This window comes from Phasianus colchicus, chromosome 4, assembly GCF_987193195.1.
Source record: "Phasianus colchicus chromosome 4, bPhaCol1.hap1.1, whole genome shotgun sequence".
Classification (NCBI taxonomy): domain Eukaryota; kingdom Metazoa; phylum Chordata; class Aves; order Galliformes; family Phasianidae; genus Phasianus; species Phasianus colchicus.
In genome coordinates, this window is record NC_143439.1 from 72,313,185 (window position 1) to 72,585,829 (window position 272,645).

Here is a 272,645-nt window from a genome sequence, read left to right on the forward strand (position 1 = left end):
CCAGCAGCTCCCACGGGAGCCGCAAGTCAAGGACTGGAGGACCAAATGCAGGCTAAAGTAATCCAATCTGGGCTGGCTTCATCTAATTAGCCCAGAATTAACCCAGCAGCCAGAGAGGAGCTGACTGTCCCTACAGTTTGCCAGCGGGTTTGGGGGGGAAGCGGGAGGAAGAAGGGGACGTCCAGCGATAATGAGATTAGAGGGGGAGCGGGCGGGAGAGGGCGGCTTGGCAGCAGCTCCCGGTGGTAACGTGGGGCCCGACCAGGCCTCCGCCGCTTAATTGCCGCGCGCTGGAGCGGCTGGCAGCGGTGAGGGGCGGGCAGCGACCCGCGGTACTCCGTCCTGCCCCCCGGCACAGCGCCCGAGCCCGGCAGGGAGCCGTGCGGGGCACGGGGACATCGGCGCGGGGCTCCGTGAGCTGCAGAGCGGCAGCCCGGGGGGAGGGCACGGGGTGGGGGCCGCTGCAGAGGTTCTGCGGGGGTCGGCTGCGATGATGGGAGAGCCGTGGGAAGGCTGTGGGATCTGTGCTTCCATCCCCACGGCTGTGCCGCGGGCCGGGCGCCTTGCGGGGTTCTGCGGGGCAGCGGGATGTGGGGTGCAGCTCTGCTCAGCTCATGGCCCCTGTGGGACCGGTGCGGCTCCGGCAGCAGCAGGGCCTGGTGCTGCAGTCACTGCGGGCAGCGCCGCGGGACTGAAGACTAATTTTCCACCCCGGCCCATGCGAGCGCCCCTCTGCCCCATCCTCTCGCAGCTGTCGGCGCCACGCGGGTGCCCGCCCGTAGGGGAGACCAATGGGCCGCGTGTGGGAGACCGCAGAAGTGTGAGCTGCGGGTGGGGAACGAGGAGCAGAGTTGTGTCTGAGTGCATCGGGCTGTTCCCAGCCCTGTCTCATTGCAGGTGTGTGTGAGGGTCCCTCACCGGAGCCCCGCGGTGCACGCAGCCCTCACTCAGGCACCGGGCAGAGCCGTGGGGCAGCCTGGCGGCGGCTCACAGCCCCGGCTGCTGCTGTGAGAGGCTCACGGGGCACACGGGAGCAGCGAAACTGGGAGATGCCGGTGGGGAGGCTTTGGGGCCTGTGAGGATTCCTGGAAAGAGAACCGAGCCGCCGTGGCACCGGTCTCACCGAGCACCCTCTGTTCCAGCACTGCCCGAGGCTCGGGCTTCTCCTGGTCCCCACAGCCCGGGCTGAGCTCCCCGCTCCGTGTGCCGCCCCGGCCCCCCACCATCACCAGACCCCGCATGGCCCCCAGCTCTGCCTCCCACCCTGAGTGGGTCGGTGAGCACAGCAGTGGGGCCGGGACGCGCCCTGCAGCTCCCGCGGGCGCGGGGCGGAGGTGCCGGTGACACGGGCAGGTGCCGCGGGGCTCATCCCCTGCCCCCCAATCCATCTCCCGGACCGCGCGGCATTCCAGCCCCTGGGCGCTTGCATACAGCTGCCTCCCGCTCTCGGTTTAATTAACCCGCTGCCGCCCGCTCCCCCCACCCCCCCAGGCACGAGGCGTTTCCTTCCCCCACCTGCGGGCTGCAGCGCTGCGGGTCGGGGCGCGGTGTCTCCCCCAAATGCTGCACGCACGGGACCGATGGCACCGGGAGCTCCGGGCGCGGGGGGCAGCTCCTGTGTAGGCGTGGGGGGGTCCACGCTGTGCCTACCCACGTAGGGTGGGGTGAGCCCGGCGTGGGTGGTGTGTGTGTGTGTGTGTGTACACGGGGGGGGTTGTGTGGGCACGAGAGGGGAGCATGGGGTGCGTGTGCACACAGCGGGGGTGGGCGCAGCTCCGGATAGTCTGAGTGGGTGCGTGTGCATCGTCACACTGTGCTCTGAGTGTGTCTGCTCGTGTGCGTGCACTGGCGCAGTGCAGGCTGTGCAGGTGGCTCCCTGCATGCGTGTGCAGCTGTGCTGAGCCGTGGGCTGCGTGTGTCTGCGTGCAGCTGTGGGTGTGCACGCGTGGGGGGGTGCCGTGGCGTGGAGCTGGGTGTGAGCACCTCTGTGTGTGTGTGTGTATCCACGCTGCACTCTCTGTGCATTGCTGTGCTGTTCTGCAGGGTGTGCAAACACACGTGTGTGCAGGCTGAGTCCCACCTCGGTGTGTGTGTGTGTGTTTTTGTGTGTTTGTGTGTATGTGTGTGTGCGTGTTTGTGCTCCCCACGCAGCACCCAGCGCAGCCCCACTCCGCATGGAGCAGTGCGTCCCGCTGAGCCCGGCTCCGCCCGGTGCCCCCGAGCCCCGCAGTGCCCCCGGGCCGTGCCGTGCCCCCGGGCCGCAGCAGCTGCTGCTCCCGGTGCCGCCGTGATTTACAGGCGCAGCCCCGGTAATGTCATTTGCCCCAGACCGGTGGCGCCAGGGCGGACGGGCGGCCCCTCCCGCGCCGGCCCTTGCCCCGGGGACGTGACCCGCAGCCCTCGCCCTGAACCGGGACCCGGCACCCATCGGCCCTGACCCACCGAACCCGAGCTCGCGGCCCGGCGCTATCGCGACAGTCGCCAAGGGCCCGGCCTGGTCCGCACTGCCCCGCCTTGACCGCGACAGCCCGATGCGTGCCCGGTGTGCGGGTGGGCGCCGAGCCCGGGGCACCCTCCGTGCCAGATCCGAGCCTCGCGAAGGGGCCCAGCTCTGGGCTCCGTGTCACCGAAGCAGACTGGCCGGGTGCGCGCTGTCGGCAACGGCGGGTCAGCGGTAACCGGGTCCGCACCGCCGGGAGCGGCGGGTGGGAGCAAACGCAGATCTGTGCCCCGGGCGCGGCGGGCGCCGGCTCTGTTTGCTGCGGGGTCGGAGTGGCCACGGTCGGTACGTGCGGACAGCGGCGGCTGCGGGGAACGAAGCACCGGAGAGCCCCGGCGTGGGGGAGCGGCCCGCGCGAACGCATAACGGCACCGGGGCCGCTCCGTGCGCCCTGACACGCGCAGAGGTCTCCGCCCGGAGAACGGGGCGGCTCCGGCACGGCACGGGAGGGCGGGTGGCGGCCGCGGTGCTGCGCTCCGAGCGGCCCGACGGCACCGGACGGGGCAGGGCGGTGCGTGGGGGTGCGCCGCGTCGCTGCCGATGTCACGGTGGGACCCGTCCGCCGTTCCACCGCTCCGAGCCCGGCGACTCTCTGGGCGGCGGGGACCGCGACGCGCCTCCTCCCCCACCGCGGCGCTTCCGACGGACCCCGACAGGAGACCCCGGAGACGCGCTGCCCGCGCCGAGCCGCGGTGGTGCGGGGGATCCCGGCGGGCCGAGGGCCGGGCGGGGGGTGGGGTGGAAGGCCCGGTGCCGAGGCCGGGGAGGGGGCCGGTGCCGGGGCGTGGCCCCGGGATGCGCGAGCCCCCGCCCCAGAGGGCGCGGGCTGTCCATCACGGGGCTCGGCCGCCAATCAGCGGGCGGGCGGCCGAGATTTTGGCAGCTCCAGATGGAGCGGGGCAGAAAAGCGCGTGCAGCCGGGGGGCCCCGCCGCGCCCCGCAGCCCGCAGCCCGCGGCCGCCAGCAGCCGCCTCCGCCGCGGGCCATGCCCCATTCCCTGCCCCGGCCTCGGCCACCGCCCGCTGCCCGCCGCCCCCCCCGCAGCGCCCCGCAGCCCGCGGCCGCCCCCCGCGCCTAGGCGGCCCCGCGATGCCCCGACTCTGAGCGCGGCGGGGCCATGGAGGCGGCGGCGGCGCTGGCGCGGGAGGGCGGCGGCGCGGCCCCCGCTCCCCACGAGCCCATCAGCTTCGGCATCGACCAGATCCTCAGCGGCCCGGAGCCCCCGGGCGGCGCGGGGCCGGCGCGGGCTGCGGGAGAGCCCGACTACCCCGGGCTGTACGGCGGCGGCTACGGCCCCGCCTGCTCGCTCGGGTCCTACAACCTCAACATGAGCATGAACGTGAGCGTGAACGTGACCCCCGCGCCCGCCGGGCCGCCCGCCGGGGTCATCCGCGTCCCCGCGCACCGACCCGCGCCGCCCGCACCTCCCGCCGCGCCGCCGCCGGTGCCGGGGCTGTCGGGGCTCACCTTCCCCTGGATGGAGACCACGCGGCGCATCGCCAAGGATCGGCTCTCAGGTGAGCGCTCCGCTCCGACGGCTCTCGGCGGCACCGACGGCGCGCGGCGCGGAGCGGCGGCTGAACGGGAGCGGGAGCGGAGCGGGGGCAGCGGCTCGGAGCGGGGGAACCGTCCGCGCCGGGCTCCGCTGTGCTGGAAGCGGCTGCGCTCCGCCGGTGCCGCACGCGCGGCTGCCTCCACGGTGCGCCGGAGGCCGCGGAGCCGCCGAACGGTGCCGTGCGGGGGCCGGGCTCCCTCCTAGCCGCCCCGCCCGCCGCGGCACCGGGAAGCGGCCGCCGTCGGGGACCGCGCGCTGCGGCTCCGGGTGGGCGCTGCCCCCGGCGGCCCCGTTCCCCGTTCCCGTTGGAGCCGTAGCTTCGCCGCAGCCGCTCCCTGCGATGTGCCGGGAGGTCCCGCCGTGCTTCGGCCGCGGGCTCCGCAGCACCGATCTGTTACAACCGCGGGGCTGCGGCCCCGGCCCACCGGGAGGAGGGATGCCGTGTGCGGGAATGGGGAGCGAGGACCCCGTGTGGGGTGCGCAGCGATACCCACCTGTGTGTGGGAAAGGGGCTGTATGGGGAGAAAACACCACGCAGCGTCTGCGGGGCTGAGCATCTGGCAATGGGATGGCAGTGAGGCTGTGAGCCCACACTGTGGGGTGACTACGGGGCTGGAATCCTGACAGTGGGGTGTCTATGGGGCTGTGAGCCCACGTTGTGGGGTGTCTGTGGAACTGGGGGCCTGTGCTTTGTGGTATCTGCATGACTGGGGACGTGGCGGGGAGGTGCTGGAGTGGCTGTGAGCCCGTGCCGTGCTGTGGTCGTTGTGCTGGGTTGTGAGATGTGTTGGGAGGAGGACGGGGCTGTGCGAGGTGTGCAGATCCATGTGTGCATGTATGGGGATGGATGCGGGGCTGCTGGATTCCAGGTTTGGGGTGAAGCCGGGGCTGGGGTGTGAGGGAGAGCGGTGGGGTGCGGTGCAGCCAATGGGGCCGTGTGCGGGGTGCTGTGGCTGGAGCTGCTCAGGGTGCTAGGCGAGGGTTCTGTCCCCTCGTGCAGAGTATGCGGGGTGCTGGAGCCCGGTGCTGGGTGCCGGCGGGGTGAGTGAGGGGCTGTGAGCGTGGCTGAGTGCGGCTCCTTCCCAAGATGGCGGCACTGCCACGTCCGCAGCACGGCCCTGTGTGGGGACGAGGGCGGCAGACAAGGCCAGGGCTGCGGGGGCTCTGGGGGCTCTGGAGGCTGCAAGGGCTGGGCCCTGTGGGTTGGGAGGTCTGGGGGTATGGGAGCCCATCCTGGGCACCGTCAGAGCCGGGTTTGCCTCCCAGCCCACCCGTTGGTGATGGAGCGCCGTCCCCGCGCATGGCCGGTGGTGACGTCCCCGTCTCCTGCCTGGCGCCAGCAGTGGGGGGACACGGCGGCCCCTCCCCGGCACGGGGTCTCCCAGCCGTGGCCATCACTCAGCGTTGGAGCCTTGGGGTGATGTTGGGGCTGTCGGCATCTGTTTGCAGTGAGGGGCCGCCCCATGTGGGGAGGGGGCACGGGGGCGTCTGTCCATCCCCCCGACTGTGCGGCTCCACCTGCACCGAGCGCTTCCGCCCCCGCCGCGGGCAGACGCCTTCCCACCACAATGATGGGGTGTGGGGCACGGATGGTCTGTCCCTGGGGCCTGCCATAGGGTCTGCCCCGTGCCCCACAGATGTGGGGTGCTGGAGCCCCATGGCAGCCCCATGGCGGCACATTGACACAGCGCTGCCCATGCGGTGCGGTGTTGGCGATGGCCATAGTGTCCTGGAGCTGTGCCTCAGCCATGGGCCATCAGTGCTGCAAGCACACGGCCCGGCTCTGTCCTCCTCCCGGCCCTTTGCTGCCCTGACGCTCCTGTGGCCTCATCCCCATGTCCCTGTGGGAGGTGGCAGCCCCCTCCCCAACCCCCCCCTCAGCAGCTGCAGGGCGGCCAATCCAGAGGCTGCTGCATGTGAAGGGAAGGAGACATCAGCCACCTCCGATGGCCTCCGGGTTCCATTCCCTCTGCAGGGAGTGCTGGGAGACGGCGGGGCTTCGGCACAGCGCGGTGCTGGGAACAGGGCTGGGTTTGTGCTGCCTGGAGCCCTCGATGACCCTGGGAGTGGGACACTGTGCCGCTCGGTGAAGCTGGGGTCCCGGCTGCTGGATCTGCTTCAGGCTCAGGCCGCAGCCAGAGCCAAGGCAGGAGGTGCACATGAGCCCACTGACCATGTTTTGCGGTGCTGTGTCCTCTGTAGGATCAGGATGCGGGGTATCCCTCCTCGCCCCCTCCCCACAGCTCCCACAGAGCTCCCATTCTGCTCAGCCCACATCCCACCCCGCGCTCAGTGCTGCCAAGGGCTGTGCCGCTCCGGCAGCGCCCTGCAGGATGGTCTTGGCCCCACTCCTTGCCGGTGGCTGAAGTGAGGGATGGGGCTGTGCCGTGCCGTGCCGTGCCGTGCCGTGCCATGCTCCCCAGCACAGCCGCTCACCCCCCTCTGCCCACAGCTGCGCTTTCGCCCTTCGCGGCGACCCGGCGCATCGGGCACCCCTACCAGAACCGCACGCCGCCCAAGCGGAAGAAGCCGCGCACCTCCTTCAGCCGCGTGCAGATCTGCGAGCTGGAGAAGCGCTTCCACCGCCAGAAATACCTGGCGTCGGCCGAGAGAGCCACCCTGGCCAAAGCTCTCAAGATGACGGACGCGCAGGTCAAAACCTGGTTCCAGAACCGCCGCACCAAGTGGAGGTAATGGGGGGGAGAGGGGGTTCACCTGCAGCTCCTCCCGGTGCTGCTTGGCTGCTTTGCCCACGTCCCGGCCCGGCCGGGGCGGTGGAGGTGCTGTCCCCGTGCATCCCCACAGCCCAACCCTCACCCCGCCCCTGGGGCCGTGTGTGCAGGAGGCAGACGGCGGAGGAGCGCGAGGCGGAGCGGCAGCAGGCCAACCGGCTGATGCTGCACCTGCAGCAGGAGGCCTTCCAGAAGAGCCTGAGCCAGCCGCTGCCGCAGGACCCGCTCTGCATGCACAACTCCTCGCTGTACGCCCTGCAGAACCTGCAGCCCTGGGCCGAGGACAATAAGGTGACGTCCGTCTCGGGGGTGGCCTCCGTGGTCTGAGGGCGCTGCGTGGCGGATGGGACCCCCTGTGCCCCTGGGGGCCCCGAACTGATCAGGAGGCGGCAGTGGGAGCTTCAGCCTGGAGGGGTGCGAGGCGGCCCCGACACCCAGCGGCGGGGAGGGGAGGGGGCTGCTGCTTCCTGGTGCCATCCCGAGCGGCAGCCCCCTCCCCACACCACATCCGGGCCCCCTCACTGGTGGAGCAGCAGCCCTGGGCAGGTGGACTCTGAGCAGGTGGACCCCACCCCCCAACTTTCATCCCATGTGCCTCTGCCAGCCGGGAGCCTCTGGGGGGGCCGCCCACCCTGTGCAGCTCCTCAGGACCCGATCCCCCATCAGCAGCTCCACGTGCTGGGGCAGCCCCTAGGCACCCATCCTGCCCAGGGAGGGCAGAAGCAGGGGGTGGCATTGCCCTGGACTCACACATTCCGGGTGCTGGAAACTCACTGCTGCCCCCGTTCATTGTGGGGCAGCGTCCCTCACAAGCATCATCTTATCCGGATGAGTCAGAGTTCATCAGCTTTGGCTTCCAACTGGGGGGTCCCATCGCTGGCCCAGCATTCCCTGCACACCGGACAGATGGAGTTTGTTGGCCACACAGGAGGGGCTCCCGGTGCTCCCAGCCCCCGTCTGCAGTGCTGGGCCTGGACGATGGGCAGACAGTCCCCCCACGTGGCTGTGGGTGGCAGCAGCCCCCCCAGAAGTTGCTCCCGAGGCCACCTCTGCCTCCTCCCCTCTCTGTGTCTCAGTGCAGGGCTGAACTTTTGTTCTGGCACAATGCGGACAATGCGGGCAGTGGCTCTTTTGGGTCACCCAGTGAACTCCCACTCCCCCCGTGTGTCCCAGCAGCGAGGTGCAGCCAGGCCAGGACTCGGGCAATGCAGGGCTGGGCCACGGGACCCCCCCAGCCTGCTCCAGCCCGGGTCTCGCTGCTAATGGGGCGGAGGCCCCGACCCCAACCCTAATCGTGACGCCGATTTTGGCCTTGACCTCCCCGCTGACCCCAACCCGGCCCCTGCTGCCGTGGTGCTGCCAGAACGCGACGGGGCGGACAGAAACCGCCCCGGCAACGGAGGTCATGCACCGGCACCCGCGGGGACCGCTCCCCGAACCGGGACCCCTCGGGACGAACCGGGAGCCTGCGGTGCCGGCGGGACGCTGCCCGCCCCCGTCGGCTCTCGCAGCTCATTGGGTTACGGACCGGGGGGGCAGGCAGCGTCCCGCCGCTCCCGCAGCTCTCCCGGGAGGAGGCGGGGCCGCCGGTGCCGGTTTCCCGACGGCGGGATTGGCTGCGACTCCGTGACGCGGCCCGTCGGACCGGGAGGGGGGAGCCGCCGCCGCCGCGCCGCCGCAGAGCCGCCGGGATGAGCGCGGGCGGCCCCGGCGGGGGGGAGGACGGCCCGGGGGGCTGCGCGCTGGGCTGGTCCGGGCCCCGCTGCTCTCCCCGCTCCCGGGGCGGCGAGGCCGTGCTCCGCGCCCGCGCAGAGGCTGCGGGGTACCGGCGGCTGCTCCGCGCCCGCGCGGCGGAGGTGGAGGCGCTGCGCGGGGCCGTGGGAGCGCTGCATCGGCAGCTGGAGGGGCTCCGCGACCGGCGCAGCGGGGAGCTCGCCAAGTATCAGGTAATGGGGGGGGCGTTGGGGCTGCTCGGGGGGTGGTCGGGAGGTATGAACCAGGGGGTGGTGCGCGATGGGGCTGGAACGGCGGGTCCCGGCGGTGCGGGGTCTCAGAGGGAGGGGAGCGGACGCTTGGGTTGGGGGGAGATGGGTGCGGGGATTGGGGGGCCCCTCGTTATTTGTGGCGTGGGGTCTTGATGGGGGGAGCGCTGCCGCGGGGGTGCAGCCGCAGCTGGGGAACAACGGCGGCTGGGAGGCGGCTGGGCTGGCGGTCCCGGGGTCCGGGTTGGGGTGCCGGGTTGGCGCTGACGGCCCGACCGCAGGAGCGGGTGGCGGAGCTGGAGCGGCAGATCGGCGAAGCGGAGCAGGAGATGGCGCGGTGTCTCCGGGAGTACCCCGCGCTGCTGCGGCTGCGGATGGCGCTGGACGCGGAGATCGCCGCGTATCGGTACGGGGAGGGGGCGCGGGTGGGGGTGGGGCACGCGGCGGTCGCGGGGCTCAGCGGAACCCCTTTCTTGCAGGGAGATGCTGGAAGGGGAGGAGCTGCGCCTGGGTGCCGTGGTACCGCCGTGACGGGGTGCCCAACTCTTCGCTGCGGACCGGGGACCGCCGGGACCCCCCGGGCTCCCGGCACCGGGCTGCTGCTCTGCGGGGCCCTCTGTGCCCCCCCGCCCCTCTGGAGCGCCCTCCACTCCCGAGCCACGGGACTCCCGGAATCCTGGAACCCGGTCCTTCCGGACCCCTTTGCTACGGGAGCCCTGGGCTCCGCAGACGCCCCCGGGAGGCTCCCACTCCCCAGCAGGGCAGCGCTCCGGGCCGCACACTCACCAGCCTCTCCAGAGCGGCAGCAGGGCTGCAAGTCCCGGCCCTGGCCCACGCGGGAGCACCTCAATAAACGCCCCGTGGCATTACCCAGCGCCCAGCGCTCCGTGTGATGGGGCGGCGACACCCGGCAGCTCCCTGTGTGTGGGGCTGCGGCTGAGGCCGTGCCCGGCGCTGCTCCACGGCTGCGTGGTCTGTGGGCCGTTCACTGCCAGGGCTGCCTGGCTGCGGGGTCTGTGCTCGTTCCCACCCGCTGCAGCCCCCGGCTGGAGCTGCCGCCTGGATGTCCTGCAGGATGCTGGGGGAGTGGCGAAGCGGGGGTGGGAACTATAGGGCCCAGAGCCCTGCTCTCCCCCACGCACCTCGACTGAGGTTTTTCACAGAAAAGCCAAGCTCAGCTCTTTTACAGAGGTTAAAAAAAACTGTTTCAGTATAACAGAAGTGGATGGGAATGTCGGCAGCGGGTGGCTCTGGATGCTTCACCCTGGGGGTGCTGCCCTTCAGCCCCCTCAACTCCACACATCCTGAGGGCTGTGCGCCCCTCAGCCCCGCTGCATCCCGGCTGTGTCCACCTCCTGCCATCCGCTCCAGGGGCTCCAGGAGGTGTTGGTGTAGCTGTAGGGGTCCTGGCAGCTGATGCGCACCCGCCGCACGCGCTCCTGCAGGCTCATCTTCTCCGTGCCCTCCACAAAAGTGTCAACCTGCAAAGGGAAGTTTGGTCACAGCCTGGGGAGGAGCACCGGGACAACTGGAGGAGGTGGAGGGGCAGCACCTGAAGCTGGGGGCACAGCTGTCGGGGGCTGCAGTTCTTCCCCCCTCTCTTTCCCTTCCCCAGGCGGTGATGCTGCCTCACTTGGGCAGTGTTGGGGGAAAGCAGAGGTGACAGCTGGTACGATTTCCTAACCCCCCACCCCCCAGGGGTCGCTGAGCACTGCTCCTAACGATGCTGCTGTACTGAGGGAGAGGCCAGGTGGTGGTTTTGGGAGTGCGGGCAGAGGGAGGCTGAATGCAGAGCGGTGTGGGTGGGGAACAGTGGGGGTGCGGGCAGCCTGCCCCCCATTACCTTGGTGCCGTTGGGGAGCTCGTACTGCAGCCAGTAGAGGAGGGCGAAGTAGGACTTGGGGAGCGGCCAGGAGGCCGGGGGGGCCCAGGCCAGGTGGATCTGCCCCTCCTGAAGGTTTGCAGTCAGCGCCTGCGGGGGGTCGGGCCGCACTGCGGGCAGCAGAGCACAGCGGGACTCAGCGTGGAGCTGCGGCCCGCTGGGGTTCCCAGCACCTCGACTTCCACCCTGGGGACATCTGTGGGCTGAGCTCACCGATATCACGGACAAAGAAGTGGATGGAGAAGTTGAGGAAGGAGGTGTCTGAGATCCCCTCGAAGCGCAGCTGCAGCGGGTGCAGCTCCTCTGCGAAGGGGCAGAAGGAGGGGTCTGTGAAGTTGGCGTTGAACCGCCCGCCGTGCCCAGCTGCTGGCACCCAGTTCCCGACGGAGCCATCGCTGTGCAGGAAGGCAGTGTGAGCGTGGGGAGCCCGCGGGGCCGGGCTGGGGGCTGTGATACCCACCTGTGTGTGAGGCGGGCGCGGAAGATGGCAGAGTGGGGCCCCATCCAGGAGCAGCGGAAGGAGCCGCGGTAGGAGTCAGCCTGGCAGGAGGCGTCCCTGGCCTCCTCTCCTGACAGGACCGGGGACAAAGGGTTGGGGTCTGCGGGGCTGAGCTGTGTGCCCCTTCCTCAAACCATCCCACACAGCCCTGCCTGTGTGCATCCTCCTACCTGCAGGCTGCAGCACGATCTTCCCCATACCCGTACCGCGTGTCAGGCAGGTCCCCTGCCTGCCCCCACACTGGTTCCATCCATCCCCACCCTTCCCCATCACTCCATGTCTGTCTCCACCCCGTCCCATCACCCCACGTCTGCCCATCCTGCCCAACATCGCACATCCCTCTCCACCCCTCTCTCCTGTCCCCGTGCCCCCATCATCCCACACCCCCCCAGCCCCAGGTACCGCTGTCCCCGACCACCACGTAGGTGCTGTCCAGCAGGACGCCGCCAGCCCAGCAGCTGTAGTTGCCGGTGGCCGGCAGGTCCAAGCCGAGGATGGTGAGAGTCTGTCCCTCGGCCACAAGCTCAGCCATTGGCTCCGGCTCCCCGTTCTGTGTCCAGGTCACCTGCAGCTTCGAGGTGTTGCATTTCACCACCACGTCCTTGTTCAGGTTCCCCACCAGAACTGGAGATGAAGTGCAGAGGCTGCGGTCAGTCTGTCACCTGTGCTGTGGTGGGGCTGGGTGCCCCCCACCCCAGGTACGATTCACCCATGGCTCCCAGCCTGCTCCATCACCCCCTATCCACTCCCCATCCCTCCCTGCACCGAGTGTCCCCCTCTGAACCCCCCCCGGCCCCTCTTGCACTCACACTTTGGGGGGAATGCAGTCAAGGCGTCCGTAAGGGCGATGCACAGCGCCAGGAGCACCGGGACCGGCATCTGTGGGGAGAGGGGCAGCGTGAGGGAACGCGGCGTTGGATCCCGGGAGGAGCGGTGCCGGGGCGCAGCCGTGCCGGGGCGCAGCGGGGTTGGGCAGAGCGAGAGGAGCCGGGGGCAGCGGCTGGGAAAGCACCGCTCGGTGGGCGGTGGGCGCAGCTCCCAGCCCTTCCCGGCACGGCCCCGGGCAGGGAGTGCCCGAGTGGGGCAGCGCTTTTCCGGCTCCCCGTCGCCCCCCAGAGACCCCTCCGCCTACCTCTGCGTGCGCTGCTCCTGCTGGCTCTGAGGGTCGGGAGCTGCCGTGTATATACCGAGCCGCGACCCCGCGGGGCTGCCCCAAGGTGAAGGCAAACCGCAGCAGCATCACAGTTCTTAGAAGAGGAGAAAACGGTGCAGGGCGGAGCTGAGGATCGGTACCCGCGATCGGCTCCAGCCCTGCCGGCCTCGGTGCGAGCCCTGCTTGGAGCGGGGACACCGTGAGCACCACGCTGTGCCCTGGGCCGAGGGGCAGCGCGGAGCCGCCCGGAGCGATGCTGGAGCTCCTCCGGTCCCGGCTCCCACCGGGTGCCCTCCAACACTGGGATCCATAGGGCAGGATTTTAGGGGGGGCACGTCCAGGAGAGCAGGGAAGGGATGACAGAGCCTGTGGCAGTGCCCAGCTCGGGGGTGTGCACCCAGGGAATGGTCTGGCGATGACCCCCGCCAGCACTGGGCAAGGGTCAGGGTGCACTCCAGGTGGGAGCATCCCCCATCCTAACCTACACTCTCACACAAGTGAAGGGGAGCCCTGTAGCCCAGAGTGAATTGTCCCCATTCTGACAGCATAGGATAGAGGACAGGTTGGAGCTGCCATCCCCAGCTAGGAGCAGGGACAGCTTTCACCACACAAATTGGCTCCAGCACTGAAAGGGAGGCAAACGTGGGGCAGGAACAGGGGTGGATGGAGATGAGGGGCAGCAGATGGGGGGGATAGGGAAGAGGGGCAGCAGCCCCGGGCAGGGCATGTCTGCAAGTCTCCATCCTAGGAGTAGAGCAGAGCCAGGCTGGGGAGGGCAGGGGACATAGGCTATCCTCATCACTCCTGGTCATGTGCTTTCTGGGGTTCCTAGAAAGTGAGGGGGAAGTTCAGGCACTGATGTGGCTGTGGGGAGGCTCAGTCACCACCCTTCCGCTCAGCCTTCGAGGTGCTGTGATGGAGGATGGAATCCCTGGGCCCCTTCCTGGGAACAGCAGAGCCCTATGCGTGGGCCAGAGGCAGGAAGAGGGTAGAGCCTGATCGGTGCTGGGACCCTCAGCCTTTGCTTGCCAGCCCCAAACTCAGTGCGATGCAGGATTGGGACCTGCTGGGGGGCTGGAGAACCCTCTGGGGCAGGAAGGGGGACCTTGAGGACAGGGAAGGACTGCAGCAACTCCCCCCAGAGCATCACCCCATCCCTCCTGAGGGGGAGCAGGGAGCTGGAATAGGGAGCCGGCTGCTCGCCTCCCCCACCCACCGCAGCTTCCCCTTCACTTCTGTAGAAAAAGAACTGCGGAGGGGAACATTTGATGCAAATGCCAGGGCTGCCCCTCGCTGTAACCGGGACAGCAGCACGGTACCCAGAATTGGAAGCATGAGGTGAGCAAAAGCACCATGCATCATGCTTCCAATCACAGGGCAGGGTCAGTGCTGGGCTCACAGAACGGCCCTCAGGGGCACACAGAAGCTGGTGGGGAGCCTCGGACGGCAGGGTGCTGGGGAGGGGTAACGGAGCCCACCCTGTCCCGAGCCCTTTGCAGTGCAAACACTACACAAAGCCAGGAGTAAAGGTCACAAAACTTTATACAGGAAAAATTCACAAGCGGCCCCATCGCTCCTGAGGAGCTGCCCCCTGCATCTGGGGAGTGAGACAGGCAGGGCCCGCGACCTCAGCCCTGCGGCCCACAGCCCCATCCAGCCTGGCCTTGAACCCCCCCGCCCCCCCAGGGATGGGACATCCACAACCGCTCCGGGCAGCCAATTCCAGCACGGGAATTGGGAGAAGTGCACGGCTTCGTCCCCGGGGAAATCACCAGGGGCCGGTCCTGCAGCCGGTGGCAGGGCAGTCCCCGGGCAGCGCTCGGCCCCTCGCAGCAGCACAGTGTCCCCAGACCACCCCGCTGTCCCGGCCCAACCCGGGCAGCCCCGCGGCCGGGGGGCTCCGGCGGCTCCCTCTCATTGCAGCACGCAGACGTCCCGGTTCTCGTCCTCCCCCCCGGCCGCCTCCTCCAGCGGCTCGGCCACCTCAGGGACGTCCTCTGCCGCCACCACCTTCTCCCGCAGCTCCATGAGCAGATCGCGGCTCTCGCTGGGCGGCAGGTTGCTCAGGTAGTACTGGGGTGCCAGCTCCACCAGCCTGCGGGGACACGGGGACGGGAGATCAGGGAGGGGGGCTGGCCCCAGGGGTGGGAGCTGGGGGCCAGACGCGGTAGGGGCAACGCTGGGAGCAGCCTCCCACAAATGGGAACCCCTCGTGAATGGGAACGGCCCCCGTCTGCCCCCCGAGGCCAGGCGTCGTCCCAGGGCTCTGCTGCAGCGCTGGAGCTGCACGTGGGCGCAGCCCGGACCCTCCCCAGCCCTCAGATCCTCACATCTGGGGCTGGATCTCCGATGCCACGCGGAGGCAGTTGTCTTGCGAGATGGTGAACTCGTGGTAGAGGACCCAGGGGGGCGGGCGCTGGGGGGGCTGTCGCAGCAGGTAGCAGCAGGAGGAGGGCAGGTGGGCCACGTGTTTGTGCGTCAGCATCACGTAGTTGCCGGAGCCATCGATGTCCCGGGCTACCTGGGGAGCGAGAGGGAGGCGAACGGCGCTGCCCGGCAGTGCCCCTCATCCCACGCAGCCGGGCCCCTCGCGGCCCCCAGCCCACCTTGAGGAAGTAGCCCGAGATGAGCGCCCTCTGGATGTTGAGCACGTTGGCGTCGGTGCCGAAGGCGGGGGGTGAGACGGGGAGCTCAATGCGCTGCATCACCTCCAGCAGCTCTGCCCGTACGATGCCCGCCAGGCGCAGCGCCTCGCTGCTCAGCGCGTGTTTGCGGCACCAGCCCTCATCCATGTTGTCTGCGGGGAGAGAGGGGTCAGCAGTGCGGGACAGGGAACGCGTGAGAACCCCGCGCTGGGGCTGGGACCCCTCGGAGCCAGGCTGAGGCTCTGTGGTGCTGTGCTGAGCACAGGAGAAGCAAAGGAAGAAGCAAAGGAGCCGTGGGATGTGTGCAGGGGTCCCGCCTGGCCCCAGTCATGCCCCTGCCTGGCACTCACGCTGCTGGAAGGCATTGAAGATATTGATGAGGGTGAAGTGGTCTCCATCTGGGTGGAGCAGGGCCCGCCGGCGTGCGGTCACAGCCTCCTCGAGGCGTGTGGAAGGAGTCACAAAGCAGGGGGGAGCTGGGGACACACAGAGGTCACCGCGTGGGGCTGGATCCCGGGGGCTGCATCGTGCCCCTGGCCAGCAGCAGAGCGGCACCCACCCCGTACCTGTGAGCATGGCAGCCAGGCTGACCATCTCGTCCACGCAGTCGAACTCGCAGGAGGCGATGAGCGCCTTGGCCAGCTGAGGGTCCAGGGGGAATTCCGACATGATGATCCCCACCTCTGACAGGTTCCCATCATCATCCAGGGCAGCCAGGTAGTCCAGGTCCTCCAGCGCCTGCATCAGCGACTCAGGGGCTGGGGCAGGAGGTCAGACAGCTGACAGTGCCGCCAAGGGCAGGTGGCCCTGCCGCTGTGGACACTTCCACCCCTTTCCAGAGGGAGTGTGGACCACGGCTGGCCCCAGCTCTCCTCCCCACCCCCACCGCACTCCGTCTCAGCCCCACCTGGCCTGTCAAGGAAGTCGCACTGGCCCATGTCAGCGATGTCCAGGCGCTTCAGCAGCAGCACGAGGCGGCTGAGGCTGGTCTCACTGACGTGGGGCGCGGGGCTGGGAGGCAGGCGCTGCTCATAGAAGGCCTCTGAGTACAGGCGCAGGCAGGTGCCTGTGGGAGAGGGGCTGTGAGCAGGGGCAGGGCAGCACACCGCCCTGCTGGAGCCACACGCCAGCACCCATTGCTCCCCATGTGCCCTGAGGGGGGGCTCACCTTGGGGGCTGCCAGCAGCTCGCTGCATGCGTGACTCTGCCTGGCTCCTGCTGATGGGCCGCAGCACCTGGGACTCTGCACGGATCCGGGGGTTGTAGACCTGCAGGGTGAGCCCATGGGAAGGGACCACAGGTGAGCCCCTGTCTATGCCAAAGCTCCCCCATCCCCGACAGTGCAGAGCAGGGTCTGGGCTGTGTCTCCAGGCAGGCAATAGGATGAGCAGATGATCTCGAACCCAGACCCCCTTCCCATGCTCTCAGCTTGCCTCAGGGCAGAGCCAAGCTCCCCATCCCCAACCCCACTCACACTGCGCAGCTCCAGCCCCGTGTCGATGACAAAGCCCACAGATCCCAGAGAGAAAGACGAGTCTCCAAGCCAGTGGGTGACGACGACCCGCCGCTCCCAGCTGCCTTCCTCCGGTGCCTCATACACCTTCTGTGCTGCACGGCCCACGCCGGGGTGCAGGGGCAGCACCAGTAACGGGCCCAGCCCCGGGTTCAGTGCCACAGCTTCAGTCTGGATGGCCCTGCAGCACTCAGTGATCTCCTGCAGGAAGGACAGGGCCACGAGTGATGTCGCAGCAGTGCCCAGAGGATATCCACAAACCCTAAACAGGGCTGTGCCCACCTGGCTGCCCTGGGGGAAGACCTTGGGCCCTACTGTGCCCACAGCTGAGTTGCCCCAGCCCAGAGGACATCCCAAGCTCCCATCTCAGTCAGGGCTTCCCTAGGAACTACAGACAGGGAACCCCTCCAGCCCTCCTGCCCCACGCCGGTGGCACAGGGATGCCCCAAATGCCTGAGGCATGGAGTATTGCAGCCCCACCTGCTCGCTGGCCAGGAAGAGGAGGACGTGGCCGGGCTCCTGCCGCCGGTGGATGTCCAGCACAGCCTGGCAGGCTGCTGCGACGCGGCCGTGGGCTGGGACATCCCTGTAGAGCAGCTGTGGGGACGGCCCCGCTCCGGGCACCCGCACCACAGGGGGATCCCCACAGAAGGCGCGCAGTCGCTCCTCCATGGCCGGGGAGGTCACCACCACCACCTTCAGCTCCGGGCGCTGCTGCAGGACGTCCTTCAGCAGCCCCAGCAGCACATCCGTGGGCACCGTGCGCTCCTGGGCCTCGTCCAGCACCACCACCCCGTACTGCCGCAGCAGGGGGTCCGACATCATCTCCCGCAGCAGCATCTCGTCCGAGCAGAACCTGCGCGGCCCGGGCCCGTCAGGGGGTGGCTGTGCCTGCAGACATCCCCAGGGGAGCGTGCCTCTCCCACCCAGCGCTCGCCCTGCCTGGCTCCCTTAATGAGGCCAGGGGGGATTAAACGATTACGCCGCGGCCAGGGAGCTGAGCGGGATTAGAGCGGCACTGCCGGCACCGTGCAGCACGAGGCCCCCCATCCCCGCACCTCAGGATGGTCTCCGTGGTGCAGCAGTCCTCGTGGGGGACGCAGTAGCCAACCTCGTGGCCCAGGTTCAGGTCCATCTCATCGGCCACGCGCAGCGACAGGCTGAGGGCGGCCAGGCTGTGGGGCTGGGTGCAGGCCACCAGGCCATGTGCAAACTGCAGGGACAGGGCGTAATCGGCGCACCACTGCGGGACCTGCGAGGGGACGGTGCTGGTCGGTGGCCTGGGAGCTCCACACCCACCCTGAGCACTGCAGCCCCGGTGCCGGAGGACCTCCCGCAGCGGAGCAATGCAGGGGCACCCAGCACCTCTCACAGGCGCTCCTTCCCTGGTAATGCTGCACCTGCACCCACCGTTGCCTTTGCAGTGAGCTGCACAGCCTCATCACCCTCTGTCTAGAGCTTTCTGCCTGATCCTTGCATTAAACACATCGGACAACCACCCTCTCCATCTCTATCTCATTGCTTCTTACTCCCACTCAAGTCTTGGCTGCTCACTTCTTTCCTAGCAGGGAAATTATTCCTCCTCTCATCACTCCCCATTGCCTGTTTCCACATGTTTCCAGTCCCGCTATGCTCAGTATGAGTATGTACCCCAGTCCATGTTAGATGGGGCTCCTCTGAACCAGCCCCTTACTCCCTTCCTGTAGCCAGATACACCTGCTATTTAACTGCAACACACCGGGCTCCTTGCCCACATCCTGCACCACGCAGTACCTGCAGGCAGGTGCCCTCGAGTGGCAGGGATCTGCTCCCATAGCCACACACAGCTCTGCAGGGACCACAGCCCCCAGCCCTGTGCCTGGCTGTGCCCACAGGTGGGCCCAAGCGTGACAGGGCCCCCTCGGATCACTGCTGTGCACAGCTCAATGCCCCCTCCTCACAAGGACTGGCACAGAGCACAGTCAGCCACAGAAACAGCAAAGGGACTGCTGTCCCAACAGCAAAGCCTGAGCATCAGCTCTTCCCCCTTTGGGCAGAACACCAATCTGCAGCGTGCTGGCACGCCGAGGCATGGGATCAGATGCTCCGTGTCAATCACGTTGTGTCTCCCCGTCTGCTGGAGATGTGGTGGTTTCACGACCCACATGGTGTCTGCACCTGAGGACAGCCCAGCCCCAGGGCTACCAAGCACTGTGTGAGGCCCCTAAGGGGGGCTCCTCGCTGGGCTGTGCCTCGTGCTGAACCTCAGCTGAGCGCTGCAGCACAACTGCACCCAGTGGCTCAGAGCCCTGCAGCCAACACCCTGATAAACCCAGCGACCGGCAGCTGCTGAGCTTTGATCCAAACAGCAACCAGCCCCGTGGAGGCCCATGGTTACCCCTGCAGCTTCCAGGCGATACCTTCACAGGTCAAAGTCTGCATGACGACACCCTCAGGTGTTGTGTCAAAGGAGCACAGATGGGACACGCTACCCCTGCTCCATGGGGAGGCCCGATCCTGGCACCATGTGCCAGCTATCGTCCAGACTGACCATCCCTGACCATCACACTGAGCCCAGAAGAGTCCCAACCCTCTCCCAACACACACGTGGCAGTGCCTCCCCAGCTCATGCAGAGGCACTGCCTGAAGCCAGCACTCCTGCCCTGGCACATCCAGCACTGCACTCGGTGCTGTTTGCCCGCCGCAGTGGGGCTGGCAATGCCACGCATGGGGCCATCCGCTGCATCAAGGCCTGCAAGCAGAGCCCAGGGCTGCAGGATGTTCATGCAGCAACAGGATCAGTGTATGGGAAGGCTGCTGCCCCACCACAGGATGCAGCCTCTCCTGACAGCAGCATCACAGCTGCTCCGTGTAGGAGCACCACAGCACAGCACAGCCCTGTGCCCATCTCAGCAGCAGCACGGCCCTGCCCTCCCGCTCACCTGTGTACTCTTGCCTGTGCCAGGGGGCCCGGACACCAACACGATGCCGCTGCTGCCCTCCAGGTGCTCCATGAAGCTGTACTTGGTGGTCCAGACAGGCAGCTCCCGGCGCTGCCGCAGCAGCTCGTAGTAACGTGAGGAGAAGGGCAGGCCATCGTACGGATTCACCTCCAGGTCCCCATCACAGCCCAGGGCTGGGTCCTCATCCTCCTCCTCGTCCTCCAGCACCGAACCGGTGCCATTCTGCTGGGGCGGGGAGCTCGAGGCCCCGCCGGTGGCCATGGCACTTCCACTGCAAGGAGCAGGTGGGAGGTGGCACGGGGACACCCTGATGACTGCAGGGCGTGGGGACAGCGGGGACAGCCTGGGGCTGAGCCACCCTCAGTGGGACGTGAGGGGGTGGGAGGGCCCGGGACAGGGACCGGCACGGCCTGGGTACGGACACAGACGAGGCCGGGCTGGGGCAGAGGGGGACAGGGGCACACAGGGATGGGGGCACGTGGGGATGGGGGCACACGGGATGGGGGCACACGGGATGGGGGCACATGGGGATTGGGGCACACGGGATTGGGGCACACGGGATTTGGGCACACGGGGGCGGAGGGCCGAGGAGCTCAGGCCGGGCCAAGCGACCCGGAGCGCAGTGCACGAATGAGGCCGGGGACAGCCGGGGGTCACCGGACCGCGCCGGAGGGGGATGTGGGCAGCGGGTCGGCCCGAAGCGAAGGGGGCACCGCGGGTCCGTTCGGTTCCGGTTCCGGTTCCGGTTCCGGCCCGGCCGCCGCTCACCTGCGCGCGCCGCCGCCACCTCGGCCCTGCCTGGAGCGGGCGTCAGGTGACCGCGGCGTCGTCACGTGGCCTTCGGCAGCCGCCAATCAGCGCCGCCCCCGCCGCCCGGCGGCGCGCGGCCCGTTGCTAAGGGCGGTGTCTGCGTGGCAACGGGCGGCTCCGGGGGCGGACCGGGAGGCCCGGGTTGCGCGGCCCGCACGGAGCGTGGGGCGCGGCGAGAGCCCGGCTGGCCGGCACCGCTCCGGTTCGGCGTCCCGAGCCCGGCGCCCAGACCGCGGCCCGCGGCTCCCGGCCGCCAGGTGGGGCTGCGGGGCGGCCCGTCCGGCTCCGAGCGGCGGCCGCGGGAGCGGCTCGGCCCGGCGCCCCGCTCGTTCGTAGCGCGGTGCGCCCGTCGGATTCTTATTGCGATTAAAAGCCGAAGGCGCTCGGAGCCGCCTGTATTCCGCTCGGCCGCGCCGTACGAACGCGCCCGGTGTTTCGTGGCGAATCTGCGGATGCGTTTCGTGCCGCAGCGGGCGGCGCCGGGCGCGGAGCGGAGCGGAGAGCGGGGGGCGCCGCGGGGGTCGGCGGGGCGCCGCCTCCGGGAGGGAAACCGCGGCTGCGGCCGGAGGGCAGCGCGGAGCCGTCGGGGGCTGGCCGGCAGGACGGGGCGGTTGATTGTCCTGCTGGGCTCGGCTGGCTGTCCGTCTGCAGCGCTGCTGCCGGGCCTTCAGTACGGAGAGGGTCCGGAGGAGTCACGGAGATGAGCAGGGCTGCGCACAAAGACAGGCTGGGGAGCTGGGCTTGTTCAGCATGGAGAAGAGAAGCTGCGGGGTGAATCATTGCAGCCTTCAGCACCTAAAGGGAGCCTACAGACAGGAGGGGAGTCAGCTCTTGGGAAGGGGAGATGACAGCAGGACGAGGGGAATGGTTGGAATTGAGGGAGGGCAGATTTCAGTTGGATGTGAGGGGGAAGTTGTTTGCTGTGAGAGCGGTGAGGTGCTGGAACAGCTGCCCAGAGAGGCTGTGGATGCCCCGTCCATCCCTGGAGGTGTTCAGGGCCAGGTTGGATGGGGCCCTGGGCACCTTGGCTGCTGTGAAATGCGGAGGTTGGTGGCCCTGCGTGTGGCAGCGGGTTGGAGCTTCATCATCCTTGAGGTCCCTTCCAACCCCGGGCCATTCCGTGACTCTGTGAGCTCCCCGCAAGTGGGGAGCCGGGCGGGCGGGCACCGAGAGCGGAAGGAAGGCGGCGGTGCCGAGCTGTTACTTCCCTGACCGCTGGGTGCTGCAGGAGAGCAGCGCTGGGCTCGGTCCTGCAGGGCTCGGTCCTGCAGAGCTCCGCGCGGCGCTGCGCTGCGCTGAGGGACGGGGGCGGGTTGGCCGCAGCCGGGGGCGCGGACGGCCCCGTGGTGCTCGCTGTGCCCGGGGCTCCAGCCCGCCGTCCTGCTCCGGGCACCGCGGCGTCGCTGGGGTCGGGCGGCTCCGTCGCGGCCGCGGGGCGTGCCGGCAACCGCGCGGCTCGAGTCCTGGCGTAGGCAGCGCGGGAGCGCCGCGCTCGGCCACCCGTTGTCCGGTGGGGCGCCGGGCTGCTGTTGGGCCCCGCGGCGCCCCGCCGGGTGTTGAGGAAGCAGAGGTTTGCACAAGCCGGTGGGCTGCACGTGACCCGGGGAGCAAGGCAGGAGGAACTGCCGGCGCCCCGCGCGGCGCCTCGGGTCCCCGTGCTGCGCGGCTGGCCATGGCCCCCTGGCTGCCCACCAAGGAGGAGAAGTATGGCGTGGGTGAGTGGGGCCTTTGTGGCTGAGCAGGGAGCCAGGGGCTGCGGGGTGAGCAGTGCCGGGTGGGGCGGTGGCGATGCTCAGTAGTGAGAGTCGGGGGCCGGGTCCCCGCCGTGCTGCTGCTGGGTTTGGAAGGTCAGGGGCTGCAGGATCGAGCGTAGAGTGGATGGGGGCTGTGGGGCTGGTGATGGGATGGGCTGGGAGTCACGGAGCCAGGGGCCGAGCACCAGGGCAGAGTGTTGAGGCTGCACCTTTCCGAGGCTTGCTCAGGATCTGTCCTCCCCTCTGTGCTGGGACTTGGGCTCAGCTGCAGGCACATCTGTAGGGATGGTCCCCTGCACGGGGTGCTCGGCTCCTGGACTCTTCAGCTCATTAGTGACCGGTGCCATGGACTGTGCTCGTTTCTGATCTGCCTGTGGGGAGGTGCCTGTGCAGCCCAGAGCCAGCCCTGCCATTTGCCCCTGGGCCAACTTGGGGCTCTGCTCCCAGTCCCTGCTCCTGGTCCCTGCAGCGGCTGTGGCAGAGCCCTGGCAGCCTCAATCCCTGCCCTGGCCCCAGTCAGCCTCCCTGCAGCACCCCGAGGAACTTCTCTTTACACCACTCCTGCCCTCCCTGGTCTGTGCCTCTTCCCCTTTCTGGAGGGACCGTTTCCCAAGGCCCTGCCCTGTGCTGCGGGGGGGTCTGCCAGGGACCCCCTGGGCTTCCCTGTGGGAGGGCTGGGCCTGGCAGGGGGGTGAACAGGACTGGGGCCAGGGGCTGTGCAGGGTCCTCGTGCAGAGAGCAGGAGGGGTCCGTGGGGAGCTGAGGGCCCTCGGAGCTGCGAGGAGCCAGCATGGCCATGGGGCTCCAGCTGGGGGTCCCGGATGAGCCATGCAGACCTGGGAGCACTGCAGTCCCTGGGATGCAGGCTGGAGGTGAGGGGTGAGGTGTGAGCAGGGTCCCAGCAGGGAGCCACCAGCTGCAGGCACATCTGTAGGGACGGTCCCCTGCACAGGGTGCAGCCCGTCCTGTGGTCAGGGCTGCCCCCTCCCGGAGCCGCAGTGGAGTCATCACTGCAAAAATAGCAGCAGGAGCAGAGCGGCTGCTGCTGCAGCAGGAAGCACCCCGTGCTATTGCTCGCCCTGTGTAGGGCTGGGACTCTGTGCCTTGACCCCCAAAGCTCAGGGCTGAGCGATGCCTGGAGAGGTGGCTCTACCCTATGTGGGGGCCGAGTGAGAGGTACATGGCCGCGGGGTCTCTGCTGGGCGGGGGCAGGACGAGGAGCCCCTGCTCACAGCTCCTGGCCCCTCTCTCTGCAGCCGTGTGGAACTTTCCCAGTGCCAACGAGCATCACCTCCCACTGGAGATTGGGGAGACGGTGCACATCCTGCAGGCGTCCGAGGGTAAGGGGTCACAGCTGGGCTGGGGCTGAGCTGCACTCGGACGGGGGTTGTCGGGCCCCAAGCCTGGCTTATGGTGAGCCCCTCCCTTCCCTTGCAGGCTGGTACCGCGGGTACTCGCTCAGGAACAGGGCTGCCCGGGTAGGTGAGGGGCACGGGGGAGGGCTCACCCAGCCCTGGCTGCGGGGGTACCCACTGGGAACACCGAGGGGATGGGGACCCCTGCTGGATGCTCACTCCTCGTGAAGCCCCCGGCCCGTGCCTATGGATAGCAATGATTGCTGCTCCCCAGGGCATCTTCCCGGCCTCGCTGATCCGCCTGAAGGGCGCGGTGGTGGAGCGCAGGGGGTAGGTATGGGGCAGGGGGGCAGCCCCGTGCTGGCAGCGGGCGCTGCAGGGCTCTGTGCCCTCCCCAGGGCGGAGGAGAGCGTGGTGCCCGCCGAGATGCCCATGGTGCAGGAGATCACCACCACGCTGCGGGAGTGGGCCGCCATCTGGAAGCAGCTCTATGTGGTGAGGGGAGGTGGGGGCGGGGGAGCACGGGGACGAGGCGGGGCCGGGGGTGACCCTGCACGCGGTGCTGCCCACAGACAGGGCAGGTGGAGCGGTACTGCAGGGTGAAGCAGATGATGTACGAGCTGATGGAGCAGCGCTCACAGCTGCTCTCGGGTACGCTGCCCAAGGACGAGCTTCTGCAGCTCAAGAAGGAGGTGACCAGCAAGATCGACTATGGCAACAAGTGAGAGGGGAATGGGGCTGTCCTCGTGTCCCCGCTGACCCGGGGTGGCAGGGACAATGCTGCGCACCCCACCTCACCAAGAGCTATTGCTGATGGGCCCGGGTTGGGGCAGAACACATCCCTGGTGCTACTGCTGTTCCCACCCCGCTGCTCTGCTGCCGGCTGTGATCTCCAGGACTGCCCTGCCCCGTGCCGTGCTCACAGCCCCCTGCCTGCAGGTCCTGGAGGGACACACAGCCCCACATATAGCCCAGCCGGGCTCTGGGTCCCAACCTCACCCCCCTCTGCAGGATCCTGGCGCTGGACCTGGTGGTGCGGGACGAGGATGAGAACATCCTGGACCCCGACAGGACCAGCATCATCAGCCTCTTCCAGGCGCACAGAAGGGCAGCACAGACCGTCACTCAGCGCATCCAGGAGGAGACGGTGAGGGTGGCACCGACCCCAACGTGCCACGTGCCCATGGCGCTGCACACAGCCGTGCCCCACAGCCCTGAGCTGCGTGTGGGGCTGAGCAGCCTCATGCTCCGCAGAGCTCGCAGCAGAGCCAGCCGGGCTGCAGCGCACGCCTGGCGGCTTCGCCCTCCCACAGCCTCTATCTCTGCGTGCGCAACTTCGTCTGCAACATCGGCGAGGAGGCGCAGCTTTTCATGGCTCTGTACGACCCGGGAGAGCAGCGCATGATCAGGTGCCGTGCTCCCCCTGCACTGTGGGGCCGGGCTCCCGTCCCTCTGTGCCCACCGTGTCCGTGCGGGGCGCCCCGGCCCCTCTGCGGGCTGCTCACACCGTTCCCTCCCAGCGAGAGCTACGTGATCCACTGGGCCAGTACGGGCGTCCCGCGGGACATCGAGCTGCTCAACAACCTGCGGGCCATCTTCACGGTGAGCCCCGGCCCTCGCCCACCCGCTCTGGGTCTGTGCCTGGGGGGTGGCACGCGTCCTCCCTGCCTTGCTGCATTGCAACACCCCCTCGATGCAGCGCTTGGGATGCACTGGGGCACTGTGTGCACAGGGATCCCCGAGCCTGTCACAGTCCACACCCCCCCCCCATGCATCCCACTCCCAGTTCTGCCCTTCTGCACTCTCTCTCCCGGCTGTCCCGTCCTCCTGTGTCCCACTGCAGGCCCTCTCCCGGCCCCCTGCCCACCCTCACCCCGCCGCCAGGCTCGTCCCGGTTTCGGCTGCCTGCAGGGAGCCGGGCGAGGAGCAGCTCCTGCTGACTGCGCAGGTTTCTGCTGCTCGAGCGAAGCTGCGCTGACCCTCAGGACGGCCCGAGCCATCGATATGCAGATGAGCCGGGAAATCAATGTAAATGAGCAGCATCAGCACTTCCAGCCGCACGGTCCAACTCCCCCAGCGATCGCTCCCCTCCGATCCCTGCCTGCGGCTGGCGCTGCGTCCCTGAGCCGCGTTCCCGTGCCGCAGCCCCACAGGGGCAGTGCCCATGGGATCTGGTCTGACCGGGGTGCCTGCAGTTGGGGTGTATGGCTACTCCCCAGGTCCCATACTGTGTCAGATCTGTCCCACCTCGAGGTGCTGTGCCGTGCTGTCCGTGCCATGGGGACTCCCTGAGGCCATCATCTCTATCAGCCCACACTGTGTTGTGCACACAATCCCCGGCTCCATGCAGCAGCTTTGTGCCCTCTGTGGGGCACAGCAGCAATCCCTGGCCCCAAAAGCAGAGCCCTGCAGCAGCTCTGCACCCCATTAACCGCACCCCCAGTTGTCCTCCCAGGCAGTCGCAGCTCGCCATGCTCTCCTGGCAGCAGAGCGTCCTCACTCAGTGCTCACACCCTGCTGTGTCCCCAGGACCTGGGCAGCAAGGACCTGAAGCGAGAGAGGCTTTTCCTGGTGTGTCAGATCATCCGGGTGGGCCGCATGGACCTGCGTGAGACCCTCAGCCGCAAGCTCAGCACCGGGCTGCGGCGGCCCTTCGGCATCTCGGGTGAGGGGGGCTCGGGGTGGACCCCAGCACCACACCAACCCCATGGGCAGCTGCCATACCCAGACCCCCCCTCACTGCTCTGCCCTGTTCCCTCTGTGCTCACTTTTCCCCTTCGCCATCACTGCACTGGCTGGGATACGCAGGTGGTGCCAGCAGAGCCCCCAGAGCAGGGAGTCCCATGGAGAGGGGAGTGCAGGAGCTCCCCACACGCCACCCTGCCCTGACAAATGCTGCTGCTCTGGGTATTGATCCTCTTTGGTTGGGCTTGGTAGGAAATTATCGATTTTAATTGGCCAATTAGCGTGCACTAGGATCTTGGCCACGAAGTAATTACCAGGTGAATTATTAACATACCGGCAGCTAATTGCGCTCTGAGCTGAGCATGTCTCTGGGGAGGGAGCAGATGGATGGTCCTGGTGCTGAGCTGCAGCGCCCTGTCCTTGCTGCCTGGGGCTGCCACCAGTGTGGCCACACAGACCCTATGGCAGCCCTCCCTGCCATGGCATTGGGTCCACCCCCCACAGAATTGCAGGCACAGCATGAGTTCCTGCCCAGAGCCTCGTGTGTCTCAGTGCCACCCAGCACCAGGGGGCAGAGGGGTTCTTGTGGGATACGGTGACACCCCTGGGAGTGGAGTCTGGGCATAGCAGGATCCGTGCTGGGATACAGGGCAGGGTTGTGGCTGCAGAAGGGACAAAGCAGTCCGTGCATGCGTGCAGGAGGGTTTGGCACAGGGGTCTGTGACAATGGGGCTGCATCCATGGTTGCTGTGTCTATACCATTGCAGTGATGGACATCACTGACATCACCAAGGGGAAGTGTGAGAGTGACGAGGACAAGCAGCACTTCATCCCTGTGCACCTGTAAGTCCCGGGGCTGAGGGCAGGCAGTGCTCTGGTAGCTGGGCTGGCATGGGGACAATGGTGGCACAGGGACAGCGATGACATGGGAACGGCGGTGGAGTGGGGCAGCAGGAGTGCCAGAAACACAGAACAGATACTGCTGGGAGCTTTGGCTTTGCAAAGAGATTGTGCATCCCTGGAGCACTGCGTAATCAGGATTAGGAGCTCTGTGGGGTTAGAAGAAAGGGGATTGGTATGGCCCATGAGTCACTGAGGGATACGGACCTTCCTGGAGCCCCAGTGGGGCTCTGTGGGTGTGAGGGTGTTGTGGTTCATCCCAAACCAGCCTGGGTGCTCTCCTGCACCTCCCTATGGGGGGGCTTTGCAGCAGGTGGGTGGGGAGCTGTGGGGGTCCGATTTGTTTTGCTGTTGTTGGTGGAGAGCAGCAGTGCTGTGTGAGCCCTCCCAGCTCCTCCTGGTGTCTGGCAGGGCAGCCGCTGAAAACGACTTCCTTCACAACATGATCAGGAAAGCAGTGGAGGGGAAGGACATCAACCACAAAGGACAAGGTAGCAGATCCCCCCCCCTCCCCAACCCAGTAAACCTGCAGCAGCCACAGGTTGTGATCATGCTCCTGCATGCAGCAGGGCTGTGGTTGGAGCTGTCCCGGGGATCACTCACCCCAGCACACCTCAGGGCTGTGCCCCTTGGGAGCAGCTCTGGCTGCAGCTTTGCCCCATGGGCTGGCTCGGGCCGGGCTGGTGCCAGCCATGGGGCTGACATCGCTCACTCTGTTCCCCACAGGGTTCTGGTTGTCCCTGAAGATGCTGTGGGGAGACCTGAACCAGGTGCGCAAGGACCACCCGCACCTCGTGGACCGCAGCACGGTGGTGGCACGCAAGCTGGGCTTCCCAGAGGTCATCATGCCAGGCAAGCAGGGAGCAGCACCGTCCTGCTCCATCCTGCAGTGCATCACTGATTCAGGAGATGGGCACAGCAGCAGTGCTCTGCAGGGGTATGGGGAGGGTGGTGGGCATGAGCCTGGTGCATGTGTTGGTGCTGACCTCAAGGCAAGGCAGGGGAGGGTGGGCTGGCAGTGCTGGCTGCAGTGGGACCCGGCTCACTGAGTGCACTGCTTCTAGGGGATGTCCGGAACGACATCTACCTGACACTGGTGCAGGGAGAGTTCGACAAGGGGAACAAGAAGACACAGAAGAACGTGGAGGTGACGGTGTGCGTCTGCGATGAGTCGGGCAGTGTGGTGCAGGTATGGTGAGCAGTGACTGCCCCACGCGTCCCTGAGCAGGAGCAGGAGCAGGGGCGGGGGCAGCAGCTCTGTGCCTGGAACAGCCCTGCTGGCAAAGTGGTGCTCCTGAGGTTGTCCTTCAGCATAAAGTCTTGGGAAGGTGATTGGAAGGGACAGACCCAGCCTCTTCCACCTCCGTGCGCCCGCTGCCTCGTCTCTTTTCCAGAGTGTTTGCTGTCATTGCAAACTGTTATTATCTGGCCTGTGGGAACAGGTTGTTAATTAGCGAGGCGCCTGCTGGGCTTCTGCGGAGATGCAGTCCCCATCTCTTTCTGCCTGTGACAATGAATTTCCCGTGGGGAGGTGGAATTCCAGCCCTGAGCACTACTGGAGGCGCGTGTGTCCCTTCCCACTGCCTCTGGGAGGCTGCGGCAGCGCTGGCTGTGGCAGATGGGGACGGGGCAGTGTGTGGCTGGGAAGGGATGCTCCAAAGCATGTCCCCACACTGCCTGGGCTGTGTGGGAGCAAGGCAGCTGTGGGGGTTCTGGACCTGTCTGGTGCTGTCTGTGCTGGGTTAGCAGGGGTTTGCCTTTGGCGTCCTTTGATCTGTAAGTCATGAGAGGCTTGCTGGGAGCTGACCACAAACATCTCTCTGCAGAATGTGATTTACCACGGGGCGGGAGACAAGCCGGCCAGCGAGTACCGCTCCGTGGTGTACTACCAGCAGCGGCACCAGCGGTGGATGGAGACGGTGAAGGTCTGTGCTGGTCCACATCAAAGCGTGGGGTCTGGACGTGGCAGCTCACAGCCCCACACGAAGCAGGGGGTCAGGACTGGGTGAGTTGCCCAGCCCTTTCCCTGCTGCGCTCATGTGGGTTCTTCTCCCTCAGATTGCAGTTCCCATTGAGGATGTCCACAAGACCCACCTGCGGTTCACCTTCAGGCACCGCTCCTCCAGTGACAGTAAGCACTGCTCTGTGCACTGCTCTGCTCGTGGGCCCGCCGGGCTGTGGTGGAGGGGCTCTGGCTGTGTCTGGGGTTCAGAGGCAGGAGCCACACAAGCAGCCTTTGTCCTGTTGTGCTGTGGGGATGCACCAGGGCTGCTGTGAGACCTGGAAGAAGCGAGCTGCTGTCCCTGGTTTGCTCTGTCCCAGCTGTCATGCAGAGATACAGACCTCGAGATGTCTCTGCCTCTGTACAGCAGCTCCTGGGCTCCGTGCTGACACTGCCTGGGCCTCGTGGCCATGGGCTGCAGGGAGCAGAGGGGCTGCTGTCAGCTGCTTTGCAGAGCTGAGGATCAGGAGGATGGCCGTGAGATGGTGCGGCTCTGTGCACCTTCCTGTGGGCTAACAGGAGTGGGAGCAACCCACAGCTGTAGTGCTGGGCACGATGGGGGCCTGGCATGTCCCAGCTGCAGGGAGGGTGCCCGGGGTAGTTGGCATGACCCTATCTGCCCCGAACCCATAGGCATGCAGTCCCCACCTCCTCTCTGCTCTCCCATTTTTGGTTCTCTCCCTCCCTCTCACTCTCATACAGTTGCTGCAGCTGCATGTGTCAGTGCATCTCGTAGTGCTCAGGTGGAAGGCAGCGATGGCCTCAGCACAGCCCTGCACGGCTGCACCCACCCTTCCCCTGCGCTGCCTCCACCTCCCTCTGTGCCCTTTTCTCTCCCAGCTAAAGACAAAAGCGAGAAGATTTTCTCCATGGCCTTTGTGAAGCTGATGCGCCCTGATGGCACCACGCTACGTGATGGGGAGCACGACCTCATCCTGTACAAGGTAGGGCAGAGCGGGCTGTGCCGGCCCCGGACAGTGCCCACAGCCACGTGCGCAGGGTCCCCATCCCCATCTCCTCCTGTCCTCGTGGGCCCCACCACGGCTCTCTGCACACATCATTTCTAACCCCGCTGTGCGCGTCAGCCGTGCCAAGTTTTGTTTAGGAAAAGGAACTTCAATGTGTCAGCCCCAGCAGGGAGTGTCCTCATGGAGGGATTTGCTGCGTTTTACCTGATTTCACCGGGGTTTGTCGGCTTAAAACCGCTGGGTCTGTTTTTCTTCTGAGAGCACAGAGGAAACGCGAGGAGGGAAGGCTCGCTGTTGGTTAGGAGAGGCACAGCTGGCTGACGCAGGCAGCTGGTGCTCTGCTGTGCTGTGATGGGAGCTGAGTCTGTCACGGCCATGGGGAGCAGTGGGGCTGCGCCCTGGGCTCCTGCCCTGTGCACCCCGATACCACTGCAGGAGGTGATTCCATACCTCAGCCCCAGCATTTAGCTGAAGTTTTCTGTGGTCTTACTGCTATTCCTGGAGGTCACTGCCACCACTCTGGGCAGACCCAATTCCCCACACAGGTCCCCGTGGGTTGGGGACACTCAGCTGCCATCGCTGTGCAGCCACATCCAGACTTCCCCTTTGCTGTCTGCACCACTGAGGGGTTCCTCCTCTCTGTTCTCACATCCCTGTCCTTTCCCATGAGCCGCCCCGGTGCCTCAGCGCTCCTCCTGTGCAGCAGTGCCCCAGCAGCACCACCCAACACCCCCGTGGCACAGCTGTGCAGCGTCCCGACACTGCTGTCACTGCCCACGTCTGCACATCACTGCCCGTCTGCCTGTGCAGCCCCGACCTGTCCTCCCACCCATCCCCTGTGGGCCAGCCCACCCCGAGCCGTGTGCTCCCTGCCTGGAGCTCTGGCCCAGCGCTGCCCTTCTCGCTGCTCATTCATCATTTTGCTGATTCCTGACCTCCCTGCAGCGAGCTGCGGTACCGACAGAGAGTTGTGCTTTTCTTCCCCAGAAGAAAAATGCATTTAAGATCTGTTATCTCATCCTTCCTCTGCACACTATTTGGGCAGAGCACCCGAATTCGTTATGTGCTCATGCAGCCACGCTCTCCTGGGGGCTGCCCTGTGCCACATCCCCACGCACAGCAGCACCTCCTGCCTTCAGGGCGTCCTGGAGCAGACAAAGCCTTGCACATCTCCCCGCTGTGTGCACTTTCTGCTTTTCAAAGAGTTGCTGCTGCCCTCGCTGACCCCGCTGTGTTCAGCAGATCCACAGCCTCTGTGCAGTGCTGGTGTGCTCTGTGCTGCCCTCCCAGTCCTGCAGCTTTCTGCTCCTCCCAGCAAGCACCGGGGCCGGGAGAAGATATTTCATCTTTATCTTTGTTTGCCAGAGGAGCGTGAACTCCATCCTCACAGCTCCTCAGACCTCTTCATCTCGTGCTGGAGGGACGTGTGTGTGTTTGAGCCCCCCACCCCCTCGGGGCTGTGCTGCCCTCGGCCTGCAGCTGGGCGCAGGGCTTACAGCCCAAGGGGAAAAGCAAACCAACAACTCTGCCATCTTTGACCTTCAGAAGAAGAGAAGTTTGCTGGGCAGGGTGGCAGTTGGGGTAAAGACAAATGCTCATTGCTGAGCTCAGAGCTCTGGGCAGCAGTGGTCTGTGGGACTCCGTTGTCCCCCTGGGTTGGTGACACTGCTGGCCCGTGTCCTTAGTGAGTCATGGTGACAGCAGCAGTTCCTCAGCCTGTCCCACCCGTGCAGGGACCTTGCTGTGTGCCCACCCTCGTGGTGCAACTTGTGCATACAACTCTTCCATTGCTCGCTGCTGCTCCAGCCCTGCAGCCTCACTGCTGCCCTCTCCCTGAACTGCTGCCATCTCTCCATGCTCTCCCACCCGCGTTTTGCCCCCCATCTGCACCAGTTGGAACGCAGCCTCCTCTCCCTGCACGCAGCTCTATGGGAAGCAGCTTTGCGAGCTGCTCTGTGCACGTTAAGCTCAGAGGAGCCCTCGGAGCGCTGAGTCTGGGTTGCAGCGATGCCTCAGAGCCAGAAGCTGCTGACCTCTGGCTCCCTGCCCTGGGGACACCCGCTCACCTGCAGCTCTGCTTGTTCCCGTGCCCTGCAGCCGCCCCACACCTGCCACGCTCGCTCCCCAGCTGTATGCATGTCTGTGAGCCGTGCTGTGTTGCAGGGGGACAGCAGGAAGCTGGAGGACGCGGGCTCGTACCTGGGGCTGCCCTCCACCAGGAGCTCCCCGGAGCCCCGGGTCCTCTCTGGGTCCTCGTTCCGTGTGGGTGGGAGCGTGGCAGGCCTGGCTGTGTCAGCCCGGGACAGCTTCCAGATCTCAACGCTCGTCTGCTCCACAAAGCTGACCCAGAATGGTGAGTGCTGGATGGGATGCGTTGCTGGATGGGGTGTGTTGCTGGCTGTGCTGCTGGCAGTGGGCACTGATGAACGATGCGCACTGTAATGCTTGAAAATAAGAAACCTCTTTAAGAGCAAATTCTATAGGAATGGCAGCAGTGAGCACCCCAGGTCGTTGCACCAGGTGTTGAGCAGGCGGTGCTTTGTTCCTGAGCTCTGATGGGTCGGCGGTGCCAGGGGATGGGATGGGACGGGACGTGGCTGTGCCCCACAGCCCAGCTGTGTGTCCCTGTGCTGAGCACGTTGGTCCCTGTGCACTTACCCTGCCAGCCCTGGCCACCCCCATCTGTCCCTTCCCACCTGTGCCCCACAGCAATGCTGTCCTGGGGAGGGAGTCTGTCTGGCTCTGCTGCCTGTGCTGACTGTGTGTCCTCAGGGGCAGGGAGCAGGACCAGGCCTGCTCTCCTTCCCAAAGAGATGGAATAAATACAGCTTGCACGCCTCTATCCGCAGGGGCTGGTTAGGAAGGGGGCTGCTGTTATCCCCTTGTTACGAGGGAGCAGAGCTGCAGAGTGATTTACAGCCAGGACAGGGGGAGTGCTGGAGCCCTGGGGGTGGCTGGGGCTGCGTGCAGCAGGATGCTCACCGCTGTCACCAGTGGCTGAGGGGATGCTGCAGAGCCAAGAGTGTGGGGAAAGCAGAAGTGCTGAGCACTGACATCCTGCTTTGACATCAAAGTGCTCCTGAGGGAAATGGCAGTCCCTGAGCTGCTGCAGTGTCCCAGGCTCCCACGGCTCTGGGGCTGCTGTCCCCCAGGTGGGCAGTGCACACAGCGGCCGCATCTCACCCTGTGGCTGCCATCCCCACCACGTGGCACCGCTCACTGCTGTCTCTGTGCGCTGCTGAAGGCTCAGGGCTGCCACTCAGTGTTGCTCGCTTTGTTTTTATCAAGGTTGTCTTTTGGCTTATCGCCCTCCTGAGCCCTCCTGAGTTAGCAGTGGATTGCTTTTCCAAGGCAGGGCAGTGTGAGCAGAGAGCTGCAGGCTGCAGGTAGCTGCACGCACCGTGCTGAGCCGAGCCCTGCCGGCAGCCACAGGCAGCGAGCAGCTTCTTGGCCTGCACAAAGCCCTGCAGATGGTAATTAATCTGCTCACACCCCTGAGGGAGCCGAGCTGCTGCCTTCAGTTTAGGAGCTGGAAGGAGCTGCTGAGTGCTGCTGCCGAATGCCGTGCAACCTCCTCTGAAATCATGATGGGAATTGGGACGCCGTGTTTTGAAGCGCGATCTGTTGCTGCGTAGTTGGAGCTTTCAGCCCCGAGGTCCTTTGCTCAGTGCGCTGAAGTCAGGCAGCAGTGTGTGCGCCCTCTGAGCGCAGACACGTCAGCATTTAGAGAGGATTTCTGACTCGTGCAAAATGGTTTGGGACGCAGCAGCACAGATCGGTGCGGGCAGCCGTGACTGAATGCTGGCATTTATGCAAACGGCTCCACGTGTTAATCTGAAGCAAACAGAGCCCAGCTGGCAGCGCAGGGTGTGCGCCCTGACGGCTCAAAGAGCCGCGCTGTGCCCTCACCAGGGCTCACTTCGGGGGCTGTGCAGTGTGTGTGCAGCTGAGGAGCAGCCAGGGCTGTGCTCGGTGCCCTGTGATGGTGTCAGTGCTCTGTGCCATGTCACCGCATGTGTCAGCAGCAGGAGCAGCAGCCCGTCCCTCCCCAGGGGACGCAGACACACAGACGTGGGTTAAAGCTGTGCGGGAGCGTTGGCAGCAGTTGGGCTCTGTGTGCACTCGGTCCATGCAGAGGAGCTGCACCGCTGCTTTGCTCCCACACTGCAGAGCCTCCTGTGCAGGGCTGGCAGCTGGGAGCGCTCAGCTCTGTGTGTGCTGCACTCAGTGACACAGTTGGGGACACCGCAGTGGGGCTCCCAGTGCTTGGGGTGCACAGCACAGCACACAGTGACTCAGTGCTGCTGCACCGATTGGGTTTGGGGCCGGTATGGCTCAGTGCAAGTGGGGTTTGGGGCTGCCGCAGTTCAGCTCATTCTCTTCCTGCAGTGCAAGTACAGCTCCTGTAGCACTCACCCTTCAGTCAGTGGAGTGTTATGTTTCCGTGGGAGTGAAAGCAGGAGGTTTCTGTGCTCAGCAGCCCCTGCACTCAGAGCTGCACGCTGCACATGTGGCAGCTGCAGCCATGCTCTCACCACTGCAGCGCGCTGAGCTACAATGGTGCTGCTGGCCCCGTGAGCTGCGTGGTGTTGGATTGGTGCTTTACATACCTGCAGCACCAGGGCTGGCTGAGGGCTTGCATGTAATGTACCCACAGCCCCCCTGGGGGTCTGGACCCCCCCCTCATACAGAGAAGTCGGAGGCAGCCGCACACTTCCCCTTTTGCTCTGGGTTCATGCTGTGCAGAAGTTGGGTGCAGGGTGCAGGCTCTGGAAGGGCTGTGGGGCCCCCACCCATCCTGTGTCTGAGCCTGGGGGGGCAAAGTGCCCAAAGGGATGCTGGCACAGGTGGCCCAGCTGCACAGCACAAACGGGGCAGGGTTAGGGCTGGCATTAGGGTTAGGATTAGGGCTGATGTTTGGATTAGAGTTAGGGCTAGGGTTAGGGGTAGGATGAGCAGGGTGGCTGCTCTGTCCCCCTGCATCCTTTGGCACAGTGCACAGTGTTTGGTGCAGGCACAGCTGGCCCCAGCCAACGGCTCTCCATGTCCTTGGGGTGCACGAGGAGCTGCATCTCGTCCCTTGCAGGGCACTGCCTGGGGCAGAACGGTGCCTGGGGTCCCTGATGTGGAGCCTGGGTGTGCACAAAGCCTGTGCTGATCTTTCCTACCTCCCTGCAGTGAACTTGCTGGGGCTGCTGAAGTGGCGGGCCAAGCCCAGCCTGCTGGCGGGGAACCTGCAGAAGCTGATGCATGTGGATGGAGGGGAGGTCATCAAGGTAGGAGAGGGGCTGCTGGCACACAGTGGGCAGCTGGCAGGTCCTGGAAATGGGCCGGACATCCCTGAAGGAGAAAAGCTGTGAAGGGACAGCAGCAGCTCTGTGAAGGGACAGCAGCAGCTCTGTTCTGGAGGTCCCTCCTTCTCACAGCGCTGGCAGTGCTGGAGCTCTCACTGCCGCCTCCTCCCCGCAGTTCCTCCAGGACACGTTGGATGCTTTGTTCTCCATCATGATGGAGAATGCGGACACTGACGTCTATGACACGCTCATCTTCGATGCCCTGGTAAGCGGGATCAACCATGGGCGTGCTGCCCACCTTGCGCCCGAGTCCCTCCCCGTGTCTGTGCGCTGGCTCCTGGCAATGCCCCGTGCTGAGCCACGCGGCCTCTCCGCAGGTGTTCATCGTGGGGCTGGTCGCTGACAGGAAGTTCCAGCACTTCAATGCCGTCCTGGAGGCGTACATCCGCCAGCACTTCAGTGCCACGCTCGCCTACAAGTGCGTGTGGAGCACCGGGGCTGCAGCGGGGACGGGGCGGCAGGAGCCGCAGCGGGGCTCAGCAGCGGGCAGCGCGGTGAGGAAGCGCCGTGCTCTCCTGACGCGTCCCCATCCCGCAGGAAGTTGATCGGGGTGCTGACACAGTACGTGGAGCAGGCGAGCCGGGGGGAGCCCTGCGAGCCCCTCCTGCGCACCTTCAAGGCCCTGGAGTACGTCTTCAAGTTCATCGTCCGCTCCCGGCACCTCTTTGCCCAGTAAGTGCCACGCGTGTGGGGACGGCGCTGGGAGGAGCCGAGAGGGTCCCGCCGGGTCTCTGTGCGCTGTGGGCGCACGGCAGGAGCCGGGGAGGCCGAGGGTGGAACCCACGGCTCCGGGTGCTGCCGTGTCCGACTGACCTCGGCTGCGCTCCGCAGCGTCTCCTCCCGCGGAGCTTTTGCCCGTTCTCTGCCACGTGCGGGGCTTCCCCCGCTGCTGCTGGTGCGGGGGTCGGCAGCGTGTTTGTGCCCGGGGAGGGGAAGGCCGAGGGGCGGTGCTGCGGGAGGACGTGCGCTCACGAAGCCCGCTCCCCCCGGTGCTGCGGCCCCGCTCTGCCCTGCGGTGCTGCGTGCGGCTCCCGCTGCGACGGCCTCGGGAAATAACATCTCCTCTCGTGTGCGTAAATCACAGCATCGTGTAAAGTAGGGCCAGAAGGGACACGCAGAGGTCAGAAGTAAACTCCTGCCCCAGGGCGGCGTTGGCTGCGCTTCCGCCGCTCCTGACAGATGGCTTTTGTCAATGCGCTCTTACAAACCTCCCTGCTGCAGACAGCGATGCTCCCCGGGCAGCCGGCGCATCTGAGGGCCTGGCAGCCCAGCACACAAACCCTGCCCGCCCCGGGAGCTGGAGGGCGGCCCTCGATGTCCTCATCCCGGCAGCTCGACCCCTCTGCAAAGTGCGGCTCTGTGCCGGCAGCGCGAGGGGCTGTGCGGCTCCACGCCTCGCGGTGCCGCTGGGGAGAAGTGCGAAGTGCGCGCAAAGTGGGGGCGTCCAGGGCTGTCCAGGACCCGGTGTCCTTTGTACCCTGTGGGCGCTGGGTTCCCATTCTCGCCCCTTGGATTGTGGTGGGACAGACAGCACCCCCAGCCTGCCGTGTCTGCGGGGGCACAGATGTCAGTGGTGGAAACTTCTGAGAACGCTGCCAAGCAGTTACCAGAAGGGCAGGTTATGTTCCTGTTTCATTCCTGGTATGGGGCACTGGAAACTGAGCCGCCCCAGCAGCAAGCAGAGGTGATGTGCCCTGTGCAGAGCAGTGCTGGAGGTGGGGAGCGCCGTGCTGAGCTGCTGTGCTGGAGGGGCTGCAGGTGGAGGTGGATGCAGGTGGAGGTGGATGCAGCCCCATGGCTCCATCAGACAGAGGAACCCACCGCTTATTTTGGGTGGAAGGAGAGGGCAAATCCCCAGCTCATAAGGCTTCTGGCAAAGCAAATTAATTCTATGAGCATTTGCAGACAGCTGTATGAATTAGTTAGCATTAGAATAAAGACATCCCCAAAGACATGTAGTTTTTATTCATCTTTCCTTTATCTTTGAGATCTTAACAGTGGAATAACATAGGCTCTTCAGATCTCCCAAATTCTTTAAACGGTGCTAAATTCTGTACACAGCCTGTAATTGGAAGAAATTAGATTGTAATTACAACGAGTTACTGCAGATTGCTGGATCTGTTTGGTGATGTCTGCTGCAGCCAGAACCAGGCAGTGGCCCTGCTCTGCTGGTGGGAGCCGTGGTGGCACTGCTGGGCTCCTGGTGAGATGCTCTGAGCCCATGGGTCAGAGATGGACCCCAGGGCACGGCCGCCTGCATCTGCAGCATGGTGCCCAAAGGTGCTACCTCAGCCCATTGGGACGTGAAATGACTGCTTTGTTGTGCTCTGGTTTGAGCTGTGGCACACATATAAGGTCAGAATGCAGTGCTGATAATTCCTCTCAAGCTATTCATGCAGTGCATTGTATTCATCTCTGCCCTTCTGGAATTTTGTGGGCCAGAGTTTGTGGTGGAGATCAGCTTGAAAATTGATGGCTGTGGGGGGGCATTAAAAAGGGACTACATGAAAAATTGGATTAATCTCCAATTAATGATGCTCATTTCATGACATCGTTCCTGTGATAGCGGAGCCATGTAAGGCCTTCATTTCATCCTGCTGATCCTAAGGCACACGGGCTGCTCTCATTCCCTGGCCTCATCTCTGGGTTTGGGCTGAGCACAGCTCCATGGTGCAGCTTTGGGGTCCTGAGAGGGCAGCGGTGCTGGGAGCCCCACACCCAATGGCTGCATATGAAGTGGGAGGGGGGAACTTCTTCAGTTCACCCCAGCTGTGGTTGCATTGCAGTGTTGACCAAGGGCTGCACACAGCAATTATTCAGTGGACACAATGTTTAAGATCAACCGAGATGCCTCAGCCAAGTCATCAGGGTTATTTCCCTTGTATGTTCCCTTGGGCTCATTTACCAGAAAGGAAAGATGAATCTGAAAGCGGAACAACCCAATCACAACTTCAAAAAGCAAAGAAGCAACATTTTGGCAAAAAGCAGGTTCAGCCAAAAAGCTGGGGAGCAGGAATTGCAATCCAGGCCACTCTGCTGCTGTGTGGGGTCAGAACGCTGGCTGCAAGTCGTGGAATCATAGAAGCACAGAAGGGTTTGGGATGGAAGGGACCCTCATAAACCCATGGAAGAGTTTCTGTTGGAAAGGACCCTTAAAGGCCATTTGGTCCCACTCCCTGCAGTGAGCAGGGACTTCCACAGCTTCATCAGTGCTCAGAGCCCCATCCCCTGACCTTGGGGGCCTGCAGGGATGGGGCACCACCACCCGTCTGGGCAACCAGTGCCCTACCAGCCTCATGTTTCCAGCTGAGGTGGGAGAAGGTGGTGGAGTCCCCATCCCTGGGGCTGTTCGGAAGGATGGAGTTGGGGCCCTTGGGGACAGTGGCAGTGGTGGTGGCACAGGGTAACCTTTGGCTTTTGCAGGCTCTACGAGGGGAAGGAGACGGCTGAGTTTCAGCGCTCGCTGCAGCGGCTCTTCCAGACCCTAAACCAGCTGATGAAATCCCCTCTGGAGGGGCCCACGCTGCTCTCCCAGGTATGGCAGGGGGCTCCAGCTCTGGTCCAGGCGATGGGGTGAGGTGGGATGGATGGATGGATGGATGGATGGATGGATGGATGGATGGATGGATGGGCAGACAGGCAGTGCGCCCAGCTGGGTGCGTGGTGCTGCAGCCAGGGTGAGCTGGAGCTCCCACCTGCAGACCTGCTCCTGGCTGGGACAGCACAGCCTCTCTCTTTGTTTCACTGCTGTCTCTATGCTGATTCTGTGGTTTCTGTGTTGCACTGCTTCGGGGCATTCTTAGGTAAGGCCATACAGATTAACTCATGTTTTAAAGCACACAGTTTGAGGATTGATAACGAAAGCAGTCTGTGAGGAAGGGGGCTGTCCCTCCTCATCTTCTCACCTCATCCCAATGCGGCTCTCTCCCCTCGTTCCCACTGCAGTCTGTTGCCCCATAGATGCTCTGTGCTACAGAACCCCACTCCCTGCAATTTTACAGCTCACCTGAGTGATTTGTGCATCACTCAGCGCTCTGAGTCGGGCCTGAAGGAAACACATTTTGCAAACACATCAGCGTGGAGCGGCACCGTCCAGGTGCAGCAGAGGACGACCCGCCTTTGCCTCTCCGGACACGACATCCCCACAGCTGAGCTCCTGCTCAGGTCGGGAATAGCGGCGATGAGGACAGCAGAACGCAGGAGCTGAGCGGTGCAGCGATCTGCCCGCAGCCGGGTTTAAAGAGCGCACGGTCCGAGGCTGCGAGCGGGGACATCGTTGCGGCTCCGCCCGAGGGGGCTGAGCTGAGCGGCAAGACGATGCGCTGCGTGGCTGCGGGTGAATCCCGGCAGCGCTTCTCAGTGCTTCTCAGCCTCAGCGCGGCCGTTTTTCTGCGTTGGGCGCGCAGTTGGTGCGGGCCGCGCTCCGGCGGCGGCACCGGGGCTGGTGACGGCGCTATGGCAACGCGCCCGTCAGGCGCAGCTCACCCCAAGTTGGGAGCGATTCTTAGGGGAGCTCACCTGAGCTTATTTCTGCACGAGGACATTTCTGACGCTGGCTGGCTCTGGCCCGGGGCACAGCGCGCTGTTTGGCATCAGAGCCCCATCGCTGCCCCGAGCCCGGCCCGGCCCGGAGCGCATCCCCGCGTGTGCAGCTCCAAGGGAAGAACCTCGGCATCCCTCTGTGTGGATTCAGCCGCTGCTCAGAGCTCCCTCCCCACCTGAAGGACCCCCCCCCACCCATCACCTCCGGCGGTGCCCGCGGGATCTGCCGGCGGCTGACGCAGCTCTGCCTACTCCTGTCGTTAGAGCTGCAATTATCTGATCAGCACAGGCAGGGCTGATAATAACTCGTTAGCTGCAGCACTCCCGGGAAGGCCACCTCCTCCGTGAAGGGAGCGCTCCTTTGTTGGACTACTGCAGGCTTTGGGGTTTTGCACTATTTTGACTGCTCTGTGCCACGGGAAGGAGCCTCGTTTGGGTCTGACGAGGAGTGCTGGGCAGGATGGGATCAGGGACAAACCTGTGTGCTGCTGGGACGGGGAGCAGTCAGGATCCCCTGGTACCCCCACCAGTGCTGGGCTGGTCCTGTTCCCAGAGCCCTCCTCTACTCTGCACCTAAGGCAGCTGAGGTTTGAGGTAGGACGGAGCTGCAGACTGTGGGCATGGACAGATCCCCATGGCACACAGCCCCTTCCCCACAGCCATGCCTCATTGCTGTCCCCATGGCACACAGACCCAGCCACAGCCATGCCTCTCGGACAGGACTCTCTGACCACTGATTGTGGTTCCACCACAGAGGGTGCAATAAATGCAGAATTAAGGAGTGGCAGAAAAATTAATGTTAATCAGCCCAGCTTGGCTAAGCATGGAGGTTAATAAAGAAATCAAATGTAGGGGATGCTTTTTCTGAAGCTGTGAATGTGACTGAATGAGATAACCAAGACAGTGCGTGAGACAAGCAGCGGTTCAGCTTTGTACAGTATTCTGGTTTAAAATTAGAGTTGTATGAATGCATTAAAATAACTGCTTTTTAATCTTTTTAATATATATCTTCTCAGTAGAGAAAGGGGAAAAAAGCAATTAGGGATGGAGAGGCATCCTGCAGGGATTTCTTTGGGTCAGAGCTCTGAGTGCTGCTGGCCCAAGCAGTGCTGCTGCTGCTGGGAGCATCTTTGGGGCCATTGGAAACAATGGCTGCTGCTGAAAAGAGACACAGGTGCCATCACAGTGATTTTGGGTGCAGGGTGTGGGCAGTATAGTGGTTACCGCCCTGTCTATTTGATGTCTGTCTGTCCGTCCCTCTGTCCATCCACCGTGCCCATGGGCACATGGTCAGCAGCCTCATCTCTGTGCAGGGAGCAGCCCTCAAGTATCTGCCTTCCATCCTGGAGGACGTTTTTGGGATCTTCGATGCCTCTATGCTGGGGTAAGTGTCCCGGCCCCAGCCCCACTCCACCTGCAGTGATACCCACCCCAGCTGCCCCCAGGGTGGGCAGTGCCTCCTCAGGCCCTTCCCATGCAGACGTGGGGATTTGGCTCAGTCTTGGCAGGGCTCAGTGGGGGGCAGGGCAGTGCTCTCCCATTGTCTTCTCCAAAGGAAAGGGGCAGCAGTGCTTGGGGCTGCAGAACAGCCAGGCCTTGTCCTGGCCTTGGCCGGGTCCTGAAGCTTGATGGTTGGTGCTCATTAATTCCCCTATCTGCCTGGCAGGGTCCTGCTGCGGGACTTCATCGGCAACCTGCAGCCCCAGCGCCTGCTGAGGCAGAAGCTGCAGTCCCTGACCGACATCGTCAACAGCAAAATCTTCCAGTCCTATGGTGAGGGCAGTGTGGGTTCCTGCAGCACAGCCTGGCCCACGCTGCTGAGCGCAGCACAGGGATGTGTCCCCCCACCTGCTCCCCCACTTTGCTCCAGCTGTGCTGGGTTGTGTCTGCAGGATGTGAAGTCCCAGAGCTGCTGCCAAAAGCCACACGTTGCCAATGCCTGGTGCTGTGGTACTGAGCTCCAAGAACGGCTTTAAAACACATTGTGTTGCAGAAGGAAATTGGGCTTAGAGGGAGAAAAGGGGTGTCGAGAGGTGGCAGCAATGATTTTCAGGGTGAGGATGGTGGTGGTTTGCTGTGCAATGGGAAGGATGCTGTGTGTGGTTGGAGAAAGCCCTTTAGACCATCGAATCCAACCACCCAACCACTGACATTCTTAATATAGGTGGTGAAAAAGGAGCAGGCTTGTTAAGTTTTGCCTGCAAGGAGGAAGGGGCTGCCGGAACGTGGCTGTGAGGTTATCTCAATAGCTGAGCAGTGCCATGCAGAGGCAGCGCTGGCTGAGCCCTGGCAACCAGGGGCTGTTTGAGTGAGAAAGTCTCCATCTGTTGAGTTAAACCCAAAGCACCCTTAGCAGAGAAGCGGTGCAGAGTCTCTGAGCCTTTCCATTAGGATTTAAAGTCTTTCCAGAACTCCAGGCTGCAGCCCAGATGCCTTGCGCTCCCTCTGTGCTCTCAGTCCCTCTCAGTGTGGGGAGCTGTGGGTGCCCACTGCCAGCCCCACACCTCCACCTGCCCCACAGAGTGCCGAGACCTGCTGCTGCGCATGGCCGTGCCCGTCCTGCAGGACCTGATAGAGAGGGGCGAGGAGGAGGACGCCTGCGTTGAGCTGCTCAGCACCATCCTGGAGGTGCTGTACACGGCCCAGAAGGTACCACCCAGCTGCTCTGCTGCTCCCTGCTCTCTGTGTTGGCTTCACCTTGGAAATACGTCTGGCTGCTGGTTCATTGCTGGGGTGGCTGTGGTGGGACAGTGCCGTCCTTGCAGGCATTGCACTGATTTCCAGTGCTCTGTTTGTTGCAGAGAGCAGAGGAGGACCGGCACAGGGAGCGTGGTGACTCGGAGCTGGTGAGTGCTGGCCCTCGGGTCTGCAGGGGGAATTTGGGCACACAAATGCTGGGGAGAGTGTTGTGCACCTCCTGCCCAGCACAGGACTGGGGCCGTCACCTGGGGTCGGTGCACAGAGCTGTGCTGCTGCGGGGATGGAGGAGCCTCCTGCAGCAGTGACTGATGGGCAGGGGGCTGCAGGCTGTGCTGTGAGCCCTTCCAGCCCACACCCAGCTGTCTGTGTGTACGAGGACGGTGCTCTCTCAGCAGTGCTCTGTGCCTTGGCCTGTTTTCCACGAGGTTTTCATCACTTCTCACCTCTGATTTCCCTCAATGAAGCACTGCGGGTGAGGTGTTGCTCTCTTGACCCATGGGACTGACTGAGACACTTGCTGCTGCTCAGGACTCTGCCTGCCCAGACAGCCCTATAGCTGCTCCATGAGACCGTAGCATCCAAACAGTCCCCAAATCTGCTATGGTGGGTGATGAGGGCAGACCCCCCCACACACCTCCAGCAGTGTCTGCACTGGGACCCACGGTGCTGTGAGTGTGCTCTGCGCCCTGCTTGGCTGCCCCTGCTGCTGGGCACTGGCTGTGGTACAAGGCAGCCAGGCTGTGCACTGGGGCAGCTTTGGGGCTCAGGATGCTGCAGCCACAAAACCTCGGCAGGTTCAGCTCAGCTGCAGCGCCGGGTTGATGCCTTGGGTGCAGCCGTGGCCGTGCCACAGTGGCTGTGCCCTGTCCTATTGCTAAACACCACCCCACAGCCCCTGTTGGGCCATGTCCTCTGCCACCCTGCAAGCCCTTGGGGTGTCCTGGCAGCTCCTGGTGCAGCTGTTCCTGCAACAGTTTAGGAGAGCACAGAGAGCTGTGCTTCGGCTCCGCAGGACACTGCCTCTACCTGCTTTCCTATGCTGGCAGCTGTGCCTGTGCCATACCCTGGGCTGTGTCTGGGTGCCCTCCAGGTGTCGGTGACCCCCCTCAATGTGTCCCATGATGGAGCAGTGTGTCACTTTTGGAAAGCTGACCTCAGGCACACAGCAGAAGCAGTGTGAAACACCCTGCAGCACTTTGTTGCACTGCTTTCTTGTGGGCATCTCTGAGATTTGAGTAAGATTTCCTACAGGAGATCTCATCAGTACATCTCTGCATTGGGAACAAAGTGCTCTTATGCTCTTATGGCATCCACCTGGGGCTGCCAGGGGCCAGCATGTGCCTCGCTTGGAGGACAGGGACAGAAGGCAGCAGGCAGCAAGGGGACACTGAGTCCAAGACAAAAGCAAAAGCTGCAGTGGGTGTGGGCTGCACTCCTGATGTAGCTGGAGTGGGACTGAAGTTGGGTGGAAGGGATCGTGGCTGCCACCGACTGCACTGCACTGCATCCCTGTGTGGGGACGGGCACAGCCAGGTGCAAAAAGAAGTGTGCATGCTGAGGATGCAAGTGCATTCTGAGAGGCTGCTGAAGGGATGAGGTCCTTCCTTTCACATGGGATCTGCTCTGCACAGGGCCAGTTGGGATTTCTGCACTCCAGGGTCTCAGTGTGTAGCATGCAGTTGGAGCAGTGGGGATTTTCAGCTGCTGAGCAGAAGTTTTGGGAAGGATGAATGGATGAAGGACTGAGTGGAGCCAGCCGGCACAGGAGACACAGGCTGCACACAAGGGAGCAGCCAGGGAAGTCTCATAGAATCACAGAATGACCTGGGCTGCAAAGGCCCACAGTGCTCATCTCATTCCAACCCCCTGCTGTGTGCAGGTTGCCAACCAGCAGCCCAGGCTGCCCAGAGCCACATCCAGCCTGGCCTTGAATGCCTGCAGGGATGGGGCATCCACAGCCTCCTTGGGCAACCTGTTCCAGTGCCTCAGCTGAAGGTGCCCCAGTTCTGCCCCTTCCCAGCTCTCTGTGGGCACCGTGTGGCAGCCACGGGTGTCAGAGCTGCAGCTCAGGAGCACGGAGACACAGCCTGGGTTGAATGTGTGCTCCTTGCCCTGGGCTGTGCTGTGCCCCATGGTGAGTTCGGGGTCCCTGCTGACACTGCCAGTGCCACCAAGCCTGACATTTCCTGAGGGTCGCTCTGTGTTACACATCCCAGCCACCTCGCAGGAGCCAGGGCTGCCCAGCAGCACCGCAGAGCCCTGCTGAGTGTGGGGACGATTCCTCCTGTGCCCACATGAAGAAAAAGCCCTGCTAACTCTACAGCTTCCAGCAGGGCGCTGCGGCAGAGCAGGAACCCGTGCTGGGGCTGCTCCCCGTGCGAGCAGCTTCTGCTCATTGGGCTGCGGTTGCCTTTGCTCCCAGGGGCCGGGGTGCTGCGTGTGGCACAAGGGGTGCCCCGGCTGCCTCGGGGTCACCTGGGGAGATGCGCATCGCCCGCACCCCACCCCACCCACTGTGGCCGTGACACCCCGTGCCTTGCAGGTGAAGGTGAAGAGGCACGTCCAGCTGATCCTGGAGCGGCTGCTGCACACCGTCAACCGGAGGGTGATCGTCCTGGAGAGGGACAACAGCCTCAGGGTGAGTTACCACCGCCTGCGCCGCGCGTGGGACCGCTCCGCTTCCACTGGGGATGAGGGAGTGAGGGAGGAACTGCGTGGTGTGGGGATGGGGAGCAGGTGGCGAATGTTCCTTGGCGGTGCCGTGGTGTCTGACGGCAGCTGCTGGGGATGGGTTTGTGGGTATTTAACGCAGCAGGATGCACGAGGAAGCCCAAAAAAGGAAGGAGGAAATGCGGCAGAAGCAGGTCGCGGAGTAGGGAGAGCGCTGGGAGGAGCACACAGGGTGCTTGTGATGCAGGAGGCTCGTTGGAAGCAGATGCGGGGGTTTGGGCTGTATTCTCCGGAAAACAGTGATCGGACCCAACAAACGTTCCTCATTTTACACATGGGAGGAGCGTGCTGGGATGCTCACCTCGTGCTGAGCTGTTGGCAGGCTGCAGCACGGCTGAGGCTCTGCGCAGAGCAGCTGCACCGGGTGCAGTGGTTTCATCATGCAGGAGGAGGAAATGTGCTCTGTGCAAGTGTGGCCAACCAGGCCGTGTGGAGCAGGCCAGGCATGTGGCTCTGGGCTGTGTGGGGCAAAGGGATGGGTCTGGTGGCATTTGGGGTGCAGTGCTGTGGGGAACTGCCATGCTGTGTCATACCGTGCCGTGTCGTGCCATGCCGTGCCGTGCCATGCACCGTGCCCAGGGAGGTTTTCTGGGGCAAACCTGTAGTTCTGCCATCCCGTGCTTGGCTCTCATTCATAAATACGTAGCTAAACCAAGGTGCTATAGGCAGGATGGGACCTTCCTTCTCACTGGCCACGCTGCTGCTACTGGCAGAGGAGTGCTGGCATGCTGCTTCAGGAGCTATTCCAGACAGCATCTCTGTGCTCATGGAGTGGCCCCATTGCTGAGATGGTGGAGGGTGCTGTCGCTCCTATATATCTGGCTGCAAGTAGCTCTGTGCTGGGCTGTATTGGGGTGTGCTGGACTGTGCCAGACTGTGCTGGACTGTGCTGGGGCTGTGTTGGGCTGTATAAGGCTGTGCCAGACTGTGCCAGCAGTTGCTGGTTGTGATTCAGGTGGATTCAGGCAGGCGATGCGTGCCGGGTTGGGTTTGGTATCATCTCGCTTTTAGCCTTTGTTCTCAGAATGCATGATTCAGTGCCAGAGGAAGTGAGAGCAAAAAAAGATCTGTTTGAAGCTACCTACGGGGCTGTGACAGAGATAACGAGCAGCGCTGGCTGCCGGAGCACGGCCTGATGCGCAACGCAAGGAGATGGAGAGCAGAGCTTTGGCTGAGCCTCACTTTCTCTGTGCGATCCTCTTCCCCCGCTCTGGCCCTGCTGTGCTCCAGAAATGCTGTCTGGCAGCTTTCTCACCTTAGTTCATCCCTTTCATGGTGCTGTCACAGTCCCAGGCTTTCACCCCACTGCTTGCAGCCCCCAGCCCGAGCTGCTGCTGCTGCTGACCACTCTGATCCAGAGCCATCGTTACATCGATGCTGAGTTGCTCCTTTTGCAGGTTGGAATATTTGAGCTGCTGAATTCTGCCCCCATGTAATCAGCTGGTGCATCCTTCAGCGGGGGCCTGGCCAGACACAGAGCAGGAGGGGGTCAGCTCCTGCCCTGAGCTGTGCAGGGAGGGGAAGCTCCATCCCATGCAGCTGCAGGGACGGCCAGGATGCACGGTGACCCCAGTACACAATGGCCTCAGTGGACAGAAAGCAGCTCGGGGAGGGGAGGTGGTCTCACACTGCATCAGGAGAGGCTCAGGTTGGATCTTAGGAATAATTTCTCCTCCTGCAGAGCAGTTGGGTACCAGCATGGGCTGCCAAGGGAGTGAGGGTCACCATCCCCAGAGGTGTTCAGAACCACAGAGATGTGGCACTGGGGGACACGGTCAGTGGGCACAGTGGGGTGGGGCCGGGCATCTTGGAGAGCTTCTCCAACCCCGGCGACTGATTCTATGAGAGCTGCAGCACTCCTGGGTCCCAGTCTGCCCGCGCCGGAGCTCCTCTCTCCTGCCCTTCTCCACCCTGGCAATGGGCGCAGGGCTCTCATAGTGCTCCCACTGTACAGTGGGGTCTCCCAGGACCTGCTGGAGCCACGGGGCTGCTTGTGGCCAGGATGGGATCCCAGCACCGATGTGGAGCTGAGGGCAGCTTCAGCTGCATCCAGAACAGAAGCGCACAGCCAGGAGAGGGTGTAACAAAAATAGCGTCTCCCTGGAATTTATTGGTTTCTCCATCAATACAGCCGCTGCTCCCACCCCCCTCTTATTTACACGGGTTCTTCAGTATGTTAAACGGAACGGTTAAAAATATAAAAGCTGGTGCTACCCAAACCCTAACGTCAGAGGGAGGGAGAGGAGGCAGGAGCCGGTGTCAGTGCTGGGGCTCACAGGAACCAGAAGCACTTGCGCCGGGATTTCTTGGCGTCCAGCTTCGCAGGGGGTGAAGGCTCCCGCCGGGCGGGGGGGACGGGTCCCGGTGTGGGGCTGCTGTGTGCTGCGTCGCCCTCCATGTGGCTCAGCACCCGCTGGAAGCGGCCCTCCTGCTGCCGAAAGTCGTGCTCCACGCTGCGGGGAGAAGGGGCGGCGTCACGGCGCTGCGGCGGGGGCTCAGCTCAGCCTGCAGCCGCTGCCCCCCACTGCCTGCATGCAGCGCGGCTGTGAGTGGGGTGGGGGGCCGGACCCGGGGCCGGGGGGCGGCTATCATATCGTATAGAATCATATCCTGCCCACACATGGCAGCGCGCTGCACCCAGAGCACATAGGGACCCTCAGTTTGGAGGGACAGACAGACAGCCCTGACCCAATGGCGCTCCCCCCTTCATTCCTAGCGTCGAAGCTGCTCTCGGAGCTGCCCTGCTTTTCCCCCGGCTGTGGCTCCCTGTCCTTTTCCTACTGTTCCATCCCCTCACCCAAGCTCCGTTGCCTTAAACACCAAATACACCAAATCCCTCCTGCAGAGCTGAGCCGCTGCATGGATCCTCCCCGAGTGCCCGGAGCTCATCCGCTGCACCCTGGGCTGGTGGCATTTTGGCACCGGGTAGTTTGGTTTTGTGCAGCGGGGGTTGAGTCCCAGAGGTAGGAGTGCAGCAGCACAGAGCTGAGGGGCGATGCTGTGCCCGTTCCAGGAGGGGAAAGGGCTGGCCGTGTGCCCCGGGGGTCGCTGGGGGTCTGCTGCAGTAGAACGCTCTGAGTATTGACCTGGCCGGGGTGGGAGCCAGGCCCCTGCCCTAGCTGGGGAACAGCGGGATGCAGTGCAGGAGCTGGGATCTTTGAGACCCCTGAGAGTCCCTGGAAAGGGGCTGTGCAAAGCCCTGCGGTTACAGACCCCCACTGCCCTCGCGTCCCTGAGCACGGTGCAGCCACAGCACAAGGAGCCGGGGTGAGAGTCTGAAACCAATCCTGATGCAAGGCACGGGGGCACCGTTGGTCCGGGTAGGGAAGGAGGGGCCGCATCACCCACCAGCACCACCAGCTCTCCTGCACGTCCCCGGAGCCCCCCGCTGTCCCCGCAGCAGGCAGGGCACGGGAGGCCACGTGCTGCGGTGCTCCCTCACCCGGAAAGCACTTCCATCTCCGAGCAGCCACCTCCCATCAGATCAGCGAGGTGCTGCTGCCGACACCGCACGTGGCTCTGACAGCCGTGCAGCACCCCGTGTCACCACGCATCACGAGGGCAGCGTTATCCCCAGCTACCTCTAACAGAAAGGGTGAGCTCGGACAGACGGCCGAGTGCCGGGCAGCACGGGGAGCCGCTCACGGCGCAGCCGCTGCCCCTGCAGCCCCTTCCCGCTGTGCTCTCTGACCACCCGTCCCCGTTCTGCCCCCCCGACCGCCGCCGTCCCCCACAGCCGCGTGCACCCCTCGCACAGCAGCCGGCACAGCCCCGTGGAGCTGCCCCCGTCTCGCCGCCCCCCGCTCCGCTCCCACCGTGTCCCACCGGAGCCTTTCCCGTCACGTGGAGGCAGCGGAGCCCGGCGGGAGCCCTGAGCAGGACCCACCTCCCCAGCAGTGCCATCTCTCCCAGCCGCAGTGCCGCATGGAGACAGCCTCGTCAGACCCAATTAGCGCTGACGGCCCCCACGAGCCATCGCGGGGAGTCGGCTCTGGGCTCGGGTGGCAACGAGCCGCCGACGAGAGGCAGCCCCAGCAGGGCCCGGTTGTGCGAGGGGACGGAGCGCGGGGGGGGCGCGGAGCTGGGGCACCTCCTGCCCCGATGCGCCCGAGAAGCGCGCGCCCTCCGCCCATGGCGCTGCTCAGGGCCGGCTCTGCGCGCATCACCGCTAACAGCGAGCACAGGAGCCGGCGGGGCTCCTGGATCACCCTGCACTGGGACAGCGTGGGGGCCCTGCTGGCACTGTACCACTGTGCTGCGCCCCGTCCTCGGGCTCAGGGAGGCATTTCTGCTATGAACAGGGAGCACGGCGCCGAGCGACGGGGGAGGAAGCGTGTGCAGGAACGTCCCCAGGGCGGCAGCGCTGCCCCGTACCTGTAGATGATGCAGGCGCAGTCCCGGCACGTCCCGCAGTTGGCGATGTCCTGCCCCGTCCGGTACGAGTGCCGCCTGCAATAGAGCAGCAGTGCAGTGAGCCAGAGATCCGGACCCAGGGCCCTCCTCTGCACCGGCACCGCGGCCAGGGGCCAGGGATGCAGCTCTGCTCCCAGCCCCGCTCCCCGATCCCAGCTCTTCCCCCCTCCTCCCCATGCAGTGCCCTTTGGAGCCGTGCTGAGCGCGGTGAGCACATTTCTCACTCGGTCGCTAACCAGACGAGCACGGCAGAAGCCCCAGATTCTTTGCATGCCATCAGCCTCGTCTCATCACCACCCCAGAGCCGCACCTCGTGCCCAGGGCACGACACCCCAGACACGGCACGATGGGGGGAGTGGATCACGGGCTGTGTGGGGTCTGTGCAGGAGCACTGCAGCGCCCAGTGGTGCCCAACAGATGGGCAGAGGGAGAGGTGCCAGCCTAATCACCAGCCTACGCTGGATTTATCTTTTTTTTTTTTTTTTTTTTTGATGTTTTTGTACCAAATCATCCTCCTCCTCCAGGGAAGGTGCATGGCACTGAAATAAAGCAGAGCTGGCTGATGAGCCCCAAAGGTCAGCTCAGCCCCAGAGCCATCCTCCTCCCAGATCTCTGCAGATGCTCTGCTGGTGCTGAGCGCTCGCCCCATGCGGCCCCACGCAGCACCAGGCTGATGGTTGCTGTCAGAGCTCAGAGCTCCATGGGCAGCGCCTCGGGCACTGTGGGGAAAGTGCCCCAATAAAAGCGTTTGGGCCCCCAGCAGATGCCCTCTCCCCATCTCTCCTGGCCCTCAGGCAGCCAAGAAAACACCCCCTGTCCCACAAACCTGTCACATTTCCCTGCTTAAACTATTTCCCTGTTTCTTGACCTTGATCACGGTTGTTCTCAGCTCGCAGAAACTGGGTCTTGTAGTGTACCAAATTATACCTTACAATTGGGATTATGCTGGCACATAAATTAGATCATGATACCTTTTATATACATACATTAAAAGCACATAAATATGTGTGTGCACACCCAGTGCTGTATAAGTGGCACTGTGGGGGAAGTAGGGATGCTGTGGGACACTGCAGGGCTGGTGGCACCTCCAGTGTGTGCAGCCTTAGGGCCACCCCACAGCTGTGACACCAGCAACGGGGCTGGGCTGTTCCACAGAGGAAGGACACTGGGATCACCCTTTATGGGATTTCCTACTCCTCTCCTTATATCTCTGGGCTTCTTGTTTGCTCATTTGCCTGTGGCAGTCTATGGAGCTGAGATCTTAATTAAGCTGCCCACGGTGAAGCTCCATCAGCTTCAGCAGGCAAACTCATCCCGGCAGCAGGAGTGCAGCAGCCCTTCCGATGGGCTCTGCTCTGCGCTTCACAGCCAGGCATGGCACTGCATGGCTGAGGGCAGTGATGGCAGGGAGTTGCACTGTGGAGGGGGGCACTGCCAGCCCACGTCCTGTGCGCATCACACAGGGCAGTGGACCCTCAGCAGCCCTGAAAGGTGAGGGCCAGGTGGATGCTGTGCTGGAGAAGGGGCTCAGCACCGTGCCCTGCTTCTGTGCTCACTAATGCTTCTGTGGGATCCTCCATTAGCCCTGCCTGGAAGGAGGCACTTAGCAGCAGTTTAATTTGGTTAAACAATTAAGCACGCGCTCAGGCAGGAGGGCCAGGACTCAAGCAGGTGCCCATCTGGTAGGGCAGAGCTCACCACGGGTGCCACCCGAGCACGGTGCCAGACACAACGTGTGAGTGGTGCTGTGCGCACACCCGGCTCAGCGCCTGCAGCACCAACAGCTCTGCCAGTGTGAGGACAAACTAACAAGCTGCCAAGCTAATGAGCTGCCCCATCACAGTGCCCCAGGCTGTTCCCACACAGTGTGGCTGCAATGCCACCTGCAGCTGGCGCGGGTGGTGGTCCCCATCAGCACCGTCACCACTGCTCTCGGGCCACATTAGACACAGGCAGTTCATTGACCAGTCATGTGTGCCAAACCCTGCCCAGCCCCACCGACCCTGCCAAGTCCTGCCCAACCATGACAAACCCTGCCCAACCATGACAAATCATGCCAACTCCTTCCAAGCCCTGCCAAACCGTGACCCCTGGGCAGTCCTCCCAGCATAGGTGCCCATGCAAAGGCTCTGCTTCACTGATAGCTGAGCCAGGGAAATTCTCACAGGCCATTAAAGGGGACATCCTGAGCCATGGCCAGGGCAAACCAGACGGGCTGTGGGGCCTCTCCTATGGTGCACACATGGCAGCTCAGGGACCAACCCCTGGATACAGCCCTACGCTTCCCATGGTGAGAGCAGGCATGAGGAGCAGTGCATGCCTCGTGCAGGAGGGCAGGCACAGCAGGGGCTGTGCACAGGACATCTGCAGCAGCAGAGCCCATAGCTGGAGCACACAGTTCCAGGTCTCTGCTCTCACTGACCGATGGGCACAGAAGAACCAAGGGGGTCCCTGCTCCCCTCGTCCCCTGGCTGGCACAGGAGGAACAAGCCAAGGGTTGGCAGGCCACTACCCCAAGTCACTGTGCCAAGCAGATCAGGATGGCAGCTCTGAGCTGCTTGGAGGGAAGCATGTCCGGAAGGTGACATGGCTCCCACCCTTGGCGTGGCCACCCCTGTCCATCACCAGACCCCCACAGAGCCAAAACCCCCCTGGATGCCGCCCCATCTACTCACCCGTCCCGCTGGGCCTCCTTCTTCTCCAGGTCCTGGATGACGTCCAGCAACACGCGGATGGTTTGCTGGCTGGTCTCCAGCACTCCTTCCAGGGACTGCAGCTGGGACTGCAGGTCCCCCTGTGCCCCCTGTCCCTGAGATGTGTGGCCATGCTCATCCCCCGCCGTGGCTCCCGGCGTCCCCTTGGCTGCCACCACCATCTGCAGCAGGTCCTGCACGTGGCGTAGCGTCTCCGATTGCTGGGTGCTGAGGCAGGGCTGCCCATGCTGGGGGGGCTCCGGCGTGCGCCCACCGGGCTGCACCACTGTGCTGACGCCGTGTGGGGGTCCCTTGTGCCTCTCCGGAGCTGCCTGCTCGTGGCCGGGCTCGGCAGCCCGCAGCTGGCTACAGATATCCTGCGTGTCCGGATGGCCGGGTGCAGCTGGTGTGGTCTCCAGTGCAGCGGTGGCAGAGCTGTGCCAGCCCGGCGCTGGGGTGCAGCAGGGCCTCCCCCAGGGCGAGCCGCAGAGCCGGTGCCGGGGTGGCGAGGGGTCGCGGGGGGGGTTGCCCTGAGCTGGCTGGTGGAGGAGGGGCGGCTGGCGGTGCCCGCGGGGCAGGCTGTGCTCCGAGTCGCTGCGGCCGAGCACCCACAGCTCAGAGGAAGGCTGAGACTGGGCGCAGGGCACGGAGGCCGGACGTTGCGGGGGCCCCCGCCCACCTCTGGGGGTCCCGCCGGGCCGGGCGCAGGGCTCGGCGGAGCAGCTCCTGGCCGAGGGGGTGCAGCTGGCAGCGGGGCACCCGGCCGTGCCCGGGTGTGGGGGGCGGGGATCCCTGGGCGGTGGCGGCGGCACGCGGCACGCTGCGGGGTGCGGGGCGAGGGAGGGGGCGCGCTCGGCTGCGGGCGTCTGCGGGGGAACGGCCCGCGTCGAGGCGGTGGGCGCAGCTCCCCCCGGGCAGCGGGCGCTCCCCAGGGCGGCGAGCAGCCCCGTGTCCACGGCCACATCGCAGACGCTCCTGCTGTGGGGCCGAGGGGCCGGGAAGGGCTTCTGCAGGCTGGGGGAGGTTTGGATGGCAGCGCTGGCGCACGACTTCCCGGGCATGGGCAGCGTCAGCGAGCACGGCTGGGCCTGGGGCCAGCTGCGCCGCGAGGCACAGAGAGCCGCCGGCTCAGGGGGGGCCCTGGGGGGCGGCGAGGCACGTGGGGTGTTGGGGCCGGGGGCGGGCGCTGGGGGGGAGCTGCCCTCCACCAGGTCCTTGAAGCGCACCTGCTGCGTGCGGTTGCGCCGGCGCTGCAGGCGGCTCTCGATGTCAGGCGAGTCGCGGTTGAGCAGCACCGAGCGCACCGTCATGGCTTTCTCCTGGCCGCCCTCGCCGGAGGGCACGGGATCCCGGCTGAGCATGGCTCACAGCCCCGCCGCCGCGGCCCCTGCGCCGTGCCCGTCCCCGGAGCTGCCCGGGGCGGCGGGCGGCCTCATCCCGCACCGCCGCGCAGAGGGGATGCCGCGCAGGAGGCGGGCGCGGGGCTGCAGGGCATGCTGCCCACCTCCCGCACCTACAGCCTCCGGCACGCGGGCGGCCCGAGCGCCCTGCCCAGCATCGTGCCTCCCCGCTGGCAGCCCATGATCCCGCCGACGTCCGCTGCGCTCAGAGCTCTCTGCGCTGAGCTCCGCGGAGCTCCGGATGCCGTCCGGCCCCGTGCATGGCTCCCGGCTCCCTGACCTGCGGGGACAGAGAGAGGCGGGTGACCCGGCCCTGCCCCCACCGTTCCTGTAGTCCGGGATGTCTCCCGCTGCCCCGCGGAGCTCCCGGCCCCCGTGCATCCTCCCGCCCTCCATCCCGCGTGGCCATCACCAAACGCAAAGAGACAAGCTTTGATCTCTGGCACTGCCTCCTCAGCACAAAGGGAGAAGGGAAAAAAAGAAACCCCTTTAGCATAAACACGTTACAAGTTCACAGCTCAAATCAAGCAGAAGCAGCCGTTAAAAATAGCTCTGCCTTGCTGGGACTCGGTACCTCGTGTTTGGAGGGTGTGGGGAGCACAGCGGGATGGGACAGGCACAGCAGGATGGGACGGGCACAGCCCTGGGGCACGGGGAGCTCAGACGTGGGGACGGGTGGACTCCATCCCTATCCTGCCATCAATGGCACACAGATATGCATGGCTCCCCTCCCCGAGCAGGGAGGGCACAGCTCCTTCCCAGCCCCGCCCCAGCTGTGCCCCCACACCAGCACTGAGCCCCCGCACCCATCCGGCTCTCCTGCCCATACTAATTACCCACCACTGCCTGGCCCGTTGCCCTGCTGGGGCACACAGCGCCCCGTGGCACCATGCAGTGCCTGCATTCTGCACCTGGCACCCACCCGCCACAGCCAGCAGAGCCCTGAGCCCCACAGAGGCCCACAGGGACGGTTGCTTTGCCCTGCAGCCCTCCTGCCTTCCTGCACTTTCGTGCCTGGTTCTCACTGTACCAGAGCAGCTGTCTCAGCACTGTGGCCCAGAGTCCCTGTGTGCCGGTCATGAGCTGATGGTGCCGGCTTCCATGCCTGTCCTGGGACCCAGCAGGAGCTCAGTGAGCACCCAGCTGTGCCAAAGCAGTGCAGGTGCCACACACTGCACATCTCTGCTGCCCCTCGCCCAGTGCTGTCAGGATGCTGCTCCATGCACCGCTGCCTCCCAGCTGTGCCAGCACCGGAGGTGTTTGTGAGGCAGGAGGTGATGGGGCATCTCGTTGGTATGGACAGGCTGAGCTGGGGAGTGGGATCACTGCCACATGGGGCTGGCGTGTGGCAGGGAGGAGCGGACCCGTGCTCACTGCTGGTCTGGGTGGCTGACCGGGATGGGGCAGACCTGCTGGGACCACAGGACCCGCTCCAGCCCCACGGTGTAGGAGTGGTGTCCAGCGACAGCCGTGCCGGTGCACTGCCACTGAGTGCATCTCCTGTATGGACACGTGGGCACATCCCTGTGCTGCACTGACCTCCTGCCCGCGGGCCGGCTCCAGCACAGCCTGGGGAGCGCCCCCAGAGAACGGAGTGCCAGGACGCTGTCAGGAACTCCCACAGCCCAGCACAGGGCGAGAGCACCGTGGACACGACCCGGGCACTGTGGGCACACATGGCCCTGCAAACCCACGGTGTGGGCCACAGAACAACCCCAGCACGCTCCACTGCCCACGCAGCCAACGCGGTGCTGTCAGTCAGCAGCGCTCTGCCGAGGCACCCTGCGCCTCCGAACCGAGCACCGCTGGAGATCTGAGGCACGGCACAAGGACAAAGAGAAAGCCAATAAATTATACATGCGCTGACTGCATTTGGAGAACAGTTCTGAGGCTGTCAGACACCAAAAGCTTGGACCCTCCCGCTCGTCCTTCTGCATATGCATTACGGTACGGCCAGGTTTAGTGCTGTGCTCAGGCGCTGCTCCTGGCACTCCTGCATCTCCCACTGCTAATAATGAATCCTGATGGGGGCTGAACCAGGACCACGCGACCAAGCACTGCTGCATCTCACGCACCCCCTGTACCAGAGCTGAATATGAAGGAAACATCTCTGCTGACAGATCCAGCTGGAAGCACAGCTCCAGGGACATTTTGGATGCGGAGAAAAGGCCACTGGGAGAGGCTGTGCAGGAAGCACAGGCACCCAGCGCTCAGCACATCGGGGCTCTCCAGCTGCTCTCTTCCAGCATGTTTGCAGAGAGGTGGTGCTCAGGCCCACGCACACCGATGCACTGTATCCCACCCACCTTCCTGTGCCCACAGCTCCTGCACCAAGGCACCCTATGAAAGACCAGAGCTCCCAGACTGAGGGCACAGGAGAAGAAGTGTCCCTTGTTAATGTCACCCTCCCCAGAGCAAGGCACAGATGGCTCTGCTCCTTGCTGAACAACACGGTGAAGCCTTTCTGGGGTCCTAAAACCACAGCAGCCCCTTCGGGGATGAGCCCAGGGCTGCAGCTGTTCCAGCTGTTCCTCTCTGCAGGAGGATGGCCAGGACCACGGGAATGGGCAGATGGGAGGGGACAGCTGAAGGATGAGAGTTGCACGATGGCTGAGCTGTCCTCAGGCACCCTGTGCCTGCAGCCCTCCAACAGTCCCTGCTCCAGAGCAAGCCTGGGGGCTGCTCACGCCATCATCCCAACCTCATGCCCAGCACACACAGACACACTGGTGTTAAACCCTCGGGCTGCACAGTGCCCAAGGCCGCAGCAGGAGGCAGAGAGGACTGAGCCATCCCAGTGCCCTGCTTCTGTCCGTGCACTGTAGGCACGGTGCACGAGGGGCTGGGAGTCCCTGTGCCCAGCTGTGCCAGCAGAGCCGTGTTGAGGAGGGCAGGCTGGCTCTGCCCACCCTGCCTGCTTGTCCAACCAGACCAATGTGCACAAACGTGGAGCAACCACTCCTGGAGGTGAGGCACCACCAGAGCCACGGGCACCGCTGTGCAGTGGAGCAACCCAGCAGGGAAGCCTCAGTGCCACAGTGCCTTCTCCTCTCCCAGATCCGCGTGTGATGGTGGCATCCAGACCTCAGGAGAGCTGTGGGACGATGCACTGGAGGCGGAGGGGCGCAGGGACCACCAGCACAGCACCACCGAGGGCAGCAGTGGGACGAGCTCAGAGCCTGAGTAACAACAGCTGAAGGACAGCAGCGCACACCAGCCGTGCCAGCCTGCACGGGGCTCTGGGAAACACGGCTCATCAAACCCATTTGCTGTCTGTTTTGATGAGATTCCCCGTTTGGTCAACGAAGGTAAAAGCCTTCTTAGATCTCTGTAAGGCATTTGACATTTTCATGGAGAAACCAAAAAGATATGAAAGCAATGTGCCACGCATTAAATGGATTAAAGCCAGGCCAACCAGCATGTCTCAAGACATAACCATCCAGCACCCAGCACCAAAGAGCCGTGCTGCTGGCCAGGTCCTGCAGAGGGGCATTGAGCCCCGCAGTAATGCTGGAGTCAGTGACCTCGAAGAGGAAAAGCCAGCACTGGCAGTATTTGTGGATGATGTGGAGACTGAGAGAAGGATAAGGAATGAGAATGACAAATACGGTGTCATGTGGGCATCAAGGAAAGAGCACTGCAAGAAAGCAGTCTCAGCGGTGGGAAGCGGCTCTGCTCTGCAGCCACGCAGATAAGCGCAACAGAACAGTGCCTGAGAGCCAGAGGTCATCGCTTCCAGATGGGGAAGGGCCTTCCTGAAAGGTGAGGCCATCGGTGCCAGAGCAACTTGGACAAGATTCAGGTGGTGATGGATGCTCTCCTGACAATTATTTAAGGTCTGAGTGTTTTCCTCCTCTTGTTCAATTACAAGCAGTAGATCATATCAAGTGATTTATGGACAAAATCAGATGACGCCACCACAATGCAGTAAATGACAGGAGCACCTCAGCGTGGGCTCTCTGGCTGCACAGGATGCTCGGGGCAGTGGAGATGGGTGTCCCATGGGCTGATTGGCACCTGGAGCCATGGAGGCATTGGGGTCCCCATCTCCTGGCCACCACCACCACCACCAAACTGCAGTGCTGGATCCCACCCTGCAGTCACAGTGCCCAGCACACCGTGGATCCCTGCTGCCTGGTGCCACCCCGCCCGGCACACTGTGGGTCCCAGCTCTAGGCTCCTCGGACAGGACACCAAGGACAGGACACCCTGCCAGCCCTGCTGGGGGCCCTTCTGCACCCATCCTCCACCTCCTCCTCCTGGCGACGTCTGTGGAAGAAGGAAAACCAGAGCAGACACATAAATCTTCTCCTCAAGACGCAGGAAGCCAGGAGATTAGATTTATGAGAGAGGAAATCATCTACTTCTGGAGCTGCAGAGGAGAGCAGCTAATTACCCGCCCCTACTACGGGGTGCGATGGCTCCTCCTGGGACAGAGCCTTTGCTGCCCCTGAGCTCAGACATGGCATGAAGTGCTGTGGCAGTGGGAGGCAGCGGGGTGAGGTGTGTGCTCACAGCCGATGGCCGGGCAGCAGCCAGGTGCACAGCGCAGCAGTCAGCAGCAGGACTTCATCCCAACTTGGCTCCAAGAGGACTTGGTGTGTTTGTGCTCAGCATGGAGCATCCACGGGGCTCGAGGGTGGATGACGGCGCGTTGGTCAGCAATGCCAGCACGCAGCTCCTCACAGAGGCAGTGCCAGCACGAAGCCAGCACGTGCCCTGCCCTCACAGCTGCTCTTGGAGGCCCTTCCATCACCCCACGTTTGGAGGCATGCAGACCTCCTGGTTTCCTGCAGGCACCTCATCACGGCCACTTTATCTCCCCCATCTGTGCCTAGGCCAGTGCTGTGCCTTCTCTCGAGCAGCTCTGCTCCCCCTCAGCACAGAGCCCTCGTGTGCCACATCCCACCGCTCTGTGCTGGTGGTTCCCAGGTCCCAGCAGCACCCGTCGCTCCCATTGCCCCATACCTGCAGCGTTCACAGCACCGCCTGACACAGTGCTCCTGCAGCTCCGTGGCCCAACCAAAACCCTGTCAGTCTGAGGATGGCCGCAGAGCGCTGTGATGGAGCCATGCACACTGACAGCCAACGCCATGCGGGTGCTGTGGAGGAGCCCCACCAGCACAGCAGCCCCTTTTTGGCTGCAGGTGCCTGGTGGAAGTGGCAGCTCGCATGAGCCGAGTGATCTGCGTGCATCCATCTTTATTTAGGTCACTGGCTGAAGGGCCCTGCAGGAAAATGAGTCACATCCCAGCCCCGGGGCCAGGAGAAGGCAGGTGCTCCCTGTGCCCCAATGCCAACTGCAGGGTCCTGCAGCCTGTGCCCAGAGATGGGAATCCAACGACCACGGAAGAGGCAACGATGTCCTCCCGGCACCTCTTGTCATCGCACCATCACATCCTTTCTTTCAACCTCATGTGCATGGGTGCAGTTGGACGGGGACTCGATGTGGCTTGGAGGTGCAGCAACATACGAAGCCTTTGCAGGAGGCTTTCAGGAGCCCACAGGGGCCAAATCGTTCTCTGTCTCCAAGGCTAACACAGCCGTCGTGGCAGCAGTGCCGGTGCCTTCGCTGGGATTGCCTTCACTCCCACCTCTTTGCAGTGCAGAGGAGCGCACTGTCACCATTTCAGATGAGACATGTGGAGGCAGTGACCTGCCCAGAGGAGCATAGAGGAGCACAGACCGCACAGACAGCGTGTGTGGAGCAGGGAGAGGGGAGGAGGTGGCTTCCCATCCCAAGGCTGTGCTTTATGAGAGCATCGCTGCAGCACTGCTCGGCTGCCTCTCGTGGGGGGCATGAAAGAACAACGGATGGTGTGGCTGCTGCCTTCCCAGCACATGGTGTGGGCAATATGATGTTCCTCCAGTCTCAGACACAGCCCTTGCAGGTACAGGAATGTGGGGAATCACCTGATGTGAGACCTGGCCGGAGATCCTGCAGGCTGGGCTGGCTCTGCCCCGAAGTAATTACAGGACAAATGAAATAGGACATGGCCTGAAGGCTCGTGGTCATGGGAGGCTCAGTGCATTACAAGGCATCTCACAGCTTTCATGGAGGGAAGCATTGCCCCTCACAGCGCCAGGATGGGGCTGCATCTGGAGCCACAGCATCACCAGCAGCCTGCAGGCTGGGGAGCCCCGCAGCTCCTCTGCACACCAGGATGTTTTCAGACAGCTTCAAGCTGCCTGCAGAGCACATTTCTGGAAGAAGCTGGAAAGGTTCTGCCGCCCAGCATTCGCAGGCAGATGATGGTCACAATGCTGTGCTTTGTGTGTGCCTGTCCAGGGGGGCTCAGCCCCCTGGGGGGCTGCACGGCCCCATTGCAGCCCCGAGCACACAGCCCTGCATGGAGCAGTGCCCCATCCCAATGCCACACACACACTGCAGCCCCAAGAGCAGCCACTGCTGTGCGGGCAGTGGGAGCTCAGGCTGCTGCGGCTGCAGCTCCCATCACCGGTGCGGAGAACGTTGTCTCAGAATACAAATTCCTGCCTTTAAGTGGATTCCCATTGCCATCCAGCAGGAACCCCCCCCCTGTATCTTTATGTGCCTTAGACAACACTCGCTGCCAGGGGAATTTGGGAATTAGTGAGTGTCTTTCTGCGCCACGTGCCTCAGTTTCCCCACCCACAATACAGCCAGGATGATTTGGATCACAGCTATAAGCACACGAGCCGCACACCGTCCAGAAGCACTGGTTTCGACTGAAGCATTGTTACTGCAGATGGAAATGAACCCACTCATTATTTGTGGCCTCTGAGCACTACCATACTATTAAGCAATTATAATAATTATAATTCATCAAGAAGATAACCTCTGTCTAAAGGAATTCCCGTATTTAAACCTGTTCTGCTGCTCCACATGCACTGGATGGATTCAGAGTGCAGCAGACACGACCCCCACCAGGAGCTGAGCGGGACCACCGGGCTGTGCCCGCTGCTGCCTGGAGCCGCCTGCTGGGCTCACAGGGATGCAGGCAGTGCACAGCTTGCACCCAGCATTCCCAGTGGCCAGGAGGGCCCATCCCTGCAGGCCAGCAGAGCGGAGGGCCGTGGGCTGACACACCACTCTCTGCCCCGCCACGAGCACGCAGCCACTCACCACCCCCGTGCGGGCACAGCTGCACGGCCGGCTCTCAGCCATCGCCCTGCGCATCCGCCTGCGCTCTGACCGAAACGACGGCTCCGTGCGGACCCTCCTGCTGACCCCCGCGTCCCTGCGAGGGGCTGCAGCCCCCGCTGCGGGAGGAGGGGAGCCGAGCAGCCCCGGAGCGCGGTGCCCTCACGTCTCACCCCGCCCGGCTGCTCACGCGAAGGCCTTGAGCTGAGCGCACGGCGCCGGGAGCTGCCGGGAGCAACGTGGGCTGCATCCCTCCCTCTGGCGCCGGCGGCCGTCCCCGCGTCAGCGCGGCGTGCGGTACCCGAAGTGACAGCCCCGGCATCGCGTGTGCGCGTGTCAAACACAGCCCGGCTCCGCTGACGGACGTGTCTGCTAACGAGGGGCAGCAGCGAGGCGGGCGCTGCCGGAGCCCTCCCTGCCCGTGTGCCCCCCGGGACCGTTCTGCCAGCGGCGGTGCCCCGCGCTCCGGACGGCAGCGAGGAGGGGCTGCGGCGCGGGGCAGAGCCCGGGGGGCTCCGGCGCTTCTCACGCGGCGGATCCCAGCGCCGCGGATTCGCCTCCCCCAAGCACACTCTACCGCCTCCGGCATGGCCGTGTGCCCCCCGGCGACCCCCGCCCGGTGGCCCCGCGTCCCCCGCACTTCCTGGGGAGCTCCGGCGCGGCGGCGGAGCGGAGGAGCCCCGGGGTCCCTGACCCCAATGACACCCGGGGCTGCTCGGCGCCGAGCATCGCGCCGCTGCCTCGGGAAGAATCGGGCAACGCTGCCCGAGCACCGCAGCTCCCCCCGGGCATCCCGGCCCCGCGCCCCTCCGAGCACCGCGCATCCCGCGCCGCCCCTGGGTCCCGGTCTCGGTCCCGGCCCTGCGATTCCCGTAACGCTCCGGGGCTGCCGGCCCAGGGGTTCCCCGCACCGCCCCGGCCCCCGCGCGCTGTGGGGCCGATCCCCGCGGGGCTCAGCCCGTCCCGGCTCGGCCGCCCCTCCCCGGGCTCCGCGCTCCCAGCCCCGTACCTGGCGCTCGGCGGCGGCGGTGCAGGGCGGTGTGCGCGGAGCGCGGCCGGGGCGGAGCCGCGCGGGCTCGCCGGTACCGGGAGGAGGAGCCGGAGGGGCGGGGCGGCGACGTGCCCGCCCGCTGGCAGCAGCGGGGCTGGGAGATGCGGGGAGCCCCGCCGGACCCGCACCGAACACCGTCTGCACAGCACGCTGTCTGCCCAACCCGGGTGCGAGCAGCGCGCACCGGACGCGTCCTCGGTCCCGTCCCCGTGCGGCTCCCGCAGGTCGTGCCGCCGGACTTCGCTGTGTTGCCCCGTTACTTCCAACCTCTCGGCCCGCCCGGGAACGCAGCCCTCAGCCCGGCCCAGCCCGGCAGCACGGAGCACCGGGAGCAGCGGGTGTTTGCACCGAGCGGGGCGGAGGGGAGCAGGAGGTGGGAAAGCGCCGTCGCGGAGCGGCCAAAAGGAGCTCGGCATCCCTCGGCCACCACAAAGCCTCTCCTGCTCCGAGCCTGCCCAGGCTGAGCTCAGCTGCACCCGGGCTGAGCGGCAGCTCCGGGCGCTGCTGCGCTCGCGGTGGCTTTGCTGGGGAGCATTTGGGAGCTGAGTCCTTTCTGTCTGTGACCAGCGGTGGGTCTGCGGGCTGCTGCAAGGGTCAACGTGTTGTGCCGGGCTGCTGCTGGGTCCGTTCCCCATGCACACACCATCTGCCAGCTGAACATCTGTATGTGCAGCAGCATCCGGCTGTGGCTCACCAGTAATGTAATTTAAATGTAAATACAGCTTCCCCTGAACAAGGTGTAGCAGGCCGTGCAGGGAGTTCACCTGGATCTAATTCCAGCTGCTACCAGAACAGCTGCTTTCAGATGGCTGAGCTGATCTCATCACATCCTCGGCACATGCTGCCTTGCAGAGAAGTTTCCTCCTGCTCTTCCTCCTTGCTGTCATGGGGCTGTGCTGGTTTGGGCCACCCTTCTCTCCACGCTGGTGGTGGGTAACATCCACGCTGTTGGATGCATGAGAAATTCTCCCAGACCTCTATGAAGGTGTGAACTGCTGCTGCTCCCCAGTGCACAGCGCGGTCGCACAGCCCAGCACGCACTGTGGCACTGCACAAGTGGATGCTCAGGAATGTGGGTGGATTTGTGGCAACCCCTGCTTCACAGTGCTTCACTAGTGCTTGCTCTGGAGCAGGCCTTTCTGGGATGATGGCCATGCATGTCGAGCAGAGCTCATCCCCAGCTCTGCCGCCTGCCTGTGCAGCTCCACATGCAGCTGCTGTGGCCGTGCTGTGTGCTGTCCTTCAGCTTCAGGTCTGCAGCTTCACATTGATGATAATTGGACTGGCATTCACAGGGTCGTCATTCATCTGCTTCTCACGAGATCCTTGCTGAGCTGCCTTTATCCCCAGCTCCAGCTGCTCCTGTCCCAGGGCTGTCGGTAGCACTGATGTGTCCACAGGCAGCCCAGGCCCTGCCCAGCCCGCACACAGAGGTGCATCCTGGGCACCTGGGCTGCTTTATGTTTCCCCTGCTCTCCTGGTGGTCTGTGGCACCCTGCAGCCAAATGCCCTGAGCTCAGACCTGAGGCTGAGCAGTGCCTGTTGGCCGGGAGCGCCAACCCTGCAGCTCTCAGGCTTCAGATGCTCAGCGCCCATCGGGGAGTTTCCAAGAGCTTTGTCCCATCACCAAAGCTTCCTCTTAACAAGTTAATATTCAAAGCACTTCAAAGTCTGCTGCAGACTCACATTTTATGTTAGAAGCATCATCAATAATGGGCTGCGCTAACAGGCTAAAGGGGAGATGAAAGAGAGGGGTGAGCAGCAGGTGGTCACTGCTCCTCCAGCTGCTCCTCTCCTGTTCCACGAACAATGCAGACCTGAGATTAGCATAGCTGGTCCTGCTGTGCAGAATGGGAGTCCTGGTCAGCGCGCTGCGTCTGCCCTGCTTGCCTTGGTACAGAGCCACAGGCACACAGGGCAGGGCTGGAGCTGATGGCTCGGACTGGGACTCTTATTAAAGGCAGCCTGGATACATTGGCCTCCAGAAAGAAGCTGTGAGCCATTTCCATGATACACTTACAGCCACATATTACTTAAATTATCTTAAAATTCACAGGTTTTGTGCTAGCAAGTGTTGTGCTTCTGTTCATGTTCCCTGCTGCAGTGTGGTGGGTCTCACCTCTGTTCCACCCCAGAAGCAGAGAAGGAGCAGAGCACAGGCAGAGCTCAGGAGAGCTGGGGAGCAGGCAGGGCTACCAGGGCAGCAGAGCCTTGGGGGGCTGGGACACGGCCCTCCTGGTGCCAGCCCTGCAGCCCCTGACCCAGCCGCTCTCTGCCAGAGTCACTACGTGGCGTGCATGGCCGCCATCCTGAGCCAGATGGATGCAGACCATTACCACTCCTACATCCAGGCCTTCCCCTCCCGGCCTGAGCTGATGGTGAGTGCCCCCCCTGTGCAGTGAGAGCAGCCACCTGGCCCTCGTGTCACCACCCCACTGCCGGCACCTCCTGCACCCCTGGGTGCTCCCAGCCCTGGTGCTCAGCACAGCACTGCACCAGGAGGGCTCCACAGCTGTGTCCCAGCCCCTGACATCCCCTCCTCACAGGACTTCCTCATGGAGACTTTCATCCTCTTCAAGGACCTCATTGGCAAGACAGTGTACCCCCCCGACTGGATGGTGATGAACATGGTGCAGAACCGGTGAGGAGCCCCGAGCTGGGAGGGACCCAGAGTGGGGTCTGGGGCCACAGCCTGGGACACCTGGCCCCGTGTGGGCAGAGGGATGAGGGGTCGTGGGGCTGTGAGCAGGAGCACGCTGTGAGCTCCAGCCCCAGAGCCCCAGCCCTCACCTTGCCATGACGGGGGCTGCCAGCCTTGCTCCCCCTCTGCTGTGGGCTGTGGGCCGTGGGCTGGCTGTGCCCTCTGCTCAGCACCACACCATCCTGCAGGGAGTTCCTGCGTGCCATCAACCAGTTTGCCACCACCCTGACAGAGATGTTCCTGAGCAGCAGCAGCTTCGAACTGCAGGTGAGGGGACACCGGCCCGGCCCTGACAGGGTGGCAGGGATGTGCCAGACGCTGCGTCACGCTGCCTGCCATTTGTCCCTCTGTTCTCACCGCAGCTTTGGAACAACTATTTCCACCTGGCCGTGGCTTTCCTCACCCAGGACTCCCTGCAGCTGGAGAACTTCTCACAGGCCAAGCGCACTGCCATCCTGGCCAAGTGAGTGGCCCCTCTCAGCTCAGGGCTCCGGCCCCAGCCCCAGCCGTGCTTGCAGATGGGGATTCTGGGATGTGCTGTGCTGGGCTCCTGGCCTGGGAGCTGCGCCGTGGGCTGTGCCCGTGGAGTGATGCTAAACCGACACCATCCTGGCAGGTATGGGGACATGAGAGCCAAGATTGGAGCAGCCATCCGGGACATGTGGTACAACCTAGGTGAGCTGTGCTGTTACCAGCAAGGAGGAGGCTTGGAGAGTGCCTGCAGCCTGGTGTCCATCAGCACTGGCCCCAGAATGGGTGCTGGGGACTGAGAGATTACTGGTGCGGGGCACGGGAGCCTGTGGGTGTGTCCCCTGTGGGTGTGTCCCCTGTGGGTGTGTCCCCTGTGGTGTGTGCACCATGTGGTGTGTGCACCATGTGAGATGCTGTGGGATGTGCTAACCCATGGTGCTGAGCTTGCTATTCCAGCTGCAGCCTCCCCTCTGCCCAGCATGCAGCGCTGGGCATGGACTGGGGAAGCGCTGCTGAAGCTCCAAAGGGCTTGCAGACCTCTGCTGCCACCACTCCTCAGCCTCTTGCACGCATTGCTGCCTGTTCCCGTGTGTCCCAGCCTTCTCTGCTGTCCCCAGGCCACCACAAGATCGAGTTCATCCCAGGCATGGTGGGCCCCATCCTGGAGATGACCCTTGTGCCGGAGCTGGAGCTGCGCAAGTCCACCATCCCCATCTTCTTTGATATGATGCTCTGCGAGTACCAGCTGACCGCCAGCTTCAGCCGGGTGAGCACCAGCACCGGGCTGGGGAGGGAGGTGCCTGACATCTGCCTGTCATGGGGTGACCACCCCTATTGTGTGGGGGGAGGCACTCCTTCTTGTGAGAGGGACGAGGGACGGAGATGAGGGACAGTGATGAGGGATGGTGATCTGGTGAGGCCATGGAGTAGGAGGGAGTCTCGGAGCAATGCCAAGCATTTCCCAGGGACCAGCAGGCTGCACACACAGCAGATCCCAGCACTGGCTGAAAACAACAGCACAGTGATAGGGGAGAGGTCTGTACAATCGTCCTACATTGCCACTCTCTTCCCAAGCTGCTTTCCTCGTGCAAAAGGCTTTTTCACTCCATGGAAAGAAGGAGTAGAAGAAGGGCTGGGATCTCTCAGAGCCATGGGGACCCAGCTGCTGCTGGATCTTTGCCCCTTGTCCACACTGGACACTGCAGCTTAGAGGACCCAAGAGCTTTGCAGGTGGCATCTCCACACCATTCCATGCAGCCCAGGCTGGGGAGATGCTGACCATCACTCAGGGGATGTGCAGACCCAGAGGACTCAGTGTGGAGCTGAGGGGCACTGGGCATCAGACGTGGCCCAGAATCCACATGTCCTGTGCTGCACACATTGCAGGACCTGCCAGGCTTTGTGGTCCATCTGGTACACCTAGAGCACAAACCTCATGGATCCGAGCATCAGCTGGGAGGTGGGAGGGTCCCGGGCAGGCACAGGTGGCTTTAAGAGACACAGAGCACAGCCCAGTGATCCCTGGGCCAGCCGGGCTGCCTGGGCTGCAGGACACAGCCCTTCCTGCAGAAGCTGCATCAGTCATCTGGGCTGCTGGGAGATGGCAACGCAGCAGGAGCAGAACGGGGAGCTGAGGAGCAATGGGGGATGTGTCTGGGCAGGGGAATGGGAGTATCCAGGTGCTGTGGGAGGATGGTCTGCAGGAGCACAGCCCAGGCTGCTGCTGGGGCTGCCATCAGCCTTCCTGCAGTGCCTGTTGCCCTGTGTCCCACGGAACTGTGGCCATGGCAGCCTGGGGCTGAGCTCTGCACATCCTCAGCTGTGCTCACGTTCATCTCTTTGCAGTTTGAGGATGAGATCCTGCGCAAGCTAGACAGTGAGGTGGAGGGCGGCCGGGGCGACGAGCAGTACAAGCAGCTTTTTGAAAGCATGTGAGCGTGCAGTGCAACACCGTTCCCTTCCTCTGGGCATCACCCCTGCTTTGTGCCCCGCCCCTGCAGAGCCAAATCTCTGCCATCCTACTCCTTCCTGCTGTGCTCCGGCCCAGAGCACAGCTCCCGAGGGTGGGTGTGACAGGAAGGGGCTGTGCCCAGGGAGCCCTGGGTGCCCCACGCTGCCCATCACAGCCCGGTCTGTGCCTCACGCCTGCTGGAGAGCAGCACAGGGGCTGCTCTCACTGCTGGCCTGGTGCTGCTTTTTGTCCTTTGCTGGGTGATCTGGGTCCCACACCTCAGGGCAGCTGAGCTGGGTCGGTGTGGAGCCCAGCGTGCAGCCCACGGTCCCTCTGCTCCGCAGTCTGCTCAGCTGCTGCCGGGCACACCCCGAGCTGTCCCAGCCTGGGGAGAGCTTTGTGGCGTTGGTGACGGGGCTGCTGGAGCGGCTCCTCGACTACCGGGCGGTGATGAATGATGAGAACAAAACCTACAGCATGAGCTGCACTGTCAACCTCCTGGTGAGTGTCTGCACCACGTCCCCCATCTGCGGGGCCTGCAGCATCCCCACGCAGCTGCCCAGCAGCCCTGTGCCCGTGTGGGACGGGTCCTGGTGGCAGCAGGGGGATGGGGGGGGCTGCAGGATAAGCCCCTTCCTGGAGCTGCCTCAATGCTTGCTCCTCCCCAGAACTTCTACAAAGAGATCGACCGCCAGGCCATGTACATCAGGTGAGTCCTGCCTCATTGAGACCCCCGCACCGTCAGCACGCCCAGGCCGTGCTGTGGTCCCAGCCCAGCATGGGAAGGCGCCAGCACCATCCAGGAGGGTCCCCAGCCCTGAGCTGCCCCCCACCCCACCTGCTGTGACCCTGTGTGGGGCGGGGATGGGGGAGCAGACAGGGGGTATGGTGCCAGATCCCCCCTAGCACCACATCCAGCAATCCCTGCCCTGCCCCCCAGGTACCTGTACAAGCTGAAGGACCTGCACATCAGCTATGAGAACTACACAGAGGGTGCCTACACACTGCTGCTGCACGCACGGCTCCTCAAGGTGAGGCACAGCAGGGGGGAGGGGGGCACAGTGCACTCCATGGCTCAGTGTGATGCATGGCATTCCTGCTGCCCCACACAGTGGTCCGACGAGGCAAACACAGCACCCATGCAGGGCCTGCACAGCCCCAGCCTGCACACCCAGCGCCAGCTGAAGGAGGCTCTGTACAACCAGATCGTCAACTACTTTGATCAAGGCAAGGTGAGCACAGCCCCGTGCAGCACAGACCATAGGACCAGCTCCCCCCACCTCTGCCTTCCGCTCCGAGCCCCCACCTTGGCACCACTCACCATCCCCATTGCTATGATGGGGTCAGAGTTGTTCTGTGCCGGGCAGGGTGCTGAGATCCTGTGCTGAGCAGTTAATCCCTGCAGCCACTACAACTCCCAGTTGCCCGTTCTGCCCCTACTTCTGGGGAGATGCAGGGAGCTTGAACACCCCAGAGAGAGGCTGGGCTGTGGAGGCCTGGCAGGGGCTGCGTGGCTGCAGACAGTAGGCAGTGAACCCTGCTGCAGCCCTCCAAGGGCCCGTCCTGCTCCTCGCACAGGAGTGAGGCTGCAGGAGCCCTGCAGGAGGGGCAGGGTCCCCTGGAGGCACCCAGCCCCCTTCCTGCCCTGCTCACCCTGCACTGTGCAGATGTGGGAGGAGGCCATCCATATCTGCAAGGAGCTGGCAGAGCAGTACGAGAGTGAGATCTTTGACTATGAGATGCTGAGCGAGATCCTGGTGAGTGCCAGCCAGTCTGGGCTGGGTAGTGGGGCAGAGTGGGGGCTGAAGGCACTGCACGGTGCACTGTGAGCCATGGGGCAGAGCGGGGTCTGCGTGGCTCCTGCCCTTTCCAGCGTGTCACCTCCCCCTGCAGCAGCGAGAAGCCAAGTTCTATGAGAAGATCCTGAAGGTGCTGCGTCCCAGCCCAGACTACTTCGCCGTTGGCTACTACGGGCAAGGCTTCCCCACCTTCCTGCGGGTGAGAGGCTCCTGTTGCTGCCTGCAGCCCACGCTGCTCCTGTGCTGCTGTGCTGCACCCTGCGCAGCTCTGCCCGGCACCTGTGACCATCTCAGGGCAACTCCTGTGAGCGGAGCCTGTCCTTCCTCCTTGCCTGGATGGGGTCTCCATGGCCTGAGTGCTCCAGCCCTGGTGGGGAGAGTTGTTGGAGGTTGGACAGCAGGCAGGATGGGGCAGCCCTGAGGGATGGGGCAATGGGGACCTGGTAGGAACCACCCCAATCTGCCTTTGGGTGCAGCACTTATGGAAGGAAAACACAGAAACTGGTGATTCCCTATAAAAAATGATGGAGAGGATACCAGGTGGTGCTCCTGCACACAGGGATGTGGTGTCTGCAGGCCTCCTGACCCTGAGCACTGGGCTGTGCTCTACCTGCAGTGCACGGCTGCAGCTATGCTGCTCCGTGGCTGCACCGCGTCCCGCTTGGGATGCAGAGCCGGATGGATGCCGTGCCCTGCAGGAATGTGTTTGTGCTGACTGTGCTACCTATGAATGCATTTGGGAATCTCCTGGAACTTCTCTTCAGTGCCCCGCAGTTCGCTGCCCGTTAATTTATCTATCTTCCTGTTGTTGGGCTCAGGGAAGGCTTTTCCAAGGGGTTCCCCCTCAGTTGGCACCTCAGTCCGCCACGACCCCCGCGGCACGCAGAGCCCAGCGCAGGGCTCACAGCGCACTGCGATGCGCCGCCCCTTCCTCCCGCAGAACAAAGTCTTCATCTACCGCGGCAAAGAGTACGAACGCCGGGAGGACTTCGAGATGCGGCTGCTGAGCCCCTTCCCCAATGCTGAGAAGCTGCAGACAACGTCCCCGCCCGGCCCCGACATCACGGAATCCCCGGGGCAGTGTATCCTTGCAGCGTGGGGACGGGCAGGGCCGGGGGGGTTCCCTGACCCCGTGGGTCCCACACAGCAACAGCCTGGGGCCCCGCTCCCCCAGCAGCCCCGCGGTGTGTGCCCGAGGCTCCTTCACTCCCGCAGACATACAGTGCTTCACTGTGCAGCCGGTGGAGGAGTCCAGGATCCGACTCAGGGACCGCAGCATCCCGGAGCAGATCACCAAGTGTGTGCCTGCGGTGATGGGCGCACTGCTGGGTGTGGGGCTGTGTCTCCTCTGCATGCAGCCCATCCTCTGCCCTTTCCCTCTTGCAGTTTCTACAAAGCCAATCATGTCCAGAAGTTCAGCTACTCACGGCCCTTCAAGAAAGGCCCAAAGGATCCAGAGAATGAATTTGCAGTGAGTGCTGATGGGGACCCAGGGATGGGGTGGGCAGAGCTGCAGGGTCCTGTGGAGCACCGGGTCTGCAGAGGAGGGCAATGCAGAGAGACTCGTCTGGGTGCTGGGGTGGGAAAGGCAGCACTACTGCTCACGGGCAGGGGAAGTGGGATGCTGGGGTGATGGGAGCTGTGGGACTGATGGTGTCCTGCCTGCAGAACATGTGGATCGAGCGGACCACCTTCGTGACAGCCTACCCACTGCCCGGCATCCTGCGCTGGTTTGCAGTGACCTCCACCACCACGGTGAGGAGAGGGTGAGGGGGAGGGGGGCTCTGCTGGTACCCGGTCCTGGGCTGCCCCTGCCCACCCAGCAGCTATGTGTGTGGGTCCCACACCACAGTCAGAGGGGGGGTTTGGGCATAGCTGAGGGTCTGGGTGCTGCAGCAGTGCAGGAGGTGGGTGATGCACTGCTTTGGTGACAGTTGTGCTGCAGAGCACTGTACAGCAGCACTCACACACGTGCCTGCACCTGGACCATGCGTGCTGCTGCTGCACGGCTGCTCCTGCAGTGCAGTGACATTTACTTAGCTTCCCACAAGCTCTGCACTGTACTGCTGCTGTCACACAGCTGCATGAGTCTGTGGTCCCTCGTGCATGGCATTGACCTTGCAAGCAGCCCGGAGTCAGGGAGCAGAACAATACATCAACTCAGCTCCAGGCAGATGTCTCATGGGTTCAAGGGGCTCCATAGGGGTCCTGGGCACTGGGGATGGGGAGAAATCACCCACTGGCCCCAAGCAGAATGGACAGTGCTCTTTGCCAAGCAGCTGCTAACCTCCCTCCCTTGGCACAGACCACCATCTCCCCCCTGGAGAACGCCATAGAGACCATGATGAAAACAAATGAGAAGATTCTGAGTGAGATCAACCGGCACCAGAATGACCCCGGCCTGCCCATCAACCCGCTCTCCATGCTGCTCAATGGCATTGTGGACCCCGCCGTCATGGGCGGCTTCGCCAAGTACGAGATGGTGAGGAAGTGCTGCACCAGGGCTGGGACTCAGCACAGGGAGCAGACTGACGGGCAGCGCTCCTTTCCCTGCCCGATCCATGCCAGCCATCAGGGCACTGAGCAGCTCGCTGCAGGCTTTCTTCCAGGAGCCGTACCTGGAGGAGCACCCCGAGGACCGGGGCAACATCGAGAGGCTGAAGGACCTGATTGCCTGGCAGGTACTGCTCCCAGCCCCGTGGGGAGCCCCTGACCCCTGCAGCCCATGGAGAGCCTGGGCAGCTCCATCCCGCCCTCCTGCAGATCCCACTACTGTCAGAGGGAATCCGGATCCACGGACAGAAGGTGACGGAGGATCTGCGGCCCTTCCATGAGCGCATGGAGCAGTGCTTTGTGCAGCTGCGGGCCAAGGTGGAGAGCCAGTATGGGGTGCGGGAGATGGTGAGTACTGAGTCAGGAGCAGGGCAGGTCAGTGCGTGTGGGAGCTCAGGGTCCCTGCTTGACCCTGCTGTGGGGTGGTGGCACCTGGCCAGGACGGGCAGGGAGGGCACTGCTGACTGAGCAGAAGGGAGCAGAGGGGCACTCGATGCCTTCACCCTTCCTGGCTCCTCCTCCCCCTGTTCTCCCAGATCTCCTTTGAGGACCGGCGGAGCGGACGACCCCGGTCTGTGACCTGGGGACCAGACTGGGAGCGGCTGAGCCACGCCAGAGACAGGCGAGTGCGGCAGGGGAGGCATCACCTCATCCCCACACCCTCTTTCCCCTGTGCCCTGTGCACTGCCCTCCCACCTGCCCCATTCCGATGCCCTCAGTTTCCCTCTTCGGTGTTTTACACCAAGCCCCAACTCTGCATCCATTCTGCCATCTGCCACGGCGGCCCAGTCCAGTGGGAGGACACGGAGCAGACACCCACGTGCAGCCCCGGCGCTGCAGTCACCTGAACCACTTACACCCGTTCTGCGGGGTCCCCGCTGAGCTTTGCCGTCGGCTCTGCCCGCTGCGCGGCACAGCTCTTCTCCCCACCCCTCACCAGTTGCAGTTGCTCTGCAGCATGGAGGCATGCCCGATCCCGAAGCCCACCCCACGGAGCGCCGAGGGCGAGCGCAGAGAGAGCCGCTCCAGCACGTTCTTCTCGTACCGCCGGCCGGAGCCGCGCCAGTCCACCTCGGAGCTGCCGGAGCCAAAGGTGATGCGGTGATGCCATCCGCACAGCCCTCTGCTCGCCGTCGCCGGCCGACGGTGAAGAACGGCGCTGGGGCTCGGGGGGCACAAAGCTCGGAGCTGGAGAGCATCGCGACCCGCATCGCTTCTGGGGCTTGCAGCCCGGCTGAGCCGCCCCGGGATCTGACGCCTTTTCCCTGCCCCAGGATGACAGGCGGAGGCACTCCTGCAGCGTGAGTGAGAGCGGCCCGCGCAGCCCCGACGGGAAGCAGCCGCCCCAGAGCCGCGACTCGGGGGGCGCTCAGCCCGGCCCCGCAGGTACCGGCAGCCCCCCCAGCCCCGCACCTCCCAGCACCGCGCGGGATGCGCTGCCCGCCCTGACCCGATCCCTCCGCGCAGTGCCGTCCCCCACCGGGTTCTGCGGCCGCGTGAAGAGCGCCAGCAAAGCCCCACCGCTGCCGCGCCGGATCAGCCCCGCGGTGTACGAGACCTTCCTGGAGGGGAGCGATGCTGCGCACGGGGGAAAGGTACCACCCGGCCCGGCCGCCCTCCGCTCGCGTAGCCGTCCGTCTGTAACCGTCCGTCTGTCCGCAGGCACTGCCGTCGCTCGCAGATGGGAGCAAAGCGCTGAAGTCACCTCCGCCGCCGCCCCCGAAGTCCAAACGGCTGTCCCAGCTCTGAACACACGGACGGGAGCGACGGGCCGCAGCTCGAGCGGCTCCCGGGCAAATCCCCCCCCGCAGCTCCTGCACAGCCGCGGACTCCCGAGCGCTGCGGAGCTCCGCCGTCCCGCGGGCGTCGGCCGTGACCGCCCGCTGCCCCCCGCACTGCAGCGCTCCGGATCGCAGCCCCCCGCCCACCCGTCGCTGCGGCCCCCCGTGGCCGATGGGACCGTCACCCTCACTGCCGGCGCAGTATGACAGTGGTCCGTGCCCGCCCCGAGCCCTTTCCCCGCTCCTGCTCCCTCCCGGTCCCCCCATCCCGCAGCCGCCCCCGGCCCGAGCCCCGCACGGGATCCGTCCGGGCTGTGAGCGCAGGCGGGCAGCGCCGCGCGTTGTGCGGTGTTCGCTCCCGCAGCTCTCCGGCTTCCCAGCCGCCCCGCATCGCCCAATAAAGGAGCACCGCAGCAGCCGTCGGTGCGGCGGGGTCGGTCGGTCGGTCGGACGCTCAGCGCTCGCCCCGGTCCGGGCGGCGGGCACAGCTCCGCACTGCGGGTCCCGGCGGGCACCGCCGGCGCTGACCGCACGCGGCTCCGCTCTTTATTTCCACGCGGCCCCGCGGGTTCAGGGCCGTACGTACAGTCCGCCGTGATAACGGGAGGAGCCCGGCGGGACGGGGGGGGTGGGCGGAGCGGGGGCCGCGAGCGGCGGTGGGCTCCGGTGGGGCGAGGAAAGGACGGGGGGAGACGGCGCTGCGCGCCACAGCCGCGGGCAGACGGCTGCACCGAGCACCGGGCTGACCCCGCAGAGCGGGACGGAGGCCGCTCCCCGCCGGGCCCGGCGCTCACAGCGGGTTCGCCGAGGAGGCCGCCAACCGCTTCCCGATGTAGATCCTGGAGGGCAGAGAGGCGGCGTCGGACCGCGCGGAGGCAGCTCGCTGCGAACGCCGAGCACGGCGGCCCCGCAGGAGTCCCGCAGTCACTCACCCCAGCCTCAGGGTCAGCGCGTGGCTGAGCAGCAGCGGGGGGATGACGAGCAGCAGCAGCTCGGAGCTGAAGAGCCGCTTCTTCCTCAGCACCGCGCCGTCCCGCAGCGCCCACCGCACCGGCGGGGTGGGACACGCGAAGGGGAGGTGGTCCCTGCGGGGAGCGGGGTTAAGGCCGGGGCGAGGGGCTGGCGGGGGGGCGCGGGGGGCGCGGGCGGCTCACTTCGCACAGCGGTGCTCGGCGCAGCGGGCGCAGCTCCGGCTGAGCGCTGCGGGCGGACGGCGCTCGGTCCGCTCGGCGTCTTGCGGGGCGTCCCGCGGCGCGGGCGGCTCCGGGTGCGACTTCGGCGCTTCCTCCCGTCCCGGCGGGGTCTGCGGGCGGCCCGGGGGGGGCGGGAGCCGCCCGCTCACCTTCGCGGCGCTTTCCTCGTCCCGGGCCGGGGAGCCGCGCGCCGGCAGCGTCCTGAGAACAGCCCCGCGTCGGCGCACCGCACGGCAGGGCGCGGTGCGGGGACGCTGCGGGACTCACCACCCGTCGGCGCCGTCCGGCTCCAGCTGCGCGTCCAGCAGCATCCGCTCCACGTCGGCGTGGCACGAGAACGGCGCGGGGTCGCAGCGCAGCTCCACCCAGGAGCCTGCGGGTGGCCGTCAGCCCCGCACCGCCCGGGAGCGCTACCGGAGACCCCGGCCCCTCCGCCCCCCGCGGCTCCCAGTGCCCCCCGGCCCGCTCGGCCCCCGCCGCACGCCGAGTCCCCCTCCCCTTTCTCCTCCCCCCCGCCCCGCACACCGTCGTCGCCGCCGCCCGCCATGGCCCCGCGCTTCCCGCCGCTCTCAGCCCCCGCCCGGTGCCGCGGTTCCTCCAGTCACGTGACAGCCGCGAGCCCCCATGTAAATAAAACCGCCGGCACCGGCGGCCCGCGCCTTAAAAGGGCACCGGCCCCTCCCGCCGGGACCGCGCGCCGACGCCCGCCGCTCCCGCCCCTCGGCAGACGCGGGCGGCGCTCCGCGCTCGCGTCGCCCCTTTAAGCGACGCCTACGTGCGGACAGCGGGCGGGCGGCGGCCGCGGCGCGTGCAGAGCCGCACGGAGCAGCGCGGCCCCGCCCCGCCCCGCCCCCCCCCGGACACCGCCGTTTGCTTCCAGCGCCGTTTATTGCCGCTCCGCCGCTCCCGGCCGCGCCGCCCCAGCCCCGCGCCGCCGCCGGTGCCGCTCCGCTCCGCTCCGGTCGCTCAGGGGCTGCCCCCGGCCCGCGCCGCGCCGTGCTTCTCGGCGAACCTCCTGCGGAGAGACGGGCAGACGGTACCGCACGGCACGGCGCGGCCGCGGCGGGACCCCGGCGGGGACGGCCGCGGAGCCGCAGCGCCGGAAGCAGCGAACGGACGGAGCCCGGAAAGCGCAGCCCCCCCACCGGCCCCGTCTGCGCTCGGCGGCCCCAACGCGGGCTGCGTGAAAGCCGGCGCTCGGGGCGCCCTGCCGAGCACGGGGCTGCGCGGAGCCGGAAGAAACCTCCTCGGGTTCCGCTGCCGCCGCGGCGACCAGCGGAGCCCCGCGCCCCTCCGGATCCGCACCGCGAGGAGCGGAGCCCAGGAAACAGACGGGGAGCGGCGGGCCGAGGGCGGCACAAATGGGGTGGGAAGTCCCCGGAAAGGCCTGGCAGCCCTGCGGCCCTTCCCTCTGCTGAACGGACCCCAGCGCCGGGCCCAGCATCTCCACCCGCGTCAAAAGGCATCGGTGCAGCGGAGGCAAAGGGAAGGTGGGGGAAAACGTGGGTGTGGGAGCTTTGTTCTGGCAGCGAGATGGGCCTGCAGGCACCCCGAGTCCCTAAGGGTGAAAGGCTGGAGCTGAGATGGACTCGGGGATCAGGTCAGGCAGTGCTTGAGCTGATGGCCCCAATGGGGAGGGAACTGCACGACGTGGGTGAGGCTGCTCTGTGAGCTCTGCTTGGGAGAGGTGCCCAAAGGAAGCAAACGTCCCTCCTGTGCTCAGTTAGGGCAAGGAGGAGGCTGAAGGAAGCAGGGCAGTCAGCCTCACCTCCATCTCTGCCCCCATCCCGCATGCCACTTCCAAACACGTGGGGGAAAAGGGGTCATCAGGAGCAGTTAGCTGGATCACCAAGGGCAAATCATCACTGACTGACCTGACAAAGTGCAGTGAAACGACCGGCCTGGCTCTGACACTGCTGGACTGGGGGTGCATGGGCAGTGAGGGGGATCAAACACCACCTGCTTGGCTGGGCCCAGAGGTGGCAGCCAGGGGTGAGAGGAGAAGCCCAGGGGTCAACAAGGGGTCCAGCCCTGCCTGACATCTGTGTTAACAATCTGGACAGTGGCACAGACTGCATCCTCAGGAAGTTTGCAGGTGACACAAAGCTGGGGTAAGCAGCGGGTACAGCAGTGTCACACTGCCACAGCAACCCGGCCTGACAGGCTGGAAGAACTGCAGGAACCTCACGCAGTTCAGCAAAAGTGCAGAGCCCTGCATGTGGGAAGGAGCAGCCGCAGCACTGTGCTGGAGGCACAGACCTGCATAATGCAAAGCACTGCCAGCAGGTGAAGGGAGGTAATTCTGCCCACTTTATTCAGCACCAGATAGGCCATCAGGGATGCTGGGTTCAGTTCTAGGCTCCCCAAAGCAAGAAACAATGACAGAGTCAGGGCCGCAAAGGTAGTGAAAGGACTGGAGCTTAATTCCTATAAGGAAAGGCTGAGAGGGCTGGGGCCATTCCTCTGGGAAAGGGAAGGCTGAAGGGAAAGCTCATCACAGTATCACAGAATCACAGAACGGCCTGGGTTGCAAAGGACCACAATGACCATCAGTTCCAACCCCCTGCTGTGTGCAGGTCGCCAACCAGCAGCCCAGGCTGCCCAGAGCCACATCCAGCCTGGCCCTGAATGCCTGCAGGGATGGGGCATCCACAGCCTCCTTGGGCAACCTGTTCCAGTGCCTCACCACCCTCTGAGTGAAAAACTTCCTTCTCATATCCAACCTAAACCTCCCCTGTTTCAGTTTAAAACTATTCCTCCTTATCCCATCACTAACAACCCCTGTAAGCAGTCCTTCCCCCTCCTGTTTACGTGCTCCCTTCAAGTACTGTAAGTGTTGCATCAATGTCAATAAATACCTGAGAGGTGGCACAAGGAGGACAGAGCCAGGCTCTTCTCCTTGGTGCCCAGTGCCAGGCTTAGGGGCTCAGGGCTGCACCTGAGCTTAGCACCAGATAGCTTTTCCCACTCACTGTAAGACTCCTGCAAAGGGTGGGGACTCCACTTTGTAGCAGTTCTGTGCCACTTTGGACTGAACCAAAGCCTCTGTTATCTCTGCCATCTTCTAAGGAGTCAGCCAGGCTCACCTCCAGACACACAGGCACCACGAAAACATCAGTTCCTTTGGAAACTTATTCCACTGAATAAATAGATTTCCTCTACAGAAATAAGCCTACAACTTCTAACCATTAGTTACTATTCTGCATTTCTTTGACAGACTGAAAAGCCTGATTCCTGCACCCAGAAAAATAATTACATACAGCGAGCCACCTCATTAAGTTTAACAGACTTCACTTCCTCTCCTATTATTTTGTGGCTCCTCTCCAAATTCATCCTGAATTTTCAGCTTCTAAAAAAAAAAAAAAAAGAAAAAAGCACCGCATGCCAGAACTGGACACTCGCTCCAATATTTGCATCATCCAAACTGCACACAGAGGTCAAAGTCGCTCCCTGTTCCCTGTTAGCATTCTCCTCTTTCACTGAGGAAGATTAATAGCAGCATCCCTTTGCCAAACGGCAAAGTCTCTCTTCTAAAATGAGTGTTCCACAGCATCCATACGTATTTCAAAGATGTCTATAGTCTCACAATGACTTCTATCAGTCAAATCCATTATACCAAAGAACAAAACCACTTTTTTTGCTAAGCTCTATCCCACAGAAATTGTGGTTCTGGCAAACAGCTTCTATCTCACTTAGTCCTCACAAACAGAAACCCGGCAACAGCTCAAGGCAAACAGATTTCCAAGATGACAACAGGCTGCATGCTTGGGAGAGGTGAAGCAGAAAAGCATGGGCAATGTATGGGGCAGACCGTGCTGGGATGGGGACTGGGGCTGCACTCACCTCCTGGCGTAGTCGTACAGCGCGCGCTTCCTCTCCTGCAGGGACAGGTGCCGTTCCACGGGGGACTTGGCAAACTGCTTTGTAGCTGGCTGGAACAGAAAGCACAAAAGTCAACTGGAAACAAAGCCAGAAAACCTCCTTATAGGTCCTGTAAGCATCCAGCATGCCGATTTAATCTCCAGTTTAAAGCGCTCGGTTCCCCTGACGTGGCTAGTCCCAAATACAGGCCATCATGCTCTGTCTGCGAGCCATCAGTGCAGGGGAGATATTAAAACTCTCGAAGTACCTTGGAAGAAGGCAAAGCCACGGAGCCCTGGATGCCAGAACCTGATGCAGCCCAGGAGGTAGATGGAGCAGGCAGGTCAGTACCAGCCTCACTTTCAGGGAAGAAGGGCACTCTCCCCTCCAGCAAGTTGGCAATAGTGGTATCCACACAGTTTGTCTGGGCTGTAGGAACACAGAAGATATGTTTAGAGAAGGAGCTGCCACAGCTAGGAAACTCATTCTCTTTCTACTGTTGTGCTTCACAGTGCAGCAAGGATGAAGGCTTTTGCTTCCAGGTGTCACCTCATATGGCACAGAGGGTGATCCTGTGTCCCTGCTAATACCCGGGGTCTAAGCTTACCCAGGTCTGTCCTGATGACCTCCAGAGGCACATGAGGCAGAACCTCCTTGACCTGTTGAGCCATCGTTGTGATCCGTGCATCCTCAGGAGCAAAGGATCCAATACCAGACAGGCTGGAAGTCATCCTGAGCCTGGCTGCCAGGGGCTGGCTTGAGGCTGCAGGAAAAGAAACAGGAGGCACAAGAGGGTGGCCTAAACGTACACAGCCTTAACAAGTTGCACCAGCCCCACTTTCTCATGTCCAAATGGGAACATTAAGGAAACAGGACCTCCTGCACACCACCACCACGTCTGTGCTGAGGAGTGGTGATCCTCTCCCTTCCAGAAAGCTACATCTGCAGCATAAGAGCATGCAGGCACCCCTTGTCCCTAGGAGGATGTCTCACATCTTCTCCTCTTCCTCTACACATGAGAAACCAAGAGTAGACTGAAGTGTCCCCAAAGGCAGAGCCTAAGCTGCCATTCCATACTCAAGATGCCTACCTGGGGCAAGCGGAAGATGCGATGAATGTCTCAGCCTCTTCATGTGCTCAGCTTTATCTGCTGCAGTGAGCCGTGTGGATACCACACCCAGCTCCATGGCCAAGAGCTGCAGAAACACGGAGAAGACACACAGCACGCATGACCCAGGCATTCCCATCTTGCAGGGAACGTATCAGATGTACAATGCCTTTTTGGAGCCACACTGAGGGGAAGAGGACTGGGAACTGATTTCTTCAAGGCCTCAGTGATGCACTTCAGTGTTGCACAGAGCACACAGAGGACCAGGAGTGTGCAGTATAAAACAGGTTGACACAGATACCAGATCTTTGGTACAGGACCTATGAAGTACCCAGCAATAATGGAAAGCTGGAGAAACAATCACTGTTTATTTGATTTGTGATGTTATGAAAGGGGAGTTTTTAGCATACAGATTTGGGCTAGATGGGGAGAGCCTTGATAAATGGTAGAAAGGATTAAAACATCTGCAGCAAATAGGCCATGGAAAAACAGAATAATTTGAAGGGGCAATAAATACAGGCCAGAGTTCCCATAACACAAATACGCCCAACCAGAAATGGCTTTTGCAGCTCTGCTTGCACCCCGCTCTCCTCTATGACCATCCCAAATTGCCGTTGTCCTACACATCCCCTCCCACGTTATCCTCCTACCTCCTGAACACGGAGCGCAAAATCCTCACTCAGCTCTTCAGCTCGTCTGGGGACAGACGGCATCCACCTGAATGGGGACAACAGCACTGGGCTGACTGCTTCCCGGGCTGCTGGAGGAGCCAGCCCCATCTGGGATCAACAGTGCAATGGTGCCATCCCACCTCAGCTCTCCCTGCTCACCCCACATCTCTTCCCACAGGACGGGTGTCAAAGTTAGGGGAAAGGTATGATTCAAGTGACAAAATTGGCCCATCTAATCTTTATAAACAGCCAAGCATAACAGACAAAGTACCTCCTAATGAAGTTCCCCGAGAGGCTCCAAATAACGAAATGCTGCCATTTATGTAGGAGTACAAAACAGACCAGCAAAAAACGAGCCAGATACAGCTGGGGAGAAGCTACAGCATGGAGACTTTACTGAAATATCCCAACCCCTAAAGGCTCACTGGAAAGAATTTATCTCCAAGCCCCTCTTGCCTGCCTCTGGACCTTTATTATACCAAAGCTACTCAGCCAGCCTGGGCTCACTTGGGGCTCAAACAGATATCTGAACCCCCCCTCTGCAATTCACGAGGGACTGCAGGGAAGAGAAGGATGCCAGAGGACTGAGCTGCCTGCACAGCATCACTCATGGGACCTGAGCAACCCTCGAGTGAATTACAACAGAGGAGCTAGCTTCAAAAATACACTCATCAAACTTTAGGTGAAAGCCCTGCAAAACTCCTCTCCTTCACTGACAGCAGGAACCAAAAGCCCTCTCTAGTTCTGAAGCTGGCTGAGAGGAGCACGGACCAACAGCACTGAACAAAGCCATGCTACAGGACCAACAATTAGTGCATACCAGAAGATCCCTCACTTCAGTGCTGAAAATGTCAGGCTTTCTGCCCACCCCAAACCTTCACCCAAACAAAAGAGAGAGAGAGAGAGAAGATAGTACCTTACTTGATAAACTGTGAAGGGAACAAAGAAGGTCCAGAACAGCTCTGTAATCCAGGAGGAGTCAGCTACACTCTGGGAAAGAGAGCGCAATGAGGTTACAGCCCGCACAACACAAGCCAGTCAGGTCTTCATGGAGAAAACAGGCTAGCAGAACAGAGCCAAGGGCTGGCAGGGAGTAACAGATATGCAGCAGAGATGCAGAGGAGTGGGCAAGAGAGGAGGTTCATCAGTCCTCACCATGCAGAGCAAGACAGTTAAATTTTTCACTGCTCCAAGCTGTCTTTTCCTCTTACCAGGATAGCAAGATTTTCTCTCAATATCTCCACATTTTCTTACAGATAATGCCTTTAGAAAGGACTTACAATGCTCTAAGACCTATTAATGCTCCCCTGGAATCACGATGGGAATCATATGCGGATGGGAACAGCCTGTGTAACAGGGAACAGCTGTGACTCAGCTCCCATAAGCCGTACTTACACACTATGAAGCCTTAAAGAACTCTTCCTTTTGAAGAGAAATCATTAAAGGTGAACCATAATTTATTACTGTCCTCCTATTTCTAAAAATTCATAAATAATCTTCTCCCTAAGGATTGCAACGCCTCCCAAAAGAGAACTGCTGAAGACTGGAACAGCTGCACAGAGCTGGTGGGCTCTCCAACCTCAGCAGGACACAAATCAGCCAAAACCAGGAGCTATTCTGACTGTGAACAGACAGCTGAACTAAAGGCCTCCAGAGAATCCTCCCCACCTACACTTTCCAATGATTCCACCCAATTTTCAGTTTAAAAAATCCTAGGAACAGTGTGTATTAAAGTTGGTTTCTTTTATCCTGCAGGTGATAAAGCTTTCCACAAGCTGGTGGGAATGCCATCTACATCTACAGCTTGCAACACAGCTCCCTCAGCTTCTTTTACATGTGACTTTATCCTCAACCAAAGCCTTGCATGTAGTTTATTCAGACTCATGAAGGCAACATGAAGAAGCCTCATCTCCTGATAAACAGAGCTGAGACCTAAGAAAACCAGGATCAAATGCCTTATAGTGATTCCAACACTCAGACTTCACAGTACCCCCACTGCACGTCACAAACTAACACCTTCCCTTTGGTGTTCCAGCCAATTGCAGCTAGAGCAAATTCCTTCTAAAACCCAGACTTGGTGGTGCTTAGCCTGGCGTCACACACACATCAGGTGAGTAGCTACGTAAGCTTTCTGTAAAGCACTGATTGAAACATTCAAAGCATTCCATCTCCTGACCCAGGAAGTTTTTGATTATTTAAAACGATGTAAGAAATTCTACAATCCATTTACAAAAAATCCTGCTCAGTTTCTGAAGGTAAAAATCTGAGACAAGAAGTGATTACAACCATCATCTTCAAACAGGTCAGCAGTTATGTGCATGCCATTCTCCCTAATGTTCATGAAGGAAAAAGATGGACAGACCTCTCCACAACTTGTCACATCACAGAGAATTTCTCAGAGGAACCAAATCCATAACAAGAACACTGACTCATTCTGAGCAGTAGAACAAGGCAGCTCTCCCACTTCAATGGAGCACTCATTCAAAAACTTCATCCTAACCCAAAACTAAGCTTGTGTATTACCAAAATCTAGGCTCAACACCTGCTAAGACTGCTGTGTGTTTTTTTTGTCAAAAAGAAAAAGTAATGTTTCTCCACTTTTAAGCCACTTCTCCACTGTGCAAGCAGCTATCTGCAACCATTTCTGTGCCTTATCTCTGATAAGCTGATTAAACTGAGCACCTTTAAATCCTGCTCTATGGATCCTGTACCATACTCACAGCATTCTTGAGCTCTCTCTACTGCTGCCCCACTTTCTCAGCAGCTGGGCTACCAGAGCTTCACACTGTAATTTAGAAGCAGCTGTCACCATTGCACACGTGCAGCTAGCACTGTGTTCCTTGTTCTGCCAGACATTCCTCTTGTTATGCACCCACAGACCACATTAGATTTGCAGGTATCAGCACAATCACATCAGTATTCCAGCTTGTTCATTATTCACCAACTCCAAGGACCTCAACATTGTGGCCTTCAACTGGATAAAAGCAGTAAACACCAAGTGGCAAAGAACTAATTCCTAAGAGAATATCACTTAAAAAAAAACTGAGTGGGCAGTAAAGTTTTATGGCCTGTTTGTAAGTGGCTTTAAACCTACACAGTGGATCCTGCCCCCTTAAATAAATGAAAAAATAAAAAAACATCTAAAATGTCTGATAGACATAAAATACGTCTTCTAATCATGCAGATCTACTAACCATGGCATGAGAAAAGAAAACCTAACTCTGCAAATAAAGTGAGAGCAGTTTGACTGCAATCTGTTCAGTAGCACCAGCACCCTAACTGTGAACTTTGCCACTTTTCTGCAGCTGATGTTGCATCATGTTACACATCAGGATCTGGGAGACATGAGTTCAAGAACCTCATCCAGAGAGTGTTGCATAACTTCTGGTGTGTCGTCACACCTCGAGGGGGCTGCAGTTATTCTTTCAAAACACTTTAAAAGAAGGGAACTCATAAAGAAGGTATGAGGTGCTGATGCTACAAGCATGGAACGCAGACTAAGAACACCTACTAAAATTGTGACCATAAAGAAAAGAACGTTGATTTAGCCAAAGGTCTCTGAGAGAGGCAGTAGAAAAGCCAACTGCAAGCACACATAAACTCATCCTCGGGATGACAGAAACAAGGCCAGGTTGCTCTCTCCACGGGTTTCAAAGCAGAAGCAAAATTAATGACACAATGGAGACCCTCTTGCAGCTTTCAGAACTCTTCTTTGCCCTGCATCAGACTCACCACAGTGATCAAAGGCCTCTGAACCTGTAGGGCAACCGGCTGCACCACATCCAAGATGGAGAACGGCCAGGAGCTGAAAAGGAGGAGCACAGCTGTCAGCAACTTCCAAAGCTGAGCCAACCCTGAGGACAGCCAGCTCAGGATACCCAATTCCAGCACCTGAAGCGGAGCAGGCCGGCCCGGCCATTGGTGGCAGCTTCCTCTGGGAAGAGCAGCAGTGGTGGGTTTCCTCTGTGAGACGAATATGCCTTCAAGGAATCGACCAGCTCAGCTCGGCTCCCTGTCACTCCCAGCTCCATGAAGCCCCGCGACCAGCAGATGAAGCCAGGGGCACCATTCAGCGCGGGCTGCAAGGAAAAAAAAAAACAAGAGAAAGGAAGAAATGACACTTTGTTCTCCCTTCAAGGCCTACTTTCTCAGGTGTAAATGGGAAACAAAATTTCTGCTTGCTAGCAAAAATGCCTCTGGGAGCTGAGGGAACAACCTATATGCTAACAATGCTAGCAGCAGAGAATGGGCATCCAGGCTTCAGTGGTGGCTCTAGCCCCAGTTCCCTGGGAATCTGACTCCTGATCCATAATTCAGATCATATCCCATCCACCTGAGCAATGAATTCCTCTGCCTTGAGTGTCAGTCACATTCCCCACAGTTTCTCTAGGAATTACCAACATGCTTGGCAAGGGATGCACCGCTTCCAAGAGTTGGCTCTCCCCAATTAAGGACCCAATCTATGGCCATTCAGGACATACTGTACCACTCAACTCCCAGGAACATCTGGTGCCTGTGAATTCAGGAACTCCACACCCCAGGGAATTTTCTGAGTACAGGGAAAGTCACAGAGTTGACAGCCCAGCACAAGAGCCTGAGCACAGCATTCTGCTTGCCCTTGGTGCTGCCGGCCAGTACAAAAAGCACCCAGCACTGTAAGGAAACCCCCCACACAATGCTGCTTCTGACAGAAAGATACAGATGTCCAAGGAGGTTGTGGATGCCCCATCCCTGCAGGCATTCAAGGCCAGGCTGGATGTGGCTCTGGGCAGCCTGGTCTGCTGGCAGCCCTGCACACAGCAGGGGGTTCGAACTGGATGAGCACCGTGGTCCTTTTCAACCCAGGGCATTTTATGATTCTGTGATCTTACCCACTCAATAAAAGCAATCCTCACTGTAACCCTTACTGTTACCTCTTACCTTCAGTTTTTCATGCAAGCATGAAACTGAATCACAGAAAAAAATACTTCAGGCTTGCACAATCCTAGGTTAATAAATAAGAACTGAAAATGTTCAGAGCAACATCTAAACTTTGAAAGAGCCATGTGTGTTCCGAAAGGTCCTTACAGCCCCGCCGTGCCCTGCAAGGCATCACTCACCGTGTTACATGATGTCAGCAGGTTGATGACGTTGTGATCAAAGTGTGTGACATGGTTGGCAATGTACACCTGCACAGCGGCATCGCGGGGACGGGGACCGCTCTGCTGCACAAAGAGCCCCAGCACCGAGCACATGACACGCACAATGAGGCTGGGGGGAGAAAAAGGCTTCCTTCAGATCCTGCGGCCCGAGCCAGGTGGCCTCAGAGAGCCGGCAAAGCAAGAAGCCGGGACTCGGGGCAGTTCAGGAAAGGACACGGGTACAAAAGGGGCTGACGTGACAGACTGGAACCGTGCGGGGCCGCAGCCGAACGCTGCCCGCAGAGCCGCCGGCACGGCAGGACGCGCAGGGCAGGAGGCTGAGAGCGCCGGGCTGGCAGCGGCGTTCGAGGTCACAGCCCGGCGCACGGCGGGCAGCCACGGCTCCGGGCTCGGCGGAGCCGGGCGCTCCGTGCGGCCCGTGACGGCAGAGCCGCGGCGCGAGCGCAGGGCCGCAGGCCGCACAACGGCCCCAAAGCCGCCCGGGACCCCCGGCAACCGCGGCCCCTCCGCAGGGCCCGGCCCGCACGCACCGCCGCAGCATCCCGTCGGGCAGGATGCAGCCGACCAGGAAGACGTGCACGCCGATGAAGAGCCGCAGGACGAGCAGGCACAGCCCGACGGGGGCGTACAGCAGCAGCGCCAGCAGCACGAAGCCGTCGGTGGGAAACCTGCGGGAGGAGAGCGGCGGATGGGCGCCGGGGCTCGGGGCGGCCGCTCGGCCCTCGGCCCCCCGCCCGGCCCGGCCCGCCGAGCCCCCCGGCCGCTCCCGGCCCCTCCGAGCGGAGCGGAGCGCACCCGGCGCCGCGTCCCTCACCGCTGCGAGTCGAAGAGCCGCTCCGGGCCCGGCGCCGCGCCCCGCTCCATGCCGCGCCGCGTCCGCTCAGCGCCGCGCGCCGCCAGCCGCCATCTTGCGCCGCCCGCCCGGACCGCGCGGGGCGCCCTGGGAGGAGCGCGGCCTTCCCGGCGGCCACCGCGCCCGGCCGGCGCCGCGGGACTGCGAGGCTGCGGGGCTGCGAGCGCGGCCCGCTCCGCTCCGCCCCGCTCCGCCCGCGGACACCGCGGGGCCCGGGGACGGTGACTCCGAGCGCGTCCCGCGCCTCCCTGCGGGCCCGAACCGGCCGCGAGCGCCGCCGCCGGCTGTCCCGCGGCACGGCGCTATGGCTGCCCTGGCGCGGTGGCTCCGCGCTCCGCCGGGCGGGACGCGCTGCTGCCGGACGCTGTGCGTGGCCGCCGCCGCCGCCGCCCCCCGCGTGCCGCCGCCGCCCCCTCCGCCTCCCCCCGCCCCTCCCGCCGGCTCCCGGCTGCTGGCCGCGGCTCTGGGCGCCGGGGCGGCGGCGCTGCTGCTGCTGTGGGCCCGGGAAAGCCGCCGCTCCGCGCTGCGCGCCGCCGTGCCCGCCCCGCCCGCCCCGCCGCCCGCCTCGCCCCGCGCCGCCTTCAACTTCATCGCCGACGTCGTGGAGAAGACGGCGCCCGCCCTGGTCTACGTGGAGATCGTGGGCAGGTACCCCGGCCCGCCGCAGCCCCGCGCCCTCGGCTCCCCCGGCTTCGCGGCCGCCGTCGTTGCGCTCGGGGCTCCCGGCAGCCCTGAGGTGCCGCTCGGCTGCATTAGGCTCGGCTGCATTAGGCTCGGCTGCATTAGGCTCGCCCTGAATGCCGCCCGCGTGGCGCTGCTCAGAGCGGCGGGTTTGCAATAGACGCTGCCCGGTTGCCTCCTGATCTGCACCACCGCTCATCGCAGCGGCCGGTCGGGTTGGCGCCCACGGTTGGACCCGCGGTGGGTCTGAGCCGCTGCTCCCGGCCCCTTTTGCTTGCTGTGTGCCTGGAAGTGCTTTCCTGCAGCGTTTGCCCCAGAATAGTCCCAAAGGCAGGGTGAAACTGGCCGGTACTTTGGCCTCCATATCCTCACAGGTTGCTTTGATGCCTTTTTTTAGCAGTTGGGAACCACCCTGAGCCACTCTGACTTTTTAAATGTCATTGATAGACTCACAGGGACATCAGCTCACCCTATTTGGTCCTCACGGCAGAGCTCTGTGTGTTCAGGTTAGATCTCTCCATCGGTCTGTGCTTGTCTTTCCTAAAGACTCTGCAGTGTCCGTTGCAGCTCTCTGTTACTGTGCGCTTCCCAGTGCGCCTCCGTGGTCCTCATGAGGTGACACTTTTGCCATTGCACGTGGATTTCCGGTTCCCCCTGTTTGCTGCCCCATTGCGTGCACGATTGTGCCGACTCTTGTGGTGGAGACCCATCACGGGGCTGTGGAGGAGCTCCCATGTCCTGCTGTCATCCAGGCATCCCCTCGCAGTCCCCTACTGCTACCCAGCCCACCAGGCTGAGCCATGCAGCTGCCAGCTGCCCCGGCCTCCCACATCCCCGCCAGGTCTCCTCCAGGTCTCCACACCCTCCTGTGACCTTTGCTCACCTTGCAGGCACCCGTTTTCAGGCCGTGAGGTGCCCATCTCAAACGGCTCAGGATTCCTGGTGTCTCCCGATGGGCTCATTGTGACCAATGCACACGTGGTAGCCAACCGGCGGCGCGTGCGGGTGAAGCTGGCCAGCGGGGAGCAGTACGATGCCGTGGTGCAGGACGTGGACCAGGTCGCAGACATCGCCACCATCAAGATCAAACCTAAGGTGTGTGCCACGTGGTGGAAGGGCTCCCTTTCTCTCCCGCCTTCTGCTAACCCAGTTCCTCTCTTCCAGCGCCCGCTGCCCACGTTGCCCCTCGGGCGCTCCTCCGAGGTGCGGCAGGGGGAGTTCGTGGTGGCCATGGGCAGCCCCTTCGCCTTGCAGAACACCATCACCTCCGGCATCGTCAGCTCCGCGCAGCGCGGCAGCCGGGAGCTGGGCCTGGCCGCCTCTGACATGGAGTACATCCAGACAGACGCTGCTATCGACGTAAGGCACCTCTGCTCTGGGGAAGGTCTCTGGGTGCTGCGAGGTGCAGGGAGGCTGGGCACAGCAGGCTGGGAAAAGGGTGTTTCTGGTTGGTGGTCTGGCTCTTTCTCAGCCTGAGCCCTGTTCTCTGGGCTCTGCCTCCTCGCTGTGGGTTAGTGTTTGAGGTTTGCTTTCGTGGCCTCATTGCTGCTCTCTCTACTTGCTTTTTCAGTTTGGGAACTCTGGTGGTCCCCTCGTCAACTTGGTAAGTTCTCCTGCATGTGTCCTAGCGGGCCTTTTCTGTCACCTGTCAGGTGGGAAGGAGGAACTGTGTGTGCTCTAGGCATCTTAAAGGGTGGGATCAAGGAATTGGCTTGGAGTGAGAGCCCTGCTTGGTAGTACTCATCCCTGCCTGGCCTCAGCAGGATCAGACCGCCTGGGGGGGATGGGTGCACAGGCTTCAGGTTTTGCAGAGCTCTATAAAGGTGCAGGTTGACGAACACAGTGCCCTTTCCCATGCAGGATGGCGAAGTGATTGGGGTGAACACCATGAAGGTGACGTCAGGCATCTCCTTTGCCATCCCCTCAGACCGGCTGCGGAAGTTCCTGCAGAAGGAGGAGCAGCGCAAAAGTGAGTTGGAAGCCTCTCTGCTCTGGTGTTGGGGAATGAGGCCAGAATGAGGGTGATGAAAGAGGGAAGAAGCTGAGGGCGTAGCTGAGCTCCCTGCACTTCTCCAGAGAGGTGGGCAAACATAGCAAGAGGAAGAAGCTTTGGGGAATAGGAAGATTCTCCCATTGGGCATGAAGTAGTGAACCTCTCTGCCGTGGGAAATCCATATGCCCATTTGCCACAGATAAAGACTTCTAGAGTTTCCAAGAACTCTGCCTTGTTTTTGTTCGTTTGTGTTTGTGTTAAGTTGTTTAATGCATGTTCTTGCTGCCTGATTCTCACATTGACATCATGGAATGATATTCTCGAGCAAAACAGTGATATCTTAAACCAAAAAAAGAAACTGTGCAATTTCTATAAAGCCAGTAATGAAACTGAAATTTTCTGTTGGTAGGGAATCAGAATCACTGCCTTGAGGCATGCGGGCTTAGTGATTTGCTGGCTCAGCCCTTTGCTTTTTGGGTGCGTGTCTGTTTTCAGCATTGTTGTTAGAGGTCCTTTCTGCCCACAGGCTCCTGGTTTGGCAATGCGGAGACGAAGCGCCGTTACATCGGGGTGATGATGCTGACTCTCACACCCAGGTATGTGCTCTGAGCTCAGCGGGACCGGTCTTGTTGGGAGCTTTTGAGAGGATTGTCTTCACAAGGTTAAGCATTCACATTCAAAAATCTCTTTGCTGATATTCTGTTCAGACTCTTAAGTTTGTGTGTCTGGGGTAAGCTAGAAGCTTGCAAATTTCTATGTTTGTGGCAGAATCTGCAAGCAGATAAAAATCTGCCCTAAGTCTGCCCCATCAGTGTGTAATTTCATTAGGAGTTCCATAAGGAAGCCTTGCAACACAACCTGAACAAAGAGCTACCAGAAATGTTGTGTAATTAACAGATATGCATTGTGCCAACTGAAAGTTTTGGTGTAAAATTTGTGTAAACTGTACTCCTTGGGAGGAGTGGTCTGGCAGGTGAACTGCTGTGGTGCTGAATTCGTGGCAGAATATGGCACTTTCAGAATAAGAAGGTGCACGTTTGCCTGCAGGAGAGTTGGCTACTGGGGAAGGAGGTAGGCAGGTTGCAGAGCGGGCTGTGTGGACACACAGCACGGCTGCCTCTCAGTGCTGTGAGGCTCCTGGCTGGCAGGAGGAAGGTTGGGTGCTGCCTCTGGAAAGAAATGGTGGTGCTGAGCAGGACAGCACTGGAAAATGGGAAGGGGATGACCTGCAGGCCTGAGACTCTTCGCCCTCCTGTCTGTAGCCTGGGAAGAGAGCACTGTGTTTCCTCTACATCTGAAGAAATGCTTGGTTAGCCAGACTGCTTGCTTAGGTGCTGCTGGCCTTCAAGACACATGATCCAAATCCAGTGCCCGGGGCAGATGCCCAGCATGCTGTGTTAGATGTGCCTTGCTGAGTGCTGGGTAGCCCTGGTCAGACCTACGAAGAGCTCTGCAAGCCCTGGGACAGAATTGCCACTGCTTCACACAGTAAGCTGCCTGCTGCCTCCTAGGTGCAGCAAGCACAGCTGTTCGAGGAGTGGTGGACCTGCCTGCTCTGTGAGCAGCCTTCCTTTTCAAAGGTTTTGTGCCTGAGCAGCTCTTGAAAGATCCCTGGGGCTCAGTTTGTTGCTGGGGTTGATGGCTCCCATGTTCCTGGCAGAAATGTGTTTCAGGGCCAAAGTTCTGATGGCTCCTGTATGGTTGGTTGAGTTTGTGGACTGGATGCCATGAGCGGTCCTGGCTTCTTGTTGGTACACAGACAGGAGGAGCCGCACTGCACTTTGGATTTCAGGGCAGCAGGGGGACCTAGGAGCACTGCCAGCACCGCAGGCCCAGCAGATGGTGCTCGTGCTCACCATTGGGGCTGACGCTGGGGAGCAGACAGGGCAGCCTGCTGCGTAAGGTAGCAGCATGGAAATCAGGCTGTGGTGGAGGTTCAGATCCACCGATACGAACAGAACAGAAGCCAGAGGCAGGTGCTCTCATCAGAGAACAGAGACCATATACGTACCCTATTTTTGCCCATGAAAAGTTGTTACTGAGATTCAAATGATTCTTTAGGGAGGAGAGGAAAAAAAGCTGGGGAAGTGTCTTCTCAAATATTATTTAGTATCAAGCTGAGGAAGGCTTGAGCTCCCACTGCCCTGCATTACAGCATGCAGTATGTGGGGAGTGAGTAAAGGACTTTGAAAACAGAGATACTGGTTGTTGGAAATGAGTTCTACATAAAACATGCAGTGCTGGTGAGGGATGTTATCAGGAAAACATTAAAACATGTGAGTTGCTTTTCCATGCTGTGTGTGATAGGACTTGCTGATGTTGTAGGATTCAGAAGAGCAAGTGGAAAACCTAACAGAAACAGAACCTTACTAGTTGTCACATGCTCAGGAGCAGCAGGCAGCTGGAGGCAGTCTCACCTGCACAATCTCTGTAGATGTACTTGGTCTGAGTGAGCTGTGTATGGGGGCTGGCTGGGATGGTGATCATTTCTTTTTTAGTCTCTTGTATGGTTCTGTGTTTTGGATTTGTGACCAAAACAGTGTTGATAACAGAATCACAGAATGGCCTGGGTTGGAAGGGACCTCAAGGACGATGAAGTTCCCACCCCCCACTACAGGCAGGACCACCAACCTCCACATTTCACAGCAGCCCAGGCTGCCCAGGGCCCCATCCAACCTAGCTTGAACACCTCCAGGGATGGACGGGGCATCCACAGCCTCTCTGGGCAGCTGTTCCAGCACCTCACCACTCTCATAGTAAAGAACTTCCCCTGACATCCAACCTCCATCTTCCCACCTTCAACTTAAAACCATTTCCCCTTAACATTTACCAATGGTTTAGCTACAGTTGAGCAGTGCTTATGCAGTGTCAGGCCTTCACTGATGCTCATACTGCTCCACACAGGGAGTGAGCTGAGGGTGGGCAGGAGGTGGGGAGAGGATGCAGTGGGGACTTGGCCCCAGCAATAGCCCAGGCTGCACAGTGTTGTGCTTAGCACTAAAACTGGGGAGAAGCTTTTCCACAGTAGCTGCTCAGGGACTGGGAGGCAGTTACCGTGTTCGTACAGAGGCTGCATAAGGGCACATATGGTTCTGTGTTAGTGAGTGAAGTGAAGGAGATTAGTCACTGTAAATGTGCAGCTCCTGTCAGCAGTAGCCCTGATAGTCCTGATAGTTCCCATTGGCAGGACAAGGGGCAATGGCACAAACTGAAATATGTGAGATTCCAACTGAACACAACGAACTACTGTTTTTAACTGTCAGAGTGGTCAAATCCTGCAGCCTGAGGGGTTGTGAGTCTCTGTCCTTGGAGATACTCAGCACCAGTATGGACAGTCTTGGGCAGCCTGCTCTGGCCGGTGTAGGACCAGCTCCCTTCCAACCTCATCTGTGCTGTAATACTGTGACATAAAGAAGAGGTGGCAGCTTGCAAAGCTCAGTGAAAAAAAGTACAGTGCAGTTTAGCAGCAAAGCAAGGAGCTGTAACCAGTGGGGAGCAAGGAGCTGGGTGCTGTATTTCCTGGGGTTACAGTGGATCTGAACTGGTGCTGAGGCTGTTTGCATTATGCACAGCTGTGAGATCCAGCTGGAGTGTTGTATGCAGTGCTGGATGTGTTGGAAAGAATCCAGAAAGGAGCAGAGAGAGGAGAGGAATTGAGAGCTAGAGCTAGAAAAGCTGATCTAGGGGAATACTGCGGGAACTGGGATTGTTTAGTCTAGACTCCAGCAGAGAGATATAGGTATACTTCTGCTTGACATTTCTAGCAAAAACAAAAGGATATAACTTTTCTTCTGTGACCTACCCACAGAAGAGGGAAGTGAAACTTCAGGATGGGAGGTGCAAATCTGATACCAGGAAAGCTGTCTGATGTGGGGCTGTTCGGACACAGGACATGCATCACCAGCAGCTGGGATCCAGCTGGCAGCAGTGCTAGTAGTTTCCAGTTCTCCCTAGCACAGTCAGGACTAGTTTTTGTCAGGAAGGTGGTGGCATTCAAGTAACCCCAGAGTTTGCAGCTGATACTTGTGCAAGGGCACAGGAGAGTTCTGCAGCATTTTCTCCAAATGTGGTCCTGGCTGGGTGGGAGCACTGCTCTGCTTCCTGGCTCAGTACTGTGATGCTCATTTTCCCTCTGCAGCATCCTAGCTGAGCTGAAGCTGCGTGACCCCAGCTTCCCTGATGTCTCCTATGGAGTGCTAATCCATAAAGTGATCATCGGTTCCCCGGCCCACCAGTAAGTGCTGCCTTGTGCCTTGGGGTGGGAGAGCAAGTACACAGCGTGGGACGGGTTTAGCTCTGAGGGTTTTGCTGCAGAGCAGCAGGGGTTGGGGCCTGCAGAGCAGGCAGTCTGCAGCAGGAGCTGATTGATGGAATGTGCTTGGGCTTGGCATCCCTTTGGCCAAGCTACCTGTGGAGCTGAAGGAATGCCTGGCACAACAGCCCCAGCTTCCTGAAGTGCCTGGCTCTCCTTCCTTCCTGGAAGATGAAGCCGCAGACAAGCGTCTGCTTCACTTGCCATGAATTTCTTTCCTTCTCCCCTCAGGGCAGGGCTGAAGGCAGGCGACGTCGTGCTGGAGATTAACGGGCAGGCAACGCGCCGTGCAGAGGATGTGTACGAGGCAGTGAGGACTCAGCAGAGCTTGGCCCTGTTGGTGCGGCGCAGCTATGACACGTTGCTGGTGAGCGTGGTCCCCGAGGTCACAGAGTAGTTGTGCTGCAGTGCAGACCGCTCTGTCTGCTGGCTGGCTGTGCTGGCCAGGAGCCGAGGATGCAGGACTGAGGCACATCTGTTTGCCCATCGGGGAGAGACTGGGAGCTTGCGAGGGCCTGGAGGGTCCAGGCAGGGGGCATGGCACTGAGGCAGACTCAGTGTGAAACCACGCCCCTCCGTGCTCAAATAAAGTGCTTTTCTAGGTGCCGTGTGGCCTCCTTTCCCTGGCACACGGTGTCCCAAGTATGACCTGCAAGCAGCTGGGCTGTGAGAACCTGCTCCTCCTGTCATTCTGCAGCTGGGAGGAGCGGTGATCTCCTTAGTGCTAGGGGAGAGGTGTCCTGTCACCTCCTCAGCATCTGCACATGGGCTGTGGCCTGATTTCTCCATCCATAATGTGTGGGGCACTTTCTCTGCAGGTGATCGCAGCCCTGGAGCTGCAGAGGGGCAGGGCTTCATGGGGAGAGCCATCACTGCCTCCCTGTGCAGGCTGAGCTGCTCCTAGCCAGAGTTCACTGCCGTGGCTGCTCCCAGAAGGCTTCTAGGAGTTGGCTGATGTCCTCTGGGTCAAATCACTTCCACGTGGAGCAAGGACTCCAGTGTCAGTGCCCGTGTCTGCACTCTGAGCGCAGCTCCCTGGTCACACGGGGAGGATCTTCAGTGTGATGGCTGAGCCAACCGTGGATCTGGCAGGGGCAGCGTATGGCCAGCCGGAGGTGCAGGAGGACCTGTGAGGGCTGTGCATGCTGCACTGGCGCCGTCTGTCTCTCCCTCCCTCCCCCATCCCTCCTCCAGCTTGTCTGTCAGCACCAGAGCACTGCGCTCCCGCTCCCACGCACAAAGGCATCCCTGGGGACCCGACAGGCCCTTCCCTGCTGCCTTCCTTGCTTGCTCCCTCCCTGTCCTCTGCAGCTGGCGGCCAAGAGCTGTGCTGAAAGGGAGCAAAAGAAGCAGCTCAGGCTGTCCTCGCTTTCCTGGAAGAGCCCCACTCCGCTCCAGCCCCAGCGCTCTGCCAGTGGCCATGGGAGGTGAGGAGCAGGGAGCGGTGCTGCCCGGGGCTGTGCAGTGACCCAACTCCAGCGGCAGGAATGCGAGCAGCGGCCGGGCTGTGCCCATCGAGGGGCTTTTGCCCACCCTTGGTGTTTTTAGAAGATGAAAGAAGCTCACTTCCGTGGGGGGCTGTGGCGGAGGACAGCCCTGAGCGCCACTCCCGGCATTCCCCTTCTGCCGGCCAGAGAACAGAACAGGGCTCCTTTCAGGCTGGCCCTGGCCTCGCCACTGGAATTTGTTCCCCGGCAAAGCCCAGCCGCGGGAGGGGCAGCAGCGCGCAGGGGAAATAGCTGGGACGTTTCTCACATAGCTGCTCCGGCAGCGCTGACCGCAGCGCTTTCCAGGGCCGCAGCCAGGGCCTTCCCTGCTGTGTGCAGGCAGCCCGAGCTGCTCCTCCGTGCTGCTCTCTGCAGACGGGGCCAGAGGTTCTGGCTGAGGGATGAGGGCTGCGGGAACTGAGGTGGCTCCCCCGTACCTGAATCTTGTACACCACATCTGTCCAGTCTTGCTGGCTCAGTGGGGCTTTGCTCCCCCCACACCAGCCCCTCTGAGGTTGCTCCCTGCAGAGGCAGCCCGGAGCTGCAGTCCCTGTGGGGCTGTTGGGAGCTCGCAATGCTTGGGATTCCTGCCGCATAACATCTGTGTTGCATCTGGCGCAGGGCATTCTGTGCTTCACTGTGTTGGGGTTGAGCCAGGGTGGCCCCATCTGCTCCCACTGCTGCGGGCCTCCCGCAGCCCAAAGAGCTGCTCTGGGGCATCTCTGGGCTTCTGCAGCCCCTTCTTCTGCCCTGCAGAGGGGCAGCTGCTCTACCCCGTGCAAAGCGGCCCCCCTGGGCCATGCTCCCTTGCTCTTCCTCCCACCCTGGAGAGGAGTCAGCAGGCTATAGAACTGACATCTTTATCAAGAAAATAAAATTACAACTAAGACATGGATGTGGGAACTGCTGCCGGGCAGCCAATGGCAGCACTGCTGTGCAGGGCAGCCACACTGTCTGGAGATGGGGCTGCTGGGGCGCGAGGGCGGCTGGCCCTGAGCAGGGATGGGGGCCCCCGGGTGGGGTCCTGCTGCTGGAGGAGGGCAGAGCCCCAGGGAAGGTGGAGCAAGGTGAGAGGAACTGGGGCTGGGGAGCAGGAGAGGCACAGCTGGGGGTGGTGGGGCCTCCCCGGATCGTACCCTTGTGCTGCAGCCTGAGCCGGGGTGCAGCGTCTGGCCAGTGGTCGAGGGCTGGAGGTGCGGTGCTCAGGGCCCCCAGCCCCAGCAGTGAGTCCTGGGCAGTCCCTCGCGCAGTGCAGGCTGTGATGGGGCTGTGTGAGCCCCCGCCAGCCCCACAGCAGCTTCCTCCTGCACGCAGGGTGAAAGAGGGAGATGGTGTCTCCCTGGGCCAGGGCCCTATGAGATCTGGTTGTTCAGCTGCCCTGGGTACTGCTCGAACCGCTTGCTGGCCTCCTCGCTGAGCGCATCACCTGTGCAATAGGATGAGAGCTGTGGCGCTGGCGCTGCCTTGCTGCCACCTCTGCTTGTCCCGAGCACCCCCAGCTCCTTCCTCTGCACCTGCCCACACCCCACAGCCTGCTTAACCCACATCCTGCCCACAGTCCTAATTATTCCCAGCCCTGGTGTGCCTCAGCCTGTGCCACAGCCCCAGTTGTTACCGATGTGACAGCTGTGCACCCAGATGCGGTGCCCGTCGTATTTGCAGTTGCATTTCATGGCGTTATTGGTGAAGTCGCTCTCTGCCACCTCAAAGTTAGGGTTGATCACGACCTGTGGGGCAAGCGTGAGTGGGTCGCACAGCCCTGCACATCTCCAGGCACTGGGGCAGGCATGCTCTCCCCGTGCTGCAGCTCCTGGGGCTGTGCATCCTGTGAGGACCACGGGGTAGAGGCGAGCTCCAGAGCCTGCCCAGCCCCACGGCACAGCCCACTCTGTACACTCTCAGCACATCCCATGCATTGCCACTTAAGGGTGAGGGGCTGGGGCGCAGCTGCAGCACCTGCAGGATGTAGTTGCCTGGCTTGACGTCAGTGATGTCAATCCACTGGCAGTCAATGTCATGCCGGTACAGGTCCCAGCAGCCCACCGTGATGCCCTGTTCCCCAAAGTTGGCACACTCGTACCGCTTGGCCACATCTGCAGGCAGGAAAAGAAGATGGCTTGTCCCTACTACAGCCCCTGCATGGGGGGATGCAGCGGGGACCCAGAGCTTCAAGGTGCCCCGCAGCCTCACAGTCCCACCTTCCTCGCACTCGGTATCCTCAAGGCAGAAGCTGGCTTTGTGACCCTCAGCCACCTTGGTGCCGTTGGGAGTCAGGATGTCGTAGTGAGTGAAGATGTCCATGCTGTGATAGTGCCTGTGAGAGAGTCCACAGTGCCCACTGCCCCAGAGCCAGCCCCTCAGGGAGGGCAGAAGGGCGGAGGGGGTGCTGGAGGAAACCCCCCGAGGCACGTGCCCACCCCCACTGCTCAAGAAGGTCTGCATAGCCCCTGCTCTGGACACAGCGCAGCAAGGCCGAGGCACATCTCAGCCTCACCCAGGGATGGGATACAGCTGTCACCAGTCAGATGGCCCAGGCAAGGGAGGTTTCCCCAGGGCGCAGCCTGCAGCCCAGCCTCAGCACCGCTCCTCCAGGGACAGCCCTGAGCCAAACTGGGGAGAACAGCATCAGGGCCCTCACCCAGCCTCTGAGCCTTGCACAGTGCCACTGTGAGCTGGCATCACCCTCACCCTGTGGCATTGCTCTCATCCTGTAGCATCACCCTCAGCCGATGTTGCCCTCACCAAGCCCAGTCCAGCACCATCAGACCCAGCCCAGGCCATTCCCAACCCTCCTGCCTTTCCCTGCCCATGCCACGCACGCACCGGTGACACTCGTGCCAGACCCAGGAGTGCCGCCCAGCCTTGGGGCGAAAGTCAGCGCGGCCGTTGTTGTGGATCTGGGAGGAGAAGCGGAGCAGACGGCGGTGCCCGTAGGGCCAGTTGGCATGGCGGGCTGAGCTGGACAGGCAGTTCTCCTCGGCGGCGCAGTACAGCATGTGCAGCGGGCGGTCCTCGATGTACGCCGTCTCCTGCACCAGCGGGGCGTGCAGCAGCAGGTCGGAGGCGGCTGGGGACAGATGGCAGCTCAGGGCTGGATGGCCGCCCCAGGCAGCGCAGTGCAGGGCTGAGCCAGCTGGGAGAATGCACGGCCATCCCATCACTGGGGCACAAATCAACCCTATGGCCCCACCACCCGCAGCTTCCAGGCTCTCAATCATCATCCCCTGGACCCACAGCACCAGTGCCTGCAGACACCACGGCCTGCAGCCCCATGGCTGGTTGCCCCCATGGCCTGCAGCCCCGCTGCCTGCAGCCCCCACGGTCGCTCACTTTCAGAGCAGATGACGCCCGCGGCGAAGCGTGTTCCCGTGTTCCTGCAGTTCAGGCTGCTGCCGTGGTGCTGGCAGTGGTTCAGGGACAGCTCGTGGCCAGCGCACTTCACCCCACTCAGCACCATCTCCGTCACGTTGCTGGCATCCCAGTACCACGTTTCCTGGGGTGGGTGAGAAGGCCGGGCAGGACGCCACGCATGCTGTAGTACCCCCGGCCTGTGCACCCACACACCCACAGAGACCCCATCCCACGGCACGGATCAGCCACATCCCATCACCCCGCACAGCCCCGTGGCTGTCAGGGCAGCAGCAGCAGGGATGGCCACCGCACCGCAGCACCGCACCTACCGTCACCGCGTGCAGGGAGTAGCCCAGGCCCAGCTGGCGACAGACCACCATCGCCTCCTTGGTGGTCCAGCCGTCGCTGCACACAGTGCCCCACTTACTGCCACGCTTCACCTCCACACGGCCCTCGAACTCCGTCCTCCCCCCGGCCAGGCGGATCTGCAGGAAGCCCTGGGGCCGTCATCACCCCGCACCGCCCCACACCACCGCCCCCCCCCGCATCCCTGTCCCTGCAGAGCAGTGGTGCTGCTGTCTCGCCTCCCTGGCCGTGCTGGCTCTGGCACCTACTTGCAAGCCGTGGTTAGCGAATCCCAGCCCCAGCTGGCGACAGGCGACCATCGCCTCCAGCGTACCCCAGCCTTCGCCGCACACCAGGCCCCAGCGCGGCTCGTCCCCTTCTGCAGCCCCCACCGCCACCTCCACGCGCCCCTCGAAGCGGCTCCGGCCCCCGCTCAGCCGAATCTGCGGAGAGACGCAGCGGCTGCAGCGCCGTCACCACGAGCAGCGCCCCAGTGCAGAAGCATTGCCCAAAGCAGGCAGAAAGATCCATTTCGAAATGGCATTCCCATTTCTGAAATGACAGGTGTAGAGTATTAGAACGGTTAAGGAGCCCAAAGTGGATGAGATGAGAGGGCGCAGCACGCTGAAAGGCGCTGATCCGTTTGCTCATTTCATCAGCAGTCCCCAAAAAAATTTCTCACAGCAATTTATTTTGGGGGTGCTTCAGGTGCAGATGTGGCAGCAGCAGGTAGAGCTGCACAATGTGAGGGGTGCTGCTGAGCCCCAGAGCCCCCTCCCATCGTCCCTCCTCACAGGGCAGCATGGGACCCCTGAGATCCCCAACCCCCCAGGGCAGCCCTCGTCCCAGACCAGGGGGAAACAAGGGAGCCAAAAGGGTACAGCAGGGGACATCCTACTTTGGGTCCCATGAGTGCCCATGCTCTCTAAGTGCCACGGACACCACTTCCATCCCTCAGTCCCCCTGCAGACTTGCAGTCCCCCCATGTCATGTACCAGGTTCTCGTAGCCCATGTAGGGGATGTTGCAGCGCACAGCCGCGTCCTCCGTGTGCTTGCAGTCCTCCTGTGTGATGTTCTTGAAGGGGCAGCTCCAGAGGGACTTCTCAGTGCCCAGGCACTGCACCTCATTGAGGTGGATGGGCCCTGTCCCTGCAGAGGAACAGCAAGGCTCAGTGCCAGCAGCGCAGGGATGCTGTAGCCGTTGCATCGCCACAACCCAGCCCTGCCCTCCCCAGCTGCCAGCAGGGGCAGACCCAGGCCCAGCAACCCCAACTCTGGAGATGCTCAGGGCAAAACCTACACCCTGCATCGAGGTGCCCACAGGGCACATCCAGCACAGCGGGCTGAAGGTAGTGCCTGACCCCTCTGCCACAGCACACTCACCTTGGCCCATGCGTGCCCCGGTGAGGGCCTCCTTGGCGCTGCCGAAGCCCAGCTCGCGGCACACCACGCTGGCAGACAGCAGATTCCAGCGGTCATCGCAGATTGTGCCCCACTCGTTGTTCTTCAGCACCTCGACACGGCCCTCCCCAGCCTTGGCGCCGCCTTTCAGCCGGATCCGTGGCTGTGGGGCAGAAGGGTCAGGGCACAGCATGGCACGGCACGGTGCAGCACGGCATGGCACAGCACGGTGCAGTACAGCATGGCACAGCATGATGCAGCACAGCATGGTACAGCATGGCACAACACGGTGCTGTACAGCATGGCTCAGCATGGTGCAGCACAGCATGGCTCAGCATGGCTCAGCACGGTGCAGCACAGCATGGTACAGCACGGCTCAGCACGGCTCAGCACGGCTCAGCACGGTGCAGCACAGCATGGCTCTGCATGGTTAGCACAGCACAGAGGTGGCTGCCATGACTCCATGATGTTTAGGGACAGGACACCACCCCCACCTCCTGCACTACAGGTTCCCTGCACCCTCACGCTCAGCCAACTGAAGGGACAGAGGGATAAAGCCCTGTGCAGGGCAGCAGCTGTAGGCCACCACAGGAACCATCCGAGGCTCACCTGGCTCTGCTGCTGCTGGCGCTGCTTTTTCTTCTGGGCGCTGCCGGTGGCAAAGAGGGGCCCGGGCAGGCAGCTGACAACAGCAGGCATGCCAGTGCTGCAGGCTGCTGAGGAGTTGCCCCGGTAGAACTGGAACGTGCACATGGAGATGTGCACCTCCGTCCCTGTACAGGACACCGAGTGCAGGCGGTAGTTGAACTGCTGCCGCTCTGCAAACAGCCTGCAAGGTGAGAGCAGAGCCTGAGGCACAGCCAGCAGAGCAGAGGTGTCACCTGCCTGCAGCTGTACTGCCCCTGGGTGCCCACCCCTGCCTGCTCCATGCCCGCGTCCCAGCAGCGCAGGGACACACACAGCCTCAGCAGTGCTGAGCTGGGATCCTGGCACTCAGGCTCTCCGCTGGAGCCATTTACCTCTTCCTGGACCCTAAGTCCTCCCTGCGCTTTTGTTTAGGCTGAGATTTGGAGGCCAGCCTGGAAAACAGAAAACAACCGTGAAGGTGGCCCAGATCAAGCGGGCCACCAGGGAGCCTCATGCATTCCCCTTCACGTCATGTGTGGATACAAAGCATCATCTGCTGCCAGCAATGTGACACAACTGTCCTCCACAGCAGCGATGCAGTTTCCTTCACACATCTCCCCAGGAAACTGTGACACATGCAGCAACATCCTGTGCTGCTTTGGCAACAGCAGAAGATCAAACAACAGCGCAACAATTTGATCTGTTGGGTGCAAGTGAGATGTGCCCCTGTCCTCATCTGGACTGCAGGCAATGTCACTGTGTGCTCCAAGGGGAGCAGCACACCCAGCAAGCTCGGCAGGAAAGAAGTGTGATGGTGGCACAGACCCTGCACAGACGTTTGGTTTTGTCCTGCTTGGTGGGAAGGAGATGCTGAGCAGAGCTACAGCTCCAGGGAGCAGGAGAGCAGAGCCCCAGAATGGGGCAGGGGATGGAGAGCACCCAGAGACCAGGGACCAGGCACAGCCAGCCCCATGGCAGATCTGTGTCAGCCTGCATGGCCCCAGGGCACTGCAGAGGCAGCCAAGAACCTGAGTCACAGAAACGGCTGAGAACATCAGCTCCCATCAGCACTCATGGGACCACAGCTGGATCCTGTGCCCCCATACAGGATATCTGCAGAGGGCACAGGGACAGACGGGGCTGGGAGAACTGTGTGTAGTACTGCTGTGAAGAGGAATAACCAGAGGACAGTTTGGTGCTAGGGCAGTGCTGACCTGCACTGACACGGGGCTGCCAGGGAGCTCTGCACAGCTGACAGAGGTGCACAAGAGGAAGCGGGCATAATTTGCAAGAAAAGGGTCACATTAGATGCAAGGTGAACATTTTCCCAGTGAGGGTCATTCAGGACTGCAGCAGAGGACTGTGAGATCTCTGTCCTCAGAGGTTTTCAGAAGACAAATGTATAAAGACCTGAGTGTTTTGGGAGAGGATGGACCAGAACTCTGAGGTCCCTTCCAGCTGGGATTACTCTGTGACCCCGCAGCCTGAGATCAGCCCAAAGCTGCTCCTGTACCAGGCAGAGTGCAGCACTGCACTCCACCCACATGGGAAATGCCCACACAACGGGCACCAGCCAACCAAAGGAAAAACAGCAAATTGCAGCAAAGGACATTGATGAGAGCTTGAGGAGACGCTGCAGTCTGACCCCCCTGGATTTCCATCAACAGTGCAGGCAGAGCTGCAAGGAGCAGCACGGGTGACACAGAGCTGGGCAGCACTACAGCAAAGGGCTCAGGAGGGGGGCAGAGTGCCTTTGGCACCACGGGAAGTGGTGAGACCAGGGTGAAGCCGTTTGCTGGAGGCAGAGCAGCTGCTCCACGTGCTGCTGGGGTTAAGCAGGAGGTGCCACACAGAGCCCAGGGAGGGTGGGCTGTGGCTGCAGCCTGGATCTCTGCATCCACCACCAAATCTGGCAGCAGCGGTGCAGGGCCAGAGGGAAAGAGCAGCTAGACCTTCCCTGGGTTCATGCGGAACGGCAGCAAAATGATGGTGAAAGAGATCCCAGGCGGATGCAGATTGTGGGACAAGAGCTGCCACACTGTGCCAGCATTACCAGCATCGCTGAGCAAGCTCCTATCATCCATGCGAGCTCAGCTCGTGGCAAATAGGAGGTACATGGCCTTTCCAGCTTCCCCACTGCAGCTTTCTGCAGAGATAGCTCCTTCCCAAGGCCTCCCTGTCCCCATATGGCGCAGCACAGGCTACTCCAACCCTCTCTATGCCTTTCACTCGGACCCTGCATCTCCAGCACTTGCCCAGTGCATTGGATGAGGCTGCTCTGCCTGGGGAATGACCGGCCTGGGAAAAGAGCGTCTCTTCAGGGGGACAAGGGACACATGTGCCAGACAACTCCCACCAGGATGGAGTCATCCACCTCAGCACAGCCCAGGCCCTCAATCCGTTCCAAGCAGATCCACATTTGTAGGATCCACTCAGACAGCAGAGAACGGTGGGGCAGGACAGCCCAGCTCTGCCCAGGGCACAGCAAGGCTCAATCCCAGCCCCTTACCTCCTGCCTGGCCTCGTGTTCCGGCCCCTCATCCTGGCTGCACGCTTCAGCTGCCTGCAGGGCAACACCGTGGCTGCACCGTCAGTAGTGCACACAGCACTGACCCACACTGTGGGCAGCACAGCCACAGCCGCACACTGCACAGCACACCCACAGCTGTGCCCAGGGCAGCACACTCATGGCCAAACCCCAGGACAATGGGCAGTGGTGCTGCGGCAGCGACCCTGCCCAGATCAGCACAAACCACCCCTCAGCACAGGGTTCCCCACACTTCCCACCAGAGGGAAACATGGGAATGCATGACTGCCAGAGACCAAAACCAGCCATCTTGGGCAGTGATATATAGGGAAGACCAACAGCCGTAATTCCCAGCTGTGCCGTGGCCCCCAGCTGGGTTAGCAGTGCCCACGTGGCCTGTGGGACTTGGGCAGGCTGGGGGGATGCTGAACAGCACAGTCCACTGTGCCCCATCCCCGGTCCCACAGGCTCCCAGCCTGCCCCACTTACTTGTAGAAGTTCCTGTTCACCTTCTTCTCAGTGGGGAAACCCATCATGCCGCAGATGACGCGGCTGTTCTTGCTGTCCCAGCCCTCATCACAGATCTGTGCCCAGCCATCCTTGTAGCGCACCTCCACGATGCCCTCTGTCACTGGCAGCCGCCGCTGGGCCCCTGACACCACTGCACGCAGACGGACCTCCTCCACGTGGCTCTGCTCCGTCTGCAAGGCATGTCAGCCCAGCACCTGGCACCCAGCACCCAGCACCTGGCACCCAGCACTCTGCCAGCCCCTCCCCAGGGTGTCGCACAGAAGAGGTCCTCCATCCCTGGCGAGGAGCAGGGTCAGGCAGGTCCCACAGCCCTGCAGGAAACCTCCAATGGCACTGAGAAGCCGAGTGCCCAACTCCATCCCATGCAACCCTGGTCCCAGGGTGCATCTCTGGGAGCACAGCAGGACATAGCTGCCATCCCTCCACTGTAGGGAAGGCTGTCTGCAGCCCCCTCACCTCGATGACATTGGAGTCTTTGAAGCCTGGGATGCGCTCATCCTTGCAGATGACACCCGCATCCTCCTCGTGGCTGCAGTCGCTGTTCCCCCAGCCGCGGTGTTTGCAGTCCCTGACGCTCTTCTCATTCCCCGCACAGTTCACATTGTCCAACCAGATCCGCCCTGCCATACACCGGGGATGGGGTGAGGGGGGACAGAGCCCATGCAGCAGCCCCCAGAGCAGAGGAGGTGCCGCCACACATGGCAGTGTGGGGACATGGACTGGGGCAGCAAAACTGGGGCTAGGCACACAAAAAAAGAAGGCCTGAAGGTGGAGGCAGCAGGAGGGAGTTTCCAGCAGACATAGAACCCACGAGCAGCAGGGGGACTGTATGGCACCTGGTAGCTCACCTGCGCTCAGCATGCTGCACCACTAAACACACCCTCACAAGCACAGCCCTGCAGCCACCCGCAGCACCCAGAGAGATGCACAGCCCCACAGTGCAGTGCACACACAGCCTCCCTGAGCATGGGATGGACACACACATACAAATGCACACGTAGAAGTTCCTGTTCTGCTCTGCACATACACATGCACGCAGGCACACACACATGCACATTCATGCTGCCAGGCACTGTGCAGACAGAGCCCTGCGCAGCTCCAGTGCTGCATGTGCAGAGCCACAGCCTGGTGACCCCCCATCTTACCAACTCCTTTGCCATACTTGGCGCTGTGGGCCCAGCCGGTGGCCCCCACGAAGCCGAGCTGCCGACACAGCACCTGCGCGTTGGCCAGCGTGAAGTCATCGTCGCAGATGGTGCCCCACTCCTCATTGTAGAACACCTCAATCCGGCCCTCGTTGTGCTTGCGGGGATACCCAGCCAGACGGAACTTCAGCGGCGGCACGGAGCTGCTCGTGGGGCTGGGGGAGGTGGGCTGCGCGCTGCTGCCCCACATCCACAACCCGCCCAGCAGCATCAGCAGCTCCTGCCATGCCCTCGCGCCGCAGCGTCCCATGGCCCTGCGGGGAAATGGCATCAGGGTGTGCGGGAGAGCCGCGCCGCGCCGAAACACCGCTCAGCACGCAGCTCTGCTCGTTGCCAGCACACCTGCACAGCCCCAGCCCGTGCCGGCCCTGCCGTCGCCCGCCCGCTGCCCCAGAGCTGCTGCTGAGCAGCGCTGCCTGGTGACCCCGCGCCTCTCATCCCCTGAACGCGGCCGCTGCTACCGAAACCGCACTGCGCTGTCGGACCCCATCACCCGCACCGAGGGCAGCGATGGCAGCAGCGCCCAACAGCCCGCTCACCCAGGAGGAGTGGAGAGAGGACAGGAGAGGCAGCGGGAAAAGGAGGAGGAGCTGGAACAGGAGCCGGGCAGCCCAGGGGACTCGGGGCACCGCAAGCCCTGCAGCCCGGACGGAGCTGCCGGCGGCGAAGGGCTGCCAAGCCGCGCTCCCACCCGCCGTCACAGCGCAGCAACCGGAGCGCGCTACACTTCACCTGGGAGGCGTTTTCTTCAGCCTTTCAGTAACGGCCGGGCTCCCCAGATACCCGCAGGAGATGCGGCATTCCTGCATCGGCCCCGGCGTCAAACAGCGCTGCCAGCATCTCTCTGTACGCCACCGGAGCGCGCCCCGTCCGCCCGCCCGGCTCCGGGATCGACTCGGCCCCGCGCAGCGCCGCACGGGCGGCCCAGCCCCGCTCCGGCTCCGGGCGCGTTCGGCGCTCCGCAGCTCAGCCGTCGCGGCAGGCCGACGCCAACCCCTGCGGGGCGCTCGCAGCAGCTCCGGCCCCGCCGTCCTCTGTCACGGCCCGGGCCGTGGGGGACGCGTTGCGCTGACGGGGACGGCGCCGGGGGGGGGGGGGGGGGCAGAACCCCGTGAGCCCCGGGATTGGCGGTGCTGCCCGCTCTGCTACTGCGAGAACAAAGCGCGGCCCAGCGGGAAGCGACTTTGCGGGCAGGGAGCGGGGAAATGCTTTGCTGAACCTTTTAATCAGCCTTAAGGCAGAAGGGGAGCGCCGAAGGCCGGCCCGGCCCGCTCGGGGAAGGCGCCGGGGTTTGCCGGGGGCGGGCGGGGAGGCAACGCGTTTCACAGCGCACGGCGGTAATAAAGCGTTTCTTATTTTGCCCACGGGTCAGAGAGGACACCCCGACCCTCCCAAGTAAAGCAATGTAAATCTGCAGAACTGCACCACGTGCATGCACGTGCCAACCAAAAAGCGCCCATTTCAGCACGCCCGGTCGGGGCGGCACACGCTGAATGCATGGAGACCAAAACCTCACCTGCGTATGCAATGAACGAGAGGCAAGCTCTGCTGGTGCTGACTGCAGGCTGCTTTGCAATGGGGCCAACGCAACACCGAAGGGCAGCAGTATCATTAATGCTAATCTCTACAATTCTTCAGAAATGGCCCATGTCACAAAGCTGCTGCGACCTTTTATGAGATCACAGGTCTGGTTAATTGGAGTAACTGTGTTGATATAACAGGCAGAGACTGGAAGGCATTTGATTCATCCGGCATGACCTTTTAATGAATAATTAGCACTCAACAAAATCAGTGCACCTTTCACTAAGTGGATTAAAACCAGTCACCTGCTGGAACTAAAATGCGGCTACAGCTGGGAAGCCACCCACCAGTGGGGGACTGGAGGGGATCACATGCTTTTCCAAAGCAAAACTTTGTCTGGAAAAGGAAAGATGTTCTCTCTCAGTTCTGCAAAGATGGAAATGGGGAAAGTGCACAGAGCTGCAATGGACCAGACCTGTGTGGGCTGAAACAGCCACATCACTGTCCTCGGCCAGAAGGAACACTTAACAGCCTTCAGTCAGGAACAAGGCATGCAGGCAGAGACCAGAACACAACACCAGGGAAAACACTCAGTGTTTGTGTGGCCACAGAAACCACCCCATGCCCACAGTCACCATGAGCACAGGGCTTGGTACACTGCTATGGACAGGAAAGATCCACCAGCACACGCAGGGCTGCCAGCCCATGGCCAACACCCCCAGCCCACACCCTGACACCACCAGTTAAGGAGGGAGCCGTGCAGCAGTGCCAGCCCACAGCAAACACCCCCAGCCACACCCTGACACCCAGCTGGTGCTGCCCTGGGACACAACCCAGGTGTTGCCCTGCTCTGCACCCCCTGCTCATCAGCCCTTGCATTCAGCAGCTCTGTGTATTTCTTTTCTTCACAGTCCTTCAGTTGCTCCTGAATCTGCACAAAACCCTCCATCTCTCCGCATGAACCCCACTCAGCTCTGCCACACATCCCACTGCCCGAGGAATGCCCTGGTGAGGTCTGTGCAGGACTGCAGCACATCTCACGCCGTATCCAGACTGTGGCTGCAGACAAATCCCCTTTCTGAGGGGTTGTGCAGAGCACTCCTGCCATCCCCCATTACACTGATGGGACTCGGACACATCCCATTGGGCAGAGCAGGCTGTCCTCAGCAGACACATCCATGGAGCTGGAGAGCAGCCCTGCTCCTTGCACCTGCCCAGGAAACCTCAGGAATGTCCCAGCCAGGTGTGTGCTGGGCCTCTGTCACCTCCTGGTGGACATGGGGCTGGGGTTGGCAGTGGGCACCTGAGAGCACCACAGAGCTCAGACTTGGGGCACTCTGCACCCCTGCCCCACTGCAGCTTCCCCGTGGTGCAGCACTGCTCGGTCTGCTCCCAACCAGCCCCACCACTCTGCTCTTCCCAGTGGACAGCGAGGGCTCCCATTCCCCAACACCTCTGTAGGAACTGCATCCTACAGCTAGCCAGCCTGCTGCCCTCATTGCTCCACTCCCCTGGCACAGGGGCTGCTTCCTCTGGGGCCTTGACTGTGCCATGGGGGAGAACTAAGGGATAGTGACAATGGGGGCAGGGGCTGAGCATGGGGAATGCTGGCTCCAAGGATTGCCATCCAGCATCCACTAGTGAAACAGGCTCAAGAAGGGGCAGCTGGAGCAGATCTCCCAGCAGCTCAATGTATTGGCTGCGTGTGCACACCAGCAGCCAGGCACACATCACTTTTGCAGCACATGGGACTCAGCAGTGCTGCGTAGCATGCATGGGCAGACAGAGCAAAGCAGGCCCTGATGCCTGGAAGGGCTCAGAGACGACCGACCAGGGACACCCATCTGCAGAAGGAGAAAGTAGCTCCCTCTGTTTATCTTTCCTTGGGGGGTCAAGAGGTGACATGATCACACTTCCAGGGCCACGGTGGAGCATCTCTGGGAGCCAGGGGTCATGTCCCCAGCAGAAGGTCTGGTGGGTCTCATGGTTCCAGGCACCAGGTTCTGCTCCCTCCCCATCTCCTGGGGCCTCAGAGCCTGGCTTCCTGCGCCAGCCCTTTCGCAATCCGGGCTGCCTGGAAGGCCTCCATCATCCTCCCACACTTCAGCAGTCCAGGGGAGCTGGAGCAGAGGTCCATGACAGCTCCTGCTCAGCCGCCTGCAGGGACCCCACGGAACAGAAGGATGAGGGGACACAGAGCCACAGCTAGGGCAGGGAGGAACCAGCTGAACTGCTCCTAGGAGTGCTGGGGAGCAGCCCAGCACCACCGTGGCAGCCCTGCACACTACTGGAACTCCTCACACCACTTCCCCGCGCGGTGAGCTGAGGGCTCCCTGCCCTTTGCTGCTCAGGAGGCAGAGTGCCAAATCCTTGCCCTAGCACTGTGTACCTCCATCCCAAGCAGTGACGAGGACAGTCTCAGCTGCGGATAGAGCATTCTGGTGCACTTGGGGCTGCACCTCCCTTCCCCTCCAACTCTGAGCCCTCTGGACTGCCCAATGTCCCCCACTCTGCTGTCACCCTCTAAGTCAGGGCATAACAGATCCTTGCAGTTCCCAATACCACTCTGTTTCCCTGGGACACAGCAGGGCCTCCAGCTTTGCCTGCCCTACTCTGGGCTCCTCTGGGTTCCTCAGGGGCAGGCAGGAGGGGGAAACCTCAGAGGAATGTGCAGTTGCTGGGGAGCAAGCAGTGAGTTGGGAGGCAGCTGGATCAGAGCTGCTGGGAGACAGAAGTCCGGCTCCGCACAGGAGGATGGCTGGGAGGATGCAGTATCACCACCACCACCTGACCCAGGCCCCCTAGCCCTCACATCTCACATCATTCCATCCATTCTCTCTTTCAAGAGCCACAGCAAATTCCACCTTCGTGAAAACCCTGTCTTCCCTTTCTAAGATGCAGATCAGCAAACGAGCATCCTGAAGTCAGGGGCGCTCTCAGAGATACATGCAGCACCCTCTCACCCGCTGGATCCTCTGGGCATCCCTTCCCAGCAAGCACATGCAAAGCGCACGCAGTCTGCGTGACATAAATCCTCTCGCCCTGCCAGACACGGACGCACAACTAAAACATTACACAGTTCCCCCATCCACTGCTGCCGGCAGAGCACACAAAGCGAGCTTTCTGCAGCGGACACGAGGCGCTCTCCTTACAACCACAGACGGGGAAAGTCCATCTCACCGCCCCGCGCAGACGTGCGCTGACATCCGGAGCTCTGAGGCAGTACGGACACGTCGTGCCCCGCACGCAACCCCCGCGGCCCCATTCATTCCCCGCCGGCAGCCGAACCGCACCTCGAATCTCACTCCGCGCTCCCGGTCGTGCCCCCCCCGCACAGCGCTCCGTGCGAGCCGCGAACCCCCACCGCGCGGCCCATAGAGCGCACCCACGCGGGACGGCCCCGCTCCGCGCCGGCGGTATCGGCGGTATCGGCGGTATCGGCGGTATCGGCGGTATCGGCTCCCGCACCCGCCCCGCGCCGCAGCTCCAGCATTGCCCTGCGCTCCGGCACGGCCCGGCGCGCCCACTCCCCCCTCCCCTCCCGGACAGGTCCCGCTCCGGTCCCCCCGGCACCCCCGGGAGCGAGTACCTCTCTCGTTCCCTCGGGTACTCGGCAGCGAGAGACAGATTCCGTCCACCCGTCCGAGCGCTGCGGAGCCGGGTTGTGCCGGGCCGTGCTGAGCCGCTCCCTCCTCCCCGGCCCGCCCCGCGCACTGCCCGTGTCCGGGGCCGCCCCCACCCCGGCCCGCACCGAGCAGCCCCGGCTCCCAACCCGCAGTCCTCGTGGCGAGGACGTCCCACGGGAGGGGTACGGCCGCTCCGGAACCCCGCACCCCCGAGCTGCTCCTCTCCTCCAGCGGCTCCGCTACACGGCTGCCGCTGCCCCCGGGACGGAGCTCTGGCATGGGGCCAACATTGCGGCCCTCCCCTGCAGGGTCCCCGTCTCTCTCCGCCCCGGGACCCAAGGTCCCCCCGGGGCCAGAACCGGCTGCAGCCGCCCCTCGGAGCCGCTCTCGGGCACAGAGCAGCGCGTCCTGGCCAGGCACGGGGAAAGCAGGAACTGCCCATGTCCCCGCTGCTCCGGGTACCTCGGCCACTCTTCAGCCTCTTCCCTGCCCTATGGGTACGGGACGGCGACTGAGGGGGAGCCTCCCGTGACCCTTCGTCCCTCCATCCCTCCTTCCAAACTCTTTCTCCACGACCGTGGCAGGACAGACAGACGTTCCTTCTACAGCCCTGCTGGCATCAGGAGCCCCCACAGACTCATAACGGAGCCACTGCCAGGGGATCCCACCCTGCAGAGGAGGTGCAGGGACCCTGGCTGAGCACATGCTGCCAGCACTGGGGCCATTCCTCATTGTGGTGAGGGGTCCGAGGCCAGGGAGCAGCTGGAGACGGAGCTGTGGCTGCCGCTGTAGCCGAGGTCCCACTGTGCTGGCTGCAAGCATGGGGCTGGGTGGCTGGCAGCTGTGGGTTGCTGGAAGGAGTCGGTGGTATCCCAATGCTTTCCCCATGAGATGACCTACAATGAGGCCAGCAAATGCTTTATTAGCAAGGATAGCACTTTCTTCAGTCCTCGGGCAGCAGAATTGGGTCTGCCTTGCTGTGCCCCGTGCAAGCTTGATCCAAAGCAGCTCCTGGGTGCCGAGAACCAGCCCCAGCCTCCCAGCCTGGGTCCACACCGGAATGGAGAGCTGGGCAGCCCCACCCACAGGACTGGCACACTACCGTGCTGTGCCCCAGGACCACCACCCCACACTTGTAGGTTGGGAGCTCTGCACAGCCCAGGGATGCCGTGCATGGCTGCAGGGAGCTCAGCCAGCAAGAGTGAAGGTCCCCAGTGCCCGTATCTCCCAAAAGGGCAGAAGTGCTTCTCTCTTGCCAAAAAGCCCACAGCCTGGTGCACTGCACACATCCCAGGAGCACCTCGCTCACCCCCAGGCCACGCTCCCACATCCCTGCCCAGCCCGAGAAGCTCCACACTCCCGATCCCTCCAGCAATCCTGTGTAGGATGGGGCCCCATGGTGCTGCCCCATGCCTGCCCCTGATGCTCGCTCAGAGGAGACGTCCCAGGAGCTGCATGCCAGGGGAGCTGGGACAGGGCAAGGGCAGCACGATGAAGCCCAGCTTGCTGTAGAAGCTCAGCTGCTGGTGGTCTGCAGCACTGACTTGGCAAAACACTCCCCGTGAGCCTGGGAGGAGAGAGGAGAGCTCAGACCATGGTCTGGATCCCTTGTGTCACCTTGTGCAAGCTCATGGTGCTGGGGGCAGAGCCAGGAGCCCCAGTGAGGGCTGCCCCGGTTCTGAAGTGGGCAGGGAGCAGTGAGGATGTGGTTGGGGTGGGTCAGGGGTGCCTCAGCCCCACCAGCACGGAGCTCACCGTTGGCTCTGAGGGCGCTCAGCAGGCTTACAGCCAGGCTGCGGCTGGCACCCACGTCTTGCACCCGCGGGGCCGTGTCCAGCTGCACCAGGGAGGGGAAGCGTCGCAGCACGGGCAGCGGTACAGCCACCGGCTTCGTGTGGAAGAAGAGCAGTGCTTCTTCCAAGACACCCTGCAGGCGATACACAGTGAGGGAACCCTCCCTCCCCAACTCCATCCCAGCACCACAGTCACACCCTCACCTGTCCCAGGATCCCCAGCTCCCGGGGGTACCTGCGCTGCATGGCCGGCAGCCAGCTGCTGTCGCGCTCTCGCAGGAATCGTTCAGCACAGAGCGCTCCAGCTGCATAGCCACAGGGGCCGCCCTCATCCTCCAGCACGAAGGTGTACTCAGGGCTGAGGCTCAGGAAGCTGCCCAGCACCCTGCCAGACAGAGCAGGGCACCGCTGAGCTGGGGCTGAGCCCAGCACGGAGGGAGCACAGAGCTGCCTGCTGTCTCCACTCCTGGGATGCAGCACCCAGCACCCCGCCCAACCCACTGAGGCCCTAATGATGCCCTCTGCCAGTGTAAACACTGCAGCCCCCACAGGGACCAGTGGGACCAGAGCATCTCTATCCCCATGGCAGCTACCAGGTCCCCACTGGATACACCCTCTCTGCCCCACATCTGACACCACAGTCCCACAGTGGCCATGGCACAGGCAGAGTTGCTCCCTGCAGGGATGAGAGGAGGGCCCTGGCTGGCTGCTTCCATGCTGCCTGCGCATACATCCAGGGTGTCCCCATGGATCAGGTCTCACCTATCACCCAGTAGGTCAGGGTGGGCCGCCAGGACCTCCACAGTGCTGGGCTCACCGTCCAGACCCTCCTGGAACATTTGGTACAGCTTTCCCTGGAAGAGCCCAACCCAGCTCAGTCCCAATCCTGCCCCGCTGCTCCCCTTCAGCTTCCGCTGCTCTGCCACAGCGGAATGCACACTGCCACAGTGCGATGCACTCACAGCTGCCTGAAATGTCCCCAAAGGGGAACACGACCAGAGCCACAGCCCTCAGCACCAGGGGAGGTGGGTGCTGCAGTGCCCGGGGTGCTGGCGCTGAGCGACGCGATGCATGCAGCCATTGTGTGCTGCGTCCTGCTGCCACAGCACTGTGTGCTTTAAAATGAGCCATTGCCATTCCAGTCAGGCACCTCCTCGCAGCAGCTCCTGAGAAAATGCTGCTCAGCCCAGCCCAGAGCATGCTCAGAGAAGCTGAACAGCAGCAAAACATGCTCTCCATGGAGCATGTGCGAAGGGGAACCCTCTCATAAATTCCTGCCTTGGTCACATTAGAGCTCGCAGGGTCAGCACAAAAGACATCCTGGTGAGAACATGATTTTCTCAGAGGAAGGCTCAGGGAGCAACAGGGGCAGAGAAAGGCACTCCTCAGCTCTGCTCTCAGTGCTGACCGAGTTTTTCCCACAAAGTTCCAATGGAAAGATGCATTCAGACGTAATCTGACAACTGGCAATTGAAAACAAGCTCTTGCACTGGGAATTGCTGGCAATCACAGTCTGACATTATAATCTGCTCTCATGTGCCTGCAGCTCCTCCTCTGTTATTTATAAGCACTAAGCCGTGCGTTGCAGGGCACTGTGTTTAGCAGGGATGTGTGTGCTGTGCCCATGATGGTGGATTTGCAGTGTTAGCATTTTTTAGCCTGGCAGGGCAGCAGAGCAGCCAGAGCTGTGTGACCGCTGCAGGCTGCATCCCATGGGACACAGCCCTTAGCAGCAGTTAACCCCACATTGGCCTGATCCAGTGGGTTTGCTTCCCACTGTCATTGTCCTGTGCTGTGACCTCAGCCCCATGGTTGGTATTCAGCATGCACTTTTCTTCTTATGCCATGCAGGGTGTGATGCAGGGTGAGGGGCAGGAGGGGCTGCAGGGTGGCATGTTCCATCTCACCTTGTCCTGGGGCAGCAGCGGGCGCAGGACGTACAGCTGTCGGGATGGGAAGAGCGGAGGTGGATGGCAAAAGAGGTCACAGCTGTTCCCCACGGGCAGCAGTGCCTGGAGGAGGCAATCTGTCAAGGAGCAGTTTGCTCTGCCCCCCACACCTGCCCTAGAGCAGCAGAAGAAAGGTCCCCATGTTTCACTCCAAGCCCCAGTACCAGCACTCAAGCAGCTCTGCCCCTCAAGCATGCAGGAACCCAATGGCAGGGCAGGAACAGTAGCTATGGTCCTGGCTTCCCAAGGGCTCCTCCAGCCCCCAGTATTCAGGGGCATGATCTCACCTGCAGCTCTCCAAAGAGGCCCCCACGGCGCACCCAGGGCTCAGCGTCCTCCCCTGGGAAGAGCGGGGCAGTGATGCTCTGACACCCTGCAGACAGCAGGAGACAGATGTGTGTGTGACACAGCTCCTGGCACAGCCAGAAAGCTGCAGCCCAGGGCAGAACTCAGCACACTGCTTTGCAGCCCAGCCATCAGCATCTGCATGCACACTGTCACACCATTGCTGCTTCCCCATGGATGCAGCTCATCACACAGCCATATTCTACGTCAAAAGTGGAGCTCCTTCAGAGGAATGGAGGCTCCCAAGGTAATGAATAGACATTCAAAATCCGCCCTCATTTCTGTCATTACTGCTCTCAGTGCCCCACAAAATCATACAATTGTTTGGGTTAGAAGGGATCTTAAAAATCATTTAGTCCCAACCGCTGCCATTGGCTGGGACATCTTTTGTTAGGTCATGCTGCCAAAATCCCCATCCAATAGAGCACCCACAGCTTTTCTTGTTCCAGGTCTCACCACCCTCATGGTAAAGACTTTCTTCCATGCATCCCTCCTACCAAAGAGGCGGTCCTGGGATAAAAAAGGCTGAGAAACTGTCCTAGTAATAGACATTCCCTCTAAATCACAACAGACAGCAAAGTGCTGCTGCAATGTGTGCCCCCTCCCTGATGCATGATGCTGCTTCCCTCCAGGCTGCTTCACTTCAGTTCCCCTTCTGTGGCTGTTCCCTCCTGACCAGGTCAGGAGCCATCTGCAGGGATGGTGCTCCAGAGCTAACAGCAGCTCACAAACCACTGAGCTGGGAGTTATGCCATGGTGTACTTCTCAGAGGCAAAGGAATTGCACCAGACGACTGCTCCCTGCTGATGGCTGTGGGTGCAGGGCAGGGGCTCAGACACCCTCGTGGTGAGGTGGGTGCACAGCACCGGGACATTATTGGGTCCCTTGTTGCAGAGATGCAGGACTGGGATGCTGAGGGCAATGATCTCACTGTCTTGCAGAGAGCCCATAGCCCACATCTGGCTTCAGAACAGAGAGCCTTCATCCTCAGCTAGGCAGGGCAGACCCTCACGAGCCTTGTACCAATGGTGTTCTGAGCCCACTGCCCTCTCCCCAGCAGCCACGCTCTCAGCACATAAGGATGTGCAAAGTACCAGCCTTCCCAGGCCCTTCACACCTGCAGGCAGCATGTGGGGAAGGGCAGCCCTATGGTGAGGACCCGAGGGCAGCAGCCCTTTGAGGGGAAAGGAGGGAGAAAAAGACACCGCCATACTTACAGCCAAAGCAGCTTCCCCAGGTGCCCTTGTGGTCAGGGTCACACAGGAGGCGGCCATCTGCAAGGGAGGAGCACAGGGCATGGGATGCACATGGGGGTCAAAGGGACTTCTGCTTCCACCAGAGACCCTGGCATCTTGGCATCTTGGCCAGACCTCAGGACCGCTGGGAGGGCTCCCAGACGCTTTCACCAGGTGTGGGTAAATGGCCCAGGGTGAAGAACTGTCCCCCAGTGTGCCCTCATTCACGTACCCAACCACAGCACAAAGGCACTGGCAGCCAGCAGCAGGTTGCGGATGTCCCACAGGTAGGGGTGCAGGTCGTAGAGCAGCACCTGCCCTGCACTGCAGACGAAGCGGCTGTGCAGGCAGCACGTCTGGGCACAGAGCTGCTGGAAGGAGCGGGCCCGGCTGCGCCACTCTGCAACCTGCAGACGGGGCAGGTGTCAGAGCAGCTGCAATGGGCACTGTGCCCATGTGCCACAGCAGCGCCCACAGCAGCCTTACCACACAGGAGTTTGGTGATCCGCTGGGGACTCCCACGCTGGGACTGTTGGCCCGCAGCCACTGAAGGTCTTCCAAGAGATGCTGCGCCTGTGGCCCATGATGGTAGGGCAGGTAGAAGAGCTCCACCAGCATCCGCGCCTCCTCCATGGTCAGTGGGGCACTGGAGTCCAACCTGGCCTCCTCTGACATCAGTGGCACAGAGAGGATAGGGCTTACGGCAGTCCCGTTAGTGAGCAGTGCTGTGGGGACAGGGCTGGTGGCCCCATCAACAAGCTGTGAGATGGGGCCAGGGCTGGGGTCAGCCCTAGACCCTGAGGGTATCTGGAGCGCATCAGCAGTGCTGGCCCCAGGCTGGGGACTGCCAGAAGGGCTGCTGCCCCTTTCCCTGACATCACTGCTGTCCAGGGGAGTGCTTTGGCAGGTGCTGGCCCCTCTGCTGCAGCACGTTGGTGTCCCCAGGCTGTGGAGGGTCTCATCAGCCACAGGAACTCCTGCCGACCCATCACTCCCTGCTGTGATGGGCAGAGCAGAGGAGGGCTCACAGCTCATTCTGCTACCTGAAGTGAGCCAGTCCTGATCCTCTGCAGGGCTCCGTGGGCCACCGGTGGAGGTCCTGCTCCCATTGCCCTCTTCAGGCACTGAGGTTGCCTCCCTCTTTCTGTTCCCTGGTGTCACGTCACAGGGCTCAGGTTCATGCTGGTCTGCCCCACTGGGAGCAGTGTCACAAGGCTTCGGGCCAAGCAGGGCCTCCTGCCCTCCTGCTGTGCCAGGATGCAGCCCTGCTTCTTCCTCACAGCCAGTGCTGGATTGCAGTGGAGTCCTTCCTCCTAGCAAGAGAGCAAAGGGGCGGCCCCACTGGCACCTGCACCAGGATGGCTGTGCGGAGAACAGCCCTGGGGCAGCTGTGCTGGGAGCTCAGAGCAGTGCTGGCACCGGCCAGGGTCTGCCCAGACCATGGGCTCTGAATTGTTGAGGACTTCACAGCTGGGAAGGCTTTGCAGAGGCAAATAGTGCAAAGCAACAAACTTGCACCACACTTAACCCCCACCTCCAGAGCTCTGTCGTGGTTCCTAGCCTTCTACTGAGCCCACAGTTTGAGGAAACAGGAATGTGGAAAGCAGGAAGCATGCTTTGCTCTCCATCTTTGCAGCAAATGCTGCATCATCCTCCTTCAGGCAGCTGGGCACTACCCAGAGCTGTTTACAGCCCAAAGCTGTTCTTGAACCATGCTGTGGGGTCACAGACCTCATGCACATTTCCTGCACATGGTCACCCTGTCATGCTGCCCCCAGACCTCAGACACCTCTCCCCATCAATCTTCTCCCCCAGCACACCGTCTTCTCTCAGCATCTATTTCTCCACGTGCTCTCTCATAATGCAGACAGGGACATTACTACATCTGCTGGTAGTACCTCCTGGTCCTCACCATCCTGCATCCCATGGGCTTGCTCGCTTCTGGAGCAGAAGAGTGAGCTCAGCACATAACTACCCATGGAAGAAGCTTCAAACTCTTCTATCTCACCTTTCAGCTACAAATCTCTCCTTTTCCCAGTGCTACTCACACAGAGATTCCTCCAAGCAGACCCTGACCACAGGACAACCCCTCTGCAGCTCCCTCAGCCCACAGAGCTCCCAGCAGAACTGGTCCATGCTCGGGGCTGAAGGATGCTGCACGGTACCAGTTCACCTACCTGCCTCCAGCACCTGCTGCTTTATCTCAGCCACCCAGTCGAGCAGTGCCAGCTCCAGAGCCTCCTGAGGGCTGTAACCTTCCTGCAGGCCCTGGCCATCCCTCGGCTCTGCTGAAGCCTCTGTTCCTAAAGAACAGTGCTCATCACCTTGGGCAGTCTCACACGGTGCTTTACCAAGCTAACCCACGTGACACCAGTGAAGGGCAGCTCCCCCCCAGGTGGGGACCCCGTGTCCAGAATGAATGTGGAGGGTCACCTCTCCCAGGCTGGTGGGCAGGGGGGCTGCTGGGCGATGGCAAAGCAGGGCAGAGTCATCCTGGGTCCTATCCCGTGCACACAACCTCACTGTGGCCGTGGCGCCCCGTGCACGGAGCGTCCCAGGGCATGGGGCCACGTACCTGTGCTGTCGGTGTGGGCACAGCCCCACAGCTCACTGCGGAACCAACTGCCCAGAGTGTGGATGGGGATGAAGTTGGCCTGGAGCTCGCAGTTGGGGTTGAGGAGCAGCCCACTGAGCCGGGGCACGAGGTCAGGGGCACGGCCCGTGTAGGGGCCCAGGAAAACACGTCGGCAGTCGTAGTCATTGGCAAAGAGGTTGTCCCAGATGAGGAGGCGATGCTGCAGGACGTGCTCCACCTCCTCCACCAATGCAACCGAGAGCTCCTGGGACACCACCTTTGGGCCTAGAGCATCAAGGCACAAATACGTGTAGGATTAGCAGGCAGTGCACTTCTCCATGCACAGCACCAATGTGTGTGTGCATATCTGAGCAACAAGTGCAGAGCTGCGTGCACCCATCGAGACGAGCAGGGCACCCACCTGTCCAGATGACCCCAATCTCTGGGAGCAGCTCCCGGCCGAGGGTCTGCAGGTAACGGGACTGAGCGGGGCTGGGGGAGCAGAGTGAGCTGCAGTACTCTGCAGAGACAGCAGACAGCGGTTGCAGCAGGCAGGGATGTGGAGAGGAGCTGGGCAGGGGAGGTGGCACTGCCCCTCACAGCCTACTGCCATCCGCCCCACTGCCTGCTCCTGTCCCCACCCTGAGGTCTCCCCAGCTGTCCCAAAACATGGTGGAGCCCACAGGCTGCCAGGACAATCAGCCTGCAGGGGGAAGAAGTGCTGGGAGCAACGTAGTGAGCACACTGGGGCTGCCAAGCACCCATAGCTGGGGGGGTACCTGTGGGGCAGAAGAGGAAGGTGGGAGGCAGGCCCAGCTCCCGGTACGCCTCATTGGCCACAGAGGCCTGGGCCTGGGCCAGGGAGGGGAAGACGTCTCTGTCAGCGCTGCACATGCAGGGATCGATGTCATCGAAAAGCAGCGCGAATGCACCGCAGCCCAGGGCAGCCACCTGCGGGCACAGGACAGGCGCTAGGAGGGCGGCAGCAGGAGGATGTGGGCAGCCGGCTGAGCTCCAGGCCGGGACGGCAGAGCACTGCAGCACCCCAACAGATGATGCCACATCTCTGTGACACCCGGTGGGATGGGGCTGCTCCCTCTCTGCAGCTCCTGCAGAGCCGCCTGCAGGCATTGCAGCACCCCAGCTCCCGGCTCTGCTGCTCTGAGCAGACGCTGGGGCTGCATGAGGCACCCGGAGCTGCCCTGGGGTCAGGAGGAGCTCACGGCCCCACACAGATGTTTGGTGTGGGCATGGGGCCTCACATGAGCATCTGTAACCCTTGCCAGGAGCAGTGGGGTAAAGGAATGGCCCACGGTACCTGCCTGAGTTTTTGCTGCAGCAGGAGCCTGTCCCCAGCACTTGAGAACACGATGTCCTGGCCAGCAGAAATGGCGAAAATGAACTCCACATCGTGCTCCTGGGCAGCTTTGATGAGAGACTGCATCTGGGCTGGGGACGGAGCAGAGGGATGCAGTAAGATCTTGAAGGCACAGGAAGGGCAGAGGGGAGGCTGCAGCCTCAAGGATCAGAGGGAAAGAAGAGCTCTGGGGAGGTGGTGCCCAGGTCCTGAGACACAGAGGACCCTCCCTAAGAGTCTGTGTGTCCCAGCACTGCAGCATGTTGCCAGCAATCCACATGGGAGCTCTGTAGCTGCTGGGGTCCCCGGGGAGAACCCGTGATGGGGAAGATCTGGGGCTCCTATACCGCACAGGATTCTGTCAGGGAGAGTGTAGCTGCAGCCTGAGCCTGGCTGAGATGCAGAGCAATGGGACCGGAATGACTGCAGCCCCCCACACCGGGGCCCAGCAGAGCCACTACCTGCCTCATGCTGTGTGTAAGGCTCTCGCCAGAGCAGCCGGTGCTTCAGCTCGTCTTTGGGTGCGTACATGTAGCAGTTCAGTCCCCACCGCTTCAGCCTGCAGCGAGGAAAAGGCGTCACCCGCGGCTGCAGACAGGATCTTTGCAAGGCAGTCTGCAGGCAGGTGTGCCAGCCCTCTCCTCACTGTGCCTGCAGGTTCCCAATCTCTGCTCGCAGCCCCCACTGTGCAGCCACAGCCCATCCTCATCTCTCTGGATGCTGCACTGCAGTTGGAGTTGAAGGAGTGCAGGTTGGAGCTAAATCAGGGCCTGCCAGTTTTGGGAGATGAGGCTACGCTGTCATAAGGCTCTGCCTGGCCTCAAAAAGCACAGCTCTGCCCAGAATATGTACAGCAATCCAACATTCACTGGAGATCATCAGAACAGGACTGACACTTCCCTGGGCAATTCTTTCGGCACTCCTGTATGAAAGCCATCTGATTTATTCATTTGTTCTATTTATCCTCCCAAGTGGACGATGTTTTACATTTTCCTACAGTGAACAGACTGTCATGGACTGCATGACACAACCACCTCATCTTTTTTCTTCCCAGAAAAGGAAAGCAGAGGCGAACACTCTGCTCGCATATGGGAACACATGAACACACACACCGATTTGACTGGGCTACCACCAATGCTCATCCCTAACATCATTTAAAACAGATCTCTTGCTTTCCTTTATCTCAGCCGCAGGCTTTCCAAGTTTTTCTAAGTTCCATTTTTCTGTGTTCACATCTCCCAACGCTCGGAGCACGTCTCCCAGTCTGAGCACAGCACCAGCGCTGTCGCCGGCGCCCAGCGATCACTCACAGCCCCCGGACCCTCCGCTCCAGCCACCAGCAGCACGCAGCTCCCGCACCGCGCCGAGCGCTCCGCCCGCGGCACCCCGCGCAGCCCCCCGAGCCCGGCTCGGCGCCTCCGGCAGCCGCGGTGCCGCAGAGCCACAGCGCCACCTGGTGGGCACGGCCGGCACCCGCCAGCTCCCGTCAGCTCCGCCCGCCGCCCACCCACCCCGCGGTCACCGCACCTCGGCTCGGGGCAGGGCAGGGGCTTTTCCCCTTGACTGGCCCTGGGAGCAGCGGGGACTGTCAAGCGCCATTGGATTCCACCTTGTCTACCTTTCTAGTGACTGCAGAGAGCAAAATTCATAGAATCATAGAATCACAGAATGGCCTGGGTTGCAAAGGCCCACAGTGCTCATCCAGTTCCAACCCCCTGCTGTGTGCAGGTCGCCAACCAGCAGCCCAGGCTGCCCAGAGCCACATCCAGCCTGGCCTTGAATGCCTGCAGGGATGGGGCATCCACAGCCTGCTTGGGCAACCTGTTCCAGTGCCTCACCACCCTCTGAGTGAAAAACTTCCTCCTCATATCCAACCTAAACCTTCCCTGTCTCAGTTTAAAACCAATTCAGGATACTTGCCATCTGAAGAGCAGTTTCCTCTGTTCCATGGACCATGGCCTCCCATAGAAACCTGTGAAAGGGCAAAGCAGGTAAAAAGAGGGGCGATAAAAGGTGCTCTCTCTGCCTTTAAACACTGCAGCAACTCCAACTACAGCTGAAATGCACTGATGCAGCTCTCTCCACAGTTGGAGGATGCACACCTTGCAATCAGGCAGGACTTGGAGGTGCATCGTGGTTTAACCCAGCAGGCAGCCATGCACCACACAGCAAAGGGATGGGGAGAGAACTGGGGGAAAAAAAATAAAAAATAGAAGTAAAAATTGTGGATTGAGATAAAGGTAGTATATGAGACAGAGAAGGAAGAGGGAATGATAAAATAATAAAAACAAAACAATACACAAAACAAGTGATGCACAATGCAATTGCTCACCACCCACTAATGGACAGTCCCCCCCCCCCCCCCCCCCCCCGTCATCCACCCCCCGGGCAGCACAGCCATCCCCAGTCAACCCCTCCAGTCCTACAGTACAGCACAACGCCACACGGTGCAGAACATCCCTTTGGCAGGTGGGATGTGTCCTGGCTGTGCCTGCTCCCAGCTGCCTATGCTCCCCAGCCCCTCACTGAGAGTCCTTAACTCAGTGTGCACGCTGATAAAAAACAACACTGGTGCATTATCAGCATTATCCTCATCCTAAATCCAGAGCACAGCACCATGCCTGCTATCAGGAAGAAAATTAACTCCATCCCAGCTGAGCCCAGGACGAGGCAGCATCGCCGCCAGTGGCTGTGATCAGGAACACACAGTCTGTGGGGATGCCCGTGATGGCACAGACCATTTGACAGAGACTTTGTGTGGCTTCCACTGGAAAACACCATCCCCACAACATTGTAAAGGGAAAGTCCAGACAAAGAAAACACATCATGGAGCAGCCCTGAGGGGTCAGGACAGGACAGGAATGCTCACCAGTGAGCCAGGGCATTGCCCTTCCAATGGCTCATACAACAGAACTGAATGCAGGAAATATAGATCTGCTGTCAGCAAGTTCCATGGTGTTTCTGAGCATTTCTACTTCTGCCTCTTGCAGGTTTGGGAGGCTGCTGGGCACCAGAGTGTGACAGGAGTGGAGGCTGCAGCAGCACACAGCCTGCCCTGTGCCCGCCCTGCCCTGCCCTGCCCTGCCCAGCAGTGGGTGCAGCGAGGGGGCACTGCTGGTCCTGCAGCACCTCTCCCCATTGGGACCACTGTCAGGGATAGGGCCTTCCTACTGCTGCTTGTAGGAAGATCTGGGAGGTACAGAGCTGTTTGCAAAGCCAGTGGATAAAAAAAAAAAACAACAGAGGGGAGCAAGTTCACCTGGGAACAATGGGAGAACAGGCAGAAACATGCATTGAAGAGATGCAGATTTGATTGCTTCTTAAAGAGGAAGTTAAGGGAAACACTTAAATATTCAAGCTGAAATCTAGCAAGAAATGGCATTTCAGCCATACAGTTCAGTCTCAGAATCACTGAATCACGGAACGGTTGAGGTTGGAAACGGACCTCTGGACATCATCTGGTTCAATCTCTGCTCAAATAAAGCACCTACACCTACCTGCTCAGGTATGAAGCCTCACAGACAATACATTATGTCTTGAACAGTGATGGCAATTAGCCATTACGGCAGCTTCCTAGTGTCAGATGGGCTCAGTATCACAGGCAGCTTTTAAATTAGTCAAGTACTTTCTAGCAGACAAGAACAAGAATAGGGATTGAGAGAAGTGAATGCATCTGTTGTGCACAAGGGCAGACTGTAAGGATTCTGCTCGTGCAGCAGAAAGGATTGGCTCTGTGTGCTGCCACGAGGCCGGTGCTGCCCTGAGGTGTGCACTGCCTGTCAGGGACCCCACATCCCTGCTGCCCCACTGCAGCCAGCACAAAGCATGGGCAGCCTGCTGGGCTGCACTGCAGCATGCACTGAGCGCTGCTGTTTGCCAGTGGATCTTTCACCAGCTTGAACATCTACATACCTGCTCCATTGTTTTTGAAGTAATATAGATTTGCTTTGCTAGCCATACCCTGTGCATGGGGCCAAATCTAGTCACCCAAAGATCCCGGCAAGTATTTCCTCTGAAGAATGTATTTCCATGAAAAAGAGATTTTCTGTTACCCAACCCATGGGAAGCCCTGCTCAGCCCACAGCTTAGGAGGCCCTGGGGGTCTGCACAGCCTTTGCACTGTGAGCTGATATTGCCTCACAGACATGACATTCCTTTCTTACACATGCCATGCCAGCAGCAGCACAGCTGAAAACTTTCCAAGAGTATTCTGCCCAGAAAAAAAAAAGATTAAATGCACCAACAAAAACCTGTTGGCTCCTGTGGCAGCATCTCCATAGGAAGGATGCTCGTGCCCCACTCTTTTAGGGACAGGTGAGCAGTGATGAGTGTTGCAGTGTGTTTGCCCCTTGGCTCTCCCGTGGTCCAGACGATGACAGCAGTACCCAGTCAGCACCACTATTTACCATCCTCTGGGCCATCAGTGAATGCTGGAGATGAGGGAAAGCAAAGTCCCAAGGCTGCAGCCATTCTCCACCACTCTGTGCCAGATTTGCAGATTTGGTCACCCAGCCACAAGGCTGCCTGTGCCCTCTGGCTGCCTCCAGCACAGTCCAGGTGTCAGAAGGAAGCAGGGCTCTGTGTAGGACACACTGTCCCTGCTCTGGGCTGGCCCACCCAGCAGTGCCTAGCTCAGCACTCTGCCTGCAGCACAAGCGCTCCCCACCAGTGTCAGTGCTACTGCAGGGTGAGGGATGCTCTTCCTCCACTTTCTAGAAATCTCCTCCTTCTCCTGGTGCAGCTCTGTTGACAGCATCTCTGTCCTTCTCTTTCCCAGGTCAGCTTTCCTACACTGACTATTCTTGTCTGACTCATATTCCTCCTTGCTATCAGCTTCTCCATTCCTACACTTTTTATTTGATTTGTGTCTATTTGTAGTGTTTTTGTCCCAGGCAAGGCAGCAGGCAGTGAGCTGCAGTGTGGTGATGCGCTGCCAGGAAAGGAGGAGATGCTTCTGACCAGCAGGTGCCAGGCATCATCCAGCTGCAGAGGTACGGAGCTGCATGCAGGAACAGCAGCTGAGGGGGGGCAGAGCTCCGCGGAACTGCCACAAGAGCAGCACTCCCTGGCAGCTCCAGGCGCAGCGCTGTGCTGCAGGCAGGGAGGCAGGAGAAGCACGCCCCAGGGTTTGGGCCCCGTGCCTAGAGAAGAGAAAGAGCCACCGCGGTGTGCTGGAGCCAGAGCAGAGCATCCCTGTGCCACACCGTGATGCTGGGAGGGGGCTGCGCTGGGGATCCGAGAGACGCATCCGTGCTCTGTGAGAGAGCTGGGGACCTTCACCAGGGGCTGCCGGTCCCACGCCTTCGGGCGCAGAGTGCCGTGCGGGGCTGGGGCTGCCTCCCCCGTTCCCGGGATACCGGCCTCGGAGAGCTCGGCTCACAGCGGCCCTTCCCGGCCGCAGCGCGCTCCTGGTGGGCCGGGACAACCCCTGCAGCGCCCCGGCGAGGCACCGGCCCCGTGGGGACCGGCAGGACCTACCTTCCACCACGCCGCAGAGGAAACGCGGCCGCCCGGCCATGACCGCGCAGGAACGGCCCTGCGGTGGTGGGGCGGACGGAGGGGTGCGGGGAGGGATGAGGCGGAGCGGGGAGGGTACGAGGGTGCGCGGAAGGATGCGGGGAGGGATGGAGAGGAGAGCCGACGGACAGAGAGGAACCGAGGGGGGCGCGGACGGACCCGCGCAGCGACACCGCGTGCCCGCTCCGCACAGACGCGGCCGCCGCAGCGCAGGGCGCGTCCCCGGCAGGTGGGGCCGCGGAGGGGCCGGGCGCGGGGCGGGGACCTCGCGCAGCCCGCGGGCAGAGCGGCCCGGCGGCTTCGGGCGGCCGCGGGCGGTCCCAGGGGAGGAGCGGTCCGAGCCCCCGCCGTGCGAGGCGCCGCCGCAGCTCCGCCGCCCCGCGCCGCTTCCCTCGTGCGGTGCGGGCTGCGATGCCTCCTCCGCCCACCGCGCCCGCGGAGATCGGACTGTTACGCCTTGCACGTGATTCACCTGCCCGCAAACATCAGGCCTTTGTCACACTGCTCTGGGCTGCTGACGCAGGTTTGGCTCGTGATGCTCTCCGTCCCACAGGTTCTGGTTTGCAGAAGTGCTGCCACGTCAGTACTTCCCTGGCCTGCAGCTGCACGGACGCTGGTACCTGTGTGCGTGTAGAACCTTGTGTTTGTCATCACTGTGCTACTCTGCTCTATTTCTGGCTGCTTTTCCTGTTTGTCAGACTAATAGTGAGGCAGATCTGTGTCCTGCAGCCTCTCTGAGCCACATGACTTAGTTACTTGGAAGCACGCATGTGGCTTTGTTACTGTGGTCCATTTGTGTGTGGGGGACGAAGCTAGGAGAAGCATTGGTGCACTTCTGCAGACACGCAGACACTGCTGAGGGCCTTCCTAGCAGTGGGGAGCAGCTATCACCACCGGTAGTGCTTCCATTTAACCCGCCTGCATGGCTTTGCATAGGAAAAATGGGTGTCAGAGGCCAGCAGAGCCAGGGTCTGTGGCATCTCCCTTTTGCCCTTGCAGGTTCAGGCAGGTGATGCTGTCTGGGCCATCTGAGGAGTGAGGAGCCTGCAAGTGACTGACTGGCCACAGCCTGGTCAGAGTGCACTGTGGGCCACCAAAGTATGCTCAAAGCTCAGTGACATGGCATGCAGGCAGCTGCAGAATGCAAGGAGCGCTCAAAACATTTGAAGATTCAGGCCCTGGGACAGGCATGTTGCTGCTCATAACCAGAATGCTCATCAATAAAATCTGCATCAGGGCAGACAATTATACTGCAGGAAAGCCAGCTCAGTGCTGCCAGGCTGGGTTATTTGAGCAAGAAGCAACTACCGGGGCTGGCTGGACACAGGCCATGCTTGCTCAACTTCTGCACAAACCTGTGCTGCAGGAACGGGCTGGGCTCCAGGTTGGCCCCTAGGCTGGGCGGACTGTGGTGGCCAGGCACAGCTCCGGGCTGGGAGCTTCTTTTCCCAGGTAACAGCAATAGGACAAGAAGTGATGGCCCTAAGTTGCACCAGGGGAGGTTCGGGTTTGGACCTGGGTGTCTTGGAGGGCTTCTCCAACCTCAGTGATTCTGTGATTGTATGACTTTATACTGCAGGGCTGCTCTCCGGGCTCTGTCGGGTGTGTGATCTGCCGGCTGCATTCCCGCAGCCCCGGCCCGGCTCTGTTAGGGATGGTGCTGCTCCCAGTCCGGCCCCTCGCACCCTCAGCATCCAGAGAGGCTGCTGGCGGGATCAGCCACGGGGACGCAGCAGGTGAAGGCGCAGGCAGCAGCCACGGCGGAGCATCGGCCCGAAGGCCCTCGTGGAGCCCCACAGAGCCGGCGCTCTGCAAGCACCGACACGCACACACACGCATACACACACATACGTACACACACACGTACACACACACACACACACGTACACACACACACGTACACACACACGACCTCTCTCGCACACGCCCACCCACGCACACGCGGTCCACGCGCACTGCGCCTCTCGCCCCCCCGCGCGTCCCCGACACGTGCGCGCCCCGCCCCGCCCCGCCCCTCTGCCCGGGAGCGGCGGCGGAAGCGCTGCGAGCGGCGGCGCGGGATGGAGCCGCCGGCCAAGGAGGGGCTGCTGTTCGTGCAGCACAGCAACAAGTTCGGCGCCAAGGTGGGCTCCGCGCGGGGCCGGGCCGTGGGGTGGGAGGGGTCCGGGCCCGGACGGTCTCCGGGCCGTTGGTCGAGCCGAGCGTTCTGCGAGCGCTGCCAGGCGATGGGGGCCGCCGATTGCTCTGCAGGGTGGCGGCCGCGCTCGGCGACGGGACGGGGCGGGACGGGGCGGCCCCGCGCTGACTCGGTGCCTTGCAGCGGTGGAAGCGGGGCTGGTTCGCGCTGTTCCCGGCCAGCCAGCACGGCGTCGCCCGCCTGGAGTTCTTCGATTGCAAAGAGGCGGCGGGTCCGGCCGGGCGGTTGGGTACGCGGCGCCTGGACAAGACGGTGGTGCGCCTGGCGGACTGCACCAGCGTCACCCCCGCGCCCTCCGAGAGCGGCCCCCGGGCCGGCACCGCCGCCTTCCGCCTGGAGACCAGCGGCCGCAGCTACCTCCTGGCGGCCGAGCAGCAGCAGAGCGAGGAGTGGGTGGCCAAGCTGTGCGAGATCGCCTTCCCGGTGAGCTGGGCGGGGTCGGGGTCTTCGCGTCTCGGCGTCGCGGTGCCGAGGGCGCGGCCGTTCCGGAGGTGCTCCTCGAAACGGCTCCGGTCTCAGCAGCTGCCCGGGTTGGGCTCGTGGGACCGCGGGGCTGCTCAGCACGCTGTCCCCAGGGGTTCCTGCCTGTGTCCTGCGCTCTGTGACATCCGCTTTGCTGCTGTGCTGCTGCACGGAGCCCTGCTCGCCCCCTGCAGACACCTGGGGAGGGCTGGGTGAGAGCTGGAGGTGTTTCCGCTGGACCCAACTGGCTTTGCCTTTCTTGCAGAGGCAGAAGCGGAACCCTGGGCATGGTGTGGTACCCGGCTCTGGGACCCGTCAGGCTACTGGGAAGCACCAGCAGCTCTGGGAACAGGGCAGCCCCTCACCGAGTCTAGGAGTCACTCCCCGGTGCCATCGTCCGTGCTGGCCCATGGCATGACCTTCCAGCTTCCCTGCCCTTCCCCGGGCTGGCTGTCAGCTGTGTATTGCATCCTTGTGAAGGCAGTTCACAGGGCAGTGGTGGCCTGTGCATGTGGGCATCCATGTGGCTCCATGAGGGTGGTCCCTGCCAGCCTGGTCCCCAGTGTGCCCTGTGCTCCTTTTGGGGTGGGAGGGTTCTTCACTGTTGGGCAGTGCTCGCTAGACTCAGGCTATGGATGCAAGGCTGGGCTTCTCTGCAGGGCCTCCCTGCAGCTGTCAGTGACTGGCCCAGCTCAGAGGCACTGGTATGGCACTGGGAGTCATTCCATGTCTGTGGCCCTGTGACTTGCAGACAGTGTTGCAACCTTTGTCCTAGGTTGGGCTCCTGGTGCTCAGCTGGGAGCCCACCACCCACCTTCAGTATGGTGGGAGCAGTATTAAGACAGGGAGCGCTTGCTTGGAGCAGTGCTGTGCTAACATCTTTGTTCACCTGGTAGCTGCTAGTTGCAAGGTTAGGGTCCAGAAGCTGGTCAGCAGCTTAAGGATGATTTTGGCAAGGTGCTGTGAGATCAAGGGGCTGTACTGAAGGCCTTCCTTGGAGCACAAGGCGTAGGAGCTGCTGCATATGGTCTCTGCAAGAAAGTGAAGGTGCTTGGTAGCAATTTCTGCTCATCTGCTTGGAGAGTGAGATTTTGTGTTCTGTTAATTGCTGTCCAGAAGGTGAGCAGCTTGGGAATGGGCTGGGGAGATGATCTGAGTTCAGGATGGGATTTCTTTCAAGGTCTTACAGCTGAGTTGGGGCAATCCCAAGCACAGGTACATGTTGGACAGAGAATGACTTGAGAGCAGCTCTGAGGATGAGTTGATGAAAGAAAGACTCAGTGTGAGCTGGCAGCGTGTCCTTGCAGCCCAGAAGGCCTGCTGTATCCTGGGTTGCATCTAGAGAACTGTGAGCAGCAGGTTGAGGGAGGTGATTCTGTCCAACTGCTGTGCTCTTGTGAGACCTGGAGTACTGCATCCAGTCCTGGAGCCTCCAGCACAAAAAGGACGCAGAGCTGTTGGAGCTCTGGTATGAGCTCCAGAGGAGGGCTGCAAAGATAATCAGAGGGCTGGAGCACCTCTCCTGCAGGGCCAGGGTGAGGGAGCTGAGGGTTTTCAGCCTGGAGAAGAGGAAACCAGATAGCGGCCTTCCAGGACCTCAAGGGGACTACAGGAAAGATGGGGAGTGGCTTTTTGTGAGAGCAGGTAGTGACAGGATGAGGGGAAATGACTTTTTAAACTTAAAGAGGGGGTAGATTTAGACTAGGTAATAAGAAGAAATTATTTCCTGTGAGGGTGGTGAGATACAGGAACAGGTTGCCCACTGAGGTTGTGAACATTCCCACCCTGGAGGCATTCCAGGCCAGGTGAATGGGGCTGTGAGCAACCTGGCCCAGTGGGAGGTGTCCCTGCATATAGCACGGGGTTGGAACTACAGGATCTTAAAGGTCTCTTCCAACCCAAACCATCCTGATTTTTTTTCTTTTGAAGATGAGGAAAGGCACAGTCCAACAAAGCCCTCAGAGGTTCTTGGCTGCCTGATTCCAGGTTGAGCTCTGCTGAGTTGGATACTTCAGGAGAGCAGAAGCTGCTGCTGTCAGCGCTTGGACTTTGGGTTTAAGCAGTGTGCATCCTGTTTAGAAGCCAGAGAGAATCTGTTGGCCTTGTTTGGGCCTTACTTCTTGCAGGGAAGCTCATGTGACTAGTTTTAAACTGAAACTGCAGCAGCTTGCCTTCTGCAAGATGTGCCGCAACCCCGGCCACGTGACCCTGGGAAAGTTTCCTGCTTGGTCTGAGCTTGGACCCTCATGCAGGAGCACAAAATCTGCTGGAAGGGCTGTTGCAGAACATCAGTGGGCCCCTGGTATGCATGGGGCTGCCCCAGAGGAGGGTCCCTGGGGGCACTGAAGGCGCGTCTGCCACACTGGTCCTCGGGGGACTCTGCTGTGGAGATGTGGCCTCTGGCAGAGTGCTTGTGTTGCACTTTCAGTTCTGCATGTACTAAAAGTAGAAGTGCTCGCTTCCCTCTGCGGCCTATGCACTAATCCTGGCACTGTCTTCCTGGCTGTGCAGAAGCAGGACATGGGCTGCTGTAGCTGGGTTGTGGCATCTGCTCCCTCTCCTGTTTGTGTAACTAGGAGAGCAGCCGGGCCTGTGCTCTGCTTTGGGTGCTGATATCAGCCATGCTGGAGCACGTCTGTGTGGCAGTGGGGCTGCTTTTGGCCTCCACAGCATGCACCTGTGTGCCAAGCCTGAGCTGGCCCAGTGATCAAGTGGGCAGTGCTGCCATGAGCACAGGGGTCCCACGGGGGGGCTGTGTCAATGCTGTCTTTGCTCAAGGGAGGGTCTGGAGGGAGGCCTGCTGGAAGGGGTGGGAGAAATTCTTATTTGAAAGAGTGGTCAGGCGTTGGGACAGGGAAGTGGTGGGGTCATGTCCCTGGAGGTGTTCAAGAACTGTGGAGATGAGGCATTGTGGGACATGGTCAATGGGCACAGTGGAAATGAGTTGGGGTTGAGCTTGATGATCTTAGAGGGGTTTTTTATTCTCTGTGGTTGTGTGATCTGCTTCCTGTCCCATGCACTGGGTTGAGAGCCATGCTAGGGTTTCCACGCAGCCCCTCCTACCCAGTCCTGTCTCTTTCTGTCCCTGTCACTCTGGGTGGGTATGGTCTGTGGCGCTGGGTGGGAGGGGGCTTGGCTGAGCTGTGCTGGGCTGGGTGGGCCCCTTGCGGAGGGCAGTGGGGCCTGGGGGAAATAGGGCAGGGGACAGTGACTGCAAGGTGTCCTTGCAACGTGGTGCAGGCAGAGGGGCTGGCACTGATCCTCTCTCTCTCATCAGAGGAATGGCCCCAGAAATGCTGCTGTGGCACTCCAGTGTTGTGGAGAGGGCAGCGGGGAGGCACCAGTCCTGGAGATGGCCGTGAACTCTATCTACTATTCGAGAGATGAAGGTGGGGTCTACTGCTGCCCTTACTGGGCTCCTACAGGCAGTACTGAGAGCAGGGGGTGGGATTTCTTTGCCTCCCTTGAGCGCTCCTATTCCTGCAGTGAATGCCTTCTGGGTGACAGTGCAGCGGACTGAGGCTGCGGAGCGGTGCGAGCTGCGCGGTTCCTACGTGCTCAAGGCTGAACGTGACAGCCTCATCCTGAAGGACCCACGGACCAGTGAGATCCTCTACGTCTGGCCCTACCGGCTACTCCGGAGATACGGCCGGGACAAGGTGGGTGTGCGGATGGGCAGCCACGGGAGCTGCTTGTGTCCCTGGCTGCTGTGTCGTTGGTGCTGTGGGCCCTGCCAAGTGCTGCAGCTGCTGCAGCCCTCAGTGACCACAGCAGCATCTCTGGGGCATCTGTGACCCTTGGTCTGTCCCCAGTCCTCAGTGATGTCACTGTGCAAAAGTGTGAGCTGTGATGTTCCCACCTCTCTGGGGGGCCTAGCTGCACAGCCCTGCTCCAAGTGGTCCTTTCCCAACTCCCACTGAGGCCATCACAGCCACTGCCTACCCTTGTTCTCTCTCTCTGCACTCCAAACCCATGCTGCTGGGGAACTCTGCGCTCTGATGGCTCCCAACGTGTATTCATTCCTCTTGGAGGCAGTACTTGGAGCAGAATGGGCTGTTTGAGACACCTGTTCTGCTCTAGATATGTTCATCTTTTGGGGCACACTGCTGTGAGCCTGACTGACTGTGTGGGCCTGTGCTTCCCCCGTGTCCTGCAGCAGTGGGTTCCCCATCTATCCTGCTGCTACACAGACTGCAAGCTGTACCTGCTATGCTGGGGAGGGTGAAAGTGGCCTCCCTGGGGCTGTTTATAGAAGTGATGCTGTCAGCTGCAGCTTGCCAGCAGCATGTTCTGTGACACTTCACCAAAACAGAATCAGAAGCTAAGCTGTTCTCAGGATGGCAGTGCCAGAGGCAGGAGCAGTGCTGAGTCACTGGAGGAGCAGGTGGCTGCACTCCTGGGTCCCCTGGTGGGGGGTGAGTTGGCTGTGCTTGTACTTAGCATGGCTGACCCACACCAACAAGTCTGTCCTCAAAGGCTCTTACGGGAACCACAGACAGCTGCTACATGCCAGACAACACCAGAAAGACTTTTGGTCTCTCCTGGGTTCAGGGACCGAGGTTCAAGAAGGATCTGTGCATTTGCTGGTGGGAACTTATGCATGAGTGTGCTCAGCCTGAGAAATACAGCCTTAGTCAAGGCTTCTCTTTACTGTTAATGACATAAAGTACTTTGATGCTTACAAGACAAATGCTTTGCTTGCTGTTGGTAACCAAACTACTGTTTCTGGCCTTTCTCCCATGGAAAGTTGCATTCCTCTCTTGGATTCCTTATCTTCTTGCTTCCCTTCTGCCTGACTGATGCTGACTTACCTGAGATACCCACAGCATTTTCTGCTGCTGAACTGTTTCCTTCTTGCCCACTCAGTTCCCAGTGCGTGCTCTGGTGCCAGTTGTTGAACGTGCTGACAGAGCTCAGGGAAGAGGACAGCCTTCAGCAGGGCCTGCAGCTCTGGCCTTGGGCAACTGCAGCACTGTCCCCTCAGCTGTGTGTGCCTCATTTCACAGATGTTCCAGCCTGATAGGCAGTCCTGCCTCTGCCTGGGTGCTGTGCAGCCACTGAGCGAAGCACAACCTCAGTGCTCACAGCAGGGTGCTCAGCTGTGCAGGCCCAGCGCCGCAGCCATGTGTGCATCAGGGGAGCATGGCCTGCATGGCTCTGGGTGTTGCTGAGCAGGACGTGACTCCTGGCTTCTCTTGCAGGTGATGTTCTCCTTTGAAGCTGGCAGGCGCTGTGATTCTGGGCCAGGGAATTTCACCTTTGAGACCAAGCAGGGCAATGAGATCTTCCGCTTGGTGGAAGCCTCCATCCGGGAACAGAAAGCTCAGGTGGAGGAGAACCAGCAGAGCTGTGACTCGTTAGAATCTGACAGCCCCAGTGTGGTGCTGATCCACCAGGCCCTGGCTGACACGCTGAGCCTGGAGCAGCCCGCAGAAGGGGATGATGCTGCAGCACCCAAGGCAGGCCTGGCACCCCGGCCTTCTGCTGCAGCAGAGGAGAGAGATGCTATATCACTGTTGAAGACACGGATGCTGCCAGAGCCACCTGTGCTGCAGGCCAAGCCCCCCATCAGCAGCACCCCTCCACGCTCCCCTCTGCCCAAGGCACCACGGGCCGTCCTGCCAGACAAGGATCCCTCCAGCCTCTACTCAGAGCCTCTGGACTCCTTGAAGAGCTTCCGACCCAGGCTGGACCCGCTATACGCAGACCCCATTGACAGCAAGGCCACGGGGGCTGCGGATGGGGTGAAGCTCCGGGTGCCATTCCCTACCTGTGAGCAGCTGCGTGCCGAGGGCTGCGGCCCGCTGCGGAAGGAGCACATCTACGACGAGCCCGAGGGCTGTGCGCCCCGCGTGCTGCCCGCCGCTGCCAGCATCTACGACGAGGCTCGGCCCATAGGTGAGGCCTGGCGCACGCAGGGCCACGATGGCAAGAGTGGCTATGAGTACCCCTACAGCCCCAGTACTGATGACTATTCAGTTCCTGCCTTCAAGGCCAAGGGCCCCAAGCCAGTGCCTGCTCCCAAGCCTCCGGCAACGTTCATCTCCAAATGTGCCGAAAGAAGTGAGGACCCTGGCAGGCGGCGAGGGAACCTTGCTACTGAGAAGGCGGCCGTCAAACCTGGCCTGAACAGCAGCAACAACAACAACACGGAGCTGCTGTACTGCCGGGTGATGAAGCCCCAGCTTGGGCAGAGGAAGGAACAGTGTGTGGATGAGTGTAGCTTGTCTCCTGTCTATGAGGACCTAGGAGAGATATAACGTGCTGCTGCTCTGCACCTGCCTGGGTGCTTTGGGGCCCAAACTCAACAAGGAGTGGCACAGGCGGCTGTACTCCATGGCCCGGCATGGGGCTGCGGCTGTGTGGGATGGGGCAGAGCCCCTCCTATTCGTCAGCTCTGAGGGGCTTTGTCTCCTTGGGGCTGTCCCACACTCCCAGGGTCAGAGTGCACTGGTGCCAGTGCTGCTCAGCTCCAGAGCCAGCCTCACTGACACCTGGTGGGGCAGGAGGGTAGGCTCTGCACTGCGCCTGCTGCTTTGACTCCAGAGGCTCTGGCTGTGCTATGCCTTCTTCTCTGGGCGAGCCATGGGGCTCAGATGCTCACTGCAGTGCCTGGGGGGCTGCTTGCCATCAGTCTCCAAAAGTATTTTTATACAAAATTATTTTGATATTAAAATTTGTATGTCTTATGATGAAGTGTTTGCATGTGGCATGTTAGGCACGTAGCTGGGGAGATGCTGGTGCAGTGTTGTGGTGTGTGATGCCCTGTAGAGCAGTGCTCACGCTGTCTGTGCCAGAGCTGCCGAGCTAAGAGGAAACCTTAGAAACAATGGGTGGCAGCTCCAGCAGTAGCTGGGATGCTCTGATACGGAGGGACTGAGAGATGTGAGAATCAGCCCCACTGAGGCTTTAGTGTGCTAGTCAGGATGAGACATGTTGGGATGACCTGAAAAAGTGTGGGACTCTCTTGGTCAGGGCCAGGCTCAAGGTCTATGCTGGAGCTCAGTGGCTGTTGATCAGTCACGGGTTCTCTGCTTAACCTGGTGCATTCCTCTGCTGATTCCCCTTTTATCCTCATGTGCTTTTGGAAGGCTGAGGATGGCCCAGTCTGAGTCCCACTGACTTTGATGGCAAATACTGTGATTGCGCTGTTTACGAGGTGAAAGGTTTGGCTATGATTTCTGTGTGCCTTGGGCAGAAACCTGCACAGAGGAAAAAAAAACATTGGTCTTTTGTTGTTGGTAATGGTTGTGAGAGATTTTGTCTCCTCTGTGTGGGGCTATGCCAGGCACCTTGGTGCCGTCTGTCCCTCAGTCTGTCTTGTGTTGCTGATGGCTTCTGCAGGTTCACCAGCCTGCTGATGGAGATGGAAACAGAAGTCTAATATTCTTGTGCAGAGGACTAAGCATGAATTCAGTAGCCCAAGCTCACACTCAGAGAGCCATAAGCTGGTAGCAACATGTGCAGGGCTGTGTTCACATTCCCAAACTGGTGAGATGGAAGTGAGCAGTGGGGGTTCTGACAGGGTGTGTGATGTCTGGGTTGCAGGAGGAGCTTCTGTAAAAGTGCAGCAGTAACTTGAACCAATTTGTTGTTGTCTTGTGCTGCATACTCTTCTCTGCTGGGGTTTTGCTGCAGTAAACTGGAGAAACACCTCAGAGGTGTTTTGGGAACCAGAGAGAGGCTGATACCGTTCCTGCCCAGGACAGGTGTGTGCCTGCTCCCTGTGCAAAGCTGTGGGGTGACCCCACGCAGGTGCTTCAAGTCGTAGAAATTCTCTTCTCAGGGAGGAGTTCTGGGTATTGCACTGAGGGGCACCTGCCCATAATCCTTCTTTGTGACTCCAGTGTAAGGCTCTAAAACTTGGGTGATGAAGTGCAGCCTCCAAGGAGCTGAGTTCTGGGCTCCACCTTACAGACTGTGGTGGGTGCTTGCACATCTGCATCACTGCAGTTACTGTGTCTGAGGATATTGAGTGTGTCTGACCCAGCTTTCACTATAGAGAATGCCAGTGAAGAAGGAAAGTGCTTCAGCGTCTGTGCTAGATTCAGTGCTCTCCCTGTAGCCCTGCACTGCACCTGGATGGGATATTTGCTCTTTTTGCTTCAACAGTGACATCTTCTCTCCGTTAACTGGCCTAAAACTAAAAGGTAAGCACACAAGGCAACATTTGTCTTCTGCATTTGTCCTGCTTTCTTTACAGGCATTGCCACGAGTCAGCAGTACATGCAGCACAGAAAGCTCTTGCTGATCTGGAGAGCAATTTTTTTTCTGGCTCACTGTTGTAGACCAGGCTTGCCATCTCCCTCAGGCTGCTGCTCTGTGCTCCAACTTTACTCCTTTCCGGAAGCAGGCTAGGGTGCCATAGGTGCTTTGAGAGATCATAAGAAATAAGGCAATACAGAGTGAGCTTTTGGCTGGTCATAGCCTTCCTGTAGCCAAAGTTGCAGTGAATTCTAGGAGCAGATGACCTTGCTGAATTTTTGTCTGGATTAGGTTTATTTGGTCTGCCTTCTTTTGTTTCCTGTTATTTCCACGTGTTGAACAGTGAAGCAGCTGGGTGAAGCTCACAGGTAGCCCTGGCACATCACAGTAATTGTGCCATGACTGAATGTAGTCTGCATACTTGAAGAACAGCATCCTGGCATCTTCTGCCTTGTCTAGGTGCTAGGAGCCAGACTGCGTGGTGCACAAAATGTCATTTAGATATCAGGCTTCCTTGTATGTGGGCAGCCTATGAGCCTTCCTGTTCTCTTTTGCTAAAAGCCCAAACTCCAGCTGAGAAATGTTACTAAGTACAGCAGGTCTAGCAGCCACGGCTGAGATGAAGCAGCATTCTTGGTCTCTGTAGGCCAGTTGGCAGTTTTTATCAGGAGAAAAATACTTGGGAACTGCCAAAGCCCAGCCATATTCTTCCCCTTTGTACCACCTTTTTCTGTTTCTCGTTCTGGAAAACACGTCCTTTTATAACCACTTCCTCCTCCCATACGGGCTCCTAGCATGGTGCAGGTGTGCGACAGCTGTTCTGCCAGGTTATTTTTTCCCATACTGGCATTAGGGAGAGCACTCAAAAACACACTGGCTGTAGGGTTATTACCCTGCTTCACACCAGTGACCAGGCGAAAGGCTCTTCAGAAGGAACCCCCAAACACTCCGAGAGTTGTGATTTCTTTCCCCTTATAGTCCCTTCTCCCTCTTTGCGAGTTTCTTCTTCATCAGCCTCCTTTTGTTCACAGTAAACCATCAGCTGCTGTTGATGTACCCTTTCCTACTGATAGAATTGCCCGAGTAATTTCTATATGGGTCATCAGATCAGATAAGGAGGGAGGGGATTATTTTATCTGCTTGATTTTTCATATTATCTAGTTAGCATGCTGGATGTGAAACCATTTTTGTGTGCATGTGCTGCTAGGGATGTCTACCTTTTCCTCCAGGTACCTGCCCTGAGCAGCTGCCTGCATACTGCCACCTGCCCAGGCATGGGGGGCTGCCAGGGCATGGGAAGCTCAGATGCACGCAGCAGAAACCAGCAGCAGAGGCACACAGCAATATGGGGAGTGGTGTGTCCAGGCTTTGTGCTGCACTTGAGTCAGCCTGTGTGCAGTTGTTCATGGCACAGCTCCCACATGGACACAGAAAGCAGTGTCTGCTTCATCTCAGTCTCAGCAGCAACTGTGTGGTGCCCTTCCTTGGCCTCAATGCTTGGAAGGGTCCTGTTGCCCTCATCTGAGACTCTGCAGCACACATTGTACTGTAGAGATTGAAGTATCAGATGAGACCACCACTATCAGAGGTAAATAGGGTCTTGCCACCTTTTCTTCCATTGGATGCTTTACCATCGCAGTGCACATCTCATGAATGGGTAGAAAATAGGTAGCAATCAGAGCATGCTAGTGAGCTGTGATCCTGGAGCAAACAGGTGGCTCTGTCCTGCCACTGCAGTCCTCGAGGAAGCACGATGCTGCATTGTGCCCTTGGTCAACAGCAACTGTTTCTCAGGAAATAGAGGTTGGTGCTATGATTGCCACACACTGTAAGCACTGTAGACCACAGGCAGTAAGGTAACATTTAGCAAGAGGACTTTATTTTGAAACAGAATGTTAGAACAAACTACGTGGAACACAAATCCCTGTTTGTGTGCAGTATCCAGAAAGCCCAGTGATGCTGCCCCACGTTGGTTAAGTTGCACTGTCCTCAGCTCCTGCTCTGGCAGGGGCAGCTGTCCTGCGTATGCACTGAAAAACTGGGGCTCACTCAGCTCTCTGGAAAGCTGCAGACCAACTCTCTGTATCTGCTAAGCCTTGCCAAAATGTATGGCCATGCCAGCTTGCAGAACAGTCTCTTTTGTGCAGATGGGCCATAAGATTGTGTTTTTTCAAGCAGTAACTGGCAGGGAGAAAGGTATTGTTTTGAGATTGAGCTGCAGTGGGTTACTGCATTGGATTACTGCATTGTGCAGGAGTCAGCCAGGTCACGGCTGCTAGCTTGGCACTTGCTGCAAACCCATCCATGAGCTCGGGAGTTGGACAGAGAGACCACTGTGGAAGTCGACAAATTAGTATTGTAACAGATAATGCTGCTCTGGGGTATACCATTCTCCAAAAACCCTGTTTTATGCATATTCAGAACAGTCTTTTGAACGTTCTGCAGGATGAGGGTGGCTTGACGTTGCTGTATAGCCCAACTTCCCCACCACGCTACCTTGCAGTTTTTCTGCATTCACTGACGGTAATCTGTGGTTTGTGGGCTGCACTAGTCTGTTCTAAAGAACGTAATTTGAGGCATGTTGGTGATGTGTGCTGAAATATCAGGTGTATAGGGAACAGCTGAACAGCAAGAGGCCAAGAAACCCTAGTGAAGCAAGCCTCCTGCCAACTGATTTTAGTGACAAACAAAACCATAAAACAAGGAGCAACAGACAACGGGAAGCACCCATCTGACCTCAGACAGGCTCAGTGTCTTGCCTGTCTGCTTCTGGCTCAGAAGCCAAACCATTAACTGCACGAGAGCAGGTGTTAGCAGTGCCATGGGGTATCTTCAGTGCAGGATCTTGTCATCCTCTTTGGGAAGGAAGGACTGTGCGCAGGAATCTCTCCTTGCTCCTGCTGGTCTGAACAATTGGGCAGGAGAAGGAGCCATCAGAAGGGGTGCCACTGTGGCTTTGGCTCTGCTCTGATGCTGCAATGCAGGGATGAAATATTAATGTATTAATGTTAGCTTGTCCAACACTCACTGCGTGTTGCCTCAGTGTGTTTGCATGGACCAGCTGTTCAGCACTCATCTCAACAGCTTAAGCTATACTCACCTCGCTGCTTCTACAGCTGTAAGTGAATACTGCCCCTGCCATATGCTGGCCTCCCTGTCCTGTAAGGGAGCTGCCCTCTTCCCTTCTGCAGGAAGCAGATCAGGAGAACAAGATAGAGTCTATCTGTGTTGGTCAAAGACAAGAGTCGTACCTGCTTTGGCTGATGCCTCTCCGGTCGCTGGTCCCTGGGCTGGGGCTGCTGCCTGTGCAGCGGTCTGTACAACATACTTTTCAGATATTTATAGAGGTTGCTTTTCAGGTGTAAGGGATTATAAGTAACTTCCACTTCTAAGCTGTTCAGGGCACTCTGCTCGGACAGAAAAAAGAACCTGGTGGCAATTAGATGTGACAAGTGGAGGACTTATTATTAGTGGCTGACTTTTTTTTTTCTGGGGGAGCATTTTTTGCAAGGATGGCTTTGTTCTTTGGAGGAAAACTGTAGAATATATTGTCTGCTGAAAAAGAATTCTTGAGCTCTACATCATATTCCAGCTGTCACTGAACATTTTCACAGCTGTTCCCTCCTCTGTTCACCTGCTAAGACCTATAGCAAGAGCCTTGCCCTTCCTGACGTCACCTGAAGCAGAGCCAGAAAACTCAGAAGAACATGTGGATGCACAGCATGAATTGCAGAAGTTTGAATCTATTAGAAAAAACAGAGATACCTTATGTGTTGATTTATCTTATGTACAAAGAACCTACTGTAGTAAGGAAGATAAATACATCTTCAGTAGCATCTGCATGTTCTGTGCATGCAGGCTTGATTCCCTGCTTCTGTAGCTGGCATTCCTGCCACGGATTTTTGTGTAGGGTCATCAATGACTTACCTCTATAGGACCCTGTACTCTCTCAGGATGCTCAGCAAGGAGGGCTGGGAAGGTTGATGGCATCAAGAGCTCTCGGACAGCCACTGGTTTGACAAGCAGAGTGGCAGAGTCAGAAGGGACAATGATGTAGTAGGAATGCACCACCGTGTTCCAGCTTGGACAAGTGTTCTGTGGCTCATGTTTGGCCAAAAGCATCCACTTCCTTTTCTAAACAGCGTAAGCCAAAACCAACATGTAAAATGGGTAACAGCTGCTTCCTTCAGCACATTCACTGTGAGATCACTACTACGCATGGTGGCTGAGGAAAACCCAACTTTCTTAAATGAAGACAATTCTTAAAACATCCAGGTTTAATTTAAGACTTGTCAGTAATGGAAAGTCCTCCACATCCCAAAGCCTTGGTTAACTATTTTCACAGTTAAAAGTACTTGCCCAACTCCAGCTCTGATTTTGTACTTTCAGGCCCATTTCTGATAGGCGAGAGTGCCTGTTTGATGTGCTGTAGGTTCTTTGCCAAAGTCATGGTGACTGGAAGGACTTACAGGCCCAACCCTAGCACATGAGATGAAGCCATAGATTTTGAAACGTATTTTCTGGTACAGGCTTGAAAGACCTTACTGGATATACACCAACAATTCAATTCTGTGGCAATCCCTCCCTGTGAGACTGCGATTTTTATACTCACCAAAAGACTATGACATAGAGCATGGAAGCTGTGCTGGTTTAGCTCCAGTTCGTCCCAGTCCAGCTGCCAGCAGCTTGTGGGCTTGATGATGAAAGGCAGTCCATATAGTACAGATTCACAGACTCCTTCAGACTTTAGAGCTCTATAAACGAACAGCTCATCTTAAGCACAGCCAGCATGAAACTGCCAAGAAGACTCCGCAGGGGGGAGATGAGCTCAAGCAGCTATGGTTGTAACAGCTGCAATACTGCTACAAACAATATTTGTAGCCACAATGAAACCCAACTGAAGTAGAGAAAAGTCCAATTGCAGTGTAAAGCGCTGCCAGGGCTTTGTTGCTGATCAACACTGAATTTGGCACCCTCCAGCGTGCTGCCAGATTCCATTGTATTTCTTTTGTCAAGAGTGTGCCATGGAGCATATTCAATTTTCACACATTTTGAATACAAAGCAGACTAGTAATTTGGCCTCTTGGGCAATAGGTCACCCTGGCAGTTACATCCCTTCCTAAGAGATTTTAGCATATTGTGGTTTTTCTTCACTTCAACTGCTCCTGCACACAGCTAGCATCCCACTTTAAGGTCCCTTCCAACCCAAACTATTCTGTGTTTCTGTGAATAATTCACACACAATTACTAAACACTCTTCAAACACTGACAAGCTGAGAGTCATTTCAGGAACAACTATACAGGAAGAAGTTCAAAAACCGCACAACATTTTTACTAAAAAGAAATCTTCCTGCTATTTTCTGTGCCTACCAGCAGAGCCTGCTGATGGGAAAAGAAGACAAATTCTTATCTGAAGTCCTGCAGAACTGTGAAGCTTTCGCTGCTTTTTTTGCCTTGTAGTCAAGTAAAGAGATCAAGCTCTAGCAGCCAGTTAATTGCTGCAGCCTCATTTAGATAGTTCTTTCACTACCTAAGGCATATATGGAACAATGGCCACAACCTGTAGGGCTTCATACTGGAAGGAATCAACTGTTGCATGAATAAAATCTATGCTTTTAAAACTCATAAAGTGCTAGCATTATGGTAACATCTTTTTAGACTTTGCACACCTATCAGCGTGTATGGGATGTGCTAATCCATACTGCCAAGAGGTATAGCTGGTGGGAATGTTTCAGCCCAGAATTTTACTTGCTCTTTGAGTCCCAGGCACTTTATGTTGACGTTACTGACTCCTAGTTGAAATTGCACAGAAAGCATGAACACTGTTATACCAGCCTTCCAGTTACCAAGCAAAAGATGTAACGGCACTTACTTTACAACCTGGAGTTTATACAGCATTGTAGCTGGCCAGGCTGTCATATGGCAGGGTGGATTTAAATCAGCTGTTCTCAGGGTGCCATCAGTTGTCCCAGAAAGCAGAGCTGGGTCAAGCAATCTTTCTTGCAAATCACACTTCAGACACACTGGAGAGGGAGACAGGTTTAGATTGCTGGAAATAGCATTGTGTAGCACATGACATGCTCAAGCCACTTATAAACAATAAGTTAATATTATCTAGCAACTTCAACTATGTAGTGAATAATAAAATCACAGAAAATCCCTGTCTGGAAGCGACCCACAAGGACTTTTACTCCAGGCTCCATTCAGGACTACCTAAAAATTAAGCCATGTCTCCCTGGAAGAACAATGATAAATCCTGTGAAACAAGGCAACAAGTTTTGCCACCGGATAAGCTATCACATAATTGGTACACTGATGAACCAATAAGTGCTTGGCAACCAGACAGGCAAGCTCCAACCTTGCAGATGAGTGGCCAGCTGAAGAGAGAATAGAAATCACAGTGGGTTCAGGGCCTCACTGCTTCCTGTCTGTCTCCAGCTGAGTTTGGGGAGAAATACACCACAATGAAGATACCAACTCTACTGTCACAGGATGTACAGCTGCATATGATTTCTATGGCCTTCTAAAGACTTCTTTAGTGTGGGAAGGTGAAAACAACCTGCTGTAACTTGGTTTGTGTCACTAGCTATAATAATTAAGCACATCAAATGTGAAATTAAATGTTATGATGAAGAAAAATTCACCTTTGAGAAACAAAAAACATAATAATATGTGTTGGTCTGGAGGCCGTTATGGTGGCTACTGCACACTAAGCCTTCTGATCTGCTTGCTGAGCATATATCTGCAAGAGCCCCAGCATCTCTCTGTGCTTCGCTTCCAGACCACAGCCAGCTTGCAGACCATTAGCAGAAAACAAGTGTGCTTTGCTGCTGCGGCAATGAGAGGCAACACCTTAGAGACAATAGAGCAGCATGGAAGGGCTGCTGGAAGAGCACATGCAGATTGCCATGGCAACACAGTGGTAACAACACAGCCAAGAGATACTTATGGGAAGCATCTATTTCTGCTTACTTACCTGAATGTTAGGAATTGGTTAGGAATTTGGACTTAAAAGGGAAAACACACACACAAAAAAACCAAACACCAATAGATAAAAATATGTGCCGAGCCCCTTTTAAAAACAGCCTTTATTTAAGTGCTCTGGCACAGACCTTTATCATCAAGCATAAGGAACATAATTTTAGAGTCATAAAGCTGAGACAGAAGATCTCTGGCACTGAGTAAGGCTCCTTTTAATTTGACTCATTGACTATAAAGTCACATACTCTTCAAAGTGCATGTTTGCTGCAGAATGGAAATGAACTGTAGCATCAACAGTCATGGGACACACCACCAACCCTGACACACTCTGAGCAGGTGGCTAAGAGCCTGAGAAAACAGAAACTGTGGAGAGCTTTCAGTGTCACCCCGAGGCCTTATCTGAGTCTAAAAATGAAGAGGAACATGTCCAGGACAGGCCTGGGTAATCTTTAAGATTATGGGAGTTAGGAGCTCTCTGCAAAGAGGGAGAGAAAATGAAATACTTAGGGTTGGCTTGGGTGCAGTGCCACAACTGAGGCCTCCAGATGGAAGAAGGAGATGCAGATGTTCCCTCTCTGAGCCACAATCATGGAGCCACGTTTTAAACAGCATCTCCAAGCTGATGACATTATCCTCTATGGTTTGCAGATCAATGTCCATTCCAAGGATTGCAATATCTGCAGGGAAAAATGGGGAAAAGGCACACAGACATATTTTCGGTCATAAAAATGAACATTCTTCTGCATTTTGCACTGCACTTTACCCCACTAGCTCTTCAAATGCTTTCAAACAGGAGATGTTTCAGAAGCCATTATCACACAAATCACAGCACAGCACTGTGACGCCTGCCCTCTTAGAAGAGCATTGCTATAAGCTGAAGGTCTGTATAAGAAATCAGAGAAACTGCAAAACAGAAATGCTACTGTAATTGGGAATTTTGGAGTGATATACTACTCCTCATAAAGAAGATGAATTTTACTTTGCAATGCAGACACAATTAAATTGCTAAATACCATCAATACTAGGAGCAGCTAGTCACAGAACAGAAGCAAAACTTGACCTGGAACTGACAAGACAGAGAGGGACGTGGTTCAGTACATTACTGCTGAAGTGCTGCTTGGTAACAGCAATCACAAAGCAGAAGATCCTTGCAGATAAAAATACACAATTCTTCAAAATAAATGAAAAGGAGGAGTTAAAAACACTTGCAAGGACGTAGCAAGTATTTCAGCCACCATTTTAAGATGCAGAATGTATACGATCTATCAACTACATTTAGAAATGGGCAAATGCAGGTTGGAGGCAGTGTCGAGAAGGCTATCAACAAGATCAATCCCTCTCAAGAAAGAAAGAAAGAAACAACAACAACAAAAACCCGTAACACTCCCAAATAATAACCCAAAGTGGTGTCAAAGAAGAAAAAATAGTCTGATAACCAACTTGCAAAACGCGTATGATGTGTCTGTAATGCAGCCTTTGTAAACACAGGAGAAACAGAGCCTGGTAGCATTATGGTGCACAGAACTAAGATGTGAAACAAGTATTCCAAGAAAAGGAGTGAGTAGCAGGAAAAGCCCTTTTTTGCAAATGTTTATTAGTTCAGCTGACGATTAAAATACAGCCCTACATTCATGTGCAGTGAGAAAGCTTTTCCTTATGCATTTGTATTTACGGGTTGCAAGCATAACACTGTGCATCCTCTCCTGCATTAAAAAAAAAATTAAGATGGAAATTTATTAATCTCCCCTACATAATGAATAATATAAAATTGATGAAAGGGCTAAAGAAATGACTGTAAAGTAATTCTTCAACTGTCTGCAAACTGCAACTTACAGTATGGCCATCAGATCATGATGGCCAACTCACTGCTTCCCCTTGCAGCCCTGAGGAAGGCACTGAGTTCACGCAGGCTGTATTTCTGCAGCCCACCTACCACGAGAGGTGCCTCACAGTGTCTTTGGTGCTGAGAGTTTTTCCTTTTCAAGTCCCAGTCTGACTGCCCTATATATAGCTTAAGAATGTTACCGTGCCTTGTCCAGTCTTCTCAATGCTTGTGGAAATTTGAGTTCCTCCCTGGAGCAGTGCTGAAGGATACTCCAGGCAGAGGAAATTCCTCATTTTTCTCTGGAGACAGCTCCACGTGAGCAGTTATTACCTCTGTCTGTCTCTGGCCCAGATGATAGGATTTGAGTTCTGCTTTCCCTGCAAAGTGCACTGATATGGAACATGCACTTGGAGAGCTTGCTGGTTGTGCTTCAGCACAGAGAGCATATAGAAAAAGGTTCCCTGGGGCTTGCAGAAGATGGACTGCGTTCATAAAAAAGGCATCAGTGCTTTACCTTCAGTGCTTGTTTTTTGCTTTCCCAAAAGACAGGCAGAGCCTGACATAAATATTAGCTGTTATTAGCAAATGGTTTGGCAATATCCAGATGTTTTAAGTGTTCATAATGGGATAGAGAAGAGGAAAGAAAGACACAGCAATAATTTCCCTCTTATCCATTAGAAGACAGTTCACTGCATCCCACTGATTACAGCCACATGCTACTCCCATTGCTAAAGCCTTGTGTATTGGTCTCTTTATGGGATTTACTATCTTTGTTCCAGTCTGCAGCCTGCTAAGCCCTAATAAACACCATAGGCTTAGTCACTGTCCCACAGAAGATTTGCTTTGCTGTTCTGAAAACCCAATCCTTACTTCTTGTTAGATGGTCTTCATGTAGAATTTCTACGCTCTGTATCTCTGTTTTTAACTCCAGATATTGAACAAAAGGGCTACACAACTTCACTTTCAGAAATGACAGTGGGAGTTTGCATGCTAGAGCAGTCCTGTGGTCAAGAGGCAAAGAACATCTCATTTTGTGATGACTCCTTTTTCAATGTCTCCCTGCACAGTTCTGTGCAGCATCAGCACATTGCAAAGCCCTGATAATGATGATCCTCACCTAAGAAGTCAGCATATGCAGCCACTGAAATGATCCCTTCTGTCCATATGGACTAGAACAGTGTTTGCTAGAAACACCTCAGCCTCAGAGCTGTGGGCAACAGTCCCTTCCAGAAGTTTTGTAACTCAGTTCTGGTGCCCTTGGGGCTCAGACATACTGAAGTAATTCTAAAGCCATGTCAGAGTGACAGAACCTTGATCCTCTTCCTTGTGACCCAGAGGTGGTGGTAAAACAGGTAAAACAGACCTGCCCTTCTGGCAGCAGTGAGAAGAGCTCTCTCCAAAGCCTCTGGTCCAAGCAGGCAGGCTAGAATAAGCAGCTCAGTCTCTGATGGAGTCGCTCCTTTCCAGGAAAAAAGATTTCAGCAGATAGGAAAAAGCCTGCTGTATGTCTCCGAACTTGGTTATAAAGCTCAGTACTGGATTAGGTCTAACCAGCAGGCTAGTGGGAAGCAGAGGTGGCACAGAGCAATCGTTGCCTGTGGCAAAATGCATCTGGATGTGCTACGAGGAGGGAAAAGCAGCACAAGCTCCTGCTATTTTACTTTATCAGCCTCGAGAAAGAGCTGAAGAAACTGAAGAGATCTGAAAGTTAGATAAAAAGCAATATAGAAAATAAAACTGTGGCACTGTATGCACTGTACAGGCTTCTGCCAGTTAACTGCTGCAGTACAGGACTTCTGGGTACCACCTCACAGATATATAGAGCTCAGCATCATTTGTTATGTAACAAAAGGCTCATAACAGCAGCTAATAATAATTTCTTACTTTGAATTTCTCATTACTATAGCTTAAATTCTTTCTGCTGAAAACTCTCAGATTAGTGGAAGCATTCTATAAAGATACAGACATGAAAAACAGCATCTAGGGCCTGAGGTGAACTACCTCTTTCACTAATGAAACATGGGGTCATGTATGCAGTGGGCAGGACCAAAAGGAATCTGTGATCTATCTAAAACAGTCCCAACCCCTACTCTGCCAAGGGACCAGAAATTTACCACTGCAACCTGGAAAGGAACAGCTAGAGACAGTTAAAGCAACAACATCCAACACTGCTTATCACTGCATAAAAAAGTACTGCCAATTGCTGGTAACTGGCCATACTCTAACTCTGCAAGCCATCAGGCCCCAGGTTTATTGAGCTTGCTATCAACCTGCTGTGAGAACCTGCTGTGTGTATCAAGGCTTGTTGATTTGGACTTTAAGTGTGAATTAGCAGCAATGGCCTTAAAATGGAGACCTGGACTGAGAAACAGAAGCTGCCTGGCAATAAGGAACTCATCGATGAGTGCTTTTACTGTTTACTCAAGAAGTATAACCTTAAGAGTCTGGGAAAAGCTGCCCTAAGCACAGGAAAAAAAAAAAAAAAAGCAGCAGCTAAGCAAAAACAATAGCAACAAAAAAAGCTAATCAACAGTACATTACTTGATGTGGTTTGTAAATGTAACTTCTCCAGGCATACTGGATTATGTAGTCCACAGGCAAAACCTAAAGGTTAATGCTGAGCAGTATGAGTGTCTCAGTGTGTGCTGTTCTCACAAATTCTGCACTTACTCTCTTTAATTCCTCAATAAAGCTCTACTGCACAGGAAGTCAATTTTTAGTAAAACCAAGAGAAGAGGTGCCTGAAATCTATGTGCTAAGTCTGCCCAAATGCAATAATGCACCCAGGGAAATGCTGTGGTACAAGTTTATTGTTGTTCTCCAGTCTCAGCAGTTCCCAGTTAAGTGAGTGACACTAAATGGCAAAAAGGAAAATGTAGGTATTGGACAAAGGCAAGAAGCAGTGCTGTCCAAAGCCATGAGTTTTGCAAGTACTCACCACTGCTGCTAGGCTCTTCTGCTGGTGTGCACTGCTCCACGTCCTCAGGCTCCAAAAAGTCTCTCTTCAAAACCTCAGTGACTTGTATTCTTCTGAGACTCACAAGGTCTACATCTTTTAACTTCCTTTCCAGCTGCTTAACAATTTCTTTGCCTGACTGGCTTGTCAAAATTGTGATCTGAAACACAAATCACAGTGCAACAGCTGCCTCCGACTCTAATCCTCTGTTGATAAGCAGTGATGTTGGGCTGCCTCCTGTTTGAATAAGGTGCCAATACGATGGAAGAAGTATATAATCTATTTGTAAAGAAGACCTAAACACACAGTTTTTTTAGCCTTAGCTCTTTTGAAAGCTGCATGTAAAGGGCAATGAGAGAGACAATGTATGCATAGGAGGGCTTCTCTCTAAGCTATTCTGAGGGAAAGCACCACTTCCCATTACAGCACCAATTCGTATTTCAAGTAGATTACATCTGGTTGTCTAACTTAAAGGCTGAACAGGAATTAGTAAAATATATATACATGCGTATATCAATACTAAAACATGTTTCCACAGCAAAGAACATCTTCTCTATCCAAATGCATCTCTGGTGTTTGGCTCTGAAGTACTGAAAGAGAAGAAAGATTATGGTCTCCATTTAGGATATACTGAAAATGGTTAACAGGGACTGTTCTTGAAGTGGGGGGAAGCTGAACTGTCTACAAGAGACTATTGTCTTCTGCTGAGCTATAGACAAACCATTTGTTACACTAATACACCTTTATTTAATTAAAACCATGGATGCATTTCATCTATAGACTATCAAGTCCCCTTTACCCTTTTCAGAACCTGAGACACATAAGCAAAGGCCAGTTAGAGACCAGGAGAAATATGTCCCACAAAAATAGCTGTGCAAATTACTATGATGTCTCTTCACATTACTACACTTCCTCAAAATAATCTCTTAATACTCTTACACTTCTCAACCATACAAAAAAAAAAAAAGTCTGCTGGGGACTTGAAAAATGCTTTTCATCCTAATACAGACTGCCCACGTTTTCTGTCCCCATTGGTGCGGCTTCATTGATGCTCCTGGTTTTGTCCTTCTGAAGTCATGAGACTTCCATCCCATCTTCCATGAGACCCCCTCTGTTTACAAGCAACAAATCTAGGGCATCTTTCCTACTCGATTCTCCTAGAACCTGTACAAAAACAACTTATTATCCATGTATCAATGTGTATAAACACCCCAAAGGAGGGTGCAAAGAGGATGGAGTCAGGCACTTGTCAGCGGTGCCCAGTGCTGGGACAAGAGGAAACAGACAGAAACTGGAATTCAAGATGTTTCATCTAAACATCAGAAAGCACTTCTTTACTGTGCAGGTGATGGAGCACTGGCACTGTGTTCCCAGTGGGGCTTTAAAGCCCCCCTCTGGATGTGGGTCCTGGGTATCCCTGCTCCAGCACAGGAGATGGACTAGACAACCTCCAGAAGTGCCTTTCAAACTCAACCATCTCATGATAGGCTGAAAGGAAAATCATCACCATCTTCCCAATGTTGTCTTACCTCAACAGAGCTATTTGCTGAGCCTCCTGCTGCTGTGTGTCTGCTGTATTGTTTGAACTGCTGCAATCCATCCTCCACAGCCTGTACCACTCCATTTCCCCCCTGTGGGAAGCAGCCTTCTCTTGACAGTGAGCGGAGCTCTGAAATACAGGCTTGAACTCGTGCGAAGTTCTCCTTCAAGTGCTGCAAAACAAAACTCAATGAAATCGAAAGACTGGAAATGTCAAGTTATCATATGAACTATTTTTCCATGATGTGCAAAGAAGCTTTTGCATTACCAGCAGTGAGATAAGACTGGGGCCAGGAGTTATGTACTTCAACATGGCTTTGTAAAGTCACGAACAGTGATGTGAATCTAAACCAGCTGACTGCAGCAGCACGCATGAATATTTCCCAAGTTATCATCTGTCTACATGTTGCCCACTGCTAGCCAAAATGCTGGAATTCTGTACCTCTCCTCTGACCCTGGATGATACAGAGGCAGAACTTGCAACATAAGCATGATGAATGTGAGCACAGAAACACCTGGGTATTCTGGTAACCCCTGATAATTACAATAGGTCACCACTGCCATATCCATAATCTTTCACTTATCAGACTTTGGCCCTCTGGGACCTGCACACAAGATGCTTGGGGTCAGACTGCACCAACATGCTCGGAAGGTGGTTCCACACACCCTTGGGTAACAAGTCCAGAGCTGACACCAACGGGAATAGCCTCAAATGTGTCCTTTATCATTCTTATTATGTCATTCTATACAGCAGCTGTGCGAGGGGAAAGTGATGGGGTGTTTCCACAGGACTTCTTCTCTTGGGAATGCATGACTGGGCTGCTGGTATGACCCAGTAAGACATGTTTTAAGCTTTCCTAATTCTGTATTTGCACATGATTCACAATAATGATTCCCCAAAGATTAAATCATAGAATCATAGAGTAATTTGGGTTGGAAGGGACCTTTAAGATCATCTAGTTTCAACCCCACTGCAATTGGCAGGGACATCTCCAGGTGACCAAGCTGCCCACAGCCCCATCCAGCTTGGCCTTGAATGCCTACAGGAAGGAGCAGCCACAACCTTCCATCAAATGTTGATGGAAGGTCTGTGGACCATCTTGCTTTAAAAATGAGCTACCAGAGCAAGTTTAGAAAACAAAATATATCCCAGAGTTGTCATTTGTATATGTTGAATTCCTTCAAGCTGCTGTACCAGGGTCAGCTGGTTAGACTCATGATAGAAAGATGAACATTATAACTGCACAGACTATTAACCCCATGTGCTCCACATGCTTCGTGTCATTTTTGTGTACTGGAGAATACTGGGTCATATTCTCTCTGCCTGACTTAAATTACCTATAGGCCATGGCTGCCAAACCCTTATATCACATATCATGGTGAAGAATGATAATGAATGATAGCAAAACTGTTTGTAGCAATACAAAGCACTGCTGCTAGAAGTCACTTTCATTCAGCAGCTCCTGAGCATTATGGCTTACAGCATGGCCTCTCAGGATGTGTTATGCACTACGTAGGCAAAGGTGTGTGATCATAGGCAGCTCAGAGGGCTCTGCAAACAGGGTGGAGCAGATAGGTGGGGCGGCCCAAACCTCTCTTTGGAAAGGTGATGAGCAGGTTTAAAGAAAAACCATGCTTTGTACTGGCTGTACTCTAAATGCAGTAGATGCCTGAACCATTATCTCAGCTCTTCTGAGGGGCTGGTAACGATGGGTACATGCACAGAACAGAGAACCACAATGTTCTTCACAGTGCTGTAACAAAATTCCCTGCAGTTCAGATGCCTGCCCTGGGAGGCAGCTGCAGCTCACAAAGGTGTAGAGAAGCTGTCTCAACTCAAGTATTGCTCCTGACTGTGACAGAGCAGGGCTCAGCTGCTGGGCAGCCAAAGTCCAGGTAACCGCCTGTCCCTGACACCAGCAGAGCTGCATTTTTTCTGCATCTGCACAGTACTTCAAGTGTGAACTCAGGCAGGTATAAGCAAACTGCAATTTCAACTCTGGAACATGCCTGGGACATACGTTAAGCTTGCAAACACCAACTGGGATGGCTAACTCCATTCTAACTACACCCCTCTTCCAGTCAAATGACACTTAGCTCAGTGCCAAAGGCTCTGAGATGTGTCTTGACATATGACATTGCTCCTTTGTTACACAGCTCCAAAGACTCACAATTTCACAATGTGCAGCAAAACATTTTCATCTGCAACACTATGCTACTTCCAGAGAAAAAGTACCAAAACCAGAGAACAAACCTGACTGCAAGCCAGGGGAAGCACTTCCTCCCATCTCCCTTCACATGTTATACCCTCACTCACTTCACTTTCTTAATTTGACTGTCCTCATAGTGGATGTCTTTCTCCTTTGTTTTTTTTTCAGTACTTTTCTCAGTGATGCACTGGGAACTGTGGGTGATGGTCTGCTGCCCACCTTCTGGGAAACTGTAGGAATAGCACCCATCAGATGGGGGTGCTCCAAGTCCTTACTCGTACATTTAAAGTTTCTGTCCTCTTAATGATCACTTCCCCACATGTCAACATCTGTTGTCCTCCGTGGTTATTTACTTTATTTCTGGTCTCTCTCCCTTTGGCATTACCTTTCCCTTCCTGGGGACTTGGTAGCATTTGGCTTCTACAGGTGAAGAGAAGGAACACATACCTTAAATGCACACCTAGGTAAGACAAAGAAAAGGGCAACCATGTATGACACTTCCTTATGGGCTCTCCTAGCCTCTATTTTTAACTCTGGAGGTTTTCTGACCTCATAATATTTGCCTAATAAGCAACCCTCAACATAGCTCTATCTTGGTTTCTCATTGAGAATAAACAAGCTGTTCTCTAGCTAGATCAGAAAATTATGTGATAAACAGTATGTGTCGTTGGCACAAAGGAGCAAATTTATGAGTACAGAAAAAGCAACGGAGCCTCAGTATTTCTAGATGAGGGTGAAATGCAACAGATATTTAGCAGACAGATATAAATCTGCTCCTGTTATCAGGGGCCGCAGAAGAACAGATTATTAACAAAAATAGATCCATCAAAGATAGCCACCCTACTGTACTTTATTGTCCTAAATACAAAAAAAGACAGGGATCTCCTGGAGAGAGTCCAGCAGAGGGCGACAAAGATGATAAAGGGCCTGGAGCATCTCCCCTACGAGGAAAGGCTGAGTGAGCTGGGTCTGTTCAGCCTTGAGAAAAGAAGACTCAGAGATGACCTTATTAACATTTATAAGTATTTTAAGTGTGAGAGTCAAAGGGATGTGGCCAACCTCTTTTCAGCAGTTTGTAGGGACAGGACAAGGGGAAACAGCCATACACTGGAGCACAGCAAGTTCTGCACCAATATAGGAAGGAACTTCTTCCCAGTGAGGATGATGGAGCACTGGAACAGGCTGCCCAGGGAGGCTGTGGATTCTCCTTCTCTGGAGATATTCCAGACCCAAGAGATGGCTCAGTAGGCAGAACTAAGCAAAGCTGGGGAGAAGGGGACAGGATTTCCTCCTGGAGTTATAGAGTCCATGTCTGGAGTCATGGGGTCCTACACCTACCAATGGGTGTGTAGTACTGCTCAGGTCTTTGGGTGAGAACTGCCTGCACCAGAGTGCAAACTTTGCCAGCTTGAGCAAGTCTCAGAGGAACACAACATTATGGAAAAAGAGTTGATGGCGTTACCAACCAAGCAAGAAGAAGAGGTATTTTTAGCTTACCATACAGCTTTGCTGAGGATGGTGCTGAAATGTAGCATGAAATCTCAGTGACCACATTCTGAATCAACTTCGAAGAAGCCAGAAGAGTGAATATGCAGATAAGGGTTTGGGAGTTAAGAGACTGTAAAAATGTGTCACACTTATATTTTGGTCTCTTTCATTTTCCAGTTAGAAGATTACAAGGAAAGCTATTTGAGGAAGAAAGAATATGGTACAAGCAGGTTCTTCAATCTAACCAAAAGAGGAAATACATGAACAAACCCCTGGAAGCAAAAGCCAATAAATGCAAATTAGTCACCAGGTGCAAGTTTCGCAGAGACAATGATTAACTAATGGGAGAAATTATTAACAAAGAAGTAGTTCATTCTTCATCTTGTAATCTGCATCAATGGCCTGAATGTAGGGAGAGAGTTCACCTTCAGCAAGTTTGCTGGTGGCACAAAGCTGAGGGAAGTGGCCAGCACACCAGAAGGCCATGCTGACATTCAGTGAGACCTGGGCAGGCTGAGAGTTGGGTGGAGAGGAACCTGCTGGGTTCAACATAGGCATCGCAGGGCCCTGCACCTGTGGAGGAACAGACACAGAGACTCCAGGTTGAGACAGGGCTGCTGGAGAGGAGCTCTGCGGAGAAGAACCTGAGGGTCTTGATGGCCAATGGCTGACCACGAGCCAGCAGTGTCTCCTGGTGGACAAGAAGGCCAATTGGACCCTGGGATGCATGCAGAGTGCGGCCAGCAGGGCAGGGAGATGCTCGGCCCCTCTGCTCTTCCATGGGGAGACCACATGTGGAGCATGTGGGTGGGTGGACTAGAGAAGCTCCAGAGGACCCTTCCAGCCCCCATGGACCGTGTGATTCTTGGAGAAGTACAGCAGTATAGAAGGGAACAGTACAAAAACTCATTTATGCACAAGGGCAACTTCACAGATTGAAAACATGAGACTCCTCCTTACAAACATCATTCTTTCAGAAAATCGATCTCTTCCATTAAGTCTGTGAAGCTTTGCTCTTTGAGAATGATTAATTACTTAGATATAAATGAGCAGTAAATCAGAACTTTCTTTACTGAACTGTATTGCACTCATGTTTGTGAGATCCCAAGAGACATAATTTCACACATACCACAAAGGGAAGCAAACACTCCTGCTGGGTCTGCACCAGGTAGAGGCTCAGCAAGGGAATGCGGCAGGGACCCGTCAGACTGCATGCCAAACACAGAGAGTTTTCCAGAGCTTCGGAGAGCACAGAACAAGTGTTGGCCCAGGAAGGTGACGTGACGTCCACAATGAGAATCCGTGATGGCTGCTGGCTGCACGCTTTAGTAGCTGGAAATGTTCTCTGTGTTTCTGAGAGTAATTTTCTGGAATTCATGGCTTCTGTGCGTTGGTAGTGGATATGCACTTACCCATTGGCATCTGAGCAAGAAAAAGCAACAAACAATAGTAAAGAGTGAGACTCTTCCCACCAAAAAGTGACCTGAGATCACAGCAGACAATCGTGAATTACACTTTTGTATCTTTTGTCAGAGCATTTGTCTATAATATAAGGTAAACCCACACAAAGGAAAATGAAAGTGCATAAAGTCAGAAAACAAAAGGGCTCAACTAAAAAATAAAAAAGCACAGAAAATATGAGATGTAATTGAAGCAGTAAAAAATATTGCTAGCAGAGTTACCCCTGGCCCATGGGTGAGCTGTGTGACACCATCCCCCTGCACAGCTCAGGTTCACGGCAGGAAATCTCCAGCACAGCAGTGATCTCCAGAAGCTGCTGAGTAAAACTCTGAACTTACTGCTCCTGTTTCTGCAGTGGCTGTATAATTGCCCATACATTTTCAGTATGAACTAGGATAAATTCCTTTTTCTCATGGCTGTGCAACCCCCCAGAAGGTTCTCCAAATCTTGAAACTGCCCCTTGGTATACACAGCAAAGTTCTGGTCAGAACCCAGGGCTGTGTGCATGGCTCCTAACTGGTGTGCTGTATTCAGCCACAACATGCAGCTCTTTTCTGTTTGCCAAGGAGAAAAGCTGCATATCTCTGACTGTCCCCAGCACTTCACAGTAAGAACTTCTGCAGGCCTTGAAAATAGCAAGAAATGCATTTCCATCTGACTGAGGTATCATCAGAACAAGAACTGGTATCTCTGGGATGCTTGTCAGTGATGGTAAAACAGAGGGATCACCAATTTCATTTAAAAACTGAGGCTAACAATTCAGAACTGGTTTCTCTATCGAGTGCAAATGTGCACATCTTGCTGTGACTGGTAACCTGACACAACATATTTTTGGAAAGTAAAAAGCTGTCAGATACCACTTCAATCACTGCCTCTCCTGGAGCTGTGCAATATGCTGTAGAGTTTACTAAATTACTTCACTAATTCTGGAAAAATATTTTTCTGTCTGTATTTTTTGTGTGTGAAGATTTGTATCTCTGCAAGCAACCAGTGCCTCCTCAAACAATGAAACAAAGATCATCCCGCAGTCAGAAATATACAAAAGTTGGCTCTTTGGTTTGTCTTCATGTTAGACGGAGAACTGAGCCTTCATACTGGAAAACACTCCATTTTCCTGATTTGAAATGAATTCTCTCATTCTTGACAACTTCACAGGACTGTGCTTGTTTTAATCTGCTTTAGTGAAATGGATCCCTTGGCAGCTGTGGTCTTTATCAGCTGAAGGAATTTTGTTTCTTCGTACCTGCGACATCTCAATCTCTGCTCAGCACTGCTCACAGATGTACGTGCAGCTCTCTGCGCAGAATTTGACACGCAGTGTGAGCTGCCCATCTCTCACAGCCCGCGCTGCTCTGCTGGGCTGTGGTGGGGCTGGGGAATGGAAGAACTCTGCACAACATCCTGTAGTTGCAATGGCAAAACAACATCATTTAAATAGCAAATGAACAGACAGGGAGCCTTGCTGAAGGCACTGCGCTGTAATTCAGTGTGGTGAGTGACAACTGCTACCTCCAGCATCTGCTATGACATCAACTTACTGCTTAACAAGACAGAGCTCATTAACTGCCACGGCTAATTGCTAAGGTTAATGCACATTCTGCTCAATGCAGGAAGACATACATTTTTCAAGGGCAGAAAGAAAATCGTGCCATGAGCTGTGGTTACCGACGACATTCTGTTGTTGCACATCATCCCATGGGCTACATTTGCTTCACTCATGCAAAACCATCAAACAATATCCAAGTCTAAAAGAGTGTGACTGGGAACACTCAAGATTACAGAACATCAAGAGGATAAATCTCAATCTTCTTTCTAAAGTATAAGCAAGTAAAATGCTTGGATTTCTGTATCCTACATGGGAAGGAAAATCCCACTAAAATGTGGATGAGTTTAAGTGAATAATGGCATAAAGGGTAATGAAGCCCAAAGGACTCTCTGACAGTGGTCTGTTTACAGAGAAGCAGACACTGAAACCAAGAAAACCTCAGAATGTGATACTAATGAGTACAAACTGTTGGCAAGGACAAGCATAGAGAGTGGAGAACAGAAGGCACGAACAATGACAGCCAACATGTCTAAGAAACATCAAAAATTCTTTAAGCTGCAACAGAATAAAAGCTGCTCCCTAAACACACTGAGAACAAAAGACAAACTGGAAGTAGTATAAGTCTCGTATTAATTTATAAGCATAATATTTGATTTAACTAAGCAGGAAAAGTGTTCAGAAAATATTCTGATGTGCATTTAGAAAAATGTACTGATGACTAATTAGTCTTTCTGCCGTTCGTGGCTACAGAGGACACTAAGTGCAGCTGCAGTTCATCTACCATGCCTGGACAGGAAGACATTCATTTATTACAGTTCTACTTGAACTTAATGGTCTTTTCCAACCATAATGATTCTGTGATTTTATTTAAAAAGGTCAGCACGAACAGAAGAACAAAAACAAAATATAGAAAAAGTTAGCAAATAGTCAAGCTGCTGAAATTATTCAAGATCCTATATATCAAAAGAACACCATCACAGAATGGCCTGGGTTGCAAAGGCCCACAGTGCTCATCCAGTTCCAACCCCCTGCTGTGTGCAGGTCGCCAACCAGCAGCCCAGGCTGCCCAGAGCCACATCCAGCCTGGCCTTGAATGCCTGAGGGATGGGGCATCCACAGCCTGCTTGGGCAACCTGTTCCAGTGCCTCGCCACCTCTGGGTGAAAAACTTCCTCCTCATATCCAACCTAAACCTGCCCTGTCTCACCTTTTTCCCCTTGTCCCATCACCATCCCAATGTCCAGCGCTAAGGCCTGGAGTTGCCGCGGGCGAGTGGGGGCAGCAGGGACCGGCGGGGGCTGAGGGCTGTGGGGGCTGAGGGCTGTGGGGGCTGAGGGCTGTGGGGGCTGAGGGCTGTGGGGGCTGAGGGCTGTGGCGGCTGTGGGCGCTGTGGGGGCTGTGGGCGCTGTGGACTCGCCGTGCGCACGCAGATGAGCGGTAGCGGCCGCGCTGGGCGCTGCATGGAGCGCCCGGCCTGTGGCAGCAGTGTGAGGCGCTGAGCCGGGTCAGCACGCCGGGCTGGGGCACCGGGAGCCACGCGCGGAGCTCCGTAGGATACCTGCGAGCACAGCGGGCGGCTCTCGGTGCTCACTGCCTCCGGAGCTGTGCCGCCGGGCTGGGCCAGAGCGCACACTGCGCCCGCTACGCACACTGCGCCCACTACGCACACTGCGCTCCCAGGGCACACTGCGCACACAGCGTCCGCTACGCACACTGCGCTCACAGCGCACACTGCGCCGGCTGCGTACAGCTCCGCACCGTGCGTGTGAGCAGACAGCAGGGAACTGTGAGACCGCACGGCGAAGGACCGACCGGCACTTCTACCGACCGACAGTTCTACGTCACGGAGCGGCTGTTCTTTCCGTCCCTTTTCCCCCGTTAGGAAATGCACGTTGAATGGAAAATACACGCTTTGATCAGAAGGAATTTCAGTGTAAGAACGCATGCTGGAGACAGCGTATATCAGACTGAAGAAGAGCAGATCAATGACTGGAAGCTGCAAAATGATTTAAACGCTGAATGTTTTCTCAGGGAACGCCTGCTGGAGTCCTTGAATCTGAGCTGCTGTCACCAGTGAAGCCGCATTCTATTATTTAGATTCATTTTCCTGACTGTTGCCGTGTGCGCGGTGCTACAGCCACCCGGCAGCGCTCAGCAGCACCGCGGGACGCGGAGGGCACTGCAGGAAGGCAGGGGGATGGGAGGGAAGGTCGCCTGAATCTGCTGTTGGAGCTCATGCCCTTCTAATCCTGGTGTCTTGAAAGGGATAAAGCAAGGCTGGAAAAAGCTGGGAAAAACTAAAGGTGATGAAATACACGTCGGCATAGAGAAAGAGCAGACGAAAGTCTTTGGTTCTTCAGCTGAGAAGGGGTGGCTGAGGGGATACGTGGCACTGAGAAAACAAGGAAAGAGACACAGAGTACAGTGATTGAGGTTTGAAACGAATAAACATGCAGGGCATGAATTAATCTCCAGAATTCTTAGGCAAAAGGAAGCATAGAGGCCAAAACCAATAATTAGTTCCAAATCCAATCAGATTAACTCAAGAAATTAGACACCTTCATTGGCTGTTAAATGGAAAGAAGCAGAAAAAAACTCTTTTTATGTTCCTAATTTGAAGATTACTGGGAGGATGACTCCAGAATTGCCATCTGTATGTGCTCAGTTCTTATAGGAGAGGTGTTCCATTCCTTGGTTCATTTTTGTGGCCATCCTCTGGTTGTGCTCCAGCAGGTCCGTGTCTCTCCTGCACTGAGGACTCCGTATCTGGACACAGTGCTCCAGGTGAGGCCTCTCCTGCACAGAGCAGAGGGGCAGGATCACCTTCCTTGCCCTGCTGGCAGTGCTTTCTTTTGGTGCAACCCAGGATATCGTTCAGTTTCTGGGCTGTGAGGGCATGCTGCTGGTCTCATGTCCATCTTGCCATCCACCAGTACCCCCAGGCCTTTTTGGGCAGGACTAAGCTTAATTCTTTCATCCCCCAGCTTGTTTTGGTAATGGGGGTTGCCTCGATCCAGGTGCATACCCCGCACTTGGATTTATTTAACCCAGTGAGGTTCACTTGTGCCCGCTGCTCAGCCTGTCCAGGTCCCTCTGGATGGCATCCCGTCCCTCTGCTGTGTCACTGCTCCCCGCAGCTTGGTGTCATTAGGGTGCACTCGACCCCACTGTCGATGTCACTGATGAAGATACTGAGGAGTATCGGCCCCAGCACTGACCCCTGTGGGACACCACGTGTCACCGATGTCCCCCCAGACATGGAGCCATTGGCCACCGCTCTCTGCACTCGATTCTGCAGCCAATTCTTCATGCATTGAACAGTTCACCCATCAAATCACTATCTTTCCAATTTGGAAAGAAGGATGCTGTAGGCGACCATTTCAAAGGCCTTCCTGAAGTCCGGACAGATGACATCAGTGGCTCTTCCCTTGTCCACTGATGTAATGTCACCATCATAGAAGGCCATAGGCTTGTCAAGCAGGATTTGCCCTTGGTGAAGCCATGCTAGTTCTCCCATATCACCTCTGTTCCTTCTGCGTGCCTTAGGATGGCTTCCATGAGGATCTACTCCAAGATCCTTCCCGGCAGAGAGGTGAGACAGACAGGCTGGTAGGTTCCTGAGTCATCCTTTTTACACGTATTAAAAATGGCTCTGATGTCTTGTTTCTGCTCTCCAGGAACTTCACCTCATTGCCACAGCTTTCCAAATATCACTGAGAGTGGCGTGGTGACTACATCAGCTAAATTCATCAGGACTCTGTGTTGCATCTCATAGGGACCCACAGATTTGTGGATGTTCAGGTTCCTCAGGAGGTCCTGCAGCTGATCTTTGCTCACATTATGTGTGTGGGGAGGTATTGCATCCCCAACCCCTTTCTAGCAAGCATAACATTTGAGGACTATGGGACGAGCAGTTAACAGAGAAGACAGAGGTGAAGAAGTTGCTGAGTCCCTCAGACTCTATGTCTGTTGTTAGCAGCTAGAGCACTGCCAGTAAGCAGCAGTGTGCACAGGACACAGCCACACTGCTCTGAGAAGGGAACATTACAGTGCGTGCCTGCGGAAGAGGCACTACCTCCAGGGCTCATGAGTGGGAAGTGCACTGCTGGGAGACCAACAGAATGAATCGAGGCCAGCAGCAGTCAGCACAAAGAGCTCCTGGCCTCGGGTCTCAGCTGTTCTGACTCACCGGAAAATATTCCCCCAGACTTACAGGTTTTGCTCCCAGTAAGTTGGTACTCTGTTCTGCTTACTTAGTGTGTATCCCGAGAAGGATGGTTGAAGAAGAAGAAGAGACAAAATCTGAAGCGTTTTAAAAAAAAGAGCAGAAAAGAAAACCCACACCAAACTGCACTGACCCCATCAAGGCAGCAGACTGAATGGTGAAAAGTTTTGAGAACTGTTTTGTTGTTCACTTGTGGTTACATTGGTCACAAACTTTCATATCATAATTTCTCACACTTTGGATGCTGTAGCAGAGGGTGGAGGTGATTTCAGAGCAGAAAACATACTCAGGCTGCTTGGTGTTTGTTGGCTGATGGAAGCCCTCCCTGTCACTTGGCTGACAATTTATTTCACAAAAAAACAACAGCATCACTGATGCACAAGCTGAAGTTCTGGCACCTTTTCCTTTGGTCCTCAATAGTGTGGTGCGAGGCTTGACCTGGTGTGAAATGTGAACTGTGGCAGTAAAGTTGATTTCCAAAGGAGGCTCCAACTCTTGGGCTGATGCTGGCAGTACAAAGTGCCATTGTTCTCATAGTATGTAGAGGCAGTGAGGCAGCAAAATAGAAAACAGGGGTTGGGGTTTAAGCCCAGTTTAGAAAGAAAGGCGTTCTCAAGCATCTTCAGGACACTACCAGATCTGACAGTAATACCTGCTCAGAGCAGTTAGTCCTTCTAAGGTTTTCAACAAACTCAGGAATTTGGGGACAAAATGGAGAGCTCACTGCTGTAACAAATGACATTCTTTCAGCAGCCCCAGATGTACCTTGCTTCTGACATGCAAGAAAGCAGCTTCTCAGGTGCATCTTTTTCCAATGTTGCTTGTTTTGGAAGGTTTAAGGGTGGGATCTGTCCCTCTCTGTTCTTTGCAGAATGTCATTTCTCACAGCAAAAAGCTTTCTAAGGAGAACAAGAAGCAGCTCTCTGACACAAGGACGCTGAACAAGCAAAAGAGAGGTTTGAAAGCTTTGAGCAAAGAGAAGAGAGGGGAAAAAAAAACTGGAAGGCTGTTGGCATCTTTCCTACTTCCCTCAGGTATGCAGCTTTTCGTGCTGCTCCTAGAGCACTGCTCTTGTCATAGAGGCTCCCGCGTGTCGGTGCAGTCTTTGCGATGCGCTGCAGCGTTGGGGCATCACAGTTCTTTGTGGCGTTGGCCTTTGTGGGCATGTGCACGGAGCAGTTTTTCTTCTTGTTGTAGACTAGCCTGCTGATTTTGTTGTAGACTACTTGAGCAAGCTTATTTTTTAAATGCCTCAAAGCAAATCTGAGGAGTTCATGGATTCAGTCATCCTCACGCTGTGTAACTGTGCGTCCAGTCAAAGACAGGAATATCTGCAGTGTCAGCTTTCCCAAACAGCGCTGCTGGAGATCAGGTGTGTTGTGGCATAACACACAGCCTTGCTGTTGCCTCAGTTTGGATGGTTTCTAGAACTGAAGCCGTTCTCGTGCGATGTCCCGTGCTAATTTGCAGATAATGCTAAACTGTCCCTGCTTTCTGCTCATCCTGTTTCACTTTAATACTTCCTGTAATCTGGAATAGAGGAATTAATTTTGTTCTTTAGGAAAAAAGCAATTTTTATTTAGCCCATACTTCATCTCTCATGGCAGCACTATTTTTGATCTGGTGCAACAGCTTCCTAAAATTCAGTCCAATCTAAATTCTCTGCTGTGTAGTAACAAGGACTGCCAACAGACTGCAAGCTTGGGCTTTACAGGCCAATGGTGGAGCTAACACAGAGACCTCTGGATTTTCAAAAAGGAATGAGAAGGCTGAGAATCGGGCACTTTGTTTGACATTTTTACTGGCTGTCCTATTTAAGCATTCCGCCTGTCCGTAGGCACGGTTGGTTGGTTTGGCTGGAGCTGAGGAGATTGGTGCTTATGACTTGAGTTTTTTGCATGGATGAATAGGGAGCTATTCTTGAGGCTCTGGGAGAAATAGAGAATCTGCCTCCTGTGGAAGAAGGGACAGGCAACTCAGAGTACAGAGAAGCTCTTAAGATGTGTAGAGAGAAAATTAGAAAGGCAGAAGCCCAGCTTGAACTCAACCTGGCTGCTGGGGTTAAAAGGAACAAGAAGCTCTTTTACAAATACATCAGTGGTAAGAGGAGGACTCAGGAGAATCTCCATTCTTTACCAGATGAGGCTGGGAATGTGAGCACTGAGGATAAGGCAAAGGCAGAGGTTCTGAATGCCTCTTTTATGTCTGTCTTTAAAGGTCACACCAGTTATCCTCCGGGTACTCTGCTCTCTGACCTAGTAGTTCCATCTGGGTGCGGACAGAATCCCCCCGCGATTCGGAAGGACGCAGTCGGAGACCTGCTAGTCCAGCTGGACTGCCACAAGTCCATGGGGCCGGATGGGATTCACCCGAGAGCGCTGAGGGAACTGGCGCAGGTGACAGCCGCGGTCTCTAATGCCCCCTCGTGGCCAATCGGTGGAATTGCGGCTGTGTGTGTGTTTGGTGCCGCAGGCAGCAGGACGCATGCGCGCAGGCACGCGGAAGTGTACGTACATACGTTCTCGTCGCTCTGCGCAGCAAATCCGCCAAACTTTGTTATACTGTCCTCCACGCAATAGTGCGCATGCGCCAGAAAACTTACAAAGAGCATCAATTTCCAGGAATCGCTGAGGTGCAGGCGAGCAGTCAACTCCTGGACCGCTGGCTCAGCGATGTTTTGCTCTCTTCCAATCCGTTGTGCTCCCTGTCCAGTTCCTCGGGCGGTCTGACACTCGAGCCCACCTCTAGAACAGACTACTCTGGCTACCAGCGGACCCTGCGCCCGTCGCATGAGTAATGAGGAGCCGAAAATAACGCATGCGTAGGTGTGTACCCGAAAATACACATGCGAAATCATCTCTGCACGTTGCTCCACGCACAGTGCCGAGACAGGCGCATGCGTAGCGCCTTCCGGAGACTCGCACATGCACAGTGCTGTGCCACAGAGAGACGCATGCACATTGGGGGCCGCGACGATTGCCTGCGCCTTGCCGCAACAAGCGCATGCACAAATCGGTGCCGGGACTGGCGCATGCGTAGTGCAGTTTTAAGGCTGGGACATGCGCAGTGCGGACCGAATGTGACGCATGCGCAGTGCAACGTAGACAGTAACACATGCGCAATATGGTGCCAAGATTGGCGCATGCGTATTGGCGTCGCCAGAGTTGCACATGCGCGCTGCACTGCCGAGAGTGGCGCTTGCGCAGTGAGATGCCGAAACTGGTGCATGCGTACTGCTTTCTCAAGACTCGCACATGCGTAGTGCGGTGCCGAGAATGGCGAATGCGCATTGCGGTGCAGAGACTGAGGCATGCGCAATGCTGTGTAGCGAGTGGCGCATGCGTAGTACTATGCCGAGAGTGGCGCTTGCGCATTGCATTGTAGAGGCTCGGGCATGCGCAGTGCGGTGCCAAGCATGACACATGCGCACTGCTGTGCCGAGGTTAGGACATGCGCAGTGCGGTGTCGAGAGTTGCACTTGCGCAGTGCGGTGCAGAGGGTTACGCATGCGCAGTACTGTGCCTCGAGAAGCGCATGCGCAGTGCGGTGCCAAGAGTGGCTTGTGGATAGTGCTGTTACTGGCGCATGCGTAATGTAGTGTTCAGTTTCGCGCATGCGTATTGCTTTCTCGAGACTTGCCGGTCTCGGGTTGCTGCCCTGTTCGTGCTGCTGCACGCCAGTGCCGGGACCGCGAATCTCCGAGCTGCTGGGGATTCCATGCCGCTGAGAGGACTTTTAAACGGCTTGTTAAAAGTAGGAATGTTTGTCCCGAGTTGTACCTCTCTTCCCCCTGTTTGCCTGCCTTGCTCAGGACGACCTTTGCTCTGTATTCAGTATCAATCAGTCAGCAAGTTAGCAGCCATGCAGAAACAACAATTGTTTCCTTGCGCAGCAGGAACTTGCATAGGCATGGATAACAGTTAAATGATTGCGCCAGGGACACTGAGATCCGCTTGTACAAACGGCATACCATAAAAGGGAAACCACCAGTCGGGGTCAAGGAGAGGGTACGAGGAAGACTACTTGCTTCAGCCCATACGACCACCAGAAGGCAGGATAAGACCCCCTAGCAACAGCCGGATCATGCGCAGAGCACACCACAGTAGGAATGCAGAAGGACGCGAATGCGGAAGACGAACTGCATAAAAGGATCGTGTACCGGTTCAAACCTTGCGGCAGTTGGTGGAATGCAGAGTCCCCTGTCGCCCAGCGCTGCGTTGCCTGTTTGTTCTTTGTTCTTTATAATTAATAAATTCAATTATTGACTCCTTAACCTTTGGTCCATTATTCTATCGATAACAGGCTGGGGGACGGTGCAGGGCTGGGGCTGGAAGGATACGTCTGCTAGTTAATCGTGGCGGCGAGCACGTTGGGTGCCACGAGGCGCTGAGGGGCAGCCGTGAGCCGACCCGGTCCGTTCCCGGGTGGGCTCGGGCATAAATAGGCGGAAATAGACGAGGGGCATCCTGGATTAGAAGGGGGAGAATATCGCAGAGCCGGCGCTCCGAGAATCGGCTGCTTGCCCGTCCCCGTAGCGGTTTGTCGAAACAGTTGCAATCTTTCAGTTGACGCGCGCGTGTTCGCTATTATCTGGAGGACTGATCACCATTGAGTGGCGGATTAGCTGCACAGAGCGGTTAAAACGCCGCTTCCGCGTGTCTACGCGCATGCGTTGTACCGCTTGCCGGCCTGAGCAGCGGGCAGCGGCAGTTCCGCGCATTGGCCACGAGGTGGCAGCAGAGACCGCGGGAAGAACTCCGGCGGCATTGCCGGGGACCCGCGGCGCAGGCCGTGGCGATCCGTTCTGCGTTGTGATGACGGGGGAAGAGCGCGAAGTTCGAAGCGGGGGGAAAAGACGAAGAAAACAAAGGGAAACTACTCCAGACCCCGGAAAGCCGTGCTAAGTGCTTATGAATATCTGTTAAAAAAGAAAACAGACTCGTTTTTGCCAGCATCCATTGCACTGTTTCTAAATATTCACATACCGAAATGTAACTGCCCGGCAAATTTAACGATAACGAAATAAAGCACTTTGGCAGAAAGCACAGGGCTATATTAACGTTTGCTCAGCCTCTGTCTTGTTCACATTTTAATGTGTTTTTTTCCAAGGTCTTTCTTCAACTCCAGGTTTCATTTTTGGCTTTTTATTCTTTTTAATGCCATAAAACGGGTAGTTTTAGGCCCTAGCAGGTCTACGCAGGCAGAGACAAAGTTGCAGTTCTGAGATTCTTGGGGACCGTTACATCATTTCCACAAAGATTAACAAAACCTGCAGTTCTCCACTTAAGTTTACAGATGGAAAACATGAATTCAGCTGCATGGAAAGAATCGATGTGTCACAGCTGCCATCGGCAGGATGGCCAGAGACTTGTGCAGGTCCACTGCTTGCTCAGCTGCACCTTTTTATCTGCCCTTCTCTGGTCCTCCTGCAGCTGGACAGATAGCCCACAAGGGCACGGGGGACACAGACCCCCCCCCCCGGCCAACTGCAGCAGTCGCTCCTGCCAGCGCTCCCTTTCCTCCCGACCATTCCCATTTTGCAGGCTGGTGCCCTGTGTGGCAGAGGAGGAGAGAGCTGCGGGCAGAAGGAAAACAGGGTGCTGGGATTCCTCCAGCCCGCTGCCAGATGTCTTCGCTGGCATGTTGGGGGTGGGCAGAGGACTGTGGGAGCAGCTTCGAGGCTCTGGGCAGGAGGGAAGGCAGCAAAGATGCAGCTTCAGGCAGCGGACTCTGAGCTGGAGCGGTGCAGCCAGGCACGGCTGCACAGCTCACAGTCTGGACACACGGAAGAAGTTCGTCCAGCTGAGGGCTGCAGGGCTGTCCTTACCAAGCGCTCCCCCATGCTGCAGTTCTGCATGGGCACCGATTGCTCAAGCTCTTCCCACTGCAGGAGCTCAGAAGCGACAACAGCCCCGACCCCAAACCAGGCAGGTAATGACAACATACACACACAGATACACACCCGCTACAGAATCTGGCACTCTGCAGTCCTCCCAGAGCTTGTTGCTGCTTTTTAGGCTGCTCCACCGCTATTCTGTCCTTTTCCCTTCATTCCCCTATGTCTCACCCCCTTCCTTCGCCCCGTGCCATCCCCATTCCTTTTTCAGGCTTCCTCCTTTCTTTCCTCACTTCCTTCCCCATCCCTTCCCCCACAGGCAACGGCCTGTGTTCTGCTGCTGTTTCAGCTGACAATCCTGAAACCACACTTTTCAAAGACATTGGATCAGATCGCATACTGTCACTGATTTAAAAAAGAAAACAACAAGTGCAGTATTATGTATGGATAACAAACTCCTACCTGCTTGAAAAACAGTAGCAGCTCCTCATCCTGGAGTGTCACCATCACCCCCACGTTGGGCTGGCACTGCTCATCTGCCCCGCACTGCTGCTCAAACTCCTGGCACAGCCTGCCACCTCCTTGTGTCACCTCCACGTGCCACCTCCTCTTGCCTCTGTAGTTCTGACCCCACGCGTCAACCCCATGTCCCTCCGTGTCCCCCCATGTCCCTGTGTCCCCATGTGCCCTCTCATGTCCCCTCAAGTCCTCCCACGCCCCCTGCCCCGCTTTGCTCCATGCCGATGTTGTCGGCTTGAGGACAGGGATGGGGATGCCTGTGGGAGTGGAGTCCGGGGAGACGTTGCTGGCCATGCGCAGTGGGGTGACGGTGTCCTCGGGGCATGGCTGTGACAGTGGGGTGAGGGTAGCACCCCACAAGTGGGGATCATTGCCCCCAAAATGGGGCTTGTGCCCCCTGCATGTGGGCAAGTTGTACGGGGAGTGCGTTCTGGAGATGCTTTGTCTGTTCTCCAGATCTGCAGTGACTTCAGCAATCCCACGTCGTGCCGCAGCAGAAATGGGTCCTGCGGTACGTCAGTGATCTGTGACTCGAGGAGCGCAGGGGCTGCACGAAGTACGCACGCTGCAGCCTCCCTACTTCTTTGGGGTTTGGGATTGATGTTGGAGCCCAATGGCTACACGGTGCCTTACAGGCAGGTGCCAGCTTCACCCACTGAGGACACCAAATCGTAAAATATTTTCACGATGGTCTTTAATCGCTGCGTGAGTAGGTAATGCACATTTCTCACTGGGGAGCCATAAGCTGACCCTGACAGTTTGGCAAACAGCACTCGCTCCACTCACACCGTAATCACAGCCTTTTCGCTGCACATGCAGCTTCTCAGCATCTTGCTGCATCAGTATGAAAATCTGTGCTCTCCTACCTATGAGAAATTTTATCAGTTGCCTTTGAGGACATCTGACTGGAATCAAAATATGTGGGCCATCCTTGCTCATTCAGTGATAAACTTCCCCTTGCCAGACAGGCAGACCTAATTCACTTTTTTTTTTTTTTTTTTTATTCATGACGTTATGGGAACTTTGAGATCACAGCCTGAAGCAGTGATGGAGCATCTGGTGAGGGGTGGTGCAGCCCTGCAAGCACAGGTGGAAGCAATGCAGCTGTGGGACCAGGTGGGGCTGAGCCTGGCTCCACCCCTCCCTCACCTCATTTAAGGGCTGGCAGCCCCCAAGGCAGCGTCTTTTGCTGGAGACTGCCTGCTGTGGACTGTTGGGTGAGTGCTCTTTCCTGGAAAGAGGCAACTGATTTTTGTTCCATGCTGTAGGGCTTTGATCTTTGCCCTCTGATCTGAGGGGATCCAAAGCTGGACTGGAGCAGCTATGCCTGCTGTGCTTGTTCTTATTTTTCTTTTCAGTTCTTTGCTTAAGGGAGTGAAGGGGTTATCTCCCTTTCTCCGAACTGGTAGTGGAGGGGCTGACATACATTCCTTTCTTTTGCTCTTGTCTCATTCCTGGAATGCTTCAGTCAGTCCCAAGGTAATGCTGGTTGGCTGACTGAGCATTGCAACTCTGGAAATGCCTGGAGCTAATGCGCTTTTCCGTAAAGGGATCCTGTGTTCTCCAGGTTTCCTCTGTAACTCTTCTTAAGTTCAATACCTTCTTGTGAAGTCTCTGTTCCCTCTTTCATGATTCTCATTGCCTAATCTCCAACCTGAGACTCCAAACTCGGTTTGTCTGCTACCACGTTGTCCCAATCCATTTCATGACGCGTACCCTCTGCATCCCCCTCCACGTTCCCTCTGCGACCTCGTGTCCCGCCTGTGTCTGTGTCCTCCCTGTGTCCTCTGCCCACGTCCCCTCTGTGTCTCCTGTGCCACATATTAATTCCGCCCGTGCTGAGTATTGTTTAAGGGCACGTATTTAAACTATGTTCCGTGTCTCTTTGGATCCCGTTCTGTTTTGCAGCACGATGGGGTTTAAGGGTTCTCGGGGCTCCTCTGGTGAGTGGTTTAAGCACTGTGAAATCTGTGCAGCGGATAATGAAATGCCGCGAATCCCTTGTTCGTGCATTGCTTGTATGCAGGTGGGTTTTGCGATGGCTGTAGGACGCTCGCTTAAAGATGGAATGGGGGTCACAAGGGGCTCGCCTTGCTCCCTGGGCCCAATAAGCTTCCGTCCCAATAAGCTTCGTGGCTAGTAGTAGGGTGAGGTGCATGTATCGGGCTGGGAGCTGAGCTTAAGAAAACCCCCGGCCCCAGTGGCCGTTTTCTTCATCCGCACGTAGTGTGATACAGTCTCCACTACTTGAGCATACTGAACACGAGTATTCTGTTCCTGTCTTGTCTGGTTCTCTCCTAGACCTCCCTTACAAATTTGTCAGTAGTAACAGATGTCAGGGCACAGTTCTCAGAGCACGCTGTGGCTGTCCACCCCAGGGTCCTAGGGTTCTTTCTGTTTTTATGGCAGACCTGGCTTCGTATTCATAGGAAACAAAGGATTGTCTTCTACTGGACCACTTCATCTGGATCGCCCCAGGTATCTCCATCCCAATTGTCAGGGGATGCTGTTAGTTTCCTAGTCTGTATGATAGCCAATCTCCCCACCCCTCTTCCTTCCATCCCCTGACTGCCATTCAATAGCTAGCTCTGCAGCTATGGGACCCACCAGTGTGATGAAGCAGTACCTCTGGTGTGCTGAATACTGGCACTGGCACAGAGAGGCTCTATGGCTGATGTGAATCTTCCTGACTGGACTACTTGGTGAGTTTCCCCAGAGCTGTTGAGCACACAGGCTTCCCCACCTACCCTGATTGCTCACCAGGCCATCGATGTTCTTTGTGGACATGGCTTCAGGTATCATACCGGAGACTCCTTAGAGTCGGAAGCGACCATTTATGATGGTCTAGTCCAACTCGCCCACAATGAACAGGGACATTCACAGCTAGATCAGGTTGCCCTGCGTGTCACCTTGGAAGGGACAGGGCATCCACCACATCTCTGGGCAACCTGTTCCACTGTGCAGAGTCACAGAATGTCCCGGGTTGGAAGGGACCTCGAGGATCGTGAATCTCCAACCCCCCTGCTACATGCAGGGCCATCAACCTCCCCATTTCATACTAGACCAGGCTGCCCAGGGCCCCATCCAACCTGGCCTTGAACACCTCCAGGGATGGACGGGGCATCCACAGCCTCTCTGGGCAGCTGTTCCAGCACCTCACCGCTCTCTCTGTAAAGAACTTCCCCTTGGCGTCCAACCTAAATCTTCCCTCCCCCAGCTTAAAATGTTTCCCCTTGTCCCTTGCTGTGAAAGATATTTTCCTGATATCTAACCTAAATTTTCCCTTCTTCTTTCCTTTAGCTCCCCTTTGGGTATCGAAAGGCTGTTACCAGGTCACCTCGGAGCCTTCACTTCTCCGGGCTGAACAGCCCCAGCTCTCTCAGCCTGTCCTCACAGGTGAGGCGTTTGATCCTTCGGTTCTTTTTTTTTTTTTCTTGTGGCCATCCTCTGCATGTGCTCCAACGGGTCCATGTCTCTTCTGCGCTGAGGGCTCTTCATATGGACACAGTACTCCAGGTGAGGCCTCTTCAGCACAGAGCAGAGGGGCAGGATCACTTCTTTTCACCTGCTGACCGCACATCTTTTGGTGCAGCCCAGGGTGTGGCTGGTTTTCTGGGCTGGGAGGGCACTTTGCTGGCTCATGTACAGCTTGGCATCCACCAGGTCTTTTGGGACGGGCCTAGGCTCAGCCCTTTCATCCCCCAGCATGTATTGGTAGTGGGGGGTTCTCTTGTCCCAGGTGCAAGACACTGCACCTGGATTTGTTGAAGCTGATGAGGTTTGTCTGTGCCCGCTGCTCAAGCCTGTCTAGGTCCCCCTGTCTGGCGTCCCGTCCCTCTGGCGTGTCACTGCTCCCCACAGCTTGGTGTCGTCAGCAAATTTTCTGAGGGTGCGCTCGATCCCGCTGGTGATGCCACTGATGAAGATACTGAAGAGTCTCAGCCCCAGCACGGACCCCTTTGAGATGCCATTCATCACCGATCGCCATCCAGACACGGAGCCGTTGGCTCCTGGACTCGATGCTGCAGCCGGTTCTTTGTCCATTGAACAGTCCGCTCACCGTATCCTTCCAATTTGGAAAGAAGGGTGTTGCGGGGTATTGTGTCAAAGGCCTTACTGAAGTCCAGGTAGATGATATCAGTGGTTCTTCACTTGGCTATTGATGCAGTGACACCATCACAGACAGCCAATGGATTGGTCAAGCAGGATTTACCCTTGGTCCTCTGGATGCTCCAACAGGTCCCTGTCTGTTGTAGTAGTCTCTCATTGCTCGTCCTCTGCCGACCGAGGGCGCCACTTGCCAGCGAAACCGACCCCAACCGGGCCGGGACCAAATGCTCACACAGACCCCAGAGTGCGTGAGGCAAAATGGCGTTTATTAAAATGTGGTAGGCACTTAAATATTCTTGTCCCGCTTTGTCCACACCCCTTGCTTACCTGCTGTCCTATTGTGGGGCAGCGTTTGGCAAGCCCTGAGCATAGGAAACCTGACCCCGTCACATACCGTTTCCTCGCCACGCCTACTACATCTCCCCCTCCCTATGCTCAGGAATATCCCGTAACAGCGCGATCGCAACGCGAGTACATCTCTCACAACTGTTCCTTCGTTTTGTGATACAGAATCCGTTGGTCCATAACTTGCCACATGATCCTTGTGAGGCAATTCTGGAAACACATGATTATGCACGGCAAAATGGCCGCAATACAAATTATTGCGAGCAATACTAGCGCAACTACCTTAATAATTTTCGCAACCCATCCTCCAAAGTTGCCAAACACACTTCTCAGCCAGTCCCCGATGGGGTCGTCCTCCACTTGGATCTTCTCCGTATGGTCTCGCAGGGCTTTCAGCGCTTTATGGATGGATACACTGTGGTCGCTAAGATTGAAGCAACACATTCCTTCTAGGTCTTCACATCCATGCCCCTGTGCCAGGAGCAAGAAGTCGATGGCTGCTCTGTTTTGCAGCACCGCATGCCGAATGCTGTTTGTGTCTTCTAGCATCGCATTCAATATTAATGTTGTTAAATTCGCCTGCTTAGCTGACCAACATGCTAGGCGTTCTATCTGAGCCAAGCTCTGTGCTGCAGCAACCCCAGGGGCGAAAAATGATGCGAATATCCGTGCTGTGGCACTCCATAACTCTACCTCATCGTTACAATTATCCGGGAGAGGGCTCGAACGCTTTCGGCGACGATGGTGACCCGTGATGCTCGGGCCATACTGCATCCATGTCGTGAAATTCGGAGACAGTAATGTCAGTTCCCCTAGGTAACAGGGTCCTCCTAAGGCATTGTGCGGGATGCCCTGCCAGGCTCTATCCCCACAGATCAAGAAGATTCCAGGGGGCAACGCCTTAGCCGTTTTGTTATTCCATAGCACCTCGTTGACCCCCCGTTTGAAAGTGAACCCATACCCATAAAAGTCCCAAACTGCCGTACAATTAAATGAGGATCTACCGCTAGATTTAGAAAGGACCCCACCCTTTGACAAGCAGGTTGTATTGCGCCCTGTGAAGACCCGTGTTTCATTTTTGGTATACCCGCAATAACCCGAAGTAATGGAGAAAGCCTCCGTGTTCACAGGACTGACCACAGTCCAAGAGGTCTCGTTGTATGGCTTCAGCCGCGGATCTGTGCCTGCCCACCGGGCAATTAAGGCCTGCAGTTGTATCCGAGCAGACACACCCCGCAGGTAATCTCGCCCCAACAGGGTTCCCGGTACCTGCGCTACCAGCGGGGTCAGCAGGACGGGCTTCTCCAGGGAACCGTCTCTGTTGACCACGATTATCTCGATCTGCTTGGCTGACCTCCGCGTTGGAGCAGTTCCCCCCACTCCCGCTATAGTTTGAGTGGCCCCCGTTGGCCACGTGGGCGGCCAGTCGGACTCCGCAAAAACCGTCACATCCGCTCCTGAGTCCACCAGGGCGGTAAGGAAAATAGATCGCGGCCCTGGGGAGCCAGCGGGAAGCTCCGTAATTGCGGCTGTAATCTTCACCAAGGGGCGCTCCCCGCAGCTCAACGATAGCGCAGCTAGTGGCAGGCCTAGATCCAAAGCCCGCCTTTCCTGAGAATCCCGTGAATCGTAAGAGGGACCCTCATCCCCCCTACCTCGAGATCGCAGCCCACGAGCTCTACATTGCGGTGCAGTGTGACCTCTCCTCCCGCACATTTGGCACGCTATACCCCCGTTGCTCTTACACTGTGCCTTGAAATGACCTAATTGACCGCACCTGAAGCATGGCCCAGGCGGGCGATCTGGACTCTGCCGCCCGGCAACCCCATGCGCTAGCATCACCTCAGCTACCGCTGCAGCAACCTCGCTTGCCACTGATGATTGAGACTTTTGCTTGTCCATCACATACTTAAGGACCTCACCGGGGGTGTGGAACCTGTCTGGCGCCGCCCGTAATAGAGCCCGTACGTCCGAGCTCGACTTTTGATAGAGGCAATCCAGGATCACGGGGCCGTGCACTGCCCTAGGCAGCTCCGATCCCTCCACTGCCTTGATCAACCTATCCGCAAAATCCTGGAAGGATTCAGTGGGACCTTGTGCAATCTCCGTCCACGGAGTAGACGGCTCAGCATTTCTTGCGAGCCTTCTGAACGCCTCAAGGGCAGCGTCTGTAGTGGCTATTAGTTCCCCGGGCCTCAGCTCCGCAAGCTGGGCATGTGCAGTGATCATACCCGGCGTACTACCCGTCAATCTCTGCAGGTTAGACGCGTGAAGCGGATTCCCCTGATCGTTCTGGGCTGTAACCAGCATTTGTCTAAGTCTAGCCTGCCATTCCTCCTTCCAAAGCGTATACTGCACCGGTTTCAAAATCATGCGCATCAGATTCTCAATATCGTATGGTAACAGGGGTCCCGGCAATATTAATGTCTCCAAGGCGTTCATTGTCAGGGGGGACTTCAATCCTTTCTTTTCAACTGCCTCAAGCACCCTCGCTATCGCTTTCGGGTCCAGCGGGACCCAGATCGGGTTATCATCATCGGAAATCACTACCGGAAATGCCTCCGGGTTCGCAAGGCCCCGGTCTTGTGCCTCCTCCTTTACTTTAGCCCAATCAGTCAGCAGACGCCCGTCCCTCCCCCCTTTGGGACGAAGCCCCGCCCTTGCCTTTTCTTCCTCCAAAGAAGGATATAACGACCGCGGAGGGTAGGGCGGGGGCGGAGCGGGCGGAGCGGTTGGTAGACATGCGGTCGGGAGTTCCTCTTCCCCGCCCTTCGCCGCGGCGACCGTCGCCATCTTGTCCGCCACGCTTTGGTCGTCAGTACTGCAAGGTAGCAAAGACCCGCCCCCCGGAGCCCTTTCCACCCCTTTTTCCACCTTAAGCTTACCCTCCTCTTTAGCCGCCTTAAGGGCTCCAAGTATCAAGCCCCAGGTTTTAAGTTCAGCAGCCTTTTGGTTATTCATGGCGCGTTGGCATAAAGCCGAGGTGAGCGAATCCCACCTACCCGAATCCAGCACTTGCTGAGGGGAGTCCAGCTCCCCTCCCTTTTTTAAAACCGAAAGCACCGCGGCTACCTCCTTCTTTGAAGGGGTATTTTTGCCGCAGTAGTCCTTACAAAACTGCAAAAGTACCTTAATAATCTGTTCCATGGTTACACACGCGACCTGCCGCCACTTCACAGGCTCTTCTCCGCGATGTGTCTTCCGTGAGCGACCTGCCGCCACTCCGCAGGCTCTTCTCCGCTTCACGGGCACGCCGGGTGGTTAACCCTCGATAGGCAGATCACGTCGGGGTCACCACTTGTTGTAGTAGTCTCTCATTGCTCGTCCTCTGCCGACCGAGGGCGCCACTTGCCAGCGAAACCGACCCCAACCGGGCCGGGACCAAATGCTCACACAGACCCCAGAGTGCGTGAGGCAAAATGGCGTTTATTAAAATGTGGTAGGCACTTAAATATTCTTGTCCCGCTTTGTCCACACCCCTTGCTTACCTGCTGTCCTATTGTGGGGCAGCGTTTGGCAAGCCCTGAGCATAGGAAACCTGACCCCGTCACATACCGTTTCCTCGCCACGCCTACTACACCTGTCTTTTCTGCACTAAGGACTCTACATCTGGACACGATCCCTAGATATGGGATTATGTAGAATATAGTCTCAGATAAGGGAAACCACTTTACTTCACAAGTCCTACAGGAGCTAATGAGAACTTTAGAAATGAAGTGGGAGTTCCATACTCGCCGGCACCCTCCTTCTTCAGGGAAAGTAGGATGGATCGGTCAGATGCTGACAAAGCGCTTGTCAAAATGGATTTTAGAGACCAAATGACTATGGCCAAAGCGTTTACCTGTAGCCCTTCTCAGAATACGAACTGCTCCCAGAAAAGACTTGGGAGTATCACCGTATGAAGTGCTGTTTGGGGTGCTGTACTTGAGAGGGAGGGGTGAGATGCTCACTCTCGAGACCAAGGATAAGTTTCTTAAGAACTCTTGGAAATCTGGCCCTCATATCTCCATGAAGAAGTACAAAACTTACCGAAAAACAACAGGTTGGTAATGGACCTCATTGGAATTGTATCATAGCAACAGCATCGGGGAGATTGCAAGCCTGAGATGCTCAACCAGTGAGTGAGTGCCAGGAGAGCATTACCTGCGTTCGGTTTAGAGTATAGAACGGAATGAATTTTGCTGACTGGTGCACAGTTTCTCCCTTGCTAATGGGGGATGTGAGCCCAGTATTGCAATAACAAATAAACTTTGCTGCTATCACTAAGTTTCTTGCCTAACCTGAAATTTTTGAGTATTTCTCACATGGTCTTGTTCAATATGTTTGTCACCTCCCTTGGTGAGGGGGTTAGTGTCCACCCTTAGTAAGTACACTGATGAGACAAAGCAGGTGAAGTGGTTGGCACACAAACAGGCTGTGCTGCTAGACCTGGACAGGCTGGAGAGCTGGGTAGTATCAAACCAGGTGAGCTGTAACAAAAGCAAGTGTGGAGTCTTGCACCTGGGAAGGAATATCCACAAGTATCAGTACAGGCTGGGATGTGACTTGCTGGAGAGGAGCTCTGCAGAGAAGAATCTGGGTGTCCTGGTGGATGACAGGTTGGCCATGAGTCAGCAGTGTGCCTTGGCAGCCAAGAAGGCCAATGGAATCCTGGGGTGCATTAAAAAGAGAAAGGGAGCTGATCATCCCTTTTTGCTCCTCTCTAGTCAGGCCTCACCTGGAGTACTGCATCCAGTTGTGGGTTCCCTGATACAAAAATGACAGGGTTCTACTGGAGAGAGTCGAGCAGTAGGCCATGAAGGTGATAAAGGGCCTGGAGCACCTCCTCAGTGTGGAAAGGCTGGGTGACCTGGGTCTGTTCAGCCTTGAGGAAAGAAGACTAAAAGGGGATCTGATTAATACTTAATATAATAAGTGTGGGAGTCAAAAGGACGTGGCCAACCACTTTTTAGAGGTCTCTGGGGACAGAAGTAGGGGATATGGCCATAAAGTGGAACAAAAGAAGTTCCGCACCAACGCCAAAGGAACTTCTTCACAGTAAGGATGATGGAGCACTGGAGCAGGCTGCGCAGGGAGGCTGTAGATACCGGGGTATGTCTGGCAGGACTGAGGCTTGGGGACCAGGCCAGGTCAAATCCAGTGCACTTTGCTCTCATTCTTAGTGCTTGCTTTTGCTCAGGAGGGTGGGTGGTGAGCCTTATGAACCAGTGCCTGCAGATGGGGTTTGTGGAGAAAGAGGTCCTGCAGGCCTTGTGTGACACCCATGGAGCTATAGTGAGGCTGCATCAGTGTAAAACACCAGAAATCCCCAGAGGTGTGAAGGTGAGCTGTGCGCACCAGTAACACAAGAGGGAATGTGCATGCTTGGGTTTGGATGCTTCTGTGTGTTTTAAGTGACTGTGATACCACTGCTCAGTCAGTTTGAGTGTGTGGAACAAGTGTGACATCCTCTTTGACTGAGTCCTGTGAAAGGAGTCCTATGAATTTGAGGTCTGACTTCAAGCCTGTGGGCATCATCCAGGAGTTGGGGAAGAGTACGAGGCAAGGAAAGTTGGGTAAGAGGATGAGGCTTCGGACCAGGAACCTCTTCCATCGGTATTAACTCTTGTTGTTCTCTTTTTGGATTAGGAATCCTTGTGGGTCTTTTTATGAAGAATAGCCTCGTTGTGCAGCTTATGAATTAATTCATTCACGCCTTTTAGCTGGTTTTCTTTCCTACATGAAGCTGCAATTGAAATGGACACTTTGTGATCTGATCCCCTCTGGCATGCTCAGATCAGCCAAGTTGGCAAGGTCTGGCACAGGCTCAGAGGCGAGGCCACAGCAGCTCTTCCGTTGTGACACAGAGCAGGGACATAGAAGTGGAAGAAGGCCCCACAGCTGTACAGGGGAAATTCCACACAGTCATCAACTTTCCATCTGAAAGGTAAAGAGGACTTTGTTTTCCAGCAACCGTCATCATTGTTTGGGTGGGTTGTGTTGTTGTTTTTTTTTCCCCCCATTATTTCTTGCGCCAAAACATGTGGAAGCTAAATTAAAGTAATGGTGCCTGAAGTGAATTGTTGCAGTGAATCTCTGCTCCCTTTGGACTCTGAGATTCAACTAACATATTCGGTTTAGCCACACGAGGCTGCCATTCCTTCCTTGCTGGGCACGCAGTCACGAGATGTATAAAGCCATGCTGACGTCTACCCTGGCCTGAGCTGGCTCTACCTTGAAACGTTGGGGTTTTCCAGCTGTCGGGGCCACATGCCTGAAACCAGTTCCGGTTCTCCTCTAAGCAGAGCTGCTGGTCAGACCTGCTGGCACTAGAAACTAAACTTGGCGGTGAGATGGGGCCGACGAGGTGTTGATGTCAGAGTCAGAGGTGCTTTTGAATTTCCTTTATGGCTGCACGGTTCCTCAGAAAGCAGTTAGGCCTGCTGGCTCCAGAAGAGCCATCCCTTAGATGCTGTCCTGTACAGCCGCGGAGCCTTTGCTCACGTGCTCTGCATCTTGCTTGACACAGTTTAGGGGAATTTAGCCAGCAAGACTTCAGGGCTGAGCTATAGGAGTGGAACCGTCCTCAACTGCTTGAAAGAGAGCGAGTTTCTAAGCTGTGCTTCAGCAGAAACCAGGCGGTGCCAGGAACAAGCAACTGTTGGCAAGAGCTCAGTGCAGCTCTTCCCTCACCCCGCACCACGCACGACTCACACCAGTCACTGTTTTCTCTCTCCAGACAACGTCCACCCAGCAAGATGAAGGAATCACCAGCTGGCAGTTGGCGTTCCTGCTTCAGCCTGCGGAAACCATCCTCTGTGGCCAAACGCCGACTGCAGCGCAGTCCCAGGGAGCCCTCAGAGACAGAAGTCGTGGTGCTGGCAGGTAAGGGTGCGAATCCAGCTTTCAAAGCCTTGCTTTTCAGCGACATAGAATTCATGCAATACAAGTGGACTTGTATCTCCTTCTAGCGTTCCAACCTATACCTAGCATCTTCAGATCACCCCTGATCAAGAGCCACTTTCATAATTCAGCTTGTGAAAGTTTGACACTAACCCCTGTGTATCCTTCCTAGGTGAATCGAGCCCTTGTCTACCCAGAAGAGCCGGGGCAAGTAGCGATGGTGCGCTGTGTGCTTCCATCGATGGAGGGCTCTTAGGAAGCACGAGTCACTGTGGTTCAGATGACAGCCTTCCACATAACAACAGCGATGGAGAGAAGGAGCTCATCCAAGTTCACGCCCTCATTTCTCCCGGCTGTGCTGAAGATGCTGACCTGAGCCTGCTGGACACCACAGTCACCAGCCTGGACTGTGACCCAGTGCCTTTGCAGTGCAGCCCAGCCCAAGCACAGTCCGAGTGCCCCGACAGCAGCACCTCCACGCAGGAGCAGGTCAGCGTCGCTGAGGAGAAGCCGAGCCTCTTGGAGGGGGACTTAGAATCAGGCCTCCAGCCCCAGGCACCGGGCAGCAGCACTGATGAGAGCTCTGAGCCACTCTCTCTGTGACAAGAGAGGATGAGTCCCATCTTTACCCTGGACCTCTCACGCCCTCCTGTCTTTTACATAATAATAAAAGCACGCTCGTGCTCAATCAACGCCTTGACTGCCTTCCGAGTCTTCATTCACAGAGACTGGGACGAATGCAACGAAGAGCAAGGCACTCCAGCTTGCAACGCGATGGCTGTGGGGTGCGCGCAGCAGAGCTCTGGGTTTGTTCCCGTGCTGTCTGGCTTTGGGACGTCTGCAGCGAGAGCTCAGCTACCATCTGGTATGGTAGCAAATGATGTTTAGCATCCTGGATGCTGCTCGTGATAATCCCGAGCTTCCTGGCTGTGGCTTTGTGATGCTTTTCAGGGCTTTTTGATGCATTTCGAAGCCTCGGCTGCTCCCTAACGCCTCTCTCCTCCTGCCGTGTCCATTCCTGGCTCCCGACCTAGGAGCTGGCCGTGCAGACCTGTCGTCATCACGCTGCGGCAGGAGGAGCTCACCTTGAGCAGCATCTCCCTTGCCCCGCCCCCTGCCTCTGATTGGGCAGCGGCGGCGGCGCCCCGCCCCCGGGGTCTCCTTGGTCCGCGGTAGCTCCGCCGGCTGCCGTTGGCCGAGCCGCCGTGCGCGGGAGCGAGCGTTGGGAGGCGGCTGTCGGAGGCGCGGCTCTCCTCGCGGAGCGCCGCTCCTGCCGCCTGGGCCGCCCCGCAGGACAGCGCGGCGGCAGCCGGAGCTGCCCGGGCAGCACCGAGAGGGAAGCCGCGGCGCGACGGGAGCGAGTGCTGAGGACAGCTGTGCCGGAGGTGTGCGGGAGAACGGTCCCGGGACGGGGAGGGGGGCCGTGCGGGGCTCCAGGAAGCTGCGGGGAGGCGACGGGGGGGATCTAGCGAGATCTGAGGCTGTAGGCGGCTGCGAGGGGGGTGTGGGGGTTCTGGGGAGCTGGATGATCGTTGTGGTCCTTTTCAGCCCCCCTGCCGTTCTGTGGTTCTGGTAAATGCTGTGGAAAGTGAAAGTGGTGTTTCTGCATTGGATATTGAAAGGGGCAGTTGATCTAAAGAAGTGAGCTGTAGCACGTCCTTAGAAATAGCTGATGTGCAAAGTAAGAATACCGTATACTGTGGAAAGTGAAAGTGTTGTTTCTGCACTGAACGTTGAAAAAGGGCAATTGATCTAAAGAATGAAGCTGTCACACATCCTTAGAAATAGCTGACGTGGACAGGAAGATTACCATATGCATATAGGTAACATATTTTAGAGACATAGTTACCGAATTACGTGACCAATTCTTTCTCCCAAAGCTGCAACAGACTTTAAATGTTCTAAACAATGTGGGTATAGTATTCTGACCTGGGAAACGTACTGTAAGGTTGTTCATTAGGCCAGCAGAAGTGAAGTCCATTGAACAAACTCTCAAGGAGTCGGGGCCTTTACACAAAGCAGAACTGTCCCACTCTGTGGGAACGTTAGGATGCCGTAGGCAGGCTCCAAGATACTGCCCTCTGTCCTCCTTCCAAGCTTATCTCTAAGCAAGGACAGACGGATGACCTGAACAATGACCCAGGGCAAAGGGCACAAATGCTGGGGGGTAATGGAGCAGTTAAGAGGTTATGTCTATGTTGTAAAGCAGACATCCAAAAGTTACGACCAGATGTTTGTTAAGAAAGCAGTTGTTAGAAGGCAGTCGACCAATTAAGATATTTGTGGTTGGGTGGTAAGGATTTGTGTTTACTTGGTATTGGTACGATTAGTGAAGCGTTGCGAAAGAGTGTGAACCTGCAGTACTCAGCCAGTGAGGAGCCGGGGAGAAAGAGATAAGGGTCGGGCAGTAGGGGATAAAAGATGTAACACTGTTTTCTCTGCGCTCTCCTGCTTGCAGGAGGCCCGCCATTGCAATTGGGAATAAAGATAGATACAAAGATCAGAGAACCGTCCTGGAAAACTATTTGGCTATTTCCAACAACGCTTATAAATATCTTAGATGTGGGAGTCAAAAGGACACGGCTGCAATCTTTTCAGCGATCTGTGGTGACAGAAGAAGGGGAAATGGCCATAAACTGGAGCACAGGAAGTTCTGCACCAAAATGCAAAGGAACTTCTTCACGGCGAGGATGACGGAGCGCTGGAACGGGCTGCCCAGGGAGGCTGTGGATTCTCCTTCTCTGGAGATATTCCAGGCCCTCCTGGGCGCCCTTCCTGTGCTGCCTACTCTAGGGAGCCCGTTTTGCAGGGGGCTTGGGCTCAGTGATCTCTGGAGCTCCCTTGCAACCCCAGTTTTGTGATTCTGTGATTTTATTCATTGCTTCTTGCAGCAATGCAGCGTTTCAGATGAGAGAAAAGCACGGCGGGCGTAAACTGGGTTTCTGTGGTTGGTAAAGCTGTGCTGAGAACTGGGCTGACTACTGCACCTGGAAATGTGTGCAAAGTCTGCAGACACAGAAGAATAACTTTTCCTTGCAGGTTGGGCTTGTCTAAGGTAGGTGATTGCTAGGTGAGCTTGTGCTTTAAAGCATCAAGTTGTATAAATAAGGAAACTTTAAAAGCAAGATTGCCAGTTCTTTTCTACCTAGGTGATTTTTTGCAAGGAGAGATTTGAAATGCTGCTTGCTAATGGAAGATGGAGAGAGGAGAATCAAGTCAAAGGCATGCTGTGCATAGCCACCACGTAGCATCTGCACCGCTCTCCCCCTGCACAAAGGAGGAGCAGCTCAGCAAGCTTGGCCTGGGCCATGGAAGGGAGCATACAAGCATCTGGACCAACCCCAACGGAGCGGGTTCTGCAGGTTGGTTGTCTTCTGCTGTTTGTCTCCCATCCTGTTGCTCAGGGGTAGATGTGTTCTTGATCAGTGCTAATAGGAAACTTTCATGACATTTTTGTTTCAGCTGTCCCAATGCTTTGATCCCTTGCTGCTGGGATGGGGCGTTTGCAGAATGACAATGTCCAGTCAGATGTTGGGGATGAGTCTACGCACCGGGGTATGTCTGGCAGGACTGAGGCTTGGGGACCAGGCCAGGTCAAATCCAGTGCACTTTGCTCTCATTCTTAGTGCTTGCTTTTGCTCAGGAGGGTGGGTGGTGAGCCTTATGAACCAGTGCCTGCAGATGGGGTTTGTGGAGAAAGAGGTCCTGCAGGCCTTGTGTGACACCCATGGAGCTATAGTGAGGCTGCATCAGTGTAAAACACTAGAAATCCCCAGAGGTGTGAAGGTGAGCTGTGCGCACCAGTAACACAAGAGGGAATGTGCATGCTTGGGTTTGGATGCTTCTGTGTGTTTTAAGTGACTGTGATACCACTGCTCAGTCAGTTTGAGTGTGTGGAACAAGTGTGACATCCTCTTTGACTGAGTCCTGTGAAAGGAGTCCTATGAATTTGAGGTCTGACTTCAAGCCTGTGGGCATCATCTAGGAGTTGGGGAAGAGTACGAGGCAAGGAAAGTTGGGTAAGAGGATGAGGCTTCGGACCAGGAACCTCTTCCATCGGTATTAACTCTTGTTGTTCTCTTTTTGGATTAGGAATCCTTGTGGGTCTTTTTATGAAGAATAGCCTCGTTGTGCAGCTTATGAATTAATTCATTCACGCCTTTTAGCTGGTTTTCTTTCCTACATGAAGCTGCAATTGAAATGGACACTTTGTGATCTGATCCCCTCTGGCATGCTCAGATCAGCCAAGTTGGCAAGGTCTGGCACAGGCTCAGAGGCGAGGCCACAGCAGCTCTTCCGTTGTGACACAGAGCAGGGACATAGAAGTGGAAGAAGGCCCCACAGCTGTACAGGGGAAATTCCACACAGTCGTCAACTTTCCATCTGAAAGGTAAAGAGGACTTTGTTTTCCAGCAACCATCATCATTGTTTGGGTGGGTTGTGTTGTTGTTTTTTTTTCCCCCCATTATTTCTTGCGCCAAAACATGTGGAAGCTAAATTAAAGTAACGGTGCCTGAAGTGAATTGTTGCAGTGAATCTCTGCTCCCTTTGGACTCTGAGATTCAACTAACATATTCGGTTTAGCCACACGAGGCTGCCATTCCTTCCTTGCTGGGCACGCAGTCACGAGATGTATAAAGCCATGCTGACGTCTACCCTGGCCTGAGCTGGCTCTACCTTGAAACGTTGGGGTTTTCCAGCTGTCGGGGCCACATGCCTGAAACCAGTTCCGGTTCTCCTCTAAGCAGAGCTGCTGGTCAGACCTGCTGGCACTAGAAACTAAACTTGGCGGTGAGATGGGGCCGACGAGGTGTTGATGTCAGAGTCAGAGGTGCTTTTGAATTTCCTTTATGGCTGCACGGTTCCTCAGAAAGCAGTTAGGCCTGCTGGCTCCAGAAGAGCCATCCCTTAGATGCTGTCCTGTACAGCCGCGGAGCCTTTGCTCACGTGCTCTGCATCTTGCTTGACACAGTTTAGGGGAATTTAGCCAGCAAGACTTCAGGGCTGAGCTATAGGAGTGGAACCGTCCTCAACTGCTTGAAAGAGAGCGAGTTTCTAAGCTGTGCTTCAGCAGAAACCAGGCGGTGCCAGGAACAAGCAACTGTTGGCAAGAGCTCAGTGCAGCTCTTCCCTCACCCCGCACCACGCACGACTCACACCAGTCACTGTTTTCTCTCTCCAGACAACGTCCACCCAGCAAGATGAAGGAATCACCAGCTGGCAGTTGGCGTTCCTGCTTCAGCCTGCGGAAACCATCCTCTGTGGCCAAACGCCGACTGCAGCGCAGTCCCAGGGAGCCCTCAGAGACAGAAGTCGTGGTGCTGGCAGGTAAGGGTGCGAATCCAGCTTTCAAAGCCTTGCTTTTCAGCGACATAGAATTCATGCAATACAAGTGGACTTGTATCTCCTTCTAGCGTTCCAACCTATACCTAGCATCTTCAGATCACCCCTGATCAAGAGCCACTTTCATAATTCAGCTTGTGAAAGTTTGACACTAACCCCTGTGTATCCTTCCTAGGTGAATCGAGCCCTTGTCTACCCAGAAGAGCCGGGGCAAGTAGCGATGGTGCGCTGTGTGCTTCCATCGATGGAGGGCTCTTAGGAAGCACGAGTCACTGTGGTTCAGATGACAGCCTTCCACATAACAACAGCGATGGAGAGAAGGAGCTCATCCAAGTTCACGCCCTCATTTCTCCCGGCTGTGCTGAAGATGCTGACCTGAGCCTGCTGGACACCACAGTCACCAGCCTGGACTGTGACCCAGTGCCTTTGCAGTGCAGCCCAGCCCAAGCACAGTCCGAGTGCCCCGACAGCAGCACCTCCACGCAGGAGCAGGTCAGCGTCGCTGAGGAGAAGCCGAGCCTCTTGGAGGGGGACTTAGAATCAGGCCTCCAGCCCCAGGCACCGGGCAGCAGCACTGATGAGAGCTCTGAGCCACTCTCTCCGTGACAAGAGAGGATGAGTCCCATCTTTACCCTGGACCTCTCACGCCCTCCTGTCTTTTACATAATAATAAAAGCACGCTCGTGCTCAATCAACGCCTTGACTGCCTTCCGAGTCTTCATTCACAGAGACTGGGACGAATGCAACGAAGAGCAAGGCACTCCAGCTTGCAACGCGATGGCTGTGGGGTGCGCGCAGCAGAGCTCTGGGTTTGTTCCCGTGCTGTCTGGCTTTGGGACGTCTGCAGCGAGAGCTCAGCTACCATCTGGTATGGTAGCAAATGATGTTTAGCATCCTGGATGCTGCTCGTGATAATCCCGAGCTTCCTGGCTGTGGCTTTGTGATGCTTTTCAGGGCTTTTTGATGCATTTCGAAGCCTCGGCTGCTCCCTAACGCCTCTCTCCTCCTGCCGTGTCCATTCCTGGCTCCCGACCTAGGAGCTGGCCGTGCAGACCTGTCGTCATCACGCTGCGGCAGGAGGAGCTCACCTTGAGCAGCATCTCCCTTGCCCCGCCCCCTGCCTCTGATTGGGCAGCGGCGGCGGCGCCCCGCCCCCGGGGTCTCCTTGGTCCGCGGTAGCTCCGCCGGCTGCCGTTGGCCGAGCCGCCGTGCGCGGGAGCGAGCGTTGGGAGCCGGCTGTCGGAGGCGCGGCTCTCCTCGCAGAGCGCCGCTCCTGCCGCCTGGGCCGCCCCGCAGGACAGCGCGGCGGCAGCCGGAGCTGTCCGGGCAGCACCGAGAGGGAAGCCGCGGCGCGACGGGAGCGAGTGCTGAGGACAGCTGTGCCGGAGGTGTGCGGGAGAACGGTCCCGGGACGGGGAGGGGGGCCGTGCGGGGCTCCAGGAAGCTGCGGGGAGGCGACGGGGGGGATCTAGCGAGATCTGAGGCTGTAGGCGGCTGCGAGGGGGTGTGGGGGTTCTGGGGAGCTGGATGATCGTTGTGGTCCTTTTCAGCCCCCCTGCCGTTCTGTGGTTCTGGTAAATGCTGTGGAAAGTGAAAGTGGTGTTTCTGCATTGGATATTGAAAGGGGCAGTTGATCTAAAGAAGTGAGCTGTAGCACGTCCTTAGAAATAGCTGATGTGCAAAGTAAGAATACCGTATACTGTGGAAAGTGAAAGTGTTGTTTCTGCACTGAACGTTGAAAAAGGGCAATTGATCTAAAGAATGAAGCTGTCACATATCCTTAGAAATAGCTGACGTGGACAGGAAGATTACCATATGCATATAGGTAACATATTTTAGAGACATAGTTACCGAATTACGTGACCAATTCTTTCTCCCAAAGCTGCAACAGACTTTAAATGTTCTCAACAATGTGGGTATAGTATTCTGACCTGGGAAACGTACTGTAAGGTTGTTCATTAGGCCAGCAGAAGTGAAGTCCATTGAACAAACTCTCAAGGAGTCGGGGCCTTTACACAAAGCAGAACTGTCCCACTCTGTGGGAACGTTAGGATGCCGTAGGCAGGCTCCAAGATACTGCCCTCTGTCCTCCTTCCAAGCTTATCTCTAAGCAGGGACAGACGGATGACCTGAACAATGACCCAGGGCAAAGGGCACAAATGCTGGGGGGTAATGGAGCAGTTAAGAGGTTATGTCTATGTTGTAAAGCAGACATCCAAAAGTTACGACCAGATGTTTGTTAAGAAAGCAGTTGTTAGAAGGCAGTCGACCAATTAAGATATTTGTGGTTGGGTGGTAAGGATTTGTGTTTACTTGGTATTGGTACGATTAGTGAAGCGTTGCGAAAGAGTGTGAACCTGCAGTACTCAGCCAGTGAGGAGCCGGGGAGAAAGAGATAAGGGTCGGGCAGTAGGGGATAAAAGATGTAACACTGTTTTCTCTGCGCTCTCCTGCTTGCAGGAGGCCCGCCATTGCAATTGGGAATAAAGATAGATACAAAGATCAGAGAACCGTCCTGGAAAACTATTTGGCTATTTCCAACAACGCTTATAAATATCTTAGATGTGGGAGTCAAAAGGACACGGCTGCAATCTTTTCAGCGATCTGTGGTGACAGAAGAAGGGGAAATGGCCATAAACTGGAGCACAGGAAGTTCTGCACCAAAATGCAAAGGAACTTCTTCACGGCGAGGATGACGGAGCGCTGGAACGGGCTGCCCAGGGAGGCTGTGGATTCTCCTTCTCTGGAGATATTCCAGGCCCTCCTGGGCGCCCTTCCTGTGCTGCCTACTCTAGGGAGCCCGTTTTGCAGGGGGCTTGGGCTCAGTGATCTCTGGAGCTCCCTTGCAACCCCAGTTTTGTGATTCTGTGATTTTATTCATTGCTTCTTGCAGCAATGCAGCGTTTCAGATGAGAGAAAAGCACGGCGGGCGTAAACTGGGTTTCTGTGGTTGGTAAAGCTGTGCTGAGAACTGGGCTGACTACTGCACCTGGAAATGTGTGCAAAGTCTGCAGACACAGAAGAATAACTTTTCCTTGCAGGTTGGGCTTGTCTAAGGTAGGTGATTGCTAGGTGAGCTTGTGCTTTAAAGCATCAAGTTGTATAAATAAGGAAACTTTAAAAGCAAGATTGCCAGTTCTTTTCTACCTAGGTGATTTTTTGCAAGGAGAGATTTGAAATGCTGCTTGCTAATGGAAGATGGAGAGAGGAGAATCAAGTCAAAGGCATGCTGTGCATAGCCACCACGTAGCATCTGCACCGCTCTCCCCCTGCACAAAGGAGGAGCAGCTCAGCAAGCTTGGCCTGGGCCATGGAAGGGAGCATACAAGCATCTGGACCAACCCCAACGGAGCGGGTTCTGCAGGTTGGTTGTCTTCTGCTGTTTGTCTCCCATCCTGTTGCTCAGGGGTAGATGTGTTCTTGATCAGTGCTAATAGGAAACTTTCATGACATTTTTGTTTCAGCTGTCCCAATGCTTTGATCCCTTGCTGCTGGGATGGGGCGTTTGCAGAATGACAATGTCCAGTCAGATGTTGGGGATGAGTCTACGCACCGGGGTATGTCTGGCAGGACTGAGGCTTGGGGACCAGGCCAGGTCAAATCCAGTGCACTTTGCTCTCATTCTTAGTGCTTGCTTTTGCTCAGGAGGGTGGGTGGTGAGCCTTATGAACCAGTGCCTGCAGATGGGGTTTGTGGAGAAAGAGGTCCTGCAGGCCTTGTGTGACACCCATGGAGCTATAGTGAGGCTGCATCAGTGTAAAACACCAGAAATCCCCAGAGGTGTGAAGGTGAGCTGTGGGCACCAGTAACACAGGAGGGAATGTGCATGCTTGGGTTTGGATGCTTCTGTGTGTTTTAAGTGACTGTGATACCACTGCTCAGTCAGTTTGAGTGTGTGGAACAAGTGTGACATCCTCTTTGACTGAGTCCTGTGAAAGGAGTCCTATGAATTTGAGGTCTGACTTCAAGCCTGTGGGCATCATCCAGGAGTTGGGGAAGAGTACGAGGCAAGGAAAGTTGGGTAAGAGGATGAGGCTTCGGACCAGGAACCTCTTCCATCGGTATTAACTCTTGTTGTTCTCTTTTTGGATTAGGAATCCATGTGGGTCTTTTTATGAAGAATAGCCTCGTTGTGCAGCTTATGAATTAATTCATTCACGCCTTTTAGCTGGTTTTCTTTCCTACATGAAGCTGCAATTGAAATGGACACTTTGTGATCTGATCCCCTCTGGCATGCTCAGATCAGCCAAGTTGGCAAGGTCTGGCACAGGCTCAGAGGCGAGGCCACAGCAGCTCTTCCGTTGTGACACAGAGCAGGGACATAGAAGTGGAAGAAGGCCCCACAGCTGTACAGGGGAAATTCCACACAGTCATCAACTTTCCATCTGAAAGGTAAAGAGGACTTTGTTTTCCAGCAACCATCATCATTGTTTGGGTGGGTTGTGTTGTTGTTTTTTTTTCCCCCCATTATTTCTTGCGCCAAAACATGTGGAAGCTAAATTAAAGTAACGGTGCCTGAAGTGAATTGTTGCAGTGAATCTCTGCTCCCTTTGGACTCTGAGATTCAACTAACATATTCGGTTTAGCCACACGAGGCTGCCATTCCTTCCTTGCTGGGCACGCAGTCACGAGATGTATAAAGCCATGCTGACGTCTACCCTGGCCTGAGCTGGCTCTACCTTGAAACGTTGGGGTTTTCCAGCTGTCGGGGCCACATGCCTGAAACCAGTTCCGGTTCTCCTCTAAGCAGAGCTGCTGGTCAGACCTGCTGGCACTAGAAACTAAACTTGGCGGTGAGATGGGGCCGACGAGGTGTTGATGTCAGAGTCAGAGGTGCTTTTGAATTTCCTTTATGGCTGCACGGTTCCTCAGAAAGCAGTTAGGCCTGCTGGCTCCAGAAGAGCCATCCCTTAGATGCTGTCCTGTACAGCCGCGGAGCCTTTGCTCACGTGCTCTGCATCTTGCTTGACACAGTTTAGGGGAATTTAGCCAGCAAGACTTCAGGGCTGAGCTATAGGAGTGGAACCGTCCTCAACTGCTTGAAAGAGAGCGAGTTTCTAAGCTGTGCTTCAGCAGAAACCAGGCGGTGCCAGGAACAAGCAACTGTTGGCAAGAGCTCAGTGCAGCTCTTCCCTCACCCCGCACCACGCACGACTCACACCAGTCACTGTTTTCTCTCTCCAGACAACGTCCACCCAGCAAGATGAAGGAATCACCAGCTGGCAGTTGGCGTTCCTGCTTCAGCCTGCGGAAACCATCCTCTGTGGCCAAACGCCGACTGCAGCGCAGTCCCAGGGAGCCCTCAGAGACAGAAGTCGTGGTGCTGGCAGGTAAGGGTGCGAATCCAGCTTTCAAAGCCTTGCTTTTCAGCGACATAGAATTCATGCAATACAAGTGGACTTGTATCTCCTTCTAGCGTTCCAACCTATACCTAGCATCTTCAGATCACCCCTGATCAAGAGCCACTTTCATAATTCAGCTTGTGAAAGTTTGACACTAACCCCTGTGTATCCTTCCTAGGTGAATCGAGCCCTTGTCTACCCAGAAGAGCCGGGGCAAGTAGCGATGGTGCGCTGTGTGCTTCCATCGATGGAGGGCTCTTAGGAAGCACGAGTCACTGTGGTTCAGATGACAGCCTTCCACATAACAACAGCGATGGAGAGAAGGAGCTCATCCAAGTTCACGCCCTCATTTCTCCCGGCTGTGCTGAAGATGCTGACCTGAGCCTGCTGGACACCACAGTCACCAGCCTGGACTGTGACCCAGTGCCTTTGCAGTGCAGCCCAGCCCAAGCACAGTCCGAGTGCCCCGACAGCAGCACCTCCACGCAGGAGCAGGTCAGCGTCGCTGAGGAGAAGCCGAGCCTCTTGGAGGGGGACTTAGAATCAGGCCTCCAGCCCCAGGCACCGGGCAGCAGCACTGATGAGAGCTCTGAGCCACTCTCTCTGTGACAAGAGAGGATGAGTCCCATCTTTACCCTGGACCTCTCACGCCCTCCTGTCTTTTACATAATAATAAAAGCACGCTCGTGCTCAATCAACGCCTTGACTGCCTTCCGAGTCTTCATTCACAGAGACTGGGACGAATGCAATGAAGAGCAAGGCACTCCAGCTTGCAACGCGATGGCTGTGGGGTGCGCGCAGCAGAGCTCTGGGTTTGTTCCCGTGCTGTCTGGCTTTGGGACGTCTGCAGCGAGAGCTCAGCTACCATCTGGTATGGTAGCAAATGATGTTTAGCATCCTGGATGCTGCTCGTGATAATCCCGAGCTTCCTGGCTGTGGCTTTGTGATGCTTTTCAGGGCTTTTTGATGCATTTCGAAGCCTCGGCTGCTCCCTAACGCCTCTCTCCTCCTGCCGTGTCCATTCCTGGCTCCCGACCTAGGAGCTGGCCGTGCAGACCTGTCGTCATCACGCTGCGGCAGGAGGAGCTCACCTTGAGCAGCATCTCCCTTGCCCCGCCCCCTGCCTCTGATTGGGCAGCGGCGGCGGCGCCCCGCCCCCGGGGTCTCCTTGGTCCGCGGTAGCTCCGCCGGCTGCCGTTGGCCGAGCCGCCGTGCGCGGGAGCGAGCGTTGGGAGGCGGCTGTCGGAGACGCGGCTCTCCTCGCGGAGCGCCGCTCCTGCCGCCTGGGCCGCCCCGCAGGACAGCGCGGCGGCAGCCGGAGCTGCCCGGGCAGCACCGAGAGGGAAGCCGCGGCGCGACGGGAGCGAGTGCTGAGGACAGCTGTGCCGGAGGTGTGCGGGAGAACGGTCCCGGGACGGGGAGGGGGGCCGTGCGGGGCTCCAGGAAGCTGCGGGGAGGCGACGGGGGGGATCTAGCGAGATCTGAGGCTGTAGGCGGCTGCGAGGGGGGTGTGGGGGTTCTGGGGAGCTGGATGATCGTTGTGGTCCTTTTCAGCCCCCCTGCCGTTCTGTGGTTCTGGTAAATGCTGTGGAAAGTGAAAGTGGTGTTTCTGCATTGGATATTGAAAGGGGCAGTTGATCTAAAGAAGTGAGCTGTAGCACGTCCTTAGAAATAGCTGATGTGCAAAGTAAGAATACCGTATACTGTGGAAAGTGAAAGTGTTGTTTCTGCACTGAACGTTGAAAAAGGGCAATTGATCTAAAGAATGAAGCTGTCACACATCCTTAGAAATAGCTGACGTGGACAGGAAGATTACCATATGCATATAGGTAACATATTTTAGAGACATAGTTACCGAATTACGTGACCAATTCTTTCTCCCAAAGCTGCAACAGACTTTAAATGTTCTAAACAATGTGGGTATAGTATTCTGACCTGGGAAACGTACTGTAAGGTTGTTCATTAGGCCAGCAGAAGTGAAGTCCATTGAACAAACTCTCAAGGAGTCGGGGCCTTTACACAAAGCAGAACTGTCCCACTCTGTGGGAACGTTAGGATGCCGTAGGCAGGCTCCAAGATACTGCCCTCTGTCCTCCTTCCAAGCTTATCTCTAAGCAAGGACAGACGGATGACCTGAACAATGACCCAGGGCAAAGGGCACAAATGCTGGGGGGTAATGGAGCAGTTAAGAGGTTATGTCTATGTTGTAAAGCAGACATCCAAAAGTTACGACCAGATGTTTGTTAAGAAAGCAGTTGTTAGAAGGCAGTCGACCAATTAAGATATTTGTGGTTGGGTGGTAAGGATTTGTGTTTACTTGGTATTGGTACGATTAGTGAAGCGTTGCGAAAGAGTGTGAACCTGCAGTACTCAGCCAGTGAGGAGCCGGGGAGAAAGAGATAAGGGTCGGGCAGTAGGGGATAAAAGATGTAACACTGTTTTCTCTGCGCTCTCCTGCTTGCAGGAGGCCCGCCATTGCAATTGGGAATAAAGATAGATACAAAGATCAGAGAACCGTCCTGGAAAACTATTTGGCTATTTCCAACAACGCTTATAAATATCTTAGATGTGGGAGTCAAAAGGACACGGCTGCAATCTTTTCAGCGATCTGTGGTGACAGAAGAAGGGGAAATGGCCATAAACTGGAGCACAGGAAGTTCTGCACCAAAATGCAAAGGAACTTCTTCACGGCGAGGATGACGGAGCGCTGGAACGGGCTGCCCAGGGAGGCTGTGGATTCTCCTTCTCTGGAGATATTCCAGGCCCTCCTGGGCGCCCTTCCTGTGCTGCCTACTCTAGGGAGCCCGTTTTGCAGGGGGCTTGGGCTCAGTGATCTCTGGAGCTCCCTTGCAACCCCAGTTTTGTGATTCTGTGATTTTATTCATTGCTTCTTGCAGCAATGCAGCGTTTCAGATGAGAGAAAAGCACGGCGGGCGTAAACTGGGTTTCTGTGGTTGGTAAAGCTGTGCTGAGAACTGGGCTGACTACTGCACCTGGAAATGTGTGCAAAGTCTGCAGACACAGAAGAATAACTTTTCCTTGCAGGTTGGGCTTGTCTAAGGTAGGTGATTGCTAGGTGAGCTTGTGCTTTAAAGCATCAAGTTGTATAAATAAGGAAACTTTAAAAGCAAGATTGCCAGTTCTTTTCTACCTAGGTGATTTTTTGCAAGGAGAGATTTGAAATGCTGCTTGCTAATGGAAGATGGAGAGAGGAGAATCAAGTCAAAGGCATGCTGTGCATAGCCACCACGTAGCATCTGCACCGCTCTCCCCCTGCACAAAGGAGGAGCAGCTCAGCAAGCTTGGCCTGGGCCATGGAAGGGAGCATACAAGCATCTGGACCAACCCCAACGGAGCGGGTTCTGCAGGTTGGTTGTCTTCTGCTGTTTGTCTCCCATCCTGTTGCTCAGGGGTAGATGTGTTCTTGATCAGTGCTAATAGGAAACTTTCATGACATTTTTGTTTCAGCTGTCCCAATGCTTTGATCCCTTGCTGCTGGGATGGGGCGTTTGCAGAATGACAATGTCCAGTCAGATGTTGGGGATGAGTCTACGCACCGGGGTATGTCTGGCAGGACTGAGGCTTGGGGACCAGGCCAGGTCAAATCCAGTGCACTTTGCTCTCATTCTTAGTGCTTGCTTTTGCTCAGGAGGGTGGGTGGTGAGCCTTATGAACCAGTGCCTGCAGATGGGGTTTGTGGAGAAAGAGGTCCTGCAGGCCTTGTGTGACACCCATGGAGCTATAGTGAGGCTGCATCAGTGTAAAACACTAGAAATCCCCAGAGGTGTGAAGGTGAGCTGTGCGCACCAGTAACACAAGAGGGAATGTGCATGCTTGGGTTTGGATGCTTCTGTGTGTTTTAAGTGACTGTGATACCACTGCTCAGTCAGTTTGAGTGTGTGGAACAAGTGTGACATCCTCTTTGACTGAGTCCTGTGAAAGGAGTCCTATGAATTTGAGGTCTGACTTCAAGCCTGTGGGCATCATCTAGGAGTTGGGGAAGAGTACGAGGCAAGGAAAGTTGGGTAAGAGGATGAGGCTTCGGACCAGGAACCTCTTCCATCGGTATTAACTCTTGTTGTTCTCTTTTTGGATTAGGAATCCTTGTGGGTCTTTTTATGAAGAATAGCCTCGTTGTGCAGCTTATGAATTAATTCATTCACGCCTTTTAGCTGGTTTTCTTTCCTACATGAAGCTGCAATTGAAATGGACACTTTGTGATCTGATCCCCTCTGGCATGCTCAGATCAGCCAAGTTGGCAAGGTCTGGCACAGGCTCAGAGGCGAGGCCACAGCAGCTCTTCCGTTGTGACACAGAGCAGGGACATAGAAGTGGAAGAAGGCCCCACAGCTGTACAGGGGAAATTCCACACAGTCGTCAACTTTCCATCTGAAAGGTAAAGAGGACTTTGTTTTCCAGCAACCATCATCATTGTTTGGGTGGGTTGTGTTGTTGTTTTTTTTTCCCCCCATTATTTCTTGCGCCAAAACATGTGGAAGCTAAATTAAAGTAACGGTGCCTGAAGTGAATTGTTGCAGTGAATCTCTGCTCCCTTTGGACTCTGAGATTCAACTAACATATTCGGTTTAGCCACACGAGGCTGCCATTCCTTCCTTGCTGGGCACGCAGTCACGAGATGTATAAAGCCATGCTGACGTCTACCCTGGCCTGAGCTGGCTCTACCTTGAAACGTTGGGGTTTTCCAGCTGTCGGGGCCACATGCCTGAAACCAGTTCCGGTTCTCCTCTAAGCAGAGCTGCTGGTCAGACCTGCTGGCACTAGAAACTAAACTTGGCGGTGAGATGGGGCCGACGAGGTGTTGATGTCAGAGTCAGAGGTGCTTTTGAATTTCCTTTATGGCTGCACGGTTCCTCAGAAAGCAGTTAGGCCTGCTGGCTCCAGAAGAGCCATCCCTTAGATGCTGTCCTGTACAGCCGCGGAGCCTTTGCTCACGTGCTCTGCATCTTGCTTGACACAGTTTAGGGGAATTTAGCCAGCAAGACTTCAGGGCTGAGCTATAGGAGTGGAACCGTCCTCAACTGCTTGAAAGAGAGCGAGTTTCTAAGCTGTGCTTCAGCAGAAACCAGGCGGTGCCAGGAACAAGCAACTGTTGGCAAGAGCTCAGTGCAGCTCTTCCCTCACCCCGCACCACGCACGACTCACACCAGTCACTGTTTTCTCTCTCCAGACAACGTCCACCCAGCAAGATGAAGGAATCACCAGCTGGCAGTTGGCGTTCCTGCTTCAGCCTGCGGAAACCATCCTCTGTGGCCAAACGCCGACTGCAGCGCAGTCCCAGGGAGCCCTCAGAGACAGAAGTCGTGGTGCTGGCAGGTAAGGGTGCGAATCCAGCTTTCAAAGCCTTGCTTTTCAGCGACATAGAATTCATGCAATACAAGTGGACTTGTATCTCCTTCTAGCGTTCCAACCTATACCTAGCATCTTCAGATCACCCCTGATCAAGAGCCACTTTCATAATTCAGCTTGTGAAAGTTTGACACTAACCCCTGTGTATCCTTCCTAGGTGAATCGAGCCCTTGTCTACCCAGAAGAGCCGGGGCAAGTAGCGATGGTGCGCTGTGTGCTTCCATCGATGGAGGGCTCTTAGGAAGCACGAGTCACTGTGGTTCAGATGACAGCCTTCCACATAACAACAGCGATGGAGAGAAGGAGCTCATCCAAGTTCACGCCCTCATTTCTCCCGGCTGTGCTGAAGATGCTGACCTGAGCCTGCTGGACACCACAGTCACCAGCCTGGACTGTGACCCAGTGCCTTTGCAGTGCAGCCCAGCCCAAGCACAGTCCGAGTGCCCCGACAGCAGCACCTCCACGCAGGAGCAGGTCAGCGTCGCTGAGGAGAAGCCGAGCCTCTTGGAGGGGGACTTAGAATCAGGCCTCCAGCCCCAGGCACCGGGCAGCAGCACTGATGAGAGCTCTGAGCCACTCTCTCCGTGACAAGAGAGGATGAGTCCCATCTTTACCCTGGACCTCTCACGCCCTCCTGTCTTTTACATAATAATAAAAGCACGCTCGTGCTCAATCAACGCCTTGACTGCCTTCCGAGTCTTCATTCACAGAGACTGGGATGAATGCAACGAAGAGCAAGGCACTCCAGCTTGCAACGCGATGGCTGTGGGGTGCGCGCAGCAGAGCTCTGGGTTTGTTCCCGTGCTGTCTGGCTTTGGGACGTCTGCAGCGAGAGCTCAGCTACCATCTGGTATGGTAGCAAATGATGTTTAGCATCCTGGATGCTGCTCGTGATAATCCCGAGCTTCCTGGCTGTGGCTTTGTGATGCTTTTCAGGGCTTTTTGATGCATTTCGAAGCCTCGGCTGCTCCCTAACGCCTCTCTCCTCCTGCCGTGTCCATTCCTGGCTCCCGACCTAGGAGCTGGCCGTGCAGACCTGTCGTCATCACGCTGCGGCAGGAGGAGCTCACCTTGAGCAGCATCTCCCTTGCCCCGCCCCCTGCCTCTGATTGGGCAGCGGCGGCGGCGCCCCGCCCCCGGGGTCTCCTTGGTCCGCGGTAGCTCCGCCGGCTGCCGTTGGCCGAGCCGCCGTGCGCGGGAGCGAGCGTTGGGAGCCGGCTGTCGGAGGCGCGGCTCTCCTCGCAGAGCGCCGCTCCTGCCGCCTGGGCCGCCCCGCAGGACAGCGCGGCGGCAGCCGGAGCTGTCCGGGCAGCACCGAGAGGGAAGCCGCGGCGCGACGGGAGCGAGTGCTGAGGACAGCTGTGCCGGAGGTGTGCGGGAGAACGGTCCCGGGACGGGGAGGGGGGCCGTGCGGGGCTCCAGGAAGCTGCGGGGAGGCGACGGGGGGGATCTAGCGAGATCTGAGGCTGTAGGCGGCTGCGAGGGGGTGTGGGGGTTCTGGGGAGCTGGATGATCGTTGTGGTCCTTTTCAGCCCCCCTGCCGTTCTGTGGTTCTGGTAAATGCTGTGGAAAGTGAAAGTGGTGTTTCTGCATTGGATATTGAAAGGGGCAGTTGATCTAAAGAAGTGAGCTGTAGCACGTCCTTAGAAATAGCTGATGTGCAAAGTAAGAATACCGTATACTGTGGAAAGTGAAAGTGTTGTTTCTGCACTGAACGTTGAAAAAGGGCAATTGATCTAAAGAATGAAGCTGTCACATATCCTTAGAAATAGCTGACGTGGACAGGAAGATTACCATATGCATATAGGTAACATATTTTAGAGACATAGTTACCGAATTACGTGACCAATTCTTTCTCCCAAAGCTGCAACAGACTTTAAATGTTCTCAACAATGTGGGTATAGTATTCTGACCTGGGAAACGTACTGTAAGGTTGTTCATTAGGCCAGCAGAAGTGAAGTCCATTGAACAAACTCTCAAGGAGTCGGGGCCTTTACACAAAGCAGAACTGTCCCACTCTGTGGGAACGTTAGGATGCCGTAGGCAGGCTCCAAGATACTGCCCTCTGTCCTCCTTCCAAGCTTATCTCTAAGCAAGGACAGACGGATGACCTGAACAATGACCCAGGGCAAAGGGCACAAATGCTGGGGGGTAATGGAGCAGTTAAGAGGTTATGTCTATGTTGTAAAGCAGACATCCAAAAGTTACGACCAGATGTTTGTTAAGAAAGCAGTTGTTAGAAGGCAGTCGACCAATTAAGATATTTGTGGTTGGGTGGTAAGGATTTGTGTTTACTTGGTATTGGTACGATTAGTGAAGCGTTGCGAAAGAGTGTGAACCTGCAGTACTCAGCCAGTGAGGAGCCGGGGAGAAAGAGATAAGGGTCGGGCAGTAGGGGATAAAAGATGTAACACTGTTTTCTCTGCGCTCTCCTGCTTGCAGGAGGCCCGCCATTGCAATTGGGAATAAAGATAGATACAAAGATCAGAGAACCGTCCTGGAAAACTATTTGGCTATTTCCAACAACGCTTATAAATATCTTAGATGTGGGAGTCAAAAGGACACGGCTGCAATCTTTTCAGCGATCTGTGGTGACAGAAGAAGGGGAAATGGCCATAAACTGGAGCACAGGAAGTTCTGCACCAAAATGCAAAGGAACTTCTTCACGGCGAGGATGACGGAGCGCTGGAACGGGCTGCCCAGGGAGGCTGTGGATTCTCCTTCTCTGGAGATATTCCAGGCCCTCCTGGGCGCCCTTCCTGTGCTGCCTACTCTAGGGAGCCCGTTTTGCAGGGGGCTTGGGCTCAGTGATCTCTGGAGCTCCCTTGCAACCCCAGTTTTGTGATTCTGTGATTTTATTCATTGCTTCTTGCAGCAATGCAGCGTTTCAGATGAGAGAAAAGCACGGCGGGCGTAAACTGGGTTTCTGTGGTTGGTAAAGCTGTGCTGAGAACTGGGCTGACTACTGCACCTGGAAATGTGTGCAAAGTCTGCAGACACAGAAGAATAACTTTTCCTTGCAGGTTGGGCTTGTCTAAGGTAGGTGATTGCTAGGTGAGCTTGTGCTTTAAAGCATCAAGTTGTATAAATAAGGAAACTTTAAAAGCAAGATTGCCAGTTCTTTTCTACCTAGGTGATTTTTTGCAAGGAGAGATTTGAAATGCTGCTTGCTAATGGAAGATGGAGAGAGGAGAATCAAGTCAAAGGCATGCTGTGCATAGCCACCACGTAGCATCTGCACCGCTCTCCCCCTGCACAAAGGAGGAGCAGCTCAGCAAGCTTGGCCTGGGCCATGGAAGGGAGCATACAAGCATCTGGACCAACCCCAACGGAGCGGGTTCTGCAGGTTGGTTGTCTTCTGCTGTTTGTCTCCCATCCTGTTGCTCAGGGGTAGATGTGTTCTTGATCAGTGCTAATAGGAAACTTTCATGACATTTTTGTTTCAGCTGTCCCAATGCTTTGATCCCTTGCTGCTGGGATGGGGCGTTTGCAGAATGACAATGTCCAGTCAGATGTTGGGGATGAGTCTACGCACCGGGGTATGTCTGGCAGGACTGAGGCTTGGGGACCAGGCCAGGTCAAATCCAGTGCACTTTGCTCTCATTCTTAGTGCTTGCTTTTGCTCAGGAGGGTGGGTGGTGAGCCTTATGAACCAGTGCCTGCAGATGGGGTTTGTGGAGAAAGAGGTCCTGCAGGCCTTGTGTGACACCCATGGAGCTATAGTGAGGCTGCATCAGTGTAAAACACTAGAAATCCCCAGAGGTGTGAAGGTGAGCTGTGCGCACCAGTAACACAAGAGGGAATGTGCATGCTTGGGTTTGGATGCTTCTGTGTGTTTTAAGTGACTGTGATACCACTGCTCAGTCAGTTTGAGTGTGTGGAACAAGTGTGACATCCTCTTTGACTGAGTCCTGTGAAAGGAGTCCTATGAATTTGAGGTCTGACTTCAAGCCTGTGGGCATCATCTAGGAGTTGGGGAAGAGTACGAGGCAAGGAAAGTTGGGTAAGAGGATGAGGCTTCGGACCAGGAACCTCTTCCATCGGTATTAACTCTTGTTGTTCTCTTTTTGGATTAGGAATCCTTGTGGGTCTTTTTATGAAGAATAGCCTCGTTGTGCAGCTTATGAATTAATTCATTCACGCCTTTTAGCTGGTTTTCTTTCCTACATGAAGCTGCAATTGAAATGGACACTTTGTGATCTGATCCCCTCTGGCATGCTCAGATCAGCCAAGTTGGCAAGGTCTGGCACAGGCTCAGAGGCGAGGCCACAGCAGCTCTTCCGTTGTGACACAGAGCAGGGACATAGAAGTGGAAGAAGGCCCCACAGCTGTACAGGGGAAATTCCACACAGTCGTCAACTTTCCATCTGAAAGGTAAAGAGGACTTTGTTTTCCAGCAACCATCATCATTGTTTGGGTGGGTTGTGTTGTTGTTTTTTTTTCCCCCCATTATTTCTTGCGCCAAAACATGTGGAAGCTAAATTAAAGTAACGGTGCCTGAAGTGAATTGTTGCAGTGAATCTCTGCTCCCTTTGGACTCTGAGATTCAACTAACATATTCGGTTTAGCCACACGAGGCTGCCATTCCTTCCTTGCTGGGCACGCAGTCACGAGATGTATAAAGCCATGCTGACGTCTACCCTGGCCTGAGCTGGCTCTACCTTGAAACGTTGGGGTTTTCCAGCTGTCGGGGCCACATGCCTGAAACCAGTTCCGGTTCTCCTCTAAGCAGAGCTGCTGGTCAGACCTGCTGGCACTAGAAACTAAACTTGGCGGTGAGATGGGGCCGACGAGGTGTTGATGTCAGAGTCAGAGGTGCTTTTGAATTTCCTTTATGGCTGCACGGTTCCTCAGAAAGCAGTTAGGCCTGCTGGCTCCAGAAGAGCCATCCCTTAGATGCTGTCCTGTACAGCCGCGGAGCCTTTGCTCACGTGCTCTGCATCTTGCTTGACACAGTTTAGGGGAATTTAGCCAGCAAGACTTCAGGGCTGAGCTATAGGAGTGGAACCGTCCTCAACTGCTTGAAAGAGAGCGAGTTTCTAAGCTGTGCTTCAGCAGAAACCAGGCGGTGCCAGGAACAAGCAACTGTTGGCAAGAGCTCAGTGCAGCTCTTCCCTCACCCCGCACCACGCACGACTCACACCAGTCACTGTTTTCTCTCTCCAGACAACGTCCACCCAGCAAGATGAAGGAATCACCAGCTGGCAGTTGGCGTTCCTGCTTCAGCCTGCGGAAACCATCCTCTGTGGCCAAACGCCGACTGCAGCGCAGTCCCAGGGAGCCCTCAGAGACAGAAGTCGTGGTGCTGGCAGGTAAGGGTGCGAATCCAGCTTTCAAAGCCTTGCTTTTCAGCGACATAGAATTCATGCAATACAAGTGGACTTGTATCTCCTTCTAGCGTTCCAACCTATACCTAGCATCTTCAGATCACCCCTGATCAAGAGCCACTTTCATAATTCAGCTTGTGAAAGTTTGACACTAACCCCTGTGTATCCTTCCTAGGTGAATCGAGCCCTTGTCTACCCAGAAGAGCCGGGGCAAGTAGCGATGGTGCGCTGTGTGCTTCCATCGATGGAGGGCTCTTAGGAAGCACGAGTCACTGTGGTTCAGATGACAGCCTTCCACATAACAACAGCGATGGAGAGAAGGAGCTCATCCAAGTTCACGCCCTCATTTCTCCCGGCTGTGCTGAAGATGCTGACCTGAGCCTGCTGGACACCACAGTCACCAGCCTGGACTGTGACCCAGTGCCTTTGCAGTGCAGCCCAGCCCAAGCACAGTCCGAGTGCCCCGACAGCAGCACCTCCACGCAGGAGCAGGTCAGCGTCGCTGAGGAGAAGCCGAGCCTCTTGGAGGGGGACTTAGAATCAGGCCTCCAGCCCCAGGCACCGGGCAGCAGCACTGATGAGAGCTCTGAGCCACTCTCTCCGTGACAAGAGAGGATGAGTCCCATCTTTACCCTGGACCTCTCACGCCCTCCTGTCTTTTACATAATAATAAAAGCACGCTCGTGCTCAATCAACGCCTTGACTGCCTTCCGAGTCTTCATTCACAGAGACTGGGATGAATGCAACGAAGAGCAAGGCACTCCAGCTTGCAACGCGATGGCTGTGGGGTGCGCGCAGCAGAGCTCTGGGTTTGTTCCCGTGCTGTCTGGCTTTGGGACGTCTGCAGCGAGAGCTCAGCTACCATCTGGTATGGTAGCAAATGATGTTTAGCATCCTGGATGCTGCTCGTGATAATCCCGAGCTTCCTGGCTGTGGCTTTGTGATGCTTTTCAGGGCTTTTTGATGCATTTCGAAGCCTCGGCTGCTCCCTAACGCCTCTCTCCTCCTGCCGTGTCCATTCCTGGCTCCCGACCTAGGAGCTGGCCGTGCAGACCTGTCGTCATCACGCTGCGGCAGGAGGAGCTCACCTTGAGCAGCATCTCCCTTGCCCCGCCCCCTGCCTCTGATTGGGCAGCGGCGGCGGCGCCCCGCCCCCGGGGTCTCCTTGGTCCGCGGTAGCTCCGCCGGCTGCCGTTGGCCGAGCCGCCGTGCGCGGGAGCGAGCGTTGGGAGCCGGCTGTCGGAGGCGCGGCTCTCCTCGCAGAGCGCCGCTCCTGCCGCCTGGGCCGCCCCGCAGGACAGCGCGGCGGCAGCCGGAGCTGTCCGGGCAGCACCGAGAGGGAAGCCGCGGCGCGACGGGAGCGAGTGCTGAGGACAGCTGTGCCGGAGGTGTGCGGGAGAACGGTCCCGGGACGGGGAGGGGGGCCGTGCGGGGCTCCAGGAAGCTGCGGGGAGGCGACGGGGGGGATCTAGCGAGATCTGAGGCTGTAGGCGGCTGCGAGGGGGTGTGGGGGTTCTGGGGAGCTGGATGATCGTTGTGGTCCTTTTCAGCCCCCCTGCCGTTCTGTGGTTCTGGTAAATGCTGTGGAAAGTGAAAGTGGTGTTTCTGCATTGGATATTGAAAGGGGCAGTTGATCTAAAGAAGTGAGCTGTAGCACGTCCTTAGAAATAGCTGATGTGCAAAGTAAGAATACCGTATACTGTGGAAAGTGAAAGTGTTGTTTCTGCACTGAACGTTGAAAAAGGGCAATTGATCTAAAGAATGAAGCTGTCACATATCCTTAGAAATAGCTGACGTGGACAGGAAGATTACCATATGCATATAGGTAACATATTTTAGAGACATAGTTACCGAATTACGTGACCAATTCTTTCTCCCAAAGCTGCAACAGACTTTAAATGTTCTCAACAATGTGGGTATAGTATTCTGACCTGGGAAACGTACTGTAAGGTTGTTCATTAGGCCAGCAGAAGTGAAGTCCATTGAACAAACTCTCAAGGAGTCGGGGCCTTTACACAAAGCAGAACTGTCCCACTCTGTGGGAACGTTAGGATGCCGTAGGCAGGCTCCAAGATACTGCCCTCTGTCCTCCTTCCAAGCTTATCTCTAAGCAAGGACAGACGGATGACCTGAACAATGACCCAGGGCAAAGGGCACAAATGATGGGGGGTAATGGAGCAGTTAAGAGGTTATGTCTATGTTGTAAAGCAGACATCCAAAAGTTACGACCGGATGTTTGTTAAGAAAGCAGTTGTTAGAAGGCAGTCGACCAATTAAGATATTTGTGGTTGGGTGGTAAGGATTTGTGTTTACTTGGTATTGGTACGATTAGTGAAGCGTTGCGAAAGAGTGTGAACCTGCAGTACTCAGCCAGTGAGGAGCCGGGGAGAAAGAGATAAGGGTCGGGCAGTAGGGGATAAAAGATGTAACACTGTTTTCTCTGCGCTCTCCTGCTTGCAGGAGGCCCGCCATTGCAATTGGGAATAAAGATAGATACAAAGATCAGAGAACCGTCCTGGAAAACTATTTGGCTATTTCCAACAACGCTTATAAATATCTTAGATGTGGGAGTCAAAAGGACACGGCTGCAATCTTTTCAGCGATCTGTGGTGACAGAAGAAGGGGAAATGGCCATAAACTGGAGCACAGGAAGTTCTGCACCAAAATGCAAAGGAACTTCTTCACGGCGAGGATGACGGAGCGCTGGAACGGGCTGCCCAGGGAGGCTGTGGATTCTCCTTCTCTGGAGATATTCCAGGCCCTCCTGGGCGCCCTTCCTGTGCTGCCTACTCTAGGGAGCCCGTTTTGCAGGGGGCTTGGGCTCAGTGATCTCTGGAGCTCCCTTGCAACCCCAGTTTTGTGATTCTGTGATTTTATTCATTGCTTCTTGCAGCAATGCAGCGTTTCAGATGAGAGAAAAGCACGGCGGGCGTAAACTGGGTTTCTGTGGTTGGTAAAGCTGTGCTGAGAACTGGGCTGACTACTGCACCTGGAAATGTGTGCAAAGTCTGCAGACACAGAAGAATAACTTTTCCTTGCAGGTTGGGCTTGTCTAAGGTAGGTGATTGCTAGGTGAGCTTGTGCTTTAAAGCATCAAGTTGTATAAATAAGGAAACTTTAAAAGCAAGATTGCCAGTTCTTTTCTACCTAGGTGATTTTTTGCAAGGAGAGATTTGAAATGCTGCTTGCTAATGGAAGATGGAGAGAGGAGAATCAAGTCAAAGGCATGCTGTGCATAGCCACCACGTAGCATCTGCACCGCTCTCCCCCTGCACAAAGGAGGAGCAGCTCAGCAAGCTTGGCCTGGGCCATGGAAGGGAGCATACAAGCATCTGGACCAACCCCAACGGAGCGGGTTCTGCAGGTTGGTTGTCTTCTGCTGTTTGTCTCCCATCCTGTTGCTCAGGGGTAGATGTGTTCTTGATCAGTGCTAATAGGAAACTTTCATGACATTTTTGTTTCAGCTGTCCCAATGCTTTGATCCCTTGCTGCTGGGATGGGGCGTTTGCAGAATGACAATGTCCAGTCAGATGTTGGGGATGAGTCTACGCACCGGGGTATGTCTGGCAGGACTGAGGCTTGGGGACCAGGCCAGGTCAAATCCAGTGCACTTTGCTCTCATTCTTAGTGCTTGCTTTTGCTCAGGAGGGTGGGTGGTGAGCCTTATGAACCAGTGCCTGCAGATGGGGTTTGTGGAGAAAGAGGTCCTGCAGGCCTTGTGTGACACCCATGGAGCTATAGTGAGGCTGCATCAGTGTAAAACACCAGAAATCCCCAGAGGTGTGAAGGTGAGCTGTGCGCACCAGTAACACAGGAGGGAATGTGCATGCTTGGGTTTGGATGCTTCTGTGTGTTTTAAGTGACTGTGATACCACTGCTCAGTCAGTTTGAGTGTGTGGAACAAGTGTGACATCCTCTTTGACTGAGTCCTGTGAAAGGAGTCCTATGAATTTGAGGTCTGACTTCAAGCCTGTGGGCATCATCCAGGAGTTGGGGAAGAGTACGAGGCAAGGAAAGTTGGGTAAGAGGATGAGGCTTCGGACCAGGAACCTCTTCCATCGGTATTAACTCTTGTTGTTCTCTTTTTGGATTAGGAATCCATGTGGGTCTTTTTATGAAGAATAGCCTCGTTGTGCAGCTTATGAATTAATTCATTCACGCCTTTTAGCTGGTTTTCTTTCCTACATGAAGCTGCAATTGAAATGGACACTTTGTGATCTGATCCCCTCTGGCATGCTCAGATCAGCCAAGTTGGCAAGGTCTGGCACAGGCTCAGAGGCGAGGCCACAGCAGCTCTTCCGTTGTGACACAGAGCAGGGACATAGAAGTGGAAGAAGGCCCCACAGCTGTACAGGGGAAATTCCACACAGTCATCAACTTTCCATCTGAAAGGTAAAGAGGACTTTGTTTTCCAGCAACCATCATCATTGTTTGGGTGGGTTGTGTTGTTGTTTTTTTTTCCCCCCATTATTTCTTGCGCCAAAACATGTGGAAGCTAAATTAAAGTAACGGTGCCTGAAGTGAATTGTTGCAGTGAATCTCTGCTCCCTTTGGACTCTGAGATTCAACTAACATATTCGGTTTAGCCACACGAGGCTGCCATTCCTTCCTTGCTGGGCACGCAGTCACGAGATGTATAAAGCCATGCTGACGTCTACCCTGGCCTGAGCTGGCTCTACCTTGAAACGTTGGGGTTTTCCAGCTGTCGGGGCCACATGCCTGAAACCAGTTCCGGTTCTCCTCTAAGCAGAGCTGCTGGTCAGACCTGCTGGCACTAGAAACTAAACTTGGCGGTGAGATGGGGCCGACGAGGTGTTGATGTCAGAGTCAGAGGTGCTTTTGAATTTCCTTTATGGCTGCACGGTTCCTCAGAAAGCAGTTAGGCCTGCTGGCTCCAGAAGAGCCATCCCTTAGATGCTGTCCTGTACAGCCGCGGAGCCTTTGCTCACGTGCTCTGCATCTTGCTTGACACAGTTTAGGGGAATTTAGCCAGCAAGACTTCAGGGCTGAGCTATAGGAGTGGAACCGTCCTCAACTGCTTGAAAGAGAGCGAGTTTCTAAGCTGTGCTTCAGCAGAAACCAGGCGGTGCCAGGAACAAGCAACTGTTGGCAAGAGCTCAGTGCAGCTCTTCCCTCACCCCGCACCACGCACGACTCACACCAGTCACTGTTTTCTCTCTCCAGACAACGTCCACCCAGCAAGATGAAGGAATCACCAGCTGGCAGTTGGCGTTCCTGCTTCAGCCTGCGGAAACCATCCTCTGTGGCCAAACGCCGACTGCAGCGCAGTCCCAGGGAGCCCTCAGAGACAGAAGTCGTGGTGCTGGCAGGTAAGGGTGCGAATCCAGCTTTCAAAGCCTTGCTTTTCAGCGACATAGAATTCATGCAATACAAGTGGACTTGTATCTCCTTCTAGCGTTCCAACCTATACCTAGCATCTTCAGATCACCCCTGATCAAGAGCCACTTTCATAATTCAGCTTGTGAAAGTTTGACACTAACCCCTGTGTATCCTTCCTAGGTGAATCGAGCCCTTGTCTACCCAGAAGAGCCGGGGCAAGTAGCGATGGTGCGCTGTGTGCTTCCATCGATGGAGGGCTCTTAGGAAGCACGAGTCACTGTGGTTCAGATGACAGCCTTCCACATAACAACAGCGATGGAGAGAAGGAGCTCATCCAAGTTCACGCCCTCATTTCTCCCGGCTGTGCTGAAGATGCTGACCTGAGCCTGCTGGACACCACAGTCACCAGCCTGGACTGTGACCCAGTGCCTTTGCAGTGCAGCCCAGCCCAAGCACAGTCCGAGTGCCCCGACAGCAGCACCTCCACGCAGGAGCAGGTCAGCGTCGCTGAGGAGAAGCCGAGCCTCTTGGAGGGGGACTTAGAATCAGGCCTCCAGCCCCAGGCACCGGGCAGCAGCACTGATGAGAGCTCTGAGCCACTCTCTCCGTGACAAGAGAGGATGAGTCCCATCTTTACCCTGGACCTCTCACGCCCTCCTGTCTTTTACATAATAATAAAAGCACGCTCGTGCTCCATCAACGCCTTGACTGCCTTCCGAGTCTTCATTCACAGAGACTGGGACGAATGCAACGAAGAGCAAGGCACTCCAGCTTGCAACGCGATGGCTGTGGGGTGCGCGCAGCAGAGCTCTGGGTTTGTTCCCGTGCTGTCTGGCTTTGGGACGTCTGCAGCGAGAGCTCAGCTACCATCTGGTATGGTAGCAAATGATGTTTAGCATCCTGGATGCTGCTCGTGATAATCCCGAGCTTCCTGGCTGTGGCTTTGTGATGCTTTTCAGGGCTTTTTGATGCATTTCGAAGCCTCGGCTGCTCCCTAACGCCTCTCTCCTCCTGCCGTGTCCATTCCTGGCTCCCGACCTAGGAGCTGGCCGTGCAGACCTGTCGTCATCACACTGCGGCAGGAGGAGCTCACCTTGAGCAGCATCTCCCTTGCCCCGCCCCCTGCCTCTGATTGGGCAGCGGCGGCGGCGCCCCGCCCCCGGGGTCTCCTTGGTCCGCGGTAGCTCCGCCGGCTGCCGTTGGCCGAGCCGCCGTGCGCGGGAGCGAGCGTTGGGAGCCGGCTGTCGGAGGCGCGGCTCTCCTCGCAGAGCGCCGCTCCTGCCGCCTGGGCCGCCCCGCAGGACAGCGCGGCGGCAGCCGGAGCTGTCCGGGCAGCACCGAGAGGGAAGCCGCGGCGCGACGGGAGCGAGTGCTGAGGACAGCTGTGCCGGAGGTGTGCGGGAGAACGGTCCCGGGACGGGGAGGGGGGCCGTGCGGGGCTCCAGGAAGCTGCGGGGAGGCGACGGGGGGGATCTAGCGAGATCTGAGGCTGTAGGCGGCTGCGAGGGGGTGTGGGGGTTCTGGGGAGCTGGATGATCGTTGTGGTCCTTTTCAGCCCCCCTGCCGTTCTGTGGTTCTGGTAAATGCTGTGGAAAGTGAAAGTGGTGTTTCTGCATTGGATATTGAAAGGGGCAGTTGATCTAAAGAAGTGAGCTGTAGCACGTCCTTAGAAATAGCTGATGTGCAAAGTAAGAATACCGTATACTGTGGAAAGTGAAAGTGTTGTTTCTGCACTGAACGTTGAAAAAGGGCAATTGATCTAAAGAATGAAGCTGTCACATATCCTTAGAAATAGCTGACGTGGACAGGAAGATTACCATATGCATATAGGTAACATATTTTAGAGACATAGTTACCGAATTACGTGACCAATTCTTTCTCCCAAAGCTGCAACAGACTTTAAATGTTCTCAACAATGTGGGTATAGTATTCTGACCTGGGAAACGTACTGTAAGGTTGTTCATTAGGCCAGCAGAAGTGAAGTCCATTGAACAAACTCTCAAGGAGTCGGGGCCTTTACACAAAGCAGAACTGTCCCACTCTGTGGGAACGTTAGGATGCCGTAGGCAGGCTCCAAGATACTGCCCTCTGTCCTCCTTCCAAGCTTATCTCTAAGCAAGGACAGACGGATGACCTGAACAATGACCCAGGGCAAAGGGCACAAATGATGGGGGGTAATGGAGCAGTTAAGAGGTTATGTCTATGTTGTAAAGCAGACATCCAAAAGTTACGACCGGATGTTTGTTAAGAAAGCAGTTGTTAGAAGGCAGTCGACCAATTAAGATATTTGTGGTTGGGTGGTAAGGATTTGTGTTTACTTGGTATTGGTACGATTAGTGAAGCGTTGCGAAAGAGTGTGAACCTGCAGTACTCAGCCAGTGAGGAGCCGGGGAGAAAGAGATAAGGGTCGGGCAGTAGGGGATAAAAGATGTAACACTGTTTTCTCTGCGCTCTCCTGCTTGCAGGAGGCCCGCCATTGCAATTGGGAATAAAGATAGATACAAAGATCAGAGAACCGTCCTGGAAAACTATTTGGCTATTTCCAACAACGCTTATAAATATCTTAGATGTGGGAGTCAAAAGGACACGGCTGCAATCTTTTCAGCGATCTGTGGTGACAGAAGAAGGGGAAATGGCCATAAACTGGAGCACAGGAAGTTCTGCACCAAAATGCAAAGGAACTTCTTCACGGCGAGGATGACGGAGCGCTGGAACGGGCTGCCCAGGGAGGCTGTGGATTCTCCTTCTCTGGAGATATTCCAGGCCCTCCTGGGTGCCCTTCCTGTGCTGCCTACTCTAGGGAGCCCGTTTTGCAGGGGGCTTGGGCTCAGTGATCTCTGGAGCTCCCTTGCAACCCCAGTTTTGTGATTCTGTGATTTTATTCATTGCTTCTTGCAGCAATGCAGCGTTTCAGATGAGAGAAAAGCACGGCGGGCGTAAACTGGGTTTCTGTGGTTGGTAAAGCTGTGCTGAGAACTGGGCTGACTACTGCACCTGGAAATGTGTGCAAAGTCTGCAGACACAGAAGAATAACTTTTCCTTGCAGGTTGGGCTTGTCTAAGGTAGGTGATTGCTAGGTGAGCTTGTGCTTTAAAGCATCAAGTTGTATAAATAAGGAAACTTTAAAAGCAAGATTGCCAGTTCTTTTCTACCTAGGTGATTTTTTGCAAGGAGAGATTTGAAATGCTGCTTGCTAATGGAAGATGGAGAGAGGAGAATCAAGTCAAAGGCATGCTGTGCATAGCCACCACGTAGCATCTGCACCGCTCTCCCCCTGCACAAAGGAGGAGCAGCTCAGCAAGCTTGGCCTGGGCCATGGAAGGGAGCATACAAGCATCTGGACCAACCCCAACGGAGCGGGTTCTGCAGGTTGGTTGTCTTCTGCTGTTTGTCTCCCATCCTGTTGCTCAGGGGTAGATGTGTTCTTGATCAGTGCTAATAGGAAACTTTCATGACATTTTTGTTTCAGCTGTCCCAATGCTTTGATCCCTTGCTGCTGGGATGGGGCGTTTGCAGAATGACAATGTCCAGTCAGATGTTGGGGATGAGTCTACGCACCGGGGTATGTCTGGCAGGACTGAGGCTTGGGGACCAGGCCAGGTCAAATCCAGTGCACTTTGCTCTCATTCTTAGTGCTTGCTTTTGCTCAGGAGGGTGGGTGGTGAGCCTTATGAACCAGTGCCTGCAGATGGGGTTTGTGGAGAAAGAGGTCCTGCAGGCCTTGTGTGACACCCATGGAGCTATAGTGAGGCTGCATCAGTGTAAAACACTAGAAATCCCCAGAGGTGTGAAGGTGAGCTGTGCGCACCAGTAACACAAGAGGGAATGTGCATGCTTGGGTTTGGATGCTTCTGTGTGTTTTAAGTGACTGTGATACCACTGCTCAGTCAGTTTGAGTGTGTGGAACAAGTGTGACATCCTCTTTGACTGAGTCCTGTGAAAGGAGTCCTATGAATTTGAGGTCTGACTTCAAGCCTGTGGGCATCATCCAGGAGTTGGGGAAGAGTACGAGGCAAGGAAAGTTGGGTAAGAGGATGAGGCTTCGGACCAGGAACCTCTTCCATCGGTATTAACTCTTGTTGTTCTCTTTTTGGATTAGGAATCCTTGTGGGTCTTTTTATGAAGAATAGCCTCGTTGTGCAGCTTATGAATTAATTCATTCACGCCTTTTAGCTGGTTTTCTTTCCTACATGAAGCTGCAATTGAAATGGACACTTTGTGATCTGATCCCCTCTGGCATGCTCAGATCAGCCAAGTTGGCAAGGTCTGGCACAGGCTCAGAGGCGAGGCCACAGCAGCTCTTCCGTTGTGACACAGAGCAGGGACATAGAAGTGGAAGAAGGCCCCACAGCTGTACAGGGGAAATTCCACACAGTCATCAACTTTCCATCTGAAAGGTAAAGAGGACTTTGTTTTCCAGCAACCGTCATCATTGTTTGGGTGGGTTGTGTTGTTGTTTTTTTTTCCCCCCATTATTTCTTGCGCCAAAACATGTGGAAGCTAAATTAAAGTAATGGTGCCTGAAGTGAATTGTTGCAGTGAATCTCTGCTCCCTTTGGACTCTGAGATTCAACTAACATATTCGGTTTAGCCACACGAGGCTGCCATTCCTTCCTTGCTGGGCACGCAGTCACGAGATGTATAAAGCCATGCTGACGTCTACCCTGGCCTGAGCTGGCTCTACCTTGAAACGTTGGGGTTTTCCAGCTGTCGGGGCCACATGCCTGAAACCAGTTCCGGTTCTCCTCTAAGCAGAGCTGCTGGTCAGACCTGCTGGCACTAGAAACTAAACTTGGCGGTGAGATGGGGCCGACGAGGTGTTGATGTCAGAGTCAGAGGTGCTTTTGAATTTCCTTTATGGCTGCACGGTTCCTCAGAAAGCAGTTAGGCCTGCTGGCTCCAGAAGAGCCATCCCTTAGATGCTGTCCTGTACAGCCGCGGAGCCTTTGCTCACGTGCTCTGCATCTTGCTTGACACAGTTTAGGGGAATTTAGCCAGCAAGACTTCAGGGCTGAGCTATAGGAGTGGAACCGTCCTCAACTGCTTGAAAGAGAGCGAGTTTCTAAGCTGTGCTTCAGCAGAAACCAGGCGGTGCCAGGAACAAGCAACTGTTGGCAAGAGCTCAGTGCAGCTCTTCCCTCACCCCGCACCACGCACGACTCACACCAGTCACTGTTTTCTCTCTCCAGACAACGTCCACCCAGCAAGATGAAGGAATCACCAGCTGGCAGTTGGCGTTCCTGCTTCAGCCTGCGGAAACCATCCTCTGTGGCCAAACGCCGACTGCAGCGCAGTCCCAGGGAGCCCTCAGAGACAGAAGTCGTGGTGCTGGCAGGTAAGGGTGCGAATCCAGCTTTCAAAGCCTTGCTTTTCAGCGACATAGAATTCATGCAATACAAGTGGACTTGTATCTCCTTCTAGCGTTCCAACCTATACCTAGCATCTTCAGATCACCCCTGATCAAGAGCCACTTTCATAATTCAGCTTGTGAAAGTTTGACACTAACCCCTGTGTATCCTTCCTAGGTGAATCGAGCCCTTGTCTACCCAGAAGAGCCGGGGCAAGTAGCGATGGTGCGCTGTGTGCTTCCATCGATGGAGGGCTCTTAGGAAGCACGAGTCACTGTGGTTCAGATGACAGCCTTCCACATAACAACAGCGATGGAGAGAAGGAGCTCATCCAAGTTCACGCCCTCATTTCTCCCGGCTGTGCTGAAGATGCTGACCTGAGCCTGCTGGACACCACAGTCACCAGCCTGGACTGTGACCCAGTGCCTTTGCAGTGCAGCCCAGCCCAAGCACAGTCCGAGTGCCCCGACAGCAGCACCTCCACGCAGGAGCAGGTCAGCGTCGCTGAGGAGAAGCCGAGCCTCTTGGAGGGGGACTTAGAATCAGGCCTCCAGCCCCAGGCACCGGGCAGCAGCACTGATGAGAGCTCTGAGCCACTCTCTCCGTGACAAGAGAGGATGAGTCCCATCTTTACCCTGGACCTCTCACGCCCTCCTGTCTTTTACATAATAATAAAAGCACGCTCGTGCTCAATCAACGCCTTGACTGCCTTCCGAGTCTTCATTCACAGAGACTGGGACGAATGCAACGAAGAGCAAGGCACTCCAGCTTGCAACGCGATGGCTGTGGGGTGCGCGCAGCAGAGCTCTGGGTTTGTTCCCGTGCTGTCTGGCTTTGGGACGTCTGCAGCGAGAGCTCAGCTACCATCTGGTATGGTAGCAAATGATGTTTAGCATCCTGGATGCTGCTCGTGATAATCCCGAGCTTCCTGGCTGTGGCTTTGTGATGCTTTTCAGGGCTTTTTGATGCATTTCGAAGCCTCGGCTGCTCCCTAACGCCTCTCTCCTCCTGCCGTGTCCATTCCTGGCTCCCGACCTAGGAGCTGGCCGTGCAGACCTGTCGTCATCACGCTGCGGCAGGAGGAGCTCACCTTGAGCAGCATCTCCCTTGCCCCGCCCCCTGCCTCTGATTGGGCAGCGGCGGCGGCGCCCCGCCCCCGGGGTCTCCTTGGTCCGCGGTAGCTCCGCCGGCTGCCGTTGGCCGAGCCGCCGTGCGCGGGAGCGAGCGTTGGGAGCCGGCTGTCGGAGGCGCGGCTCTCCTCGCAGAGCGCCGCTCCTGCCGCCTGGGCCGCCCCGCAGGACAGCGCGGCGGCAGCCGGAGCTGCCCGGGCAGCACCGAGAGGGAAGCCGCGGCGCGACGGGAGCGAGTGCTGAGGACAGCTGTGCCGGAGGTGTGCGGGAGAACGGTCCCGGGACGGGGAGGGGGGCCGTGCGGGGCTCCAGGAAGCTGCAGGGAGGCGACGGGGGGGATCTAGCGAGATCTGAGGCTGTAGGCGGCTGCGAGGGGGGTGTGGGGGTTCTGGGGAGCTGGATGATCGTTGTGGTCCTTTTCAGCCCCCCTGCCGTTCTGTGGTTCTGGTAAATGCTGTGGAAAGTGAAAGTGGTGTTTCTGCATTGGATATTGAAAGGGGCAGTTGATCTAAAGAAGTGAGCTGTAGCACGTCCTTAGAAATAGCTGATGTGCAAAGTAAGAATACCGTATACTGTGGAAAGTGAAAGTGTTGTTTCTGCACTGAACGTTGAAAAAGGGCAATTGATCTAAAGAATGAAGCTGTCACACATCCTTAGAAATAGCTGACGTGGACAGGAAGATTACCATATGCATATAGGTAACATATTTTAGAGACATAGTTACCGAATTACGTGACCAATTCTTTCTCCCAAAGCTGCAACAGACTTTAAATGTTCTAAACAATGTGGGTATAGTATTCTGACCTGGGAAACGTACTGTAAGGTTGTTCATTAGGCCAGCAGAAGTGAAGTCCATTGAACAAACTCTCAAGGAGTCGGGGCCTTTACACAAAGCAGAACTGTCCCACTCTGTGGGAACGTTAGGATGCCGTAGGCAGGCTCCAAGATACTGCCCTCTGTCCTCCTTCCAAGCTTATCTCTAAGCAAGGACAGACGGATGACCTGAACAATGACCCAGGGCAAAGGGCACAAATGCTGGGGGGTAATGGAGCAGTTAAGAGGTTATGTCTATGTTGTAAAGCAGACATCCAAAAGTTACGACCAGATGTTTGTTAAGAAAGCAGTTGTTAGAAGGCAGTCGACCAATTAAGATATTTGTGGTTGGGTGGTAAGGATTTATGTTTACTTGGTATTGGTACGATTAGTGAAGCGTTGCGAAAGAGTGTGAACCTGCAGTACTCAGCCAGTGAGGAGCCGGGGAGAAAGAGATAAGGGTCGGGCAGTAGGGGATAAAAGATGTAACACTGTTTTCTCTGCGCTCTCCTGCTTGCAGGAGGCCCGCCATTGCAATTGGGAATAAAGATAGATACAAAGATCAGAGAACCGTCCTGGAAAACTATTTGGCTATTTCCAACAACGCTTATAAATATCTTAGATGTGGGAGTCAAAAGGACACGGCTGCAATCTTTTCAGCGATCTGTGGTGACAGAAGAAGGGGAAATGGCCATAAACTGGAGCACAGGAAGTTCTGCACCAAAATGCAAAGGAACTTCTTCACGGCGAGGATGACGGAGCGCTGGAACGGGCTGCCCAGGGAGGCTGTGGATTCTCCTTCTCTGGAGATATTCCAGGCCCTCCTGGGTGCCCTTCCTGTGCTGCCTACTCTAGGGAGCCCGTTTTGCAGGGGGCTTGGGCTCAGTGATCTCTGGAGCTCCCTTGCAACCCCAGTTTTGTGATTCTGTGATTTTATTCATTGCTTCTTGCAGCAATGCAGCGTTTCAGATGAGAGAAAAGCACGGCGGGCGTAAACTGGGTTTCTGTGGTTGGTAAAGCTGTGCTGAGAACTGGGCTGACTACTGCACCTGGAAATGTGTGCAAAGTCTGCAGACACAGAAGAATAACTTTTCCTTGCAGGTTGGGCTTGTCTAAGGTAGGTGATTGCTAGGTGAGCTTGTGCTTTAAAGCATCAAGTTGTATAAATAAGGAAACTTTAAAAGCAAGATTGCCAGTTCTTTTCTACCTAGGTGATTTTTTGCAAGGAGAGATTTGAAATGCTGCTTGCTACTGGAAGATGGAGAGAGGAGAATCAAGTCAAAGGCATGCTGTGCATAGCCACCACGTAGCATCTGCGCCGCTCTCCCCCTGCACAAAGGAGGAGCAGCTCAGCAAGCTTGGCCTGGGCCATGGAAGGGAGCATACAAGCATCTGGACCAACCCCAACGGAGCGGGTTCTGCAGGTTGGTTGTCTTCTGCTGTTTGTCTCCCATCCTGTTGCTCAGGGGTAGATGTGTTCTTGATCAGTGCTAATAGGAAACTTTCATGACATTTTTGTTTCAGCTGTCCCAATGCTTTGATCCCTTGCTGCTGGGATGGGGCGTTTGCAGAATGACAATGTCCAGTCAGATGTTGGGGATGAGTCTACGCACCGGGGTATGTCTGGCAGGACTGAGGCTTGGGGACCAGGCCAGGTCAAATCCAGTGCACTTTGCTCTCATTCTTAGTGCTTGCTTTTGCTCAGGAGGGTGGGTGGTGAGCCTTATGAACCAGTGCCTGCAGATGGGGTTTGTGGAGAAAGAGGTCCTGCAGGCCTTGTGTGACACCCATGGAGCTATAGTGAGGCTGCATCAGTGTAAAACACTAGAAATCCCCAGAGGTGTGAAGGTGAGCTGTGCGCACCAGTAACACAAGAGGGAATGTGCATGCTTGGGTTTGGATGCTTCTGTGTGTTTTAAGTGACTGTGATACCACTGCTCAGTCAGTTTGAGTGTGTGGAACAAGTGTGACATCCTCTTTGACTGAGTCCTGTGAAAGGAGTCCTATGAATTTGAGGTCTGACTTCAAGCCTGTGGGCATCATCCAGGAGTTGGGGAAGAGTACGAGGCAAGGAAAGTTGGGTAAGAGGATGAGGCTTCGGACCAGGAACCTCTTCCATCGGTATTAACTCTTGTTGTTCTCTTTTTGGATTAGGAATCCTTGTGGGTCTTTTTATGAAGAATAGCCTCGTTGTGCAGCTTATGAATTAATTCATTCACGCCTTTTAGCTGGTTTTCTTTCCTACATGAAGCTGCAATTGAAATGGACACTTTGTGATCTGATCCCCTCTGGCATGCTCAGATCAGCCAAGTTGGCAAGGTCTGGCACAGGCTCAGAGGCGAGGCCACAGCAGCTCTTCCGTTGTGACACAGAGCAGGGACATAGAAGTGGAAGAAGGCCCCACAGCTGTACAGGGGAAATTCCACACAGTCATCAACTTTCCATCTGAAAGGTAAAGAGGACTTTGTTTTCCAGTAACCGTCATCATTGTTTGGGTGGGTTGTGTTGTTGTTTTTTTTTTCCCCCATTATTTCTTGCGCCAAAACATGTGGAAGCTAAATTAAAGTAACGGTGCCTGAAGTGAATTGTTGCAGTGAATCTCTGCTCCCTTTGGACTCTGAGATTCAACTAACATATTCGGTTTAGCCACACGAGGCTGCCATTCCTTCCTTGCTGGGCACGCAGTCACGAGATGTATAAAGCCATGCTGACGTCTACCCTGGCCTGAGCTGGCTCTACCTTGAAACGTTGGGGTTTTCCAGCTGTCGGGGCCACATGCCTGAAACCAGTTCCGGTTCTCCTCTAAGCAGAGCTGCTGGTCAGACCTGCTGGCACTAGAAACTAAACTTGGCGGTGAGATGGGGCCGACGAGGTGTTGATGTCAGAGTCAGAGGTGCTTTTGAATTTCCTTTATGGCTGCACGGTTCCTCAGAAAGCAGTTAGGCCTGCTGGCTCCAGAAGAGCCATCCCTTAGATGCTGTCCTGTACAGCCGCGGAGCCTTTGCTCACGTGCTCTGCATCTTGCTTGACACAGTTTAGGGGAATTTAGCCAGCAAGACTTCAGGGCTGAGCTATAGGAGTGGAACCGTCCTCAACTGCTTGAAAGAGAGCGAGTTTCTAAGCTGTGCTTCAGCAGAAACCAGGCGGTGCCAGGAACAAGCAACTGTTGGCAAGAGCTCAGTGCAGCTCTTCCCTCACCCCGCACCACGCACGACTCACACCAGTCACTGTTTTCTCTCTCCAGACAACGTCCACCCAGCAAGATGAAGGAATCACCAGCTGGCAGTTGGCGTTCCTGCTTCAGCCTGCGGAAACCATCCTCTGTGGCCAAACGCCGACTGCAGCGCAGTCCCAGGGAGCCCTCAGAGACAGAAGTCGTGGTGCTGGCAGGTAAGGGTGCGAATCCAGCTTTCAAAGCCTTGCTTTTCAGCGACATAGAATTCATGCAATACAAGTGGACTTGTATCTCCTTCTAGCGTTCCAACCTATACCTAGCATCTTCAGATCACCCCTGATCAAGAGCCACTTTCATAATTCAGCTTGTGAAAGTTTGACACTAACCCCTGTGTATCCTTCCTAGGTGAATCGAGCCCTTGTCTACCCAGAAGAGCCGGGGCAAGTAGCGATGGTGCGCTGTGTGCTTCCATCGATGGAGGGCTCTTAGGAAGCACGAGTCACTGTGGTTCAGATGACAGCCTTCCACATAACAACAGCGATGGAGAGAAGGAGCTCATCCAAGTTCACGCCCTCATTTCTCCCGGCTGTGCTGAAGATGCTGACCTGAGCCTGCTGGACACCACAGTCACCAGCCTGGACTGTGACCCAGTGCCTTTGCAGTGCAGCCCAGCCCAAGCACAGTCCGAGTGCCCCGACAGCAGCACCTCCACGCAGGAGCAGGTCAGCGTCGCTGAGGAGAAGCCGAGCCTCTTGGAGGGGGACTTAGAATCAGGCCTCCAGCCCCAGGCACCGGGCAGCAGCACTGATGAGAGCTCTGAGCCACTCTCTCCGTGACAAGAGAGGATGAGTCCCATCTTTACCCTGGACCTCTCACGCCCTCCTGTCTTTTACATAATAATAAAAGCACGCTCGTGCTCCATCAACGCCTTGACTGCCTTCCGAGTCTTCATTCACAGAGACTGGGACGAATGCAACGAAGAGCAAGGCACTCCAGCTTGCAACGCGATGGCTGTGGGGTGCGCGCAGCAGAGCTCTGGGTTTGTTCCCGTGCTGTCTGGCTTTGGGACGTCTGCAGCGAGAGCTCAGCTACCATCTGGTATGGTAGCAAATGATGTTTAGCATCCTGGATGCTGCTCGTGATAATCCCGAGCTTCCTGGCTGTGGCTTTGTGATGCTTTTCAGGGCTTTTTGATGCATTTCGAAGCCTCGGCTGCTCCCTAACGCCTCTCTCCTCCTGCCGTGTCCATTCCTGGCTCCCGACCTAGGAGCTGGCCGTGCAGACCTGTCGTCATCACGCTGCGGCAGGAGGAGCTCACCTTGAGCAGCATCTCCCTTGCCCCGCCCCCTGCCTCTGATTGGGCAGCGGCGGCGGCGCCCCGCCCCCGGGGTCTCCTTGGTCCGCGGTAGCTCCGCCGGCTGCCGTTGGCCGAGCCGCCGTGCGCGGGAGCGAGCGTTGGGAGGCGGCTGTCGGAGGCGCGGCTCTCCTCGCAGAGCGCCGCTCCTGCCGCCTGGGCCGCCCCGCAGGACAGCGCGGCGGCAGCCGGAGCTGCCCGGGCAGCACCGAGAGGGAAGCCGCGGCGCGACGGGAGCGAGTGCTGAGGACAGCTGTGCCGGAGGTGTGCGGGAGAACGGTCCCGGGACGGGGAGGGGGGCCGTGCGGGGCTCCAGGAAGCTGCGGGGAGGCGACGGGGGGGATCTAGCGAGATCTGAGGCTGTAGGCGGCTGCGAGGGGGGTGTGGGGGTTCTGGGGAGCTGGATGATCGTTGTGGTCCTTTTCAGCCCCCCTGCCGTTCTGTGGTTCTGGTAAATGCTGTGGAAAGTGAAAGTGGTGTTTCTGCATTGGATATTGAAAGGGGCAGTTGATCTAAAGAAGTGAGCTGTAGCACGTCCTTAGAAATAGCTGATGTGCAAAGTAAGAATACCGTATACTGTGGAAAGTGAAAGTGTTGTTTCTGCACTGAACGTTGAAAAAGGGCAATTGATCTAAAGAATGAAGCTGTCACACATCCTTAGAAATAGCTGACGTGGACAGGAAGATTACCATATGCATATAGGTAACATATTTTAGAGACATAGTTACCGAATTACGTGACCAATTCTTTCTCCCAAAGCTGCAACAGACTTTAAATGTTCTAAACAATGTGGGTATAGTATTCTGACCTGGGAAACGTACTGTAAGGTTGTTCATTAGGCCAGCAGAAGTGAAGTCCATTGAACAAACTCTCAAGGAGTCGGGGCCTTTACACAAAGCAGAACTGTCCCACTCTGTGGGAACGTTAGGATGCCGTAGGCAGGCTCCAAGATACTGCCCTCTGTCCTCCTTCCAAGCTTATCTCTAAGCAAGGACAGACGGATGACCTGAACAATGACCCAGGGCAAAGGGCACAAATGCTGGGGGGTAATGGAGCAGTTAAGAGGTTATGTCTATGTTGTAAAGCAGACATCCAAAAGTTACGACCAGATGTTTGTTAAGAAAGCAGTTGTTAGAAGGCAGTCGACCAATTAAGATATTTGTGGTTGGGTGGTAAGGATTTGTGTTTACTTGGTATTGGTACGATTAGTGAAGCGTTGCGAAAGAGTGTGAACCTGCAGTACTCAGCCAGTGAGGAGCCGGGGAGAAAGAGATAAGGGTCGGGCAGTAGGGGATAAAAGATGTAACACTGTTTTCTCTGCGCTCTCCTGCTTGCAGGAGGCCCGCCATTGCAATTGGGAATAAAGATAGATACAAAGATCAGAGAACCGTCCTGGAAAACTATTTGGCTATTTCCAACAACGCTTATAAATATCTTAGATGTGGGAGTCAAAAGGACACGGCTGCAATCTTTTCAGCGATCTGTGGTGACAGAAGAAGGGGAAATGGCCATAAACTGGAGCACAGGAAGTTCTGCACCAAAATGCAAAGGAACTTCTTCACGGCGAGGATGACGGAGCGCTGGAACGGGCTGCCCAGGGAGGCTGTGGATTCTCCTTCTCTGGAGATATTCCAGGCCCTCCTGGGCGCCCTTCCTGTGCTGCCTACTCTAGGGAGCCCGTTTTGCAGGGGGCTTGGGCTCAGTGATCTCTGGAGCTCCCTTGCAACCCCAGTTTTGTGATTCTGTGATTTTATTCATTGCTTCTTGCAGCAATGCAGCGTTTCAGATGAGAGAAAAGCACGGCGGGCGTAAACTGGGTTTCTGTGGTTGGTAAAGCTGTGCTGAGAACTGGGCTGACTACTGCACCTGGAAATGTGTGCAAAGTCTGCAGACACAGAAGAATAACTTTTCCTTGCAGGTTGGGCTTGTCTAAGGTAGGTGATTGCTAGGTGAGCTTGTGCTTTAAAGCATCAAGTTGTATAAATAAGGAAACTTTAAAAGCAAGATTGCCAGTTCTTTTCTACCTAGGTGATTTTTTGCAAGGAGAGATTTGAAATGCTGCTTGCTAATGGAAGATGGAGAGAGGAGAATCAAGTCAAAGGCATGCTGTGCATAGCCACCACGTAGCATCTGCACCGCTCTCCCCCTGCACAAAGGAGGAGCAGCTCAGCAAGCTTGGCCTGGGCCATGGAAGGGAGCATACAAGCATCTGGACCAACCCCAACGGAGCGGGTTCTGCAGGTTGGTTGTCTTCTGCTGTTTGTCTCCCATCCTGTTGCTCAGGGGTAGATGTGTTCTTGATCAGTGCTAATAGGAAACTTTCATGACATTTTTGTTTCAGCTGTCCCAATGCTTTGATCCCTTGCTGCTGGGATGGGGCGTTTGCAGAATGACAATGTCCAGTCAGATGTTGGGGATGAGTCTACGCACCGGGGTATGTCTGGCAGGACTGAGGCTTGGGGACCAGGCCAGGTCAAATCCAGTGCACTTTGCTCTCATTCTTAGTGCTTGCTTTTGCTCAGGAGGGTGGGTGGTGAGCCTTATGAACCAGTGCCTGCAGATGGGGTTTGTGGAGAAAGAGGTCCTGCAGGCCTTGTGTGACACCCATGGAGCTATAGTGAGGCTGCATCAGTGTAAAACACTAGAAATCCCCAGAGGTGTGAAGGTGAGCTGTGCGCACCAGTAACACAAGAGGGAATGTGCATGCTTGGGTTTGGATGCTTCTGTGTGTTTTAAGTGACTGTGATACCACTGCTCAGTCAGTTTGAGTGTGTGGAACAAGTGTGACATCCTCTTTGACTGAGTCCTGTGAAAGGAGTCCTATGAATTTGAGGTCTGACTTCAAGCCTGTGGGCATCATCCAGGAGTTGGGGAAGAGTACGAGGCAAGGAAAGTTGGGTAAGAGGATGAGGCTTCGGACCAGGAACCTCTTCCATAGGTATTAACTCTTGTTGTTCTCTTTTTGGATTAGGAATCCTTGTGGGTCTTTTTATGAAGAATAGCCTCGTTGTGCAGCTTATGAATTAATTCATTCACGCCTTTTAGCTGGTTTTCTTTCCTACATGAAGCTGCAATTGAAATGGACACTTTGTGATCTGATCCCCTCTGGCATGCTCAGATCAGCCAAGTTGGCAAGGTCTGGCACAGGCTCAGAGGCGAGGCCACAGCAGCTCTTCCGTTGTGACACAGAGCAGGGACATAGAAGTGGAAGAAGGCCCCACAGCTGTACAGGGGAAATTCCACACAGTCATCAACTTTCCATCTGAAAGGTAAAGAGGACTTTGTTTTCCAGCAACCATCATCATTGTTTGGGTGGGTTGTGTTGTTGTTTTTTTTTCCCCCCATTATTTCTTGCGCCAAAACATGTGGAAGCTAAATTAAAGTAACGGTGCCTGAAGTGAATTGTTGCAGTGAATCTCTGCTCCCTTTGGACTCTGAGATTCAACTAACATATTCGGTTTAGCCACACGAGGCTGCCATTCCTTCCTTGCTGGGCACGCAGTCACGAGATGTATAAAGCCATGCTGACGTCTACCCTGGCCTGAGCTGGCTCTACCTTGAAACGTTGGGGTTTTCCAGCTGTCGGGGCCACATGCCTGAAACCAGTTCCGGTTCTCCTCTAAGCAGAGCTGCTGGTCAGACCTGCTGGCACTAGAAACTAAACTTGGCGGTGAGATGGGGCCGACGAGGTGTTGATGTCAGAGTCAGAGGTGCTTTTGAATTTCCTTTATGGCTGCACGGTTCCTCAGAAAGCAGTTAGGCCTGCTGGCTCCAGAAGAGCCATCCCTTAGATGCTGTCCTGTACAGCCGCGGAGCCTTTGCTCACGTGCTCTGCATCTTGCTTGACACAGTTTAGGGGAATTTAGCCAGCAAGACTTCAGGGCTGAGCTATAGGAGTGGAACCGTCCTCAACTGCTTGAAAGAGAGCGAGTTTCTAAGCTGTGCTTCAGCAGAAACCAGGCGGTGCCAGGAACAAGCAACTGTTGGCAAGAGCTCAGTGCAGCTCTTCCCTCACCCCGCACCACGCACGACTCACACCAGTCACTGTTTTCTCTCTCCAGACAACGTCCACCCAGCAAGATGAAGGAATCACCAGCTGGCAGTTGGCGTTCCTGCTTCAGCCTGCGGAAACCATCCTCTGTGGCCAAACGCCGACTGCAGCGCAGTCCCAGGGAGCCCTCAGAGACAGAAGTCGTGGTGCTGGCAGGTAAGGGTGCGAATCCAGCTTTCAAAGCCTTGCTTTTCAGCGACATAGAATTCATGCAATACAAGTGGACTTGTATCTCCTTCTAGCGTTCCAACCTATACCTAGCATCTTCAGATCACCCCTGATCAAGAGCCACTTTCATAATTCAGCTTGTGAAAGTTTGACACTAACCCCTGTGTATCCTTCCTAGGTGAATCGAGCCCTTGTCTACCCAGAAGAGCCGGGGCAAGTAGCGATGGTGCGCTGTGTGCTTCCATCGATGGAGGGCTCTTAGGAAGCACGAGTCACTGTGGTTCAGATGACAGCCTTCCACATAACAACAGCGATGGAGAGAAGGAGCTCATCCAAGTTCACGCCCTCATTTCTCCCGGCTGTGCTGAAGATGCTGACCTGAGCCTGCTGGACACCACAGTCACCAGCCTGGACTGTGACCCAGTGCCTTTGCAGTGCAGCCCAGCCCAAGCACAGTCCGAGTGCCCCGACAGCAGCACCTCCACGCAGGAGCAGGTCAGCGTCGCTGAGGAGAAGCCGAGCCTCTTGGAGGGGGACTTAGAATCAGGCCTCCAGCCCCAGGCACCGGGCAGCAGCACTGATGAGAGCTCTGAGCCACTCTCTCCGTGACAAGAGAGGATGAGTCCCATCTTTACCCTGGACCTCTCACGCCCTCCTGTCTTTTACATAATAATAAAAGCACGCTCGTGCTCCATCAACGCCTTGACTGCCTTCCGAGTCTTCATTCACAGAGACTGGGATGAATGCAACGAAGAGCAAGGCACTCCAGCTTGCAACGCGATGGCTGTGGGGTGCGCGCAGCAGAGCTCTGGGTTTGTTCCCGTGCTGTCTGGCTTTGGGACGTCTGCAGCGAGAGCTCAGCTACCATCTGGTATGGTAGCAAATGATGTTTAGCATCCTGGATGCTGCTCGTGATAATCCCGAGCTTCCTGGCTGTGGCTTTGTGATGCTTTTCAGGGCTTTTTGATGCATTTCGAAGCCTCGGCTGCTCCCTAACGCCTCTCTCCTCCTGCCGTGTCCATTCCTGGCTCCCGACCTAGGAGCTGGCCGTGCAGACCTGTCGTCATCACGCTGCGGCAGGAGGAGCTCACCTTGAGCAGCATCTCCCTTGCCCCGCCCCCTGCCTCTGATTGGGCAGCGGCGGCGGCGCCCCGCCCCCGGGGTCTCCTTGGTCCGCGGTAGCTCCGCCGGCTGCCGTTGGCCGAGCCGCCGTGCGCGGGAGCGAGCGTTGGGAGGCGGCTGTCGGAGGCGCGGCTCTCCTCGCAGAGCGCCGCTCCTGCCGCCTGGGCCGCCCCGCAGGACAGCGCGGCGGCAGCCGGAGCTGTCCGGGCAGCACCGAGAGGGAAGCCGCGGCGCGACGGGAGCGAGTGCTGAGGACAGCTGTGCCGGAGGTGTGCGGGAGAACGGTCCCGGGACGGGGAGGGGGGCCGTGCGGGGCTCCAGGAAGCTGCGGGGAGGCGACGGGGGGGATCTAGCGAGATCTGAGGCTGTAGGCGGCTGCGAGGGGGTGTGGGGGTTCTGGGGAGCTGGATGATCGTTGTGGTCCTTTTCAGCCCCCCTGCCGTTCTGTGGTTCTGGTAAATGCTGTGGAAAGTGAAAGTGGTGTTTCTGCATTGGATATTGAAAGGGGCAGTTGATCTAAAGAAGTGAGCTGTAGCACGTCCTTAGAAATAGCTGATGTGCAAAGTAAGAATACCGTATACTGTGGAAAGTGAAAGTGTTGTTTCTGCACTGAACGTTGAAAAAGGGCAATTGATCTAAAGAATGAAGCTGTCACACATCCTTAGAAATAGCTGACGTGGACAGGAAGATTACCATATGCATATAGGTAACATATTTTAGAGACATAGTTACCGAATTACGTGACCAATTCTTTCTCCCAAAGCTGCAACAGACTTTAAATGTTCTAAACAATGTGGGTATAGTATTCTGACCTGGGAAACGTACTGTAAGGTTGTTCATTAGGCCAGCAGAAGTGAAGTCCATTGAACAAACTCTCAAGGAGTCGGGGCCTTTACACAAAGCAGAACTGTCCCACTCTGTGGGAACGTTAGGATGCCGTAGGCAGGCTCCAAGATACTGCCCTCTGTCCTCCTTCCAAGCTTATCTCTAAGCAAGGACAGACGGATGACCTGAACAATGACCCAGGGCAAAGGGCACAAATGATGGGGGGTAATGGAGCAGTTAAGAGGTTATGTCTATGTTGTAAAGCAGACATCCAAAAGTTACGACCGGATGTTTGTTAAGAAAGCAGTTGTTAGAAGGCAGTCGACCAATTAAGATATTTGTGGTTGGGTGGTAAGGATTTGTGTTTACTTGGTATTGGTACGATTAGTGAAGCGTTGCGAAAGAGTGTGAACCTGCAGTACTCAGCCAGTGAGGAGCCGGGGAGAAAGAGATAAGGGTCGGGCAGTAGGGGATAAAAGATGTAACACTGTTTTCTCTGCGCTCTCCTGCTTGCAGGAGGCCCGCCATTGCAATTGGGAATAAAGATAGATACAAAGATCAGAGAACCGTCCTGGAAAACTATTTGGCTATTTCCAACAACGCTTATAAATATCTTAGATGTGGGAGTCAAAAGGACACGGCTGCAATCTTTTCAGCGATCTGTGGTGACAGAAGAAGGGGAAATGGCCATAAACTGGAGCACAGGAAGTTCTGCACCAAAATGCAAAGGAACTTCTTCACGGCGAGGATGACGGAGCGCTGGAACGGGCTGCCCAGGGAGGCTGTGGATTCTCCTTCTCTGGAGATATTCCAGGCCCTCCTGGGCGCCCTTCCTGTGCTGCCTACTCTAGGGAGCCCGTTTTGCAGGGGGCTTGGGCTCAGTGATCTCTGGAGCTCCCTTGCAACCCCAGTTTTGTGATTCTGTGATTTTATTCATTGCTTCTTGCAGCAATGCAGCGTTTCAGATGAGAGAAAAGCACGGCGGGCGTAAACTGGGTTTCTGTGGTTGGTAAAGCTGTGCTGAGAACTGGGCTGACTACTGCACCTGGAAATGTGTGCAAAGTCTGCAGACACAGAAGAATAACTTTTCCTTGCAGGTTGGGCTTGTCTAAGGTAGGTGATTGCTAGGTGAGCTTGTGCTTTAAAGCATCAAGTTGTATAAATAAGGAAACTTTAAAAGCAAGATTGCCAGTTCTTTTCTACCTAGGTGATTTTTTGCAAGGAGAGATTTGAAATGCTGCTTGCTAATGGAAGATGGAGAGAGGAGAATCAAGTCAAAGGCATGCTGTGCATAGCCACCACGTAGCATCTGCACCGCTCTCCCCCTGCACAAAGGAGGAGCAGCTCAGCAAGCTTGGCCTGGGCCATGGAAGGGAGCATACAAGCATCTGGACCAACCCCAACGGAGCGGGTTCTGCAGGTTGGTTGTCTTCTGCTGTTTGTCTCCCATCCTGTTGCTCAGGGGTAGATGTGTTCTTGATCAGTGCTAATAGGAAACTTTCATGACATTTTTGTTTCAGCTGTCCCAATGCTTTGATCCCTTGCTGCTGGGATGGGGCGTTTGCAGAATGACAATGTCCAGTCAGATGTTGGGGATGAGTCTACGCACCGGGGTATGTCTGGCAGGACTGAGGCTTGGGGACCAGGCCAGGTCAAATCCAGTGCACTTTGCTCTCATTCTTAGTGCTTGCTTTTGCTCAGGAGGGTGGGTGGTGAGCCTTATGAACCAGTGCCTGCAGATGGGGTTTGTGGAGAAAGAGGTCCTGCAGGCCTTGTGTGACACCCATGGAGCTATAGTGAGGCTGCATCAGTGTAAAACACCAGAAATCCCCAGAGGTGTGAAGGTGAGCTGTGGGCACCAGTAACACAGGAGGGAATGTGCATGCTTGGGTTTGGATGCTTCTGTGTGTTTTAAGTGACTGTGATACCACTGCTCAGTCAGTTTGAGTGTGTGGAACAAGTGTGACATCCTCTTTGACTGAGTCCTGTGAAAGGAGTCCTATGAATTTGAGGTCTGACTTCAAGCCTGTGGGCATCATCCAGGAGTTGGGGAAGAGTACGAGGCAAGGAAAGTTGGGTAAGAGGATGAGGCTTCGGACCAGGAACCTCTTCCATCGGTATTAACTCTTGTTGTTCTCTTTTTGGATTAGGAATCCATGTGGGTCTTTTTATGAAGAATAGCCTCGTTGTGCAGCTTATGAATTAATTCATTCACGCCTTTTAGCTGGTTTTCTTTCCTACATGAAGCTGCAATTGAAATGGACACTTTGTGATCTGATCCCCTCTGGCATGCTCAGATCAGCCAAGTTGGCAAGGTCTGGCACAGGCTCAGAGGCGAGGCCACAGCAGCTCTTCCGTTGTGACACAGAGCAGGGACATAGAAGTGGAAGAAGGCCCCACAGCTGTACAGGGGAAATTCCACACAGTCATCAACTTTCCATCTGAAAGGTAAAGAGGACTTTGTTTTCCAGCAACCATCATCATTGTTTGGGTGGGTTGTGTTGTTGTTTTTTTTTCCCCCCATTATTTCTTGCGCCAAAACATGTGGAAGCTAAATTAAAGTAACGGTGCCTGAAGTGAATTGTTGCAGTGAATCTCTGCTCCCTTTGGACTCTGAGATTCAACTAACATATTCGGTTTAGCCACACGAGGCTGCCATTCCTTCCTTGCTGGGCACGCAGTCACGAGATGTATAAAGCCATGCTGACGTCTACCCTGGCCTGAGCTGGCTCTACCTTGAAACGTTGGGGTTTTCCAGCTGTCGGGGCCACATGCCTGAAACCAGTTCCGGTTCTCCTCTAAGCAGAGCTGCTGGTCAGACCTGCTGGCACTAGAAACTAAACTTGGCGGTGAGATGGGGCCGACGAGGTGTTGATGTCAGAGTCAGAGGTGCTTTTGAATTTCCTTTATGGCTGCACGGTTCCTCAGAAAGCAGTTAGGCCTGCTGGCTCCAGAAGAGCCATCCCTTAGATGCTGTCCTGTACAGCCGCGGAGCCTTTGCTCACGTGCTCTGCATCTTGCTTGACACAGTTTAGGGGAATTTAGCCAGCAAGACTTCAGGGCTGAGCTATAGGAGTGGAACCGTCCTCAACTGCTTGAAAGAGAGCGAGTTTCTAAGCTGTGCTTCAGCAGAAACCAGGCGGTGCCAGGAACAAGCAACTGTTGGCAAGAGCTCAGTGCAGCTCTTCCCTCACCCCGCACCACGCACGACTCACACCAGTCACTGTTTTCTCTCTCCAGACAACGTCCACCCAGCAAGATGAAGGAATCACCAGCTGGCAGTTGGCGTTCCTGCTTCAGCCTGCGGAAACCATCCTCTGTGGCCAAACGCCGACTGCAGCGCAGTCCCAGGGAGCCCTCAGAGACAGAAGTCGTGGTGCTGGCAGGTAAGGGTGCGAATCCAGCTTTCAAAGCCTTGCTTTTCAGCGACATAGAATTCATGCAATACAAGTGGACTTGTATCTCCTTCTAGCGTTCCAACCTATACCTAGCATCTTCAGATCACCCCTGATCAAGAGCCACTTTCATAATTCAGCTTGTGAAAGTTTGACACTAACCCCTGTGTATCCTTCCTAGGTGAATCGAGCCCTTGTCTACCCAGAAGAGCCGGGGCAAGTAGCGATGGTGCGCTGTGTGCTTCCATCGATGGAGGGCTCTTAGGAAGCACGAGTCACTGTGGTTCAGATGACAGCCTTCCACATAACAACAGCGATGGAGAGAAGGAGCTCATCCAAGTTCACGCCCTCATTTCTCCCGGCTGTGCTGAAGATGCTGACCTGAGCCTGCTGGACACCACAGTCACCAGCCTGGACTGTGACCCAGTGCCTTTGCAGTGCAGCCCAGCCCAAGCACAGTCCGAGTGCCCCGACAGCAGCACCTCCACGCAGGAGCAGGTCAGCGTCGCTGAGGAGAAGCCGAGCCTCTTGGAGGGGGACTTAGAATCAGGCCTCCAGCCCCAGGCACCGGGCAGCAGCACTGATGAGAGCTCTGAGCCACTCTCTCTGTGACAAGAGAGGATGAGTCCCATCTTTACCCTGGACCTCTCACGCCCTCCTGTCTTTTACATAATAATAAAAGCACGCTCGTGCTCCATCAACGCCTTGACTGCCTTCTGAGTCTTCATTCACAGAGACTGGGACGAATGCAACGAAGAGCAAGGCACTCCAGCTTGCAACGCGATGGCTGTGGGGTGCGCGCAGCAGAGCTCTGGGTTTGTTCCCGTGCTGTCTGGCTTTGGGACGTCTGCAGCGAGAGCTCAGCTACCATCTGGTATGGTAGCAAATGATGTTTAGCATCCTGGATGCTGCTCGTGATAATCCCGAGCTTCCTGGCTGTGGCTTTGTGATGCTTTTCAGGGCTTTTTGATGCATTTCGAAGCCTCGGCTGCTCCCTAACGCCTCTCTCCTCCTGCCGTGTCCATTCCTGGCTCCCGACCTAGGAGCTGGCCGTGCAGACCTGTCGTCATCACACTGCGGCAGGAGGAGCTCACCTTGAGCAGCATCTCCCTTGCCCCGCCCCCTGCCTCTGATTGGGCAGCGGCGGCGGCGCCCCGCCCCCGGGGTCTCCTTGGTCCGCGGTAGCTCCGCCGGCTGCCGTTGGCCGAGCCGCCGTGCGCGGGAGCGAGCGTTGGGAGCCGGCTGTCGGAGGCGCGGCTCTCCTCGCAGAGCGCCGCTCCTGCCGCCTGGGCCGCCCCGCAGGACAGCGCGGCGGCAGCCGGAGCTGTCCGGGCAGCACCGAGAGGGAAGCCGCGGCGCGACGGGAGCGAGTGCTGAGGACAGCTGTGCCGGAGGTGTGCGGGAGAACGGTCCCGGGACGGGGAGGGGGGCCGTGCGGGGCTCCAGGAAGCTGCGGGGAGGCGACGGGGGGGATCTAGCGAGATCTGAGGCTGTAGGCGGCTGCGAGGGGGTGTGGGGGTTCTGGGGAGCTGGATGATCGTTGTGGTCCTTTTCAGCCCCCCTGCCGTTCTGTGGTTCTGGTAAATGCTGTGGAAAGTGAAAGTGGTGTTTCTGCATTGGATATTGAAAGGGGCAGTTGATCTAAAGAAGTGAGCTGTAGCACGTCCTTAGAAATAGCTGATGTGCAAAGTAAGAATACCGTATACTGTGGAAAGTGAAAGTGTTGTTTCTGCACTGAACGTTGAAAAAGGGCAATTGATCTAAAGAATGAAGCTGTCACATATCCTTAGAAATAGCTGACGTGGACAGGAAGATTACCATATGCATATAGGTAACATATTTTAGAGACATAGTTACCGAATTACGTGACCAATTCTTTCTCCCAAAGCTGCAACAGACTTTAAATGTTCTAAACAATGTGGGTATAGTATTCTGACCTGGGAAACGTACTGTAAGGTTGTTCATTAGGCCAGCAGAAGTGAAGTCCATTGAACAAACTCTCAAGGAGTCGGGGCCTTTACACAAAGCAGAACTGTCCCACTCTGTGGGAACGTTAGGATGCCGTAGGCAGGCTCCAAGATACTGCCCTCTGTCCTCCTTCCAAGCTTATCTCTAAGCAAGGACAGACGGATGACCTGAACAATGACCCAGGGCAAAGGGCACAAATGCTGGGGGGTAATGGAGCAGTTAAGAGGTTATGTCTATGTTGTAAAGCAGACATCCAAAAGTTACGACCAGATGTTTGTTAAGAAAGCAGTTGTTAGAAGGCAGTCGACCAATTAAGATATTTGTGGTTGGGTGGTAAGGATTTGTGTTTACTTGGTATTGGTACGATTAGTGAAGCGTTGCGAAAGAGTGTGAACCTGCAGTACTCAGCCAGTGAGGAGCCGGGGAGAAAGAGATAAGGGTCGGGCAGTAGGGGATAAAAGATGTAACACTGTTTTCTCTGCGCTCTCCTGCTTGCAGGAGGCCCGCCATTGCAATTGGGAATAAAGATAGATACAAAGATCAGAGAACCGTCCTGGAAAACTATTTGGCTATTTCCAACAACGCTTATAAATATCTTAGATGTGGGAGTCAAAAGGACACGGCTGCAATCTTTTCAGCGATCTGTGGTGACAGAAGAAGGGGAAATGGCCATAAACTGGAGCACAGGAAGTTCTGCACCAAAATGCAAAGGAACTTCTTCACGGCGAGGATGACGGAGCGCTGGAACGGGCTGCCCAGGGAGGCTGCGGATTCTCCTTCTCTGGAGATATTCCAGGCCCTCCTGGGCGCCCTTCCTGTGCTGCCTACTCTAGGGAGCCCGTTTTGCAGGGGGCTTGGGCTCAGTGATCTCTGGAGCTCCCTTGCAACCCCAGTTTTGTGATTCTGTGATTTTATTCATTGCTTCTTGCAGCAATGCAGCGTTTCAGATGAGAGAAAAGCACGGCGGGCGTAAACTGGGTTTCTGTGGTTGGTAAAGCTGTGCTGAGAACTGGGCTGACTACTGCACCTGGAAATGTGTGCAAAGTCTGCAGACACAGAAGAATAACTTTTCCTTGCAGGTTGGGCTTGTCTAAGGTAGGTGATTGCTAGGTGAGCTTGTGCTTTAAAGCATCAAGTTGTATAAATAAGGAAACTTTAAAAGCAAGATTGCCAGTTCTTTTCTACCTAGGTGATTTTTTGCAAGGAGAGATTTGAAATGCTGCTTGCTACTGGAAGATGGAGAGAGGAGAATCAAGTCAAAGGCATGCTGTGCATAGCCACCACGTAGCATCTGCGCCGCTCTCCCCCTGCACAAAGGAGGAGCAGCTCAGCAAGCTTGGCCTGGGCCATGGAAGGGAGCATACAAGCATCTGGACCAACCCCAACGGAGCGGGTTCTGCAGGTTGGTTGTCTTCTGCTGTTTGTCTCCCATCCTGTTGCTCAGGGGTAGATGTGTTCTTGATCAGTGCTAATAGGAAACTTTCATGACATTTTTGTTTCAGCTGTCCCAATGCTTTGATCCCTTGCTGCTGGGATGGGGCGTTTGCAGAATGACAATGTCCAGTCAGATGTTGGGGATGAGTCTACGCACCGGGGTATGTCTGGCAGGACTGAGGCTTGGGGACCAGGCCAGGTCAAATCCAGTGCACTTTGCTCTCATTCTTAGTGCTTGCTTTTGCTCAGGAGGGTGGGTGGTGAGCCTTATGAACCAGTGCCTGCAGATGGGGTTTGTGGAGAAAGAGGTCCTGCAGGCCTTGTGTGACACCCATGGAGCTATAGTGAGGCTGCATCAGTGTAAAACACCGGAAATCCCCAGAGGTGTGAAGGTGAGCTGTGCGCACCAGTAACACAAGAGGGAATGTGCATGCTTGGGTTTGGATGCTTCTGTGTGTTTTAAGTGACTGTGATACCACTGCTCAGTCAGTTTGAGTGTGTGGAACAAGTGTGACATCCTCTTTGACTGAGTCCTGTGAAAGGAGTCCTATGAATTTGAGGTCTGACTTCAAGCCTGTGGGCATCATCCAGGAGTTGGGGAAGAGTACGAGGCAAGGAAAGTTGGGTAAGAGGATGAGGCTTCGGACCAGGAACCTCTTCCATAGGTATTAACTCTTGTTGTTCTCTTTTTGGATTAGGAATCCTTGTGGGTCTTTTTATGAAGAATAGCCTCGTTGTGCAGCTTATGAATTAATTCATTCACGCCTTTTAGCTGGTTTTCTTTCCTACATGAAGCTGCAATTGAAATGGACACTTTGTGATCTGATCCCCTCTGGCATGCTCAGATCAGCCAAGTTGGCAAGGTCTGGCACAGGCTCAGAGGCGAGGCCACAGCAGCTCTTCCGTTGTGACACAGAGCAGGGACATAGAAGTGGAAGAAGGCCCCACAGCTGTACAGGGGAAATTCCACACAGTCATCAACTTTCCATCTGAAAGGTAAAGAGGACTTTGTTTTCCAGCAACCGTCATCATTGTTTGGGTGGGTTGTGTTGTTGTTTTTTTTTTCCCCCATTATTTCTTGCGCCAAAACATGTGGAAGCTAAATTAAAGTAACGGTGCCTGAAGTGAATTGTTGCAGTGAATCTCTGCTCCCTTTGGACTCTGAGATTCAACTAACATATTCGGTTTAGCCACACGAGGCTGCCATTCCTTCCTTGCTGGGCACGCAGTCACGAGATGTATAAAGCCATGCTGACGTCTACCCTGGCCTGAGCTGGCTCTACCTTGAAACGTTGGGGTTTTCCAGCTGTCGGGGCCACATGCCTGAAACCAGTTCCGGTTCTCCTCTAAGCAGAGCTGCTGGTCAGACCTGCTGGCACTAGAAACTAAACTTGGCGGTGAGATGGGGCCGACGAGGTGTTGATGTCAGAGTCAGAGGTGCTTTTGAATTTCCTTTATGGCTGCACGGTTCCTCAGAAAGCAGTTAGGCCTGCTGGCTCCAGAAGAGCCATCCCTTAGATGCTGTCCTGTACAGCCGCGGAGCCTTTGCTCACGTGCTCTGCATCTTGCTTGACACAGTTTAGGGGAATTTAGCCAGCAAGACTTCAGGGCTGAGCTATAGGAGTGGAACCGTCCTCAACTGCTTGAAAGAGAGCGAGTTTCTAAGCTGTGCTTCAGCAGAAACCAGGCGGTGCCAGGAACAAGCAACTGTTGGCAAGAGCTCAGTGCAGCTCTTCCCTCACCCCGCACCACGCACGACTCACACCAGTCACTGTTTTCTCTCTCCAGACAACGTCCACCCAGCAAGATGAAGGAATCACCAGCTGGCAGTTGGCGTTCCTGCTTCAGCCTGCGGAAACCATCCTCTGTGGCCAAACGCCGACTGCAGCGCAGTCCCAGGGAGCCCTCAGAGACAGAAGTCGTGGTGCTGGCAGGTAAGGGTGCGAATCCAGCTTTCAAAGCCTTGCTTTTCAGCGACATAGAATTCATGCAATACAAGTGGACTTGTATCTCCTTCTAGCGTTCCAACCTATACCTAGCATCTTCAGATCACCCCTGATCAAGAGCCACTTTCATAATTCAGCTTGTGAAAGTTTGACACTAACCCCTGTGTATCCTTCCTAGGTGAATCGAGCCCTTGTCTACCCAGAAGAGCCGGGGCAAGTAGCGATGGTGCGCTGTGTGCTTCCATCGATGGAGGGCTCTTAGGAAGCACGAGTCACTGTGGTTCAGATGACAGCCTTCCACATAACAACAGCGATGGAGAGAAGGAGCTCATCCAAGTTCACGCCCTCATTTCTCCCGGCTGTGCTGAAGATGCTGACCTGAGCCTGCTGGACACCACAGTCACCAGCCTGGACTGTGACCCAGTGCCTTTGCAGTGCAGCCCAGCCCAAGCACAGTCCGAGTGCCCCGACAGCAGCACCTCCACGCAGGAGCAGGTCAGCGTCGCTGAGGAGAAGCCGAGCCTCTTGGAGGGGGACTTAGAATCAGGCCTCCAGCCCCAGGCACCGGGCAGCAGCACTGATGAGAGCTCTGAGCCACTCTCTCTGTGACAAGAGAGGATGAGTCCCATCTTTACCCTGGACCTCTCACGCCCTCCTGTCTTTTACATAATAATAAAAGCACGCTCGTGCTCAATCAACGCCTTGACTGCCTTCCGAGTCTTCATTCACAGAGACTGGGACGAATGCAACGAAGAGCAAGGCACTCCAGCTTGCAACGCGATGGCTGTGGGGTGCGCGCAGCAGAGCTCTGGGTTTGTTCCCGTTCTGTCTGACTTTGGGACGTCTGCAGCAAGAGCTCAGCTACCATCTGGTATGGTAGCAAATGATGTTTAGCATCCTGGATGCTGCTCGTGATAATCCCGAGCTTCCTGGCTGTGGCTTTGTGATGCTTTTCAGGGCTTTTTGATGCATTTCGAAGCCTCAGCTGCTCCCTAACGCCTCTCTCCTCCTGCCGTGTCCATTCCTGGCTCCCGACCTAGGAGCTGGCCGTGCAGACCTGTCGTCATCACGCTGCGGCAGGAGGAGCTCACCTTGAGCAGCATCTCCCTTGCCCCGCCCCCTGCCTCTGATTGGGCAGCGGCGGCGGCGCCCCGCCCCCGGGGTCTCCTTGGTCCGCGGTAGCTCCGCCGGCTGCCGTTGGCCGAGCCGCCGTGCGCGGGAGCGAGCGTTGGGAGCCGGCTGTCGGAGGCGCGGCTCTCCTCGCAGAGCGCCGCTCCTGCCGCCTGGGCCGCCCCGCAGGACAGCGCGGCGGCAGCCGGAGCTGCCCGGGCAGCACCGAGAGGGAAGCCGCGGCGCGACGGGAGCGAGTGCTGAGGACAGCTGTGCCGGAGGTGTGCGGGAGAACGGTCCCGGGACGGGGAGGGGGGCCGTGCGGGGCTCCAGGAAGCTGCGGGGAGGCGACGGGGGGGATCTAGCGAGATCTGAGGCTGTAGGCGGCTGCGAGGGGGTGTGGGGGTTCTGGGGAGCTGGATGATCGTTGTGGTCCTTTTCAGCCCCCCTGCCGTTCTGTGGTTCTGGTAAATGCTGTGGAAAGTGAAAGTGGTGTTTCTGCATTGGATATTGAAAGGGGCAGTTGATCTAAAGAAGTGAGCTGTAGCACGTCCTTAGAAATAGCTGATGTGCAAAGTAAGAATACCGTATACTGTGGAAAGTGAAAGTGTTGTTTCTGCACTGAACGTTGAAAAAGGGCAATTGATCTAAAGAATGAAGCTGTCACACATCCTTAGAAATAGCTGACGTGGACAGGAAGATTACCATATGCATATAGGTAACATATTTTAGAGACATAGTTACCGAATTACGTGACCAATTCTTTCTCCCAAAGCTGCAACAGACTTTAAATGTTCTAAACAATGTGGGTATAGTATTCTGACCTGGGAAACGTACTGTAAGGTTGTTCATTAGGCCAGCAGAAGTGAAGTCCATTGAACAAACTCTCAAGGAGTCGGGGCCTTTACACAAAGCAGAACTGTCCCACTCTGTGGGAACGTTAGGATGCCGTAGGCAGGCTCCAAGATACTGCCCTCTGTCCTCCTTCCAAGCTTATCTCTAAGCAAGGACAGACGGATGACCTGAACAATGACCCAGGGCAAAGGGCACAAATGCTGGGGGGTAATGGAGCAGTTAAGAGGTTATGTCTATGTTGTAAAGCAGACATCCAAAAGTTACGACCAGATGTTTGTTAAGAAAGCAGTTGTTAGAAGGCAGTCGACCAATTAAGATATTTGTGGTTGGGTGGTAAGGATTTGTGTTTACTTGGTATTGGTACGATTAGTGAAGCGTTGCGAAAGAGTGTGAACCTGCAGTACTCAGCCAGTGAGGAGCCGGGGAGAAAGAGATAAGGGTCGGGCAGTAGGGGATAAAAGATGTAACACTGTTTTCTCTGCGCTCTCCTGCTTGCAGGAGGCCCGCCATTGCAATTGGGAATAAAGATAGATACAAAGATCAGAGAACCGTCCTGGAAAACTATTTGGCTATTTCCAACAACGCTTATAAATATCTTAGATGTGGGAGTCAAAAGGACACGGCTGCAATCTTTTCAGCGATCTGTGGTGACAGAAGAAGGGGAAATGGCCATAAACTGGAGCACAGGAAGTTCTGCACCAAAATGCAAAGGAACTTCTTCACGGCGAGGATGACGGAGCGCTGGAACGGGCTGCCCAGGGAGGCTGTGGATTCTCCTTCTCTGGAGATATTCCAGGCCCTCCTGGGCGCCCTTCCTGTGCTGCCTACTCTAGGGAGCCCGTTTTGCAGGGGGCTTGGGCTCAGTGATCTCTGGAGCTCCCTTGCAACCCCAGTTTTGTGATTCTGTGATTTTATTCATTGCTTCTTGCAGCAATGCAGCGTTTCAGATGAGAGAAAAGCACGGCGGGCGTAAACTGGGTTTCTGTGGTTGGTAAAGCTGTGCTGAGAACTGGGCTGACTACTGCACCTGGAAATGTGTGCAAAGTCTGCAGACACAGAAGAATAACTTTTCCTTGCAGGTTGGGCTTGTCTAAGGTAGGTGATTGCTAGGTGAGCTTGTGCTTTAAAGCATCAAGTTGTATAAATAAGGAAACTTTAAAAGCAAGATTGCCAGTTCTTTTCTACCTAGGTGATTTTTTGCAAGGAGAGATTTGAAATGCTGCTTGCTACTGGAAGATGGAGAGAGGAGAATCAAGTCAAAGGTATGCTGTGCATAGCCACCACGTAGCATCTGCGCCGCTCTCCCCCTGCACAAAGGAGGAGCAGCTCAGCAAGCTTGGCCTGGGCCATGGAAGGGAGCATACAAGCATCTGGACCAACCCCAACGGAGCGGGTTCTGCAGGTTGGTTGTCTTCTGCTGTTTGTCTCCCATCCTGTTGCTCAGGGGTAGATGTGTTCTTGATCAGTGCTAATAGGAAACTTTCATGACATTTTTGTTTCAGCTGTCCCAATGCTTTGATCCCTTGCTGCTGGGATGGGGCGTTTGCAGAATGACAATGTCCAGTCAGATGTTGGGGATGAGTCTACGCACCGGGGTATGTCTGGCAGGACTGAGGCTTGGGGACCAGGCCAGGTCAAATCCAGTGCACTTTGCTCTCATTCTTAGTGCTTGCTTTTGCTCAGGAGGGTGGGTGGTGAGCCTTATGAACCAGTGCCTGCAGATGGGGTTTGTGGAGAAAGAGGTCCTGCAGGCCTTGTGTGACACCCATGGAGCTATAGTGAGGCTGCATCAGTGTAAAACACCAGAAATCCCCAGAGGTGTGAAGGTGAGCTGTGCGCACCAGTAACACAAGAGGGAATGTGCATGCTTGGGTTTGGATGCTTCTGTGTGTTTTAAGTGACTGTGATACCACTGCTCAGTCAGTTTGAGTGTGTGGAACAAGTGTGACATCCTCTTTGACTGAGTCCTGTGAAAGGAGTCCTATGAATTTGAGGTCTGACTTCAAGCCTGTGGGCATCATCCAGGAGTTGGGGAAGAGTACGAGGCAAGGAAAGTTGGGTAAGAGGATGAGGCTTCGGACCAGGAACCTCTTCCATCGGTATTAACTCTTGTTGTTCTCTTTTTGGATTAGGAATCCTTGTGGGTCTTTTTATGAAGAATAGCCTCGTTGTGCAGCTTATGAATTAATTCATTCACGCCTTTTAGCTGGTTTTCTTTCCTACATGAAGCTGCAATTGAAATGGACACTTTGTGATCTGATCCCCTCTGGCATGCTCAGATCAGCCAAGTTGGCAAGGTCTGGCACAGGCTCAGAGGCGAGGCCACAGCAGCTCTTCCGTTGTGACACAGAGCAGGGACATAGAAGTGGAAGAAGGCCCCACAGCTGTACAGGGGAAATTCCACACAGTCATCAACTTTCCATCTGAAAGGTAAAGAGGACTTTGTTTTCCAGCAACCGTCATCATTGTTTCGGTGGGTTGTGTTGTTGTTTTTTTTTTCCCCCATTATTTCTTGCGCCAAAACATGTGGAAGCTAAATTAAAGTAACGGTGCCTGAAGTGAATTGTTGCAGTGAATCTCTGCTCCCTTTGGACTCTGAGATTCAACTAACATATTCGGTTTAGCCACACGAGGCTGCCATTCCTTCCTTGCTGGGCACGCAGTCACGAGATGTATAAAGCCATGCTGACGTCTACCCTGGCCTGAGCTGGCTCTACCTTGAAACGTTGGGGTTTTCCAGCTGTCGGGGCCACATGCCTGAAACCAGTTCCGGTTCTCCTCTAAGCAGAGCTGCTGGTCAGACCTGCTGGCACTAGAAACTAAACTTGGCGGTGAGATGGGGCCGACGAGGTGTTGATGTCAGAGTCAGAGGTGCTTTTGAATTTCCTTTATGGCTGCACGGTTCCTCAGAAAGCAGTTAGGCCTGCTGGCTCCAGAAGAGCCATCCCTTAGATGCTGTCCTGTACAGCCGCGGAGCCTTTGCTCACGTGCTCTGCATCTTGCTTGACACAGTTTAGGGGAATTTAGCCAGCAAGACTTCAGGGCTGAGCTATAGGAGTGGAACCGTCCTCAACTGCTTGAAAGAGAGCGAGTTTCTAAGCTGTGCTTCAGCAGAAACCAGGCGGTGCCAGGAACAAGCAACTGTTGGCAAGAGCTCAGTGCAGCTCTTCCCTCACCCCGCACCACGCACGACTCACACCAGTCACTGTTTTCTCTCTCCAGACAACGTCCACCCAGCAAGATGAAGGAATCACCAGCTGGCAGTTGGCGTTCCTGCTTCAGCCTGCGGAAACCATCCTCTGTGGCCAAACGCCGACTGCAGCGCAGTCCCAGGGAGCCCTCAGAGACAGAAGTCGTGGTGCTGGCAGGTAAGGGTGCGAATCCAGCTTTCAAAGCCTTGCTTTTCAGCGACATAGAATTCATGCAATACAAGTGGACTTGTATCTCCTTCTAGCGTTCCAACCTATACCTAGCATCTTCAGATCACCCCTGATCAAGAGCCACTTTCATAATTCAGCTTGTGAAAGTTTGACACTAACCCCTGTGTATCCTTCCTAGGTGAATCGAGCCCTTGTCTACCCAGAAGAGCCGGGGCAAGTAGCGATGGTGCGCTGTGTGCTTCCATCGATGGAGGGCTCTTAGGAAGCACGAGTCACTGTGGTTCAGATGACAGCCTTCCACATAACAACAGCGATGGAGAGAAGGAGCTCATCCAAGTTCACGCCCTCATTTCTCCCGGCTGTGCTGAAGATGCTGACCTGAGCCTGCTGGACACCACAGTCACCAGCCTGGACTGTGACCCAGTGCCTTTGCAGTGCAGCCCAGCCCAAGCACAGTCCGAGTGCCCCGACAGCAGCACCTCCACGCAGGAGCAGGTCAGCGTCGCTGAGGAGAAGCCGAGCCTCTTGGAGGGGGACTTAGAATCAGGCCTCCAGCCCCAGGCACCGGGCAGCAGCACTGATGAGAGCTCTGAGCCACTCTCTCCGTGACAAGAGAGGATGAGTCCCATCTTTACCCTGGACCTCTCACGCCCTCCTGTCTTTTACATAATAATAAAAGCACGCTCGTGCTCCATCAACGCCTTGACTGCCTTCCGAGTCTTCATTCACAGAGACTGGGACGAATGCAACGAAGAGCAAGGCACTCCAGCTTGCAACGCGATGGCTGTGGGGTGCGCGCAGCAGAGCTCTGGGTTTGTTCCCGTGCTGTCTGGCTTTGGGACGTCTGCAGCGAGAGCTCAGCTACCATCTGGTATGGTAGCAAATGATGTTTAGCATCCTGGATGCTGCTCGTGATAATCCCGAGCTTCCTGGCTGTGGCTTTGTGATGCTTTTCAGGGCTTTTTGATGCATTTCGAAGCCTCGGCTGCTCCCTAACGCCTCTCTCCTCCTGCCGTGTCCATTCCTGGCTCCCGACCTAGGAGCTGGCCGTGCAGACCTGTCGTCATCACGCTGCGGCAGGAGGAGCTCACCTTGAGCAGCATCTCCCTTGCCCCGCCCCCTGCCTCTGATTGGGCAGCGGCGGCGGCGCCCCGCCCCCGGGGTCTCCTTGGTCCGCGGTAGCTCCGCCGGCTGCCGTTGGCCGAGCCGCCGTGCGCGGGAGCGAGCGTTGGGAGCCGGCTGTCGGAGGCGCGGCTCTCCTCGCAGAGCGCCGCTCCTGCCGCCTGGGCCGCCCCGCAGGACAGCGCGGCGGCAGCCGGAGCTGTCCGGGCAGCACCGAGAGGGAAGCCGCGGCGCGACGGGAGCGAGTGCTGAGGACAGCTGTGCCGGAGGTGTGCGGGAGAACGGTCCCGGGACGGGGAGGGGGGCCGTGCGGGGCTCCAGGAAGCTGCGGGGAGGCGACGGGGGGGATCTAGCGAGATCTGAGGCTGTAGGCGGCTGCGAGGGGGTGTGGGGGTTCTGGGGAGCTGGATGATCGTTGTGGTCCTTTTCAGCCCCCCTGCCGTTCTGTGGTTCTGGTAAATGCTGTGGAAAGTGAAAGTGGTGTTTCTGCATTGGATATTGAAAGGGGCAGTTGATCTAAAGAAGTGAGCTGTAGCACGTCCTTAGAAATAGCTGATGTGCAAAGTAAGAATACCGTATACTGTGGAAAGTGAAAGTGTTGTTTCTGCACTGAACGTTGAAAAAGGGCAATTGATCTAAAGAATGAAGCTGTCACATATCCTTAGAAATAGCTGACGTGGACAGGAAGATTACCATATGCATATAGGTAACATATTTTAGAGACATAGTTACCGAATTACGTGACCAATTCTTTCTCCCAAAGCTGCAACAGACTTTAAATGTTCTAAACAATGTGGGTATAGTATTCTGACCTGGGAAACGTACTGTAAGGTTGTTCATTAGGCCAGCAGAAGTGAAGTCCATTGAACAAACTCTCAAGGAGTCGGGGCCTTTACACAAAGCAGAACTGTCCCACTCTGTGGGAACGTTAGGATGCCGTAGGCAGGCTCCAAGATACTGCCCTCTGTCCTCCTTCCAAGCTTATCTCTAAGCAAGGACAGACGGATGACCTGAACAATGACCCAGGGCAAAGGGCACAAATGCTGGGGGGTAATGGAGCAGTTAAGAGGTTATGTCTATGTTGTAAAGCAGACATCCAAAAGTTACGACCAGATGTTTGTTAAGAAAGCAGTTGTTAGAAGGCAGTCGACCAATTAAGATATTTGTGGTTGGGTGGTAAGGATTTGTGTTTACTTGGTATTGGTACGATTAGTGAAGCGTTGCGAAAGAGTGTGAACCTGCAGTACTCAGCCAGTGAGGAGCCGGGGAGAAAGAGATAAGGGTCGGGCAGTAGGGGATAAAAGATGTAACACTGTTTTCTCTGCGCTCTCCTGCTTGCAGGAGGCCCGCCATTGCAATTGGGAATAAAGATAGATACAAAGATCAGAGAACCGTCCTGGAAAACTATTTGGCTATTTCCAACAACGCTTATAAATATCTTAGATGTGGGAGTCAAAAGGACACGGCTGCAATCTTTTCAGCGATCTGTGGTGACAGAAGAAGGGGAAATGGCCATAAACTGGAGCACAGGAAGTTCTGCACCAAAATGCAAAGGAACTTCTTCACGGCGAGGATGACGGAGCGCTGGAACGGGCTGCCCAGGGAGGCTGTGGATTCTCCTTCTCTGGAGATATTCCAGGCCCTCCTGGGCGCCCTTCCTGTGCTGCCTACTCTAGGGAGCCCGTTTTGCAGGGGGCTTGGGCTCAGTGATCTCTGGAGCTCCCTTGCAACCCCAGTTTTGTGATTCTGTGATTTTATTCATTGCTTCTTGCAGCAATGCAGCGTTTCAGATGAGAGAAAAGCACGGCGGGCGTAAACTGGGTTTCTGTGGTTGGTAAAGCTGTGCTGAGAACTGGGCTGACTACTGCACCTGGAAATGTGTGCAAAGTCTGCAGACACAGAAGAATAACTTTTCCTTGCAGGTTGGGCTTGTCTAAGGTAGGTGATTGCTAGGTGAGCTTGTGCTTTAAAGCATCAAGTTGTATAAATAAGGAAACTTTAAAAGCAAGATTGCCAGTTCTTTTCTACCTAGGTGATTTTTTGCAAGGAGAGATTTGAAATGCTGCTTGCTAATGGAAGATGGAGAGAGGAGAATCAAGTCAAAGGCATGCTGTGCATAGCCACCACGTAGCATCTGCACCGCTCTCCCCCTGCACAAAGGAGGAGCAGCTCAGCAAGCTTGGCCTGGGCCATGGAAGGGAGCATACAAGCATCTGGACCAACCCCAACGGAGCGGGTTCTGCAGGTTGGTTGTCTTCTGCTGTTTGTCTCCCATCCTGTTGCTCAGGGGTAGATGTGTTCTTGATCAGTGCTAATAGGAAACTTTCATGACATTTTTGTTTCAGCTGTCCCAATGCTTTGATCCCTTGCTGCTGGGATGGGGCGTTTGCAGAATGACAATGTCCAGTCAGATGTTGGGGATGAGTCTACGCACCGGGGTATGTCTGGCAGGACTGAGGCTTGGGGACCAGGCCAGGTCAAATCCAGTGCACTTTGCTCTCATTCTTAGTGCTTGCTTTTGCTCAGGAGGGTGGGTGGTGAGCCTTATGAACCAGTGCCTGCAGATGGGGTTTGTGGAGAAAGAGGTCCTGCAGGCCTTGTGTGACACCCATGGAGCTATAGTGAGGCTGCATCAGTGTAAAACACCAGAAATCCCCAGAGGTGTGAAGGTGAGCTGTGGGCACCAGTAACACAGGAGGGAATGTGCATGCTTGGGTTTGGATGCTTCTGTGTGTTTTAAGTGACTGTGATACCACTGCTCAGTCAGTTTGAGTGTGTGGAACAAGTGTGACATCCTCTTTGACTGAGTCCTGTGAAAGGAGTCCTATGAATTTGAGGTCTGACTTCAAGCCTGTGGGCATCATCCAGGAGTTGGGGAAGAGTACGAGGCAAGGAAAGTTGGGTAAGAGGATGAGGCTTCGGACCAGGAACCTCTTCCATCGGTATTAACTCTTGTTGTTCTCTTTTTGGATTAGGAATCCATGTGGGTCTTTTTATGAAGAATAGCCTCGTTGTGCAGCTTATGAATTAATTCATTCACGCCTTTTAGCTGGTTTTCTTTCCTACATGAAGCTGCAATTGAAATGGACACTTTGTGATCTGATCCCCTCTGGCATGCTCAGATCAGCCAAGTTGGCAAGGTCTGGCACAGGCTCAGAGGCGAGGCCACAGCAGCTCTTCCGTTGTGACACAGAGCAGGGACATAGAAGTGGAAGAAGGCCCCACAGCTGTACAGGGGAAATTCCACACAGTCATCAACTTTCCATCTGAAAGGTAAAGAGGACTTTGTTTTCCAGCAACCATCATCATTGTTTGGGTGGGTTGTGTTGTTGTTTTTTTTTCCCCCCATTATTTCTTGCGCCAAAACATGTGGAAGCTAAATTAAAGTAACGGTGCCTGAAGTGAATTGTTGCAGTGAATCTCTGCTCCCTTTGGACTCTGAGATTCAACTAACATATTCGGTTTAGCCACACGAGGCTGCCATTCCTTCCTTGCTGGGCACGCAGTCACGAGATGTATAAAGCCATGCTGACGTCTACCCTGGCCTGAGCTGGCTCTACCTTGAAACGTTGGGGTTTTCCAGCTGTCGGGGCCACATGCCTGAAACCAGTTCCGGTTCTCCTCTAAGCAGAGCTGCTGGTCAGACCTGCTGGCACTAGAAACTAAACTTGGCGGTGAGATGGGGCCGACGAGGTGTTGATGTCAGAGTCAGAGGTGCTTTTGAATTTCCTTTATGGCTGCACGGTTCCTCAGAAAGCAGTTAGGCCTGCTGGCTCCAGAAGAGCCATCCCTTAGATGCTGTCCTGTACAGCCGCGGAGCCTTTGCTCACGTGCTCTGCATCTTGCTTGACACAGTTTAGGGGAATTTAGCCAGCAAGACTTCAGGGCTGAGCTATAGGAGTGGAACCGTCCTCAACTGCTTGAAAGAGAGCGAGTTTCTAAGCTGTGCTTCAGCAGAAACCAGGCGGTGCCAGGAACAAGCAACTGTTGGCAAGAGCTCAGTGCAGCTCTTCCCTCACCCCGCACCACGCACGACTCACACCAGTCACTGTTTTCTCTCTCCAGACAACGTCCACCCAGCAAGATGAAGGAATCACCAGCTGGCAGTTGGCGTTCCTGCTTCAGCCTGCGGAAACCATCCTCTGTGGCCAAACGCCGACTGCAGCGCAGTCCCAGGGAGCCCTCAGAGACAGAAGTCGTGGTGCTGGCAGGTAAGGGTGCGAATCCAGCTTTCAAAGCCTTGCTTTTCAGCGACATAGAATTCATGCAATACAAGTGGACTTGTATCTCCTTCTAGCGTTCCAACCTATACCTAGCATCTTCAGATCACCCCTGATCAAGAGCCACTTTCATAATTCAGCTTGTGAAAGTTTGACACTAACCCCTGTGTATCCTTCCTAGGTGAATCGAGCCCTTGTCTACCCAGAAGAGCCGGGGCAAGTAGCGATGGTGCGCTGTGTGCTTCCATCGATGGAGGGCTCTTAGGAAGCACGAGTCACTGTGGTTCAGATGACAGCCTTCCACATAACAACAGCGATGGAGAGAAGGAGCTCATCCAAGTTCACGCCCTCATTTCTCCCGGCTGTGCTGAAGATGCTGACCTGAGCCTGCTGGACACCACAGTCACCAGCCTGGACTGTGACCCAGTGCCTTTGCAGTGCAGCCCAGCCCAAGCACAGTCCGAGTGCCCCGACAGCAGCACCTCCACGCAGGAGCAGGTCAGCGTCGCTGAGGAGAAGCCGAGCCTCTTGGAGGGGGACTTAGAATCAGGCCTCCAGCCCCAGGCACCGGGCAGCAGCACTGATGAGAGCTCTGAGCCACTCTCTCCGTGACAAGAGAGGATGAGTCCCATCTTTACCCTGGACCTCTCACGCCCTCCTGTCTTTTACATAATAATAAAAGCACGCTCGTGCTCCATCAACGCCTTGACTGCCTTCCGAGTCTTCATTCACAGAGACTGGGACGAATGCAACGAAGAGCAAGGCACTCCAGCTTGCAACGCGATGGCTGTGGGGTGCGCGCAGCAGAGCTCTGGGTTTGTTCCCGTGCTGTCTGGCTTTGGGACGTCTGCAGCGAGAGCTCAGCTACCATCTGGTATGGTAGCAAATGATGTTTAGCATCCTGGATGCTGCTCGTGATAATCCCGAGCTTCCTGGCTGTGGCTTTGTGATGCTTTTCAGGGCTTTTTGATGCATTTCGAAGCCTCGGCTGCTCCCTAACGCCTCTCTCCTCCTGCCGTGTCCATTCCTGGCTCCCGACCTAGGAGCTGGCCGTGCAGACCTGTCGTCATCACGCTGCGGCAGGAGGAGCTCACCTTGAGCAGCATCTCCCTTGCCCCGCCCCCTGCCTCTGATTGGGCAGCGGCGGCGGCGCCCCGCCCCCGGGGTCTCCTTGGTCCGCGGTAGCTCCGCCGGCTGCCGTTGGCCGAGCCGCCGTGCGCGGGAGCGAGCGTTGGGAGCCGGCTGTCGGAGGCGCGGCTCTCCTCGCAGAGCGCCGCTCCTGCCGCCTGGGCCGCCCCGCAGGACAGCGCGGCGGCAGCCGGAGCTGTCCGGGCAGCACCGAGAGGGAAGCCGCGGCGCGACGGGAGCGAGTGCTGAGGACAGCTGTGCCGGAGGTGTGCGGGAGAACGGTCCCGGGACGGGGAGGGGGGCCGTGCGGGGCTCCAGGAAGCTGCGGGGAGGCGACGGGGGGGATCTAGCGAGATCTGAGGCTGTAGGCGGCTGCGAGGGGGTGTGGGGGTTCTGGGGAGCTGGATGATCGTTGTGGTCCTTTTCAGCCCCCCTGCCGTTCTGTGGTTCTGGTAAATGCTGTGGAAAGTGAAAGTGGTGTTTCTGCATTGGATATTGAAAGGGGCAGTTGATCTAAAGAAGTGAGCTGTAGCACGTCCTTAGAAATAGCTGATGTGCAAAGTAAGAATACCGTATACTGTGGAAAGTGAAAGTGTTGTTTCTGCACTGAACGTTGAAAAAGGGCAATTGATCTAAAGAATGAAGCTGTCACATATCCTTAGAAATAGCTGACGTGGACAGGAAGATTACCATATGCATATAGGTAACATATTTTAGAGACATAGTTACCGAATTACGTGACCAATTCTTTCTCCCAAAGCTGCAACAGACTTTAAATGTTCTAAACAATGTGGGTATAGTATTCTGACCTGGGAAACGTACTGTAAGGTTGTTCATTAGGCCAGCAGAAGTGAAGTCCATTGAACAAACTCTCAAGGAGTCGGGGCCTTTACACAAAGCAGAACTGTCCCACTCTGTGGGAACGTTAGGATGCCGTAGGCAGGCTCCAAGATACTGCCCTCTGTCCTCCTTCCAAGCTTATCTCTAAGCAAGGACAGACGGATGACCTGAACAATGACCCAGGGCAAAGGGCACAAATGCTGGGGGGTAATGGAGCAGTTAAGAGGTTATGTCTATGTTGTAAAGCAGACATCCAAAAGTTACGACCAGATGTTTGTTAAGAAAGCAGTTGTTAGAAGGCAGTCGACCAATTAAGATATTTGTGGTTGGGTGGTAAGGATTTGTGTTTACTTGGTATTGGTACGATTAGTGAAGCGTTGCGAAAGAGTGTGAACCTGCAGTACTCAGCCAGTGAGGAGCCGGGGAGAAAGAGATAAGGGTCGGGCAGTAGGGGATAAAAGATGTAACACTGTTTTCTCTGCGCTCTCCTGCTTGCAGGAGGCCCGCCATTGCAATTGGGAATAAAGATAGATACAAAGATCAGAGAACCGTCCTGGAAAACTATTTGGCTATTTCCAACAACGCTTATAAATATCTTAGATGTGGGAGTCAAAAGGACACGGCTGCAATCTTTTCAGCGATCTGTGGTGACAGAAGAAGGGGAAATGGCCATAAACTGGAGCACAGGAAGTTCTGCACCAAAATGCAAAGGAACTTCTTCACGGCGAGGATGACGGAGCGCTGGAACGGGCTGCCCAGGGAGGCTGCGGATTCTCCTTCTCTGGAGATATTCCAGGCCCTCCTGGGCGCCCTTCCTGTGCTGCCTACTCTAGGGAGCCCGTTTTGCAGGGGGCTTGGGCTCAGTGATCTCTGGAGCTCCCTTGCAACCCCAGTTTTGTGATTCTGTGATTTTATTCATTGCTTCTTGCAGCAATGCAGCGTTTCAGATGAGAGAAAAGCACGGCGGGCGTAAACTGGGTTTCTGTGGTTGGTAAAGCTGTGCTGAGAACTGGGCTGACTACTGCACCTGGAAATGTGTGCAAAGTCTGCAGACACAGAAGAATAACTTTTCCTTGCAGGTTGGGCTTGTCTAAGGTAGGTGATTGCTAGGTGAGCTTGTGCTTTAAAGCATCAAGTTGTATAAATAAGGAAACTTTAAAAGCAAGATTGCCAGTTCTTTTCTACCTAGGTGATTTTTTGCAAGGAGAGATTTGAAATGCTGCTTGCTACTGGAAGATGGAGAGAGGAGAATCAAGTCAAAGGCATGCTGTGCATAGCCACCACGTAGCATCTGCGCCGCTCTCCCCCTGCACAAAGGAGGAGCAGCTCAGCAAGCTTGGCCTGGGCCATGGAAGGGAGCATACAAGCATCTGGACCAACCCCAACGGAGCGGGTTCTGCAGGTTGGTTGTCTTCTGCTGTTTGTCTCCCATCCTGTTGCTCAGGGGTAGATGTGTTCTTGATCAGTGCTAATAGGAAACTTTCATGACATTTTTGTTTCAGCTGTCCCAATGCTTTGATCCCTTGCTGCTGGGATGGGGCGTTTGCAGAATGACAATGTCCAGTCAGATGTTGGGGATGAGTCTACGCACCGGGGTATGTCTGGCAGGACTGAGGCTTGGGGACCAGGCCAGGTCAAATCCAGTGCACTTTGCTCTCATTCTTAGTGCTTGCTTTTGCTCAGGAGGGTGGGTGGTGAGCCTTATGAACCAGTGCCTGCAGATGGGGTTTGTGGAGAAAGAGGTCCTGCAGGCCTTGTGTGACACCCATGGAGCTATAGTGAGGCTGCATCAGTGTAAAACACCGGAAATCCCCAGAGGTGTGAAGGTGAGCTGTGCGCACCAGTAACACAAGAGGGAATGTGCATGCTTGGGTTTGGATGCTTCTGTGTGTTTTAAGTGACTGTGATACCACTGCTCAGTCAGTTTGAGTGTGTGGAACAAGTGTGACATCCTCTTTGACTGAGTCCTGTGAAAGGAGTCCTATGAATTTGAGGTCTGACTTCAAGCCTGTGGGCATCATCCAGGAGTTGGGGAAGAGTACGAGGCAAGGAAAGTTGGGTAAGAGGATGAGGCTTCGGACCAGGAACCTCTTCCATAGGTATTAACTCTTGTTGTTCTCTTTTTGGATTAGGAATCCTTGTGGGTCTTTTTATGAAGAATAGCCTCGTTGTGCAGCTTATGAATTAATTCATTCACGCCTTTTAGCTGGTTTTCTTTCCTACATGAAGCTGCAATTGAAATGGACACTTTGTGATCTGATCCCCTCTGGCATGCTCAGATCAGCCAAGTTGGCAAGGTCTGGCACAGGCTCAGAGGCGAGGCCACAGCAGCTCTTCCGTTGTGACACAGAGCAGGGACATAGAAGTGGAAGAAGGCCCCACAGCTGTACAGGGGAAATTCCACACAGTCGTCAACTTTCCATCTGAAAGGTAAAGAGGACTTTGTTTTCCAGCAACCGTCATCATTGTTTGGGTGGGTTGTGTTGTTGTTTTTTTTTCCCCCCATTATTTCTTGCGCCAAAACATGTGGAAGCTAAATTAAAGTAACGGTGCCTGAAGTGAATTGTTGCAGTGAATCTCTGCTCCCTTTGGACTCTGAGATTCAACTAACATATTCGGTTTAGCCACACGAGGCTGCCATTCCTTCCTTGCTGGGCACGCAGTCACGAGATGTATAAAGCCATGCTGACGTCTACCCTGGCCTGAGCTGGCTCTACCTTGAAACGTTGGGGTTTTCCAGCTGTCGGGGCCACATGCCTGAAACCAGTTCCGGTTCTCCTCTAAGCAGAGCTGCTGGTCAGACCTGCTGGCACTAGAAACTAAACTTGGCGGTGAGATGGGGCCGACGAGGTGTTGATGTCAGAGTCAGAGGTGCTTTTGAATTTCCTTTATGGCTGCACGGTTCCTCAGAAAGCAGTTAGGCCTGCTGGCTCCAGAAGAGCCATCCCTTAGATGCTGTCCTGTACAGCCGCGGAGCCTTTGCTCACGTGCTCTGCATCTTGCTTGACACAGTTTAGGGGAATTTAGCCAGCAAGACTTCAGGGCTGAGCTATAGGAGTGGAACCGTCCTCAACTGCTTGAAAGAGAGCGAGTTTCTAAGCTGTGCTTCAGCAGAAACCAGGCGGTGCCAGGAACAAGCAACTGTTGGCAAGAGCTCAGTGCAGCTCTTCCCTCACCCCGCACCACGCACGACTCACACCAGTCACTGTTTTCTCTCTCCAGACAACGTCCACCCAGCAAGATGAAGGAATCACCAGCTGGCAGTTGGCGTTCCTGCTTCAGCCTGCGGAAACCATCCTCTGTGGCCAAACGCCGACTGCAGCGCAGTCCCAGGGAGCCCTCAGAGACAGAAGTCGTGGTGCTGGCAGGTAAGGGTGCGAATCCAGCTTTCAAAGCCTTGCTTTTCAGCGACATAGAATTCATGCAATACAAGTGGACTTGTATCTCCTTCTAGCGTTCCAACCTATACCTAGCATCTTCAGATCACCCCTGATCAAGAGCCACTTTCATAATTCAGCTTGTGAAAGTTTGACACTAACCCCTGTGTATCCTTCCTAGGTGAATCGAGCCCTTGTCTACCCAGAAGAGCCGGGGCAAGTAGCGATGGTGCGCTGTGTGCTTCCATCGATGGAGGGCTCTTAGGAAGCACGAGTCACTGTGGTTCAGATGACAGCCTTCCACATAACAACAGCGATGGAGAGAAGGAGCTCATCCAAGTTCACGCCCTCATTTCTCCCGGCTGTGCTGAAGATGCTGACCTGAGCCTGCTGGACACCACAGTCACCAGCCTGGACTGTGACCCAGTGCCTTTGCAGTGCAGCCCAGCCCAAGCACAGTCCGAGTGCCCCGACAGCAGCACCTCCACGCAGGAGCAGGTCAGCGTCGCTGAGGAGAAGCCGAGCCTCTTGGAGGGGGACTTAGAATCAGGCCTCCAGCCCCAGGCACCGGGCAGCAGCACTGATGAGAGCTCTGAGCCACTCTCTCCGTGACAAGAGAGGATGAGTCCCATCTTTACCCTGGACCTCTCACGCCCTCCTGTCTTTTACATAATAATAAAAGCACGCTCGTGCTCCATCAACGCCTTGACTGCCTTCCGAGTCTTCATTCACAGAGACTGGGATGAATGCAACGAAGAGCAAGGCACTCCAGCTTGCAACGCGATGGCTGTGGGGTGCGCGCAGCAGAGCTCTGGGTTTGTTCCCGTGCTGTCTGGCTTTGGGACGTCTGCAGCGAGAGCTCAGCTACCATCTGGTATGGTAGCAAATGATGTTTAGCATCCTGGATGCTGCTCGTGATAATCCCGAGCTTCCTGGCTGTGGCTTTGTGATGCTTTTCAGGGCTTTTTGATGCATTTCGAAGCCTCGGCTGCTCCCTAACGCCTCTCTCCTCCTGCCGTGTCCATTCCTGGCTCCCGACCTAGGAGCTGGCCGTGCAGACCTGTCGTCATCACGCTGCGGCAGGAGGAGCTCACCTTGAGCAGCATCTCCCTTGCCCCGCCCCCTGCCTCTGATTGGGCAGCGGCGGCGGCGCCCCGCCCCCGGGGTCTCCTTGGTCCGCGGTAGCTCCGCCGGCTGCCGTTGGCCGAGCCGCCGTGCGCGGGAGCGAGCGTTGGGAGGCGGCTGTCGGAGGCGCGGCTCTCCTCGCAGAGCGCCGCTCCTGCCGCCTGGGCCGCCCCGCAGGACAGCGCGGCGGCAGCCGGAGCTGTCCGGGCAGCACCGAGAGGGAAGCCGCGGCGCGACGGGAGCGAGTGCTGAGGACAGCTGTGCCGGAGGTGTGCGGGAGAACGGTCCCGGGACGGGGAGGGGGGCCGTGCGGGGCTCCAGGAAGCTGCGGGGAGGCGACGGGGGGGATCTAGCGAGATCTGAGGCTGTAGGCGGCTGCGAGGGGGTGTGGGGGTTCTGGGGAGCTGGATGATCGTTGTGGTCCTTTTCAGCCCCCCTGCCGTTCTGTGGTTCTGGTAAATGCTGTGGAAAGTGAAAGTGGTGTTTCTGCATTGGATATTGAAAGGGGCAGTTGATCTAAAGAAGTGAGCTGTAGCACGTCCTTAGAAATAGCTGATGTGCAAAGTAAGAATACCGTATACTGTGGAAAGTGAAAGTGTTGTTTCTGCACTGAACGTTGAAAAAGGGCAATTGATCTAAAGAATGAAGCTGTCACATATCCTTAGAAATAGCTGACGTGGACAGGAAGATTACCATATGCATATAGGTAACATATTTTAGAGACATAGTTACCGAATTACGTGACCAATTCTTTCTCCCAAAGCTGCAACAGACTTTAAATGTTCTAAACAATGTGGGTATAGTATTCTGACCTGGGAAACGTACTGTAAGGTTGTTCATTAGGCCAGCAGAAGTGAAGTCCATTGAACAAACTCTCAAGGAGTCGGGGCCTTTACACAAAGCAGAACTGTCCCACTCTGTGGGAACGTTAGGATGCCGTAGGCAGGCTCCAAGATACTGCCCTCTGTCCTCCTTCCAAGCTTATCTCTAAGCAAGGACAGACGGATGACCTGAACAATGACCCAGGGCAAAGGGCACAAATGCTGGGGGGTAATGGAGCAGTTAAGAGGTTATGTCTATGTTGTAAAGCAGACATCCAAAAGTTACGACCAGATGTTTGTTAAGAAAGCAGTTGTTAGAAGGCAGTCGACCAATTAAGATATTTGTGGTTGGGTGGTAAGGATTTGTGTTTACTTGGTATTGGTACGATTAGTGAAGCGTTGCGAAAGAGTGTGAACCTGCAGTACTCAGCCAGTGAGGAGCCGGGGAGAAAGAGATAAGGGTCGGGCAGTAGGGGATAAAAGATGTAACACTGTTTTCTCTGCGCTCTCCTGCTTGCAGGAGGCCCGCCATTGCAATTGGGAATAAAGATAGATACAAAGATCAGAGAACCGTCCTGGAAAACTATTTGGCTATTTCCAACAACGCTTATAAATATCTTAGATGTGGGAGTCAAAAGGACACGGCTGCAATCTTTTCAGCGATCTGTGGTGACAGAAGAAGGGGAAATGGCCATAAACTGGAGCACAGGAAGTTCTGCACCAAAATGCAAAGGAACTTCTTCACGGCGAGGATGACGGAGCGCTGGAACGGGCTGCCCAGGGAGGCTGTGGATTCTCCTTCTCTGGAGATATTCCAGGCCCTCCTGGGCGCCCTTCCTGTGCTGCCTACTCTAGGGAGCCCGTTTTGCAGGGGGCTTGGGCTCAGTGATCTCTGGAGCTCCCTTGCAACCCCAGTTTTGTGATTCTGTGATTTTATTCATTGCTTCTTGCAGCAATGCAGCGTTTCAGATGAGAGAAAAGCACGGCGGGCGTAAACTGGGTTTCTGTGGTTGGTAAAGCTGTGCTGAGAACTGGGCTGACTACTGCACCTGGAAATGTGTGCAAAGTCTGCAGACACAGAAGAATAACTTTTCCTTGCAGGTTGGGCTTGTCTAAGGTAGGTGATTGCTAGGTGAGCTTGTGCTTTAAAGCATCAAGTTGTATAAATAAGGAAACTTTAAAAGCAAGATTGCCAGTTCTTTTCTACCTAGGTGATTTTTTGCAAGGAGAGATTTGAAATGCTGCTTGCTAATGGAAGATGGAGAGAGGAGAATCAAGTCAAAGGCATGCTGTGCATAGCCACCACGTAGCATCTGCACCGCTCTCCCCCTGCACAAAGGAGGAGCAGCTCAGCAAGCTTGGCCTGGGCCATGGAAGGGAGCATACAAGCATCTGGACCAACCCCAACGGAGCGGGTTCTGCAGGTTGGTTGTCTTCTGCTGTTTGTCTCCCATCCTGTTGCTCAGGGGTAGATGTGTTCTTGATCAGTGCTAATAGGAAACTTTCATGACATTTTTGTTTCAGCTGTCCCAATGCTTTGATCCCTTGCTGCTGGGATGGGGCGTTTGCAGAATGACAATGTCCAGTCAGATGTTGGGGATGAGTCTACGCACCGGGGTATGTCTGGCAGGACTGAGGCTTGGGGACCAGGCCAGGTCAAATCCAGTGCACTTTGCTCTCATTCTTAGTGCTTGCTTTTGCTCAGGAGGGTGGGTGGTGAGCCTTATGAACCAGTGCCTGCAGATGGGGTTTGTGGAGAAAGAGGTCCTGCAGGCCTTGTGTGACACCCATGGAGCTATAGTGAGGCTGCATCAGTGTAAAACACCAGAAATCCCCAGAGGTGTGAAGGTGAGCTGTGGGCACCAGTAACACAGGAGGGAATGTGCATGCTTGGGTTTGGATGCTTCTGTGTGTTTTAAGTGACTGTGATACCACTGCTCAGTCAGTTTGAGTGTGTGGAACAAGTGTGACATCCTCTTTGACTGAGTCCTGTGAAAGGAGTCCTATGAATTTGAGGTCTGACTTCAAGCCTGTGGGCATCATCCAGGAGTTGGGGAAGAGTACGAGGCAAGGAAAGTTGGGTAAGAGGATGAGGCTTCGGACCAGGAACCTCTTCCATCGGTATTAACTCTTGTTGTTCTCTTTTTGGATTAGGAATCCATGTGGGTCTTTTTATGAAGAATAGCCTCGTTGTGCAGCTTATGAATTAATTCATTCACGCCTTTTAGCTGGTTTTCTTTCCTACATGAAGCTGCAATTGAAATGGACACTTTGTGATCTGATCCCCTCTGGCATGCTCAGATCAGCCAAGTTGGCAAGGTCTGGCACAGGCTCAGAGGCGAGGCCACAGCAGCTCTTCCGTTGTGACACAGAGCAGGGACATAGAAGTGGAAGAAGGCCCCACAGCTGTACAGGGGAAATTCCACACAGTCGTCAACTTTCCATCTGAAAGGTAAAGAGGACTTTGTTTTCCAGCAACCGTCATCATTGTTTGGGTGGGTTGTGTTGTTGTTTTTTTTTCCCCCCATTATTTCTTGCGCCAAAACATGTGGAAGCTAAATTAAAGTAACGGTGCCTGAAGTGAATTGTTGCAGTGAATCTCTGCTCCCTTTGGACTCTGAGATTCAACTAACATATTCGGTTTAGCCACACGAGGCTGCCATTCCTTCCTTGCTGGGCACGCAGTCACGAGATGTATAAAGCCATGCTGACGTCTACCCTGGCCTGAGCTGGCTCTACCTTGAAACGTTGGGGTTTTCCAGCTGTCGGGGCCACATGCCTGAAACCAGTTCCGGTTCTCCTCTAAGCAGAGCTGCTGGTCAGACCTGCTGGCACTAGAAACTAAACTTGGCGGTGAGATGGGGCCGACGAGGTGTTGATGTCAGAGTCAGAGGTGCTTTTGAATTTCCTTTATGGCTGCACGGTTCCTCAGAAAGCAGTTAGGCCTGCTGGCTCCAGAAGAGCCATCCCTTAGATGCTGTCCTGTACAGCCGCGGAGCCTTTGCTCACGTGCTCTGCATCTTGCTTGACACAGTTTAGGGGAATTTAGCCAGCAAGACTTCAGGGCTGAGCTATAGGAGTGGAACCGTCCTCAACTGCTTGAAAGAGAGCGAGTTTCTAAGCTGTGCTTCAGCAGAAACCAGGCGGTGCCAGGAACAAGCAACTGTTGGCAAGAGCTCAGTGCAGCTCTTCCCTCACCCCGCACCACGCACGACTCACACCAGTCACTGTTTTCTCTCTCCAGACAACGTCCACCCAGCAAGATGAAGGAATCACCAGCTGGCAGTTGGCGTTCCTGCTTCAGCCTGCGGAAACCATCCTCTGTGGCCAAACGCCGACTGCAGCGCAGTCCCAGGGAGCCCTCAGAGACAGAAGTCGTGGTGCTGGCAGGTAAGGGTGCGAATCCAGCTTTCAAAGCCTTGCTTTTCAGCGACATAGAATTCATGCAATACAAGTGGACTTGTATCTCCTTCTAGCGTTCCAACCTATACCTAGCATCTTCAGATCACCCCTGATCAAGAGCCACTTTCATAATTCAGCTTGTGAAAGTTTGACACTAACCCCTGTGTATCCTTCCTAGGTGAATCGAGCCCTTGTCTACCCAGAAGAGCCGGGGCAAGTAGCGATGGTGCGCTGTGTGCTTCCATCGATGGAGGGCTCTTAGGAAGCACGAGTCACTGTGGTTCAGATGACAGCCTTCCACATAACAACAGCGATGGAGAGAAGGAGCTCATCCAAGTTCACGCCCTCATTTCTCCCGGCTGTGCTGAAGATGCTGACCTGAGCCTGCTGGACACCACAGTCACCAGCCTGGACTGTGACCCAGTGCCTTTGCAGTGCAGCCCAGCCCAAGCACAGTCCGAGTGCCCCGACAGCAGCACCTCCACGCAGGAGCAGGTCAGCGTCGCTGAGGAGAAGCCGAGCCTCTTGGAGGGGGACTTAGAATCAGGCCTCCAGCCCCAGGCACCGGGCAGCAGCACTGATGAGAGCTCTGAGCCACTCTCTCCGTGACAAGAGAGGATGAGTCCCATCTTTACCCTGGACCTCTCACGCCCTCCTGTCTTTTACATAATAATAAAAGCACGCTCGTGCTCCATCAACGCCTTGACTGCCTTCCGAGTCTTCATTCACAGAGACTGGGACGAATGCAACGAAGAGCAAGGCACTCCAGCTTGCAACGCGATGGCTGTGGGGTGCGCGCAGCAGAGCTCTGGGTTTGTTCCCGTGCTGTCTGGCTTTGGGACGTCTGCAGCGAGAGCTCAGCTACCATCTGGTATGGTAGCAAATGATGTTTAGCATCCTGGATGCTGCTCGTGATAATCCCGAGCTTCCTGGCTGTGGCTTTGTGATGCTTTTCAGGGCTTTTTGATGCATTTCGAAGCCTCGGCTGCTCCCTAACGCCTCTCTCCTCCTGCCGTGTCCATTCCTGGCTCCCGACCTAGGAGCTGGCCGTGCAGACCTGTCGTCATCACGCTGCGGCAGGAGGAGCTCACCTTGAGCAGCATCTCCCTTGCCCCGCCCCCTGCCTCTGATTGGGCAGCGGCGGCGGCGCCCCGCCCCCGGGGTCTCCTTGGTCCGCGGTAGCTCCGCCGGCTGCCGTTGGCCGAGCCGCCGTGCGCGGGAGCGAGCGTTGGGAGCCGGCTGTCGGAGGCGCGGCTCTCCTCGCAGAGCGCCGCTCCTGCCGCCTGGGCCGCCCCGCAGGACAGCGCGGCGGCAGCCGGAGCTGTCCGGGCAGCACCGAGAGGGAAGCCGCGGCGCGACGGGAGCGAGTGCTGAGGACAGCTGTGCCGGAGGTGTGCGGGAGAACGGTCCCGGGACGGGGAGGGGGGCCGTGCGGGGCTCCAGGAAGCTGCGGGGAGGCGACGGGGGGGGATCTAGCGAGATCTGAGGCTGTAGGCGGCTGCGAGGGGGTGTGGGGGTTCTGGGGAGCTGGATGATCGTTGTGGTCCTTTTCAGCCCCCCTGCCGTTCTGTGGTTCTGGTAAATGCTGTGGAAAGTGAAAGTGGTGTTTCTGCATTGGATATTGAAAGGGGCAGTTGATCTAAAGAAGTGAGCTGTAGCACGTCCTTAGAAATAGCTGATGTGCAAAGTAAGAATACCGTATACTGTGGAAAGTGAAAGTGTTGTTTCTGCACTGAACGTTGAAAAAGGGCAATTGATCTAAAGAATGAAGCTGTCACATATCCTTAGAAATAGCTGACGTGGACAGGAAGATTACCATATGCATATAGGTAACATATTTTAGAGACATAGTTACCGAATTACGTGACCAATTCTTTCTCCCAAAGCTGCAACAGACTTTAAATGTTCTAAACAATGTGGGTATAGTATTCTGACCTGGGAAACGTACTGTAAGGTTGTTCATTAGGCCAGCAGAAGTGAAGTCCATTGAACAAACTCTCAAGGAGTCGGGGCCTTTACACAAAGCAGAACTGTCCCACTCTGTGGGAACGTTAGGATGCCGTAGGCAGGCTCCAAGATACTGCCCTCTGTCCTCCTTCCAAGCTTATCTCTAAGCAAGGACAGACGGATGACCTGAACAATGACCCAGGGCAAAGGGCACAAATGCTGGGGGGTAATGGAGCAGTTAAGAGGTTATGTCTATGTTGTAAAGCAGACATCCAAAAGTTACGACCAGATGTTTGTTAAGAAAGCAGTTGTTAGAAGGCAGTCGACCAATTAAGATATTTGTGGTTGGGTGGTAAGGATTTGTGTTTACTTGGTATTGGTACGATTAGTGAAGCGTTGCGAAAGAGTGTGAACCTGCAGTACTCAGCCAGTGAGGAGCCGGGGAGAAAGAGATAAGGGTCGGGCAGTAGGGGATAAAAGATGTAACACTGTTTTCTCTGCGCTCTCCTGCTTGCAGGAGGCCCGCCATTGCAATTGGGAATAAAGATAGATACAAAGATCAGAGAACCGTCCTGGAAAACTATTTGGCTATTTCCAACAACGCTTATAAATATCTTAGATGTGGGAGTCAAAAGGACACGGCTGCAATCTTTTCAGCGATCTGTGGTGACAGAAGAAGGGGAAATGGCCATAAACTGGAGCACAGGAAGTTCTGCACCAAAATGCAAAGGAACTTCTTCACGGCGAGGATGACGGAGCGCTGGAACGGGCTGCCCAGGGAGGCTGTGGATTCTCCTTCTCTGGAGATATTCCAGGCCCTCCTGGGCGCCCTTCCTGTGCTGCCTACTCTAGGGAGCCCGTTTTGCAGGGGGCTTGGGCTCAGTGATCTCTGGAGCTCCCTTGCAACCCCAGTTTTGTGATTCTGTGATTTTATTCATTGCTTCTTGCAGCAATGCAGCGTTTCAGATGAGAGAAAAGCACGGCGGGCGTAAACTGGGTTTCTGTGGTTGGTAAAGCTGTGCTGAGAACTGGGCTGACTACTGCACCTGGAAATGTGTGCAAAGTCTGCAGACACAGAAGAATAACTTTTCCTTGCAGGTTGGGCTTGTCTAAGGTAGGTGATTGCTAGGTGAGCTTGTGCTTTAAAGCATCAAGTTGTATAAATAAGGAAACTTTAAAAGCAAGATTGCCAGTTCTTTTCTACCTAGGTGATTTTTTGCAAGGAGAGATTTGAAATGCTGCTTGCTAATGGAAGATGGAGAGAGGAGAATCAAGTCAAAGGCATGCTGTGCATAGCCACCACGTAGCATCTGCACCGCTCTCCCCCTGCACAAAGGAGGAGCAGCTCAGCAAGCTTGGCCTGGGCCATGGAAGGGAGCATACAAGCATCTGGACCAACCCCAACGGAGCGGGTTCTGCAGGTTGGTTGTCTTCTGCTGTTTGTCTCCCATCCTGTTGCTCAGGGGTAGATGTGTTCTTGATCAGTGCTAATAGGAAACTTTCATGACATTTTTGTTTCAGCTGTCCCAATGCTTTGATCCCTTGCTGCTGGGATGGGGCGTTTGCAGAATGACAATGTCCAGTCAGATGTTGGGGATGAGTCTACGCACCGGGGTATGTCTGGCAGGACTGAGGCTTGGGGACCAGGCCAGGTCAAATCCAGTGCACTTTGCTCTCATTCTTAGTGCTTGCTTTTGCTCAGGAGGGTGGGTGGTGAGCCTTATGAACCAGTGCCTGCAGATGGGGTTTGTGGAGAAAGAGGTCCTGCAGGCCTTGTGTGACACCCATGGAGCTATAGTGAGGCTGCATCAGTGTAAAACACCAGAAATCCCCAGAGGTGTGAAGGTGAGCTGTGGGCACCAGTAACACAGGAGGGAATGTGCATGCTTGGGTTTGGATGCTTCTGTGTGTTTTAAGTGACTGTGATACCACTGCTCAGTCAGTTTGAGTGTGTGGAACAAGTGTGACATCCTCTTTGACTGAGTCCTGTGAAAGGAGTCCTATGAATTTGAGGTCTGACTTCAAGCCTGTGGGCATCATCCAGGAGTTGGGGAAGAGTACGAGGCAAGGAAAGTTGGGTAAGAGGATGAGGCTTCGGACCAGGAACCTCTTCCATCGGTATTAACTCTTGTTGTTCTCTTTTTGGATTAGGAATCCATGTGGGTCTTTTTATGAAGAATAGCCTCGTTGTGCAGCTTATGAATTAATTCATTCACGCCTTTTAGCTGGTTTTCTTTCCTACATGAAGCTGCAATTGAAATGGACACTTTGTGATCTGATCCCCTCTGGCATGCTCAGATCAGCCAAGTTGGCAAGGTCTGGCACAGGCTCAGAGGCGAGGCCACAGCAGCTCTTCCGTTGTGACACAGAGCAGGGACATAGAAGTGGAAGAAGGCCCCACAGCTGTACAGGGGAAATTCCACACAGTCATCAACTTTCCATCTGAAAGGTAAAGAGGACTTTGTTTTCCAGCAACCATCATCATTGTTTGGGTGGGTTGTGTTGTTGTTTTTTTTTCCCCCCATTATTTCTTGCGCCAAAACATGTGGAAGCTAAATTAAAGTAACGGTGCCTGAAGTGAATTGTTGCAGTGAATCTCTGCTCCCTTTGGACTCTGAGATTCAACTAACATATTCGGTTTAGCCACACGAGGCTGCCATTCCTTCCTTGCTGGGCACGCAGTCACGAGATGTATAAAGCCATGCTGACGTCTACCCTGGCCTGAGCTGGCTCTACCTTGAAACGTTGGGGTTTTCCAGCTGTCGGGGCCACATGCCTGAAACCAGTTCCGGTTCTCCTCTAAGCAGAGCTGCTGGTCAGACCTGCTGGCACTAGAAACTAAACTTGGCGGTGAGATGGGGCCGACGAGGTGTTGATGTCAGAGTCAGAGGTGCTTTTGAATTTCCTTTATGGCTGCACGGTTCCTCAGAAAGCAGTTAGGCCTGCTGGCTCCAGAAGAGCCATCCCTTAGATGCTGTCCTGTACAGCCGCGGAGCCTTTGCTCACGTGCTCTGCATCTTGCTTGACACAGTTTAGGGGAATTTAGCCAGCAAGACTTCAGGGCTGAGCTATAGGAGTGGAACCGTCCTCAACTGCTTGAAAGAGAGCGAGTTTCTAAGCTGTGCTTCAGCAGAAACCAGGCGGTGCCAGGAACAAGCAACTGTTGGCAAGAGCTCAGTGCAGCTCTTCCCTCACCCCGCACCACGCACGACTCACACCAGTCACTGTTTTCTCTCTCCAGACAACGTCCACCCAGCAAGATGAAGGAATCACCAGCTGGCAGTTGGCGTTCCTGCTTCAGCCTGCGGAAACCATCCTCTGTGGCCAAACGCCGACTGCAGCGCAGTCCCAGGGAGCCCTCAGAGACAGAAGTCGTGGTGCTGGCAGGTAAGGGTGCGAATCCAGCTTTCAAAGCCTTGCTTTTCAGCGACATAGAATTCATGCAATACAAGTGGACTTGTATCTCCTTCTAGCGTTCCAACCTATACCTAGCATCTTCAGATCACCCCTGATCAAGAGCCACTTTCATAATTCAGCTTGTGAAAGTTTGACACTAACCCCTGTGTATCCTTCCTAGGTGAATCGAGCCCTTGTCTACCCAGAAGAGCCGGGGCAAGTAGCGATGGTGCGCTGTGTGCTTCCATCGATGGAGGGCTCTTAGGAAGCACGAGTCACTGTGGTTCAGATGACAGCCTTCCACATAACAACAGCGATGGAGAGAAGGAGCTCATCCAAGTTCACGCCCTCATTTCTCCCGGCTGTGCTGAAGATGCTGACCTGAGCCTGCTGGACACCACAGTCACCAGCCTGGACTGTGACCCAGTGCCTTTGCAGTGCAGCCCAGCCCAAGCACAGTCCGAGTGCCCCGACAGCAGCACCTCCACGCAGGAGCAGGTCAGCGTCGCTGAGGAGAAGCCGAGCCTCTTGGAGGGGGACTTAGAATCAGGCCTCCAGCCCCAGGCACCGGGCAGCAGCACTGATGAGAGCTCTGAGCCACTCTCTCCGTGACAAGAGAGGATGAGTCCCATCTTTACCCTGGACCTCTCACGCCCTCCTGTCTTTTACATAATAATAAAAGCACGCTCGTGCTCCATCAACGCCTTGACTGCCTTCCGAGTCTTCATTCACAGAGACTGGGACGAATGCAACGAAGAGCAAGGCACTCCAGCTTGCAACGCGATGGCTGTGGGGTGCGCGCAGCAGAGCTCTGGGTTTGTTCCCGTGCTGTCTGGCTTTGGGACGTCTGCAGCGAGAGCTCAGCTACCATCTGGTATGGTAGCAAATGATGTTTAGCATCCTGGATGCTGCTCGTGATAATCCCGAGCTTCCTGGCTGTGGCTTTGTGATGCTTTTCAGGGCTTTTTGATGCATTTCGAAGCCTCGGCTGCTCCCTAACGCCTCTCTCCTCCTGCCGTGTCCATTCCTGGCTCCCGACCTAGGAGCTGGCCGTGCAGACCTGTCGTCATCACGCTGCGGCAGGAGGAGCTCACCTTGAGCAGCATCTCCCTTGCCCCGCCCCCTGCCTCTGATTGGGCAGCGGCGGCGGCGCCCCGCCCCCGGGGTCTCCTTGGTCCGCGGTAGCTCCGCCGGCTGCCGTTGGCCGAGCCGCCGTGCGCGGGAGCGAGCGTTGGGAGCCGGCTGTCGGAGGCGCGGCTCTCCTCGCAGAGCGCCGCTCCTGCCGCCTGGGCCGCCCCGCAGGACAGCGCGGCGGCAGCCGGAGCTGTCCGGGCAGCACCGAGAGGGAAGCCGCGGCGCGACGGGAGCGAGTGCTGAGGACAGCTGTGCCGGAGGTGTGCGGGAGAACGGTCCCGGGACGGGGAGGGGGGCCGTGCGGGGCTCCAGGAAGCTGCGGGGAGGCGACGGGGGGGATCTAGCGAGATCTGAGGCTGTAGGCGGCTGCGAGGGGGTGTGGGGGTTCTGGGGAGCTGGATGATCGTTGTGGTCCTTTTCAGCCCCCCTGCCGTTCTGTGGTTCTGGTAAATGCTGTGGAAAGTGAAAGTGGTGTTTCTGCATTGGATATTGAAAGGGGCAGTTGATCTAAAGAAGTGAGCTGTAGCACGTCCTTAGAAATAGCTGATGTGCAAAGTAAGAATACCGTATACTGTGGAAAGTGAAAGTGTTGTTTCTGCACTGAACGTTGAAAAAGGGCAATTGATCTAAAGAATGAAGCTGTCACATATCCTTAGAAATAGCTGACGTGGACAGGAAGATTACCATATGCATATAGGTAACATATTTTAGAGACATAGTTACCGAATTACGTGACCAATTCTTTCTCCCAAAGCTGCAACAGACTTTAAATGTTCTAAACAATGTGGGTATAGTATTCTGACCTGGGAAACGTACTGTAAGGTTGTTCATTAGGCCAGCAGAAGTGAAGTCCATTGAACAAACTCTCAAGGAGTCGGGGCCTTTACACAAAGCAGAACTGTCCCACTCTGTGGGAACGTTAGGATGCCGTAGGCAGGCTCCAAGATACTGCCCTCTGTCCTCCTTCCAAGCTTATCTCTAAGCAAGGACAGACGGATGACCTGAACAATGACCCAGGGCAAAGGGCACAAATGCTGGGGGGTAATGGAGCAGTTAAGAGGTTATGTCTATGTTGTAAAGCAGACATCCAAAAGTTACGACCAGATGTTTGTTAAGAAAGCAGTTGTTAGAAGGCAGTCGACCAATTAAGATATTTGTGGTTGGGTGGTAAGGATTTGTGTTTACTTGGTATTGGTACGATTAGTGAAGCGTTGCGAAAGAGTGTGAACCTGCAGTACTCAGCCAGTGAGGAGCCGGGGAGAAAGAGATAAGGGTCGGGCAGTAGGGGATAAAAGATGTAACACTGTTTTCTCTGCGCTCTCCTGCTTGCAGGAGGCCCGCCATTGCAATTGGGAATAAAGATAGATACAAAGATCAGAGAACCGTCCTGGAAAACTATTTGGCTATTTCCAACAACGCTTATAAATATCTTAGATGTGGGAGTCAAAAGGACACGGCTGCAATCTTTTCAGCGATCTGTGGTGACAGAAGAAGGGGAAATGGCCATAAACTGGAGCACAGGAAGTTCTGCACCAAAATGCAAAGGAACTTCTTCACGGCGAGGATGACGGAGCGCTGGAACGGGCTGCCCAGGGAGGCTGCGGATTCTCCTTCTCTGGAGATATTCCAGGCCCTCCTGGGCGCCCTTCCTGTGCTGCCTACTCTAGGGAGCCCGTTTTGCAGGGGGCTTGGGCTCAGTGATCTCTGGAGCTCCCTTGCAACCCCAGTTTTGTGATTCTGTGATTTTATTCATTGCTTCTTGCAGCAATGCAGCGTTTCAGATGAGAGAAAAGCACGGCGGGCGTAAACTGGGTTTCTGTGGTTGGTAAAGCTGTGCTGAGAACTGGGCTGACTACTGCACCTGGAAATGTGTGCAAAGTCTGCAGACACAGAAGAATAACTTTTCCTTGCAGGTTGGGCTTGTCTAAGGTAGGTGATTGCTAGGTGAGCTTGTGCTTTAAAGCATCAAGTTGTATAAATAAGGAAACTTTAAAAGCAAGATTGCCAGTTCTTTTCTACCTAGGTGATTTTTTGCAAGGAGAGATTTGAAATGCTGCTTGCTACTGGAAGATGGAGAGAGGAGAATCAAGTCAAAGGCATGCTGTGCATAGCCACCACGTAGCATCTGCGCCGCTCTCCCCCTGCACAAAGGAGGAGCAGCTCAGCAAGCTTGGCCTGGGCCATGGAAGGGAGCATACAAGCATCTGGACCAACCCCAACGGAGCGGGTTCTGCAGGTTGGTTGTCTTCTGCTGTTTGTCTCCCATCCTGTTGCTCAGGGGTAGATGTGTTCTTGATCAGTGCTAATAGGAAACTTTCATGACATTTTTGTTTCAGCTGTCCCAATGCTTTGATCCCTTGCTGCTGGGATGGGGCGTTTGCAGAATGACAATGTCCAGTCAGATGTTGGGGATGAGTCTACGCACCGGGGTATGTCTGGCAGGACTGAGGCTTGGGGACCAGGCCAGGTCAAATCCAGTGCACTTTGCTCTCATTCTTAGTGCTTGCTTTTGCTCAGGAGGGTGGGTGGTGAGCCTTATGAACCAGTGCCTGCAGATGGGGTTTGTGGAGAAAGAGGTCCTGCAGGCCTTGTGTGACACCCATGGAGCTATAGTGAGGCTGCATCAGTGTAAAACACCGGAAATCCCCAGAGGTGTGAAGGTGAGCTGTGCGCACCAGTAACACAAGAGGGAATGTGCATGCTTGGGTTTGGATGCTTCTGTGTGTTTTAAGTGACTGTGATACCACTGCTCAGTCAGTTTGAGTGTGTGGAACAAGTGTGACATCCTCTTTGACTGAGTCCTGTGAAAGGAGTCCTATGAATTTGAGGTCTGACTTCAAGCCTGTGGGCATCATCCAGGAGTTGGGGAAGAGTACGAGGCAAGGAAAGTTGGGTAAGAGGATGAGGCTTCGGACCAGGAACCTCTTCCATAGGTATTAACTCTTGTTGTTCTCTTTTTGGATTAGGAATCCTTGTGGGTCTTTTTATGAAGAATAGCCTCGTTGTGCAGCTTATGAATTAATTCATTCACGCCTTTTAGCTGGTTTTCTTTCCTACATGAAGCTGCAATTGAAATGGACACTTTGTGATCTGATCCCCTCTGGCATGCTCAGATCAGCCAAGTTGGCAAGGTCTGGCACAGGCTCAGAGGCGAGGCCACAGCAGCTCTTCCGTTGTGACACAGAGCAGGGACATAGAAGTGGAAGAAGGCCCCACAGCTGTACAGGGGAAATTCCACACAGTCGTCAACTTTCCATCTGAAAGGTAAAGAGGACTTTGTTTTCCAGCAACCGTCATCATTGTTTGGGTGGGTTGTGTTGTTGTTTTTTTTTCCCCCCATTATTTCTTGCGCCAAAACATGTGGAAGCTAAATTAAAGTAACGGTGCCTGAAGTGAATTGTTGCAGTGAATCTCTGCTCCCTTTGGACTCTGAGATTCAACTAACATATTCGGTTTAGCCACACGAGGCTGCCATTCCTTCCTTGCTGGGCACGCAGTCACGAGATGTATAAAGCCATGCTGACGTCTACCCTGGCCTGAGCTGGCTCTACCTTGAAACGTTGGGGTTTTCCAGCTGTCGGGGCCACATGCCTGAAACCAGTTCCGGTTCTCCTCTAAGCAGAGCTGCTGGTCAGACCTGCTGGCACTAGAAACTAAACTTGGCGGTGAGATGGGGCCGACGAGGTGTTGATGTCAGAGTCAGAGGTGCTTTTGAATTTCCTTTATGGCTGCACGGTTCCTCAGAAAGCAGTTAGGCCTGCTGGCTCCAGAAGAGCCATCCCTTAGATGCTGTCCTGTACAGCCGCGGAGCCTTTGCTCACGTGCTCTGCATCTTGCTTGACACAGTTTAGGGGAATTTAGCCAGCAAGACTTCAGGGCTGAGCTATAGGAGTGGAACCGTCCTCAACTGCTTGAAAGAGAGCGAGTTTCTAAGCTGTGCTTCAGCAGAAACCAGGCGGTGCCAGGAACAAGCAACTGTTGGCAAGAGCTCAGTGCAGCTCTTCCCTCACCCCGCACCACGCACGACTCACACCAGTCACTGTTTTCTCTCTCCAGACAACGTCCACCCAGCAAGATGAAGGAATCACCAGCTGGCAGTTGGCGTTCCTGCTTCAGCCTGCGGAAACCATCCTCTGTGGCCAAACGCCGACTGCAGCGCAGTCCCAGGGAGCCCTCAGAGACAGAAGTCGTGGTGCTGGCAGGTAAGGGTGCGAATCCAGCTTTCAAAGCCTTGCTTTTCAGCGACATAGAATTCATGCAATACAAGTGGACTTGTATCTCCTTCTAGCGTTCCAACCTATACCTAGCATCTTCAGATCACCCCTGATCAAGAGCCACTTTCATAATTCAGCTTGTGAAAGTTTGACACTAACCCCTGTGTATCCTTCCTAGGTGAATCGAGCCCTTGTCTACCCAGAAGAGCCGGGGCAAGTAGCGATGGTGCGCTGTGTGCTTCCATCGATGGAGGGCTCTTAGGAAGCACGAGTCACTGTGGTTCAGATGACAGCCTTCCACATAACAACAGCGATGGAGAGAAGGAGCTCATCCAAGTTCACGCCCTCATTTCTCCCGGCTGTGCTGAAGATGCTGACCTGAGCCTGCTGGACACCACAGTCACCAGCCTGGACTGTGACCCAGTGCCTTTGCAGTGCAGCCCAGCCCAAGCACAGTCCGAGTGCCCCGACAGCAGCACCTCCACGCAGGAGCAGGTCAGCGTCGCTGAGGAGAAGCCGAGCCTCTTGGAGGGGGACTTAGAATCAGGCCTCCAGCCCCAGGCACCGGGCAGCAGCACTGATGAGAGCTCTGAGCCACTCTCTCCGTGACAAGAGAGGATGAGTCCCATCTTTACCCTGGACCTCTCACGCCCTCCTGTCTTTTACATAATAATAAAAGCACGCTCGTGCTCCATCAACGCCTTGACTGCCTTCCGAGTCTTCATTCACAGAGACTGGGACGAATGCAACGAAGAGCAAGGCACTCCAGCTTGCAACGCGATGGCTGTGGGGTGCGCGCAGCAGAGCTCTGGGTTTGTTCCCGTGCTGTCTGGCTTTGGGACGTCTGCAGCGAGAGCTCAGCTACCATCTGGTATGGTAGCAAATGATGTTTAGCATCCTGGATGCTGCTCGTGATAATCCCGAGCTTCCTGGCTGTGGCTTTGTGATGCTTTTCAGGGCTTTTTGATGCATTTCGAAGCCTCGGCTGCTCCCTAACGCCTCTCTCCTCCTGCCGTGTCCATTCCTGGCTCCCGACCTAGGAGCTGGCCGTGCAGACCTGTCGTCATCACGCTGCGGCAGGAGGAGCTCACCTTGAGCAGCATCTCCCTTGCCCCGCCCCCTGCCTCTGATTGGGCAGCGGCGGCGGCGCCCCGCCCCCGGGGTCTCCTTGGTCCGCGGTAGCTCCGCCGGCTGCCGTTGGCCGAGCCGCCGTGCGCGGGAGCGAGCGTTGGGAGCCGGCTGTCGGAGGCGCGGCTCTCCTCGCAGAGCGCCGCTCCTGCCGCCTGGGCCGCCCCGCAGGACAGCGCGGCGGCAGCCGGAGCTGTCCGGGCAGCACCGAGAGGGAAGCCGCGGCGCGACGGGAGCGAGTGCTGAGGACAGCTGTGCCGGAGGTGTGCGGGAGAACGGTCCCGGGACGGGGAGGGGGGCCGTGCGGGGCTCCAGGAAGCTGCGGGGAGGCGACGGGGGGGATCTAGCGAGATCTGAGGCTGTAGGCGGCTGCGAGGGGGTGTGGGGGTTCTGGGGAGCTGGATGATCGTTGTGGTCCTTTTCAGCCCCCCTGCCGTTCTGTGGTTCTGGTAAATGCTGTGGAAAGTGAAAGTGGTGTTTCTGCATTGGATATTGAAAGGGGCAGTTGATCTAAAGAAGTGAGCTGTAGCACGTCCTTAGAAATAGCTGATGTGCAAAGTAAGAATACCGTATACTGTGGAAAGTGAAAGTGTTGTTTCTGCACTGAACGTTGAAAAAGGGCAATTGATCTAAAGAATGAAGCTGTCACATATCCTTAGAAATAGCTGACGTGGACAGGAAGATTACCATATGCATATAGGTAACATATTTTAGAGACATAGTTACCGAATTACGTGACCAATTCTTTCTCCCAAAGCTGCAACAGACTTTAAATGTTCTAAACAATGTGGGTATAGTATTCTGACCTGGGAAACGTACTGTAAGGTTGTTCATTAGGCCAGCAGAAGTGAAGTCCATTGAACAAACTCTCAAGGAGTCGGGGCCTTTACACAAAGCAGAACTGTCCCACTCTGTGGGAACGTTAGGATGCCGTAGGCAGGCTCCAAGATACTGCCCTCTGTCCTCCTTCCAAGCTTATCTCTAAGCAAGGACAGACGGATGACCTGAACAATGACCCAGGGCAAAGGGCACAAATGCTGGGGGGTAATGGAGCAGTTAAGAGGTTATGTCTATGTTGTAAAGCAGACATCCAAAAGTTACGACCAGATGTTTGTTAAGAAAGCAGTTGTTAGAAGGCAGTCGACCAATTAAGATATTTGTGGTTGGGTGGTAAGGATTTGTGTTTACTTGGTATTGGTACGATTAGTGAAGCGTTGCGAAAGAGTGTGAACCTGCAGTACTCAGCCAGTGAGGAGCCGGGGAGAAAGAGATAAGGGTCGGGCAGTAGGGGATAAAAGATGTAACACTGTTTTCTCTGCGCTCTCCTGCTTGCAGGAGGCCCGCCATTGCAATTGGGAATAAAGATAGATACAAAGATCAGAGAACCGTCCTGGAAAACTATTTGGCTATTTCCAACAACGCTTATAAATATCTTAGATGTGGGAGTCAAAAGGACACGGCTGCAATCTTTTCAGCGATCTGTGGTGACAGAAGAAGGGGAAATGGCCATAAACTGGAGCACAGGAAGTTCTGCACCAAAATGCAAAGGAACTTCTTCACGGCGAGGATGACGGAGCGCTGGAACGGGCTGCCCAGGGAGGCTGCGGATTCTCCTTCTCTGGAGATATTCCAGGCCCTCCTGGGCGCCCTTCCTGTGCTGCCTACTCTAGGGAGCCCGTTTTGCAGGGGGCTTGGGCTCAGTGATCTCTGGAGCTCCCTTGCAACCCCAGTTTTGTGATTCTGTGATTTTATTCATTGCTTCTTGCAGCAATGCAGCGTTTCAGATGAGAGAAAAGCACGGCGGGCGTAAACTGGGTTTCTGTGGTTGGTAAAGCTGTGCTGAGAACTGGGCTGACTACTGCACCTGGAAATGTGTGCAAAGTCTGCAGACACAGAAGAATAACTTTTCCTTGCAGGTTGGGCTTGTCTAAGGTAGGTGATTGCTAGGTGAGCTTGTGCTTTAAAGCATCAAGTTGTATAAATAAGGAAACTTTAAAAGCAAGATTGCCAGTTCTTTTCTACCTAGGTGATTTTTTGCAAGGAGAGATTTGAAATGCTGCTTGCTACTGGAAGATGGAGAGAGGAGAATCAAGTCAAAGGCATGCTGTGCATAGCCACCACGTAGCATCTGCGCCGCTCTCCCCCTGCACAAAGGAGGAGCAGCTCAGCAAGCTTGGCCTGGGCCATGGAAGGGAGCATACAAGCATCTGGACCAACCCCAACGGAGCGGGTTCTGCAGGTTGGTTGTCTTCTGCTGTTTGTCTCCCATCCTGTTGCTCAGGGGTAGATGTGTTCTTGATCAGTGCTAATAGGAAACTTTCATGACATTTTTGTTTCAGCTGTCCCAATGCTTTGATCCCTTGCTGCTGGGATGGGGCGTTTGCAGAATGACAATGTCCAGTCAGATGTTGGGGATGAGTCTACGCACCGGGGTATGTCTGGCAGGACTGAGGCTTGGGGACCAGGCCAGGTCAAATCCAGTGCACTTTGCTCTCATTCTTAGTGCTTGCTTTTGCTCAGGAGGGTGGGTGGTGAGCCTTATGAACCAGTGCCTGCAGATGGGGTTTGTGGAGAAAGAGGTCCTGCAGGCCTTGTGTGACACCCATGGAGCTATAGTGAGGCTGCATCAGTGTAAAACACCGGAAATCCCCAGAGGTGTGAAGGTGAGCTGTGCGCACCAGTAACACAAGAGGGAATGTGCATGCTTGGGTTTGGATGCTTCTGTGTGTTTTAAGTGACTGTGATACCACTGCTCAGTCAGTTTGAGTGTGTGGAACAAGTGTGACATCCTCTTTGACTGAGTCCTGTGAAAGGAGTCCTATGAATTTGAGGTCTGACTTCAAGCCTGTGGGCATCATCCAGGAGTTGGGGAAGAGTACGAGGCAAGGAAAGTTGGGTAAGAGGATGAGGCTTCGGACCAGGAACCTCTTCCATAGGTATTAACTCTTGTTGTTCTCTTTTTGGATTAGGAATCCTTGTGGGTCTTTTTATGAAGAATAGCCTCGTTGTGCAGCTTATGAATTAATTCATTCACGCCTTTTAGCTGGTTTTCTTTCCTACATGAAGCTGCAATTGAAATGGACACTTTGTGATCTGATCCCCTCTGGCATGCTCAGATCAGCCAAGTTGGCAAGGTCTGGCACAGGCTCAGAGGCGAGGCCACAGCAGCTCTTCCGTTGTGACACAGAGCAGGGACATAGAAGTGGAAGAAGGCCCCACAGCTGTACAGGGGAAATTCCACACAGTCGTCAACTTTCCATCTGAAAGGTAAAGAGGACTTTGTTTTCCAGCAACCGTCATCATTGTTTGGGTGGGTTGTGTTGTTGTTTTTTTTTCCCCCCATTATTTCTTGCGCCAAAACATGTGGAAGCTAAATTAAAGTAACGGTGCCTGAAGTGAATTGTTGCAGTGAATCTCTGCTCCCTTTGGACTCTGAGATTCAACTAACATATTCGGTTTAGCCACACGAGGCTGCCATTCCTTCCTTGCTGGGCACGCAGTCACGAGATGTATAAAGCCATGCTGACGTCTACCCTGGCCTGAGCTGGCTCTACCTTGAAACGTTGGGGTTTTCCAGCTGTCGGGGCCACATGCCTGAAACCAGTTCCGGTTCTCCTCTAAGCAGAGCTGCTGGTCAGACCTGCTGGCACTAGAAACTAAACTTGGCGGTGAGATGGGGCCGACGAGGTGTTGATGTCAGAGTCAGAGGTGCTTTTGAATTTCCTTTATGGCTGCACGGTTCCTCAGAAAGCAGTTAGGCCTGCTGGCTCCAGAAGAGCCATCCCTTAGATGCTGTCCTGTACAGCCGCGGAGCCTTTGCTCACGTGCTCTGCATCTTGCTTGACACAGTTTAGGGGAATTTAGCCAGCAAGACTTCAGGGCTGAGCTATAGGAGTGGAACCGTCCTCAACTGCTTGAAAGAGAGCGAGTTTCTAAGCTGTGCTTCAGCAGAAACCAGGCGGTGCCAGGAACAAGCAACTGTTGGCAAGAGCTCAGTGCAGCTCTTCCCTCACCCCGCACCACGCACGACTCACACCAGTCACTGTTTTCTCTCTCCAGACAACGTCCACCCAGCAAGATGAAGGAATCACCAGCTGGCAGTTGGCGTTCCTGCTTCAGCCTGCGGAAACCATCCTCTGTGGCCAAACGCCGACTGCAGCGCAGTCCCAGGGAGCCCTCAGAGACAGAAGTCGTGGTGCTGGCAGGTAAGGGTGCGAATCCAGCTTTCAAAGCCTTGCTTTTCAGCGACATAGAATTCATGCAATACAAGTGGACTTGTATCTCCTTCTAGCGTTCCAACCTATACCTAGCATCTTCAGATCACCCCTGATCAAGAGCCACTTTCATAATTCAGCTTGTGAAAGTTTGACACTAACCCCTGTGTATCCTTCCTAGGTGAATCGAGCCCTTGTCTACCCAGAAGAGCCGGGGCAAGTAGCGATGGTGCGCTGTGTGCTTCCATCGATGGAGGGCTCTTAGGAAGCACGAGTCACTGTGGTTCAGATGACAGCCTTCCACATAACAACAGCGATGGAGAGAAGGAGCTCATCCAAGTTCACGCCCTCATTTCTCCCGGCTGTGCTGAAGATGCTGACCTGAGCCTGCTGGACACCACAGTCACCAGCCTGGACTGTGACCCAGTGCCTTTGCAGTGCAGCCCAGCCCAAGCACAGTCCGAGTGCCCCGACAGCAGCACCTCCACGCAGGAGCAGGTCAGCGTCGCTGAGGAGAAGCCGAGCCTCTTGGAGGGGGACTTAGAATCAGGCCTCCAGCCCCAGGCACCGGGCAGCAGCACTGATGAGAGCTCTGAGCCACTCTCTCCGTGACAAGAGAGGATGAGTCCCATCTTTACCCTGGACCTCTCACGCCCTCCTGTCTTTTACATAATAATAAAAGCACGCTCGTGCTCCATCAACGCCTTGACTGCCTTCCGAGTCTTCATTCACAGAGACTGGGATGAATGCAACGAAGAGCAAGGCACTCCAGCTTGCAACGCGATGGCTGTGGGGTGCGCGCAGCAGAGCTCTGGGTTTGTTCCCGTGCTGTCTGGCTTTGGGACGTCTGCAGCGAGAGCTCAGCTACCATCTGGTATGGTAGCAAATGATGTTTAGCATCCTGGATGCTGCTCGTGATAATCCCGAGCTTCCTGGCTGTGGCTTTGTGATGCTTTTCAGGGCTTTTTGATGCATTTCGAAGCCTCGGCTGCTCCCTAACGCCTCTCTCCTCCTGCCGTGTCCATTCCTGGCTCCCGACCTAGGAGCTGGCCGTGCAGACCTGTCGTCATCACGCTGCGGCAGGAGGAGCTCACCTTGAGCAGCATCTCCCTTGCCCCGCCCCCTGCCTCTGATTGGGCAGCGGCGGCGGCGCCCCGCCCCCGGGGTCTCCTTGGTCCGCGGTAGCTCCGCCGGCTGCCGTTGGCCGAGCCGCCGTGCGCGGGAGCGAGCGTTGGGAGGCGGCTGTCGGAGGCGCGGCTCTCCTCGCAGAGCGCCGCTCCTGCCGCCTGGGCCGCCCCGCAGGACAGCGCGGCGGCAGCCGGAGCTGTCCGGGCAGCACCGAGAGGGAAGCCGCGGCGCGACGGGAGCGAGTGCTGAGGACAGCTGTGCCGGAGGTGTGCGGGAGAACGGTCCCGGGACGGGGAGGGGGGCCGTGCGGGGCTCCAGGAAGCTGCGGGGAGGCGACGGGGGGGATCTAGCGAGATCTGAGGCTGTAGGCGGCTGCGAGGGGGTGTGGGGGTTCTGGGGAGCTGGATGATCGTTGTGGTCCTTTTCAGCCCCCCTGCCGTTCTGTGGTTCTGGTAAATGCTGTGGAAAGTGAAAGTGGTGTTTCTGCATTGGATATTGAAAGGGGCAGTTGATCTAAAGAAGTGAGCTGTAGCACGTCCTTAGAAATAGCTGATGTGCAAAGTAAGAATACCGTATACTGTGGAAAGTGAAAGTGTTGTTTCTGCACTGAACGTTGAAAAAGGGCAATTGATCTAAAGAATGAAGCTGTCACATATCCTTAGAAATAGCTGACGTGGACAGGAAGATTACCATATGCATATAGGTAACATATTTTAGAGACATAGTTACCGAATTACGTGACCAATTCTTTCTCCCAAAGCTGCAACAGACTTTAAATGTTCTAAACAATGTGGGTATAGTATTCTGACCTGGGAAACGTACTGTAAGGTTGTTCATTAGGCCAGCAGAAGTGAAGTCCATTGAACAAACTCTCAAGGAGTCGGGGCCTTTACACAAAGCAGAACTGTCCCACTCTGTGGGAACGTTAGGATGCCGTAGGCAGGCTCCAAGATACTGCCCTCTGTCCTCCTTCCAAGCTTATCTCTAAGCAAGGACAGACGGATGACCTGAACAATGACCCAGGGCAAAGGGCACAAATGCTGGGGGGTAATGGAGCAGTTAAGAGGTTATGTCTATGTTGTAAAGCAGACATCCAAAAGTTACGACCAGATGTTTGTTAAGAAAGCAGTTGTTAGAAGGCAGTCGACCAATTAAGATATTTGTGGTTGGGTGGTAAGGATTTGTGTTTACTTGGTATTGGTACGATTAGTGAAGCGTTGCGAAAGAGTGTGAACCTGCAGTACTCAGCCAGTGAGGAGCCGGGGAGAAAGAGATAAGGGTCGGGCAGTAGGGGATAAAAGATGTAACACTGTTTTCTCTGCGCTCTCCTGCTTGCAGGAGGCCCGCCATTGCAATTGGGAATAAAGATAGATACAAAGATCAGAGAACCGTCCTGGAAAACTATTTGGCTATTTCCAACAACGCTTATAAATATCTTAGATGTGGGAGTCAAAAGGACACGGCTGCAATCTTTTCAGCGATCTGTGGTGACAGAAGAAGGGGAAATGGCCATAAACTGGAGCACAGGAAGTTCTGCACCAAAATGCAAAGGAACTTCTTCACGGCGAGGATGACGGAGCGCTGGAACGGGCTGCCCAGGGAGGCTGTGGATTCTCCTTCTCTGGAGATATTCCAGGCCCTCCTGGGCGCCCTTCCTGTGCTGCCTACTCTAGGGAGCCCGTTTTGCAGGGGGCTTGGGCTCAGTGATCTCTGGAGCTCCCTTGCAACCCCAGTTTTGTGATTCTGTGATTTTATTCATTGCTTCTTGCAGCAATGCAGCGTTTCAGATGAGAGAAAAGCACGGCGGGCGTAAACTGGGTTTCTGTGGTTGGTAAAGCTGTGCTGAGAACTGGGCTGACTACTGCACCTGGAAATGTGTGCAAAGTCTGCAGACACAGAAGAATAACTTTTCCTTGCAGGTTGGGCTTGTCTAAGGTAGGTGATTGCTAGGTGAGCTTGTGCTTTAAAGCATCAAGTTGTATAAATAAGGAAACTTTAAAAGCAAGATTGCCAGTTCTTTTCTACCTAGGTGATTTTTTGCAAGGAGAGATTTGAAATGCTGCTTGCTAATGGAAGATGGAGAGAGGAGAATCAAGTCAAAGGCATGCTGTGCATAGCCACCACGTAGCATCTGCACCGCTCTCCCCCTGCACAAAGGAGGAGCAGCTCAGCAAGCTTGGCCTGGGCCATGGAAGGGAGCATACAAGCATCTGGACCAACCCCAACGGAGCGGGTTCTGCAGGTTGGTTGTCTTCTGCTGTTTGTCTCCCATCCTGTTGCTCAGGGGTAGATGTGTTCTTGATCAGTGCTAATAGGAAACTTTCATGACATTTTTGTTTCAGCTGTCCCAATGCTTTGATCCCTTGCTGCTGGGATGGGGCGTTTGCAGAATGACAATGTCCAGTCAGATGTTGGGGATGAGTCTACGCACCGGGGTATGTCTGGCAGGACTGAGGCTTGGGGACCAGGCCAGGTCAAATCCAGTGCACTTTGCTCTCATTCTTAGTGCTTGCTTTTGCTCAGGAGGGTGGGTGGTGAGCCTTATGAACCAGTGCCTGCAGATGGGGTTTGTGGAGAAAGAGGTCCTGCAGGCCTTGTGTGACACCCATGGAGCTATAGTGAGGCTGCATCAGTGTAAAACACTAGAAATCCCCAGAGGTGTGAAGGTGAGCTGTGCGCACCAGTAACACAAGAGGGAATGTGCATGCTTGGGTTTGGATGCTTCTGTGTGTTTTAAGTGACTGTGATACCACTGCTCAGTCAGTTTGAGTGTGTGGAACAAGTGTGACATCCTCTTTGACTGAGTCCTGTGAAAGGAGTCCTATGAATTTGAGGTCTGACTTCAAGCCTGTGGGCATCATCCAGGAGTTGGGGAAGAGTACGAGGCAAGGAAAGTTGGGTAAGAGGATGAGGCTTCGGACCAGGAACCTCTTCCATAGGTATTAACTCTTGTTGTTCTCTTTTTGGATTAGGAATCCTTGTGGGTCTTTTTATGAAGAATAGCCTCGTTGTGCAGCTTATGAATTAATTCATTCACGCCTTTTAGCTGGTTTTCTTTCCTACATGAAGCTGCAATTGAAATGGACACTTTGTGATCTGATCCCCTCTGGCATGCTCAGATCAGCCAAGTTGGCAAGGTCTGGCACAGGCTCAGAGGCGAGGCCACAGCAGCTCTTCCGTTGTGACACAGAGCAGGGACATAGAAGTGGAAGAAGGCCCCACAGCTGTACAGGGGAAATTCCACACAGTCGTCAACTTTCCATCTGAAAGGTAAAGAGGACTTTGTTTTCCAGCAACCGTCATCATTGTTTGGGTGGGTTGTGTTGTTGTTTTTTTTTCCCCCCATTATTTCTTGCGCCAAAACATGTGGAAGCTAAATTAAAGTAACGGTGCCTGAAGTGAATTGTTGCAGTGAATCTCTGCTCCCTTTGGACTCTGAGATTCAACTAACATATTCGGTTTAGCCACACGAGGCTGCCATTCCTTCCTTGCTGGGCACGCAGTCACGAGATGTATAAAGCCATG

General features: G+C 56.4%; 14 protein-coding genes across 38 annotated transcripts; 5 read left to right on the forward strand and 9 right to left on the reverse strand.

Moving 5' to 3' along the window:
* The first annotated feature begins 3,602 nt into the window (after window positions 1-3,602).
* TLX2 (T cell leukemia homeobox 2) lies at window positions 3,603-7,221 on the forward strand. The gene is made up of 3 exons (XM_031588676.2): window positions 3,603-4,017; window positions 6,508-6,745; window positions 6,898-7,221. Exons 1-3 carry the CDS (start codon window positions 3,618-3,620, stop codon window positions 7,112-7,114), a joined length of 855 nt encoding a protein of 284 aa, XP_031444536.1. The 5' UTR covers window positions 3,603-3,617; the 3' UTR covers window positions 7,115-7,221.
* Window positions 7,222-8,344: 1,123 nt separating this feature from the next.
* LOC149918339 (alpha-internexin-like) lies at window positions 8,345-13,847 on the forward strand. Its single transcript, XM_090140021.1, has 3 exons — window positions 8,345-8,733; window positions 9,051-9,175; window positions 9,249-13,847. Exons 1-3 carry the CDS (start codon window positions 8,479-8,481, stop codon window positions 9,298-9,300), a joined length of 432 nt encoding a protein of 143 aa, XP_089996147.1. The 5' UTR covers window positions 8,345-8,478; the 3' UTR covers window positions 9,301-13,847.
* Window positions 10,092-12,029, reverse strand: LOC116225955 (interleukin-12 subunit beta-like). The gene is made up of 6 exons (XM_090140118.1): window positions 11,960-12,029; window positions 11,553-11,774; window positions 11,112-11,220; window positions 10,865-11,046; window positions 10,613-10,761; window positions 10,092-10,250 (listed from the first exon to the last, which is right to left on the reverse strand). The coding sequence occupies exons 1-6, from the start codon at window positions 12,027-12,029 to the stop codon at window positions 10,092-10,094; spliced, it is 891 nt and encodes a 296-aa protein (XP_089996244.1).
* Window positions 13,848-13,866: 19 nt separating the features above from the next.
* On the reverse strand, window positions 13,867-20,280 carry DQX1 (DEAQ-box RNA dependent ATPase 1). The gene is made up of 12 exons (XM_031588057.2): window positions 20,172-20,280; window positions 19,383-19,674; window positions 17,520-17,713; window positions 16,942-17,317; window positions 16,423-16,662; window positions 16,117-16,216; window positions 15,856-16,014; window positions 15,515-15,706; window positions 15,299-15,424; window positions 14,910-15,100; window positions 14,634-14,824; window positions 13,867-14,398 (listed from the first exon to the last, which is right to left on the reverse strand). The coding sequence occupies exons 2-12, from the start codon at window positions 19,662-19,664 to the stop codon at window positions 14,218-14,220; spliced, it is 2,232 nt and encodes a 743-aa protein (XP_031443917.2). The 5' UTR covers window positions 19,665-19,674; window positions 20,172-20,280; the 3' UTR covers window positions 13,867-14,217.
* A 491-nt stretch (window positions 20,281-20,771) lies between these two features.
* On the forward strand, window positions 20,772-73,463 carry LOC116225614 (dedicator of cytokinesis protein 2-like). The gene is made up of 53 exons (XM_031588056.2): window positions 20,772-21,928; window positions 23,224-23,307; window positions 23,405-23,445; window positions 23,597-23,652; window positions 23,721-23,817; window positions 23,895-24,043; window positions 24,334-24,469; window positions 24,577-24,731; window positions 24,843-24,924; window positions 25,852-25,987; window positions 26,775-26,850; window positions 27,319-27,398; window positions 27,634-27,759; window positions 27,972-28,096; window positions 28,734-28,832; window positions 28,966-29,038; window positions 29,750-29,853; window positions 32,041-32,230; window positions 35,056-35,153; window positions 35,347-35,436; window positions 35,549-35,649; window positions 35,769-35,903; window positions 38,655-38,766; window positions 41,087-41,157; window positions 41,440-41,546; window positions 42,295-42,422; window positions 42,575-42,619; window positions 45,016-45,111; window positions 64,163-64,261; window positions 64,430-64,524; window positions 64,773-64,851; window positions 64,947-65,047; window positions 65,201-65,259; window positions 65,673-65,821; window positions 66,901-66,986; window positions 67,351-67,507; window positions 67,675-67,715; window positions 67,947-68,037; window positions 68,119-68,238; window positions 68,674-68,763; window positions 68,900-69,004; window positions 69,746-69,887; window positions 70,021-70,102; window positions 70,192-70,276; window positions 70,474-70,560; window positions 71,111-71,287; window positions 71,403-71,486; window positions 71,569-71,706; window positions 71,895-71,980; window positions 72,316-72,451; window positions 72,633-72,744; window positions 72,826-72,953; window positions 73,021-73,463. Exons 1-53 carry the CDS (start codon window positions 21,886-21,888, stop codon window positions 73,105-73,107), a joined length of 5,451 nt encoding a protein of 1,816 aa, XP_031443916.2. The 5' UTR covers window positions 20,772-21,885; the 3' UTR covers window positions 73,108-73,463.
* LOC116225616 (uncharacterized) lies at window positions 47,301-62,042 on the reverse strand. The gene is made up of 4 exons (XM_031588058.2): window positions 61,842-62,042; window positions 52,292-53,989; window positions 49,578-49,652; window positions 47,301-47,656 (listed from the first exon to the last, which is right to left on the reverse strand). The coding sequence occupies exons 2-4, from the start codon at window positions 53,668-53,670 to the stop codon at window positions 47,476-47,478; spliced, it is 1,635 nt and encodes a 544-aa protein (XP_031443918.1). The 5' UTR covers window positions 53,671-53,989; window positions 61,842-62,042; the 3' UTR covers window positions 47,301-47,475.
* A 219-nt stretch (window positions 73,464-73,682) lies between the features above and the next one.
* On the reverse strand, window positions 73,683-75,087 carry LOC116225618 (uncharacterized). Its single transcript, XM_031588061.2, has 5 exons — window positions 74,858-75,087; window positions 74,600-74,705; window positions 74,294-74,533; window positions 74,072-74,224; window positions 73,683-73,978 (listed from the first exon to the last, which is right to left on the reverse strand). The coding sequence occupies exons 1-5, from the start codon at window positions 74,877-74,879 to the stop codon at window positions 73,930-73,932; spliced, it is 570 nt and encodes a 189-aa protein (XP_031443921.2). The 5' UTR covers window positions 74,880-75,087; the 3' UTR covers window positions 73,683-73,929.
* Window positions 75,088-75,195: 108 nt separating this feature from the next.
* Window positions 75,196-86,067, reverse strand: AUP1 (AUP1 lipid droplet regulating VLDL assembly factor). 2 transcript variants are annotated; one of them, XM_031588059.2, is made up of 12 exons: window positions 85,928-86,066; window positions 85,644-85,781; window positions 85,072-85,222; window positions 83,864-84,051; window positions 83,705-83,777; window positions 80,889-80,962; window positions 79,952-80,018; window positions 79,284-79,389; window positions 78,801-78,956; window positions 78,462-78,622; window positions 78,176-78,264; window positions 75,196-75,347 (listed from the first exon to the last, which is right to left on the reverse strand). In XM_031588059.2, exons 1-12 carry the CDS (start codon window positions 85,975-85,977, stop codon window positions 75,299-75,301), a joined length of 1,302 nt encoding a protein of 433 aa, XP_031443919.2. In that variant the 5' UTR covers window positions 85,978-86,066; the 3' UTR covers window positions 75,196-75,298. The 2 variants fall into 2 exon arrangements, with proteins under 2 accessions (XP_031443919.2, XP_089996156.1); XM_090140030.1 differs by lacking the exon at window positions 79,952-80,018 and having other exon boundaries at window positions 80,894-80,962; window positions 85,928-86,067.
* Window positions 86,068-86,255: 188 nt separating this feature from the next.
* HTRA2 (HtrA serine peptidase 2) lies at window positions 86,256-93,555 on the forward strand. Of its 2 annotated transcripts, XM_031588673.2 has the most exons (8): window positions 86,256-86,614; window positions 87,538-87,742; window positions 87,812-88,006; window positions 88,218-88,250; window positions 88,508-88,616; window positions 89,167-89,236; window positions 92,779-92,874; window positions 93,184-93,555. In XM_031588673.2, the coding sequence occupies exons 1-8, from the start codon at window positions 86,271-86,273 to the stop codon at window positions 93,347-93,349; spliced, it is 1,218 nt and encodes a 405-aa protein (XP_031444533.2). In that variant the 5' UTR covers window positions 86,256-86,270; the 3' UTR covers window positions 93,350-93,555. The 2 variants fall into 2 exon arrangements, with proteins under 2 accessions (XP_031444533.2, XP_089996157.1); XM_090140031.1 differs by having other exon boundaries at window positions 87,538-88,006.
* A 1,728-nt stretch (window positions 93,556-95,283) lies between these two features.
* On the reverse strand, window positions 95,284-109,694 carry LOXL3 (lysyl oxidase like 3). Of its 9 annotated transcripts, XM_090140024.1 has the most exons (17): window positions 109,538-109,694; window positions 104,368-104,681; window positions 103,679-103,842; window positions 103,181-103,392; window positions 102,674-102,727; window positions 100,557-100,616; window positions 100,147-100,366; window positions 99,520-99,700; window positions 99,131-99,285; window positions 98,405-98,578; window positions 98,120-98,275; window positions 97,770-97,932; window positions 97,263-97,506; window positions 96,638-96,753; window positions 96,396-96,532; window positions 96,055-96,166; window positions 95,284-95,865 (listed from the first exon to the last, which is right to left on the reverse strand). In XM_090140024.1, the coding sequence occupies exons 2-17, from the start codon at window positions 104,675-104,677 to the stop codon at window positions 95,792-95,794; spliced, it is 2,532 nt and encodes an 843-aa protein (XP_089996150.1). In that variant the 5' UTR covers window positions 104,678-104,681; window positions 109,538-109,694; the 3' UTR covers window positions 95,284-95,791. The 9 variants fall into 9 exon arrangements, with proteins under 9 accessions (XP_089996150.1, XP_089996148.1, XP_089996149.1 ...); XM_090140022.1 differs by lacking the exons at window positions 102,674-102,727; window positions 109,538-109,694; XM_090140023.1 differs by lacking the exons at window positions 100,557-100,616; window positions 109,538-109,694.
* A 267-nt stretch (window positions 109,695-109,961) lies between these two features.
* On the reverse strand, window positions 109,962-124,613 carry LOC116226056 (protein O-GlcNAcase-like). Of its 10 annotated transcripts, XM_090140033.1 has the most exons (18): window positions 124,307-124,612; window positions 120,931-121,016; window positions 120,749-120,800; window positions 119,290-119,387; window positions 118,790-118,920; window positions 118,251-118,422; window positions 117,893-117,991; window positions 117,472-117,756; window positions 117,074-117,199; window positions 115,383-116,209; window positions 115,129-115,303; window positions 114,879-114,935; window positions 113,604-113,689; window positions 113,275-113,379; window positions 112,130-112,221; window positions 111,572-111,752; window positions 111,330-111,501; window positions 109,962-111,141 (listed from the first exon to the last, which is right to left on the reverse strand). In XM_090140033.1, the coding sequence occupies exons 3-18, from the start codon at window positions 120,775-120,777 to the stop codon at window positions 111,005-111,007; spliced, it is 2,772 nt and encodes a 923-aa protein (XP_089996159.1). In that variant the 5' UTR covers window positions 120,778-120,800; window positions 120,931-121,016; window positions 124,307-124,612; the 3' UTR covers window positions 109,962-111,004. The 10 variants fall into 10 exon arrangements, with proteins under 10 accessions (XP_089996159.1, XP_089996158.1, XP_089996160.1 ...); XM_090140032.1 differs by lacking the exon at window positions 120,931-121,016; XM_090140036.1 differs by lacking the exon at window positions 120,931-121,016 and having other exon boundaries at window positions 111,005-111,141; window positions 111,603-111,752.
* A 39-nt stretch (window positions 124,614-124,652) lies between these two features.
* DOK1 (docking protein 1) lies at window positions 124,653-133,701 on the forward strand. The gene is made up of 5 exons (XM_031588047.2): window positions 124,653-126,468; window positions 126,666-126,965; window positions 130,282-130,393; window positions 130,491-130,663; window positions 132,206-133,701. The coding sequence occupies exons 1-5, from the start codon at window positions 126,406-126,408 to the stop codon at window positions 133,262-133,264; spliced, it is 1,707 nt and encodes a 568-aa protein (XP_031443907.2). The 5' UTR covers window positions 124,653-126,405; the 3' UTR covers window positions 133,265-133,701.
* A 3,371-nt stretch (window positions 133,702-137,072) lies between these two features.
* On the reverse strand, window positions 137,073-158,535 carry M1AP (meiosis 1 associated protein). 6 transcript variants are annotated; one of them, XM_090140045.1, is made up of 11 exons: window positions 156,422-156,560; window positions 153,338-153,630; window positions 148,501-148,683; window positions 146,954-147,131; window positions 142,694-142,867; window positions 141,082-141,232; window positions 139,822-139,963; window positions 139,137-139,343; window positions 138,461-138,616; window positions 138,310-138,368; window positions 137,073-138,182 (listed from the first exon to the last, which is right to left on the reverse strand). In XM_090140045.1, exons 2-11 carry the CDS (start codon window positions 153,584-153,586, stop codon window positions 138,143-138,145), a joined length of 1,539 nt encoding a protein of 512 aa, XP_089996171.1. In that variant the 5' UTR covers window positions 153,587-153,630; window positions 156,422-156,560; the 3' UTR covers window positions 137,073-138,142. The 6 variants fall into 6 exon arrangements, with proteins under 6 accessions (XP_089996171.1, XP_031443909.1, XP_089996169.1 ...); XM_031588049.2 differs by lacking the exon at window positions 138,310-138,368; XM_090140042.1 differs by having other exon boundaries at window positions 138,055-138,182; window positions 138,310-138,616.
* Window positions 158,536-170,153: 11,618 nt separating this feature from the next.
* Window positions 170,154-174,000, reverse strand: LOC149918340 (uncharacterized). The gene has a single exon (XM_090140047.1). The coding sequence runs from the start codon at window positions 173,394-173,396 to the stop codon at window positions 170,385-170,387; it is 3,012 nt and encodes a 1,003-aa protein (XP_089996173.1). The 5' UTR covers window positions 173,397-174,000; the 3' UTR covers window positions 170,154-170,384.
* Between the last annotated feature and the right edge of the window lie 98,645 nt (window positions 174,001-272,645).

What these genes read in the sequence shown, in the direction of transcription:
- TLX2 (XM_031588676.2), top strand. Translation starts at nt 3,618, where the DNA reads ATGGAGGCGGCGGCGGCGCTGGCGCGGGAGGGCGGCGGCGCGGCCCCC. An exon ending in CGCCAAGGATCGGCTCTCAG is followed by an intron (nt 4,018 to 6,507) that starts GTGAGCGCTCCG and finishes CTCTGCCCACAG; the next exon opens with CTGCGCTTTCGCCCTTCGCG. An exon ending in AACCGCCGCACCAAGTGGAG is followed by an intron (nt 6,746 to 6,897) that starts GTAATGGGGGGG and finishes CCGTGTGTGCAG; the next exon opens with GAGGCAGACGGCGGAGGAGC.
- LOC149918339 (XM_090140021.1), top strand. Translation starts at nt 8,479, where the DNA reads ATGAGCGCGGGCGGCCCCGGCGGGGGGGAGGACGGCCCGGGGGGCTGC. An exon ending in GGGAGCTCGCCAAGTATCAG is followed by an intron (nt 8,734 to 9,050) that starts GTAATGGGGGGG and finishes GCCCGACCGCAG; the next exon opens with GAGCGGGTGGCGGAGCTGGA. An exon ending in GCGGAGATCGCCGCGTATCG is followed by an intron (nt 9,176 to 9,248) that starts GTACGGGGAGGG and finishes CCTTTCTTGCAG; the next exon opens with GGAGATGCTGGAAGGGGAGG.
- LOC116225955 (XM_090140118.1), bottom strand. Translation starts at nt 12,029, where the DNA reads ATGCCGGTCCCGGTGCTCCTGGCGCTGTGCATCGCCCTTACGGACGCC. An exon ending in CGTGGTGGTCGGGGACAGCG is followed by an intron (nt 11,221 to 11,552) that starts GTACCTGGGGCT and finishes CGGTCCTGTCAG; the next exon opens with GAGAGGAGGCCAGGGACGCC. An exon ending in AGCTCCCCAACGGCACCAAG is followed by an intron (nt 10,251 to 10,612) that starts GTAATGGGGGGC and finishes TTCCCTTTGCAG; the next exon opens with GTTGACACTTTTGTGGAGGG.
- DQX1 (XM_031588057.2), bottom strand. Translation starts at nt 19,664, where the DNA reads ATGGCCACCGGCGGGGCCTCGAGCTCCCCGCCCCAGCAGAATGGCACC. An exon ending in CGACTTCCTTGACAGGCCAG is followed by an intron (nt 15,707 to 15,855) that starts GTGGGGCTGAGA and finishes CTCCTGCCCCAG; the next exon opens with CCCCTGAGTCGCTGATGCAG. An exon ending in TCGGAGATCCAGCCCCAGAT is followed by an intron (nt 14,399 to 14,633) that starts GTGAGGATCTGA and finishes GTGTCCCCGCAG; the next exon opens with GCTGGTGGAGCTGGCACCCC.
- LOC116225614 (XM_031588056.2), top strand. Translation starts at nt 21,886, where the DNA reads ATGGCCCCCTGGCTGCCCACCAAGGAGGAGAAGTATGGCGTGG. An exon ending in CACTTCATCCCTGTGCACCT is followed by an intron (nt 26,851 to 27,318) that starts GTAAGTCCCGGG and finishes GGTGTCTGGCAG; the next exon opens with GGCAGCCGCTGAAAACGACT. An exon ending in CGCTCATCTTCGATGCCCTG is followed by an intron (nt 35,437 to 35,548) that starts GTAAGCGGGATC and finishes GCCTCTCCGCAG; the next exon opens with GTGTTCATCGTGGGGCTGGT.
- LOC116225616 (XM_031588058.2), bottom strand. Translation starts at nt 53,670, where the DNA reads ATGCTCAGCCGGGATCCCGTGCCCTCCGGCGAGGGCGGCCAGGAGAAA. An exon ending in AAGGAGGCCCAGCGGGACGG is followed by an intron (nt 49,653 to 52,291) that starts GTGAGTAGATGG and finishes GCTCTATTGCAG; the next exon opens with GCGGCACTCGTACCGGACGG. An exon ending in TGCGCCTGCATCATCTACAG is followed by an intron (nt 47,657 to 49,577) that starts GTACGGGGCAGC and finishes TTCTCCCCGCAG; the next exon opens with CGTGGAGCACGACTTTCGGC.
- LOC116225618 (XM_031588061.2), bottom strand. Translation starts at nt 74,879, where the DNA reads ATGGCGGGCGGCGGCGACGACG. An exon ending in GGCGGGCGGCGGCGACGACG is followed by an intron (nt 74,706 to 74,857) that starts GTGTGCGGGGCG and finishes GGCCACCCGCAG; the next exon opens with GCTCCTGGGTGGAGCTGCGC. An exon ending in GCGCTGACCCTGAGGCTGGG is followed by an intron (nt 73,979 to 74,071) that starts GTGAGTGACTGC and finishes TCTGCCCTCCAG; the next exon opens with GATCTACATCGGGAAGCGGT.
- AUP1 (XM_031588059.2), bottom strand. Translation starts at nt 85,977, where the DNA reads ATGGAGCGGGGCGCGGCGCCGGGCCCGGAGCGGCTCTTCGACTCGCAG. An exon ending in CCCGACGGGATGCTGCGGCG is followed by an intron (nt 85,223 to 85,643) that starts GTGCGTGCGGGC and finishes TTCTCCCCCCAG; the next exon opens with CCTCATTGTGCGTGTCATGT. An exon ending in GCCGGCCTGCTCCGCTTCAG is followed by an intron (nt 83,778 to 83,863) that starts GTGCTGGAATTG and finishes CCTCCTTTTCAG; the next exon opens with CTCCTGGCCGTTCTCCATCT.
- HTRA2 (XM_090140031.1), top strand. Translation starts at nt 86,271, where the DNA reads ATGGCTGCCCTGGCGCGGTGGCTCCGCGCTCCGCCGGGCGGGACGCGC. An exon ending in GTGGTCCCCTCGTCAACTTG is followed by an intron (nt 88,251 to 88,507) that starts GTAAGTTCTCCT and finishes TTTCCCATGCAG; the next exon opens with GATGGCGAAGTGATTGGGGT. An exon ending in ATGCTGACTCTCACACCCAG is followed by an intron (nt 89,237 to 92,778) that starts GTATGTGCTCTG and finishes TTCCCTCTGCAG; the next exon opens with CATCCTAGCTGAGCTGAAGC.
- LOXL3 (XM_090140024.1), bottom strand. Translation starts at nt 104,677, where the DNA reads ATGGGACGCTGCGGCGCGAGGGCATGGCAGGAGCTGCTGATGCTGCTG. An exon ending in AAGACTCCAATGTCATCGAG is followed by an intron (nt 103,393 to 103,678) that starts GTGAGGGGGCTG and finishes CATGCCTTGCAG; the next exon opens with ACGGAGCAGAGCCACGTGGA. An exon ending in GACTTAGGGTCCAGGAAGAG is followed by an intron (nt 100,367 to 100,556) that starts GTAAATGGCTCC and finishes CTCACCTTGCAG; the next exon opens with GCTGTTTGCAGAGCGGCAGC.
- LOC116226056 (XM_090140032.1), bottom strand. Translation starts at nt 124,346, where the DNA reads ATGGCCGGGCGGCCGCGTTTCCTCTGCGGCGTGGTGGAAG. An exon ending in TTACACACAGCATGAGGCAG is followed by an intron (nt 118,921 to 119,289) that starts GTAGTGGCTCTG and finishes CTCCGTCCCCAG; the next exon opens with CCCAGATGCAGTCTCTCATC. An exon ending in CGCTGCTGCCCCAGGACAAG is followed by an intron (nt 112,222 to 113,274) that starts GTGAGATGGAAC and finishes GGGCTCTTCCAG; the next exon opens with GGAAAGCTGTACCAAATGTT.
- DOK1 (XM_031588047.2), top strand. Translation starts at nt 126,406, where the DNA reads ATGGAGCCGCCGGCCAAGGAGGGGCTGCTGTTCGTGCAGCACAGCAAC. An exon ending in TGTGCGAGATCGCCTTCCCG is followed by an intron (nt 126,966 to 130,281) that starts GTGAGCTGGGCG and finishes CTCTCTCATCAG; the next exon opens with AGGAATGGCCCCAGAAATGC. An exon ending in GGAGATACGGCCGGGACAAG is followed by an intron (nt 130,664 to 132,205) that starts GTGGGTGTGCGG and finishes CTTCTCTTGCAG; the next exon opens with GTGATGTTCTCCTTTGAAGC.
- M1AP (XM_031588049.2), bottom strand. Translation starts at nt 153,586, where the DNA reads ATGAATTCCAGAAAATTACTCTCAGAAACACAGAGAACATTTCCAGCT. An exon ending in CTCTATGTCATAGTCTTTTG is followed by an intron (nt 139,344 to 139,821) that starts GTGAGTATAAAA and finishes TACGCTGTTTAG; the next exon opens with AAAAGGAAGTGGATGCTTTT. An exon ending in AGAGGCATCAGCCAAAGCAG is followed by an intron (nt 138,183 to 138,460) that starts GTACGACTCTTG and finishes CCTGCATTGCAG; the next exon opens with CATCAGAGCAGAGCCAAAGC.
- LOC149918340 (XM_090140047.1), bottom strand. Translation starts at nt 173,396, where the DNA reads ATGGAACAGATTATTAAGGTACTTTTGCAGTTTTGTAAGGACTACTGC.